The sequence below is a fragment of the Myxocyprinus asiaticus genome, chromosome 49, assembly GCF_019703515.2.
Source record: "Myxocyprinus asiaticus isolate MX2 ecotype Aquarium Trade chromosome 49, UBuf_Myxa_2, whole genome shotgun sequence".
Lineage (NCBI taxonomy): Eukaryota > Metazoa > Chordata > Actinopteri > Cypriniformes > Catostomidae > Myxocyprinus > Myxocyprinus asiaticus.
Window position 1 is genome coordinate 23,563,521 of NC_059392.1, and position 288,358 is coordinate 23,851,878.

Sequence of the window (288,358 nt, forward strand, 5' to 3'; positions counted from 1 at the left end):
TCAAGCTGGATGGGTCGTCAAAACAAACAGAGGAATGTTTGGATCCACTTTATACTAAGTGTCTTTAACTGATATGTACTAAAATTAAAATATAAACAATACAATGGATTTATTGTGTAACTACATATTGGTCTGCAAAATTCTCACATTATTCACATTTGCTGCTACTGAGGTTGAGGTATGGGTATGTTTAGGAGTTCCTGGTATAGGGTAAGGTTTGGGTTAGTGTTAGGTTTAGGGGTAAGGTTAACAGTGTAACTTCAGATGTAATTTAATGCAGGTGCTTTAAATGTAAGTACAATGCAATAACACATATGTACACAATAAGTACATTGTAGCAAATGCTTAAGTACATAGTAGTTAAAAACACCTAATATAAAGTGGGTCTGCATGTTTTGATACCACATTAGAGCCGTAGTGTTTACACTTTTACACCTAATTTATTCAATGGAATGTTTTTCTCCTGAAAGAACTAAAGCACCGTAGATGAACGAAGCCTGTGTTTACACAACGCACGGCCTTAAAAAAAACGTAAAATTAGTTTGTTGAAGGTGACGTCATGGAAGGTTGCCATTTCTTAAGTGGACAACACATTAGTAGGTAAGCAGTTTCTGTTTTGACATAGTTTTTTTTACAAAAGACTTATATTAAACTAAACAGGCACCACATGTGGCTTTCAGATATACAGTTATGCTCAAAAGTTTGCATACCCTGGCATAAATTGTGAAATTTTGGCATTGATTTTTAAAATATGACTGATCATGCAAAAATACTGTCTTTTATTTAAGGATAGTGATCATATGAAGCCATTTATCATCACATAGTTGTTTGGCTCCTTTTTAAATCATAATGGTAACAGAAATCACCCAAATGGCCCTGATCAAATGTTTACATGCCCTTAAATGTTTGGCCTTGTTACAGACACACAAGGTGACACACACAGGTTTAAATGGCAATTAAAGGTTAATTTCCCACACCTGTGGCTTTTTAAATTGCAATTAGTGTCTGTGTATAAATAGTCAATGAGTTTGTTAGCTCTCACGTGGATGCACTGAGCAGGCTAGATACTGAGCCATGGGGAGCAGAAAAGAACTGTCAAAAAACCTGCATAACAAGGTAATGGAACTTTATAAAGATGGAAAAGGATATAAAAATATATCCAAAGCCTTGAAAATGCCAGTCAGTACTGTTCAATCACTTAATAAGAAGTGGAAAATTCAGGGATCTTTTGATACCAAACCAAGGTCAGGTAGACCAAGAAAGATTTCAGCCACAACTGCCAGAAAAAATTGTTCGGGATTCAAAGAAAAACCCACAGGTAACCTCAAGTGAAATACAGGCCACACTGGAAAAAGACGGTGTGGTTGTTTCAAGGAGCACAATACGACGATACTTGAACAAAAATGAGCTGCATGGTCGAGTTGCCAGAAAGAAGCCTTTACTGCGCCAATGCTACAAAAAAGCCCAGTTACAATATGCCAAACAACACCTTGACACGCCTCACAGCTTCTGGCACACTGTAATTTGGAGTGACAAGTCCAAAATAGAGCTTTATGGTCACAACCATAAGCACTATGTTTGGCGAGGGGTCAACAAGGCCTATAGTAAAAAGAATACCATCCCCAATGTGAAGCATGCTGGTGGCTCACTGATGTTTTGGGGGTGTGTGAGCTCTAAAGGCACGGGGAATCTTGTGAAAATTGATGGCAAGATGAATGCAGCATGTTATCAGAAAATACTGGCAGACAATTTGCATTCTTCTGCACGAAAGCTGCGCATGGGACGCTCTTGGACTTTCCAGCACAACAATGACCCTAAGCACAAGGCCACGTTGACCCTCCAGTGGTTACAGCAGAAAAAGGTGAAGGTTCTGGAGTGGCCATCACAGTCTTCTGACCTTAATATCATTGAGCCACTCTGGGTAGATCTCAAATGTGTGGTTCATGCAAGACGGCCAAAGACTTTGCATGACCTGGAGGCATTTTGCCAAGACGAATGGGCAGCTATACCACATGCAAGAATTTGGGGCCTCATAGACAACTATTACAAAAGACTGCACGCTGTCATTGATGCTAAAGGGGGCAATACACAGTATTAAGAACTAAGGGTATGCAGACTTTTGAACAGGGGTCATTTTTTTTTTCTTTGTTGCCATGTTTTGTTTTATGATTGTGCCATTCTGTTATAACCTACAGCTGAATATGAATCCCATAAGAAATATAAGAAATGTGTTTTGCCTGCTCACTCATGTTTTCTTTAAAAATGGCACATATATTACCAATTTTCCAAGGGTATGCAAACTTTTGAGCACAACTGTAAAAGTAAAAGTGGAGATTTAGGGTAAAAATAAAGGACTGTTTCTCACCCAAACCTATCATACCGCTTTTGAAGATTCATGAGATTTCATGAGAAAAACTTTAGCTTAAACCTCACATGTCCGTCCATCCAACCAACTTCCATCGGTTGGCCAAACAGATGGAGTCAGTTGAGCCGGGAAAATAATAAAAATAAAAACCTATTTGCAAATGGGGAAAGAAAAATAAACTTGTTTTCCCTTTCCTTTTGAATTAAGTTTATTTTACTTACCCCAATGATTTGCAAATTGTCCTGGTTTTAAGCATAAACCTTACAAAATTCTGTTACATTTCTCTTTAAACCAGGTTTAATATATAGCAAAATAATGTCAATTTACTTCTCAAGTAAATGTCTCTTGTTTAATGTATACTTTATATATATATATATATATATATATATATATATATATATATATATATATATATATATATTTATTTATTTTTTCAGTGTCTCTGTACACCAAACTAGGATACAAGAAATTATTTTAATATTGAAAAAATTGCATGCTTCACCTTTTAATATATTTGTCAAAACTACCATTCATTGTTTGGGTGTAAAAAAAATTAAGTAGAAAGCAATGTATATCATTACAAATGGATGGTATTAGAGGTCATATGACCATTCACGGGAGGAAAACAAAGTGATATACAGTATAGCATGTATATGCATTTTGCAACGTTGTTCATGAGGGAATAGGTGAAATCTGTCAAAGTGGCTCACGTCTGCTCACTTACCAACCGTCAAATGTCTGTTTCTATTTCACTCACTTCAGGCAAGAAGATGGAGCAATATATTTGCGATATATCTCAAGCAAACCTGACCATCTATGACACCACAAAATGGGAGCAGAATTGTCTCCTCACTTGAGGGGAATGGAATTGTGTGTTTATGTGTGTGTGTGGCGCTTCTGCAATCAAATCCCTCAACGTATCCGACACAAACAGCTTCCAGGGGAAACAACGGAGATAACTTGGATGTGCTGAGGGATGAAAATTCTATTGGCCGAGACAGGCAATGATTACTTCAGTGCTTTCCAAACATCTCGTAAAACATTTTGTAGTCTATAAACAAACAACGCAATTAATAATTAACCTTTCCCGACCAAATTCACCCTCTAACTGCTCCTAAAGTGAAGTGAGCTCTGGAGCAGAGGCAAAGCCATTTTCCACGCTTGTTAAAAATCAGCATTAAATCACTTCAGAAATCAATGGGCATTCCAATTGCTCGCCCACAATGCACGTAAACGCCGCCGATATATTAAGCTGAAAAACCCATCACTGAGAGTAATGAACATAAATACCGGCTTCGCAAATAATGAAGTGTGGCCGTATAAATCTCGCCTCACGTGAAAGACTGCCAAGAGACTAGACAAATACTGTCCATGTTTGAAGAGTGCGGGTGGAACGGATGTATTCAGGTGGTGAGTGATTGGTTGTTTGTGGGAACCAGACTGTTGGTGATTTACCAAGACTCTGAAGACTTATTGGTCTCTCAACTCACTAGCAATTTAATTAAGCTGAAACTGTCTGGGAAAGACTACATCACTCAAACCTTTAAATGCAAAAGCAATGAGGTGATTACCACTTTCTGATGGCCGACGTGAAACATACAACTCCAGTGACTTCTTGACAATCAATTGGACAGAACCACCGAGAAACGTTACTGAAAACAGTGTAACTGGCTCAAGAGCCAGGATTATGGACTCTTAAACACTCATCTACATGTAATTTTTTCAGTGTTGAATGTAGTCACATGACAACTCATAATATTTTGTACGAAATGGGAAAATTGTAAGATATCATATGACTTGGCTTGAACGAAAACTTTTAGAGACCAACCAATCAACAAACAGAATTGCAAATTGATTCCATACAAGCATCAAATTTAAGCTAGCCTCCTATTCAACACTTTATTTTAAGAACGAAAACATCTGTGAACAAATATCACATATTATATATGTAATACAATGCGATATTATAATAATTTATGTTATACAGTACTAATGACTGATATATGTTATTAACCTGTTTCAGCTTCCCTCGTCTCTTTCCCAAGCCCAATGCTTTCTTTCTTCCATGGCACACAAAAATAAGAAAATGTTCCTACTAAAATCATGATTATGTTTAGGGTTTGGGTAAGGGGTTAGACTTAATGGTTAGGATTAGGTTTCGGTTAGGGGTTAAATATAGGAAAAATTGTAGTAACATGTTTCTTTGGTTCGTTAATTTCTCTCTATGCAAGTAAAAGTCAACTTGTACAATTTCTTATAATTTCCCCAATTTTCGCTAATTATGACAACTTGTCATGAGACCAGGTTGGCAGAAACAACTTTAAGTAAGCAATTCATAGGTTCAAAAAGTGTAAGGGGTGAATTCACTAAGAAAGTTTGCATGAGGTGTTCCAGCACATAAACCTGCATCTTATTTACTAACCAACTGCAATCAAGTTTAAAAGGATAGTTTACTCAAAAATGAAAGCTTCTGCTGAACACAAACGAAGATTTTTAGAAGAATATCTCAGCTCTGTAGGTCCATACAATGCAAGTGAATTGTTGCTAGAACTGTGAAGGTCCAAAAAGCGTATAAAGGCAGCATAAAAGTAATCCACACGACACCAGTGTTTAAATCCATATCTTTAGATGCAATATGATAGGTGTTGGTGAGAAACAGATGAATATTTAAGTCCTTTTTTTACTATAAATTTTCCTCCCTGCATAGTAGGTGGTGATATGCAAAGACAGTATGAATCGCCAAAAACAAAAGATTATGAAAGGGAAAGTGGAGATTTAAAGTATCAGTTTTCAGTGCCATTTAAGTGTGGATGAGAGCCGTAAACGTATTTAAATTAATGCGTTTTCAAAATAAAATGTAGGCCTATCGGTGTGTATGTGGGCCTTTCTAAATCTCTAAACCAAGACCAACATTTCTAACACTTAATCCTCATAGAGCTTTCAAGCTACATCCACCAAACTTGGTGCAGACCTTCAGGCTGTTCTGACTTAATGTGCTTTCTAACTGATCTTTTGATTTAAAAAATTGGAAAAATCCCATAGACTTACATTGATAGACTGTTCAAACAGGCCAACTGAATGCTATTTTTTTGTAAACTCTGTCATTTAAAAAAAAAAAAAAAAAAAGTAAACAAACCCACAAAAGGCCTTTAACCTTTTCGCGCGTGAGTTTCTCCTGTACTGACGGACTCCACAGCGTGTTCTTTAATGCGTGCTGTAATTAAATAAAAAAGTCTTCCCTTACACTTCACAGCAGATGCACTGAGGGACAGATTATATATTATCAAACATATAATGTGTTTTTTAGATGTTTATAATGATTGATTATGATAGATAAGATGCGATCGCAAATGTGCTTGCCTGCTATGCCATTTTGTTTACATGCAATGCATCATGGGATTCAGAGTTCGTGATAGAAGGATAGACGATTCTAAAAGCCCAGCCCTTCCACTTTCCCAGCACCGGAAGTGGTTAGAATGAGTGATGGACGGAATGGGAGAAGGCTCGAGTGGATTGACTAGTTTGTATATTCTTTGTTTGACTTCAGAAAACATGGCCGCATCGCTGCATCAAAATGTTCTGACGGTAATATATTAATATTAATGAAGATAAGATTAATGAAATAATTGTTGTAAGATATCTCACCTGTCTCTGTGACAGCTCAAGACTCTGTAAACAGCAATCAAAAATGTGTCCGCGAGCCACGGACAATGACGCTTTCGACCTGTCAATCATTTGCGCATTCTTATAGTGTTGTAGTTGCAGTGAATTATTGAGGCTTACTGCCATTTTTAAGCCATGTTGTTCATAACAGTTGTCAGTTGAGGGCGCTCTTTGCTGCTGTTGTTTTAAACAACCGTTTCTGCACGATGGGCATGGCTAATTCAATGGCTCAGTCTCGTTAAAGTAGATTGGCAGGAATCGCTTAGCACCTTTAAGTTTCATACATGGCTTTGTCAAGCCAACATCGAAGTTTCTCTTTACAAACTTTACCTATCTACTTAAAACTGAGGTACCAGTTTATTTTCTTCTCTCTCTGTTTTAATATAACAATTTCATTGAAATTTCCCTGATAAATTGTGGCACTTGGCAAAGGCCTGCTGATATCAGAAAAGGATTTTAGGTTACCCTCCTTCTTATAACCCTGCATTTCCTCCCTAAGTCTAATATTAAAATACTGTATGCTTTGAACTCCTGGCCATGCAGAAAAATATAGTGTTGAAGATTAAGCCACTGCCAGTACAGGAAACTCTAATATATCTCCTCCAATTATCACTCTTCCTTCTGGTATTTTGATTAAAACCCACCACAAAAAACACCATAAGACATAAAAAGCTACTGTATTATATCACTGTGCCCTAATCACTTAAGCTCATTTCATAGCTGGTTTCATCCTTTGTGTACTAATTGGAAGTGGCTGTCATGTGCAAAGGAGCAATTTGTTTAGATTTACAGGGGGTGAAGACAACAGCCACCGCGTCAGTGATGCCCAATAATTAGCTGAAAAGTGGCAGTTCTATCCACGATAAGCTGTCTGCTCTGTCAGCGAAAGCATTGACGTTCACAATAATGGCATTCTGTGTTACTCGCTAGACTTGAATGTCGAAATGTTTTCATTTCATGAAAAAGGTTCCTGACAGAAAAACATGGGATCAGGCAGTTCTGATAAGAGATAACAATAAACAATTTGAATAATTACGTTTTTTTTATTTTGTATTATTATTTAAACTGATATTTACATATAGCTGATTGTAATTTTACATAAAAACACATTCTGTTGTTATATTTACAAAAACAAAATGTGTTAATCACACAATACAAGTGAATGTTTATTTACTCCACAATTCAATCTGCAATATGTGCCCTAACAAGTGAATTGCTACAAACTAATGAGACGTGATTAGGCACATAATAGCACTTAAAAAAACAAAAAAACAGATTAAACTTTTTTCACCCTCTCTGTTATAATTAAATCAATATTTACATAATGGTAGTTTATGGTTTGACATAAGCACATGCATTATGTTGTGCATTATTTTGACACAAAGAGTACATGAAACATAATATTAATAACTCTGTATATTGTATAGTGTATGTACATATTTTTTCCCATAATCAACCACTAAATGGCCTAACAAGTGAACCATTACAAACTTATAAGAGATGTAATTAAGCTAATTCATAAGAGCACACTTTAGAAAAAAAACAAACAAACAAAAAAAAAACATATATATATATATATATATATATATATGTTTTTTTTTTATTAATATTTATATATTTTTTCAGCTCTGTTCTAATGAGAAAAAAAAGTAATTTATGTAAATCAATAGTTGCATACTGGTTGTTTGACGTAAGACATGCTTTATGTTTTTTTTTAACTGCATATGTTCGGTAAAGTAAACATAATATTAGCATTCCATACATGTGTATAGCTTGCATAATTTTACCTAATGCAATCTGCAGTTTGTGGCCTAACAAGTGAACCATAACAAACTAATAAGAGACGTGATTAAGAGCTAACACCATAATAGCACTCTTTAGAAAAATAAATAAAAAAATAAATGTCTTTTCCCCCCAATCTGTTCTAAATGGGGCGAAGAGAATTGCCCTCTACAGAGTATACCTGATCACCTGAAGGTCCATTTCACCACGGTCTGTGTCATGTTTAATTGAGCAGCAATTTTAATGTTATGCTTGGAGGCCAAGCTAGGCCAATCAAAATTTCACAGGAGTTGCACAGTACTGCATAATGATTGTATACTAAGACTATTTATAAAATGAACAGTTCTGGTCCAGGATGCTAATTGATCAATACAGAGATGCTAAACCACACATTATACAACTGTTAGTTCTGGTCTTCTAATCTGATGGGCCAAGCAGTGTTCCAAAATTCAGTCCAGCAGCAGTGGGACACTTTTTTGCATCACTCCCCTTATCTGTGTTTGCAGCTTTCCAGACCAGTTACGACTGAAGGTGATGTACAGGCAACACCCTTTATGTTAGATAAGCCAAGTTTGAAGCCACATTGAAACAATAACTGAAATGTAAAATGTGATGACAGGTTGCTATAATTCGCTAAAGAAATACATACTACACATGAGATATTCTTGGAAGATAACCTTGCTGGAAGATAAAACAGCTTAAACCAGCCTGAAGTGTTCTGCTGCTCTTAGCTGATTTAAGATGGTCAAGCTGATCTGCCATCCTGGCAAATCGTCCTGGTTACTTTCGTAACCTCCGTTCCCTGATGGAGGGAATGAGACATTGTGTCGATGTAGTGACACTAGGGGTCACTCTTGGGAGCCCCGAACACCTCTGATCTTTGAAAAAAGGCCAATGGGAATTGGCGAGTGGAATTTGCATGCCACTCCCCCGGACATACAGGTATAAAAGGAGCTGACTCGCAACCACTCATTCAGGTTTTGTGCTGAGGATCTGAGACAAGGTCCCAGCCATTTCATTGGGTAGTTCAGTGTTGTGGCAAGAGGGACACAACGTCTCGTTCCCTCCATCAGGGAACGGAGGTTACGAAAGTAACCAGGACATTCCCTATCTCACTCACTCCACGTTGTGTCAATGTAGTGACACTAGGGGTCCCTACACAAAACGGCACAACTAGCTGAACTGTGTTATGTGGACTGGCGGTGCGAGACAGGCAGACCACTGTGTGCCTCGTAGCCAGTGCACCAGGTCATCACATAACCTCCCCCAACGTTCTTATGAGCGTCGAACGGTCCCTTTGGGGACAAGTCGACTGCCCAAAAAATAGGGACAGGCTAGCCCAGCCGTGGCCTCTTTTCCTTTTTTTTCTCTCCAAAAAGAGTGGAATTTTGTTTACCGACTGGGGGCCATAAGTGTCTACGTCGGGGGGGGGGTGTCACTCACAAGGGGAAGACACCACGGAGACCACACCCCGCCCGGCGGTGGGGGGGGGGGTATTTTGAGTGGAAATACATCACATGGTCTTACCGAGTCTTGTCGGAAGTATGTCATGTGGAGAAGTCCCATGGTAGGTCCTACCCGAGGGTGGAGGAGCTCTACAAACACAGTGACCTGGGGCAGAGGAACTTCTGCCCAAGGAAGATGCAGTTTACCGACAGGGAAACGATTTAGCGGAAGATATATCACATGGGGTCACCTATGGGGAACTAGCACATGTGGAGCACCTACCCCAGTACAGGGCTTAGTTAGCACATGTACTGGGCCGGCAGCGAGTTTCTACACAAACTCGTCTGCCACAGGGCTGTGGAAAGTCATCCAGGGATCACAACTTTGTGAACACAACTGGGAGTCAAAGCGTACATCTTCACCTCAGGGGAGGGGAAAGGTGCTATGCGCAAGCGGTACACCTGGCTAGCTATCCCGGAACTTACCTGCTCGTACCTGACAATACACGGGACGAGACCGGCTCAACCCGGAAATTGTAGAACCTTACAAAGATGTTGGGCACGCTGCTCTGCAGATGTCTGCTAAAGAGGCACCATTGTTCAGGGTCCAGGAGGCCGCCACACTCCTAGTAGAGTGGGCTCATAGCCCCATGGGGGGGCGGCACGATCCTGAGCGTGATATGCCATCATGATGGCATCAATGACCCAGTGTGCAATCCTCTGTTTGGAGACAGCGCTCCCTTTCCGCTGACCGCCAAAGCAGACAAAGAACTGCTCAGAGCTTCTGAAGCTCTGCATGTGATCCAAATAGATGCGCAAAGCACACACTGGACACAGCAACGCCACGGCTGGGTCTGCCTCCTCCTGGGGCAGCGCTTGCAGGTTCACCACCTGATCCCTAAACGGGGTCATGGGAACCTTAGGCACATAGCCCAGTCGGGGTCTCAGGATCACGTGAGAGTAGCCCGGACTGAACTCCAGGCATGTTTTGCTGACAGAGAACGCCTGCTGGTCCCCTACTCTCTTGATGGAAGTGAGCGCAGTCAGGAGGGCAGTCTTCAAAGAGAGTGCCTTTAGCTCAACTGATTCCAGGGGCTCGAAGGGAGCTCCCCGTAGACCCCGAAGGACTACCGAGAGGTCCCACGAGGGGATGAGGCGCAGTCTGGGGGGATTCAACCTCCTAGCGCCTCTCAGGAACCTGATGATCAAGTCGTGCTTCCACAAATACTTACCATCAACTGCATCGTGAAGTGCCGAAATGGCGGCTACATACTCCTTCAAGGTGGAGGGGGACAGCCGCCCTTCCAGCCTCTTCTGCAGGAAGGAAAGCACCAATCCAACTGCGCATCTCTGGGAGTCTTCGCGTCGGGAAGAACACCACTTAGCGAACAGATGCCACTTCAAGGCATACAGATGCCTCGTAGAGGGAGCCCTAGCCTGAGTGATCATGTCTACCACTGCGAGTGGTAGGCCACTTAGGTCTTCTGCGTCCCGTCCAAGGGCCAGACGTGGAGATTCCAGAGGTCTGGTCACAGGTGCCAGATGTGCCCCATCCCTGGGAAAGAGGGTCCTTCCTCAGGGGAATTCGCCGGGGGGGGCCTGTCATGAGGGGGCTGTCACGAGGAGCGTGAGATCTGAGATATTATGCCATATGCCCCAGGAGCCTCTGAAAAAGTTTCAGTGGGAACGCTTTTTTCCATCTGAACGCCTTCAGACAGTTCAGCACCGACTGGGCACACTCATTTGTGAGGCAAGCCGTCATCGAGAAAAGAGATGCTCTGAACCGGGGAGAGTTTGGTCTTTTCCCAGTTGACCCGAAGCCCCAGCCGGCTGAGGTGCATGAGCACCAGGTCCCTGTGCACACACAACACATCCCGAGAGTGAGCTAGGGTTAGCCAGTCGTCGAGATAGTTGAGGATACGGATGCCCACTTCCCTTAGCTGGGCAAGGGCTGCCTCTGTGACCTTCGTGAAGACGCTAGGGGACAAGGACAGGCTTAAGGGAGGACCTTGTACTGGTATGCCCGGCCCTCGAAAGCAAACCGCAGAAAGGGTCTGTGTTGAGGTAAAACCGAGACGTGGACGTACGCGTCCTTCAGGTCTACTGCCGCAAACCAATCTTGATGCCGGATGCTTGCTAGAATGCGTTTTTGCGTCAGCATCTTGAATGGGAGTCTGTGCAAAGCCCGGTTCAGTACTCACAGGTCCAAGATTGGCCGCAACCCACCAGCTTTCTACGGTATGATGAAGTAGGGGCTGTAAAACCATTTCTTCATCTCAGCCGGAGAGACAGGCTCAGGGTAGCGGCGTTCTTGCCCTTCATCGAGGTGAAGCGGACGCCGCTGAACCTGGCGGGCGCCTAGCGAACTGAATCGCGTAGCCGAGTCGGACGGTCCGGGTCAGCCATCGCGACGGGGACCAAAGGGACAGTCTCACCGGATGTACCGGCGGGTGGGGCCTCGCGGCGGGGCAGAGCCTGAGGAGCCATGTCGAGGGGGCTGGAGCCCCGACTTCGTGGCCGTGCTGAGTCTGGGAACATCGAAGCACTTACCTGGCTCCAGATACCCACCATAGGGCTGGTCAGGGAGGAGGGAGGAGGAAAGTCATCCCTGCAGTCCGTCAGAACCAGCCTGGCGTGGGCATGTGGGGCCGGCCCTGGAGTGCCATACCTGCCATAAAGGAACGGTGGCCGGTGGTCGTGATAACGATGGCCGTGAGCGCCAGATATGTGACCCAGGGAATGAGGAAACCGCTCCTTTTTCTGAATGTGTAGGTACGAATCAAAATAAAGGCAAAGGATTCTCCTCCCGGCCCTCCACCAGGGGATGGAGTGATCTGCCTACCATCACTAGGCCTACAGCAGGTCTCCACTTGCCTGGGTCGCCCGTCTCAAGGGCACTTCGAAGCCTTCCTCGGGATCTTGTGAGAGTGAGGTCGGTCACCGAGCGCAGCTCCTGCATCAATCCCGGGTCAGAACTACCCTTGAGCAGTTCTCTTAGCGCTTTGGCTTGGTGCACTTGCAGGAGAGCCATGGCGTGCAGGGTGGAGGCGGCCTGTCCAGCGGCACCACAGGCCTTAGTTGCCAGAGATGACGTAACCCTACAGGTGCTGGACGGGGGTCTCAGGCGGCCCTGCCAGGTGCCGTTGTTTTGCGGGCACAGGTGCACCGCAACCGCTTTATCCACCTGGGGAATCGCCGAGTATCCCCTGGCAGCCCCACCATCGAGGGTAGTGAGAGCGGAGGAGCTCAAATACCAGGTCCGGGCAGTGAAAGGTGCCTGCCATGACCTCGTGAGCTCCTCTTACACCTCCGGGAAGAAAGGGACCGGGGCAGGGCGCGGCCGTGAGCGGCGATCCAGGCCCAGGAATCAGTCATCAGGCTGCGAGGGTTCAGGAGGGTTCCACTCCAGCCCGACACACGCAGCCGCCCGGGAAAGCATGGCTGCCAGCTGCTCGTCAGGCTGAGACTGGGCGACTGCACCCGAAGGTGGGAGCCCAGTCGAGTCCTCAGCGTAAGACTGGACAGCCCACTCTCAGATGCTGCAATCGAGAGCTCATCCACTTCACGAATGCCGAAACGAGATTGCGAACTCACCCTGAGACGAGCCGGCAGTCTCATCCCAGTGGGGTAAACGAGCGTACTGGGGAATGGGAGGTCCGTGGGGAGTTACCCGGCGGAGTGACTCCCATTGGGGTCCCCAAATCGCCCCCAGTGCTAACTGACACGGCCTCAAATCTATAGATGGAAGGACCGAGGCGGGGAGCCGCTGGGGTGGTCTTTCCCTCTAACGAAGGAAAAAACACAACCACAAAGTTGCCATGGTCACGCAGTGAGAACATGACCCATCCACGAATGCTGTCTCTGCATGGGCAGTGCCCAAGCACGTAAGACCGCGATCGTGGCCATCGGAAGCGGAGAGGTAATGACTGCAACCAGGAAATACACACAAACAGAGAGGCATCTTTAAAAAGATGCTCTCCGTTAATGCCACTCTTTTAGAAGGGAAAATATACTCTTTCAGTAGGAAAAATATACTCTTTTAGCTGCTGAAGCACCCAGGGGCGTTCTCTGCACTTCACCAGTGCAAGAGGGGAAGAAGCTGCTGTAATGCGCCGTAAATCCAACAGCTTTTCGAGGTGAATGGATCGGCAGAGTAATTCAGCACGCTGAACACTACCGCTCGGTTCCGAAGAGAAAATCTGAATGAGTGGTTGCGAGCCAGCTCCTTTTATACCCGTATGTCCGGGGGAGTGGCATGCAAATTCCACTCGCTAATTCCCAATGGCCTTTTTTCAAAGATTAGAGGTGTTTGGGGCTCCCAAGGGTGACCCCTAGTGTCACTACATCGACACATTTAAATTTACATTTATTCATTTGGCAGATGCTTTTATCCAAAGCGACTTACAAGAGAGGAAAACATAAGCGAATCATCTTAGGAGACAGTGGTATAAAAAGTGCTGTATTACAAAGTATCACTAGCATCATAATAGTATTCAAAATAGAATAAAGTGCAACAGAATTTTTTTTTTTTTTTTTTTTTTAATGACTGGTTAAGTGCTCATGGAAAAGATGTGTTTTTAGTCGTTTTTTGAAGACAGAGAGTGAGTCAGCTTCACGGATGCAGTTGGGAAGGTCGTTCTACCAACGTGGTTTGATGAAGCTGAAAGTCCAGGAAAGTGTTTTGGTGCCTCTTTGTGTTGGTACAACAAGGCGACGTTCCTTAGCCGACCGCAGACTTCTAGTGGGCGTGTAGCTCTGCATAAATGATTTTAGGTATGCTGGAGCAGACCCAGTAACAGTTCTGTATGCCAGCATCAACCGGTAGCCAGTGGAGAGAGACAAGGAGTGGTGTAACATGTGCTCTCTTTGGTTCATTAAAGACCAGACATGCTGCTGCATTCTGGATCATTTGGAGGGGTCTAGTTGCACATGCAGGGAGGCCTGCAATGAGAGTGTTACAGTAGTCCAGTCTAGTTATGACAAGTGACTGGACAAGCAGTTGTGTGGCATGTTCAGAGAGGAAGGGTCTTATCTTCCTGATATTGTAGAGTGTAAATCTACATGATCTTGCGGTCTTTGAGATGTGGTCTGTGAAATTTAGTCTGTTGTCGATGGTTACCCCTAGATTTCTGACCGATTTGGAAGGCGTTACTGTAGTTGCACCCAGCTGCGCGGTGATGTTGTGTTCAACATTAGGGTTGGCTGGAAAGACAAGGAGTTCAGTCTTGGCTGGGTTGAGTTGCAGGTGGTGCTCCTTCATCCAGGCCGAGATGTCCGCCAGGCAGGCAGAAATTCGAGCAGTCACTGTGGTGTCGTTGGGCTGGAAAGACAAGTAGAGTTGCGTGTCAGCGTAACAGTGGTAAGAGAAACCATGTGCTTGAATGATCGGTCCCAGTGATGTTGTGTATATAGAGAAGAGAAGTGGCCCAAGCACTGATCCCTGAGGTACCCCAGTAAGTAGCTGATGTGGCTTGGATACCTCACCTCTCCAGGCTACCTTGAAGGACCTACCTGAGAGATAGGAATTAAACCAGTCAAGCACAGTTCCTGTGATGCCCAGCGAGGAAAGGGTAGAGAGTAATATCTGATGGCTGACTGTGTCAAAGGCTGCAGAAAGGTCCAGCAGAATCAGGACTGATGATCTGGATTCAGCTTTCGATCGTCTCAGCGACTCAGTGACAGACAGCAGGGCGGTCTCGGTGGAGTGTCCACTTTTAAAGCCTGACTGATTGTCATCCAGCAGCTTGTTCTGTGAGAGATAGGCAGAGATTTGATTGAAAACTGCCCTTTCAAGTGTTTTTGCCATGAATGGTATGAGAGAGACTGGTCTGTAGTGTTCTATTTGTGTGGGATTAAGTGCAGGTTTCTTCAGCAGCGGGGTTACTCAAGCCTGCTTAAATGTAGTGGGAAAAGTGCCTGTAAGTAGAGATGTGTTAATTATGTGTGTGAGTGCAGGCAGGATGGACGGAGAATTGGCCTGGAGAAGGTGGGAAGGAATGGGGTCAAGGGAACAGGTGGTGGGGTGGTTGGATAGGAGGAGTTTAGAGACCTCAGTGTCAGTCAGAGGAGAGAACATGGAGAAAGAAGAGTTGCATACAGGAGACAGGTGTTTGACAAGGTGTGGTGCTGAGAATGTATTGCTGATGGCTGCAACCTTATTAGTAAAAAATGTGGCGACGACATCTGCTGTCAGTGATGTGTCAGGCGGTGGAGGGGGAGGGCAGAGAAGTGTGTTGAATGTTCTAAACAAGCTGCGAGTGTCTGTGGTGCTGTTGATCTTGTTCTGGTAATAGGAGGTTTTTGCAGATTTGACATGATCTGAAAAAGTTGCAAGCAGGGACTGATATTTACCTAGATCTGCTGGATCTTTAGATTTCCGCCATCTAGACACAAAGTCGAGGGAGTGACAGATAGGGAACTGGTGTTTAGTTGGTCTCCCAGTCTAGTCAAGCTGGTGATTGGCTGGTTTTGCTGGTCTATCAGCATGGTCAAACTGGTGTTTAGCTGGTCTCGCAGTCTGGTCAAGCTGGTGTTTAGCTGGTCTCCCAGCCTGGTCAAGCTAGTGATTAGCTGGTTTAGCTGGTCTATCAGTGTGGTCAAGCTGGGTTTTAGCTGGTCTTTTAGTTGGTTTAACTGGTCTCCAGACCATGTCAATCTGGTGTTTAGCTGGTTTAGCTGGTCTCCTAGCTTGGTAAAACTAGTGATTAGCTTTAGCTTGTCTCCAAGCCTAGTCAAGTTGGAGTTTAGCTTGTTAAATTGGTCTCCAAGCCTGGTCAAGCTGGAACTTAGCTGGTCTCCGATCCTGGTCAAACTGGTGTTTAGCTGGTTTAGTTGGTCTCTCAGCCTGGACGAATTGGTATTTAGGTGGTTTAGCTGGTCACTCAGTCTGGTCAAGATGGTGTTTAGCTGGTCTCCCAGTCTGGTCATGTTGGTCTCTCAACTTGGTTGAGCTGTTTTTTCAGCTGGTCTCACAGTCTGGTCAAGCTGGTCTTTAGCTTGTCTCCCAGTCTGGTCAAGCCAGTCTCTCAGCTTGGTTAAGCTGTTTTTTTAGCTGGTCTCCCAGTCTGGTCAAGCTGGTCTTTAGCTGGTCTCTCAGCCTGGTCAAATTGATATTTACTGTAGCTGGTTTAGCTGGTCTCTCAGCCTGGTTAAGCTGGGTCTTAGCTGGTCTCTCAGCCTGGTCAAATTGGTATTTACTGTAGCTAGTTTAGCTGGTCTCCCAGTCTGTTCAAGATGGTGTTTAGCTGGTCTTTCAGCCTGGTTATGCTGTTGTTTATCTGGTCCCAGTCTGGACAAGCTGTTGTTTAGCTTGTTTAACTGGACTCTAACCCTGTTCAAGCTGGTGTTTAGCTGGTTTGGCTGGTCTTCCTGCCTGGTCAAATTGGTGTTTAGCTGGTTTTTAGCTTGTCTCTCAGCCTGGTCAAGCTTGTGTTTAGTTGGTCTCCCAGCAATGTAAAACTGGTGTTTGAGCAGGCTGGTTTAGCTGGTCACTCAGTCTGGTCAAGATGGTGTTTAGCTGGTCTCTCATCCAGGTTAGGCTGTTGTTTAGCTGGTCTCCCAGTCTGGTCAAGCCGGTCTCTCAACTTGGTTAAGCTGTTTTTTAGCTGTTCTCCCAGTCTGGTCAAGCTGGTCTTTAGCTGGTCAGGCTGGTCTTTAGCTGGTCTCCAAGCCTGGTCAAATCAGTGTTTAGCTGGTTTAAGTGGTCTCCAGGCCTGGTCAAACTGGTGTTTAGCTGGTTTAGCTGGCCTCCCAGCCTGGTCAAGCTGAGGCTTAGATGGTCTCTCAGCCTGGTCAAATTAGTATTTAGCTGGTTTAACTGGTCTCCCAGCCTGGTCAAACTGTTTTTAGCTGGTTTAACTGGTCTCCAAGCCTGGTCAAGCTGGGTCTTAGCTGGTCTCTCAGCCTGGTCAAATTGGTATTTACTGTAGCTGGTTTAGCTGGTCTCCCAGTCTGTTCAAGATGGTGTTTAGCTGGTCTTTCAGCCTGGTTAAGCTGTTGTTTATCTGGTTCCAGTCTGGACAAGCTGTTGTTTAGCTGGTTTAACTGGACTCTAAGCCTGTTCAAGCTGGTGTTTAGCTGGTTTGGCTGGTCTTCCTGCCTGGTCAAATTGGTGTTTAGCTGGTTTTTAGCTTGTCTCTCAGCCTGGTCAAGCTGGTGTTTAGTTGGTCTCCCAGCAATGTAAAACTGGTGTTTGAGCAGGCTGGTTTAGCTGGTCACTCAGTCTGGTCAAGATGGTGTTTAGCTGGTCTCTCATCCAGGTTAGGCTGTTGTTTAGCTGGTCTCCCAGTCTGGTCAAGCCGGTCTCTCAACTTGGTTAAGCTGTTTTAGCTGTTATCCCAGTCTGGTCAGGCTGGTCTTTAGCTGGTCTCCAAGCCTAGTCAAATCAGTGTTTAGCTGGTTTAAGTGGTCTCCAGGCCTGATCAAACTGGTGTTTAGCTGGTCTCCCAGCCTGGTCAAGCTGAGGCTTAGCTGGTCTTTCAGCCTGGTCAAATTAGTATTTTGCTGGTTTAACTGGTCTCCCAGCCTGGTCAAACTGTTTTTTAGCTGGTTTAACTGGTCTCCAAGTCTGGTCAAGCTGATGCTTAGCTGGTCTCCCAGCCTGGTCAAACTGGTGTTCAGCTGGTTTACTTGGTCTCTCAGCCTGGTCAAACTGGTATTTAGCTGGTTTAGCTGGTCACTCAGTCTGGTCAATATGGGTGTTTAGCTAGTCTCTCAACCTGGTTAGGGTGTTTTTTAGCTTGTCTCTCAGTTTGGGAAAGCTGGTCTTTAGCTAGTCTCCAAGCCTGGTCTAATTGGTGTTTAGCTGGTTTAAAAGGATCTCCAGGCCTGTTCAAACTGGTGTTTAGCTGGTTTAGTTAGTTTTACAGCCTGTTCAAACTGGTATTTAGCTGGTTTAGCAGGTCACTCAATCTAGTCAAGATGCCATTTAGCTGGTCGCTCAGCCTGGTCAAATTGATATTTACTGTAGCTGGTTTAGCTGGTCTCTCAGCCTGATCAAGCTGGGTCTTAGCTGGTCTCCAAGCCTGGACAAATCAGTGTTTAACTGGTTTAAGTGGTCTCCAGGCCTGGTCAAGCTGGTGTTTAGCTGGTTTGGCTGGTATCCCAGCCTGGTCAAGCTGGGACTTAGCTGGTCTCTCAGCCTGGTCAAATTGGTATTTAGCTGGTCTCCCAGTCTGGTCAAGATGGTGTTTAGCTGGTCTTTCAGCCTGGTTAAGATGTTGTTTAGCTGGTCCCAGTCTGGTCAAGCAGTTATTTAGCTGGTTTAAATGGACTTTAAGCCTGTTCAAGCTGCTGTTTGGCTGGTTTGGCTGTTCTTCCTGCCTGGTCAAATTGGTGTTTAGCTGTTTTTTAGCTTGTCTCTCAGCCTGGTCAATTTGTTGTTTAGATAGTCTCCCAGCCCAGTCAAACTGGTATTAAGCTGGTTTAGTTGGTCTCCCAGCCATGTAAAAGTGGTGTTTGGCTTGTTTAGCTGGTCTGTCAGCCTGGTCAAGCTGTTGTTTAGCTGGTTTTGCGGGTCTCCCAACCTGGTCAAATTGTGGTTTAACTGGTCTCTCAGCCTGGTAAAACTGGTGTTTAGCTGGTTAAGCTGCTCTCACAGTCTGGTCAAGCTATTGTTTAGCTGGTTTTGCGGGTCTCCCAGCCTGGTCAAATTGTGGTTTAACTGGTCTCTCAGCCTGGTAAAACTGGTGTTTAGCTGGTTAAGCTGCTCTCACAGTCTGGTCAAGATGGTGTTTAGCTGGTCTCCCAGCCTGGTAAAGCTGGTTTTTAGCTGGTGTCTCAGCCTAGTTAAGCTGGTATTTAGCTGGTCTCCCAGCCTGGTCAAGCTGGTGTTTTGCTGGTTTAACTGGTCTCCAAGCCTGGTCAAGCTGGAGTTTAACTGGTTTAGCTGGTCTCCCTGCATAGTCAAACTGTTTTAGTTGGTCTCTTAGCTGGGTTGAGTTGGCGTTTAACTGGTTTATCAATGTGGTTAAGCTTGGGTTCAGCCGGTCTCTCAGTGTGGTCAAGATGGTATTTAGCTGGTCTCTCAGCCTGGTTAAGCTGTTGTTTAGCTGGTCTCTCAGCCTGGTCAAGCTAGTTTTTAGTTGGTCTCCCTGCCTGGTCAAACTGCTGTTTAGCTGTTCTCTCAGCCTGGTTAAGTTGATGTTTTAATGGTCTTCAGAATGTTTAAGCTGGTGTTCTGCCGGTCTCTGAGTGTGGTCAAGATGGTGTTTAGTTTGTTTCTCAGCCTGCTTAAGCTGGTGTGTAGCTGGTCTCCCTGCCTGGTAAAACTGGTGTATAGCTGGTTTAGTTGGTCTCTCATTCTGATAAACTGGTGTTTAGCTGGTCATTCAGCCTGGTTGAGTTCAGCCTGGTTGAGCAGATGTTTAGCTGGTCTCTCAGCCTGGTAAAGCAGATGTTTAGCTGGTCTCTCATTTAGCTGGTTTAACTGGTCTCCCAGACTGGTCAAACTGGTGTGTAGCTTGTTTAGCTGGTTTGTTAAACTGGTCAAGCTGATATTTAGCTGGTCTCCCAGCCTGGTCAAGCTGATTTTTAGCTGGTCTCTCAGCCTAGTTAGGCTTGTATTTAGCTGGTCTCCCAGCCTGGTGAAGCTGGTATTTTGCTGGTTTAACTTGTCTCCAAGCCTGGTCAAGCTGGTGTTTAACTGGTTTAGCTGGTCTCCCTGCATGGTCAAACTGGTGTGTGGCTGGTTTTAGCTGGTCTCTCAGCCTGGTGAAACTGGTTTTTAGCTGATCTCTCAGCCTGGTTAAGGTGGTGTTTAGCTGGTCTCTTAGCTGGGTCGAGCTGGTGTTTGGCTGGTTTAGCTGGTGTATCAATGTAGTTAAGCTTGGGTTCATCCAGTCTCTCAGTGGTCAAGATGGTGTTTAGCTGGTTTCTCAGCCTGCTTAATATGGTGTTTGGCTGATCTCTCAGCCTGGTTAAGGTGTTGTTTAGCTGGTCTCTCAGCCTGGTCAAGCTAGTTTTTAGTCCCTCTTTTTGCTTGGTCAAACTGCTGTTTAGCTGGTCCCTCAGCCTGGTTAAGCTGAGATTTTACTGGTCTATCAAAATGTTTAAGCTGGTGTTCTGCCGGTTTCTGAGTGTGGTCAAGATGGTTGTGGCAGCGGGGGTGTGGTCAAGCGTCCATCCGGAGAGAGAGAAAGCGGTAAGGGCGCTGACACCTGAGCTTAATTATGTCTAAAACATGTCTCTAATTCCAGTGAGCATGGGGAGAACGGCATAGTCTGGCACAAGGAAGCCCATGGTGCTCGAGAAGCTGTTGTGTTTAACCTATTGTGTTTGTGAAGCTAATGTGTTTAAGTGACTACATGCCTGTGAAGATGATGAGTTTGTGAAGTTGTAAAGTATTGAAGTGGCCGATTAAAAGTCTTGGAACCCGCTTCCCTGTGTCCTCCTTCCCTTCTGCTGTGAAGTCGTGTTACAATGGTGTTTAGTTTGTTTCTCAGCTTGCTTAAGCTGGTGTTTAGCTGGTATCCCTGCCTGGTAAAACTGGTGTTTAGCTGGTTTAGTTGGTCTCTCAGTCTGATAAAAAGGTGTTTAGCTGGTCATTCAGCCTGGTTGAGCAGAGTTTAGCTGGTCATTCAGCCTGGTTGAGCAGAGTTTAGCTGGTCTCTCAGCCTGGTAAAGCTGGTGTTTAGCTGGTCTCCTATCCTGGTCAAACTGGTATTTAGCTAGTTTAACTGGTCTCCCAGACTGGTCAAACTGGTGTTTAGCTAGTTTATCTGTTTTGTTAGTCTGGTCAAGCTGGTGTTTAGCTGGTCTCCTAGCCTGGTCAAACTGGTATTTAGCGTAGTTTAACTTGTCTCCCAGACTGGTCAAACTTGTGTTTAGCTAGTTTAGCTGGTTTGTCAGTCTGGTAAAGCTGGTGTTAATCTAGTTTATCTGGTCTGTCAACATGGTTAAGATTATGGTTAGCTGGTCTCTTAGCATGGTGAAGATGGTGTTTAGCTGGTTTCTTATCTTGGTTAAGCTGTTTTTTAGCTGGTCTTCCAGCCTGGTCAAGCAGGTTTTAGCTGGTCTTATTGCCTGGTCAAACTGGTGTTTATATGGTTTACCTTGTCGTCCAGCATTGTCAAGCTGGTGTTTGGTCTCCCAGCCTGGTCAAAATGGTATAAAGCTGGTTTAGTTGGTCTCCCAGCCACGTAAAACTGGTGTTTGGCTTGTTTAGCTAGTCTGTCAGCCTGGTCAAGCTGGTGTTTAGCTGGTTTAGCTGGTGTCCCAGCCTGGTCAAACTGGTGTTTAACTGGTCTCTCAGCCTGGTAAAACTGGTGTTTAGCTGGTTAAGCTGCTCTCACAGTCTGGTCAAGATGGTGTTTGGCTGGTTTAGCTGGTTTCCCAGCCTGGTCAATCTGGTTTTTAGCTGGTCTCTCAGCCTAGTTAAGCTGGTATTTAGCTGGTCTCCAAGCCTGGTCAAGCTAGTGTTTTCTGGTTTAACTGGTCTCCAAGCCTGGTCAGTCTGGTGTTTAACTGGTTTAGCTGGTCTCCCTGCATGGTCAAACATTTTTTAAATTTTTTTTTTTATTAGCTGGTCTCTCAACCTGGTTAAGGTGGTGTTTAGCTGGTCTCTTAGCTGGGTCGAGATGGCGTTTAGCTGGTCTATCAATGTGATTACGCTTGGGTTCAGCCAGTCTCTCAGTGTGGTCAAGATGGTGTTTAGCTGGTTTCTCAGCCTGCTTAAGATGGTGTTTAGCTAGTCTCTCAGCTTGGTTAAGCTACTTTTTAGTTGGTCTCCCTGCCTGGTCAAAGTGCTGTTTAGCTGTTCTCTCAGCCTGGTTAAGCTGATGTTTTACTGGTTTATCAAAATGTTTAAGATGGTATTCTGCCGGTCTCCAAGTGTGGTCAAGATTGTGTTTAGTTTGTTTCTTAGCCTGCTTAAGCTGGTATGTAGCTGGTCTCGCTGCCTGGTAAAACTGGTGTTTAGCTGGTTTAGTTGGTCTCTCAGTCTAATAAATTGGTGTTTAGCTGGTCATTCAGCCTGGTTGAGCAGATGTTTAGCTTGTCTCCCAGCCTGGTCAAACTGGTATTTAGCTGGTTTAACTGGTCTCCCAGACTGGTTAAACTTGTGTTTAGCTAGTTTAACTGGTTTGTCAGCCTGGTAAAGCTGGTGTTAAACTAGCTTATCTAGTCTATCAATGTGTTTAAGGTCATGGTTAGCTGGTTTCTTAGCATGGTGAAGATGGTGTTTAGCTGGTTTCTCAGCATGGTTAAACTATTTTTAGCTGGTCTCCCAGCCTGGTCAAGCTGGTTTTAGCTGGTCTTATTGCCTAGTCAAACTGGTGTTTATCTGGTTTACCTTGTTGTCCGGCATTGTCAAGCTGGTGTTTACCTGGTCTCTTAGCCTGGATAAGCTGGTATTTTGCAGGTCCCCCAGCTTCGTTGGCCAGCCATCTGGTTTAACTGTGTTAGCTCCTAGCCTGGCTAAACTGGTGTTTGGCTGCTTTAGCTGGCCAACATGTCTAGTTCCCAAAAGCTTAAAAACTGTCAGCTAGGAAGCTCAGTTGACCACCCAGATGATTTTTCTTTTTTTATTTTTTTTATTTTTTTTTTTTTCAGGGTACACATAAACATAATACAACATTTAGAACCCTTTTTAAACAGCAGGTTTGTGATTATATGCTTTTCACTATTTCAGAAAAGTACATCCTCATTATTTCTTCTACATGTGGATCTGGAGAAATAATATCTCTCTTTAGGTTTTGTTGTTGTTGTTCTCCTTTTTTTAACCTACCCTGTCAAGAATTGGTCTGAAATAACTGGAACTGACAAGTAATTATACGCAGAAGTCAACTCATTCATCTTTAATTATCCCTCAACACCTAAAGCAATTATTCCAAATTGTGCTGCTTTGTCTCAGATTTTCCTGTCTTATTTTCGTGAGGGAAACCATTCATTAGTGTTAAGCCGGCATGTGTTTATCCACTGGTCAATAGTTTAAATCAAATTTCAAAAGTTTGCTTAATGTGAAGCTTCAGAATCCCTTCAGGTTATTTTTTTTACTGAATATAGTCTCTTTTGTACTTCGATTATAACAAAAAAAAAAAAAAAAAAAAACTGTGCTTTGATTGTTAACAAATACAGTTTCAAGTTGAGCTGTAATTAAACTTCTTAAAGTCAATTTGAAATCAAAACACAACTTGTTACACCTCTGAAACAACTTTCCTTTTTGGCTGATTTCACCAATCCCTCTTAGGTTGTAACAGCTCCTCTCCAACTACCTGCCATATAAAGACCACTTTTCTTGATCCAAGCAAACCCTGCTGAATAAAAGTCCCACCATGCATTTTTTCCTCTATTGAATGTCCATTAAAATATTCTGTTCTCATTAAATATATGACAGAAATACATCACATTTAGAAGTAACATCTGTTGCAAATTATACCTTGCTTTATACCCTGGGTGCTGTTCTTGAACATGGACAATTTGGTTTGCTGAATAAGTTTCAGGGCAACATGGCGTAAACTTGGTATATCTTCTGAAATAATTTTCTAGCCATTAAACAGCTTTGAGTTACTGGATATGTTGCTCTGAAAGAGCTGGCTAAACTTTAAATTTGCTTCAAAGAATGGACAATTCCAGTCTTATAACAAATTACTCTGAAACCTATCCGGCTAATGAAATAAAGCATGTTTAAATAATAGAAAACATTTTCATGTGCAACTTCACTGTAGTGTTTTAATATACAGATATTAACAAGGCCTTTTTGTATAATACCAAATACCAAAGAAGTGAGAGAAAAAAACAGAAGGGGAAAAAAAAAACAGCACTGAACAGGATTATTGGATGGGATTAATTTTCTAAACAATGTCACTTCATGTACTTATTTAAAACTGACATACTACCAGTTATTTTACCATGAAAGTTGTCATAAACATCTCAATCCATAATGAAGGTGCACCAGACAGCACAATGAGAAATGTAGCCTTAGTCTTGATAGTTGATGAAGGTCAAAATAAGTTTAACATTATATGAAGGAGAAGGACAGTTATATACAGTATATATATACTTCAATCATAAACGTTCTTATCTGAATAGAATTAGGTTTATCTGAGGACGCATGAGTTAGCAGAAAAAAAACAGTAGGTAATTTGCCCTGTAATTTTTTATGAGCAGACATGTTTGACTCCGAAGGGATTTAAATCACAAAGTTCATCTGGGAAAACACAAATTTACCTGAACTAGTCCAGTTCAAATAGGGCTAATATTACTTCCTGTCAGATTTTTTTTCCAAGATCCAAAAAAACCTATCCGTGCATTCAAGCCATTATATTGTAACCCATCAACCAAGACGTGTCGGTCGCAGCTGCGCTTCTACACCGATCCATGACCAGTTTTGTGATTTGTTGTACAAAGGTTAGGATTTGTAGTTGTGAAGGGTATATTGGTCCAAGATTAGTGTAAAATAATATCTACCAGGAGCCCGATACGACAACAACTTAATTTCCCATGTGTGCATGTACGTATGTGTCTCTCCATTTCTCTTTCCTTTCTGTCACTCTCTCTTTCTCTTTCATTCCTTACTGGATTATTGGATAAAAGAGTGTGGCACAGCAAAACACAAGCTTCTTTTTATGAAGTCCCCAATCTAAATGTCACAGTGGCCCACTGTATTGCTAGGCTTGGTGGGAATGCAAACACCACTGGGCGGCTATTTTGCGGTGACTGCCGGATCTCCTCAGGATCTCGTTTGAATGAGAGGGATATGACAGCAAAAACGATGCCAGGGACCTTAGAGAGGTCAGCTCCAACGGCTGCTGAGCATTGTCCAACAGACTGTCCTTGACAAGACACACATATAAAGTATACATTCACACACTCATGCCAGACAAGCAGCTTTTTGTGTAGCCTTGTCATACGTTATCGTAAGCTTTCTGACTGAAGCGTATAAAACGAAGACCCCTGTTGACTTCTGCAAAATGCCAAGGCCAAACAAATAATGCAAAAGACAAGGAACCAAGGTACACTGTATGGCAAAAGTATGTGAATGAGTATGTCGATGAAAGTTATTCAGAGTAGCACAATATTTAATTTTTGACAGAAAGGAAAACAAGGCTGTGAGAGATGGACTTTATAATAACAATGATATGCATGCAAGCTGAGCTGGGCCGATCCAAATTTTTCATAATGACAGTGCTAGCCGCCGGCAGGTCCGTGAGAAAAAAATAATCTAAATGTTAATAACTGCAGTCTTGACCAACACAAAAAAGGTATCATTTTAAAGCTTAAAAGCTGTACTTTATAATGCATGAAAGCATTATGACCAAAACTGAACAAGTGCTTTGAAATTTGAAGACAAATCAGAAGTGTTCCGTTTTGATAATTTATTAATAATTTTGCACTGTACATACTATTGTAATCATTGTAATGTAAAAACATCAAACTCATCAAATATCCATGTGCCACATGTTGTTGGGAAGCTCTCAAGGAATAGAATACAACCAGACTATTTGCCTAACTCGCAGTCAAAAATATAGCAAGTAATAGCTAAGTCTATGTCTTTGACATATATGTTTCATGTGAACAATTGTTGCTCATATTCTGCATTTTTGCTTATAACTTCACAACAATATAAACAGAACATAAAATATAACATACCATTACTTAGAGGGGGAGATTATATTTAAAACAAGCCCACACACAAAGTATTTGAATGCATAGATCATTAGATAATCCACACGAAGCACAATGTGCACACATTATCTGGCTATCTAGCATCATGCTATCTGGCTACAAGCACGTTAGCTTACCTGGATCAGATGACATCATCGGAAATGTTGTGTTATAATGGAATGCTAAACCAATCGGATTGGGTTCAGATAGCTCCAACCAGTGGTATTTTTGGGCAGAGAGTCATGTGATCAATCATTCTAATTACATATGGCCACCATATCAGACTCAGTGATAACGCAAATGGCACAGAATGAAACTCATTCTGTGAAATCTCATTACTAAAATCATGTCTGAATACTATGCATACCTTTAGCCATTGTTGTGTTTGCATGTGTAATTAGTTCTTATGTACAATTAGTATGTTTTATTTGTTTGGAGATGTTTTTGGACACAAGGATAAGTTATTTTTGTAATGCTATAACTTTTGATTGTTGAATTTGATCATTTTTCAGAGCTACCTTATTTACACCCTGAGATATATAATGGCAAATCATAAATCATATATATATATATATATATATATATATATATATATATATATATATATATATATATATATTTTTTATTATTTATTTTTTTTTTTTTTGCGTTTTCTTAGGCTGAGAGTGTCAGAATCTATTTCATAAATTAAAAAAAAAAAAAGCATTTCATTAAAATGGTACCAAACACTTGACCCTCCTTGTTTTTTTTTTTTTTTATTATTTTATTTTATTTTATTTATTTATTTATTTTTTGTATAAGCCTTTAATTTTGGGTATGCCACTGAAACAGAAAATCTTTAAAAAACACCCTCAGAGCTTAAAGGGTTAAACATTATTTAAAATATACAGCTCTGGTCATGGATGCTGATTGGTCAGTCATCATACATGAACAAATGTAAGAGGCATGAGGGTAAGTAAATGGCTTGTAAATAAGAGGCACGAGGATAAGTAAATGATGAAAGAATTTTCACTTTTAGGTGAACTATTCCTTTAATATGTGTTTTGTATCCGGATGTAACGTCTGAGGTTGTTACCCATCCTACCAACCACCAGAGGGAGCCCTCTTCTGAATACTTCACCTATTTCTTCACTGCTCATTTCCTGTTTACCACATGTATATATAGCCATGCATTTCCATTGTTCATTGCGAAGTATTGACAGTTTATCCTGCCTTACCGAGTGTTTTCCATTGCCATTGTTTCTTGATTGATGTTATGACCATTGCCTGTTTTTCTGGATTAACTGCTTTTTGGATTACCCTTTGTTTTGTTTGCTTGGTTGGACTGTCTATTTGGTTTATTGGATTTACCTGCCTGCTTTACGACTACGTCACTCTGCCTGATGTTTTGGATTGTTTGCTTGTGTCTCTTTTAATACACTTCCTGCACATGGATCCTAACACTGTCTCCATGGCCTATGAGCTACTCAACTTCCTCCTCACCGTCCATGGGACTGCGCCATTGAACTTCTGTCTAATACAGCTCCACTGAGAAGCAAGGCTTATCCATTGTCACGCCCCTAGACCCTAGCTATGGAAACTTACATTGAGGAAGCCCTTGCCTCCGGTTACATCCGTCCCTCCACCTCTCCAGCAGCTGCAGGTTTTTTCTTCGTGGAGAAAAAGGATGGAGGTCTACGTCCATGTATCGACTATCGAGACCTGAACTCTGTCACCTTGAAATACCGTTACCCATTGCCACTTATCCCCTCAGCCCTTGAACAACTCTGTGAGGCTAAGATTTATACTAAGTTCAATCTAAGAAGTGCTTATAACCTCATCAGAATCAGAGAAGGAGATGAGTGCAAAACTGCATTCATCACCACCAGGGGGCACTATGAATATCTGGTCATGCCGTATGGATTTGCTAACGCCCCCTCTGTTTTCCAGTCTTTTGTCAATGAGATTTTCAGAGACCTATTGAATCAGTGTGTGTGGTGGCCTACATTGACGACATCCTCATCTCTCAAAACAAGGAACAACATATCCAGCATGTCAGGACAGTCATATCACGTCTTTAGGAACACCAGCTATTTGTCAAGGCAGAAAAATGTGAATTTCAAATCTCCCATACCATGTTCCTAGGTTACAATATCAGCCACAAAGGTGTTGAAATGGATGTCTCTAAAATCACAGCAGTTACCGAATGGCCTCGACCTTCCACAATCAAAGAACTACAGCGGTTTCTGGGCTTTGCCAATTTCTACTCCCGCTTCATCAGAAACTACAGTATCTTTGCAGCACCACTCACGTCATTGCTCAAAGGAAAACCCAACAAGTTGCCATGGAACGACGCCGCATACAAAGCCTTCATCTCCCTCAAGTCATGCTTCACGAACGCTCTATACTGAAACACCCCGACCCCAATCTTCCTTTCATCGTTGAAGTAGATGCCTCTGACTGTGGGATTGGTGCGGTCCTGTCACAACGTCACAGAACCCCAGGCAAGCTTTACCCTTGTGCATTTTTCTCCAGAAAGTTAAATTCTGCTGAACGAAACTATGATGTGGGGAACAAGGAATTATTTTCCATGAAGGCAGCACTCGAAGAGTGGCATCATTGGTTAGAGGGGGCAGTCCACCCATTCCAAGTTATCACTGATCACAAGAACCTTGAATACATCAATGCAGCCAAGAGACTGAATCCACGTCAAGCCCGATGGTCATTGTACTTCACCAGGTTCAATTTTACCGTCACTTACCACCCTGGCAGCAAGAATAGCAAAGCAGATGCACTTTCACGCAGGCATGATCCACCCCACATCCAACCTCATCCTGGATCAATCCTACCACCATCTGTCATAATTGCACCGATTAGTTGGGATATCATGGAAGAAATATAATGAGCACAACAGCACGAACCATCCCCACCTGACTGCCCTCCAGGCAAGCACTTTGTACCACAAGCTCTATGTATGAGAACTATCCAATGGGTCCACACTTCATTTAGCACAGAACACCCTGGCATCCAAAGAACAATCACTCTGGTACGTAATTCCTTCTGGTGGCCATCTGTAACTTGTGATGTTACTAAATATGTGAAGTCTTGTCTTGTCAAGTGTGTGCACAATCTAAGACCCCCAGGGAACTGCCCAGGGGATTACTCCAACCACTGCCAATACCCCAAAGACCATGGTCCCACCTGTCCATCGATTTTGTCACCGACATGCCAAACTCCAACGGATACACCACCATACTGGTAATTATCGACCGATTTTCAAAATCATGTAGACTCATCCCTCTCAAGGGTTTACCCATGGCTATGGAAACTGCTAATGCTCTATTCCACCAAGTATTCAGAGTCTATGGATTACCAGAAGACATCGTGTCCGATCGAGGTTCATGTCCTGAGTTTAACAGGTGTTCTGTAAGCAACTGGACATCAATGTGAGTCTCACCTCAGGCTATCACCCCCAAGCCAATGGACAGGTGGAACGTTTAAACCAGGAGATTGGCAGATATATTCAGAGCTACTGTAGCCATGAACAGGAGAAGTGGAGGAATTTCTTGCCCTGGGCTGAATACGCACAGAATTCCCTCACTCATACCTCTATGGGGCTAACCCCCTTCCAATGCATGCTGGGCTACCAACCCCCGATGTTCTCCTGACCAAGGGAACAATCTACAGTGCTAGCGGTGGACGATTGGATTAGGTGGAGCGAGAGGGTGTGGGACAGCACACATGTCCAGCTACAACTAGCGGTCCGAGCGCAATGCTTTCAGGCTGACCGGCGGAGGCGCCCTCACCCCAACTATCAGACTGGACTGAGGGTCTGGTTATCCACAAGAGATCTCAAGCTGCGGCTACCCTGCAGGAAGCTCAGTCCAAGGTATGTGGGTCCATTCAGAATTATCCATCAAATAAACCCAGTTACTTAACGATTAGAGCTTCCTGCTAACTACCGCATCTCTCCTTCATTCCATGTGTCCTTGCTGAAACCGGTCCACCCGGCGTCTGGCACTGGAATCACGAATCCCGAGCCTCCGCCTCAATTGGAGGTTGGAGCACCAGCATATATGGTCAGAGATCATGGACTCAAGGCGACGAGGATCCAGATGCAATACTTGGTGGACTGGGAAGGCTACGGAATGAAGAAGAGATCGTGGGTAGCCGCCAAGGACATACTGGACCCGTCCCTGATCCAAGAGTTCCAAGCCAATCCGAATCGTCCAGCACCATGACCAAGGGGACGTCCCAGCAGAAGAACACCAGGAGTTGTCTGTCTATAGTCTGTCTATTTGGTTTATTGGATTTATCTGCCTGCTTTACGACTACATCTCTCTGCCTGCTGTTTTTGATTGTGTCTTTTTTTTAATAAACTTCCTGCACATGGATCCTAAAACCGTCTCCATGGCCAGTTCGTTACACCGGATATTATCTGGATATTATTAACTAGATTGCATTTACACCCCACATTCTACCTTACCTACAAAATATTCCAAGAGTAAAGGATGCAAGTAGATTTTAGAAACAAATAATAGGGGAGAAAATACATTTTTGCGGTACCAATGCGGAAATGGTCCAGGAGAAAGAAGCAAGTAAAATTTTGGAGAAAAAAGCAGAAGTTGTAAATTTAGTCCAGTGAAATTATTTTGTTCATTAAATTGAGTGACCAGATTGTAAGATTGCAGTGTCTGTTGTATTTGTATACATTGTGAGAGAATAATAGAATAGCGCTTTACCAATGGATAAAACAAGACAAATGGTGGACAATTTACAATCCTTTCCATCAAAGTGATGGATAATGATTATTTGTAGTGCAACCTCATTACATAATTATTTAAAGTGGTATGCTGTTAATGAGAACACATTAGAACTTGCGCTCCATTGAATTCAGTCAGAATCTGTCCCTAACCCCCTATAAATATGTTTTTAATGATCCAATCACAATACGTCTTGAGGACATTTAAACCTGGCTTTTAATGTGGTCAAGTGCTATTCGATTGTAGTTAGATCAAAAAAGGTGTATAGGAGGCCTTTGGTTAACAAAAAAACATCCTGTGGTTTTAAAATTAAATGTTCAACAAGCACATACACTATGGTCATTTCATCAGAAGGGGTCAGCCACCAAAACAAGTCTGGGTGATGTTGAGAAAAAAATGCCCCTGCAACAGTGGTAGCAATGTAGCCTTCGATTTATCTTGAGTGCCTACTTAACCATGCAGGCACCACAACACAAGCACAGCAGCGATGCATTCAGCTGGAGGCCAAAGAAGCATTGAATGTATCAATCGTACACTGGTTGCCACTTAAATTTAATTGCTGTCCATATTTTTGCCGGTTAAGGAACATTAGAGAAGTGAAACAAAACCCTTGTTTGCAGAGCTCTTTCAGAACAGCGTGGACTCGCATCTCCTGGGAGGCCGGCCAGGTCTTGCACCTTTAAGTCATAAAAGAGCACATGACTTATGTACATCTGGTGTTAAAGAAAGATGGTGAAAGAGAAAGGGAGATCGATATTTAAGTTGATGCAGTTGGCAGCCTTCAAATGTGGCAGCTCGCGCCAGGGCCTTGGCCACTGGGGGGGCTAGTGTCAAATGTACAATGCTGAGAGCTTCCAAAATCCCCATAAACCATGGCTGCCCATTGTATTACATCCTCCCTCTGAATTCCTCTTTAAAAATAGAGGTGATGGAGAATGAAGCTTAGAGCACAATAGCTAACGGGAGAAATAGTCAGAGCTTTAAATATATCACTCTGCAGGGACAAAAGTGTTGCGTCAAGGGCCTCCGAAAACAGCGACACGGAAAGTCCTTCAGGAGCATCTCTGAGAGGACTTGTCACAGAGAATTAATAAAACTGTCTTAAGCCGTTCAATTTTAATTAAGAGCTGGAGGGGTCTGGGAAGTGAATTTTAAAGTGAAATGATTCCAACCCTTCCTGGCCCACCCCAGACTCTGGACGGCCTTCACTGAAAATGCATTCTGACGTGCACATAAAACCGCCAGTCAAAGCACAGTTGGATGTTCCCAATACAATCAGTTGTGAGTGTTTAAAAGAGGCTTCGAGGGGTCTGGAAAGTAAAAAATAAAATAAAAAAATAAATAAATACAAATCTGTCATTATTTGCTCACCCTAATATTGTTCAGAAACCTGTATACTGTTATTTTGTCCATGGAACATAAATGTAGTCTTTTTTTAAGAAACTTCACTCAGCTTATTCTATACAGCAACAGTCTATAGTAGTTTTAACTAGCTTTAAAAGTTTACCAGCAAGATAGTCAGACAGACTATCATATAGTCAGAGAAATCATCAGATAGATAGATAGATAGATGATAGACTGTAAAAAAAAAATGTCCGTACTTTTAACAGTAAGACTGTAAAAATGCTACAGTAAAATGTTTTAATTATATTTAAAAAGACAATACATGTATTGTACGGTAAAATATAAAATTTTTAGAAGTTAAAGAAATGATTTTACTGTATAATTAACTGTAAAAATTTATATTTTGTTTAATGAGAGAGTACATGTACTTTTTACGGTAAATTATTGCTAAAATTACGGTAAAAACAATAATCGGTCGTTTCCAGAATTCCCTGTGTGACCCATTACATTTCATTATATTTTTTGGGAATAGTTGTGTTTCTTCTTATTTTTAATATCAGTTATGCACTTTGGGGTAATCTGTGTTATATTTAATGTAGTTTAGTTAATGTTGCATTATAATTATTGCATTAGTTTAATTTCTTATGTGTTACCCTGATGGTGTGAGTGACACTGAGCACTGTCTCTACATGTTTATTGGTCATTGCTCCTGGAAGGGCCACTATTAATGAGCTTCATGTCATCATGTGCCCTTCTGTAATTACTACAGTGATTAATAATACATTATAAAGTGAAAAGCAGATTTGTACAGTTTCAGAAGTTTAAAATATCAAGTTTATCATTTAATAATATAAACGACGGTACTGCACCGTAAAATATACAGGCATCATAATTACATCCCGTAAAGCCTGAAACGTGGTTACTGTATTTTTTATGGTGAATTTCTGGCAACCACAGCTGCCAGTTTTTTTTTTATCATAAATTTAACAGGATTTGTTTATGGGCATGCGCATTAGCTATACATGCCGGGATCATTTCGTTTTTTAGTGTAATCTGATGTAAAGAAGCAATTTATGATAACAATGTTGTCAGATTTGACTGCTGATTTGAAATATGTTCTTTGATCATAATCTTGACCAACCGTTTTGGAGATTTCTGTCTTTCCACGTTCAAGTAGATAGGAGCTTCACTTGTATGCCACTTGTTTACATAGAAAAATAGCTGCCTAAGAGCATTCAAACACAAATGGAACACTTAAAGTTTTTTTACTACACGTAAGCATTTGCAGTGTAACAGCTGATGGAAGGGACGTTTTAAACACACGTGATGTGTTGCCGCTAGCTTTAGCGCGTTAGCCATCCTCAGTTCAACAATTCTATCTTAAACAACATACATATTCACACAGCTTGGGGTGATAGTAAAGCCTTCAAAAATGCTGTATCCACTGAAGTTTCACTAGCTGCTATATTCTTCATTATTGACAACTGTTTTGTCAGACCAGCGTCGCAGCGAGGTAACTCAGCCCCTTACGCTACTTATGGCAAGCCACGTGGGCTGAGTGCACGAAGTGTCCAAGATTCCACATTTGACTAGGGTGACCATATTCTGGTTTTCCAAAAACAGGACACCTTTGTTTTGTTTTTTGCCGGGGGCTGGAATAATAGGTTTCAAAACAGTGTTACTATGAATGCAAACTTTAATACAGTGAAAAAGACACTCTATTAACATAACATAAATATATATAAATAAATAAAGAATTCCAACATTCTATTGAATGTCCATGGGAATTTTATGTGCAAATCTTCTGTAAATTTGCACTTTCGTTTGGGCATTGTTTCCACTCAGCCGTCATTTGCTGCTATGTCAAGCAACTGTTTGATGCCGAATACAACAGCACTTTGCGCGTTCGCGGAGAGATTGACAGGCAGGAATTTGGCCAATAGTTGCTGCAAGCCTCTTATAATCGACCAATTGGTGTGCGAGAAGGCGGAACTTACAAAGAGGGGTTAAAGCAATGCAAATATGTGCGCACACACAGTGAAGTATTAGACCAGATGCACATCATAATGCAACTAAAGCCGAATCCCAGACATTTTCGCAAATTTTGAAATCCCGGCCGTATGCTTTTTTAAGGTCCGAAAAAGAGGACGTATGGTCACCCTACATTTGAGGGTTGAAAAAGTGCATCATCCGGGTACTTAAAGTACACTTCTTTTTGCTACATTTTCAGTGTTAACATACTACTTGCATTAACACTATAAAATGGCGTAGAATAGTGCAGAAGTGTGCGGTTTGGTACTCACCTTTTGGAGTGAGAGAGAGATGGCAACTTAAAGTAGATTTTTTTGACAGTTGGAGTTTTAATTAACAAGCATTCCGTTAGCCTGTTTGAACATTCTGTCAAAGTAAGTCTATGGGATTTTTCGTTATGTAACCATGCACTGTGCAAAAACTGTATGTCCGATCTGTTAGAAAGTCATATCACACTAAGTCTGAACAGTTTGAAGGTCTGTACCAGGTTTGGTGGATGTAACTTAAAAGCTCTAGGAGGAGGTAGTGTTATAAATGTTGGTCTTGGTTAAAAAAAAACAAAAAACTAAACCATTTTTGTAATAAGTGTGTTGGCTTTGTCAAGCCAACATAACAATGATAAAAATGTTGGTCTGTTCCTCAAACAAAGCTATTATATGGCTTCAGAAGACTTGGAATAGAGCGCTGAAGTTGTATGGACTACTTTGTTGATGTTATTTAGTCTTTTTTTGGAACTTGACAAACATTGTCACTATGAACTGCTGCATAGAAAGATGAAAGATTCTTCAAAAAATTCTACTTCTGTGTTACATTGAAGAAATAACAGCATAATGGGCTTGGAATGGCATGAGGGTGAGTCAATAATGACAGAGTTGAAATTTATGGTTAAACTGTTAATTTTAGTGAAATCAATCCAGCCCTTCCTGGCCCACCCAGCTCTAACCCTAACCCCAAGGGCAGCCTTCACCGAAAATGCGTTCTGACAAGCAAATAACACTGCCAGTCAAATTGCAGTTTGACATTGCTTAAACAATCTGTTCTGAGTGTTTAAAAGTGTCTTGGTCCTTTTCTTGAGAAAATTTTCCACCGTCAAACTCACTTAGATGGGGTAAGCAATGTCCTTTTAGCACGCCATATAGCAATGGCAGTATTTTTAGTACAGCCCAGTGTATTTCCTCTATTATTTTAAGCGATATGACAACCATCACGGATACAAATCCCACTGCTTTTCAAATGCCACAGCAATTTTCTTCTATACAGTCCATAGACTTTCCTCACTCTGTTGGCAAAATGCATTTTGCCATAATTCTCTCATATTGTTCCATAACCTTTCGACTTTCTTTTCTTGCATGGAACACAAAAGAAGAAATACTGGTTGCTTTTTCCCCATGCAACTAAAATGAATGGGCACTGGAGCTTTCAAGCTTAAGGGTGAGTAAATGATTAAAGAATTTTCATTTTTGGGTGAACTATTCCTTTAAGAACCAGCCATTCCAAAATGATAGACTGGGGCAATTTAATTATAGAACTTGGTGACTGCAAGAGTGAGAGGACAGGAGGAGTAAAGAGATAGAGAGAGGGATGTTTTTCCTCCCCTCAACAGTAATGTCATCTCTTAGCGGACCAGGTTCTGAGGCAGTTGCAGACTGCCTGCAGTCTCCCAGCTGAGGCAAGCCAGACAGACAGACGTAGGTCGATAATAATGGCACTAGCAACTCTCTTCCGCAACGTCGGGCTACATCTTTGAGAAGTGCTGGAGGAAAGATAAAAATGAGGGAAATGTTTAAGATGTGAGAAGACAGTAGTGAAACAGCCTTAGGAGAGAGAACGCATCTGTGTGGTGCTGTGACAGACCCAGACAACTCTATCCATCCCAGAAGCCTTGCTTGAATCTGATTGGCCATTTCTAGAGTGTTATAAATGCACTTTGTTTACCAAAAGAGGACTGTAGGCAGAACTGCACTGTGTGTCTGAATATATACGTGGTTATAGCACTCCATCATTTGATCATTTCTGCTGCCATAATCACTAGAAAATGTACACATATCTCTCCTGTAGTTCAATTGATAGAGGATGGCACTAGCAACGGCATGATCATGGCTTCGATTCCCAGGGAACACACAAACTGATAAAATGTATACCTTAAATGCACTGTAAGTCGCTTTGGATATAATTGTCTGCCAAATGCATAAATGCACATGTAAATGTCTAAAAGTACAATTCATTTACTGCCAGCTTTCTGCAGGTGATAATAACGCAATGTAAATTGCGACAAGCAAATATAGCGCTATGGCAAGCCATATTGACATATAGTCATGTGTAGTATATTCATTTTAGATATCTATAAATTCATTTTCACTAATTAAATGTTAATTATTGTTATCAGTAATGGAATCACTACTAGTGAAAATGCAATTATTGATTTCAGTAATTACATTTGCTGTAGTAAAAATTATAATTCTTTATATTAAAAATGATGTCATTACTTGCAGAAATACCCATTCTTGATATCAAAAATTTAATTTTAACAAGTAAACTATTATTGATTATTAATTATTGATATCTATAACTTCACTTGTACAATTTCACATATATCTGTCATTCATCCCTGTTTAAAACAAAATTACAGAGACCTATAATTAATTTCTTACTAGTTACATATCACCAATGTACTTCTTAAAGTAAACATGATAATTTTTTATATCAATAATTGAATTACAACTAGTAATGCTTATTTTTGATATATGTATTTTGCAGTGTTAATGTTAATTTCAAATATCTAGAATGTGTTTGTAACTGGTAAAAAAAAAAAAAAAAAAAGCCCCTTTTCTGCGAGTAATGACATCATTTGTTAAATGAATAATTAACATTTTTGCTAGTGCAAAATGTAATTACTATTGCTGTCAGTCGATAACATGTTTAGAACGCAATTAATCACGACATTTTTTGTAGTTAATTGCGATTAATCACAGATTTTTAAAGTGCTGAAATTTGACTCTAAACATATTTATTTTCCTGTCAAAATGCATTTATTTCCTTCTCAGGAAAGAAAACAAAACACTATGTAACAATATACTGCTTTATTAACATTTTCCAAACAAAGGCTTCCACAGTATAAAGATAAAAATGCTCTAAAATAGCACCAATTTAAGTAACATTAAACGTTTCCCAAAGTCTAAATGCATTAATCACGATTAAGAGAAATTAACGCGTTAAACTTTTTAAATTAATCACATTAATTTTGAAAGCTCTAGTAATTACTGATATAATGAATTAGCATTTTCACTAGTAGAAATTCCATTGCTGATATCAAGAATAAGCATTTTAACTTGTGAAAATATAATTGTAGATATACCTCAAATTCATATCATACAGTGCATCTGATTAAATGTCAAAAGAGTTTGTGATAAGCCACAGTCTACAATAAATCTACTTTACATAGAAAGAAATATACAGTAAATGTAAATCTGAAAATAACAACAATGATTGAAATGAAATACACAGGCCCAGCAATATACTAACACAGAAAGCCTAAGGTAAGACTGGATTGTGAGCGTGATAACATGCACGATATCAAGTCGACAGCATTTAAGGTTGTCGGCTTAATATTTATAAAGGAAAACCCTAAACGATCTCATAGATTTGTGCCCGTTACCTCGATTTCACTTTGCACCTGTCAAAAGCAGAGAGTAATCTGATGACTTCAAAACTGAAAATGAAAACACTGTTTTCTTGCGTTGTCAGATTAGCGTATTAGTGTGCATGTAAAAGAATATAATATATATATATATATATATATATATATATATATATATATATATATATATATATATGCAAAGTAGCACAACCATTTAGTAAAATGTCCCTCTATCTTTACGTCAAAAGTGTCTGGAGTACCACAGTACACAAGGTACTTCACTTTCTCCTCTCCTGTGGATCTCTCTATGTTTCTGATTACAGAAATGAACCTGTTCCCTGCAGACACCTGCACCAAACTGCTGGCAAGCACACTAAACAGTCACATACCCAAAGCTGGCTAAAAGACTGATTTTAAAAAATGAGGGTGACTTTGGATCTTTTGTGAGCAATGCTCAGTCCCTGCTTGGAAAGATTTGGCTTGACATTTTTACATAGCAATTAGAATGGTTTTTTCTCTCGCATTCTTTCTTTCCAGTGCTGCCATGTGATATTGATGGCTCAGGCTCCAAGCATGGTTTAAATCAGAGGTGTATCAGGCCAATCTGGAGAAAACACATGTGATGGTTTTGATTAAACTCTAATAGAAACTTAATACATTCATGAATGACAAACAAGACACCACCTGATCTCTGGCAATGGGAAAAAGAAGCCACATCCAATGCAACATATCAAGACTGAAAGATGCTATTGAAAACAGTGTCCATGAAATCCAGGGAGGCTAATATCTTGTGGGAGATGTCCTTTAATTCTAAAGCCGTAATGCAAGGATTGTTTAGCCAATTGTTTTGAATATTTATGTTAACCAGTGATATATACAGTACATAAGGTATACATACAGGTATATAAAACACACAAAAAAAATTTTTCAGTGTAAATTATTTTTAGAACAAATGTTACGTAAACTTCACATGAGAAGTCGACATGTTAATGCCGAATGTTTCAGTACCGTGACATCAACCCCATTCTGCCGAGTAGCACTATCTCCCATCAGACATTTTTGCAGCAATTTTAGTGTGATGCAACTGATTGTGCATTGCGTGAGCAGCCTCAAGACCCAAGTTCTTGTCCTATGTTGAAACCAGGAAGTAATTTTGTCATTGATTATGCGAGCACAATTCGTAGGTTCCATTTTCCCTCTAAGATTAAATTTTAACTCCACTGATGGTTAGGTTTAGTGTTGGGGTTAGGGGGGTAGAGTTAATAAAATATGAATTTCTCTTTACTGTATTACATAATTTACAATTAACAACAACTCGCTTTCCAAATCACTTTTAGTGCCCCTTTGTGGACATTTCAACCTGAAACTACAGCTCACATATGCCCTTACATTCAGAAACACTTCCCGCTTCAGCCACTGGGGCAGTGGTTTGACTTTCGGCAAGCAAATACTGTACAATTTCCTCAATTTTGGTGTATGTTATTATTGTAGTAGGCTTGCTGTGCACTTAAACAAATCTTAAAGGAATATTCTGCATTCAATTCAAGTTAAGCTTAATCTACAGCATCTGTGTCATAATGTTGGTTACACCAAAAATAATGTGTACTCATCCCTCCTTTTCTTAAAAAAAAGTTTAAGGTTTGAGGTGTTAGTGAGGCACTTACAATTGAAGTGAATGGGGCCAATGTTTGGAGAGTTTATAGGCAGAAATGTGGAGCTTATAATTTTATAAAAGCCCTTACATTAATTCTTCTGTTTAAACGTGTGTAATATTTTAGCTGTAAAGTTGTTTAAACCATCGTTTTTACAGTCATTTTATAGTTTTAACTTTTAGAGTGTGGTGTCAACATGGCAACGAAGTTGTAAAATTAGGAGGGAGTGCTACATAGCCTTAGGCTAAGAAGCCAGTTTTGGGGTTTATCACAAGCTGCATTGTCACTTGTACTGTGTTTTTGCCACAGCTTGTTTGTCGGACTCGGTGGACATTTAGTTGGAAGCTGGTTTGCGTTTAATGAGCCACTTTGCCATTGTGTCAGGCATAATTGATTGCTTTTATGAGATATAGCCATTGACTCTTTTTTATCGCTTTGGTTGGAAGAGAATGATACTTTGTCATGGCAAATTCAATGAAATTTCACCTTCCATAATTCATTTTTATTTAACATTTTAGCTGAATGTTTTATGCCGCATATGTTGTGGGCACCAAATGCCAATGGTCTACTGCCATTAAACAACAGTTTTAATTGGCTGCCTCCAACTTTCCCTCCACCAGGCCTGCTAAGGAACCAGTCAACTGTGCAATTTAGTACAGACATTTGAATATTTATAATGTATTCATTTAAAAGTTTGAGTCCAACACTAAAGATGAAAATCCCTGCTAAAACTTCTCAAGAATTAAAACGAATACTGAAAAGGCCTTCTTTGTAAACGTTGATATCTTGGTTGTGGGACCTCACAAAACATTTCATCCATCCTTGTTGGATAATATTCCTTTGCTTTCATTCCAAATTATTCATAAATATTTGTATGCAGCATTCTCATGTCTGTACAGTGAATAGAGTAGGAATTAAAAATGACTCATTCCAAATTTCGAAGAGTTTATTGCCTTTTAAATGTAGCTATCAAACCCTTAGGATTTACGCCAAGATGAGAACCACAATACAATCCCTGACATGCTAACAAAACCCTATTTTTCCAAAGATGTTTTTAGTTTAATTATCTTAACTTGTCAAGCTTCTTGCGAGAATTACCCGTGATTAAAATCCACTGCAATTTCATACTTTGTTCTACCACGATTGTCACATTAAAACACTGTTTGGGCAATTACTGCCTCTTTCACTGGGGAATTACTTTTGCATTTCATTAAAAGAAGAGCTGCAGGAATAATTGTGCTGATCTCTCCCTCTTTTTCAAGCTTTTTTTCTTATTTGAGAGACATTGGAGCAAAGGCGAAAACATACCGATGATAAATGAAACTTGTCTGAAAATGCAAATAAGGGCGAGGTGCATCAAATGTCATCTAGGGGATTCTGCATCAACTACAAGTTTTCAATGTAAGAAAAATAAAGTGCAGGTTGACTGAGCTGTGAGGAAGTGCATGCTATATGGTATATATGTAGTATAGCATGTCCATGCTTTGCATTCCCTCGCATTATTTTTTTGTTCTATCACAAAAAGTTTCACGTTCACATGCCACAGTTTACATTTTTCACAATAGTTTTGCATTCCTTTCAATAATTTTTTTTCCATTGCAATAGTTTTGCTTTCTCTCATAAAAAGTTTTGCATTCCCTAGCACTATTTTTCGGTTCTATCACAAAACGTTTCATGTTCACATGCGATAGTTTGCATTACCTCGCAATAGTTTTGCATTCTCTCACAAAATGTTTTGAGTTCCCTTGCAACAGTTTTGCATTCTCTTGCAATAATTTTGCTGCATCGCAAAAAGTTTTGCGCTCCATAGCAATAGTTTTGCATTCCCTCGCATTATTTTCTGTTCTATCACAAAACATTTCATGTTCACATGTTCCCTTGCAATAGTTTGCATTCCCTTGCAATAATTTTGTTCCATCGCAAAAAGTTTTGCATTCCGTCGCAATAGTTTTGCTTTCTCTCGCAATAGTTTTGCTTTCTCTCACAAAAAGTTTGCGTTCCCTCGCATTGTTTTCTGTTCTATCACAAAATATTTCATGTTCACATGCGATAGTGTGCATTCCCTCGCAATTCCTTTGCGTTGCCTCACAAAAATGTTTTCGTTCCCTCGCAATAAGTTTTGCGTTCCATCACAAGACATTTTGTGTTACCATACTGTTACTACAGAAGGATTTTATCATAAATTATTACTATTTTATTTATATTTTTACCATATTTATTTATTTATTTATTTGGTTTTCCTGTATTATTACTAGTTTAATCACCAATATCATGTTTAATATATGGTTACTGTAGTAAAAGCATGGTTAATTTTTTTGTAAAGGGTGGTTAAAGCTATTGCGACAGAATGCAAAACTTATTGTGAGAGAATGCAAAACTATTTTAGAAAATAAATCACTTAAAGGGATCAGTACCATTGTCAATTTGCTTCTCAAGTAAATGGATCTTTTTTGAAGCATGTTTAAATATTTTGATTGGATGACATGGCAAAAAAACCTAAAGAGTAAGCTTTTTTTCTTTTTTCTTTTTTTGCAGTGTACCGTTATATTTAAAATAACCGTGATATATGATTTTGCTCATTTGACTGTATTACTGTATTACCTCACCACACTACTTCCTCTATATCTGTTTCTCCCTCTTTCTATATCTGTCTGTCTCTCTCTGTCTCTATACACTGCAAGAGACTGTCTCGGCAGCCTTGACATTGGAGCAAGACATGCCATCACAGAGACAGTTTTATTTAGCCCTTCCGTGTGCTTTTAACATGCTGTGCTTTTGCAGACATTAACTGCCGTGAGTGGAGTTTCTATTTATTCATGTTCTGTCAGGAATCAAAATGACATATGCCTCCCAGAGTCAACATGAAGACACCAAACACTTGCCGCTTTGAACCACTGGAAACAACTCAACCGGCTTTAGCTAATCAAATTGCAAAGTTGCCACCAACTGTTAAGGACAATAATGATCTTATATCAAAACAACGTTTGGTTCTCATTTCTCATCTCAAATTACCCACGATAAGGGACTGAACTTGTAAAAATAATAATTATTACAAAAAAACACTTTATGTATTCGTTTTTTTGTGTATATAGCATATATTATATATATAAAGATCCTTAAAACATGATCAATATTCTTAAGAAGCAGTATTGTGTTAGATATTAAAGAACACATAATGAATTAAAGAGATAGTTCACCTAAAAATTAAAATCCTGTCAACATTTACTCATGCTCATGTTGTTCCAAACCCATATTGCTTTCTTCCTTCCATTGAACATAAAAGGTGGAATGTTAGGGACTAAGAGCCTCAGTAACCATTCACTTTCATTGCATACCCCCCAGCACCCAAACAATGACACATGAGGATGATTCAATTGTGACAGAATTGTTTTTTGTTTTTTTTTTGTTTTTTTACATTGAGCTTATTTTTCTTATCCCACTTGCATTTTATTTTAAACATAAATCTAACCACATTTTGTGAGGTTTATATATATATATATATATATATATATATATATATATATATATATATATATATATATAAAAGCAGTGTAAGAAAAATAAAATTATTTCAAGGTTTATAAATATTTATTATGTCTTTATAATACAATACAATATAATATAATATAGTCAATTCATTTTTATATCTATAGCACTTTTTACAACACACAGCTTTACAGAAAATTATGCTGTAAAGTCCTCATTTAGCAGTTTAAATTAAAATGGGATTCATATTATTTTAGGAACATTTAGAAGGAACACAAGCACATAATTGTTTATGATTTGAGCAGAGTGAGCATAAAATGCCTTAATTCATGATGTATGAAAAACAGACTATTATAGTGATTTATGTACAGGTTTTCAATGTTGGCAACTCCTAAATAAATGCTTTATATCTTTCAACTTTGCATTAAGGTACATTTTCATAGGTTACTAATGTTGATTAAAAGTTAATAAGCATTTACAACATGTGAGGTAAAATGGATCACTATTTGGCAGGTAGTGCATTAAACTTGCTCTTTTTTGCATGTTGTTATAATCGCATATTAATGATTTATAAATTACTTATTAGTCATTAATTAACCCCTTTATAATTCTTTAACAAAGGGAGCATACATGTAAAGTGTTGCCCAATTTTACTTGAAGTAAAAGTATCCTTTTTAAAGCAGATTTAAATATACTTATTGGAAAACAAGGCAACATTGCTGATTAAAAATCCTTTTAAATGAAAATGACATGCAGATAAAAAGAAAAAAGAGGACAGTGGGAGCTGATAGCCAGCTCAGAATGAGTCATAGTGGTGATCTGGATAGCTATGCACGATTATATAGTAATACATCTGCCTGTTGAGGGGGAAAGCCAATCATGGGAGCCCCCACCGCTGGCTGCCAGACTGCAGAAACAACAATCTTAGCAGAAGCCAAACGATGAGTGCCATATTTAAAGAGAAGGTCTTGAAGGACACAACTCCTTGTTCACTGTTAATAATTTCAGGGACATTTTGTTTATTTGCTCTCTTTTTCAATAAAAAGACACATTTTGATATAACAAAAGACAAGTAAACCAAGGAAGTGATGTATCTTCAGAATAAAAAGGATGAATTTTGTTTATTCAATTTTCACACAGGTGATGTGAAGCAGTCGTAACCCATTTCAACAATGACATAGCTCCCCCTAGAGGAGCAAAGATGAAGTATATAAACATCCATCTCAGCCAATTCATTCTAACCCCCCTCCTTCAGTTTTCATGCCATTGAAAGGCTTTAAGCAGTCTTGTCAGTGCATAATCACAATCTCGCTAAGCAGCCTACCTCACGGTTTTATTACAAAATGGGAGACATACATTTATTTCAGTACAAAGGCTAAATTAGAAAAAGCCAGAGCTGAGACTCTCGCTGATTACTGGCATGTCAAGCTGACAGATAGACTTGGGATCCATTCACTCCATTGAGTGCTGACTTATATAAACCTAACAGGCCATTTATGATCAAAACATGAGGATTTGAAACAATCCTCTGGTCTCATTTGGTGATCAATATGCAGGCTGCCCCCACTTCATTCCTCCCGAATCCCTCATTCCCTTTCTAAAATTATGTGAGCCAGAATGTGGGAATGGCTAGGAATGCTAACAAAAATAAAAGGGTTTGGGCTGCATAGTTATATGTTTAAGAAGCATTCAGCCTCTGCAGTCAATTGCGCTTGAGTGTAGAGTTGTTCAGGTTGTAGTCCTAAAGCCCGGAAAACAATTCGTATTTTCAAGCCATGGCAGAAAGATGATCAACGCTGGAGTTATCTTAACTTACTGTATAAGAGGTCTGACCATCAGTGGTGACACTAAGCACTCCAATAAAGCACAACCTTGAATCACTGATGCCCAAGCAACTTTAAACTCGCCTCAGGTTGAGTTAGGCTCGTAAACATCAGTGGCAAGTTTTATACTGTAGCAATGCTCTCATGATGTCAATGGCAACTTTTTATTGTTGTATTAAGTTTAATGTTTGCATTGTAAAGCTGGAAATCTCTAATAAAATCAGGGTGCAGACAAGAATAATGCCCCTCTCAGCCTTGTATGTTGCATAGAAACTAGTGGCCTATTACACTGCTTTGAATTGACTAGAATTATTTTCTATGAAAAGGAATCTGATAATTGGCAGGCAATACATATTCATGATTTATAAATATATATTCAGATTCACAACTATATATTCAGAATTATAACAATATATTCAGGATTTACAACTATATATTCTGATTTACAACTATACATTCAGATTAATATATTCAAGATTTATAACTACACTGTATATAGCGATTTAGATTTATACAGAATTTTTGATTTATAACTATATATTCTGATTTAAAATTATATATTCAGATTTATAATGAGCTTTATTGCCATATATGCTTACACATACAAGGAACTTGTCTTGGTGACAGAAGCTTCCAGTGCACAGACAATACAACAACAAGACAGAATAAAAATACAAATAAAAAGCAAATAGAAAATATAAGTATATATAAATATACTATATATATATATATATATATATATATATATATATATATATATATATATTAGGGCTGTTGATTTAATGCGTTAATTCAGTGCGATTAATTGTATAAAAAAATAATGCAAAAAAAAATAAATAAATAACCCATGTAATCATGTCCCCGAACCATGATAAGCAATATACCTTCCATCTGAGCAATTCAAGCTTGAAGTACCACCTGTTTTCTCCAGGGGGCAGTAAGCGAAACTTCAGCTGTTTGGACAACGCGCTTCTACAGAGAGCAAACCACACACCAACAGCAGACAAAAAAAGATGAGAACATGTTCTTGCCTTCAATCACATCTTGATGGAGCGCAAATGCGTACGCAAGGATCTCAAGATGTGTTTTTCCAAATGTCAAACTATGTTTAACTTGACACAGCGACCTAAAAACTGTATGTTTATGACGCAACAACGCAAACAAGACACTCCAAAAGCATCTGACGCAGGTGTGCATTGACGCGTTCTTAGACAAGCCCTCATAATAAATCTATCTCAGACTGATTCAATTGCAAAACAGATTGCTGTGAACTGTAGGCCAATGATAGGCAGATGACATAAGTTCAGTAATATGGAAATAAACAAAATATTGCATACTAAAGCCACTTTTTGAATTGTCTTTTTGGTAACACTTTACAATAAGGTTCTATTTGTTAACATAAGTTAATGCAATAGGTATCATGTACAAACAATTAACAATATATTGTTTACAACATTTATTAATCTTTGTAAATATTAATTAATTAAAATAGAGTTGTTGATTGTAAGTTCATGTTAGTTCATATGTCATATCCTTTCGATCTGTTCCCACAAGATCCCCTTCCCCCGAGGACTAACCTCAACCCGGACTACACTTCCCAGAATCCCCCTCTTCCCGCCATTGACTCTAACACCTGATCTTCATTCACAAATCAACTCCTTGTGTATATAAACTCTGCTCTCACCACACTTCTCTGCAAAGTCTTGCCAATTCACCCTGCTGTCTTGCATTTCTGAACGTTATCATTATTTACTGCCTGTCTGTTATTGATTTCTGCCTGTCCCTTGGATTACCCCTTTGTTTACCGTCTTGGTTTTGTTACTTTGCCTGGATTGCTTACCTGGTTTTGACCTCTGCCTGTTTGACTACGATTGTTATTAAATTCTGCATATGGATCTTCATTCTGTGTCTGACTCGTTACATCATAATGCATTTACTAATGTTAACAAACACAATGTTTGATTTGAGAAATGTTTTAGTATATGTTGAAATTAACATTAACTAAGATTAACAAAAGCTGTAAAAGTATTGTGCATGTTAACTAATGTTAACAAACAGAACCTTATTATAAAGTGTTACCATCTTTTTTTAATGCTTTACTCGTGTGCCACAATGATGTAATGCATTTTAATTATCTATATTATTTTTGATATATATTTTATTTATGATTTAAATATAACTATAAGTATTTAATCATTATTTGTTGAATTATTGTTATTTGAGGGGCTTTCTAAGCAAATATTTATATATTAATTTTATTAATTAATCGGCATACCATGAAATTAATTTGATTAAAAATTGTAATTGATTGACAGTCCTAATATATATATATATATATATATACATATACACTACCGGTCAAAAGTTTTTAAACACTTACTCATTCTTTATTATATATATTTTTTTTTTTTTCACATTTTAGAATAATAGTAAAGTCATCAAAACTATGGAATAACATAAATGGAACTATGGGAATTATGTTGTGACTAAACAAAATCCAAAATAAATCAAAACTGTGTTATATTTTAGCATCTTCAAAGTAGTCACCCTTTGCCTAGAATTTGCAGACATGTACTCTTGACATTTTCTCAACCAACTTCTTGAGGAATCACCCTGGGATGCTTTTTAAACAGTATTGAAGGAGTTCCCATCTGTGTTGGGCACTTATTGGCTGCTTTTCTTTATTATTTGGTCCAAGTCAGCCTTAAGATCAAAAGATTTTTAAGATCATGAGAAACATTTCAGTCAAGTGTTTCAAAACTTTTGACCGGTAGTGTGTGTGTGTATATATATATATATATATATATATATATATATATATATAATACACGAGTTTCACAATTTGAGTTGAATTACTGAAATAAATGAACTTTTCCACAACATTCTAATTTATTGAGATGCACCTGTGTATATTTACACACACTGTACGTACAAATACAAATCTGTTATATACAGATAGTGCAAGGGAATGTAATGGCAGAAGAGGTAGGATGTGTTGGATAAATAGACTAAGCTGTGTACTGCACATAATTATTGCTCAATGGGGAAGTTTTAACTGTTCATGAGATGGATAGCCTGAGGGGAAAAAACTGTTCTTGTGCCTGACGGTTCTGGTGCTCAGAACTCTGAAGCGTCGGCCAGAAGGCAACAGTTCAAAAAGGTAGTGGGCAGGGTGAGTGGGGTCCACAGTGACTTTTTTTTTTCCAGCCTTTTTCCTCACTCTGGAAGTATACAGTTCTTGAAGGGAGGGCAGGGGGCAACCAATAATCCTCTCAGCAGTCCGAACTGTCCTTTGTAGTCTTATGATATCCAATTTAGTAGCTGAACCAAAACAGACAGTTACTGAAGTGCAGAGGACAGACTCATTGACTGCTACTGTAAGTAGAACTCTATCAGCAGCACCTGTGGCAGGTTTATCTTCCTCAACTGGTGAATGAAGTATAACCTCTGCTGGGCCTTGTGGGTCCCACTTGCAATCTGGGTCTCCCACTTCAGGTACTGTGAGATGGTAGAGTCCAGGAACCTGAACCTGCTGTCACAGTGCTGTTTAGAATGGTGAGGGGGGACAGTGTTGGGGTGTTCCTCTTAAAGTCCACTATCATCTCCACTGTTTTGAGAGTGTTCAGCTCAAGGTTGTTTTGACTGCACCAGACAGCCAGCTGTTCAACCTCCCTTCTGTATGCAGACTCATCGTCATCCTGGATGAGGCAGATGACAGTAGTGTCATCTGCAAACTTCAGGAGCTTAACAGAGGGGTCCTTGGTGATGCAGTCATTTGTGTACAGAGAGAAGAGTAGTGGGGAGAGCAAACATCCCTGGGGGGCACCAGTGCTGATCGTACAGGTGCTGGAAGTGAATTTCCCCAGTCTCACTAACTGCTGCCTATCTGTCAGAATGCTGGTGATCCACTGACAGATAGATGTGGGAACAGAGAGTTGGTTTAATTTAGCCCAGAGAAAGCTGGAATGATGGTGTTGAAAGCCGAACTGAAATCCACAAAAAAGGATCCTTGCATATGTTCCTGGTCTGTCCAGATGTTGCAGGATATGATGCAATCCCATGTTGACTGCATCGTCCACAGACCTGTTTGCTCGATAAGCAAATTGAAGGGGATCCAGAAGGGTCCAGGGATGTCCTTCAGGTGGGCCAACACCAGTCTCTCAAATGACTTCATGACCACAGATGTCAGAGCGACGGGTCTGTAGTTTCTGGAACAGCTGAAAGGCCGGCATATGTAACGCGCTGTCTGGAATGGATTCACTCAGCTAGGTTTCTGTGAAGCACAAGGTAGCAGAGTTTGAAAAGTCCTTGTTTGTATGGATGAGGAGACGTAGTTTGTCCGGTTTGTTAGGAAGAGAGTGGAGATTCACTAGATGAATACTTGGCAGCGATGTTCAAAAGCCGCACTGTCGGAGCTTAACCAGCACGCCGGCTCGCATCCCTTGCTTGCGTCTCATAACGTACTTGAACAGCACAGCTGCGCCTCCAACTAAAATGTCCAGCAAAATGACCGAATAGTCAGAAAAACGGGAAAAGATTATCTGGTATGTGCTTCCGAATGTTCAGCAGTTCGTCCCTGATCAAAACTGATTGGCAAAAAATTACTACACACAGGACAAACAAAAACTACAAAAGAATTGGAGAGCTACATACCGAGGCTGCCATCCGCAGAGCCATCTTGAAGTACTTTTTTACAAGTATATGTTCAAGGTTTATAACTATATATTCAGATTTACAACTATATATTTAGGGTTTATAACTATATATTCAGATTTATAACTATATATTCAGAAATATAACTATATATTCAGATTTTTCAACTATATATTCAGACTTAAAACAATATATTCATGATTTATAACTGTATATTCAGATTTACAATTACATATCAGATTTACAATAATATATGCAAGATTTATAATTATATATTCAGATTTATAATACTATATTAATATGTATAACTGTATATTTGGATTTACAAGTATATATTCAAATGTACAACAATATATTCAGGGTTTATAACTATATATTCAGACTTAAAACTATTTATTCATGATTTATAACTATACATTCAGATTTACAACAAAATATTCAAGATTTCTAACAATATTTTCAGATTTCAATTTATACAGCAATTCAGATTGATAACTATATACTCTGATTAGGGTTTAGAGAGAAAAAAAAATGCAACCAGACGGAGAATCTCACCTGCGCATGCGCATCTCCTTTCCTCCTCGACTGTCTGTCAGACTCGTCAACTTGCGCCACACACACACACATGCAGCGGAGAAAATGTCAAAGAGAAGCAAGGCGAGGGGTCTGACATAAGTGAGTGTGTGTGTGTGAGTTAAAGCAGTGTTTCTTAACAAGTGGGCCGCAGGTCTATTCGGACTGGCTCGCGGACAGCAGGGAAAGAACAATACCATGATTCTCCCATTGAAGATATTTCGGCGGCCGTCCAAGTGATAGCCTATTTAGGACTGCCGAGGCAGATTTAATGATAACCTCGCAATCAGCTAAAGGCTTCTCATCTGCACTTTCACAGGAGTGTAACGGAACCAGCTCACGATCATGATCTGGTCTTCTCTCCGATGTACGTGTGCAACAACCGGGCTTCCCTCGATATTGCGTAGCGCAGACCTCAAAACTGATGTGACCAATTTCAATTCTAGCGAGACTTTTCTAGTTTAAAGCGTTACGGAGGAAGTCAAGTTGAACCTTTCAAACTGTAGGCAGCCCTGACATGTTGTTGACATCAACAACAAAAATAATGTCACTTGATGTATGTCCTTGTACTTGAAAACCATGAACAAAACTATGCAAAATAAAAGGAGATGCGACCCAGGATACATTAAATACAGGTTACGTTTTTACTATGGTGTGTTATCACTTTACACTTCCAATGTAAAATCTGTCCTGAAGCAAAACCAGTTGAGAACCACTGAGTTAAAGGTACAGACAGGAGCAGTCTGGCTGTGCTGTCGTGCACCTACAGTATATGTTAATTATTAATAATCATAGGACATTACTTTAAAAGCTCACACAGCTGATGTCATGCTATGCTAACATGTATACTAACATGCTTTAGTTATATAACGTTATAGTTACATGCTATTTTTTTTTTTATCATGTTTATAATTCGGTTTATTATTATAATTCTGTTAGCTTTCTTATTTATTCTATTTATTTTATTTATTTTCAAAAGGGAGAGTTTTTTTTACACATACTTCCATTTAAAAAAATGGTTTCAAGTTTCAATTATAATAAAGCGTTTGTTCAACCAAAAAAAAAAAAAAAAGGGTCATTGTAACTGATATTAATAATAATTGTGTAATACCGTATACCGTGATACCGTGAAACCGTGATATTTTCTGAGACGGTTATCATACCGTGAAAATCTCATACCGCTGCAACACTTATTCTGTTTTACAATTATATATTCAGATTTATAACTATATATTCAGGGTTTATAATTATATAATTAGATTTTTCAATGATATAATCAGACAAAATATTTATGATTTATAACTATATATTCAGATTTACAACGATATATTTAAAGCTTATAACTATGTATTATGATTAACAACTATATATTCAGGGTTTATAACTATACATGGTATGCCTGTTGGACAATGCATTGAGTAGCATAATTTTTTACAACCTTTTCATTGCATTTCAGGGAGAATTTTCATAGCTCTGCTTTGAGATGTTTTAGCAATGCACATCCTATCATATCTCTCTCTCTCTTTGTCTCTCTGGCTTTAGAATCAGCTTCTAAAGATCCACTGTCTTTGACTTGGATATAACAGAGGTCATTGGGCAGTCAGCAACATGGTTAGTTCTGCAGCAGTCTTTCGTTTCAAATGTTGGGGGTGGAAAATGTCACCACTGTGAATGGATGACTCTCAGAGCTGCCAAGCAGGCTCTGGGAGCAGTGGACCAAGAGGTGCCTCAGAGACCCCAGCCCTCCTCCTAATTAACTATTTAACACTTTAGATTAAGAAAACAGTGAATTATTGAAAGCGGGGAGCTCTGTGGAAAAGGGAAGGGTGCAACAGAAAGCCACACTGTACAGTCAGGGAGTAGAATGTGTCGCAGCATGTTAAACGTCTAGAGAAATTAAGCAGAACTGAGACAGAAATGTAATATATAATCTGTAATAAATTAAAGACAACCAGCTATCAAGAACATAAGAGAAATAGCTTAAAAAGAATTAAGAGTGATTTTTAATATAAAACCTCAAGGCGTGGACCGTTAGTTTTCCTTCATGACACAGAATTTACATTGGACATTAAGTGGCGACCCAAAAAAGAACAAAAATTGTTTTCTGCTATGATTCTCAACTGGTGGGTTGACACCAGAAAATGGGTCACAAAATATGACAGAATTTGTTTGGATGCACAGCTTTTGACTTCAACAACAAAACATATGAGAAGTGTTTTCTCACCCCTTTTAATAGTTGATGAGGCGATTTATTTTGCTATGTATGGTTAGTTGCATTTTATTATTGGCATTTAAGCATCGTTTTCTCAATGCTGTCCTTGACCCACTCAGAACAGACTTGCAACCCAACCACTGTGAGAACCACTGATGTAGAGGATGGCAATAAAATCATATGTTTTTTTTTTTTTTTTAGGCTTTAAGACCAGACTAAAAAGAGAATGTGCAGAACTTGTTGATTCGATATAAAATATTATGTGTGTACAGCGAAGCTGATTTTGCACATGACTGCTTTTGCATTATGGGCCAGACAGAATTCTCTATCATGCCTTGGCTGTCTCTATTTGCAACAGAATAGCCACAAACGTGTCTGTCTATTTACAAGATAGTAACAGTGAGAATTCCATCATTGCACTTACGAGACACATTTCTGTATATTTCTTTTTTTTTTTTTTTTTTTTTTGCAGTATTGGTTAGCTTATGTTCTATATAGACCTTTTCAGTCAGCAACATGATCACAGGAAATCTACATGTTGCTTCTGAATGTTCATGTATCCTGAAATCAACCCCATTCTGTAGAGTTACTTAAAATGCCATCTCCCATCAGAAATTTTTGCATCAATTCAATTGTGTTTGCCTTTCCCTGTGGCGCTACTGACAGTGTGTCAAGCAATCTCTGAGATATGGGTTCTGGTCCCATGGAAACCAGGAAGTAATCACATTTACATAAAAAAATGGTGCGTATGCTTTGGAGGTTGCATTTTCCCTCTAAGATTAAATTTTTATTCCACTGATGGTTAGAGTTAGGGTATAGAGTTAATAAAATATGCATTCCTATTGACTGGATTACATAATTTACTAAAAAACTAAAAATATAAGTCGCTTTTAGCGACACCCTGTGGATATTTAATCTGTAAAATGAAGCTTACACGTGTCCATATGTTCAACAACACTTCCTACTTTGGCCACTGGAGGCAGTGATTTGAATTTCAGTATGCATAGGCCGATTCAGCAGTATAAATTTCGAATTACTGTTGACGATTTTACAGTGCGATCAGTCTGAAACCAGCGGTATACGGACCCCTAGTGGACCATGTCCTAACTGCATGGGGCTCGTAGAATCATTTTTTTTTTCCGATTAACACTTTTTAATGATTCACACAGTTGACACAGAAAAGCAAAAGAGTTATTCACAGAATCAATATTTAACCCCCATTATTCCCTTTCCCCATCCCAAACCCCAGCCCCACCCTGACCCTCAACAAATATCCCTGTGGTCATACTTGAGTTTACACACAGGAAAAAAATAAAATAAAAAAATAAATAAATAATAATAAAAAATATATATATATATATATATATATATATATATATATATATATATATATATATATATATATATATAAATAAAAAAATAATAATCACACTCATTTAAAACTACACTTCTCTCTCCACTGCCGTTCCCCGAGAACCCTCCAAAAAGCCAAATAGCTGCCCCATTTTTTATTAAATGAATCTAAGTTGCCTAGCTTTCTACGTGACATTTCCTTGAATGCCACTACCCTGCCCTTCTCTGTGCACTACTCTTGAAATGAGGGTGCTCCAGCCGAATTCTATCCCCTAAGAATGATCTGTCTGCTGATCATAACACAATTTTTTATGCATTTATCCCCTATATTAATGACTGCCCCATCGCCTAAAATACAGAGTCTGGGGTAAAATGAAATTTGTGTGCCCAATACGTCACACATACAACTCTGAACCCTCAACCAAAATTCTTGGATGTTAACACACCACCAAAAAACATGGGTTGTGTCCCCATCTTCTGATTGGCATCGCCAGCAGGTGGGTGTGTCTTTAAGACCAAGCCTATACAATCTAGAGGGGGTCCAATAGAATCTATGTAAAATCTTAATTGCATAAGGCGCACCATTGCATCTCTAGATGTAGACTTGACATTTTTTAGAGTCCTAGCCCACACTCCGTCCTTCAGTACCAAGTTTAAATCTTTCTCCCATAATCTCTTTAGAGAAGTTGAAGCTTCATTCTCCAGACCCTGAATTAGCTGGGAGTAATACACTGATGTCTCATTACCTTTTCCAAAAGCAGTAATCACCACTGCCAGAGTATCTGCTGCTCTAGGGGGGTGTATGCTACTCCCAAAAATAGTACAGAGCAGGTGGCGCGGCTATAAATAACTGAAAAATTGAGACCTGGGAATCCCAAAATGTTGAACCATATTTTCAAAGGATCTCAACACTCTCATATAGGTCACCGAGCATATTAAACTCCCTCACAATCCACTCTGACCAGCAGAAAGGGGACTTATTAATACATAACTTTGAGTTCAGCCATATGCTCGATGCAACATTTAAATAAATGTCCAAATTAAACACTCTGGACACTTTTGTCCATACCACGTGCAAATGTTAGATAACAGGGTGTAACTTAACTTCTCTGGTTAGTTTGATAGAAAGGCTTTGTAATGGCAAAATAGGGGCAAGAACTTCCTGTTCAATACAAAACCAGGGAGGGGCTCTCTCAGGTGGAAGCGACCAACGAACCAAATGTCTGAGACCGAATGCATAATAATAAAACAATCTTGGTTAGGCCTAGCCCACCTTTGTCAATTGGCCTATGCAACTTACGGAAATGTAATATCTGATGTTTACCGTTCCAAATGAAGGACTTTGCTATGCTATCAAATTGCTTGAAATAAGATAGGGGACATCTATAGAGATTATAGCAGGTAGTTGAATTTTGGAATACAATTCATTTTAATAACATTAACCTTCCCAATCATAGATAAATATAATGAAGCCCACCTGCCCACATCGCTCGAAAACCTTTTTATTAAAGGGTCAAAATTAACTCTAACTAAATCAGACAAATTTGCTGGGAATAAAATACCCAAATACTTAATGCCCTGTTTGGGCCGCTGGAAGGCACCTGGCTGAAAAGCTGTTACCGGGCAGTATGCTGTCAGAGCCTAAGCTTCGGATTTAGACCAATTAACTCTGTATCCTGAGAACTTAGAAAAGGAATTAATAATTCTGTGGAGGCAAGGCATAGATCTAGTGGGGTCAGAGACGAATAACAAAATATCATCTGTGTAAAGCAAAAGCTTATGCGCCACACCTCCCGCTATCACCCCTGGAAAATCATCCTCCTTTCTTATCACGGCTATTAATGGTTCCAGGGCAAGACAATACAATAATGGGGAAAGAGGGCAACCCTACTGGGGGCCCCTATCCAGAGTAAAATAATCTTAAATTAATCCATTTGTTTGTACCGCCGCTACTGAGTGTCTAGACGTCCAATAAATGTATTCCCAAACCTGTACATTTCCAAAATCTCGGGGGTCAAGTGAGATGGCAGTGACCGGAGTCTGATCATTCGCTACTGACCACATGATATTGATGAAACGCCTAATGTTATCAGAAGAGCTACGGCCCCGAATAAACCCCACCTGATCTATATGTATAAGAGATGTCATAACTTTACTTAATTGGTTAGCCAAAAATTTTGACAATATATTAGCATCTAGCTGGATCAGGGAAATTGGACGGTAACACTTAGACTCACTTGAATCTTTGTCCTTTTTAAGAATCAGACTGATCTGGGCTTGTGTCATGGTTGGCAGAAGCTTTCCATTCTTGAATGATTCCGTATAAACTTCTAGCAAAAGTGGAGCCAGTTCTGTAGCATAAGATCTAAATAATTCAGCAGCAAAGCCATCTGGCCCCGGAGCCTTGACTGTAGGCAAGGCCTTAAGTACTTCACCAAGCTACTCCAAGGTTATCTCAGAATCAAGATAATTTTTTTGCTCAGTCGTCAGTTTAGGAAATTCTAATGGCTCCACAAAGTTTCTAATATCCTCATCAGTAGATGAAGACGTGGAACTATAGAGATCAAGATAGAATTCTTTAAAAGCATTATTAATATCAATGGCCGAGGTAAATATTTCACCACCAGCAGATTTCACTGAGGGAATGGTAGAAAAAGACTCTCTCTGTTTTATATATGTGGCCATATATATCTGGCCAGAAGTTTCCCTGCCTTATCCCCTGACTCAAAGTATGACTGTCTTGCTCTGAATAGCCAAAACTCCACCTTCTGTGACAAAATAGTATTATATCTGTATTTCAATCGGTCAATTTCCTGAGGCTATTAGATGACATTTGGCGCTTCAGCTCTGCCTCGGCACTTTTAATATTCCCTTCCAATTTTATGAGTTCTTGTGCTTTGGATTTTTTGATGAACGAGGCATACTGTATGATCCGGCCCCTAAGAACCACCTTAAGTGCCTCCCAAGCCATGCCCACAGAGGATACTGAGGACCAGTTGGTCTCCATATAGACACTGATTTCAGCCTTTAGAATTTGTTGGAATTTAGGATTTTTCAAAAGGGGTACATTAAAGCGCCAACTATATGATTTCTTTTTCTCCGTATGTGACAACACCTCTAAACACACCAGGGCGTGATCTGAGACTAAAATCTTTCCAATTGAGCAATCAACAACAGATGAAATGAGGGACTTAGATATAAAAAAATAAAATAATAATACATTCTAGAGTAAATCTTATGGACTGATGAAAAAAAAAATGTAAGTTCAGAAGTCTCCAAATATTTGTAAGACCAAGATTTTTACACATCTTGTGAAGCATCAATGTTGCTCTAGGGGGCTTGCACACTTTTGTTCCACTATGATCAAGGACTGTGTCCATCAAGATTAAAGTCTCCTCCCAATATTATATAATGAGGGGTGCCAGCGGCTTGCAACATCCCTTCAAGATCTATAAAAAAGCCCTGATCTTCAACGGTAGGTGCATAAATATTAGCCAAAATAAGACTTTGTCCCTGAATTTCAGCTAAAACAATAATGACTCTTCCTCATTTATCTTAACTCTGTTTGAGACATTTGAATTGTAGATGTTTAGTTATCAGCCTCCCCTGCTCTTACTCAAGCCAGAACTATAAAAAAAAATGCCCACCCCATATCTTCCCAAATTTTTCAGCTTCCTGTGGAGAAAGGTGCGTTTCTTGAAGAAACACTATTCATATTTCTTACGCTTAAGAAGAGAAATAACCTTCATTCTTTTTATGGGGTGCCCTAACCCATTCACGACAATCCACTCATATTAACATTTGACATTTTAACATATAAGAAAAAATTTATTGTGAGTCAAAAACAAGATTATAAAGACCACATTCTAACATTAGTGCAACCATCAATACTCGAACATCCCCTAGAACCAAACAAACAGAAAAAAGAAAAATGTGCGCATTAACCCCATGCACGACAGTGCCAACTTGTGTCCATCCCTCTAAACTCAAACAGTCCATGCACGCCTACGAGAACCCCCGCGACAACCTTGCTGTCGGATTGCTCAAGTCCGGTGTTTCTATACAAATTTTGTGAGACAGAATTATACAGCAAAAGATAATCTATAAAACAAACTCCAGCTGATAGGAGGAATAAACACAAATAGAGTGTAGGTTCATCCATAAAACTGTCCTGAAGGTGTGTTACTTTACAAAATAAACTCCAGCCGATAGGCGGAACCAGCACAAAAAGAGCGCGCAGATTCTCAAACAGTCAAGCGAATGCCAGTGAACCGGTCCACTCGGCTACAACATGAGTGCAAGCAAATGACTGCGCGCACTCCAATGACTTTGCAAGAAATACTCATCAAAATAAACTCCAGCCGATAGGCGGAATAAACACAAAGAGTGTTTAGATTCATCCATAAAACTGTCCTGAAGGTGTGTTACTCTACAAAATAATCTCCAGCCGATAGGCGGACTAAGCATAAAGAGCAGGCAGATTCATCCACAAAACTGTCCTGAAGGTGTGTTACTCTACAAAATAAACTCCAGCTGCTAGGCGGAACCAGCACAAAAAAAGAGCACAGATTCCCCAAACAGTCAAGCGGATGTTCAGCAAGCCGGTCCACTCGGCTACAACGTGAGTACAACAAGATGACCCACTCACTCCATTGACTTTATGAAGGACATCGCTTGCTGTGGGCATGTGAATGTTTTACGACCATCCTTAGCATCTATTCTCAATTTGGCCAGGAATATCAGTGCAAAAGTGACCTTCGGTTGATTTAAAATTTTCTTGCATTCCTTGAATTGATCACATTTCTCTCTTGTTGAGTTCGCAAAGTCTGGGAACAAGAAAATGCTGTGGTTCTTCCAAGAAAGCCTTCCTTTACTCCTCGCCTAACGTAACACAAGATCTTTATCGGATGATCTCAGAAATTTGGCCAGAATTTATCGGGGCCTGTCTCTCTTTGTGGATTGCCGAGCAGGAACCCTGTGAGCTTGCTCGATTTCCAGCTTATGGCCAGCTATGTTGAGCAGATTCGCAAAGAGTCCATCCAGGAATTTAAACAAATCCTGTCCCTCTACTCCCTCCGGCACTCTGACAATGTGGATGTTATTCCACCAGCTATGGTTTTCCATGTCCTCCAACTTCTCCCAGACACGCTCCAAATCCACCTTGGTTTCTAGCGGATTAGCAGATAATTTCCTCTCCGATGACTCCAGGTAATTGATCCATTTCTCGACATCACCCCCACTCAAAAAGTATTAAAATTAGCAAAGTTCGCATAGCTCGCTGTTCACACATCCGATCCTCACATGGCGTCACGTGACTCCCTCTCGTAGAATCATTTAAAAAAAAAAAAAAAAAAAAAAAAATCTGATTGGTATACAGCACCACAAAGCCAAAACGCAGTAACTATGCCACTATTAAAAATTCAAAATTGTTTTTTAATTGTTCAGGCAAATTTGGATTCTCAAATTTTCACACTCTTATTTTCTTAGAATCTGAGCATAGTTGAGCCAAGCCTGTCTTTCACAGTTCAGATCATAGTCTAGGAGACCCGATTTTGGTTATTACTCAATTTTAACAAAATGTGTAATTACTGTGTTCTCTTTGAAGGGCAGTATATTACACCACAATTGTTTTGTCTATTTTCTTTTTTTTTTTTTTTTTTTTTTGTGTGTATATTTTGATATATGACTTTGTCCTAAAAAAAGAAAATGGCACAAAATATGGACAATTTGTTGTTAATCAAATGGTGGGACAGTTAACATGGGCCACATGTGTTGCTATACAATTGGGCATGTCAACTGACAAAAGGAATCAAACTGGTTGCCATTGTTTTCTACAAAGACATTAATGATAGATAAACATATTCTGTTCTGCAAGCCACTGTCATTTAAAATCACAAGTGAGCACTTGAATTGGCAATGCGGCTTGCATGCATGCACGGATGGTGCAGCTCCAATGATGAGCCGGATCATTGCATTCAGCAGCTACTCACTAGCATTCAAACAATGCACTGCATAATTTTCACATAATTGAAGATGGTTTGAAATATGATAGGGGTTCTGTTGAGAAACACTGTGCTGGAGTATTGTGGGTAGTTTCCAAGGCATTGCTATGGAATTACTAAGGTATTTTGAGTGTATTTTAGCCATGTTGCTATGTGGTTGCTCAAGTGTTTTAGGTGGTTGCTTACTGGCCCAAGTCAGAAGACTCTTTTGATAATCTGGGCACTACATATGGCTTGCGCGTACCTTCTTCAGTGTAAGTTCATGGGGTATTTTTGCCAGTTTTGTCATCTGACAAAATGCTAGAAGATGAAGTATACTTTGACAGGCTCACATTCGACTGTACACAGACACTAAGCGTTCATGTCAAAACCGAAGTATACACTGGACTTTAGGGTTAGTATGAACAATTGTGCTTGCTTTAGCGCCACTAAAAATTAATTGTTGTGCCACTTTGTTAAAGCAAGTGTCGCCAAAAGGAATTGCAAAAATAATCATTGTTTTCGAACAAGTTTTACAAACAATCCCTCCATCTGACACTAGTCAGGCAAAGATAGTCACAGGCCAAACTCACAGCATTTGTTGAGCCAATGTCACTGTCAGGCAAGCCAGGATGCTCAAACAGAGCTATTTTTTGATAGTGCCACTGTGTTTACACTTTTCACTTACAGATGACTCTGCATATTAAGCTGGGATAGGGGAAAGTATTTTAACATGGGAAAAAAAATACACACATCATCTTTAAGACGTTTGTTTATAGGCTCATAATTGCTCCGAATATATGCAGTGTTTATCTGTAAAAGGCGCTGTAGGAGAAAGTTGTTAAGCCACCTGCACACCAAAGAATACATTACCAGAGAACATATGTGCATTGAAAACAGAAATAAAATAATGAGAGAGATTATCTTTTCATTCCAACTACTACTTCACTAAAGAGAGTTCATAATTGCACTGTCAGGGCCACGTGTTCTATTTATAAGTTATAAATGCTAATAAATATATCCTGAGCTTTGTATAGTTGGCCTCTTTGGATTTAAATATGAGAAATATGGCAGCACAGGGATACTTGTAATTGCTAATGTGAAAGGGTTTATCACATTTTCAGTCTAGTCGTTCTTCATAAGCACACACATATATTAGCATCAAACACACATATAAACAGATCAAACCTGGCAACTCATGAGCATCATTAATACTGCTAATTAGATTATGTGAGAATGTGCTTTCAAAAGATTGAGAGTATTTCAGGTCTTAGGGTTTAATTATGATTTTGCAGCATATGTGTGTGTGTGCAGAAGTTGAACTATTTGTCTCAAATGAAGTGGAATGTTCTCCCGAAGTGCTATGCAACTACCTATCTGCCTTTGTAGGTCTTCACAGCAGGGTGTTCTTCCATTACGCTAATGAGTGAGGAAATGAATAGCTTCTAAACATACCTCACTGCCCCAGATGAAAACGGGCTTCCTGTGTGAGTAAGAAGATCACCGGAGCCTGTGGCGCTGCATCACATGTTTTATAAAAAGGACCATTCACTCTGCAATGATTTTGCATTTAAGAACTTCACCCAAGTCAGTAAAACACGCAATGAAATATCAATCCAAAAAAATCAACGTTCTGTCCAACAACTGGTGAATTTTACCTAAGGTAAACTTGTTTGCTCATTCAAAACACCAGCAAACACTGTTTCTTTTATTAGAGGTGCTTGCTAAGGGAAACATCACTATAACGTTTGCCCATACTGAGATTTGGGGATTTGAATAAACTCCTAACCTTAATTATTAGGGTGAGTTTATGCTGTGAATCCATTGCTTTTAAAGAGAATGGTGTGTTGCGAATACGTACTATAGAAAAAAATACAATACAGTTTCAGAAAGTAACACTCCATCACGCAACCAAAAGTTGAGAACATTTCAACTTTTGTTGCAACACATCCTGAAGTAGGCATCCATTGTATTTTGAAGGGGATGATGTGTTGGGAATATGTAGAAGACAAACACAATGGAATGTGTGATTGGTCTGTCATGCAACCAAAAGATGAGAACATTTAAACATTTGCTGCAATGCGTTCTGATGTAGGCATTTATTAAAATTAATATGGGGTGGTGTGTCGTGTCGTGAGTATGCAGAAGAAAAACGCAACACAATTTGTGAAAGTGACACTCCGTCATACAACTAAAAGTTGAGATGATTTAAACTTTTGCTTCAATGCATCCTGAAGTAGGCATCCCTTTGTTGCAAGTACGAACAAGACAAACACAACGGAATTTGTGATGAAGGTCTGTCATGCAACTGACATTTCAACATTTGCTGCAACGCATTCTGATGTAGGTGTTCATTCAAATTCAAAGGGGATAGTGTGTTGTGAGTATGCAGAAGAAAAACACAACACAGTTTGAGAAAATAATGATTTGTCATGCAACCTAAAGTTGCGAACATTTCTACTTTTGCTGCAACGCATTCTGACGTAGGCATAGGTTGAGTTTCAGAGGAGATGGTGTGTCGCGAGTACGTAGAAGGAAAATACAACAGAATTTGTGAAAGTGATGCTCCGTTATACAACCGAAAGTTGAGAACATTTCAACTTTTGCTACAACACTGTCAGGGTTAGTGTAGGGATGAGGCAAGAGAGAGGATCTGAATGTAGTTCTTTTAATGATCAACAAACAGAAGAAGGACGTAACTCATGAACAAGGTAAACTTAAACTCAACAGCACTATGCTGGTTTACAATGCTCTACATACAAATAAGAATCGACCAAGAAACAAGGAACAAGAGGGCATATATACACACAAGAGCTAACAAAATGACGAGGAATACCGGTGATACAGTTAGGGCAATGGACAGTAAGACAGACATAACAAGGGAAAAACTTCAAAATATGAGTCCTTGGGGGGGGACATAGGGCGGCTCCTGAAGCCCGAAAGGTATAACAGACTAAATGAAAAAAACAGGGAGGAGACACAGTAGACTGTGAAGCATACCTGGAAACCGACGTAGATCAGCGGACCTGGGCGGAGCCAGTGGAGGGCCCGGAGACAGGCGTAAACCAGGGGACCAGGGTGGAGCTGACGGCCAGGGAAGTGGCTCCAGGATGGGAGCGGGGTCCAGTAGGGGAGGGAGCCGACGGACAGTTTGGAGGCTTAAGAGGAGGTCTCAGGAAAGATACAAGATCTGGTGGCCAGGGATGTGGATCCAGGTAAGGGTGGCTGCTGGACAGGAATCTGACTGGACATGGGCAGCTGCTGAGTAGAAGTCAGACTGGACTTGGGCGGCTGCTGGACAGGGGTCAGTCCGGACTACAGCCTCCGTGGTCAGGCAAAGACAGGGGAACGGCCTCCGTGGCCACGAGCATGGGCAGAGACTGGGGAATGGCCTCCGTGGCTATGAGCACTGGCAGAGACTGGGGAGAGAGGATTTGAATGCAGCTCTTTTAATGATCAATAAACAGAAGAAGGAGATAACGCAACGAAGAAGGTAAACATAAACTCAGCAGCAGTATGCTGGCTTACAACACTCTATATACAACAAAAACTGAACAAGGAGCAAGAAGGCATATATACACACAAGGGCTAACAAGACGACGAGGAATAACTGTGATACAATTAGGGCAATGGACAGGAAGACAGAGGAAAAACTTCAAAATAAGAGTCATTGTGGGGGAAACATAAGAATGACGTGACTAACACATTCTGACATAGGCATCCATTGAATTTCAAAGGGGCTGGTGTGTCGCAAGTACGTAGAAGAATAATGCAATGCAATTTGTGAAAATTATGCTGCATCATGTAATCAAAAGTTGAGAAGATTTTTCAACTTTTGCTGCAATGCATGCTGAAGTAGGCATCCTTTAAATTATAAACGGGACGGTGTGTCACGAGTATGTAAAAGACAAATACAATGGAATTTGTGACAGTCCTTCATGCACCCAAAAGTTGAGAACATTTAAACTTTTGCTTTAACACATTCTGTCATAGGCATCCTTTAAATTTCAAAGGGGATTGTGTTATGTGAGTACATTAGTTATTTTATTTATTCAGTCATTTATATAAAATACAACAAAACTTATAATGTGTATCTTTAACTACACATTGTCATATCAACAACCATCCTGAAATTACTCTGTATTCTTAATTCAGATATGAATGACTTAAGGTTCAGAAAGTTTTGATACACTAAAAAGAACAGGCTGAGCAAAGTCATTCATTCAGTAGGAAGTGCTGTATGTTTTGTGGAGTACATTCAAAAGAACTGGCTAATATGAGTCATTTGTTCGGGAATTGGGCTATGTATGGTATGTTTCACGCTACTGATTCAATAGTGATGTTGCAGTGCCACTGAATGGTAGCGCAGGAAACACTGTTAGTAGAGTATTTTAGCACAGTGTTACAACCACATTGGCGGGAGAATGCAAGTTTGAGAACTGTAAGCAGAACTGAAATTCATGAAAATTCTTTTGGTTTCGTTATTTATGGAACCAGTTCTGAATAAGAATTCTCTGAAAAAGCTTGTCTTTGTGTAGGCTTTCTTAAACTTTGGTGCAGAACTAGTCTTCTAACATTTCTGCTATGGATATGAATGATACCTCAAATCGTGTTGAAGAGTGGTGTGCAATAACTTATGATTAGTCTAATTAGTCTAACGATTTTAAAATGGGTGAAAACATCCCATAGTTGTACATTGAAAGATGGACCAGAATATTATAGAGACTTAGGGATTGGCTTTTTCAACTTGGGTCAGTAAGCAACCACCTAGCAACCAACCAGAACCTATCAATCAGAAGACCCTAGCAACCATCTAGCAATGTCTTAACAACCACTCTAAACACTCTAGCAGCCACATTGAATTGCACTAACAAACGTTCAGAACACTTTTAGCAACCATATAGCATTGCCCTCTCAACCAAACAGAACACCCTAGCAACCACCTAGCAACACCTTAGATACAACCCATAACACCCTGACAACCACATATCAACACCCTGGAAAAAACCTAGAGCACCTAGCAACAACGTATACACCCTAGCAACCATTCACAACAACCTGGCATTACAGAGTTTGGCATGGGTATGCACTACACACATTTCTTTTTACATTTTAAACATCCTCTTTCTGCAATGGGTAAAGCTATGCAAGAATATCAGTGGGTGGGCTGCCTTTACTCTCCAGAAATTGGCCTATACTGTTCAGGAAATACAACTATAAATTATGGTTATTGTCTACTGATGAGATGGTAAATGCAGCACTTTAAACTGAAGTATTTGGACTGTGTACTGTCCAAGGACATAATTTATTGATCTTATGCAGTTTGGACTCATTGTGTCTGGCAGTGTTTAGAATAACACAAGCGAGACAGTACATCTCTTAAGAGAGGATGCTTGACCTCTTGAGGTAATGTTTTACAAAAGCACTACGCATTTGGAAAGAGCATTTAACTCACTTTTACAATAAACAATAAAAAGAACAATGCCAGTGACAACATAAAAAGATAAATCATTACATCAAAAGGTTTAAAGTTATAACTGACCAATTCATGATGAATTTTAAAACATTAGCCATAAGAAGAGATTACAGTGATTAATACATTTTTAGATCACAGATTACATCCAACACTGCTGCCCATTCTCAAAAAGTATTGCCATCTACACGTAAGTATTGCCCTCTACAATGCTTTACTTTACTGATTTTATGTTATATTTACTGATCCTCATAAAAGATGTTGTGTACATTCTTATATCTTCTTTTTAACAATATATAAATACCTTTTTTTTTTTTTCTTTTTTTTTTATCAAATATTGTAACGTGGTTGGTTTGGTTCAAAGCCTAGAACACTTGATTAAAGAATTTGTTAAAATACCAAAGGAGAAAAATAGTGGGAAAAATACAGAGCAAAGGCAGCTTAAAAAGTGTTGTGCTGTTGTCAGTACCATGCATGTGGGTGCCACATTACAGATCCATAGCAAATACAATGGTTGCTCTGACGAAAGGGAGCCCTCCATGGTGCTTTGGTTTTGTGTAGTGGGAACACACTGTGCCATGATGCATAATTATAGAACAGAGCAGATCTTGGAGGTTACAAGAATGATCATGTATCTGGTAAATAATCACCCTCTTCTAGTCCTTTTACAGCCTCTAAGGAGACAGAAAGCACAGGAACAATAGTTGAAGGAATGACAGAGTGTCACGGTGAACAACATGCTGGTTTTCGGTAAGTTTAATGCATGTACTGCATCTTATTGTTACAACATTCAGCACATGTGAGTCACAAAAGCTTCCTACACCCCTGCAGGGACAAAAAGGGAGTAGGTGGACATTTACCGAGAAAAAAGAAAAAGAAACGGAAAAAAAAAGAAGCTATTAATACCCACAGTCCATAATTAGAATATATGATAAAGTAACAGTACTTTTACAGCAGCCCAAACAAAATACTACAGCATAGTGTCGCACACTGGAGGTTAAGTCATTCACTAAATAGGGAGCAAGGGAGCATCCTATAGCTCTCTATGCAGCGCATGAAGTGCATTCACTCCTAAAATACAACCAAAATTCAGTTTCAGGCTGCAGATGATGTTTGAATCATTCAACATGTTTGACAGACATGGGACAATGATAATCAGTACATAGATTCAGAATTTATAATGTATCATTTTATTTTAACATGGTTGGCATTGATTCGATGATGCTGGCCATTACTTTGAATCAGAATTATGCTAATTTCTAATGTAATGTCTGTAACTTCCCAAAAACATGAATAACCAAAACTCCTGGATACATAATAAACAGTTTGATTAAAGCTAGGTATTATTTAAAATTAGAAAAATTAATTACAACTTAGTCCCGCTGTCCACATATGTTGCCATCAGTTTTTAGGAAAACTATCTGCTCTCTCTCTCTCTCTCTCTCTCTCTCTCTCTCTCTCTCTCTCTCATATATATATATATATATATATTCTAGAGCAAATCGTTTTTATTATATACTTTTATTATTTAGTTTGCATGTTTATTAGGTGCTACTAGTTACAAATCAAAAAGGAAAATGGAAAATGCACACCGCACTAGGACTAGGACCTAGGTGTAGGTTTTGTTGATTTCATACTCAATAGAGAATTAACTTTAAAAATCTCTTCTGTTTTTCAACTCACTTTTACATTTTATGACACTTTCGTTTAGGTTTAGGTTTAAGGTTTAGGGTGGGGAGGTAGGTTTTGTTAATGTATTACTCGACGGACCATTTACAAATTTAACAGTCTTCCATTTAATCTCAATGCTGTCTTGGAGAAACACATCAGATATTAAAGAGATCTCATGTGTGATTTTCTCTAACTATTGGTACATCTATAGTGGCTTGTTTCTGAGTTTCTCTGAGCTCAAGGCCCTGGCAGTTGAAAGCCCCAGGCTCTAGGCCCCATTTGTCCATAATCCTTCCTTGGCTGATGGCCAATCAACAGCCCCTTCCAGGACCTCAATCAAACCAGGAGATGAAACATTGCCTTAACTCTCTGATGCTGATTCAAGCTCCCTGCCTTAAAAATAAATAAATAAATAAATAAATAAATAAATAAATAAATAAATAAATAAATAAATATTGATGGCCTCCTTGGATGTGTTCACTTTTATTTATTAATTATTTTCACTTCTTATCAACAAAAACAATTTCCAAAAAATTCCCCCAGCACCCGCCCTGGCAGCAGATGTTATTATTTTTCTTTCTTTTTTTTTTTTTTATGACAGTCTTCCAGCGTATACATTAACGCATGTACAAATCAAACAGATCCTGCAGATGTCAAAAACCATACCCATCCACAGCTGATGGGCTCCATTTTTTCGAGTAAGTTCAGGATACCACCCTTAGTCTTGGTATTACTGCGTGGTAAAAGTCTTTTGCGGATGTGGAGAAACAGTCATTTTCATCAGGAAGCTGATTATGTAAACAATGGCTATGTGTCCAAACCTGAAGCTGTCTCATTGCCCAGTCAGTCAATGACTTAACAGACAGCTTTTAGTGTATGAAAGTTTTGTTGAGAAATGAAGTTATATTCATCATTAGAAAAAAAAAAAACAATTATATATACACACTATATTGCCAAAAGTATTCGCTCACCCATCCAAATAATTGAATTCAGGTGTTCCAATCACTTCCATGGCCACAGGTGTATAAAATGAAGCACCTAAAGAATGGGCCGCTCTCAGGAGCTCAGTGAATTCCAGCGTGGTACTGTGATAGGATGCCACCTGTGCATCAAGTCCAATCGTGAAATTTCCGCGCTACTAAATATTCCACAGTCAACTGTCAGTGGTATTATAACAAAGTGGAAGCGATTGGGAATGACAGCAACTCAGCCACGAAGTGGTAGGCCACGTAAAATGACAGAGCGGGGTCAGCGGACGCTGAGGCGCATAGTGCGCAGAGGTCGCCAACTTTCTGCAGAGTCAATCGCTACAGACCTCCAAAGTTCATGTGGCCTTCAGATTAGCTCAAGAACAGTGCATAGAGAGCTTCATGGAATGGGTTTCCATGGCCGAGCAGCTGCATCCAAGCCATACATCACAAAGTGCAATGCAAAGCGTTAGATGCAGTGGTGTAAAGCACGCCGCCACTGGACTCTAGAGCAGTGGAGACGCGTTCTCTGGAGTGACGAATCACGCTTCTCCATCTGGCAATCTGATGGACGAGTCTGGGTTTGGCGGTTGCCAGGAGAACGGTACTTGTCTGACTGCATTGTGCCAACTGTGAAGTTTGGTGGAGGAGGGATTATGGTGTGGGGTTGTTTTTCAGGAACTGGGCTTGGCCCCTTAGTTCCAGTGAAAGGAACTCTGAATGCTTCAGCATACCAAGAGATTTTGGACAATTCCATGCTCCCAACTTTGTGGGAACAGTTTGGGGATGGCCCCTTCCTGTTCCAACATGACTGCGCACCAGTGCACAAAGCAAGGTCCATAAAGACATGGATGAGTGAGTTTGGTGTGGAAGAACTTGACTGGCCTGCACAGAGTCCTGACCTCAACCCGATAGAGCACCTTTGGGATGAATTAGAGCGAAGACTGCGAGCCAGGCCTTCTCGTCCAACATCAGTGTCTGACCTCACAAATGTGCTTCTGGAAGAATGGTCAAAAATTCCCATAAACACACTCCTAAACCTCGTGGAAACCCTTCCCAGAAGAGTTGAAGCTGTTATAGCTGCAAAGGGTGGGCCGACGTCATATTAAACCCTATGGATTAAGAATGGGATGTCACTTAAGTTCATATGCGTCTAAAGGCAGATGAGCGAATACTTTTGGCAATATAGTGTATATATATATATATAGTAGTATAGTGTAGTAGTAGTAGTAGTAGTTGTAGTAGTATAGTATAAATAAATAAATATATATATATATATATATAGTATATTAGCAATATTGAAGGATTAATCTACCAAAATATGACATGAAAATTATGTTACCTTGTGTTCACCCTCATGTTGTACTAAAATTGTATTTTTTTCTTCTACCATGAAACACAAAAGGAGATGGAGCCCAGCTAACAAATATATGTACTTTAAACATTTTCCAAACATTACATTGTGGTTGTGGGAACAGGAAAATGTCCAGAAAAAGCATCCTGAATAATTACTTTGCCTTTATTTAAATAAAAACTAGGGCTGTCAATCAATTACAATTTTTAATCAGATTAATTTCATGGCATGCTAATTAACTAATCAAATGAATTGCAATGAATTGCATATATCAATATTTGCTCTAAATATACCCCCAAATAAAGATATTTCAATATAAATTATTCATAATGATTCTAATTATTATATCTATAATATATAGGGCCTATATTCATATGGAAATATATTGCATTATTTAAGCAATGCTATATTGTAAATATAGACCAATCCTATTGTTTACAAAAATTCCAGTGCATGTGCAATAAGTGGTGGCAGAAAGCCAATAGACTGTTGCGTTAGATTTGACAGATTAGACGATTAAACAAGAGTTTGACAAAAACACCATCATAAATACACAAATATTCTTAGCAGTACAAATATTAGAATTATATGAGTAAATAACATACCTGTAATAATGTTCGCTTTATTTGTTTGCTGCAAAGCAGTGAGTTGAAATGATTTCCTCAGTCCTGTCAGCTCTGTTGAAGGCTTGAAGCCACAGCTGTCCACAAGAACCGAAAAAATTTTTTAACATCAAAATCTGACAAAATTGTACTGTTTGTGGATGGTTTCTGCCACCACTTTCATGTGTGAAGTAAGCAGTGACTTTGCCAAAGGATTGGTCTATAGTCATCCTTACAAAAAGTCAAAACTATCCGCAAACTTGCTTTGCCGCTCGTTATTTTCACGTGCAAATTAGCGTTTGATTCACCACAAATGTTTGCAGCTCTTCGCCGGTAGTGGTGAACCTGCATCAAACCTTTGGCAACAATGCCCAATTTGCCGAAAGTTTCCGGCAAATTTGCTCTAAACTCTCGATTTTCATAAGGGTATGGCTTAAGGGCCATTTAGGCACCACGCAGTAAATAGTAATAGTAGTAACCACGTAGTAAATATATTAAGGACACAAATGTTCATTAAAATTTTATAATTTGTAAGTAAAATCATTAAATGCCATCCTTCCGCCAGAAAATATATTCACTTGCAGTAAACTGTAAACAGAACGTTGCTAGGCAACAAGAATAACTGTCAGCTATGGGTGCTGTGGAGTGATACAAATAGAAGTTCCGTGAAGAGGTCAGAGCTGTGCTTTATCATGAATAAAGCACGACTGTTGACCAATCAGCATCCAGGACTGGAACTATCCATTTTATAAATATGCAATACAGTGCAAAAGTGGTTTTAGAAGTTGATATTTTGTTTGTTTAATTCCCATATTCCTAAACAAGCCTACAGTATATATGCGTCAGACAGAAGCTTTTTGAGCATCTCACTTGTTTTCAATGTAATGAACGATGCATTCTTAGTATGCTGTGTCAAGTTAAATGTAGTTAAAAATGTTGAAAATTGTGTCTCAAGATCTCTGCATTCTGTTGTGCTTCGTACAGCTGTCAAAAACGTGTCCTGTGTGACCGGCTCTCATTCTGTGGCTATGCTGCTTGTGAGTTTTATTGAGACGCGCTGACTGCCCACTACTGACACGTCATTTTAAACACACAAATGTATATGTCCTTCAGGCTTATAACCATTACTTTTAAAGCTGACTTTTTTTTATAGTAATAATTTCACTAAATTAACATTAAATCAGCATTCCAACTAAGAACTTGTCAGTTTTCACTCTAAGAAAAAAAAACGTAAAGAAATGTAATTAAAGGATATATGTGTCATGATTCACTGTTGTTTGCCTCGTGTTTCTCCCCGTCATATGTTCCTCCCGGACTACATTTCCCATAATTCCCTGCCCTCATCACTGCCAGCTGTTCTTGATTGTCCTCACCTGTGTTTCATTAACTCGTCTTTGTGTATATAATGCCCTGATTTCTGTTGAGTCCTGGTCAGTTGTTATGTGTTTTGACCACCTGTTTATTACCTTTGCCCATCGTAGATGTGTCCTTTGTTCCTGTGTTAACCCCGTTATTCTGTACTTTGTTTATTTTTATTAAATACTGTTTCGCCACACCTAGATCCAGCTATCGTGATTTCCTTTCTAATGTTCCATCGAACGTTACAATATGAACAATGTTGCACTAAGAATGTTTTTCCCTAACAATGTGAGAACGTTTATCAGACACTAATAATGTCATAAGGATGTTTCATTAATATTCTTTTAATAATTCTTGATGAGGGATGATAAATTGGTGACCTTGCAAGTACCCTTGCAAACATTTACCCTTGCAATTGTTTTTCCCAGAAGTTTGCAGCTTTTGGTGCAATTCTGGTGGTGATGAACCTGCAGTAAACCTTTAGAAACAATGGACTATTTCACCACTGACAAACACTTATATGGCAAACCTGTGGCAACAATGAAGAGTTTGGCACAAAGTTCATTTGCATGTGAAAATAAGAGTGCAAACTCTTACAACAAATCTAAACTAGCCACAAACTTACCGCAAATTTGTCACTCATTTTCACATGCAAATGAGCTTTTGATTCATCGAAAATGTTTGCCAGAAGTTTGCAGCTCATCGACGGTAGTGGTGAACCTCTGGCAAACCTTTGGCAATGATAGCCACAAAGCTCATTTGCATGTGAAAATTATTAGTGACGAATTTGCGGCAAATTTGCCATGAACTCTCATTTCTCATAAGGGAAATTTGTAGCATGTTTGCCATGGGGGTTTGCCAGAACTCTAGACCAAGCCTGCACTAATCAGCATAAACCAGCCTAGACCAGGATGGGAATTGTGTTTGAAGCCTTTTTTCCATTTTCAAAAACAGATGGACACATCTTTTATTGGTTATCTGTGTTTGTGAATACTGAGTGCACAGAGGAACCATAAAACTAGAACTGTCAGGGCTACATTTCTCACCGCTTGAGTAAACGTGTGGGTTGACAGTGTAGGTGTACCATAAAACTGGCGAAAAAACAGTTTCAATCTCACGTGGGTATATTGCAATTTCAAGAAATTCACAACGAGAAAAGGATGAACAGTTACTTGTGAGTGCTTGTGGGAGAAGCAGGGCTCATTACCGTCTCACGGTAGTAATTATAGTAACTGTTTATGGCGTGTCCAGATGGCTGCTTCTGCAATGTTTCTGAAGTTTAACTTTTCAAAGATCTACAGCGACTGCTTGAGAAGGTGCCAAATTTGGAAGCTTATTATTTTTTTGACTAGGATTAAACATTTTTCTGTTCAGCAGGTCTGAATTACAATTCTACTGTATTTTAAAGGTGCAGACAACATCATTTTTACATTTTCACGCAGGTGTGAAGTGCTCTCCCTTGTTACATGTCCCTTTTAGAATGTGCAGGTGCTACACATTGGCCTGACCACATGTAATAATTGTATTTCTTCTGCTTGAAACGACTCCTCTTATTCATGAAAATGGGTTTAATCCAGTGAAAAGCCAGACAGTTTGTGAGTTGTTTTACTAAATGGGTGCTACAAATGGAGGAATAAGAGTTCAGTAGTTTGCAAGTAAATGTAATCCTGCATTGAGGATAGTGTAAACGTGTGGCTCGCTGTCCTGGGCGAAAGACTCGACCCGAGCTCAAATACTCCCCTGGACTTAGATTAGTTATTGACAGATAGATAGGAGGAGAAGGGGAGGTGGAGGGATCCCAGAAGTCTCTATGCCACATAGAGGTAAGCAGCTGTTTATATACTCTTACTCTGGCAGTGTGATTGGCTGGATTAAATGACTTGCTCCTCCCGAACCTTGTTAAATGAAACTCCATGTGTACAAATATCTTTGGCTCTTTGAAATACAGTCAAGTGAGAAGAGAATATTGTTTTTGAGACAAAATGCTTAAACTTTCCTTAATGGATGCTTAACACATTCCATCTATGGCCTCGTTTACACCTGTCAGTGATCCGATTTCAACTGAACCTCGCTAAATACAGGTGTTAATGGTGTACAAAATCACCACGTTCAAAGTTCCTCCATAACATTTTAAACTGTAATTCTTATGTAATGTGCATTCATGACTCTATAATCTGTCGTGTTGCAAGCTATAGTGTATATCTTAAGGAAGCAGTGTATAGTGTATTCCCAAAGGAAACTAGGTACTGCTGTCCTCTGCTTTTTGATATTTGAATGAGCTTCAGTACTGCACTGACCCACATCACAGAGCTTGCTGATCTTATCCAGCCTGCTTCCATCTTGTCCAGCCCAGACAATGTCCATGTGCACAAAGTGAGGTCTATATAAAAAAGCTTTACTGCATCTAGTGTGGAAGAACTTCACTGGCCTCCACAAAGCCCAGAGCTGAATGCCACTGAACACCTTTGGGATTAATTGGAATGCCGACTGCAAGTCAGACACCATCCTCCAACATCAGTGCCTGACCTCAATGATGCTCTTGTGTCTGAATGGGAGTAAATCCATGCAGCCATGTTCCAACATTTAGTGAAAAGCTGAACCAAAGGACTGGAAGCCATTATAGCACTCAAGGGTAGACCAACTTCAACAAGCACATACTGGTGTGGTATTCAGGTGTACACATATTTTTTTGCCATGAAGTAGAACATAGCATGCTAAGTAACATATATAATGCAAAACTCACACCACTTCACTTTAATATAAAAAGAAAGTGTGTTGCTCTAGATGAATGCTATGGCAGGTACACATATAGTAAATAGCTCTTTATGTTAGGGTGAAATGGCCCCAGGAAGAGCAGAATTCCCAAAATTCCTGATCTAGATAACCTGAAAACTACCTTTAATGACATGATTAAAACTAGCTCAGATAGCAGCAACTGTAGAGAGAACATAGACTGTCCCATCCATCCTACATACCTGCAGCGCACTAATGGCTTTGACAGCTGGCTCATCACAGAGATGCAGCAATGTGCTTCTTGTTCACAATATTTATGGCACAGTAGCACATTTTCTGTACTATTAAGAATGTAGTCATGGGAATGTAGTCAATAAGTCAGTTTTCCCATATACCCTTCTGTCGATATTAGCATAATATGTTAAAGACAGGGTATAAAATGAAATATAATCCAAATATAAAAATGCAAAAAAGGTTTCTGTGAGGGTTAGGTTTAGAAGGTAGATGTCATTAGTTCAGTCTAAAACAATAGAAGTAAATGAAAGTCCACACAAAGTGTGTGTGAGTGTAGTTTCATACAATGTGACCAACATTTGGTTTAACATTTGAGTAAAATTTAACAATATATGCATGGAGTCACATTCATAGCTTAGTATTGCTGGGATTAAACCATCAAGGGCCTTTAAAATGAAGACATAAAGGAAAGTTTATTGTGAACCAGATTCTTAAAGGATATTATACCTACTTTAATACTAATTAGAAACAACTGAGCGAATGACCAGACTGTGCAGAGCTGTAATCTAGGCAAAGGGTGGCTACTTTAAAGAAGCTTAGATGTATGATAGTTTTGATTTGTTTAATATTTTTGGTCACTACATAATTCCCATTGTTCTAATGAGCATTTCATTGTCCTGATGACTTGACTATTATTCTAATTTGTTTGAGTATGTGTGTCCAAACCTTTAAATAGTAGTGTATATTTACAGAAATAACAAGTATTGGTACTGTCTTTAAAGCCAAATTAGCTGTGCTTAAGGCGCCATCTATTGGACATGGAGTTACTTTCTTCTCATTCCAGCATTTCTTGGTGTCCAAATTCATAGTACACAATATGCAATGCAATTTGAACAATAAATCTAATCTTTTAGCATTTAAAATTTAACAAACTTGTTTTTGAGAAATATTAAAAGCCACTTGGTTTCATATTTAGTTTTCTAATGCAATGACATTCATACAGATTTAGGTGTGACACAAGTATCAAAATAGTATTTGGAGCCACTGTATTTAAAGGGTTAGTTCACCCAAAGAATTTTATTCTCTCATCGTTTACTCACCCTCATACCATCCTAGATGTGTATGACTTTTTTTCTTCTGCTGAACACAAACAAATTTTTTCAAAAGAGTAACTCAGCTCCAGTGTTGGGCAAGCTATTCAAAAAATGTAGCTAGCTAAGCTACCAACTACTCAACAAAAACAAATTAGTTAAGCTAAGCTAAAAGCTACACCTCACAGAAAGTAGCAAGCTACACTACAAGCTACACGCCAAAAGTAGCTTGCTACATTTCAGCTACTTTATTTCAACCAGATGCACAGAGCATACTGTCACAGACAAAGCATCACATGATGTTTATCTAAGCCATGGTACAGGATAGTGCAATACAGTATGCAATATGAAATGTATGTAATAACATGTAGGGGGGCCTGGGTAGCTCAGCAAGTAAAGACGCTGACTACAACCCCTGGAGTCGTGAGTTCGAATCTAGGGCGTGCTGAGTGACTCCAGCAGGTCTCCTAAGCAACCAAATTAGCCCAGTTGCTAGGGAGGGTAGAGGCACATGGGGTAACCTCCTCGTGGTCGCTATAATGTGGTTCTCGCTCTCGGTGGGGCACCTGGTGAGTTGTGCGTAGAAGCCGGAGAATAGCGTGAAGCCTCCACATGCGCTATGTCTCTGAGGTAATGCGCTCAACAAGCCACGTGATAAGATGCGCGGACTGACGGTCTCAGACGCGGAGGCAACTGAGATTCGTCCTCCGCCACCCAGATTGAGGTGACTCACTATGCCACCACAAGGACTTAGAGCACATTGGGAATTGGGCATTCCAAATTGGGGAGAAAAAGGGTACAAATTGTAAATTGATATTTATACTACTACCTCTACAAACCCATGTACATTTGCAGGTTTCGTTTCCATTGATTGTAGATTCACTGCAACCAGAGTTATCTTTATTTTCCCTATTTTAAAATATTTTTGGCAAGTGAGAGCATGCACCAAATGATTTAGTAATTTAGATTGTATCGTGAACCGATTCAGACCACTTTGCTACCACATGTGACAAATTAATTTTAAAGAACCGACTCAGATGAGTGATTCATTTGTGAGATATATCTTTAGTTCTGATTCAAAACTACAGATAATAAACACTGGTGTGATGTATGATGCAGCGGCGTAGCTTTGACAAATCAAAAATATAGCTTCGATACTGAAAAGCTACTTGATTTTAAAACTAGTGAAGCTACCACCTCACTACTCTACTAGAAATGTAGTTAAGCTAATAACTTCGCTATTTGTAGCAAAAGTACTGCTCATTACTGCTCAGCTCTGTAGGTCCATTCAGTGCAATTGAATGGTGGCCAGAACTGTGAAGGTCCAAAAAGCACATAAAGGCAGCATAAAAGTAAAACATACGACTCCAGTCATTAAATCCATGTCTTCAGAAGCGATATGCTAGGTGTGAGTGGGAAACAGATCAATATTTCAGTCTTTTTTTTTTACTATAAATTCTCCTCCCTGCCCAGTAGGTGGCAATATGTATATAGGAATGTGAATCGGCAAAAACAAAAGAAGAAGAATGTGGAAGTGAAAGTGGAGATTTATAGTAAAAAGGACTTACATATTGAACAGTTTCTCACCCACACCTATCATATCAATTCTTAAGATATGGGTTTAACCTCTGGAGTCTTACATTTATGTGTTCTGCAGAAGAAAAAAAGTCATACACATCTGGGATGGCATGAGGGTGAGTCATTTTTGCGTGAACTATCCCTTTAAAGTGGGGCTACTGTTATCCACACTGCCTAAACTTTTTCCTGAAGTGTGTGAACCTTTTATATAATTCAATTAATGTAATTTGGAGCAACTTCAGAGAATGTCAAATTACTTTTATCCAGAGTTGCAGCTCAATGTTTACAGCAGTGTGAATGAGTTGATACAAGATTAGTTTTGTGAAGCTCATCTATAATTGACTAAACAGCTCTTGGATGGTTGTCAAATGCAATATCTTTTCACAAAAATTACCACAAACACAATTAATGCAACTGTCACATCTGCCACAAGATTTTTGGGATTAAGATCCTCTTTGTGCAAACATAATGAGCATGTCAGTCAAACTTCAGAGGGGAAACAAGCAGAACCAATCAATATACTCATTTTCAACCTCTGCCTACAATTATAACAGGTGAAGGACTGTTTGAACAATAGACTATTGATTTTGTGTCAGCCAAATACCTCCTTCGGCTTATGAAAGTTAGTATAAGCATTTGGAAAAAAAAAAAATTCTGAATTCCACAGGACTAACAAACCCTTAGGCAGATAGCAGAAAGCTATTATGGCCTCCTTACTTGCTTTTTAGACCGCCTCCCAGTTCTCCTCCAGAGTAAACCTCTATTAATTAATTTATTTGTTTTTTGTTTGTTGTACTGTCTCTGGACAGTCACACAACTGTTTTGACTTTTAGCCCCAGGAGAAAAATATATATACAGGTGCTGGTCATATAATTAGAATATCATCAAAAAGTTGATTTATTTCACTAATTCCATTCAAAAAGTGAAACTTGTATATTATATTCATTCATTACACACAGACTGATATATTTCAAATGTTTATTTCTTTTAATTTTGATGATTATAACTGACAACTAAGGAAAATCCCAAATTCAGTATCTCAGAAAATTAGAATATTACTTAAGACCAATACAAAGAAAGGATTTTTAGAAATCTTGGCCAACTGAAAAGTATGAACATGAAAAGTATGAGCATGTACAGCACTCAATACTTAGTTGGGGCTCCTTTTGCCTGAATTACTGCAGCAATGCGGCGTGGCATGGAGTCGATCAGTCTGTGGCACTGCTCAGGTGTTATGAGAGCCCAGGTTGCTCTGATAGTGGCCTTCAGCTCTTCTGCATTGTTGGGTCTGGCATATCGCATCTTCCTCTTCACAATACCCCATAGATTTTCTATGGGGTTAAGGTCAGGCGAGTTTGCTGGCCAATTAAGAACAGGGATACCATGGTCCTTAAACCAGATACTGGTTGCTTTGGCACTGTGTGCAGGTGCCAAGTCCTGTTGGAAAATGAAATCTGCATCTCCATAAAGTTGGTCAGCAGCAGGAAGCATGAAGTGCTCTAAAACTTCCTGGTATACGGCTGTGTTGACCTTGGACCTCAGAAAACACAGTGGACCAACACCAGCAGATGACATGGCACCCCAAACCATCACTGACTGTGGAAACTTTACACTGGACCTCAAGCAACGTGGATTGTGTGCCTTTCCTCTCTTCCTCCAGACTCTGGGACCCTGATTTCCAAAGGAAATGCTAAATTTACTTTCATCAGAGAACATAACTTTGGACCACTCAGCAGCAGTCCAGTCCTTTTTGTCTTTAGCCCAGGCGAGACGCTTCAGACGCTGTATGTTGTTCAAGAGTGGCTTGACACAAGGAATGCGACAGCTGAAACCCATGTCTTGCATACGTCTGTGCGTAGTGGTTCTTGAAGCACTGACTCCAGCTGCAGTCCACTCTTTGTGAATCTTCCCCACATTTTTGAATGGGTTTTGTTTCACAATCCTCTCCAGGGTGCAGTTATCCCTATTGCTTGTACACTTTTTTCTACCACATCTTTTCCTTCCCTTCGCCTCTCTATTAATGTGCTTGGACACAGAGCTCTGTGAACAGCCAGCCTCTTTTGCAATGACCTTTTGTGTCTTGCCCTCCTTGTGCAACGTGTCAATGGTCGTCTTTTGGACAACTGTCAAGTCAGCAGTCTTCCCCATGATTGTGTAGCGTACAGAACTAGACTGAGAGACCATTTAAAGGCCTTTGCAGGTGCTTTGAGTTAATTAGCTGATTAGAGTGTGGCACCAGGTGTCTTCAATATTGAACCTTTTCACAATATTCTAATTTTCTGAGATACTGAATTTGGGATTTTCCTTAGTTGTCAGTTATAATCATCAAAATTAAAAGAAATAAACATTTGAAATATATCAGTCTGTGTGTAATGAATGAATATAATATACAAGTTTCACTTTTTGAATGGAATTAGTGAAATAAATCAACTTTTTGATGATATTCTAATTATATGACCAGCACCTGTATATATATATCTCACTTAACTCAGAAATTAAAAACATGTTCATCATAGTGTATTCAAGGTGTATTTAATTATTGCATTTTGAATGTATTTTGAAATAACTTAATTGAAAAAAAAAAAAAGTTAATGTCATAGAATCCATTAATTCAGCCCTTTTATATGCACACCAATATGCTGATAACTAGGCAAGGCAAGTTTATTTATATAGAACATTTCACACACAATGGCAATTCAAGGTGCTTTCCATAAAAATTATTGAAAAGAAACACATAAGATACATAAAAAATATTTTAAAACCAATTAAGAACAAGAAATAAGAGTTAAATGTAATAAGATAAATTTAAAAAGTAAAAATTATTAAAATGAAAATAAATAAATAGAATACAGAAATAATGATGCAGTGCAATCAGTAGGTGCAGTGCAGTGCTCAGTGAATAAATGCACAGATAAACAGATCTGTTTTCAGTCTGGATTTTAATGTGGCTACTGTTGGAGCACACCTGACCTCTTCTGGAAGATGGTTCCAGCTGCGAGTGGCATAATGGCTAAACGCAGTCTCACCTTGTTTTGAATGTATTTTTAACTGACTTCATCCTAATTATCTGAGATGTCTGTCAGTTTATATTCAACAAGCATATCTGCAATGTATTTAGGTCCTAGGCCATTGTGTTCACCTTGGGAATTGTGCCTTTGTTGCCAAATACAATGAACTCTGTCTTGTCGTTGTATAACTAAAGGAAGTTTCGGCACATCCAACTTTTAATTTCATCAATGCACAGGCACAGAGAGTCTATGGGGCTGTAGTCATTTGGCGATAGGGCTAGGTATATCTGGGTGTCGCCTGCATAGCAATGGTACGCACTTTGGTACTTTTTCATAATTTGGCCAAGTGGGAGCATATTCAGGTTGAACAGGAGCAGTGCAAGAATTGAGCCTTGTGGGACTCCACACGTCATGGATGTCCACTCAGATTCATAGTTCCTTATGTTCACATAACTACTAAAAATCAGCTTATTAGGAAAACCCTTAAACTCATTGTGGCGGGGTGAGCAAGAGACAGACACAGTGGGTGTGGTGTCAGGCCTCGGAGAGGTGTTTATTTTAAATAATAAAGAACATACATTGAAATGGGGGACTAAAGGCTCTAAGGGGAATAAGTGTCCAAAATAAAGGGGAGTCTAGCAACGTCGCGGTGTGCTGGGGCTATGTGACGTTAGGGTAGTAATAAGAGGGTAAGGTACCAAATGGGCGGGTCCAACGGCAGCATGTGCTCCCTTCCTGGGTCTGGGCGCAAGGGGTGGAGGCTTCTTTAAGCGTCTCAGCTTCTCTGAGACCACGGCACTTGAGTGGAAGTGTGGCCCAGCATCCTGTACTCCAATCCCCGAGGTCACATCTATTTGGGCTGGGGTTTCGGCAAAGACAGGTCCAAGTGGCACATCTAACTCGCCGCTGGGATTCCGTATCAGCTCCCGTCCTGGACCTGCAAGGATGTCAGCGTCCATGCACAGGGGAGTCCATCCACAGGGGACTAGAGGCCGGACTCATGAGGAGAGGCGCAATCTATGTTTGAAAGGCAACAGTGATGAGGCTCTATTCACATAATCTATTGCGCCTCATCATCTGCTGTGAAACGAGGCTTATTAAATAGCACCTCTCCTCTCTCCTGCCCACTCCCGTTGTGAGCCTGGCTGAAGGACGGCCCTCAGAGGTGAGGCGATGATTATAAGAGGGAAAAGCAGGTCATTCCTGGAAGGGATGGGGTCAGGGTTAGGGCATCTGCTGCCTGCCAGGAACAAACCCAGGCACCTTTGTACAATGAGCGTTTACATGCAAACCAATAAATCGGCAATGCAAGAAAGCCGCGTTTACAGTACATGACACTTTAAATCATCAGGTTATTCTTAGCTTTTGACATCAAAACTTAAACAGTCGTGCGCACAACACCTGCGCACATTGGATAAGCCCGTTACAATGCCGGTAAATATGTTAAAATTGGGGTGATGGGCAAAAGTCTAGCCGTGTCGATCGTTTTATTCTTAAGCGGTTTATGACCTTACCACGATAAGGAAAGCTGTTTAATGCATTGACATGACCACACACGTTGTCAGCTTATTACGAATAATCGGTGTAAGAATGTGCAAATGCACTCAGTGTGCTCTGACACATTTCAGAATGAAGTGATGCACAGCAGCACCTGCGTTCAGATATTTGAGTGAAGTAGATTCTGAGGCTTAGCCTCATAACATCTTTTGACTTTTCTAATGTCTTCAGCACTTTTTGTCATCAAAAGATGAACCACATATCAAGGACAAGGACCGTCAAACTAGAGTAACTAGGAGTTATGTGTCTAGCTCAAATCATGATTATGTTGTATTATGATCTCAGTAACTTTTCAAATTCTGGGTCAGAGCTGTTTGATGTCAGTTAGCATTAGTCCCAGTTTCATTCATGTTCAGTGTACTTTATTCCTTGTATGTTCTCCATTTGTTAATGTGAAAGTCAACATGAAACGGTATTCACAGCCCATTTTATTTAAGTAATGTGGCATATTTTTGAGTGAAATTCCATAAGAAAACTATGGTGAGCGTAATTCAGAGGTTGTATTTTTGCTCTATAATTACATTTTTACTTGGGGTTTGGGTTAGGGGTTTGATTGTTATGAATTATTACATTGATATTCAAAAAAAAAAAATAATCACCAACTTTCGGATTAAATAAGAAATCGCCTTCTAAAGCAGCAGAATAAGTTTTAACACCTGCCCTGTGCTGCTGAGCTGACAGTGACTCCTGATCTTTAATTATTTCTAGCAAATGGAGTGAATCTGCCCACTTTTCGGCAGATGTAATTTTAGCAGCAAGTCACACCTGCCCTGATCTCAATATTATCCTTTCCTCCGTCTCATCAGTTCAGACACTGTGGGGACTGCCTCGGTACAGAACGCTGAGTCATGTTTTTCGGCCAGTCTTTTTAGCTGTTACAGCAGAGGAAGTGGGAGGATACATGGCAACTTATAATACTGTATGTGTATCAGATCTCTGGAAGAGAGTAAGATCATTAGTTTGATGTTACTTTCACAGTATCTGCAAAATCAAATGAAAGTAATAGAAATTACATTTTTGCTTAAAGAAAAAGAAGTCTGTTATCTGCATTGTGATTTTATTGCCATGACAATTTAAGCACATTTCTACCACAAATTCTCATCACCTTATTTATTTCATTCTGTAATTATCATTATTCTTAATGCTGATTCTGTAATTTTTGATAACAGTAATAATTTTACATCAGCATAAAGGCAGAACATCAAATATTACCATCTGTAAATATTATGCAAATTAAATTTAAATACAATCGCATTACAGTATACTGTAAATGAGTTCTATTTATTTAATTTGCATCATGAAAATTTTAATTTGAGGGGAAAACCTATTTTTAATTATTGTAATACAATACACTAATACAATATTTATATTTAAATCAGCTTAAAAGCAGAACATCAAATACTACCATCTGTAAATATTATGCAAATTAAATACATAATAATATATATTTATTTACATATTTATTGGTTTCTTTTGCCTTTTCATTTAGTTTTTATTTATTTATTTATTTTTAAATCAGCCTAAATGCAGAACATAAAATACTAACATCTGTAAATATTATGCGAATTAAAAAAAAAAAAAAAACATTACAGTATACTTTAAATGAGTTATAAAAAATGTTTTAATTGTAAATTGTTAAACTGTTTGTCAGGAGGGTTCAGGAAAAATACATTATTTTAACATTGAAACCTACACTACCGTTCAAAAGTTTGAAACACTTGACTGAAATGTTTCTCATGATCTTAAAAATCTTTTGATCTGAAGGCGTATGCTTAAATGTAGTTTTGTAGACAAAAATATAATTGTGCCACCATATTAATTTATTTCATTACAAAACTAAAATTTTAGAAAAATAAAATAAAATAATAATAATGCGTTTTTGAAATAGATGACTTGGACCAAATAATAAAGAAAAGCAGCCAATAAGTGCCCAACATAGATGGGAACTCCTTCAATACTGTTTAAAAAGCATCCCAGGGTGATACCTCAAGAAGTTGGTTGAGAAAATGTCAAGAGTACATGTCTGCAAATTCTAGGCAAAGGGTTACTTTATTTATTACGTTATATATTTATTTATTTTGGATTTTGTTTAGTCACAACACAATTCCTGTAGTTCCATTTCTGTCCTTCCATAGTTTTGATGACTTTACTATTATTCTAAAATGTGAAAATTAATAATAATAAAGAATGAGTAAGTGACCCTAAACTTTTGACCGGTAGTGTATAATTAATAGCGACTTTCCATATTGCAATTACACTGAATAACAATCTATCTAAAGCAAAGGTCACCCACATTATCAGTTTCGGCTGGTACCACAGGATATTACTGCAGAGCCCTCTGTGAAATAAAAAGCCTCTCAAATCCAATTAAATAACAACAAAGTGGACATGGTTCAGACTGTGGGAATATCGAAAATACAATTGCTCAGTGACAAACAAACTGCCACAAAAACACAATAAGCCACACACCCACATGACAACTTTATTCTTTGGACATACAGTAGGTATCCAACCAAAATGACCCTTACTATCACGGGGATTAACACGGTGGTAAAACTATTAGTTTTTCATTAACTTCCTGAAAATCAAAATGAAATACATTCATAATTTTATTAGTTAGCCCTAATGAAAACAACAACAACAACAACAACAATGCATTTATTTAATGGCAGTAAGCTGTGTTATAACTGAACCATTGAACTAGTCAGTAGTGATAGACTAAAATAGAGTGGTTCAGTTGAAACCCTGCTAAAAAGCGTAATGAAATGTTTATGTGCTTATTTTGTTGTTATTATATGTGATATGCCTTTAAAGTTACAGAGGATGGTGTGGAGTACAGAAAAGCTCAAGTTCTTTGAATAAACACATGTGGCCCATAGCCCCCAGTGTTCTACCCTCTTTCATGCTGCAGGGCACAGGATCAAAACTCCCTTTTCTTCTAGTTTGTTATAAATACTCATTTGACCATATATAATAACATTTGATATTGCTGAAGGGAATTTCAACAGTCAAAACAAATGCTAAAATGATTTCCGCATTGAATGGTTTTTATTTGCATTATTATTTTTCAATAATGTGAGGATTGCTGTTGATTACATATACATTAATTTGAACTTTATATTCATGCCTAAAACAAGAATGCCTATGGGATTAGTTAAATAAACCTAATTTAAGGTATTATTATTAATTTTTTTGGAAAAACAAGACAAAAATACTGATTTAGAAAGTAATTTGTGCAGTGTCAGAGACACTGTCGATAGAATGACATTATTTTTACATTCTTGTACACCTTCAGTATGTTTACTCAGCAGAAGGCAGCGCGCTACACGACAGATGAGAACATATGCTGGCTCTACAGTCCTGTAATGTCACTGTGCTGGCAGATGCCTCTTCACTGTAAGGACTGTTAATGCTCCTTCAGTGGATAATCAACTCCTGCTTGCGTGATAATGAAGCCGCTCTCTGGTGTTATATAACAGGCCTCAATAAGATCGGAACGATGAACATGGGAATTGGATTTAATTTGCAGTTTGACCTTCGCTGTTTTGAGTGTTGATGTGATTTGGTTTGAGAAGTGTTGGCTTCACTTTGTCAAATCGATGTTTTTGAGGCATCAACAGAGTTGACATTCATGCACATGTGAGAGTTAAACTTGAATATGCTTTGAAGACAAGAAATGGACAAAAACATTTGAACATGAAATTTCTAAATACACTACATCCCTTTCAAAAATTGAGAGTTCATTGCAAATTTGCCGCAATCTTGTTGACTAAACAAAAAAAAACAAAAAAATGAAACTAAAATTAGAAACAATTATTTATTTTCTACAAATGTTCGAACACACCGCCAACGCTCAGCGTCAACATTCTGAAGTGCCACAGAGCGCAACTCCATGGTTTTCCGTTAAATTCAACCCAAATCATTATCAAAGGACAAAGATTATTTACTCTAGCCATCATGAGGATGATCATGGATGATCTACTGTGAACATGTATCATGTATCTACAATACACAATGTATTTTCAGTTACAAGTATGTCGTTTTGTGGTTTAACTGTTTGAATGAAAGACCTACTGAAGGCTACATACAGAAAAATTGCATAATAAACACCGCCATTTCTAATCATTCAGTTTTCGCAGATACATCAGTTTCACTAACCTGCAAACTCATCAACGTCACTTTGTTCATTCTTGAAGAAGTATCAAACTTTCGTAATTTTGGACTACCATCTCCTGTGCCGCTTCAGCTCGTCCTCTGTGTGTGTGCGCGTGTGTGCTTCAGTAAATGGTATAATCTCATCTTGTTGTCTCCCAACGCTATTACGCCAGACTGTTAAACAGAGGCCAACTGAGTGTACTGGAAAGCACGCAAATTGGGCTTCTAATTTAAAAGTCGGCTCATTTTAATATATCGATGCCTCAAAAATATATTGATAAAATAACGTGCTGATCAATAATCAATATATTGATATTTTATTACATCCCTAGTTCCTAATAAATTTACCAGCCTAATAGTGAGTAGCTAAACTGATCACACTATGGGTGCGTTCCATTCAGAAGTGATCATCCCTATGTCCTATTCCCTTCAAAGGCTTTACCATCCACAGGGAGAGCTTTGTAGGGCTGAAAGGTGTGGCACTCAAAAATAAGGTTTATTCAGGACTCACTTTTCTTGGAAATTCAGTTTGAAGCGATCTTACAGCATGGCTATCTTGATTGTTCTCCCTTCGAAGGGCCCTTCGGAGGCTGATTTATCCTTTTTGGAACACAGGGTATGAATTCAGCGACAGTAGGTCAAAAGTTTTGCTGCTCAAATTGGTCAGTGCTTACCAAAATTTGAATCACTGCCCCCAGTGGCTGAAGCTGGAAGTGCTGTTGAACATGTGGGCATGTTTCCGGCTGCAATGTCCACAGAGTGGCACCAAAAGTGAGTATTTTTAGTTGTAAATGATATAATCTAGTAAACAGGAAAGCATATTTTTTGATTCCAGCCCCTAACCCAAACCCCAACCATAAACCTAACCGTCAGTCAATTTATAATGTGAACGTGATTACTTCCTGGTTCCCAAGGGACTAGAACACATGTCTTTGAGTTATCATCATCATCGTTATGGGAAATGTGTTCACACTTAAATTGATGCAAAAACATCTTACAGGGGATAGCACTTGTCAGTAATTCAGTTGAATGGGGCTGTTCCCTGTCTGTCACTCACTCGACGTTGTGTCGATGTAGTGACACTAGGGGGTTCACTCTTGAGAGCCCCAATCACCTTTTGCTTTATTCAGAAAAGGCCAATGAAAATTGGCTGGTGGAATTTGCATGCCACTCTCTGCCCCGGACATACAGGTATAAAAGGAGATGGCGTGCACCACTCATTCAGACTTGTTCTTCGGAGCCGAGTGCATGTGTGTTCGTCCCATCACCTTACCTTCTGCTGCTGGAATTTACGGCGCACATCAGCGGTCACCCTCGCACAATCGAGTGTTATGCTTCCCCTGGGCACTTCGGCGGCTGAGTCCACAGGTGTCAAAAAAGTATATTTCAAAAGAGTATATTTTCTCTAAAAGAGCTCGCCCAAACGATTGCTGTCTTTTTAAAGATATCCTTTCGTTTTTGTGCTAATGGGTGTGGCCGTTATCTCTACCCACTGGATGGCTATGAAATCTGTCTCGAGTGCTTGGGTTGCCAGCATGCCGAGGCAGCTTTCGTGGAGGGGTCATGTTCTCACTGTGAGAACATGCCCATGAGAACATTGCGGCTGCGGCTCTCTTCCTTCTTCATGAAGCAGAGAGCCACCGCGGTTGCTTCCCGACACGGTCGCCCTGGGTTGAGACTCAGGCGGCTGTGTCGGCAAGCACCACGGTGATCTGGATGTGGATATGGGAGTGTTTTCGCCGGCTCAGTCCCCATGGACTTCCCATCCCCCAAATTGCACACAAAATGTCAAAAAAAGAGCAGTTTCCTCAGTTTCTTCATCCAGAGCATCCATTCTCCAATGCTCTGCCCCTCCGGCCTTCATGCTCACGATGGCCAGGCGTTGAAAATCTTTCTGGTCAACGAGCGGGACATGAGTTTCTCGCGTTCCCTTGTTTTCTGTCAAAAGAAACCTGGCAAACAGGTAAGTACTGTGGTTCTTGGGGCCGCTTGCCCGCCCCAGCCACCGGCCACCATTGCGGGCTCATGGGGCAGCACACCTGCCCTGGACGATCTTCCCAGTGGGGGCATCTGCTCTGCCTTGCCATGAACCACCCACCCCGGGCGTGATAAATCCAATCGTCCCCCTGGTGCTGTTAGCGCAGAGGCTGGAAGCCTGGTTAGCACTTTCCAGCCCGTCGCGATGGCTTATCAGGATGATCCGGCTTGGCTACACGATCCAGTTCGCCAGATGGCCACCGGTTCAGTGGCGTCCTCTCCACCGTGGTGCGAGGTGAGGATGCCTCGGTCCTTCGGGCGGAGGTCGCCACCCTTCTGGCGAAGCGAGCGATAGAGCCCGTTTGCACAAGTGCTTTTATAGCCCTTATTTTATCGTGCCTGAGGGGGAGGTTGCGCCCAATTCTGTATCTGCGTGCCTTGAACAAAGCCTTACACAGGCTTCCGTTCAAGATGTTGATGCAGAAGTGCGTCCTGATGTCTGTACGACATCAAGATTGGTTCGCGGCCGTCGACCTGAAGGACGCGTACTTTCACGTATCGATCCTTCCTCGACACAGATCCTTTCTTCGGTTTGCCTTCGAGGGACGAGCATACCAGTACAAGGTCCTCCCTTTCGATCTGTCCCTGTCTCCTCGCGTCTTCACCAAAGTTGCAGAGGCTGCCTTGGCCCCGCTAAGGAAAAAGGGCATTCGTATCCTCAATTATCTCGACGAATGGCTGATCCTAGCTCATTCGCGAGATCTATTGTTTGCGCACAGGGACCTTCTGCTCACGACGGATGCCTTGAATTCGGCTGGGGTGCCGTGTGCAAAGGGCAGGCAGTATCGGGTGCCTGAGGGAGAACTAAAACTCTGCTATATCTTTGAATTATTAGAAAAGGGTGTAAACACAGCAAACATATATACTAAATAACATTAACTAAGTATAGAAACTTACATTTCCTCATGGATGCACACAAATAGGGGAAACTTCAAAGATGGCTATTAGGTGTACAGGAAGAGGTCTTCACTCTCTTAACTCTACTGATTAAAATGGCAGTCTGGAACTTTATAGCCCATCACCCAGAGTCCTTTACCCACATGACCAACTAGAAAGTCACTGATTGGTCAATCTTCTCAACAGTCGGATTGTATAGTCATGGCACTAACCCCAACCCTAACTCTAACGAAGTGTGCTGGAATGGAAGACGCATGTGCCCAAATAAATGATAAAACTAAATAATTGTCGTCGTCTTGGAGTCTTATTACCCTGTAACATTATCGATAAATGAACAGAACAGAAAAAAGAGAAATGGGATGGGGGTAAAAAAAATAATACCTTTGCAGCGAAAAAACAAATTAAATAGCAGAACAACTGTATAACACAAAGGTCTTATGACCCAATTCTAATGGGGTGAATACTAAACATTATTGGAAGGAACTACACTGGAATGTGTGCACAGACCAAAACTGCATAATATTTAACTGCCACCAGAGGGAGGTATGCTAACACACTCATTCAAAAGCTTGTGTGGAAAACCCTTTCCAAGGGTGCTTTCACGCTTGAGCCTAAAAGTCAAGTGAACGGAGTAAAAAAGAATTCTCTTTGGCCTTAAATATGTATTCAGGTGTCATTTTTGTCCACTTTAACTTTTGCATATTAAAATGAACATCATATTGTAGTGGTAAGGATTAAAAAAAAATTTAAAAAAATTTAAAAAAATAAAACACAATGTGAATGAAACTGAGACAACTTGTTTATTGGAACCTTAACCACTACAATATGATGATTATTAATAATAATAATAATTAATGGAATATTACATTCACATATAATTATGAGCAATGTCAGTCTTATAATTGTAGATATCACCAAACCAGAATCTTCCAAACCCTTACACCGACCTCCAGTGAGACGTTTTCCCATTGTTACCACAGTAAGAGTGTTCAATTACCCCTGTTAGCACCATCACTTTATCTGGGGCACTGGAATACCTCTAGACCACTATGGTGCCTGTCGTGTTGCACTTGTGCATGGCATGGAATCCTCTCTCACACCTCGACACGCTCCCTCGCGACGTTACACTCATGATTCGCTCATCAGGTCAGTGAAGTGTGGATGTATGCAGAGAATTGTGCTCACTTGCGTACTAATCTCGTCTCTCCCCTTGGACTGGCTATTCCTCATAGCTGTCTGCACGCTGGACACCTGTTGGCCTGTCCATCAAAGCGGACACCACTTGATTCTCTCAAGAGTCGCTCGGGTCCTAATAACCCCCAACAGATTTGAATTATCCTGAGAGAATGCTGGTGTTTACATGCCAATTCAAATCAGGGTAATGGGCAAAAATCTGCTTGTTCTGATTGATTTTTGCATAAACAGTTTTTGGACTTTCCACAACAAAGCACACTGTTTAAGGCATTTAAATGACCTTACAGGTAGTCAGGTTATTAAGCATAACTAGTGTAGGATTGACATACAAACACACTCACTGTCAGTGTCTGGTTGTGGTAGATGGTTGAGATTTCAGCATTGGCGACTGAAAAACAAGTGCAGGTGTGCGCTATAAGTGACCAAAGCCAAGTACAATAAATCACTCGTGAAAAGTCATCAAAACCATTTATAGTTGTTTACCACCGACAAATGCTCGTGTCAATTAAAGTTCATGTCAAAAAGAAGATGCCAGCCATACTGGCGTATAAAAAGAAACATGATCCACTAACCCCCCCAGCCCATTCTTCCCTTCACACTACACAAAAGTTGTTGCACCCAGACACAACGGGTGTGGAGCGATCATCACTGACTAATAATCCAACAAAGATCATCAAGAGAATGTGCCACATGCTGTACCCGACAGCAGGCAAAACATAACTGCATCCTAAGAGAATCAAACTTCAACTAGAATAAAACAGAATAGGATGAAACAATACATAATTAAAGGATTGGTTCTGCATAACTGCATCCTTAATGAATGAAGAGTCAATTAGAATAGAACAGAATAGAATAGAATAGTATAGAATAGAAAAACACATAATTAAATGAATGGTTCACCCACAATTGCATCCTTAGTGAATAAAGTGTCAATTAAAATAGAAAAGAATAAAATAGAATAGTTCACCCATAACTGCTTTCCCAAACAATCAAACTTCATATAGAATAGAATAGAACATAATGGAATAGATCAGAACTGAATAGTTCAAGACAGAATAAAATGAATAGTTCAAGCATAAATGTATCTATAAAGATTCAAGCTTAATTTAGAATATAATATAATAGAACAGAATAGAGTAGAATAGAACATAACATAACAACACAGTAATGGTTCAAAATTAACTGAATCCTTCGACGATGAGATGTAAATTAGAACAGAATAGAATAGTTCAAAACAACACAGAATTAAAGGGATTGTTCACCAATAACTGCATCCTTAGTGAAAGAAATGTCAATTACAATAGAATAGAACAGAATAGAATAGAAAAACACATAATTATATGAATGGTTCACACATAACTGCATCATTAGCTAATAAAGTGTCAATTAAAATAGAATAGAATAGAATAGTTCACCTATAACTGCATCTCTATATAATCCAATTGTATCTGGAATAGAATAGAATAGAATAGAATAGAATAGAATAGAACAGAACAGAACAACACAGAATTAAAGGAAAGGTTTACCCATCCTTAGTGAATAAAGTATCAATTAAAAATAGAATAGGATAGAATAGAATAGAATAGAATAGAATAGAATAGAACAACACAGAATTAAAGGAAAGGTTCACCCATCCTTAGCTAATAAAATATCAATTAGAATAGAATAGAATAGCCATAACTACATTCCCAAACAATCAAACTTCATATAAAATAGAACATAATAGAATAGATCAGAACCGAACAGTCCAAGACAGAATAAAATGAACAGTTCAACCATAACTATATCCATAGATAATCAGACTTCATTTAGAATATAATAGAATAGAACAGAATAGAATTGGTTTACCCATAACTGCATATCTAGAGAATCAATCTTCATCTAGAATAAAACAGAATTGCTTAGAACACATAATTAAAAGATTGTTTCACCCATAAAGGCATTTTTAGTGAATGAAGTTTCAAGTAAAATAGAATAGAATAGAATGCAATAGAATCTAATAGAACATAGTAGAATAGAAAACACATAATTATATAAATGGTTCACACATAGCTGCATCATTAGCTAATAAAGTGTCAATTAAAATAGAAAAGAATAGAATAGAATAGTTCACCTATAACTGCATATCTATATAATCCAATTGTATCTGGCATAGAATAGAATAGAACAGAACAACACAGAATTAAAGGAAAGGTTCACCCATCCTTAGCGAATAAAGTATCAATTAAAATAGAATAGAATAGAATAGAATAGAATAGAACAGAACAACACAGAATTAAAGGAAAGGTTCACCCATCCTTAGCGAATTAAGTATCAATTAAAATAGAATAGAATAGAGTAGAATAGAATAGTTCAGCCATAACTGCATTCCCAAACAATCAAACTTCATATAAAATAGAACATAACAGAATAGATCAGAACCAAACAGTCCAAGACTGAATAACATGAACAGTTCAACCATAACTATATCCATAGATAATCAGACTTCATTTAGAATATAATAGAATAGAACAGAATAGAGTAGAATAGAACATAACAACACAGAATTAGAGTAATGGTTTACCCATTACTGAATCATTAGACTATGAGATGTCAATTACAATAGAACTGAATAGAATAGTTCACCCATAACTGCAACCCTAGAAAATTCAACTTTATCTAGAATAAAATAGAATAGCTTAGAACACATATTTAAAGGACTGGTTCACCTATAAAGTCATTTGTAGGGTATCACATGTCAATTAAAACAGAACAGAATTGTTTGCCAATAACTGCATCCCTAGAGAAGTTAACTTCATATAGAATAGAACAACACGTAATTAAAGGAATGGTTCACCCATTAGTGCATACTTAGTGAATAAAGTGTCTATTAAAATAGAATAGAATAGAATAGTTTACCCATAACTGCATCCCTAGAGAATCCACCTTCCTATAGAGTAAAAAATAACTGAACAGAATAACACAGAATTAGTCCAAAACAGTATCAAATGAATAGTTCAACCAAAACTCTGTACATAGAGAGTCAAACTTCATAAAGAATAGATCAAGACAATATTTCATGAATGGTTCACTCAAAAATGACAAGTCTGTAATCATTTACTCACCTTCTTGTCATTTTCAACCTGTGACTTTCATTGTGAAAAGTGATCTCAGTATGACAGGAGGTTGGAGGGGAAAGGTTTGGCATCAATTCTGGTCTTTTCATCACACAAAGCTATCATGTAGCTTCAGTAGAAAACAGCTCATAAGTCGTATGGAATTTTATTTTATGATGCTTTTTTGTCCTTTTCTGGACCTTGAAAATCCATGGTCACTATATGCAAAAGAAAACTATGCATTTCTTTTTGTGTTCCACGGAATCTTTTGAAGAAGTGTTTGGAACAACATGACGTTGAGTAAACAATGACAGAAACTGTTCCTTTAAAGGTCTACCTGTAACATGTACAAAATGTTTATTCATGTGGCTACGCTGGAATGTTTAAACATTGCTTTTGCATCGGTGATTTATAGATTACTGAGAGCAATGGACTTCTAAGAAGTCACACTCGCTGTTACGTCTAACAATTGACTAAACAGCTCTACAACAATGGAAATAGATGACACACGATACCAGATCACCTGTGGCCATTTTTCACTGTCATCATTTACCATTGCCTTCATTCCACTTGAACTCAAACACTTGTGTATCAATTTCAACCTGGTTAAATATACCCAGATAATTACACTATTGTAATTAATTCAAAGTAGTATGGAAACCATAGGTTGAAGTATAGATTGTTTTGTTTTTTTTTTTTTAACAAGTAACACAAATTACCTACACATTTTCGCAAACATAGTAGATCATTTGGAGAAAACAAAAATCAAAATAAAACTGGACACTGCATTTATACAGCATACTTGAAAATATATTACAATCGTACATCTTTCCGAACATATTCTGACTTTACACATGAAGCATTTCACATTGTTCTATGGATGTTTGCAGCACAGACACTCCAGCAGACGTCTGGGAAAGTCTAGCCACCATCAGCAGAGCAGAGCGCATCATTAGTAATCAACCGGAGGCCATGACTAGTGTTCAATCACCCCTCTCTTGCTCATATGAAAGATTTCTGTGACCTGGAGTGGCCTTGCTCGGCTTGTTAAAAGACATTGGAATATTGAGAGAGGCAGCTTCGGGCACCTGCTGACTCTTAATTTTTACAGCAGGAAAATTAATTCAAACATCCAGAGGTGGAAAATGACTGGCAATAGCTCCCTTAGATAACAAGAGACTGTCTGCCTACATGAACAGGTGGGGAGAAAGTGGAGTTACGTGACATGGCCAAAGCAAGTTCACTATATACTGTATATGTACTGTACTATACACAGTGTATGTATATATATATTAGAAAAGAATCTGGTTTCTGTTTTTTTGGACCCCATTGTATCTACTACTAGACAAGTAAATGTATTGTCACTAGATGGCAGTATATCTTAGGTCATTGAAAGTAGCTCCTTGATTTTCATGTATTTATTCATTCATCATTCATTCATTTATTGTTGATCAATATAATGCATAATGCACAGTCACATGAAAGATCATCAGTCTGGATTTTAAGCAGCTGAAGGCTCTTTGACAGGTCTGTCCACAGACGCCAATTGGATTTCATTGTTCAAATGGATTTTATAGCGTCTATAATATTAGAACTATACAGCAAGCAAATGAGCTATAAACTCTGGCACAAGGTGAGATGAAACTCATCACCATAGCTTTACTATAAGGTTAAAGTAAACCTTGTCTTGTGTCATTCGTCAACACATATTATAGATTGCACTTTACATTCACTTTCATCAATAACAATATGAGTAATTACAAAAAGCATAATTAGATATTTTAAAAAGATCACAAGTTAATATACATTCGAATAGTTAGAAATGTCATGATACTTTCATGATATTTTTTCACATATAATATGATTTTTCTTTCACATATATGTGTATTTTAAGTTTAATATACATGAACCACTGATCTGTTAAGCATTATATATATATATATATATATATATATATATATATATATATATATATATATATATATACCGATCAGCCACAACATTAAAACACCTGCCTAATATTGTGTAGATCCCCCTCATGCTGCCAAAACAGCGTGAACCCCCATCTCAGAATAGCATTCATGCAACGCTCCAAATCACTGAGATCACATTTTTCCCCATTCTGTTGGTTGATGTGAACATTAACTGAAGCTCCTGACCCATATCTGAATGATTTTATGCACTGCACTGCTGCCAAACGACTGGCTGATTAGATAATCGCATGGATGGTTGTTGGTGCCAGATGGGCTGGTTTGTGTATTTCTGTAACTGCTGATCTCCTGGGATTTTCACACACAACAGTCTCTAGAATTTACTCAGAATGGTGCCAAAAACAAAAAACATCCAGTGAGAGGCAGTTCTGTGGATGGAAACATCTTGTTGATGAGACAGGTCAACAGAGAATGGCCAGACTGGTTTGAACTGACAAAGGCTATGATAACTCAGATAACCACTCTGTACAATTGTGGTGAGAAGAATAGCATCTCAGAATGCTATTTTTCATTCATGCTCTACTCTAATCAAATTTCAAAATCGTATATTCTTATGTAATCAATTTTTTTTCTTTACTGTCAAATCCTATATTCAAATCATGTCTTCATACGGATTTTTATTTTTCAATCACTGAAGAATCGAATTGAATCTTCACGTAATCTTTTTTTTTTCATCAGTCAGAATCGAAACAAATCTTCGTACACAGTCGAATAATTTTTCTTCATGTAATCCCATGTCCAATTGGATACATAAAAAAATAATAAATAAAATAAAAATACAAAAATAAAAATTCTTTTTTAAATTTTTTCAGTCAAATTCGAATCGAAGCTTCGCACGGAATCAAATCTTTTTTTTTTTTTCATACAATCACTGTCGAGTCGAATTGAATCAAATAGAATCTTCATATGGATTTATTTTTATTTTTATTTTTTATTTTTATTTATTTATTTATTTATTTATTTGCGTCTTGCGCAGGAGCGCTGCGTTTTTTAGACGCCATGTCAGTTTAAAAGAATCATAAATAATAATAATAATAATAATAAATAAATAAATAAATAAATAAATAAAAACGCAACGCGAACATCTGCTTTCCTTGCTTTTAGCCTTTTTTTTTATTTTATTTTTATTATTATTATTTTATTTTATTTTTTGCTGTCAGTCTTGAACAGCCCTTTACTCCATCATAACTAGCCTACACCACTTCCACAGATAATATTCAGTTATTATAGCATGCGATTAACACGGGGGTTTCTCCGCATTTTTTAGACGCCATGTCAGTTTAAAAAGAATGTCAACTAAAAAAATTAAAAAAAATAAAATCAAAACAAATAAAATAAAAAATACGCGACTGCTTTCGTTGCTTTTAGCCAATTATTATTATTATTATTATTATTATTATTATTTTGCACCAGAAGGCTTATTTCGGTCTTGTACGGCCCTTTACTCCCTCTAACAACACCACTTGCGCAGATGATATTCAAATATTATAACATGTGATATTAAGACTAGTCCAAGATTCGTATGAAAGAATGTAGAAAAAGACTGTTTCAAAATTAAACAAATGCATCCCTCTGCGGTTTTTTTTTTTCGACATTTGTTGGTTGAGCATTGTTGTTCTTCTTACCCCCCGTTGGTCTCTTGTACTTGTTTAGGATAGAATAGAATGACCCCCACCCCCCCGCTCTCTCTCTCTCTCTCTGTCAACGGGGTTTTCTCTTACAGTAAGCGCCTGGCACTGACAATGTGGACATCAGCGAGGAATATATAGTACATCATCTAAATTCGCATCGTATTATCAACGCATTCAACTGCATTATTAACAGGTAAGAGTTAATTATTATGTCAAAAATCTTATTCTTTCCGCGTATCGTGTCTGTAGCTTTTGGTAAACGCATCCGATATTAATATGATCCGGTCACAAGTGAAGATGGCAAAGACTTGCGCTGATATCCCGTAGGAAACCGCTGCTGTTGTTATGGCAATAAAGCGATAGGCGCTGCGTACAGCTGTCTTTCAGCACTACTAATACAAGTTCAGCAAATAATCTAGATCCGAACGCTCAGGTTTACAGCTTTAATTTGGACGATTTATCTTGCAGCTTTCTGAATATGTCGTTTAAGTGACATGTAACCCCATGCAATACAATATCTACAATCTTTATGGTTTGTAGGGTATGTGGAAGATCATACAAGACTTGTTTCATGTGAATTTGGATGGCTGGTTCATCTGGTTAGGCAAATGCAAAGTTAGAGCCGTACCAACCTACTGCAGTGATTTAGATCTCGTCTAGTACACTCACATTAAAAGCTATTCACTGGTTCTTTGCAGCGCTTTAGCCACCATTCTTGTGTTGCTATATGGTTCTTTGGAGATAAAAAATAAAATAAAAGTTCTAATAGGTTGTACAAGACACCAGTGCATGGTTGGTTGCAGAAGTTAATAATTGTGGAATTTAAAAAAGGTTCTCCTGTGAAACCCTTTTTGTTTCTAATTGGAACCTCTGTTTTAACAGTATTGGTTTGGATGACATATGGCCGTAGTCTGGACAGAAATTTATAGATTATTATATGCAGCCAGATTGAATCTTAGTGATGTGAAGACATAGATTAAAGCCAACATGCACATCTCCAAGGATGCTGCAGCAGTACTAGGGTGATCTGGGTGATCACTCTTTGCTCTAGGACATCTGATTTGATTTCAGATGCTCTAATTGATTAGGTTGACCAAGACTCGAACCCCCACAATTAGAGCAAATACTCATTTGCTTGGGTCAGTGGCTGAATGACTGAGCATCTTTGTAATTGAACTTAATAGGGAGAGTGTTTTGGCTACATGTTTGTGGTACAAAAATGCAGCAGTTCTCCTTAGACCTGGCATGTTTTTTATTATCTATCTGTCTGTCTGTCTGTCGCGACTGTTATGGTACTTGTAGAATAATGTAGTTGATAACTTTGTTAAATAGTTCTCGATTAAGTAAAACCTCTACTGCAGCAGCTTAACTTGTTATTTAGAATGAAGAACCTTATTGTGCTCATGGCATTTTCTGTACTGAACTGTTTGGCATGTGAGTTGCTAATTCTTGTTTTCTGAATCTCTGAATAGAGATCTTTGTTGCTGCTGTTTTGACTCTGTTCAAACTATCTTTGAAGTTAACTTTGGTCTATGAAGATATTAATAGGCTTTACTTAGATATGCTGTTAGCTCTGTCCTTATTGCCTGTTGAAGAACATTACCCCGAAATGTCCTTCAAAATGAGTATTTTTGATTCTAACCTCAAAGTGTCATCAAGTTTAGCATTCATTTGGTTTCCAGGAAAAATTGTTGCCATTAAAATTTTGACAAATCTGCACCAAAGCACATTCGTTTTGGTTCTTTGATTAAGTCCCTTGTCAACTCTAGACTCCTCAAACTGATATTCCCTCAAAACATGTTTATAGAAAAACAAATTGCCTCTCTGGTTGAGGAAATGAGAGGAGAAGGAAAAACTGATGAATGACACAAGAAAGAGAGTAAAAGATGTGTAAATATTCTCAAACCAAGAGTAGCTTTACTGGGCAGACTTCCGAGACCTCTCCATTGAGGTTGAACGCACAATGGCATTACAGTCGGGCTTCAAACATTACAGACAGGCAGTTAACAGCAGTTTAATCTGTGTGAGGGCCTATTCTCCTCAACATTCTGATCTACGGCACTATTTTTAGCCTCACAAAACAACCCAGCTCCCCCCACAAATACTGCGATGCTGCAGGCATCTGCGAGGAATCCAGCATTTTAGATAAGAGCCGGGCTCACTTGTCAGTGCACGAGGATGCAAAGTTTATCTGCGTGACATGCATGTGATTCATGCTAATTTTTGCCTTGTTTCTACAGTTTGTTTGTTTTTTTGACTGAGTTTGCGGTTCAGCGCCGCATCTGATGCATCACTGGGGCCTCGGGCATGTAGCAACACAGTTGATCATACATGGATTTTGAGATTTAAAATAGATTGAAGTGGATATTGACCGTTTGGTAGTACAGAAGTGTTGGCATATGTTGTCCCTGCCTTGCAATGCGACTTTCAGCTATCAAAATTATTAGGACTAGATGGGTTTCTGAAGCCATTCAATAGCTTTGTGTGAGGAACAGATGCTAATTTAGGTAGTTATTTGCTAGAAAATGTCAATCTTTGGCTAAGAGGAAGATCATCAGTGAATAAAGACTTCAGACTTTCATTCTATTCCTTATATAAAGCTATTGAATGAATTCAGAAGACTTATAATATAGTGCACAAGCCATATGGACTACTTTAATGATATAGAAATTGTGTTTTTGTTCTTTTTGATTACAATCATGGTCACTAACTATGAACTGTATGGAAAATAGCTGTGTGGAGATACTTCAAAAATTATCCTTTGGTGTTCCACGGACAAAATAAGAGTGGATACATTTGGAACCACGTGAGGGAGAGTAAATAATGACTCATTTTCAGTTTTTTTGGGTGAACTATTCTTTTAAAGTAGAGAGAAAACAGCTTATTGACAGATTGATAGCATATTATAATGGCCTAACATCTGCCGTTTAAAGTGAACAAATTTAGATAATTTACTCCTGACAGAAAGAGAGAAAATTTGCTGTCTTTTCAGAGTGTGTTTGGTACTGAGATGACTTTTCCACCAGACTATTCTCCTATAGTACTTCCTCTAGCTAAATCTAAGGCAGACTTGCATGAGTTTTTCTCATCTTGAACATTTATAGATAGTGTTCTGTATGTTATTTTTGATGAATGGCACTTCCCAGATTTAAAGACGTCTTTTATGTTATAGGCCCATTGGTACCTGTGAAAAAAAAAAAAATGAAACTTTTTAGATTATATATATATACAAAAAAATGCCAACAAATATATACAGTTGTGCTCAAAAGTTTGCATACCCTTGAATGTTTGGCCTTGTTACAGACACACAAGGTGACACACACAGGTTTAAATGGCAATTAAAGGTTAATTTCCCACACCTGTGGCTTTTTAAATTGCAATTAGTGTCTGTGTATAAATAGTCAATGAGTTTGTTAGCTCTCACGTGGATGCACTGAGCAGGCTAGATACTGAGCCATGGGGAGCAGAAAAGTACTGTCAAAAGACCTGCGTAACAAGGTAATGGAACATTATAAAGATGGAAAAGGATATAAAAAGATATCCAAAGCCTTAAAAATGCCAGTCAGTACTGTTCAATCACTTATTAATAAGTGTAAAATTCGGGGATCTCTTGATACCAAGCCAAGGTCAGGTAGACCAAGAAAGATTTCAGCCACAACTGCCAGAAGAATTGTTCGGGATACAAAGAAAAACCCACAGGTAACCTCAGGAGAAATACAGGCTGCTCTGGAAAAAGACGGTGTGGTTGTTTCAAGGAGCAAAAAACGACGATACTTGAACAAAAATGAGCTGCATGGTACCAGAAAGAAGCCAATGCCACAAAAAAGCCCGGTTACAGTATGCCCGACAACACCTTGACACGCCTCACAGCTTCTGGCACACTGTAATTTGGAGTGACGAGACCAAAATAGAGCTTTATGGTCACAACCATAAGCGCTATGTTTGGAGAGGGGTCAGAAAGTATTGTGCTCCTTGAAACAACCACACCGTCTTTTTCCAGAGCAGCCTGTATTTCTCCTGAGGTTACCTGTGAGTTTTTCTTTGTATCCCGAACAATTCTTCTGGCAGTTGTGGCTGAAATCTTTCTTGGTCTACCTGACCTTGGCTTGGTATCAAGAGATCCCTGAGTTTTCCACTTCTTAATAAGTGACTGAACAGTACTGTCTGGCATTTTCAAGGCTTTGGATATCTTTTTATATCCTTTTTCATCTTTATAAAGTTTCATTACCTTGTTACGCAGGTCTTTTGACAGTACTTTTCTGCTCCCCATGGCTCAGTATCTAGCCTGCTCAGTGCATCCACATGAGAGCTAACAAACTCATTGATTATTTATACACGGACACTAATTGCAATTTAAAAAGCCACAGGTGTGGGAAATTAACCTTTGATTGCCATTTAAACCTGTGTGTGTCACCTTGTGTGTCTGTAACAAGGCCAAACATTCAAGGGTATGTAAACTTTTGATCAGGGACATTTGGGTGATTTCTGTTACCATTATGATTTAAAAATGAGCCAAACAACTTTGTGATAATAAATGGCTTCATATGATCACTGTCATATTTTCAAAATCAGTGCCAAAATTTCACAATTTCTGCCAGGGTATGCAAACTTTTGAGCACAACTGTATATAATATATATATATATATATATATATATATATATATATATATATATATATATATATATATGGCTTTCCTTTTTTTCTTTTTATTTATTTATTTGCCATATGTGTGTCCCAGATCTTGACTGTTTGGTGGTGTAGTAAATGGTAAATGTAAAAAGTAAACTATTTTCTATTCTTGCTGAAATTCATTTTTTAATATATATTTTTGGCAGTATTTACAGTATATATTTTGATTAGTTAATACAAATAATGGCCGAAAATCAAAAAAAAAAAAAAAAGAAAGAAATCATATATATATATGTATATATAAAACATATTATTTAAATGTTATGCCTGGTTTTCTTTTACTCAGGAAACAAAAGGTTATTTGTCAGTTTTAGAAACAAAAGAGAGAAAATAATGAATATTATTATTATTATTATTATAAAAAACATTTTTTATCATATACTGTATCACTCATTATCACCTTCTAACATAAGCTTCAAATGTACCTTCTAGGTTGTTGCTTTTGTCTAGAGACTGTATCTAAACTTCGAAGCAATTCTCTGTTGCGCAAGTTGTTTGACATTCATCTCTGCTTCAGTCAAAATTCTTCTCCTATCAATGTCACAGCACCCCCCTTCCTCACCCACTGTCAATGTTATGCTTTGGCTTCCAACTTTTTCACAGCATCTTTGATATGTTCCTTTGGAAGAGAGGTGTTGCAATTTAGAGCTCAGAGAATTTTTCGATCAATAAGTAGCATTTCTCAGTTTCTCCAATTCCCGACAGTTTCAAAGCCAGTTGGCACAGCTGCAATCAAAAAGCTGAAAAATAATTTTTGAGAATGTTAACGACGCATATGACATGCTTGTGAAAAGTGAAAGAATTGAAACACATTGTCATTTTGATAAAAGAATGCCAAGATATTTGCAGTTTACTACTATTGATATCGACTGTTAGAGTTAGTGAGGACTGTGTAATTGTTCAGTCATTTTTTACAGTCTAGCTTTGTATAATTTCCAACAGTAGAGTTCTTTCATAGAGAGAGAATACGTATATTGTTTCATGCGTTTTAATGCGTAAAACACAGTCCACTGTTTGGAACAAGCGTCCTCTTATTTTTTTGCTGAGAGACTGAGGTCATTGTTAATTGAAACACAGACACATGTTAATTAGTGTGAGATATTTCCCCCTGAATCCCTTCGACTAACGATGTCCTTCAATTAATTACTAGTTCCTGTCTCCACTACAAGCTAGTGCTCATCAAGAGAGTGAGAAATTAAAGGAATAATTCACCCACAGTGAAAATTAAATTTTTTTTTTACTCTCATGTCATTCCTTACCTTCTTCTGCGGAACACAAGAGTAGAATATTTATGCAGCTCTTTTCCATACGACGAAAGCAACCAGCAAGTTTTTCAGGGATTTTTTAGGATTCCATTTGTGGTACTTTTTTGTTCTTTTTGGATCTTGGAAATGCTATGATTTAATTGTGTGGAAAAGAACAGAGTTAACTTTCCTGTTACATCTCCAATCGTGTTCCATGAAAGATAGAAATTCATTAAATGTTTGGAATTACGTAAGTGAGAGTAAATGATGGCAGAATTGACCTTTTTGGATGAACTAACATTTTCAGTGGTCATTATACCTAAAAATAAAATGAAGAAATATGAGTAGCATGATCTTAATAGCGGCGTAGTTTTGCTTTAACTTTTGGGGGTTGCAGCGTGCAGCGTGCAGCGTGCGGGGGTGGGGGTGGTACGCTGCAACCCCCAAAAGTTAAAGCAAAACTATGGCGCTACTTTTTTTGCGCTACTTGCTTGTTTTGTCTATAGGGGGTGTTACCCCCCGCCCATGTGTGGGGGAGAAGCGGAAATGTAGCTAAATCAATGCATTTTCAAACAAAAACATATTAGTTCAGATGTGGCCTTAATATGTAATGAACATCCATCCATTTCAAAGTTGATCAAAGAGAAGTTCAATTCAGTGCACCTTTACACTTGTAAAAATCTTAATGGGCTACACTATTAAAGCTTCAAGTAATTAACTAGTTTCAGATGGAGAGGATTTCCTGATGATGACCAAACATTACTTCCATGATTTTTGGAATTAATCAATCTGACATGTGTATCAAACACCTGTTTTCCTCAAACAATGCCTGCCATCCTCCATTTAAATCAGCTACTGGAAAACTGTCATGGTGTGCTTGACACACCACCTCTTATCCGGTCCAAAAAAAACCAAGCATGGATCTATCTCAGCTCTGCAAAGATATCTGCCCCAAGCAATATTTATGAGATGCAATATCCACCTCCCACAGACACAAAGGATGTCCTTTCCATAAAGACACACATGTTCCTGAGTGTTGCAGGTGTTTTTGGCATATTGCCTTTGCATTAATAGAAAAGATTTCTTGTAGTAAAGTGCCACTTCCTGGAGTAGTACTTCAAAAGGAGGAAAGGGACTTCTGGACTCTCCACCATTCCTTGGAATTCTTGATAGGGGAAAGGAGAAGACATGGGAGAGCTCATTTTGAAAGCACTCTGTATTCTCTGAGGGATGGCTAAGCACATAGGGGGAGAGTAGAAATCCTCTATCAGACTGAAAGGTTACAGGGTAATAACAGACTCGGAAATAGGATAGGAGAATTAATGCTTTTTTTTTTCAGTTTGAGCTAAGTAAATTGTGGGTCTTACAAACATGAACATATAGCAAAGCGTAATAGGTTCTGACTGTAATACCAGGATGTTAACATCAACATAAAATCAATAGTGACCCTGTTTACACGTTCCTGGTTTTATTGTGAACGACTAAGACTGAAGACTATTTCTATTCACAATCGTTTATCAAAATGTAATAACTTACTCTGCCTCTGAAACAACTTTGCTTTTTGGCTGACATTACCAAGCTCTCTTACTTTTCAAGCCCTTCCCTCCAACCTTCTGGCTCCATTCTAGTGTGTAACGCCCACTTTTCATGATCCAATCAAGTCCCGCCCTGCATTAATGAATTTATTTTCATTGAACATCCTGTTCTTCTTAGAAATACGTCCAGAATGATCTAATAAAAAAACTTGACTGTGGCTAAATTTATGTAGCTTCTTGCATGTAATGCAGCAGTTCTGAGATGAAATGTCCATTGAGTGGCGCTAAAATCTCCCTACTCTAAACCTTAAACCTAAACCTAACCGATAGTGTCCTAATAGTTATTGTAAGATGAAAAACGCAATTGCTGAAGCCACTACGTCATTTTGGTGTTCTTCTATGACACTTTCAACTCTATCTGTTGAGCTTCCGGTATATTTAATCGCATTTGAACAAGCTTGTAAATGTAGTTGGATGGCAGTGATCTCTGTTTACGGGTACAGTATCATACAGTATCTGTATGAGATTATGAGTTAAAGCATGAGTAAAGCATTACATTACAGTTCTACATGAATCAGCTATCTGGTGACTAACACAGTAAAACTGAGTATAAATAGACTATTCATTTCTCTACAGTTATAATTCATCCATAGATGCACATGTTTCCTTATTTCTCAGATCATTTTTGCTGATCTGTTACCGTACAGCAGGTAGTTAAACCATAATACTGTATATTAACTTCTTTGCTTTAATGACCACTAGTAATTAGATGTACGTATATTGAGATCAGACTGATCACGCAGTGAATTTTGCGACAGTAGGTAGAAGTTTCTGCTGCTGAAATTGGTCTGTCGAATTACTGCCCCCAGTGGCCAAAGCTGGAAATGTTGTTGAATGCATGGACACTAGTGAGCTCTAGTTTCTGGGTATAATGTCCACAAAGTGGCACCAAAAACAAGTTGTATTTTTAGTTGTAAATTATGTAATACAACAACAAGAATGCATATTTTATTAACTCTACAACCTAACCCAAACCCAAACCCTAAACCTAACCGGCAGTGGAGTACAAATGTAATTTTAGAGTGAAAATGAAACCTCAGAATCATGCTCGCTGTTGTTTATGTGAATGCGATAACTTCCTAGTTTCCTTGGGACCAGAACCCATGTCTTGGAGGTTACTCGTGCAATGTGTTATCAGTAGCGCCAGAGAGAAAGATGGTTACGGTTGAACTGATGCACAAATGTCTGATGCTGCTTGTCAGTAATTCGGCATATTGCGGTTGATTTCAGGGTAACTTTCAGAACCCTGCAAAAATCGAGAGTTTATGTTAAATTTGCAGCAAATTCGCCACTGATTATTTTCACATGCAAATGAGCTTTGCGGCAAACTTGCGGAAAATTGTCCATTGTTGCTAAATATTTGCTGCTAATTTGGCACAATACTCTAATAGCATGTTGCTATGCTACCCTTCGCCACTCAATATTTTCACATGCAAATGAGCTTTGCGGCAAACTCTTCATTGTTGCCAAAGGTTTGCCTCTGGTTCACCACTATCAGTGAAAAGCTGCAAACTTTTGCAGCGAATTACAAGCTCATTTGCATGTGAATATTAATGAGTGGCAAATTTGTGGCAAGTTTGCAGCTAATTTGCCAGAACTCTTTTTTTTTTTTCTTTTTTTTCTGGGAAGCTACATGTCATACTGACCGTTTACTGGTACTAAAGATACAAACCTCTTGTACAATTCTCCATTGCGAATGCCAGGGTGAATTACATGGAGCGGCCAGTCAAGAAAATCGATTAAACAAGCGAGCCAATCGAGCAACCAAGTGGTAGAAGAGCTTCCACGTAATCAAGGCTAACAAGAGCATGCTCTACTAACTTGCATCTCATGTACAAGTTTTACGAAAGATCTAGGTCAAAAATACTGTCTCACCAAGAGAAAGAAAAGTTGCACTAGCCCAGCCCTCCCTTTATTTTCAATGGGCAAGCCCCCATCAACCCCCAACAATAATGCATCTGATCAGGCTTCCCCTTCTTATGCATGGCCACACAATTATGTCAAGCAATGCCTTTGCAAAAATGGCTGAATGGTTCACTTGTTCGTAGAGGACATAGCAGAGGAACTAGAGTTGTTTATTATTCTAAAACCCATCGTATGCTCATTGGCCGAAACTGGTGCTCTACTGCATCTCCTGAGCTTAGATAAGGTGGATTTGTTCATCCGTTTGGATTTGTTTGTGCCCTATGGATGCAACCAATCCTGCGCTATCATCACAAATCTCATGTTTTAAACAGGGAACCCCAGCTGGCTTGGTTAAATGTCAAGTTTTTTGACCCGCGAGCTAGGTAGGTTGGCATCAGTGTGAATGAGGTCGCTCTGATATGCCACACAGAGGAAGAGAGAGAAGCCACTCATTGATTCCACTTTAATTATGTTGGAGGTTGGGTGAAATATACAATGAAGTGACTGCAAGATTTGTGAGCAAAGCACAGAATGCAAAATGTTGCTAAAGGTATTAGTGTGAAATCCACATTCCCTTAAAAAAGGGTATTTATATGATACTTCAAAGAATACCAGGTTCACCATGGTAGATGTTCAAAAACATGGTTTACAATGGTGCCATTTCTAAAACAAAATCACAGTATTTCCATGTTCTTCCTAGAAGATTACAATATTTATGGTTTTAACTGTACATGGTACTCAAAGTACTTCAAAGAATACCATGGTATTACTGTAGTATTTTGATATATACAATGGTTAATTACCTATTAATGTGCAAGAGTACTTACATGGTTCTCCAAGGTACTTCAAAGAATACCATGGTATTGCCCTGGCACCTACAAAACAGCACACTAACAAACCTTCAGAACCCCCATAGCATCTTGGCGACATCCACTTTCCATTTCTTTAGAAAATGTACATCAAGATCTCATTAATTTTATATGACGTCCAATGGGACTGCTCATCTCTTTCACCTTTATCTTTGTGTGCTTTGCCCAGCAACAACCCTTTTAAATAACTCTGAGGAAAATATGCCTATGTTTTAGAGACAATTTCACCAAATTAAAATAAATAACAATGGTGAAGGAACTGTCATAATGGAAGCTCACATGTCATAAGGAATGCTCCTAAGGCAGCACGAGAAGGTGGTGTTATGCTGTGTGGGTGCATGCATGCACGTCTTTATCCTCGAACACATCAGAATGATTCATACTATGACAAAGCAGCCACTGTGCCGGCCCCACCATCGCTTCCTGCTCACAAGCGGCTGCTTTGTGCCTCTGTCAGACTCAGCACAAGGGTCGTACAGCGACAGCAGGACATGACTAGCTGGACCCATTCAGCGAGAGATGCCCACTATTCTTGCAGTGTTCCAAAACCTTTGCAGCATTTTAAAGGGATAGTTCACCCAAAAATAAAACAGACTGGTCATCATTTGCTCACACTATTCCTTTAAGGCACAAAGTCTGGTTTCTGGTTTTAGATGGATTTTGGACATGTTTCCGTTGGCCAGGCCGGGAGACCAGTTAGACCAACTTAAACCCAGAAAGCATAAATACATCTTCTAGATTTCTGTTTAAGAGCATTTCATCTGGAAAGCAGTGCATTCGAATTACCATCTGCTAAACATCTTGAAAAGATCAGATTTATAAACATTCTAAATCATAAATGTCTCAAAGACATCTTTTGAATTTTTTTTTACTTCTGCAAGGAAAATCTTACAGACATTTTGCAGATGAGCAAACAACGTAGAAAAACATCTTCCAGATGTAAACACATATCCAATAGACATCTGGCTGATGTACATGTGTGCTATGGGAACTAGTTAAAATACTAGCAAACCAGCTTAAGCTGGTTTCAGATGTTTTCAATTTAATTAAAACAAAGCTCGTTTTACCCTAAATTTGTGTGTGCTGTGTATTTTTATGAGTTATATTAGAGTATTGATTGCCATTTAGCAACATGCTATTAGAGTATCATTAGCTCAACAACATGTTTTTAGAGTATTGTTCCGTTAGCTTAGCAACATGCACTTAGACTATTGTGCTCTTAGCTTTGCAACATGCTATTAGAGTACTGTCCAGATAGCTAAGCAACATGCTTTTAGAGTATTGTGCCGTTAGCTTAGCAACATGCAATTAGACTATTGTGCTGTTAGCTTAGCGACATGCTATTAGAGTACTGTCCGGATAGCTTAGCAACATGCTTTTAGAGTATTGTGCTGTTAGATTTCCTGATAGCAGACGTACATCACCCAGACATCTATTTTATGTGTCTGTGTTTGTGTCTGTTTACATCTGGAAGACATATTTTTTTTAATGTTTTTTGCTCATCTGCAATATGTCTATAAGCCGGATGTCAATAATTATAGTATGTCTCGGATGTCAATAAGGCATTCAGCAGATGTCTTTAAAACATTTATGATTTAGAATAATTGTAAATCTGATCTTTTTAAGGTGTTTAGCAGATGTTACTTTCCAGATGAAAAAATCTAAAACGAAGATGTACGTGTGCTATCTGGGTTAGCCACATGCTATTAGAGTATTGTGCCGTAAACTTAGAAACTTGCAATTAGAGTATTGTGCTTTTAGCTTAGCAACATGCTATTAGAGTATTGTTCCATTAGCTTAGCGACATGGTATTATTGTGCCGTTACATTTATATTTAGTCATTTTATCCAAAGCGACTTACAAATGAGGAATATAACAATACATTTTTCATAGAATAGTCAACAATATTTGCAGGATCACATTGCCAAGTTCCAATGGTAGCAAGAGAAGTACAGTAGCTAGAGTAAAAGAAAGAGACAAAGAAAGTGGAGTTTTGTTTTATTATTACAGTAATTAGTAAGTGCAACAGCTTAGCAACATGCTATTAATGTAATGTTCCTTCAGCTTACCAACATGCTATTAGAATATTGTGCCATTAGTTTAGCAATATGCTATTAGATTATTGTGTTGTTAGCTTAGCAACATGCTAATATCAAACTCAATTGATATCAATTGTGAGTTAAGTGTTACATTTTCTTCACATGGGGAGTGTGATTTGTGTGGTGTGTAGAGTTGCTGCCTATATAAAGCATTCAAATTAGTCCCTTATGAGGTTCCATGATGGTTAGCATGCTGCCTTAGATGGCGGCTGCCTATGTAGGCAGTAGGCAGCAAGGCAGTTCACCTTGATTTGTAACAGAGCTTCTCTGTCTTTCTGGATTTGATCAGTCCAAGACAATATCCGCAGTATCGCATTTTCAAGTTCCAATGGTAGTTAGAGTAGTACAGTAGCTAAAGCAGAAAAAGAGACAAAGAGAGGAGAGTTTTTTTTTTTTTTTTTTTAATTATTATTAAATAGTGAGTGCAACAGCTTAGCAACATGCTATTAGAGTAATATGCCTTTAGCTTAGCAACATGCTATTAGATTATTGTGGAGTTAGCTTAACAACATGTTAACATCAAACTCAATTGATATCAACTATTAGTCAAGTGTTCCATTTTCCTCACATGAGGATTGTGATTTGTGTGGCATGTGGAGTTGCTGTCTGTGTAGAGCATTCAAATTAGTCCCTTATGAGGTTCCATCATGGTTAGCATGCTGCCTTAGAAGGTGGCTGCCTATGTAGGCAGTAGGCAGCAAGGCAGTTCACTAGATTTTGGAACAGAGCTTCTCTATCTCTCTGGATTTGACCGGTCCAAGACCAAGGAAGGCAGAGCAAGGGTCACAGCAAGAAGGCGGCAACGGGGAGTCTTGCCAAGTCGGCAGGCAACATCCATTCTCGTCTTGAATTTAATATCCTAATGTGCTCTTGGAATCACAGATCTAATAAGAAAAGAGATAGAAAGTGGGAGGGAGGGGAAAAGGAGGGTGGCCCTTTTCAGTAATGAAAACTGGGCAGAAATATCTTAAGCAATGAAGAGAGAGAGAGAGAGAGAGAGAGAGGGGGGGTTGTGGGAAGGGAGGGGTGAAGGCCTACCATAAATTACCAATCCGAGAGTGACACACACATCTCCAAAAGCTCTTGGAAATTTCCAATATCTGGACTTATTTGTAGTCCAAATGATGCGGGAGTTGCAGTCGGGAGCAGATAAAGAGCTTTGCAGGGTGGAAAATGCAAGACTGAAGCATTGCTGACTGTGAACCTCAATCTGATGAGTTCAAAAGAAATACCCACCTGCGCATCTGTTTTTCTCACTCTCCTTCTCTCTCCATCACCCTTTTCTTTATCTCATTCTTTTGTATAGTTCAATAGATTGTGACACCATCACTCACATTTGTACTTTTAAGACACCACAGTGTTGTTCCTTTGCGAAGGAAAGAAACATCACAAATGAGATTTCTTTAAATTGATGTAAAATGGGTTGTGGACACAGTTTCGTGTTGACTTTAAGTCGTATGGTTCTCAGATTTTTCTCCTGGGATGTTTCCTCCAGAGCTTCAGAAGAGATTTCAACATGTCTCAAACTGCTCAGATGTATTTAACTTAAAGCATTTAGTTTTTTATAGACCTTTATTTAATGTCAACCGCTGTCTCATTTTTTATCTATATTTATTTATTTTAAAGACATTAACATTGACATTAACGTGCACCAATATATTGTTCCATGAATGTGTTTCAAGGATGTGAATAGGTTCATTTTTAATTTAATATTGACTTTAAATGAAACATAACTGAGACCTAAATTTGTCCTCTGGCTTACTGCACTCCCTATTCTCTCTCTCGATCAGCTCCTTGTTTTCTTGTGAATATATATGTCTGGGCTGGTAATTACTGCACAGATCACTCTGTTATCTAGCACAGAGGATGTGGTGTCAGAATGAATTAGGTATGAGACAGCCCTGCAGCTGATAGCTGTACTTGTTTTGAAGATATAATCATCCACCCTTGTAGCTCCACCAGCATGCACGCCATTCCCCACCTACACTTTACGCTAAAATGCAAGCTAATTGCTATTATTAGCCCGCTAGGTTTTCTCTTAAATAAATCATTTGGGCTGACCTAGTTTTTTATTTGTGGTTTAGAAACAGCAAAAGGTTTAGTAGAGGTTTAGCATCACAGTAGCATGCTGGCGTGATGATGGAATGGTCCTTCCGAGTGGTGCTCCGCTTAGCATTTTAGCAGCAGGCCTCTGGTTGTTCCAGGATCAAGGCTGTACCCTGTGCAGCCCTCAGAAATAGTCTAAATCTCTTTCCTGGAATAGGGACATAAATCTTACTACACGATCACTACATAGGGTGTCCCATGTGTGCACTTAAATGGATGAAACAGGAGATATTTGAGGTTTAAAACATACTCAATGCTAACAAATGACATACAGTTAGCAATACGTACAGCCCAGCAAGCACAACAATTTTTTTCTAAGAACAATGTTGCAAATGGTTGCATTTTGGTTGGAGCTACAAGCTTATGTAGGGTTGTTTACATACAAAGCTTACAAACTGTTGACTTATTCAGTGGCAAAACTGTGCTTACAATGGCAACATACAAAGCTAACAAACTGCTGACTTGTTCAATGGCAGAACTGTGCTTACATTGGCTAATTTACCACGACTATCAAACCTTTTACAAGCAAATTTGTGAATGGACGAGACTTATTTAATGGGTACTTGAGAAAGTAGGCTAGATTCTCATTTGTACAAAAACAGACCAGCAGAGCATAGACATGGAGATCTTTATGTTACTTATAAACCTTTAACTTTCACATCTTAACGTAAAAGTAATGTTTCTGCAACTTTACGTAAATACATGTTTATAGTTTAAAAAAATGTCGTATGGACACATCCCTTTGAAAAATCAAGGGTTCATAGCAAATTTGCCACAAACCTTTGGCTAGTTTGCCAGAACTCTAGATTTTTTGTAAGGGATGGATTATTAGGGGAACTTTATGAAAATACATATTTATAATGTAAAATAGGTGAAGTTGGTACTAGAGAATTGCGAAAAATTCCATCAGAAATGTATGATTTCCATGAATGAAATGTCAGTGGGTAAATCCATCTTTTCATGTAACATTAATTACTTTGTGAGAGAATGGTGGCACCAGTGAGCTTTGTGGACTATAAGAGCTGGCACACTTGCATTTGAGCATGCACTTTAATTTTTACACCCTATTCCCTTCATTGTTAGCATTTGCGTTCCTCTGCGGCATGTGAAATTTCTTTAACAGAGCACTGAGCTGCTTATCATTCTAGAGGCTGGTTACCTCTCTAGCTTTGATCAAACCCTGGTACTAGACACCCTCTCTGCTCCACCTTTACTCAGCTTGCCATGAAGAAGCCTGACGCCTGTTACCTCCGCATCCACCCTCTCTGCTCTTTGCTCATGGCCTGGGGGGTGGAATGTCATATGTTGGTATGAGTGGGTGAGAAGTGCCGAGTGTGAAGTGTTTCCCCCACCCCACCCCTCGCCTAACCGCCAACCCCTTCCTCCCCCAGAACTAAGCCGTTTGTTGCTGGCATGACAGTAGCATCCACTAACCATTGCTAAAAGTGGCCTGCTTTTCCTTGCACTGGCTAATCTCACTTTGTTTCGCCAAGCTCCTAGTTACACAAAGCTAGCACCTAAATAAATTTGCTGGCTTTCGGGCCACGGCAGAGGGAATTATGGGCCGGTCTCTCAAAAGTGAGAGTGCCACGTGGTCGCTGCGGATAAATCAATGGCATTCGCGACATGATCTGGCCTGTTAAATGTATTCATGCTTTTCTAATGCCAGAAGGGGGCTTAATCATTTAGCGTTTCAGTGTTTTTTGGGTTTTTTTTGTGGCTGGGGATTTTTATTTTATTTTTTCTGTCTGCCAAGTGCCTAAAAGTTTTAACAAGGCTTATGCTATTTTTTTGGGGAAGCTCATTTTGTCCAAGTGTGTGTTCCTTTTCTACTTCTTCTTTCTAGTTATGATACAATGGCTCCTGAATTACAGTTGGAGGAGCTTTATGACTTTTCCAAGTACATACAGAAAGCAAAACTGGGCAGTATCCTGATATATATCATGAGATGATAGAAATTTGTTTAACCGAGATTCTACTTTACCGTTTATACTGGGGTATAACCAAGGCACCATTTAAAAAATCTGACACAAAGCAGAAAACTATAGTCTACTCTGCAAATTTCTGTCTCAGATGGGGCGCTTCCATCTTCCAGGCTATTTTGTAACGTTTTCAAATGTGGCTCATCCATTCATATTTATAAAGTATAAAATGTTTTATTTCTTTTGTTTTTAACTGTAGTGTTACACAATATAAACAGCTTTTGAACAGATGCCAGGCTTGAATGTTGAGACTAATCTTGTCTTTTGGTTTGCATCCATCAATCTAAAAATAAAAATACAAAAATAATGAGAAAAATGAGATGAAGTAGCTTTCCTTTTGTCACGTTCCATCTCCCCCATGTTTCCCTAAGACTCTTATATTGAAGTTTTCTCCCGGACTACATCTCCCATAGTGCACTGCGCTCATCACTTCCAGCTGTTCCTCATCATCCTCACCTGTCTTCCATCCCCTCGTTAGTTCCTTTGTGTATAAATACCATCCAGTTTTGTTCATTGATTGTCAGTTCTTGTCCATGTAATACTTGTGTTGGTTTGTTGATTTGGTTTATGGTACTCCACGTTGGTCTCTTCTTCATTAAAGCCTGCAAATAGATCGTCACCTCTTCTTCTTCATCACTACCACAAGTTGTGACACCTTTCATTTATAATGTATTTAATTTGGAGTATAAAAAAATTGCCATTTCAAGAGTCGACCGACGCTGATATCTAAAGAGCATAATGACTGATGGCCAATTTAAAAGCAGACATACACAATACAGTTTAACCATAGCAAATCAGATATACAAAAAATTTTTTAAAGTGAAAAATACTTACTGCATTTTATACAATATTGTGATGAGGAGGAGGGTGGGGCCGGGCCATGACTAACCCCCAATTGGGCTAATCGGCCGAGGAGAGGAATAAATGCGGCGGAACGTGGGAGAGAGAGAGCCACATGCAGCTGCCATGTTTGTGTTTATGTTGTGTGTCTTTAAGTTCTTATTAAATATTATTTTGTCTGATCAGCCGGTTCCTGCCTCCTCCTTTCCCAACCTAAACCGTGTTACAAATATTTATTCAAATTTGCTTAAACTTTGTAAAAATCCTTGAAAACAGAAATTGTTTACTATCCATTGACAAATCTATTAGTAAATTTTGGAACTGACACAAGGGGAAGTTAAATGTTCCGTTTTCTTGGCCAAGCGAACAGGGTTATCGGCTGTTGCAGAAAATGGTGAAATGGACAAATATCGACTGATTAATTGGCCTGGACAATAAATCGGTCTATCACTAGCCATTACTATATAGTTATGTAAAAAATAAAGCACGTTAGGTTTGAATTTCATTAAAAAATCTTGATATTTGGTACCATTACCATGATACTGCCCAAACTTAGCATTGGCGACCCTGAATTTCAATGAAATTGATGCGTTTAGACTACATCACTGGAACTTGGCAGGTGCCACCATTCACCTAAGGATATGAAGCCCATCAGTGTGCATGTTAATCACTTTTAATGCATCCTAGATCTCTGTCTATTTTTCACCTTTTTTAATATTTTTCTCCCTCCTCTTCCTGCTGTGCATGTGTCTATCACAATGACAGACAGATGGGATGTGCGTTGAAAAAAGAAAAAAGAAAAGCATGGAAATCTACTGTTGTCATCGCCAGAAAAACTAAAGTCCTGTATTTGGAGACAAATCTTGACGAGAAAGAGCTAATTTAAGAGCAGATTCTGCTGTAAAGATCTTAGCCTCTACACTCTAACCAATCGGAACTGATCCTAGGACAGTTTGTCTGTTCTGGAATGATTTCCCACTGGGCAAAAGGTTGGATCTGTGTTGCTTCGCTGTCAGTTGTCTGCATAGTGTTGATGTGAATTCATTATATATTGAAAAATTGTCACAAGTCTTGACATGTCAAAAGATGGATGACTGTTGATTGGAAGGTTGGAAGCTTCGGTTCTCAATATCAGTAGTGAATGTTAAAAGATTGTTTGTACCCAATATATCTAAAATATGAAGCCTTCAGATACAATTTTCTGACATCTACATCATTGCGGATATACTACAAAACCATGAATTTTCATGTTGGTTCAAGCTATGCCGGACCTGGTCCACTGGGGGAAGAGTCAGCCTGGCCCACTCAATCATGACCTTGGTCCACCCTTGCACCCTGAGAGTCCTTTGGGCCTGATTTGCTGCTGGTTCAGTTGGAAGACTAACATAGTTAAAATGTTCACCTGCAAAACCTAATGGGTGAATGTGATTAACCAACATGATCTTTCTGATGAAGTTTGTTGGCCAAGTAAGAATGGTTTAATTAGTTAAGCAGTTAAGCTTGTGTCTAGATGGTAAACCTTGTTCTGTGAAACTCGCAAGATTTGCATTTGCTGCTACCAAGGTTAGGTTTAGGGTGTACAGTTGCTGCAGGACTCCAAAAGTGTTTTTCTACCATCAGGCTGAATGGTTCAGAGCATGATGAGGATCAGTTCCATCAGCATTTTCCACTTGTGCATGGGTATGATTACAAACCCTTCCCAGCCTGGATTTCTCTACACGGTAAGCTAATTTAGGACAGGGAACCATGCTGGTGGAATGGCTTTAGTGATGTGGCTACTCACAATTGGTCCTGAATTCGTAGCACCAAAGTGGAAAATGAAACTGTAACCGTGTCAACGAGCCTGGATCGGTATGGAACGGCATGGTAAGAACCGTTCAGGCCAATTGTGGAAAAGCGCCACAAATAAACAGTGTATGAATGTCACAGAATATAAGGGTTATCATCTATTCACAACCCGGTTGGGGACACCAACACACCAGCAGGGATCACTCCTGTTTTGAACTGCTCTGTGATTATATCCATGCCTGTCCTATCTCGTTCCTCTCATTGCATGCCTTAAAACAAATTTCAGCCAATTGTAGCACCCAGTTTAATCAGGTTTATTGCGACACTCCCAGTTACTACAAACTAATACCCCCAGTTGTATATTACCTCAAGTGTGACCACAAAACACACTGTCTAGGATTAGATTCAAAGGTTGTACGTCGATTTAAGCATGCTGTTTATTGTGAGATGGGAGAGACCAGTTTGAGAAATAGCTTTCAATACCTGCCATGACATGTCCCCCTTTACTGAAGAGCATCTTGTAGGATTTAGTCGTGTCCCAAGTATACAGGTGGCTTCCAATTAGGTTTTTCCACACATGGCTACCCAGAGCTCAACACAAAGACCTTGTTGTAGCAGTGGGGTGGTTTCTTATTAGAGACAAGCTGATTTTATTGAGTTCTTTGACTAGTAGTAGCAGCAAGATGTTGCACATTTTAGATTTGTTTTTTGGATTATTGCTATGATAGATTATACATTCAGTGGTCTAGACATTTTACATTACATGCTGCTTTGTGTCCTAGTTTATTTTGCCTTGTAAAACAAGTCAGACAACAAGACTGCCAATCACATTTGTGCTAGTAAACCATTGGTTACTGGTATGCAAAGTGCAGTACTTTGGCACCAGGAGTCTTAGTATTTAAATTAGAATTCTGTCATTTCTAAAGCACACAGATAAGGTAGAGTAAAAATTGTCTAGTAAAAATATCTAAATATCCCAAAAGAAAGATAAATGAAAATGAGAAGCAAAACTGTGCATGTTAATAAACACTTGTTTTGTGAGCATACAGTATATATTGGATATTATATCTTGAAGCTACTTTTATCTTACCCCATTGGACATTTTTTCTTGTTTTATGCAAAAACCTCACTAAATTTTGTTAGATTTAAGAACCTCTGCTAATGAGTTAAGAAAATTCAACTTAATTTGAAATATATTCTCTGGAAACAAGTCTTATCATCTTGTACATCTTGTTGTTTCTCAAGTAAATGTATCTTGTTTATAAAGAATTCATAAATTTACTTGATGAATGCAGTTTTCTTATTGAAAACAGAAGGTTAAAGTGGGACTTATCAAAGGGCTCATCCCCCTTTTTTTAAATAGCCAATAGGCTTTAGTTACGTTACAGCCATGAACCATGGTTTGCTACTTGCTAGTCAGTTGCCAGTGGGGTTATGAAGGCCTCAATGCTCATAGATATCAATTAAAATCCAAAAACTTTGATTTGAACTTTAAGGATGTTTAGACATTTTTACTGGAGAACAAAAATACTGAATAAGAAAATCATTTTTGCAGTGAAGGGAAAAGGACAAGAGTTTAGATTTGATAAACACATGCTACTCATGGGTTAGATGTGAGTTACAGTAAATCACTGGAACAGGAACTCAAGGTCACAGACCAGAATGGCAGGTCACGATGGAATCATGCATATCAATTATTTTTATTTCTTGTTTTTGGCCGACACTCTGAGTTATCAATTTGGTTGCCCGTTTTAGAGTGCTGGCATTCACTGAAACATTCCGGGCAAGGTAAGCGCCCGCTTTTAAGCACCAGTTCAGTTCAGATCAGTTCGTTTTATCAGTGTGGCTTCTTGCCAACATAAATGAGTAGGTGTTACAGTGTCCAGCTCTGCCTTTGCTCAGGGGGTGAATGCATCATTATGTGTAAATTTGTGTTTAAAAGGCAGTTCTGAAAGAGGAGTACCCATAACATGCACTATAAAAAGTGCTAACCTGCAATTGACCTATTTTTACCTGATCTAACCCTTAAAATTGCTTTTGTTGGTGTAACCTACTGTATTTAGGTTGATTCAGACATGCTAAGTAATATTTTTGACTTGATTCAAGAATTTATGTTACCACATGAAGCTGTAGAGGGACAATTGATATGAGACAATAAAAGTAAAATAGGTTTCCTTTTCTTAAACACATTTGATTTTAGGCTATACAATGCCCTGGCTATGTTCCAGACAGGCTTTGTGAGATTCCCCAAAATAGCAATGGTTCTTTGACTGTAGTCAGACTGTAGTCAGTCAAACTCTTGTCTGTGACATACCATTCAAATAAAACAAAAAGAAAACTATAAAATAAAGATGCAGTCCTCTGTCTGCAAGCTCCGAAGAGAGAGATCATGACGTCCATCGTGACGTGCATCTGCATTTTTAATTTCCACCCAGACCACTCCACAGTGCTCTAGTCCCTTCACGAGAGATCCATCAAAAGCCAGATGAAGATGTTTTCTCGCACAAGTCATATATTACTCTTTCATTCCGCTATCTCTGTCTGTCATAAACCAAAGTACTTCACTGAAAAAGCCAGCACTCTGCCATTACTGGGTTTCAGGAAAGCCTGCTGATTTTCAATGTAATAAAAAAAGAAATAAAAAGATTTGTTTGCTGTCTCAGTCTTTAGTGATCATGCAGTGGCTTAAGTGGTAGAACGGCGGAGCCAAACAACAGAGACTTGCAGATGTAATCAAATAGCTTGACTCGAATTACAATCAATTTAAGCACAAGGATGAAATGAACGTATCCATAATGCGTCCTTATAATATTTTGTGTTTTGTGAAGCCATTCGGAGATCAGTTGATGGACAAATCAAGGGAGTGCAGGAAGAGAGGGACTGGCAATGTCAAGGCAAGCATCAGTTTTGGGTTATTCTCACAAAACCTGTCAAGTTAATGTCTTAGTCATATTTACCCCCCATTAAGATAAAAATCAGCATTTAAATAAATAGCTTTTCGCCCAAGTCTAAAAATGTCCTGTTAGAAAAGCTCTCAACATGTCTGCTGTGAAAAACCTTATCCTTTTCCTTTGTTTCCAAGTGTCAAAGGAAAGAAATCTGTCATTTTTTTCAATGAAAAAAAAAACAAAACACTTTCTTATTCATTATTTCTGTCATGTTTTCCAGTTAAAAATATCTAAACATCCTTAAAACAAGTTAATTGATGATAATATTTTTTTTAGTGGAAAAGGACTAAAATACTGTTGTCCTTTGCATGCTTTGAATAAAAATAAATAAATAACAAATAAAAAAATCAATATGAATCTGCAGTATACATTGCAGTGGTTTATCAGAAGAAGAGTTCCCGTAAGCGGCGAGTAATGCAAGTATTCATAACCTCAACCACCTGCCTGACTGAAACTATCGATCATCACGCTCAACACTCCTGTCCCAGCATCTCTAGTGGCTTCTCGGGTTGCTTGTATCATCATCATCCCATGGAACCAGAGTAAAGCAACAGACTGATAGAATGACCTTCAACCCAGACAGAGGTTAAAGGTCCAAAGAGAAGCGTTTCTGCTCAGTGACAGGCCATACAAAGACACAATGCCTTAATCATGGTCAGATCTGAAACAAGGACTAATGTAGGATGAAAATAAAAGGGTTACCCAGCTGAATTGGTCGATAGATTAAAACAAGGTAAGGAATTAATTCTGCCAAACTACATCTAGGTAAGTTTAGAGTTAGGTGATAAAGGGTTGAGTTTTTATGCAAAAATAGACACTAGTTTTTCTTAGTATTGCATTTTGAAAGTTTCTCTATTTTTGTTCTACTTAAAAATAATAATAATAATAATAATAATAATAATAATAATAATATATAAATCAGAATGAGCTTTATTGCCAAGTATGCTTACACATACAAGGAATTTGTCTTGGTGACAGGAGCTTCCAGTGTACAACAATACAAAAACAATACAAAAACAGCAGCAAGACATAGATAATAATACAAAATTACTAATTATACACATACGTACAGACACACACATACATACATACACACATACACATGGGTAGTGCAAATCTAATACAATCTGTTATGTACAGTGCAAATACAAATCTGTTGCAGTGCAAATGTTTTTTTGTTTTTTTTTTCAGAGGAATGAAATGGAAGAAGAGGTTGGATGTGTTGGATAAATATAAGAAAGACTAAACTGTGTATTGCACATAGTTATTGCTCAATGGGGCAATTTAACTGTTCATGAGATGGATATCCTGAGGGAAAAAACTGTTCCTGTGCCTGACGGTTCTGGTGCTCAGAGCTCTGAAGCGTCGGCCAGAAGGCAACAGTTCAAAAAGGTAGTGGGCAGGGTGAATGGGGTCCAGAGTGATTTTTTCAACCTTTTTTCCTCACTCTGGAAGTGTATAGTTCTTGAAGGGGGGCAGGGGGCAACCAATAATCCTCTCAGCAGTCAGAACTGTCCTTTGTAGTCTTCTGATGTCTGATTTCGTAGCTGAACCAAACCAGACAGTTATTGAAGTGCAGAGGACAGACTCAGTGACTGCTGAGTAAAACTGTATCAGCAGCGCCTGTGGCAGGTTGAAATTCCTCAGCTGGTGAAGGAAGTACAACCTCTGCTGGGCCTTTTTCACAGTGGAGTCAATGTGGGTCTCCCACTTCAGGTCCTGTGAGATGGTAGTGCCCAGGAACCTGAATGACTCCACAGCTGCCACAGTGCTGTTTAGAATGGTGAGGGGGGTCAGTGTTGGGGTGTTTCTCCTAAAGTCCACAATGATCTCCACCGTTTTGAGCGTGTTCAGCTCAGGGTTGTTTTGACTGCACCAGACAGCCAGCTGTTAAAACTCCCTTCCATATGCAGACTCATCGTCATCTCGGATGAGGCCGATGACAGTAGTGTCATCTGCAAACTTCAGGAGCTTGACAGAGGGGTCCTTGCCGATGCAGTCATTGGTGTAGAGGGAGAAGAGTAGTGGGGAGAGCACACATCCCTGGGGGGCACCAGTGCTGATTGTACAGGTGCTAGAAGTGTGTTTGCCCTGTCTCACAAGCTGCTGCCTGTCCGTCAGAAAGCTGGTAATCCACTGACAGATAGACACGGGAAAAGAGAGTTGGTGTAATTTATTCTGGAGTATAGCTGGGATGATGGTGTTGAAAGCTGAACTGAAGTTCACAAAAAGGATCCTTGCATATGTCCCTGGTCTGTCCAGATGTTGCAGGATATGATGCAATCCTATGTTGACTGCATCATCCACAGACCTGTTTGCTCGATAAGCAAATTGAAGGGGATCTAGAAAGGGACCAGTGATGTTCTTCAGGTGGGCCAACCCCAGTCTCTCAAATGATTTCATGACCACAGATGTCAGGGCGACAGGTCTGTAGTCATTAAGTCCTGTGATTTTTGGTTTCTTTGGGACAGGAATAATGATTGGGCATTTGAAGCAGCATGGGACTTCACACTGCTCCAGTGATCTATTGAAGATCTGTGTGAAGATAGGGGCCAGCTGGTTAGCACAGGATTGAAGACACACTGGTGAGATGCCATCTGGGCCTGAAGCCTTCCTCGTCTTTTGTTTCCAAAAGACGCGGCTCACATCATCTTCACAGATCTTAAGTGCAGGTTGAGTAGCAGGAGGGGGGAGGAAGGGGGTTGCAGGAGGTGTTGGTGTTTGTGTGAAGTGAAGGTCAGAGTGGGTGTGGGGTGTGAGATTGGGCCTTTCAAATCTGCAATAGAACACATTTAGGTCGTCAGCCAGTTGTTGGTTCCCTACTGGGTTGAGGGTAGGAGTCCTGTAATTTGTGAGTTGTTCCATTCCACTCCACACTGATGCAGGGTCGTTAGCTGAAAACCTGTTTTTCAGCTTCTCAGAGTATCTTCTTTTAGCCACTCTGATTTCCCTGTTCAGTGTGTTCCTGGCCTGATTGTACAAGACTTTATCCCCACCCCTGTAAGCATCCTCTTTGGCCTGACGAAGCTGCCTGAGCTCTGCTGTAAACCACGGTTTGTCATTGTTGAACTTTAAATAAGTCCTAGTAGGTATGCGCATATCCTCACAGAAACTGATATATGATGTAACAGTATCTGTGAGCTCGTCCAGGTCTGTGGCTGCAGCCTCAAAAACACTCCAATCCGTGCAATCGAAGCAGGCTTGTAGTTCCCGCTCTGCTTCATTGGTCCATCTCTTTACAGTCCTTACTACTGGCTTGGATGATTTTAATTTCTGCCTGTAGGTTGGAAGAAGATGAACCAGACAGTGATCAGAGAGTCCCAAAACTGTTCTAGGGACAGAGCGATATGCATCCTTTATTGTTGTGTAACAATGATCCAGTATCTTCCTGTCTCTGGTGGGGCATGTAATGTAATGTTTGTATTTGGGCAGTTCATGTGTGAGATTTGCTGTGTTAAAATCCCCAAGAATAATAATAACTGAGTCCGGGTATTGTTGTTCCATGTCTGTGATTTGATCAACCAGCTGTTGCAGCGCTGTGTTCAAACACGCGTTTGGTGCGATATACACACTCACCAGAATAAACGAGGAAAACTCCCGCGGTGAGTAGAAAGGCTAACAGTTAATAAAGAGCGCTTCCAAATTAGGACAGCACATCCTCTTTAACGTTGTTACATCTGTACACCAACTTTCATTGATATAAAAGCATGTTCCACCAGCTCTCGTTTTCCCCATTAACTCCGCGATGCGATCCGCTCTGAACAGCTGGGAGCCCAGCAGATGTAACGCGCTGTCCGGAATGGCTTCACTCAGCCAGGTTTCTGTGAAGCACAAGGCAGCAGAGGTTGAAAAGTCCTTGTTTGTGCGGATGAGGAGATGTAGTTCGTCCATTTTGTTAGGGAGAGAGCAGAGATTTGCTAAGTGAATACTCGGCAGCGCTGTTCGAAATCCGTGCCGACGGAGTTTGACCAGCGCACTGGCTCGTCTCCCTCGCCTGCGTCTCTTGAACAGCAGAGCTGCGTCTCCAACTAAAATGTCTAGCAAAATGTCTGAATATTCGAAAACCGGGAAAAGTTTGTCTGGTACATGCTGTCGAATGTTCAGCAATTCGTCTCTGTTAAAACTGACTGGAAAAAGATTACTAAACACAGGACAAAAAAAAAAAAAAATTATTCAAAAGTGGGAAAGAATATCAAAGAAATAGCTAGGAATAACGTGGAATATTTTACAGAATTATAAAGAAACAAACACACACACACACAAAATAATCCCCAAAAGGACTGTATCAAACAAATTTTAAGATGTGCTATCTTACTATGCCATGCCTTTAATCATCGTAACAGAATGTGTCCAGAAATTGGTTGTAATCTGAGAGAATCAGCAGCATATGCAGAGGTTCCACCTGGGGGCTAATGTGTCCCATGAGTTTAAAGTGGTCCCCGGTGCAGTGCACCCATTTACTCCAGCATGAAGAGGATTTGAGCTGATGATTGGCTGATCTGAAGAGGGGTATGTGCCATTAGCAAGCTGTGGCTCTGTGTCCTCTGAGAAGACACTCTGGAGGCTTGTTTTAAAATTATGATGTTTACCACCATTTAGGTTGAATTTCAGTGATGAAGAAACACAATACAGCCTATTATCACTCTAAGGACAGTATGCAAATGTGAATGTTTGGCCAATGCATTCTAAGAGCATGGTCCCATTTTACATACATTAAGACCTCAGAAAATCGCTTTACAAGTGCCATTTTCTGTCCTGTTTTGATGTATTTCCTGTTGAAACAGGAAGTTTGGGTGGGACCTTGTAGGGTTTTTAAGTCCCAGCCATCAACTTACTTGGTAGTCATCTGCAAGTGGTATTAGGGGAAGTCTGTGTAGTGAAAAATTAGTCATTACATTGAGGCTGAGTTTACGTTTGTGCCTGCTATGGCGCACCATTTGGAAATGCAAATTTAACATGCACTTGCATTGCATTATGAATTCCAGTGACACATTTCCGACCACGTTGACATGTGAAATAGACAACCTAGTCTCATAGAATGAGCGTTATTCTAGCAAAAATTTTGCAAACTGAGTTTAACATGCCTCACTGCAGTTACCTGGTGAAATTTTGGTTTGCAAAAATTTTGCCAAGGTCTAGTACATTTGATGAAATAGAACTTGCGTAGCTATAACGTTTCTAGCACAGTTCATGCTAATATCCACCATAGCACTTCTTCCGGTAATGCTAAGAATAATGCTTGTGTTGTGTTATGAATTGCACTCTTACACATTTCGGAACACTACGTCATGTAAAATCCAGATTGCGTTGCTAGAGTCATCTGCATTCATGTACTGTACTTGTTGGCCCGGTTTACGCCAATGTCCACTATTTGCGGTAATTCTGAGATTATAACAAAAATCGAGCTTGCATGCTAGAAGTATTTGCGTTTACATATTTACATGAAGTCTATGTCTGGACTAGTTTACGCTAATGCCTAATATAGTGCCCCTAGCGGCAATGCTGAGAATGCTGCATATGTTGTGTTGTTTAGAAATTGCGCTCTGACATATTTCAGAACCCAATGATGCTTGAAACTTAGCTTGCATAACTAGAAGTGTCTTTGTTTTATGTACTTGTGTAGATCATGTTTTCAGCCTCTATGATATTTGAAGAAATGTTTACAAGAGCAGTATTTCAGAGCTGCTGTCTTTAAAAATTGAGGGAGGAAATTGAGGGAGGCAAGAAAAGAACAATGCATCTTTGAAAGTTTTTAATAAACAGACCCTGTAAATGACCCACAAATGGGCTTGGGAGGAAATTCATTTGAGACATGAAAGGAAATGATGACTCGTATCTTAACGGGATTCTGTATTGCTGTAGTGTGTTCTGCAATTAGTCTTGTGAGCTCATCGATTAAATCCCACTATCTAGCAGTAGACGAGACACACAGATCCTTTGTGGGTGTTTTTACCCAGAGGGGCCATCCTGATTGCTGTCCAGATGTCCATTACTCTAATTGAGAGTAAAGAACAGCAGACTGCCAACTTGTAGAGGGAGAAAAAAGATAGAAAAGATAGGAAGAGGTAAAGTGCTGGGATGAGAAGCTATTCCTGGTTCTAACATTCCACTTTGCCTGTGTACCTAAGTGCTGGAAAGATCCAAGCCTTCCCGATGGTGCATTAATGTCTCATCTCTCGATAAAATTGTAATGAGATCCCACCTGCTAGAAGTAGGCCTACCAGTAGTTTAGATTAAAGCTCAAATGTGTCATATTTATAGATATTAAAATACAGTTTGAAGCCTGTTTGAAAACACACATAAGCTTTAAAATATTTTATATAAGGTTTTAGTGGTTGTAGACCACTAAAATTGTTTAAACAGTATCACCTGTTAGGCCCGAAATAACCACCGTAAATCATTCACTTGGCCCTCAAACAAAAATGGCTTTGTGTAATCTTGTTATTTGAGCTAAAACACTGGTGTAATATTCAACAGAGGTATGTTACTGCAGTTGGTCACATTCTGAAAGTCAACATGAAACATTTTCTTACCGTAATGTGCCATTTTCTGAAGTGAAACATGATATTTAGCTATAAGAAATGTAGGTTTGGACTGTGTTTATACAGTATGTATACACTGGGAATCGAACTGGACAATGTATCCCACTGGGAACACTTATGTTTCAAATATATTGTTATTTGCTGTTAATGCCTTAAAGGGATAGTTCACCTAAAAATGAAAATTCAATCATTGTTTACTCACCCCTGTGTTGTTATAACCCTATATGACTTTCTTTCTATTTCTTAACACAAAGGGAGAAATTGTGAAAAAAAACGCTATTATATTTACCCCGCAAAAAGTCTGGAAAAATTACTGACATGAAAGATTAGCTGTTACATTACCCCACGTCCACATATAAAATAACCATGTCCAAATAGGGCAGAGAGAACAAGCAGCCTACATTAAGGCATTGTTTGTGCAGTTGTTATTTGCACTATGAAAAATTAGTTTGTATGCCAATATGACACTCTGCTCCAACATCGCTCTCGCTCATGAGCGTTCATGAGCGAGGAGTGATGACTTTTGAACTTGAGCGTTAGAGTTGAGCGATCGCACATGAGCAAATATTTAAGCAAATCACTCCACTTCGCTCACATGCTCTGATTCAGAAGTCTAATAAATTATTCCATGAGACTCATGATTGTTATGAAAGTACAACGTATACGATAAGTTTTGGTGAGAAACAAACCGAAATCTAATGTATTATTTAGTGAAAATGTTCACTGACCATTGATCTCCTGTGCGTGTTCATGACAGGGCACGAGAGCAACAGTTCACACAGCGCCCTCGCGACATTTGGGCGTTCAAGCAAAAACTCGTTTTGTTTATATATATAACAGCTCCTTCACAGCAATAGTGACCACAACACAGCATTCTTTTGAAGCTTGAAGAGGTGGTCACCATAAACTGCCATTGTATGACATCACAGAGCACAATTTTCTCACTTTGTTTTAAGAAAAAGAAAGAAAGTCATATAGGGTTATAACAACACAGGGGTGAGTAAACAATGACTGAATTTTCATTTTTGGATGAACTAATCCTTTAACTTTAATTACATTAATGTTATCAACATTAAATTATTGCAGTAACAATTGGCAAGATTGAAGAAGACTGCATTACCTTTAACAGTAGCCTAAAACAATCTGGCTGTTGGTTAACATGAAATGAAATGATGAATTGTGCACAATAAGACCAGGAACATGTATTCAGAAAGGAATTAGGGCCAACAGTTATTTCATGTTGCCTTTTTTGAAAATTTTTATATCACTTTTGGTCAAGTACAACTGCGACCAAAACTGTGGTTACCATCCATAAAGGCATGCTTCATTCCAGTGTCATTTGGTCTGACAAAAAGCATTTTTTTATGACGTAGTGTGTCCCTCATGGGCACTATCGTCTGGGTGGTGGAGACACTAAGCTTAGCGGCAGAGCCTCGTATTTGTTTTGAAGGATTCCCTTGCCCCAACTGTCTCATAGCTGGGAATGTTTTAGATTTTTCAGGGTAATAAAAATGTTTTTGTGTGTGTTTTATATTACCCCGGTCACTTGTTTTATAAGATATGAGAGACTTTGTCATAACTGCATTTGAACCTTGGTTTGTTCCATTTAGGTTCTGTGGTTTACATTGTTTGTGTGATTTAAACCTTGTGGTCATAAGGAAAATCATAAATAAGTGGATTTTAATAGGTGAATCCATTAAAATATATGCAATGTCATTAATAATGTAGGCAGAGGAGATGTTTTGCATGAGCGTTTTTTTTTTTTTTTTTCAAATAAATCGCACCCCCTTAATTAACTCGTGAATTAATCCGCTCAAGACTTTCATATTTTGAGCAATTATAAGAGCCTTTTTTCTGATTAATAGTCAAAGTAAGCGTGGGAGTTCTGGTTCTGATAATTATAATGCCAGATTAAATGGATGATTTTAATCAAGGAAAATAAAATGAGACACAAACCTTGTGTCTTTCGTGACCAACTGCAGAAACATACTATTATTGAATATTACACCAGCAATTTAACTCAAGTAACAAAATTATGCAGGGCAATTTTTGTTTGAGGGCCTGGCTGATTTACAGTGGTTATTTTAGGCCTTACTAAAAAAACAGTGATATTAACAATGATCTTTATCCATCTACATCCACTAAAACCTTGCAAGTTTGCATTTAATTTAGCCAGAACTTAATGTTAATGTTATAACATCTGCTTTATACGAACAAACGCTGTGAAAGATTGAACACTTAGACAAAACTGTGTACATCTCAGTCACACAAGGTCAACAACAAATTTGAGAAAATGATATGGTTTGAAAAGGGCAGCTTGTTTAGGATATTAGCTTGAAGTTATTAACCAATATTAAGAAAAATCTTGGAATGATCATGACTTTCAGCCATTTCAACAGGGTTGAAAGTTTGAACTTTTCAAATGCAGCCAACACAAGTATATTTGTTAACAAAAAAGAGAGCAAATGGAATGAGTAGAAACTGGAACGTTGAAAAACAGAGGAAAAGAAGAGTCCCTGATTGCTGCTTTTGATGTCTCTGCACATGAACCAACAGATGGCTAAATTATCTTGACTCATTGTCTTAGTGAATTGCATCAGACACAGGAAACCCAGCATTATATTAGCCCTTGTAACTTGGAATAAGCACAATGGCTGTTGAAAGATTGAAGTTCCTTAAAATGATGGGGGAGAACAAATCAATAAGTGCTGTGGGGGCTGATGAGGCAGATGTAGGGTGTATAGGAGAGTTTGAATGCTATCTGGACAGCTTGGCCTAAGATAAGCAGGCCTGGGACCCTGACTGTGTCCCCCACACACAACGGGCCACCTTGGGACCAAGACAGAGTGTTCACAGAGTAGACAAATCATGGACTGAAAGTCTATGGCCCTGTACCGACACGTGCTGCTGAGTCCAGTGAATAAGTGGTCAATTTGCGGCAAGTTTACGGCAAATTTGACATGAACTCTCGATTTTCAGAGGGGATGCTACGAATGCTATTTATAGTCACATTGTGTTGCACATACAGCTTTAAAGCCGGGTAATAATCAAATCCCGTCACAAATACAGTACAAACTCTGTCTCATATATAGCATTGTGAAGTCAACAACATTTTAGCAGTTCGTTTGGACGGTTTAAAAAAAAAAAAAAAAAATTATATATATATATATATATAAATAATAATAATAATAATTGATTGAGTCTTATGAGTAGCGTGTACCTTAAAGGAGACCTATTATGCCCCTTTTTACAAGATGTAATATAAGTCTCAGGTGTCCCCAGAATGTGTCTGTGAAATTTCAGCTCAAAATACCCCACGGATCATTTATTATACCATGTTGTAAATGCCTCTTTTTGGGTGGAATTAAAAACACGCTGTTTTCGTGTGTGTCCCTTTAAATGCAAATGAGCTGCTGCTCCCCGCCCCCTTTCCGGAAGTGGGCTATGCCTTTACAGCTTGTGCTTCGGATACTATAGCAACAACAAATCAGAACCAATATGGCTGACACCGTAAATACCGGAGTTCAGCCATATATGCATGAGCAACCGTAAACGACGCAAAACATTGGCATTTTGAGTTTGTGATAGTGCTTCTTATGTAGAAAATCACTTCCTGCCCTCCATCTGCATTTCACGCCACAGCAACGCAGTGACGTGACGTCATGTGCAAACAAGCTATAACGACATAGCTCTGGTCTCCGTGAATATAATCAGAGACAATGGTAACTTTAGCTGTATGAGCCGTGGAATCAGCTAACAAGCACATTCGGAAAGGCGATTTGCAAACATTCACAAAATATAAAGTGCGATACTTACATCTTCAGGATATAAAGCTGGAATGCAAACAGTTGGTACTGATCCATGCTTGAGAGTCACATTTTTGGAAAATCCTGCTTTATATTGACCCTCATTCACAATGCAGTCCGGTGTAAAATGATTTGCACAAACATACACAAATTTTGGTATGTTTTGGGGCACATTTTCTTCAAAAACAAAACTTGTCCACTGCATCTTTAGTGGCTCTGATGCCGGGAGTACATGAAGACACTTATGTTCACTTTTACAGCCAACAATAGAACACTTATGATGCTTACGAAGTTGAGACATTATTCTTCTCACTTTAGCTGCTCCAGCGCGGAAAAAAATGGCGGACTGTGTGTCGATCACTCAGGGGAGGATCTATGATAATAAGGTGGAGTCTGTCACCAGTCGTGGGCGTGGCCTGCTCTAAAGTAACGTCACTTTAGAGTGGATACGAAAACCAGTCATTTTGATACACTGTTTTTGATTAATAGAAATATAAGAAAGAGGAGTGGGTGGACTTTTAACATTGTAGGGTGGTTGTGTACACAAACTGCCGACACACATTTATGTTCAAACACCATGTAAAACTGAATTTTGCATAATAGGTCCCCTTTAAGCTTCAGCTTCAACTTTATCTTTGCCTACACTGCATGCTAGTCACTGCTAGTCATAGCTTTTATGTAGTTAGCTACATTTTCTTAGTTGTAGCTAACCACTTTTTCAAAAGGATAGCTTGACTGTGGTTGAACTACTTATAATTGTACTTTGATACTTTTAAAAGTTTAAATTATGAGTAGCATGTAGCTTAATAAGCAAACACTGCAAGCTAGTCACTGCTAGTCAGTTTTCCTTAGTTGTAGTGCACTGTAGATAACCACTTTCTCAAAATGGTAGATTGACTGTAGTTGAAATACTTAAATTTGTACTTTAGATACCTTTAATATTTTAAATCATGATTGTAGCTTGATAAGCTGCAGTTTCAACTTCATCTCCCACAACATTACATGCTAGTCACTGGGCTTGCTGAATTAGTCTCATCTACACTGTCAGGTGCAATTGGAGCTGTGTTATTGTAAACAACTTTGGAATGTAATGCCACAAATTGGAATTTTTTACTGAGTAACATGTAAATTAACAAGGGCTAACGCTCCCCTTAGTTAGTTAGTGCACTGCTGTTTGGATAACACTCCCACATGGACCTCTTAACAAGCCACCCATGCGCTCAAGCATGTGGTGTAGTCAAGTCCAACTCCACTCCATGCTCCTGTCAGGCCCAACTGAGCTCAAATTTACCTGCTTCATCTGCACTGATAATTGCTGACAAAACCAATGGTGGATCCAGTCAGCGACCCTGCCCGGACCCTTGGATGGTTAGTCAAATGACACCGCCGTATATAGCGGTCAGCGCTTTCCATTCTTCGGTACAGACAAGGAAGACATTTACTAATGAGACCAGGCCATTCAGCCTGTCAGACTATTTCATCAAACTCACATACACACATTGACTGAACAGAGCTGTAAATCATAATTAGAGTGACATGGCTTAACAAGCATTCCTGTCCCTGCTTCTTTGTCAGCCATTAAATAAATCCCCTGAATTATGATGATATAATTAGATAATTTGTCCCTTTACCTAATTGGCACTGGTGGTTTGTTATGTTGCACCTCATTTAGGACTAATATTTTTGTTGTTATCCTAAAAAGATATAAATCCGTAAATGCCAGCGGTACATTTATTAAATCACACCAGGATCCAGGATATTAGGTGTGGATATTGCAACTTGGGTTTGTCGTTTGTACCCTTCATCCAAACTGATAATGAGACTCCTAAGTAATAATACAGTACATTAATTGGCAACATTATAAAAAGAGAATTTTTTATTAAGCATTTATAAAGCATTTCTATTTATAATTTAGGTTTATTTATATCTCTGGCAAAAGGAGTTCTGCTACAGAAATTAATTTAATGATGCACAAGTTTTAAAGGCCTTTTGTAATTTTGTTTATCTGAAGAAGGTTTTTTTGGAGAGTCATATTGCCTGGTTTTGATGGATTGCAGCCGTTTTTGTGCTGCTTTGTAATGCAAATAAATCTGAAGGCCGTCTTCATTTCATTAGACCGCACACACTCGTTTTTTGTTTGTACAAAATCAAGTAAAGCATGCTGATAAACAATTGATATATCACATTTGTGCAGTATTTCAATGAATGATCTTTGAATTTGTTTAGTTTAAGGCTAGTTTAAATTAAAATAGGACTTCTGGAAATTGGCTTTTAGCATATATACACATTTAAAATGTACCGTATTTTTCTTCTGGGAAAACGAACAGAACATGTTTATGACTTATCTTGCTGAGCCCTTCATTAGACCTGCCCCAACTTCCTGTTTCAAAAAGAAATATGTCAACACATAAAAGAGAATGGCGTTGAGTTGAGCTGCATTTATGGCAAAAGACAGCAACTAAAAAGGCAATGCTTGAATAGAGATTATGGTTTTTGGCATCTGTTCAGGTTTCAAATGTGTAAAAATATCAGTCATCTGGTTCTTATGCCATAAAACTTTGGTAATTAAAGGAGATTAGGTCAGATTAGTCATCAAAATGGCTATGACATAGAGTATAAATATCTCTGTATTAAGGAGGGATTAAATGGCGAGATTCTAGTTATTAAGAGCAGGACCAAATGTAACCTTTAACATCTGTGACATTTTATCAGTCCTGGTAATTATCACCTCCATGTGACCGAACATTAATCATTCCTGTCTTATCTCTGAACAAAATTAAGTAAATAGTGCAGCGGGTACACAGAATGGGTCATTAGCAGCACGTTTTGCAACTCATTTTTCATTTGCGCATGTTTGGTTTTAATCGTTTTTGGGTCTCCAATGACATAGTTTGACAGTAAGATAGGGTGAGAGGTCAGGACTCTTACAGAGTGTTGGCTGCTGTACTCCCAACGGACATCATTAAAATCTTGAGGAGAAGTAGTGTGAGCCTGACCACCGCATTCAACTGAGTAGCACTGCTTGGTTGAAGTTAAAGTGGCAAGACCTTCAAAGAAACACAGAACTTCAAATATTAGAGGGGCAAATGATGAACTTCTGGTGTTCTTTGGCTTTGCGGAGTCCTAAGCTACCTAACAAGGCAGACAAAGGTTTCGAGTGTTTTTGAAGTATCTGATACAAAGACAAATGTGATCTGCACAAGTTCCTGGAGCAACATGATATCAACCAATGGATTTTAGGGTTGGGCTTTGGACTAGGGTAAGGACAACATTCTTATCAACCTATACTTGCTCTCTGATTTTAGTGGTGGGGTTAAGGGTAGGATTAGGTCCAGGGGTGAAGGAATGATCTGAAGTGGGGGGTGGAGGCCAGGCTGAACTGGGACAAAAAAAATAGGCCCTGGAACTATTAGGCACTTTCCCACTGGCAACACTAAAGCCCATTTTAGGTACTTTCCCCCGGGACTAGTACTTTTCATCGCTTTCGCACTTAAGGAACTATAGTTCCTCTGAACAGTTTTTGGGAGATTTTTAGCTCCTACTCTGGAGTAGGTACTTTGGGGGTGTATAGGGAATGTTGGAGACTGTGGGAGGTGCTGCAGCCTGTGATTGGTCAAAAACCAATGACGCACAAAGCATTGAGAAAAGAGAGGAGTCCACAGCCACCATTGTATACAACTAGCTACTAGCATGCTACTCAGAGGATTGCGCTAATTTTCCGGTTCCCGTAATAGAAATAAAATAAAACCAACAAAGTACAAAGAGGATCGCCAATTTCACATATGTGTGTGTAACTTCATCGGGAGACACGCTTTGAGTATTCATTGCATCTATACATAAAGTGATTTCTGGATTACTACATCAAAATTTTCCTGGGATGATGGAGGTAAATAATCAGATGTTTATAGAGAACATGGGGATGGGGTAATAATAATATTACAATATTATAGATAGTGATATTATTGAATTGCAAATGTAACTATCAATATTAATACTGCATATTTTCTGCCACATAGAAATGTACATTTGACTGTGAAGCATTCAGTTGTGAGGCTGATGTAAATTTACTGATCTTAAGAACCATAAAATCGGTAAACAGTAATCTATTAGAGTAGGACTTCTTAACTGATATTTCTCTTTCATCAGGATCTTAACTATTTAATAAACTATTCCCATTAAAGTTCATTAGAACTGAACATATTTAAAGAGGAGGAAAAACTCATAGCTTCATCCTTAATTTACAGGGGTCCATGCTTTAAAGCTCTTGTTAAATTCTTCTTTGTACTTGCCCTTATGAAAATTGACCACAGTTCTTGCATAGCATCCAGAGTTTAACTGTGGTATTAGTAAGAACATGGTGATCACAGGTAAAACCATGCTCCTTATTGTCAGATGTAATTATGGTTTCTAAAATTCCCAGTGTGCCAGATGACCATTCCAACACTGGTGGGTGTTATAATACCAGCTTGCCTCATGAATATAAATTACGTGATGTGACGTTCGCCCAGTAGTATCTGATTTGCTGAAAGGCAAACATTGGTAAGTACTGTAGGCAGTCGCCATAGTGGGATGCTGCTTACTGCTTTGAAGACGCAACCATTTGGAAGAGGCTTCTGCATGGTCTTTTAGGTAAAGTATGTCATTTCTGCATTGGAATTGGAAAAATAGTGAGATTTCTGGAACAATTCCCCCTGTCTTCCATTGGTCAAACCATTGGTCAACTTATTTCCATCCAAGTTACAAATTTAATTTATGCCAAAAATCAGAATATTGCTAAAACAATTTGCAGAAAAATCAGCGTATCCATCCCATGCGTTTAACAGAAAAAAATCATTGTTGGATTTTGAAGCCACTGAGGCTATTTTATTCAATGTAATAAATACCTATTTGCAGTTAAGAGCACACAGTCACATGACTTTTTTGATGTGCATCTACAGTATAGTCCTATATCATTTCAATAGGAATACATTTAGTAAATGTGTTTCCATCATACTTTATGAGCATGTCTTCTTATCAAATTAAAAATTGATCCACCTCAAGGAAGCATACTGTATATTTTTTTGTGTGCATTTTGGAGATTTTATTCACATCTTGGTGTTTCCATCCATCATTTTTAATGCAATATCCCAAAACTCTCATAAAAAACATGTGAATGGAAACCCAGCTACTTTTCAGAAAAATCAACCTACAAAATGACTTACTTATAATTGTTTCTGCACATTAAGCTGGGATAAAAGAAAGTACAGTAAAATTAGGAAGTTGTACTACAGCGACTCAAAACAAAACTCATGAAACAACGATTATCTACCAATAAAGGGAGGAAGAACTACTAAAATAATTGTTTTAAAGTTTTTTAATGGTTGGATTTAGGCCTATGATATTTTAACAGGAATGTTGACGATGATCCAGGAGTATGTCCTACTTGGCGAAATCACATGGTGCCTAATTATGCACTTTGAATAATTAAAAATGTGGTTAACAGTGGAATTTGTACCATTGTGTATAGCAATAGCAAGACAAAAGGGAAATGTTTGGAGTCCTGTCGCCTGTACTCTAATTCTAGCTGGCCGTCTGGTTCCCTTAGGGGTCCAGCTGTCCAACATGGAACAGCTGAGGAGCTTCCCAAAGATCAGAGGCACACTCCCGAAGCGCTCTGCTTGTGCAGCTGACAAGTGCCCTGCCCCAGCCCTCCCTCCAGCCTTACTCAGTTTGCTTTTTGCAACAGTCCTGGCCTCCACCTCTGTGTGGAGGCTGGGTGGCATGCTTGTGTTTTTTTAGCACCATGCTCTACTGGGCTCAGGCGTCAAGTCCTTAAACCTACCATGTCCGAGACACATATCTGTCATTGGAAGGGCTGCCTGACACAAGCCCTTAACGGCTCAAATATCACAACCCAGCCCTTGAATAAAGAGAAGCAACAATAATGATGGCAGCCCAAGGCGTCAGTCACAAGTTAATTTAAATGGAAGATGCATTGCAGCACTATGTTTTTGGTTCAGTTTATGTCAGGCAAGCTGGGGTTGACTCATCAAGTGAAAGGTTTTCCTCATAATCTCTGCGTAATGCAAGAAACAAGATATGGTATCTTTCAAGTCTGATTTAAAAAAACAGTCAGGAAGAAAGTGCTGGGTTCGTTTGACCATTTGTCTTCTCTGAAATCTTCCACAGTAATAATGTTGAGGAGTAAATAACTAAAAGTAGCAGAGCTACTAACTTAAAACTAGTGCTGTCAGTCGATTTTGTTTTAATTATTATTATTATTATTATTATTATTATTATTATTATTATTATTTATTTTTTTTAATCAGGATTTAAGATTAATATATACTGCTTTTTCTTGTCAAAATTATTTTTTCCCCCTTTTTAGGAAAGAAAACAAACCAGTGTTACAAAAATGCTTCATTAACTTTTTCCAAACAAAACCTTCCACAGTATAAAGATAGAAATGCTCTAAAATAGCACCAATTCAAGTAACATTAAATGTTAAAAGTCTAAGTGGGAGGCTGACTAATTGAAAGAACAAGTCCCCATAGGTTTAGTACTCTGAACTTTTAACTCTGCTTTTAGTGCTGGCACTGCCCATGTAATGATACTTCATTTGAATTGTCTCGTTTTCATAAGCTGATGCTTCAAAAGATCAGCGGCAACAGGTTAAAAGTTAAAAGTATTTTAATTTTGAGTGGAACGTTGACAGACCCTCCGCGGGAGAATTCTAACAAGCTAGCCAGCTGCAGCGGTCCCTCATCAATGCCATGTATCGTGTGTTTTGGGGATAGTTAAGACATGACATGCTTCTGTGGTAAATAAATAAAAAAGTACATGATTTCTGTCAAGTCCCAACTGGGTTTGTTTTGTACAACAAATAGCATCAAGAGGTCCTTTTGCCATCACTTGATCACTTACACTTAATCTTGTTATTTTGACTTTATTCTCAAAATATTACTACCTTAGTCTTGTAATGTACAAAAAGGTAATTTGACTGTAGTTGAACTACTTAATATTGTGGTTAGATTGCAGCTTGACAAGCTACAGTTTTAAGGTAGCTTCCTCAACATTGCACTGTTGCAATTACAAGCTCAAGCAGTATGGCTTTAGTCAAGAGGAAGCACTTATGAATGTCCAACTAAATGGCAGATTAAACACACTGATTTTGAGCTCTGAAACTCTGAAAATCCAATAATTCAGCCCCCAGCTCCAATGCATTTTTCCTGTGGTCTTTTTTTCCCCCTCTCCAATCTCCGTTGTATTTACACTGCCATTCTTGGGTATGCAAGTAATCATTTGCCACTTCAGAACTTGGGTCAGCGATTGGAATGAGAAAACAAGCCCAGGTAATTTTCGTCTGCCAATATTCTCGGTCAGTGACCTTCACCCGGGCAAAAGAAGAGAAAGCCTGCCTGGTGGTGGACTGAGGAGATGAGAGCAGAGAAAAGAGAAGTGGAAATAGAGTTTCCTGCCAGGTAGGCAAGATTCTGAGCCCCGAGAAGGATAAATAACTCAAGTGTCTTGGTGGAGCATCTAATTAAATCAAAAAGAGCCAGTTTCAGGTTATTGCCTCTACTCATTATGTACCTACCCAGTCCTTGTACTTCGAGCTTTGCTCAGAGTCTGAGATCACTGAACAAATTTAATTCAGCACTGATGCTCATCTGGAATCTTTCACACAAAATTAGAAAAAAAAAATATGAATAGAACAGCGTTAGGTTTAAGCATTAAAGAAATTGCTGAAATATACATATGCTAGTCGCAGCAGTTGGATTAGTGGTGTGTAGTAGTGTGCTTAATATTGTTCACTACTTCTATTATGTACAAAACGTTCTAATTTATGCCTGCGTAATATATACATGCATGCTAATCATCCATCTATATATTACATTTGAGGGCCAAACAGTGGGGATTCTGACTGACCCCTGCTGAAAAATCCTCCTTAACCCAGCCTAAGGTGGTTTGCTGGTCTTAGCTGGTTTAGCTGTCTCCCAGCCAGGCCAAACTAGTGTTTAGCTGTTTCGTTAGCTTGTTTCCTAGCCTGACCAGCTGACAAGTCCCCCAAAACCCTCTAAAACTAGCAAAACAGACCTGTCTAAGCAGTTTTGCCAAGCTAGGAGATGTACTAGCTAACCAATTTAGTTTCAGTTTAAATTTCAGTTTAAGGTGTATTTTTAGCGGGGATGAAGTCATGATTTGAGTATGAATCATGCTAACCCTGTAATTCCACCGTCAGTTTATTAAACTGTAATTTAGGTGGCGGCACTAGTTTTTTTTTTTTTATTTATTTATTTTTTTAGTTTTTTTTTATGGCCAAACAATGGGGATTCTGACCAATTAAATCACAACTTGACTGTGATCTGAGCTAACCCTGTAATTCTGATGCCTGGAACGGTAATTTAGGTGATGGCACTAGCCACAAAGAAGTCTTTCTGGTTTCTCTTTTGTAGGATACATTTTCATTCATAGGCTAGTTGTTAGTGGTCTTGTGTTTAATTTTGTTAACGACTTCCATTTTGTAAAATTTTTTAATTTTATTACTCATGTTCCACTTTCTATGGCCGAGTATGCTGCAGTAACCTTAACATCTTTGCAATTCCTTTCTGCTTTAAAAATAAAATAAAATAAATAAATTGTAAAAAAGCTGTTCTGATCTGAAAATGGCTAATTATAGGCCGCTCTTAAATGTGCATGCTAATCAGCCATCTGAGTCATTCTTTCTTTTTAGGGCCAAACAATGGGGATTAGATTAGAGGTCAGGATGGGCACACTTCACCCTCACCACATGGGCTATTCTTACTCACATCATAATCTGTCTGCTGACTGGTTGAATCATGATTTGAGCGTGATCTGCGTTAACCCTGTAATTCCACCACCAGGTTACTGGGGAAGTAATTTAAGTGGCGGCACAAGCCACAAAGAAGTCGTTCTGATGCTTCTCTTTAGATTGTGGTATGTGTGGTAAAAATCTGTTTCTTTTTATAGTTTTATTCAGGTTTGTTTTAGCTTAATGCAGTGCATGATTAGGTTGTGTTCGTTGAGCAAAATGTCTCAAATGCTAAAAAGAACTTTAGGTGGAGGGTTTACCCTTACAAAAAATCTAAACTAGCTGCAAACTTGCAGCAAATGTGCCGCTGGTTGTTTTCACATGCAAATGAGCATTTGATTTGCTGCAAATGTTTGCCAGAAGTTTGCAGCTCTTCGCCGGTTGTGGTGAACCTCCGGCAAACCTTTGGCGACAATGGCCAATTTGCCGCAAGTTTGCTGCAAAGCTTATTTGCATATGAAAATGATCACTGGTGAATTTGCGGCAAGTTTGCGCAAATTTGCCACGAACCCTCGATTTTCATAAGGGTAGCCAAAAAGAAGTCTTTCTGATTTGTACACAAAATCCTGCCACCTATCAGAGGCCAAATATAATTGCAAGAAGTGCAAACAGGATGAAATTTAGACAAACACAAATATTGAATAAGCAAAAACAACAAACCTGTGGTTAGCATTAGCAAGTAAGCTAAGTAACAAATGTTTTAGATTTTACTAGTTAAAGATCAGTTTTGTGTGCAGTTTTGTTCTGCTTTTAAGTCTAACCAGTGCATGGTAAGGGTGTGTTTGTCAAGGAAAATGTCCACTCAGTGCACTCAGTAATTTTTTCCTCTTTAAAAACTTTTAACTCCTAATGACATGAATTGTAATTTTGTAATATATGTAAGAAATCATGACCACTCACATTATAATGAAGACTCCAGTCATATCAGTAACCTTATAAAAGCTGTTTTATTCTACATGGAGAGGGTCTCCTCATGGAGGCTGCCATGTTAGAATCACATGACCAGCCGAATACTACTCACTTAATCTCAGTAACCGTCCTGTTATTTGGCACTTTCCCTCATTGATTAAAGTAATCATGGCTGACTGTGAATACTACATTTCTACAATGGCATCTGAAATTGAAAACCATTGATTTTTAATGATGCTGCATCCAAGATGCTAGGTGTCAGTGTAAGTCCAAGATGACACAAAGACAAAAGTTACTAAGTGCACCTTCAAATGCAACAAATGTAGTTTAGCTAGCAGCACTGCAATGAAGAACCCTTACACAAATCGAGAGTTCATAGCACATTTGCCGCAACTTTGCCACAGATAATTTTCACATGCAAATGAGCTTTGCAGCAAATTTGTGACAAATTGTCCATTGTTGCCAAAGGTTTTCTACTGGTGAAGTGCTGCAAACTTCTAGCAAACATTTGCAGTGAATCACAAGCTCATTTGCATGTGAAAATAAAGAGTGGGAAATATGCAGCAAGTTTGTGGCAAGTTTGTGGCTAGTTTGCCAGAACTCTAGATTTATGTAAGGGAAGTGCTTCTGATTAGCTGTTCTTTTGTAAACAAGATCCTGCCACCCATCAGAGGCCAAATCTAATCCCTAAACTTGCCAATTGGAATGATACTCAGACAAACACAAATCTGAAATAATCTAAAACATTAAACATGTTGCTAGCATTAGCATTTAAGCTAAGTAGCTGACTAAAGCTTTAGACTGTATTTGTTAAAGATCTGTTTTGTGTGTAGTTTTGTTCTACATTTTAGCCTAATTCAGTGCATGATTAGATAAAGTTTGTCATGGAAAATGTCTTCAAATGCAATAAAAGAATGTAAATGAGTTAGTGCAACTGCATGAAGTGATATAGCTGTTGCTCTTTTGAAGGACAATTCAATCAAGAAGCCAACAAACCCAAATAGGATGATACTCCGATAAACACAATTAATATGAATAAGCAAAGGCAATAAACCTGTTGTTAGCACTGGCATTTAAGCAGCTAATGCTTTAGGTTTTATGTGGTAAACATCCCTTTCTTTTTATAGTTTTATTCAGGTTATTTTTAGCTTTATGCAGTGCATGATAAGACCACATTCATTAAGGAAATGTCCTTAGATGTAATAAGAGGCTGTAAAGGCCATTTCGAGTGCAGACAATCAATAGTATCTGATCCACAGAAAAAATAAAGAAAAGAAACAAAAAACTTGTGAAACTATACTGTGGGTTTTATTTAGAACGGTATTATATTTACCCTGTAATCTTGTCAATTTATTTATGCCCTATAGTTGCAGTAGATTTTGACAATGCCATTAAAGAACTTAAATTCGAATATTTGGTGTCCTGCATTTTAATATTACCCAGAATTCTTCTCTCACTGTCCTTGTGCAAACATCAACTCAGATTCAATGCTTTTGAAAGCAGCTATTGGTCACATATCTGAGATCAGGAGTATGTTTGCTCCTCCTCTTCTTTTAGGTGTGGTTTGTGTTTTCTTTTAAAGAGACTGATTCCAGGTCAGCACTCAAAGGTAAAACGCAGTTTGGCTGTGATCTCATGAGTCGTGTGGCCTTTCACGTTTATCCCCTTACAGTATAGCTGTAGTTTAGTGAATGTTTGATAAAGCAGTAAATTTGTACATAATCTGCAATGGATGAACTTGCATTGTAATCCAAATAACAGGAAAATGTTAATACCCTTCAAAAAATCTAAACTAGCCGCAAATTTGCCACTCGTTATTTTCACATGTAAATGAGCTTTTGATTCGCCGCAGATGTTTGTCAGAAGTTTGCAGCTCTTCTCCGGTAGTGGTGAACCTCCGGCAAACCTTTGGCAATTTTGCTGCAAAGCTCATTCGCATGTAAAAATTATCAGTGGCGAATTTGCGTTAAGTTTGCAGCAAATTTGTCATGAACTCTCGATTTTCGTAAGGGTGGAGAGGTGCATTTACTTTGCATTGACATACAGTATGTCAAATGTAAAATATAAGTCAAATTATATGATTTAATATGACTGAATGAACCTGACTTAATTAGATTACACAAACAAAAGTATTTTAAAGTATTAGAACATGTAGAAATAGCTCCTGTACAAGGTACAAATTAACCCTCATATTGGTCATTTTAAATGTGTGAATCTCTGTCTGTTTGTGTCATGCGGCTTTTAACAGTTCCATCCTCTTCTTGGCTCTTCCTGTGTGCATCACTGCACATTTGCCATTTGTGGTGTTGAAGTGTCATCAGCAGCATGTTGAATTCCCTCTCCAGCCGACCAGTCCATTTTCTTTTGCCGAGTTGTTTTCAGACCTGTCACATAAATCTCTGACGACCCGTGCCCCTCGGCGGCCAAGGTCACCAATGCTGTTTAGCTGTCAGTCATCCAGCAGCACTGCTTTCACAAAGCAAACGTCTCCCTACACTGCACACTCAGCTCTCTGTGGAGACCAAGAGAGAAGGACATAAAGAAATGAAGCGAGAGAGTAAATACTATCACTGCAACAAAAGTACTGTCACTTCAGTGTGTGCTTAAAGTCAACCCGCATAAACTCTCGGTCAAAGGGATAGTTCACCCAAAAATAAACACCGTCATGTCCTTCCGAACCCATATGTTATTTTCATCCCCCTTACAAAAAATCTAGAGTTCTGGCAAACTAGCCGCAAACTTGCCAGAAATTTGCCGCAAATTTACCACTCATTATTTTCACATACAAATTAGCTTGTGATTCACCACAAATATTTGCCAGAAGTTTGCAGCTCTTCACCAGTGGTGACCCTGCAGCAGACCTTTAGCAACAATGGACAATTTGCCACAAGTTGCAAAGCTCATTTGCTTGTGAAATAAAAGGTGGCGTATTTGCCACTTGATTTTTGTAATTTTCTGTTGTTGTCTGCAAAAGAGCTTCGTTAAGATTCCTTAAACAGTGGGGTTCACTAGTTCACTAGTTCAAATCCCAGGGCATGCTGAGTCATTCCAGCCAGGTCTCCTAAGCAACCAAATTGGCCCGGTTGCTAGGGAGGGTAGAGTCACATGGGGTAACCTCCTCGTGGTCGCTATAACGTGGTTCGTTCTTGGTGGGGCGCATGGTGAGTTGAGCGTGAAGCCTCCACACGCACTATGTCTCCATGGCAACACACTCAACAAGCCACATGATAAGATGCACGGGTTGACAGTCTCAGACGCAGAGGCAACTGGGATTCGTCCTCCACCACCTGGACTGAGGTGAATCACTACGTGACTACGAGGACTTAGAGCACATTGGGATTTGGGCATTCCAAATTAAAAAAAAAAAAAAAAAAAAAAAAGATTCCTTAAGCAGTTCTCCTTCTGTGTCACATAAAAAATAACAGCACCATGGTGAATAAATAATGTCAGAATTTAATTTTTTCTAAAAACTCCCAAAGCAACAATGTAATTATGCTAACACACCTGAAGTCTTTGAAAGTATAATCACTCTCTACTCCCTGATAACATTGCATTATCTTTTCCTCAGGGGCTTGCGATTGCATTTATTGACCTTTAAGTTGTTGCAGCTGTCAGCGAGGAAACTGACTCTGAAAAGATAGCAATCAGAAAATCCGCCTATCACGTGAAATTCATCCCTAACACACCCGCTCTTGCAGTTTACCGGAGCCTCTTACGGCATCAGTTGCGGAGATGCCAAGACACCAGCAATTATCGTAACGAAACGTAATAATGTATGATTGTGATGCAACAGTCACAAAAGGAATCAGTCTAAATCGAGTCTGAATGCTTTGTACTCAAGCAAGCATACTTCAGAGTGGAGAACTCGGGTTCTTTGGAGAGCTCTTGAACGCCCCTGCTACCCCACTCAGCATAATTATAGTGATCACGAGCGCAGAATGAGTGATGGAAGGAGAGGGAGGGATAGACGTGCGGATGGATGGAGTGGGTGGAGGGAGGGAGGGAGGAAAGACAAAACTGCATGATCTTGTTTTGTCTGTGCAATGGCAAGGCCCTGTCAAAGCTGAGGCATGTTGCACCTCTACACTCTACCGTTTTAAATAGAGAATGTGTGTGGCGATGTGACTACCCCTGCAAGCTATACTTAAAGAAAAGTAGAAAATGAGACAAAAATATTCAGTAAGAATATTATTTTTTTGCAGTGTAAGTCTTAAAGTTCAGTTGCAAAAATGCACTACAGTGCCCCTTGCAACACTGAGAATGTAACGCGTACTTGCATTTTGTTATGAACTGAGGTCTGACACGTTTTTGAGCGTAAAAACACAAAAATTTAGCTTGTGTATTTAGCATCTGCGTTCACGTACTTGTGTAGACTATGTTTAGGCCTAAATTACGATGATAAATTGTAGGATATGTCTTCTTTAAATAACTAAGGCATGTAAAAAAGTGCCACACAATGCAGTATGTAATAAAATGCCCAAGTGTTCATCAAGGCTCGAGTGATCATTAGGGTCTGTCTGGGGCACTGGTGGTTTCCTGTAACAGTGCTTGTATTCATGGAATGCACCATTATGAATGTTGACGGGTGAAGGGGGGATGCAGCGAACTGACACATTAGTGTGTACGGCCTTGACTGGCAGGGTGTGTATTTGAGCTGCACATCAGACACGGAGAAAGAGAGCGAGAGATAGAGCAACAGACCAATGCAAATAGCAGCGCTCTGCTGTGACCCAACACGCCTGGCTGCATACAGATGCTTTGAATAAATCCTGAGTTTGTGTTCATATTCAAAGCCTCCCAGCATGTGGGCAGGTGCCTCTTTATGTCAATGCAAGAGAAAGTATCGATCTCAAGCTGTGCTCTGAAATGCACTCAGATCTCGGCCGTTTGGGAGAACTAGCTCATGGCATGCGGTCAATATCAAGTGACGTGCGGAAAAGCTAAGGACACACAAGGTAGTCTGATATTTCTCAGTGTTAATAAATGATCAAATGGGCTATATTTATCTATTTTAATCATTTTAGTCATAGCTGCAAGCAGCAGTTATGGGGCCAAGCACACCAACAGCATGTACGGAAGTGTCACTGGACTTCAGTGATTTTGACTTTGAGAAAAGCAGCATACAAAACATAGACAGAATTGCTAAAATTAAAATACAATTAATTATAACTTTTAACCAATAGGTGGCTTTATAGGTACCATTAAGGCATATTGCTGATGATGCATACAGAGTTTCGTAACGACATGCCAATGCGTTTGTGAAATACAGCATTTTACACCAAAATAAAAAAATGGCCGACACGCAAAATGGCCGACATAGGAAAATTGGCTATCATTCAACTTGTTATGCCCCAAGGAATCTAAAGAGACCAGCTTCATAATTTTAGGCCGAACTATTCAGAAGTTATAAGCAAAAATAGCAATTTTTCCTGACCACTAGGTAACACTGTGCCGAAACGATGCAGGTACCCTCAAGACATGACGGCTATGATACTGTATGTACCAAGTTTTGTGTCAATATGCCAAAGAGTTGCAAAGATACATCCTCACGTCCGTTTTGGCATGCTCACCGTCGAATTTGTTGGAGCTCTATTCAAAAACGTTTTGTTCCCAGTGTCTCTAGATGATACACAACAAATTTCATGCAAATTGGACATACAGTCTATTCAGAAAATTCCAAATGCCGGAAAATCTAGTCGGGCAGAAATTTTAACCATGGTATGCATTCAACTCGGCATGAGCCAAAGAATCAGAGGAAGAATTTTGACTCTAGGCCTTACGCTTCAAAAGTTGTAATCATAAACATAAGTGAAACATTGGTGGTGCTAGATGGTTTGAGTTAGAGACCCCAAATTTGGGTCAGTTATAGTTAAGAGTGTCCTCAATCAGAGTGCCAAATTACATAACTATCCTATGCGGTTCTATGGACTGCCATAGACTTGGCGGAAGAACAAGAAGCATAATAATAATAATAAGAAGAAGAACACTAATGAATACAATAGGTGTCTACGCACCTTCAGTGCTTGGCCCCTAACTAAGGCTGTCAAATTAATTGCATGATATGCGATTAATCAACATGATCACACGTGAAGTTGGCATGTTGTTCCGAAAGTTCTGCTACCCTAGGATTGCAACATTACGGCGACAAGCGCCATCTCCCATCAGACATGTTTGCATCTGCTCAGCCACATTTAACTACCTCAGTCAATATTTCATCGTATGTATCGGTATATTCATTTATTTTAGTCAATTTTACACTGACTAAAATGTCAAATAATTTTAGTCGATAAAATATGTATTTTAACATATTTTAAGCTGACAATAATGTGACAAATTACAAAGATATTTCAAACTGTGACAGACCAAACTTTAACCAAATGTTATTTATTTATTTATTTATTTAAACATGTATCAAACATTAAAAATTTAGCATAAACAACAGTATAAGTGACTGTGTTGTGAATTCTTTATATTTTAGAGACATTTCGGACATTTTAGGCTATTGCGTAATGTGTAGTGTGTAACAGTATTTTGGTTAACAGTATAACTTTATTTAAAATCAAATTATCGTCATGATGCATCGTTTTTGTCTCAAAAAACAAGTGAAATCAAAAAACCCTTCGTCAATGAACATTGTTGTCTGTAATTTCATTAATGAGATTAACACTGCTTTAATGTACTTACAGGACATGTTCTTGTGTCCATCTGCATTATTTTTAATTGTTTGTCTATGTTCACATGCGTCAGATGGATGATTTTGGAGCATCTCACTTTGGTAGCGTTGTGTTTAACTGGTTTTTAGCGATTCGTGCCATAAGTCCTGGGTTTTTGCTCCAAGTAAAGAAGACTACTTATTACTTTTCTATGGAATATTAGTATTTCTGATCACAACTTCTACACACTAATCTATTGTAAATTTCTTTGCTGTTTGAAATAGATTTTTCCATTGCGGTCTATTATTGTGGTAACATCTATGTTTAATTTACCTATGGTATATTTGCGTTACATGGTGATCTGAAGGTCTCTTCCTGTCTAAGTGTGTGGTTCTTGGCCAGAATAAGCAGTAATATGCACCAGATTTCATACCACAAGTCAAAAGACTGGCTATGTGAGACTATGTTTAGGCTTAAAACTGGGGTAACGTTCTTATCAAACCTATAATTCCCTTTGATTTTTTTCCTTTAGGGTCAGGGATTAAGGTTAGGACTGGTTAGGATGTTTGTGTGACAGAAATTTTGTTCCAGGACCAACATGGACCAAGATGTTGAACATATCCTACTTCATGGCGAAATCACGGTGACCACAGGTGTAAACCACTAGGCACCATCTCTCTCTCTCCTTCCTCTCTCTGTCTCTTCTTCTAATTGGTTGGTGGCTCACCTTGAGGGAAGTAAAAAAATGAGACAGGCACAAGTAAAGATCACTTTGCACTGATGACATGCACACACACACCAGCAGCACCATTACCCGTGGACATGACTATCCAAATGACACATTGTTAAACGCCTACACACCCAGTGGTCGGCCTTACCGATTCCTCTTATGTGACTCTGCTTAGCTGTTTGGATTTATGACCTACTTTTTTGGTGCCCCAACTGATTTTGAAGACATGTTGAAATCTTGGATGGCTTATGATGTTATCTAAACAAACACATCCACACTTGTAATTGAGTGGATGCAACAACGGTGGGTTTAGAGGCTGGATTTTTGGGTGGCAAGCAGATGTTGGAATGTTTGCTATTAGAAGTCATTATCATGCTGCCATAGCAGTTCCTCTATTATTCCACATGAATGTCACATTAGAGCCAACAACTTATTTAATTCACCTTGAAGAATTTAAAACACTTTCCAATCAGTTTTGAAATTCTAGCAAATTTCTGGACATTTAGAAGTTGATGGAAATCTAGTGCTAAGCAGGCTTGATTGTAATTCTGGTCTGATCCTTCCTTATTTCTTTCATTCTTTTCTCCCTCCTTCCTTCCTTTATTCCTTCTTTCCTTCCAAATTTCCTTCATTCCTTTCTTCCTCCCTCCCTCATTCCTTCCTTTCTTTCTTCTTTCCTTCCTTCCTTCCTCCCTCCCTCCAGTCTTTCCTTTCCTCCTTCCATTTTTTCTTTCTAACCTTCCTTCCTTCCCTCCTTTTTCCTTTCTTCCTTCTTTCCTTCATTCATTCATTCATTCCTTCCTTCCTCCTTCCTTCTTTCCTTTCTTCCTTCTGTCTTCCCTCCCATCCTTCTTTCCTTCTTTCCTGGCTCAATTAAGATAAAAAACTACTTCAGATATTTGCTGTTTTGTATGTTTCCAATGCTATTTTCACTACAACTCTTAACAGGGCATGTTGTGTTTCTTTCAGAGGTATGGCGTGCACAAAACCAGCAATTTCCTCTAACCAAAAATAATATAAAAAAATAATTCATTGAAACCAGCACCTTCTCTTTCTCAACTTCACCACATCTGCGCCGCCACCAAAAAACACGAAAAACTCAGCAGGAACCATTTCAGTGAGAACTTTTCTTCTGGTTGTACCCTCTTCTTTGTGCTAGTGGCTAAATCGGTGATACTGGCTGTGGTTTGCGATCTGTATGCTGCTGTAACAAAACACCACATTGTCATCATTCAGCTGCTGAGGCATTGTTGAATCTGTGTCACATCATAGATGTGCGTGTCACAGATCTGCGTGTCCTTGCTTAACAACTGAATACTTCGCATGTAAAAACAGATGACATGGCTCATCACAGATCTACTAATTTAACGCTGGGAGACACGCAGACTCCTGTCAAGGCAAACAAAGGCCGGTACGCCTCCACAGTGTTTGGTTATGTCATCTCTCCACTCCTCTTGTGTTTGGTCATTGGAGCAGTGGCACCGAGTGTAGTGGGCTGCTCTTGTGACATTCCCAGATCCTGTTCCCTCTCTACTACGCATCATTTCCCGAAATAAAAGGCCCAAAAGTGGCACAGAATAAAACTGAAAAGTTAAGTACTAGGCTACAGTAGGTTGTTGACATTGTATATTTGTTGTCTTGTCGTTTCAGAAAGGTAAGTGGAAGGAGAGAGTCCTGACTCCCCCCCATCCTCCCCGCCCATTCCATCATCCGTAGAGCATCTTTCATGCGTCTCCCTGGGCTTGACTCCCACGTCAGGATGAACTGTGAGCAGGATTTTGGAGATGGAGGCATGAACGTCACTCTAACGCTCCGACTGCTCATGCATGGCAAGGTAAACACACTAACAAGCAAACATTCAACTTTTAAATTGCTAATACAGTGAGAGATGTCACTGAATATTTATGGGCAAAGGAATCTTACTTGCACAATTTAAAAGGATAAACTGTACTGAAACTTCTTAAGAACACTTCTTAAGATTTATTCAGACTAGGGCTGAGTGCAGACTGGTCTCATAGAATCACGTTACTATACCTACATTTTTTCAAAATATTTTTTACCTGGCTCATTGTACGTATCACAGTAGGTTGCTGGTGAAATGAACACTAGAGGTGCTACAGCTACAATAACTTTTATTCCTGTTCATACAAATTAAGAGTAAAACTGCAGATTATCAGTTGATTAACACTTGTTGCCCTGTTCCTTACATAGTGCTATCTTATGACATCTAAACACTTACTACAGGGCATGACTTGTAAAGCAATACATTTTAACGCTTGCATTACATAATCAACTACATTTGCGAGCTTGTTCAGACTTGATCGAATTACACAGTAGCTCAAGTAATAAAGCATTTCAATTGTGATGCAAAAGACCAGGTGTCCTGAAGAGCATGTGAGTTGACAAGTGTCAAAGAAGCACCACAAAACGACGTTGTTGCTTCAACAATTACGTTTTTCATGTCAGGATTGCTTCTTCTGACACCACCAGTTAGGTTTAGGCTTAGGGTTGGGTGGTTGGTTTTGTTGATTTAAAACTCAGTAGAGCATTAACCTTCAAAACCTCATCTGTTTTGGAGAAAATGTAACTTTGTAGGTAACACCTAATGAAAAAAAAAAGTACGATAACACCTAATATAAAGTGGGTCCCTACGTATGTATTGTAAAATTGGTGCATGTTGTATTTTTTTTATTTTTTATAATTTTTGCATTTGCACTTGCATTCATTTAATGAAAAAAACTAAAACTAAAATCTGATAAAAAAAATAAAATAAATGTTGAAAACATGCCTTGATCATTTTTTAACTAGATTTGTACTGTTTAGTTGTTACTGGTTCTTCTGATTATAAAGTAATTTTAATAAATTCCAGAACAAATACATAGATATCAAGATATATACTGTAGATTGAAAAACATTAAAAGGCTGAAATATATATACCCAGTCCTAATTCAGATATTATTGCTAAAGTTGATAGTAAACAAATGGTTGTGGATAGCACTGCTATGCCATTAGCTTGTCAGCATGTGCTTTTAATTGTGAGCTGAACTGCCAATGACAGATTTCGTCCCACGTGCCAATAACTCCTTAATCTTTCACATGTGCATGCCAGTAAAAATGAAGAAGTCGTTAAAAACAGTAATGAAAAACCCACAGAGACATAATGAACTGTTAATATACTGCCACATTGATATGATTTATGTGCCAATTTATGTTAATTCTCCATCACCATCAACAGATTGCAATTTTATGTTTTCAAAGACACTTTCACTGGTGATAAACACAGACATCATTCACATTAGAGTGATGTCTGTCATTCTTTGCAGCTCTTGGGATCTTTATCTCTTTACATAAAGCTCAAAAGACATATCCTTACTGAAAACTTTTCTGGAAACTGATGTCTTTATTAAAGAGCACCTACTATGGTTTTTCAAATATTACCTTTCATGTAGTGTGTTATATAGCTGTTTGTGAATGTAAAAAAGTCTGCAAAGTTTCAAAAATCAAAGTGCGCAACAAATGGAGTTATTGACTCCCAAAAGAAAGTACCGATTCTGAACACCTGAAACGAGTTGTTAGTAATTCCAGACTTACTTCCTGTACTAACATACGTAATTTGTTAACAAAAAACACACCTCTGGTCTGTATACGTGTACAGCCAGTGCATGCTGTTAGCGTGTTAGCTGTTAGCCTCTGTTAACCGGCTAACTCACGTTATTGTCAAACTACATATAAACTTACCACTGAGAAACGTCCTGTTCTTGTCGTGCTTGCGATGGTGGTTCGGGTTGATCTTCCAATGTATCACTATCGGACTCGGGCTCAAGTTAGTAAGGTAAAACAGACATTTTTTCAGACGGAGCTGAAACTCGGATATGGTAGTGGGCATTTAGTTTCCGCTGTAAGCGGCAGACCAATCATAACAGACTGGGACATCTGACCAATCAGAGCAGAGTAGGCTCTCTGAAAGGAAGAGTTTAGAATTAATCCTTTAGAACGGATCACTGAACGAGTCATTTTTGACACTGGGAAAAAAAGGTAATGCTGCAAAGCAAATTAAAGTGTTTTTTGACCTTGGATGCATGTAAATCTATTGTATGAGACCTTTAAAACAACATTAGGCACATTTAAAAACCATAATAGGTGCTCTTTAATATATAACAACATGCTTCACCTCTCAACTTTCAACCCCACCCCTCCAAAGATAATTTTTTATAAAAATCCCCACCACTATTTGGAAAGCCACGCACATGGAAAGGCAGAGTGATACAAACAGTGAAGCATCCCAGTGCTGATAGACTGTATATCAGCACTGTTGGAAATCCACACATCGAATCAGATTTGACGACCGAAAGTAACGGCTGTATAAAATGGGTTACGAACTGTGTTTTTTTCTTACTTTAAAGGTGCTGTCAGCAATTTCGGCCATTTTGCAAACTTCTGCCATTTTGCTAACACACCTTCTTTCCAGAACCCACTCTCCCGAAGACATGTCAGCAATCCCAAATGCACAAAAGGATTGGATAGGTTTACGATTGGCTAAAAATTTCCCCTGACTCCTCTTTGCTGATTACAGAATCTAGGGCTGTTACAGAGAAATATGTGAATTCACAAGACACCTATTTCAATTAAATCTAACAGTTAATAGAGACATTTTATGCATGCGATTCAAAAACAAAAATGCACAAACTGTTGTAGTTAATAGAGAGGGAATGCTTCCGGGGCCTGCACAGTCCTGGTTTTATATGGATCCAAACTGTCTCATCAGAATCCACAGACAGATGACTGGGGATTGTGCTTGCTAACCAATAAGCTGACATTTGCTTTGTCTTTTCTGTTTTCACAGGAGGTTGGCAGCATCATAGGCAAGGTGAGTGAATCTTTGTTCCTGTTGTCCCTTCTGCTGAGATCTGTTGGATGTGTCTGGAGTTTGTGTCCTGATGTATTGTTGTTATTAGGTTTCATTTTTTCTCTGAATTAGATTGTTCAAAGTGCCGTCTCACAAATGTTTAGGTTAAAGGAATAGCTTGTCCAAAAATGTAAATTCTGTAATTGTTTACTCACCCTGTCATGTCGCTCCAAACCCATATTATTTTCTTTCTTACAAATAGAAAATCTTGGCTGCTCTTTTCCATGTAATGAAAGTAAATAGGGACTGCATGATTATCAGTGAAATAAGGACTACATTTCAGGTCTGTTATGATACTTTTATGGTTCTTTTTATGATATTTTATTCTGTCTTTTATGATACTTTTACCGTACTTTTGTTTTTCTTTTTTTTTCACAAGAAAAAAGCTATTTACATACAATGTAAGTGAATGGGGCCAATTTTTAGAGAGTTTCAAGACAAAAATATGAAGCTTATAATTTTATAAAAGCGCTTGCGTTAATAATTTTGTTAAAACTCATGTATTATTTAAACTGTAAAGTTGTTTAAATTGTTGTTTTTATGGACATTTTAGGATTTTAGGGTTTACAATGTTGCATCGCCATGGCAACAAGGTTGTAAAATTGGATATACTTTACACTAGGGGTGTGCAGCGAAGCCATTATCTGTATTTGTGTCTGTATCTGTTCATATGACAAAATGTTCTCTATCTATCTCTGTATTTGGATAGAACCGGGTGTGGGCGGGGCTTAAATTAGAAGTTCGTCAAAACTGAATGAAATGCCCATTTCTATTAATAAAATAAGCCTTTTCATAATAATAGCCTAATAATAATAATTATTAATATTATTAGGGCCAAAGCACTGAAAGTGCAGAGGCCCTATTGTTCCTCCAAGGATTATTAGGGCCCAAGCACTGAAAGTGAGAAGGCCCTATTGTTCTTCTAAGGATTATTACTAGGGCCCAAGCACTGAAAGTGCAAAGGCTCTATGGTTCTTCTAAGGATTATTATTAGGGCTCAAGCACTGAAGTGTTCTTCTAAGGATTCTTCTTCTTTTCAAGGTTTTCGGTACTTTTGGTGTACTTAACATGCATGAAAAGTTTGCACACACATCAGAGTCATCGGCCATTAGTGCTGGGCAAAAGTTAGCACATGGGCATGTCTGGGGAGCTCTGTAATGCCACCTTTTGACTAAAGTGGTGGGGTCAGTTTCTTCTACGGTCACCAAACTTGGTACATACACTATATGGCCAAAAGTTTGTGGACACCCCCTTCTAATTTACGAATTTGGTTACTCCATTAAATCCAGTAAAGAAAAATCTTAATGTTTCTTTATATAATGGCTTGGGCTTTGTGTGCTTCCAAATTTGTGGCAGCTGTTTGGGGATAGCCCTCTTCTGTTCCAGCATGACAATGCCCCTGTGAACAAAGCGAGGTCCATAAAGAAATGGTTTACTGTGTCTGGCATGGAAGAAATTGACTGGCCTGCACAAAGCACAGACCTGAACCCCACTGATCACTTTTGGGGTGAACTGGAACAGCAACTGTAAGTCAGGCCCCATCGACCAACATCAGTTCCTGATCTCACTGATAGCCTTGTGTCTGAATGAGAGCAAATCCCTGCAGCCATGTTACTACATATAGTATAGTGGAAAGCCTTCCCAAAGGAGTGGAAGTTGTTATTACAGCAAAGGGGGAAATTTATGCCTAAGGTTTTGAAATAAAATGTTCATCAAGCACATATGGTGTCCACAAACTTTTGGCCATATAGTGTATATTGTTCTCATCAAGCCATAAAACTTTCAAAATTACAGTCATTAGCTCCGCCAAACAGGAAGTCAAACATTTTGGACTGAACGTGCATTTTTTGAAAATTGCAGGTCCTAAACTTTTAAATACTCCTCATAGGGGATTCATGTGACTGGCACCAAATTTGCGCAACATCATGCCAAGACATTGTAGATGCTAAATTATGAACGGATTTTTTATATTTTAAACGGTGTTACCATGGCGAAGCAATACATTTATGGCAAAAAATGGAAAAAAGTAAGTGCCTTATATCTTCTGTGTCCATTGGGTGATTTTGATGAAAATTCAACTGTAAGTTTGGTAATGGGGCTGATAACACTGATGCAGCTCTTATGGATCACAGTCATCGCATCACAAACTGGCAGCAGGAACTATGGCACTTTTAACAGACTTTTAAATAGCCCTCTTTTGTTTACATGAATTGCTTCAAAATTCTGTTGAATAATGTCAAGACACTGCTGATGTAAATTTATAAAGTAATATTTGATATCTTAAATACTGTTGCCATGGCAACACATTAATTGTTATTATTCTTTTCTTCCTATATTTGGGTGTTTTAAGGCACTTGGCATGCTTCAAATTTCATGAAATTTTGCACACACATCAGAGTCGTTGCCATTAGGGCTGGGCAAATAATGCAGGGAGGGCTCTGTGGCACCCCTTTTAAAATGGGCATGTAAGACAGCCTCTGTAGCACCCCCATTTTCACCTATAGTCACCAAACTTGGTAAATATATAGTTCTCACCAAGCTGGACAACTGTCATAATAATAGTCATTAGCTCCACCTAAAAGTTAGTCGGCCATTTTGGATTTTCTGAAAATCGCAAGCTCTGAACTTTTAAATACTCCTCCTTGGGGATTCATGTAACTGGCACCACATTTGTGCAACATCATGCCAAGACATTGTAGATGCTAAATTGTGAATGGATTTTTTTATATTTTGAACATTGTCGCCATGGCACAGCAATACATTTATGGCTAAAAATGTGAAACAGGAAGTTCCATATATCTTCTGTGTGTATTGTATGATTTTGATGAAAATTCAGCTGTATCTTTGGTAATGGGGCTGATCACATTTATGTGAATATTATGGATCATGGTCATAGCACCACCAACTGGCAGCAGGAAGTATGGAACTATTAACAGACTTTGAAACAGTGTATTTGAATAATGTCAAATGCCAAATGCATGTGTCCACCTTGCATTGTTTTCTGAAAGCCACAGGGAGGAAATGGACCCATGGTGCTTGGGCCGGTCATCGCTGCTTGCAGTTATATTTATTATTATTATTATTATACAACTATTATTTAAAAAAAATTATATATATATATTTTTTTCTTACCAGATGAAGCTGAATTTGTAGGCTACATTAACTGGGGAATATGTTGTTAACTGTGGTTTCCCCTGGTATTTCTGATATTAATATCTGCATGAAACAGGCAGGAGGTGTCAAGCAAAATGTGAAATGTCAAGCACACATTTTGCAGTGAATAAAAAATTCAAACATTAAAATAAATGAAAATAAAATCAATATAGCCCACAAATAGGTGAAAGTCCCATAAATCTATCAGGATTTTCTACAATAAGACACCATTATATAGTTAAACAATAATAATAATAATAATAATATTAATAATACTAATGTTAAATTTATATAGTGCCTTACCAGAGGTAGCACAGGTTAAAGAAGAAAAAAAAAGATGAGGCATGTTTCAGTTTCTTCATTTTATATAAGGAAGAATATTCTTAATAGATAAATACGCTATGGAGCATTTAAACCTTTATGGAGGATTTGTTTCGGAATAAAGTATTAACCAGACAATTCCCTTAATTGCTGATGTGTATATAAATGTGGTCAACTTTAAAAGACGGATAGACGGGCTCCGATGTGAAAATATTACTTCAGGTCAGGAATTTATCATCGCGCTCAGATTTAGGCTTTAAATGAATACATGGGAATCATGTGTGAATCATGTGATACATTAACATAGACATTTCAAGAAGTGGAAAGTGTATATGATGTCGTATTTTAATGTTACACTTGATGAGCTCCAGACATGCACAATTAACAGAGGCCCATCCGATCTGAAATCATAACATGCACATTTTCATTCATAAGGTTTATACTTTAGAAATATTTGCTGCACAGATTCATAAATTAGCTGTAATTTTGTATATTTCATTTAAAATGTAACTTTATACTTGTACCTCTTGGATAATTAGTCATACGATTATTTTTTATATTATTCGGATGAATCCGTTATTCGTTTTGAAGTCATAATTTGTGCCTTTCCGTATATGGTATTCGGCTTCGGGCACATCCCTACTTTACACAGAAAATGTTAGTAAGTGATTTTATCACACTTAAATCATGTTAACACACATATTGTTTATGTCTTGTGGCTATACTTTTGAAATAGTGAGTATTTTAATGTTTATGGATTGGCCTCTTTCACTTCCATTGTAAGTGTGTCACTGGAACCAAGATTTTAGCTTTTTTTTTTTAAAGAAAAAGAGAAACGAGTCAAAATAAATTTTTGTGGTGATCAACATTGTCACAAATGCTGTCAATTGAGCTAAACTTGTATTGAACCTGGAATATTCCTTTAATTCCAAGAAGAATTTATTTATTTATTTCCTTTTGTTTTTTTTGAAGTGTGTTTCTGTCAAGCTCAAAAAATTACCTTAAAAGTACTGTGAGAGTAGTACATATAACTTATGTGCTGTATTCCAAGTCTTCTGAAGCCATATGATAAGGTTATTTACAAATTTCACAGACTGTGACACGTTTCCGCCTCATATAGCAGCGTAAATCTAGCAAACGTTTTTTTTTTTTTTTAAATGTATTATTTAGTGTAAATAGATAACATTTTACTTTGTATTATACAGTATAACCCTGGAATTAGTTTTAAAAAACAAGTTACCACAGATGCAATGAGGTTTCTAAAACAGATGCTGAGAGGGTGACTGTAAATTTTCCATCGTCTCTCTTCTGACGGCCGTAATCCACCACGCTCTATTTATATATGTATATATATATATATATATATATATATATATATATATATATATATATATATATATATATATATATATATATTTAATTTTTTTTTTTTTTTTTTTTTTCATTTGGAAAGTTGTGGAAATTAAATAGTGGCGTTTTTTCTTTTGATGTTGGAGCAAATGGGTAAGCAAAAATTATATTTGCCATGGTCTCCCATTCACTGCTTTTGAAGTTTACCCTGCAATCGTTTACTTCGGTGTTTCAAAACCGGCAGTGTGAAAAGGGTCCATAATCTTACCACATTTTTTGTCAATGTGGCTTTTTTTTAGTCCATATCAGTGGAGGGACAGATTATCAGTGAATTAAGAACTACATTTCAGGTCTGTTTTATTATACTTTTATGGTACTTTTTATGATGTTTTATTCTGTCTTTTATGATACATTTATTGTACTTTTGTTTTCATTTTGGAGCTTGACAGTCCCCTTTGACTTTCATTAAATTGAAAGAACTTACTCTTGAAAAAGTCACCTTTTGTGTTTCACGACAGAAAGAAATTTGTATGGGATTGGAGTAACTTGAGGGTGAGTAAATAATAACAGAATTTTCCTTTAAAAAATAGAAGCCCAGATTTTAAAATCAACAGTAATTTTAGCTACAAGAGTTGATGTTCCAGTTGGATTGTTAAATGCGACGAGTCATACATCAAATGTATTAATGATCTGGATGTATTAGGTTGTTAAATCCTACAGCTAGCACTGTTTATCCCTAGAGCGAGTGCAATTGTCCAAACATGGCACAATCTCTCAGAGAGTCCCAATGTAGATGTCACAATGATTTGTAAACAGTATGTCAGATAGTGATGAGATGATTTTATGTGATTTTTTCCAGCGTTGGCCAACTCAAGGCCCTGGAGCTACACAACACACACATACACACACACACACACACACACACACACACACACACACACACAGATGTTGGCATTTTCTTGGCTCCAAATAAATCTCTTGTGACGTAAAGGTGCTCTCTTCAGAACTGGCCTGCTAATAGGTCTCTGGGCCTTTTCCAGATTTGAGGCCTCAGTATGCTCAGAACAACAGCCAGACAGAAGAATGCAAACTGTGCTGTAGCTCCACAGGGTCTCCAAAGCTGCAAATATGCCTTTATGAACACATCCTAAAGCAATAGCCACACTTACAAAGGTTTTCAACATGAACAAAAAGAAATGAACATTAAATAAAGTGTGTTCAATTTCCTTAAGTGGTTTCTCAAATTTGCACATCTAAACAATAACGCAAGAGTATGTTTAGTGTACTTCAGAGTAACATTCCTTTTTTGGGTGGGGGGAATTTGTTTTTTTTGGATTTTTTCCCCTTTTTGGAATGCCCAATTCCCAGTGCGCTTTTAAGTCCTCGTGGTCGCATAGTGATTCGCCTCAATCCAGGTGGTGGAGGATGAATCCCAGTTGCCTCTGCGTCTGAGACCATCAACCTGCGCATCTTATCACATGGCTTGTTGAGTGCATTGCCACGGAGACATAGCGCGTGTGGAGGCTTCACGCCATCCACCGCGGCATCTGCTCTCAACTCACCACATGCCCCACCGAGAACGAACCACATTATGGCGACCACGAGGAGGTTACCCCATGTGACTCTACCCTCCCTAGCAACCGGGCCAATTTGGTTGCTTAGGAGACCTGGCTGGAGTCACTCAGCATAACCTGGAGCTAGCGAACTCCAGGGGTGGTAGCCAGCGTCTTTTACCACTGAGCTACCCAGGCCCCCCAGAGTAACATGCCTTAATCAAAAAGAAAGATAGAAAGCCCTCTCATCTGTTTGATACATTGATTTATGCCACAGTTTCGGCAGACTAATTTGAATATTTTGCTCTCTCATCATAATCATATGCAGCTCTCCCAAGGCTTTAGAAAGACGTTTATGGAATAATGATCCAATAATGCTTGATCACGTTCTGATTAGCTCATTTTAGCTAAATGACACTCTGCTGTGGCTTTGACATCCCCTGTTGTCTTGTTTTTTTCTCAGAAGCACAGTACAATTAACAAAGGGATATGGTGTATATCTCCACACAATTAAATCAATACACCGATGCTTAGTTTTCTTGACTAGATTAAACCCAGACTAAGACTAAATTTGTGCTGTTACTGGTGGCTCTCCATCACAAAATTTCCATTAGAGATATTTTTGGTAGATGGGCGCAACCTTGAATTTATTATTAGTAATGCATCTTCAGGAGAAAGCAATGATGTTGAATAGTAAATTATAAGCAATAACAGACCTCAGCCAGAGTGAGCAACATACTTAATTTGACGTGATCGGAAATGAGACATCGAAGAACGGAGATACAATCAATTCAATGGGCTTCATTTATGAAATTTCAGCAGAACTAATTTCTCTGCAAATTGTTTGTAGAACCATTCTTAATTTGTGCTAGTTTCTTCATTTGTAACACCATTCTTGCATAAAAGCATTCTTACGCAAATTGCTGCAAATGTGATTCATGAAATTATTTTAGTTGTGTCGTAAAATCATTCTTATGTAAATCGTTGCATATGCGTTTAAAGATTTAGTTCTGCTCGTCTTTCATGATTCGATAGTCAAACCAGTCCTATGTAAAATGCTGCATATATGATTCATTAATACACTATATTGCCAAAAGTATTCGCTCACCTGCCTTTAGACGCATATGAACTTAAGTGACATCCCATTCTTCATTCATAGGTTTTAATATGACGTCGGCCCACCCTTTGCAGCTATAACAGCTTCAACTCTTCTGGGAAGGCTTTCCACAAGGTTTAGGAGTGTGTTTATGGGAATTTTTGACCATTCTTCCAGAAGCGCATTTGTGAGGTCAGACACTGATGTTGGGGACGAGAAGGCCTGGCTCACAGTCTTCGCTCAAATTCATCCCAAAGGTGCTCTGTCGGGTTGAGGTCAGGACTCTGTGAAGGCCAGTCAAGTTCTTCCACACCAAACTCGCTCATCCATGTCTTTATGGACCTTGCTTTGTGCACTGGTGCGCAGTCATGTTGGAAGAGGAAGGGGCCATCCCCAAACTGTTCCCACAAAGTTGGGAGCATGGAATTGTCCAAAATCTCTTGGTATGCTGAAGCATTCAGAGTTCCTTTCACTGGAACTAAGGGGCCAAGCCCAGCTCCTGAAAAACAACCCCACACCATAATCCCTCCTCCACCAAACTTCACAGTTGGCACAATGCAGTCAGACAAGTACCGTTCTCCTGGCAACCGCCAAACCCAGACTCGTCCATCAGATTGCCAGATGGAGAAGCGTGATTCGTCACTCCAGAGAACACGTCTCCACTGCTCTAGAATCCAGTGGCGGCGTGCTTTACACCACTGCATCCGACACTTTGCATTGCACTTGGTGATGTATGGCTTGGATGCAGCTGCTCGGCCATGGAAACCGATTCCATGAAGCTCTCTACGCACTGTTCTTGAGCTAATCTGAAGGCCACATGAACTTTGGAGGTCTGTAGCGATTGACTCTGCAGAAAGTTGGCGACCTCTGCGCACTATGTGCCTCAGCATCCGCTGACCCCGCTCTGTCATTTTACATGGTCTACCACTTCGTGGCTGAGTTGCTATCATTCCCAATCGCTTCCACTTTGTTATAATACCACTGACAGTTGACTGTGGAATATTTAGTAGCGAGGAAATTTCACGACTGGACTTGTTGCACAGGTGGCATCCTATCACAGTACCACGCTGGAATTCACTGAGCTCCTGAGAGCGGCCCATTCTTTCACAAATGTTTGTAGAAGCAGTCTGCATGCCTAGGTGCTTCATTTTATACACCTGTGGCCATGGAAGTGATTGGAACACCTGAATTCAATTATTTGGATGGGTGAGCGAATGCTTTTGGCAATATAGTGTATGTTCTGCTCATGTTTCATGCTTTGATCCTTAATATATACTTATGTAAATTGTTGCATATGCGATTCATGAATTCGTTCTGCTCGTCTTTCATGATTTGATCTTAAAATTACTCTTTCATAAATTGCTGCATACACGATTCATGAATTAGTACTGCTCATGTTTCATAATTTGATCATAAAACCATTCTTCTGTTAATTGTTGCATATGACATACATGAATTTGTTCTGCTCGTCTTTCATGATTTGATCGTCAAATCATTCCTATGTAAAGTGTTGGATATACAATTCACCTTAAATTCATACACCTTAAATTAATTAGTTCTGCTTGTGTTTCATAATATTATTCTTACGTAAATTGTTGCATATGTGATTCATGATTTTTTCGCTTGTTTCATGATTGATCAGAACATTATTCTTCTGTAAATTGTTGCATACATGTAAATATTCATTTCTGCTTGCATTTCATGATTCGATCGTAAAATCATTCTTATGTAAATTGACACCTATGCGATTCATGAATTCCTTCTGACTGTGTTTCATGAAATGTTTATTAAACCATTCTTACGTAAATCACTGCTTATGCCATACACAAGTTTGAACTTGTGTTTCAGGAATTGTTTGTAAAACCATTCTTGTATAAATTGTCGTAATCTTGTATTTCATGAATATATCCCACTTAACGGACGGTACTTCCATCACTCATGACCTCGTTTTCATTCAAATCAAATTGAATATATAATCTACTCTTACTAAAGTCTATACTCCACACAGAAGATTGACAGAATTATACAACACAACCTGCTCAGGACCGCAGAAAATGGAAATGTTCACACATCATCATATTATAATTCCTACTACATTACCCAATTATTTAATCAGCATCTGCAAACAGTGTTAAGTTTTAAAGATCTTAGTAGCATGAAAATGCCTATTGCTGTTAGATTTATGAGATGGGTGGTATCAAAAATGTCTCATCTGGAATAACAATTTCCTTAATAAATTAAAACTCAGGCCCACTTCACCTCTTATGACACATCCAGTCCATCTAAACACAATGAAATGCCAGTCAACCCTGAAAAAGCAGGCATTTGAATCTGTACTCATGTCTATGCAGCCTGCGTTAGCTCCTGTGTCTGAGATAGCGAGACACTATCTTAGACCAGGCGCGGACTGGCCATTGGGAGAACCGGGGACTTGGGGGCGAAATGGGGGCGCATGGGCCACCGTGTTATGCAGTACATGCCACAAAATGGCGCCGCGATATGCGGAAGGGGGCCACGATATACACCCCCCCCCCCACAACTTTTGGGCCAGTTTCTATGTAAAAACCCGAGCCGAATTTTCTTCCCAGTCCGCCCCTGTCTTAGACTATCTACAGTAAGTGATTCATGGACTATTGATTCCCTAGTCAGTCCAATTGCAGAGTCTTTGATTGGGAAACTGGTTCCCCTGGGGCCTGTCCAAGAAGATGCCATATTGCTGTATAGCGAAGCAGAATTGATATTTATTTGAGTTATCTGTTTAACTAGTTAAACTCACTTTATCCTCGACTATAAGGACATGGCGAAAGACGGTCTTTGTGGAAAAACATATCAAGTGAACCAATAAGACAAAGGAAGCTAAGTTGGTTATGATCTTCTTCTTTTTTTCCCTCAACAGAAAGGAGAGACTGTGAAAAGGATACGAGAGGAGGTAAGCTACATGCTAAATACTTAACTGTTGTCTTACTCAGCGTCCCAGCATGCATCATACATGCAGAGCAGACAGTGATCCTTTAAAGCTAGCACAATGCCACGCCACATGAATTTAAGTGATTCATGTGGTTTCAAGCAGGCGGAAAGACACCAAGCCATCCTTATTTCCCACATTTATAGCAAAAATATTTTTTGTATACAGTATTTTGTCTTATTTTCCAGTAAAAATATCTAAATATCCTTAAAAAAGAGAAGTAAATAAAGATTTATTTATTTTATTTTATATTTTTTTTGCAGTGTAACTTCTGTGCCACTAGTGTCACCAAATAGAATTGCAAAAATAAAACTATTTTTAATATTGTTCATGTTGTTCTGCAATTGGTTGAATCAAACAAATAGGTTTAGGTTGGTTGAGCCAGTGTTGCTGTGTAGGGCTGGTTATCTTGTTGTCTCGACAAAGGAGACAAACAGATAATAAGACTTGTTTTCAGAGAATATATCTTTCAGAGAACATACATTCCCTGTCTGTCACTCACTCGACATTGTGTCGATGTAGTGACACTAGGGGTCGAACTTGGGAGCCCCAAACACCTCTGATATTTGAGAAAAGGCCAATGACAATTGGCAAGTGGAATTTACATGCCACTCCCCCGGACATGTGGGTATAAAAGGAGACGGCTTGCAACCACTCATTCAATGGCATACGGTTAACCTCGGTAGTAGACAAGGATGCTACTGTTCTGCATGCGGAGATCGCTGTCCTTCTAGAGAAGGATGCAATAGAGCCTGTCCCTCCAGCCTAGATGAAGAAGGGGTTCTACAGTCCCTACGTGTTAGTCTGGATGGACAACATGGTGACAGTTGCGTATATAAATCGCCAAGGAGGTTTACACTCACGTCGCATGTCGCAACTCGCCCGCCATCTCCTCCTTTGGAGTCGGTAGCGACTGAAGTCGTTGCGGGCCACTCATATCCCAGGTAAACTCAACTCAACGCGAGGAGTAACGCTCAGAGGAGAGTGGAGACTCCACCCCCAGGTGGTCCAGCTGATTTGGAGTCGATTCGGCAAAGCGCAGGTAGACCTGTTTGCTTCCCAGGAATCCTCCCACTGCCCACTATGGTACTCCCTGACCCTCTCTGCCTGCACAAGTATGCGTTTCCCCCAGTGAGCCTGCTTGCACAGACCTTGTGCAAAGTCAGGGAAGATGAAGAACAAGTCGTGTTGGAGGCACCGTACTGGCCCACCCAGACTTGGTTCTCGGAGCTCACGCTCGTCATGATAGCCCCTCCCTGGCGGATTCCCCTGAGGAAGTACCTCCTTTCTCAGGGACGGGGCACGATTTGGCACCCACGCCCAGACCTCTGGAATCTCCATGTCTGGTCCCTGGACGAGAAGCGGAAGACCTAAGTGGGCTACCACCGGTGGTGGTAGACACTATCACTCAGGCCAGAGCTCCCTCTACAAGCCAGGTGAAGTATGCCCTGTCAGGTCAGCCCCTGTACTTGGGATAGGTGCTCCATGTGTGGTGGTTCCCTGTCGGTAATCCCATATGAGGTATTTTCCACGGTACGGTTTCCCTGACGGTAAACCTGTGTCATCCCTTGGGCAGAGTTCTGCTCTGCCACCAGTCGCTGCATTGTAGAGCTCCTCCCTTCCAGGTAGGACCTACCGTGGGGACTCCTTTCCATGTGTGGTACTTCCCGGTTGGTAAGTACATGTGATGTATTCTCCACATATTAACCTCCCCTTCGGGCAGGATGTGGTCTCCGTGGTGTCTTTTCTCTGTAGGGGAAAAGAACACCTTCCCCGGCGCATATGTATCTTGGTCCCAGCTAAGTGAATTTTTATTTTTTTCAAAAAGAACAGCTCAGAACAGCTGGTGCGGCCTATTCCCATTAGAAGTACGTCATATCCCCTCCCTTGGGTATGAGGGACTATGCGACTTATGTGGGGCATTGGAAAGGTTACGATGGGGCCGTGTGCACTTGTTATTAGGCACACGAAAGCCTGCCTGCACCTGCACCGTTGATCCACGTAACATAGTTCAGGCGTTTTGTATAGGGACCCCTAGTGTCACTACATTGACACAACATCGAGTTACTGTTGTAACCTCCATTCCCTGATGGAGGTAACAAGACATTGTGTCCCTCCTGCTACAACACTGAACTACCTGGGACTCTGTCTTGGCTCCTCAGCACAAACCTGAATGAGTGGTTGCAAGCCATCTCCTTTTATACCCGTATGTCCAGGAGAGTGGCATGTAAATTCCACTTGCCAATTCTCAAATATCAGAGGTGTTTGGGGCTCCCAAGTTCAACCCCTAGTGTCACTACATTGACACAATGTCTCGTTCCCTCCATCAGGGAACGGAGGTTACAATAGTAACCAAGACATTTTTCATTCCTCACTGGCAAATTGTGTTATTCTTGCTTTGAGCATAAACCTCACTAAATGTTGTTAGTTGTATGCTTAAAACAAGAAAAAAAAAAAAAATATGCCAACATATATTCTCCAAAAACATTATCTTTGCTATATTCCTTTTTAAATAAATTTACATTATATGGCCAAAGGTTTGTAGACACCATATGTGCTTAATGAACATTTGATTTCAAAACCTTAGGCATCAATTTCCCCCTTTGCTGTAATAACAGCTCCTACTGTGGAAGGCTTTCCACTATACTGTATGTAACATGGCTGCAGGGATTTGCTCTCATTCAGACACAAGGCTATCAGTGAGGTCAGGAACTGATGTTGGTCGATGGGGCCTGACTTACAGTTGCTGTTCCAGTTCACCCCAAAAGTGATCAGTGGGGTTCAGGTCTGGGCTTTGTGCAGGCCAGTCAATTTCTTCCACGCCAGACACATAAACCATTTCTTTATGGACCTCACTTTGTTCACAGGGGCATTGTCATGCTGGAACTGAAAAGGGCTATCCCCAAACAGTTGCCACAAATTTGGAAGCACACAAAGCCCAAGCCATTATATAAAGAAACATTAAGATTTTTCTTTACTGGATTTAATGGAGTAACCAAATTCATTAATTAGAAGGGGGTGTCCACAAACTTTTGGCCATATAGTGTATCTTGAATAAAATAAAAAAATATTGAAAACAAGACAAATATTTTTGTAGCATACATCCTACAAACAGTCACTGCAAGGCACACTAAAGATGAAAGAGTGTTGAGGACATAAATTAAGCTTTTCATCTCATTAGTTCATTTATTAGTGTGCCAGGCAGTGACTGTTTCATTAGTCACAACCAACACATTCATTATCTTGATATTAATGTGTTGATATTTCCAAGGTAGCTGCTATTAACAGTGGCTGTTGGATATAGATTGAAGTGGGTTACCAAGGACAGAGACCAATGCCTGTGTGAGCATATCCCTCCAAGCATAAAAAATAGGGCTTCCTTTACACTGATGATCAGTAGAAATCCTTCACAAGCTAAACAAACCACACATTGTCTCTCTTTCACTTTCTCTGCCTCACCCTTGGCTGATGTTTTTTTTTTTTTTTTTTTTTTTTTCGTCTTACTAACAATTTAAAATGTCAAAAAAGCTGTGTTATTTCACCCTAATTAACGGTTTGTGGAGTGGCAAATGTGAACACAAGCCAGCACATGTGGCCTTTTCTAGTGCATTAGTAGGGATACCGCAAGGTTCACTTCTGGGCCCGATGTCAGAAAAATAACAAATTGCCATCTGCTATTAATATTTGATGGAGCTTAAGGGTTAGTCCAACCAAACAGGAAAATTCTGTCATCATTTACTTACCCTCATGTTGTTCTGAACCTGTATGACTTTCTTTTTTCCATGGAACACAAAAGGAAATGTTTTGAAGAATGTTCACGCTGCTGTATTTCAAAAGCATGGTGACCAGGAGCTGTCAAGCTCCCAAATCAACAATAAAGCACCATAAAAGTAAACTATATGACTTGTGTGGTAAATTCCAAATCTTTAGAAGCCATACAATGTGTGTATTTTAACTTGTTGCATTAAGACGAGTTACATCAGATTTGATGATGGCCATCGTTACCAATCATGACACACCAATTTTCAATACACACTTAATGAATGACACTTAAATTTCAGTGTGCTCCTCACACAAAGCTATTGTGCCACTTCAGAAGACTTGGAATATAGAGCACAAGTTTATACTTTATGGTGCTTTTTCATTATTTTTGGAGATTGAATGGGAAGTTATGTGGAAAAGAGCACTGTAAACATTCTTCAAAATATCTCCTTTGGTGAGCCATGAAAAAAAAAAAAGAAGAAGAAAGACATAGGGGTTTGGAACAACATGAGAGTGAGTAAAACATAAATGATAATATTTAGATAACCTATTCCTTTAAAATGCTCCACAGCCTTGAATGAAATACATTAACAATATTTTATTTGTTTGCTCACTAGCAACAGACCGTGCAACAAAATGTTTAACCCTCTGGCATGTTTATTAGTGCCTAAATTTAGTAATGACATCGCAAATTAGAGCTTCATTACATGACTTATGACGTCAACTCTCAGTTAAGGTGTTTGTATTGCCGTGTGTGCGTGCAGTTGTGCGTAATTGATAGAGAGATTAGTTTAAGTGAAGCAGACAGACCAGTCAACATCTCTGCTGGAGACATGAATACACATGGAGAAAACACACATACATACCTAATAAACTCACAGAGATGCATGCACACACTTTCATTAACTACGATAAGATTAATACATGTACAGTATATACACATGAACCCAGATGTTACATGTAAAATTAGATAAGCATGTTGTCTCTCATTTATGCTGGTTCTCTACACACTCACATACACACGTTTACCTTGCTATCTAAATGGGGATATGCCATTGACCTATATTGCTTTTAAAGCTAATTATAATAATTAAAGATATAACTTTAACCCACAGTCTAATCCTAAAAGAAACCTTTTTTTTTTTTTTTTTTTTTTTCAAATGAGAATTTCTCTAGATCATCCCAAAGGGAAGTTTTGTCATATTCCCATATTATTTGTCAAAAAATATCTATATATTTTTAAACAAGTCTTATTGTCTTACACAATTTTAATTCTCAAGTAAATGCATCTGTTTGAGGGATCTTTTAGATAATTTTCTGGAAAACATTACCTATGCGAGTAAGCATCATTACACTGCAAAAATTAAATAAATACATAAATAATAATAATAATAATCACTTTATTCAGTATTTTGTAATATTAAACCAAATACATTACATAAGATATTTACTCGTGTAACAGTTCAAGGATGGGCAAGGAGGAGGCGGGAACTGGCTGGACAGTCAACATAAAGGTTTAATGATATTATGACGAGGAGGAGGGCATGGCTGGGCCATGATGGAGCACGGTTGGCACTGAATCAGCTGATCAGTGGTAGAGCGAGATAAGGGGCAGCTGGAGGTGCTGGTTCGAGAGAGAGAGAGATGCACGCGGCTGCGCTGCACGTTTGTTTGTGTTGGTTTTTAGTTTACCATTAAACTTTATGTTTAATTTTCAGCTGGTTCCCACCTCGTCCTTGCCCGTCCTTTATGTGTTGCAGTCAAATGCGTGTTCCAGGGACTCGTCACGTGACTGCTCTAGAGGGAAATCCCCCTCAGGGAATGCCTTGAGGGCGGGGACCTCCCCACTTGCGTCATCTTGATGCAGACCAGATGTAGATGGCCCTGGCACCACCTCTCCAGCCATAGCATTGCACATCACACACTGACACATTATTTAACAGGACCCATCCACACAAATTTCCCTTAACAAATTTTTTAAATCAGGCCAATTCATTCCCAAAATCAGCGGATGGGTGAGGTGGGAATTAACCATGGCTTCCACTCTATGTTTTCTCCCCCTGAATAGTATCTTAATGGTAACCATCAGATACGTGTGAATATCCCCATGCACACACTGCACCTTCACCCGATTATTTGTGCCCAATGCCCCATCTTGTACCAACCGTTGGTGGATGGAGGTTTGAGAACAGCCAGAATCCACCAAAGCTGGATATGTATCCCCCTGGGTACTCACCGGTAACCGATATGCCCAGGTCGATCGGGGGCAGCCTGTGGACCATCGGGAATCCGGACCAGAGTGCCCACCTCCATTATGGGGCAACAGTCCTGGAAATGATCAGGATCCCCACAGCTTCAACAGACTGGCCCAGTCCCCCCTCCTACACCCATGGGGACGGACTTGCCAACCTGGGAGAGATGGTGGAGAGAGGCAGAGTTAGCAGAGGAGATGAAACCTGGGCATCGGACCACCCTGCCTCCTGGGGGCAGGAACGGGATGAAAAGAGGAGAGGCGGTAGTGGGGTTTGGGGGCAGGAGAGAGAGAGAGATGACAGAGAGAGAGAGAGAGAGAGAGACTCCTGGTCACTGCTTCCTGGAAACCCTACCATGTAGTCCTCGGCCAGCTGGATTGCTTCCTCCAGCGACGACAGACAGTGGCTCTGGACCTACTTGGCCATCCCACAGGGCAGCTGGGTGACGAACTGTTCCAGTACCACTTTGTCTACGATGTTCTGGGCGCTGCGGCGTTTCCGGCAGGTGTGCCGGAGCTGCTGTGTGAAGGCGAACGGGTGGCCGTGTTTGCCCAGCTTCATGGTGCGGAAGTGCTGTCGGCTCTGTTTGGGGGTCCAGCCAACCTGTTGCAGAATGGTTCTCTTCAAGTTGGCATAAACGAGGAGATTGGCTGCAGGGAGCTGTGTTTCCCCGGAGAATAGAGGTAACATTCGGGCTGCCCACTGGTCAGGTGGCCATTTCCACACCACAGCTGTCTTCTCGAAGAGATCGAGGTATGCATCGGGATAGTCAGCTGGCCCAATTTTGATGAGGGTGGACAGCCGGGGTGAGCTCCAGGGCTGTAGCAGCAACCCCCTTGTGTCTGACCAAGCTCCGGAATGCCTGTCGGTCCTCCGCTTGGGCCCGGAGCAGGAGTTGGAAATGCTGCTCCTGCTCCAGCCGCAGCTCGACGAGGGCCTGGTGTTGGGTCTGCTGGATGCTGGCGAGGGTCTTGATCAACTCGCCCAGTGGTGAGGACTCCATGACGACGTGTCTCCTCACATCCTGGGTTTCAGTACCACTGCAGCACATAAAGGATGGGCAAGGAGGAGGCAGGAACTGGCTGAACAGTAAACATAGTTTAATGGTAAACTTAAAACCAACATAAACAAATGTGCAGCGCTACCGCATGCATCTCTCTCTCTCGAACTGGTGCCTCCGGCCGCCCCTTATTTCGCTCTCCCACTGATCAGCTGATTCAGCGCCGACCATGCTCTATCACGGCCTGGCCACGCCCTCCTCCTCATCACAGATATAAATGAACTTAAAACAACATAAAACATAAACAAACAAACACACATGCAGCGTCTCTCTCTCTCTCGAACTGACACCTCCAGCTCATCCACATCCCCCTCCTGGTTGATTAGCCCGATTCAGGGCCAGCCATGTGTGCTCACAGCCCAGCCCCGCCCTCCTCCTCATTACACTCCTCCATCACCTGACTCAGGCCAGGGAAAACCCTGACATGACACAATCCCCTCCCCTCTCTTCCTGGAGGGGGGTATTGCCCTTCCGGCCATGCCTGCCGGCAGGTCTTCCCCTACCTTTCTGGAGCCCTGGGAGAGATGAGGGGAGTGAAAGAGCGAGGCGGAGTGACAGAAAGAGAGAGAGAGGAGAGAGAGAGAAACTTGCTCGCTGGCTCCCGGACACACTGTTGCCCGGTCCTCAACCGCTCCTCCGCCTTCTGGCGGATGCCAGCTCGCTCCTCCCCTGGCGGATGGCAGCGTGTCCTCCGGCCCCTGGCAGATGGAACCACTCCTCCCCTTTTTCGGTGGATGGCAGCGGTTCCTCCAGCTCTCAGCAGCCGGCAGCAACCCCTCCATCCCCAGGCAGATGGCTGTGGCTGCTCCCCTGGCTGATGGCATTGGTGAGGACTCCCTGACAGCACATCCCTCCTCCCTCCCAGGTTTCAGCACCACTATAACAGTTAAAGGATGGGCAAGGAGGAGACGGGAACTGGCTGAATAGTCAACATGGATTTTAATGTAAAACTCAACTTAAAACAACATAAGGACACACAGACACACACCTCTCTCTCGAACTGGTGCCTCCAGCTTGTCTTTATCCCCCTCCCGGCTGATTAGCCCGATTCAGGGGTCCTCATGGCCCAGAACCACCCTCCTCCTCGTCACATCATGTTTTTAAAGAAATCTAACAAATATTAGTGCTGGTTTATTCTTAAAACAAGAAAAAAAATGCCAATGGGGTAAGAAAAATAATCTTGTTTCCCTTTGAATCAAGTTTCTTTGTCATACCCCATTGGCTAAAAAGTATTTTTTCTTGTTTGCAGCATAAACCTCCTTCAATTCTGTTAGAGTTATGTTTAAAAAAAAAAAAAAAATCAAATTTTAGTTCATTGAAAAAATACAAGAAGCTCAATTAAACAAGATACATTTACTTGAGAAGCAAAAGAACAACATAACATATTAACTCTTGTTTTCAGAGAAATCTAAAAAAAAAATTGTAAAAAAACAAATGCCAATGGGGTAAGAAAAATAAACTTGTTTTCCTTTTTAATTACGTTTATTTTCTGACAAAGCCACATTTAGGTTGCCGTTTATTGTCTATTTCTGATTATCTATTGCTACTTTAGCATAGATTGAGTTTCTTTTGTCCTATCTTCCCATCCATACAGAGCAGTGCACGCATCAATATCTCAGAAGGCTCGTGCCCAGAGAGAATCATCACCATCACGGGCGCCACAGAGTGTGTGTTTAGAGCCTTCACTATGATCACAATCAAACTGGAGGAGGTAAGGACAGGAAAACTGCTCTCGCACATATACAAATAAGCACACAGAGCAATGACCTTACAGTATCATGTAGTACACATGCTTATGTTAATATGCAAACATTAAAATGTAGGATACATCAATATACAAATTTTATCTGATATTGATATGATGTGATATGATAGCTAATCTCCATTTAATATTAAGTGAAATCAGGCATTAAAACATAATACACAGTAGAAAAGATGCAAACCCTTAATGTGTATTTGAATCTCAGCAATTCTAAAACACCTGGGTGAAGGAGTTGTGGGTAGTTTTCATAAATATTCTGTTGGTCCCATAGCACTGGGGTGCCGATCTGTGGTGGGATAATCTCAGAAAAAATTATTTGGTCCTCCACAAGCGTTCCATTCCCTTGGCGATTTCAGTAAACGATTGCTAAAAAGAGGACATACAGCTTTCTGATGAAACAGGTGCTAGACTTCAATCTCCCAGAATGCTGTGACTAAAAAAATAAAAAAATTAAAAAACCTGCTGTTTGTCATTTTATCTGTTAAAGGAATAGTTCAGCGCAAAATACATATTCTGCAATTATTTACCCACACTTATATTGCTGCCAAGCTTTAAAAAAAAAACAAAAAAAAACATAAAGCCACAGTAACTAATCGAAATGACTTAGTATACTCCAAGTCTTCTGAAACGATCACTTCGTTCATTACGATTACTTTGTGTGATGAACTGAATGAAATTGTAATCATTATTCAATATCAAATCATACATTTTTCAAATATGTCAATAACATGAAACCTCATTTGTTCTCATCACATTTTGTGACCAAACTTCATGACTAAGACTGCCAATCGATTACAACTGTTATTCAAATTAATTACATGGTATGCCGATTAATTCGCATGTATAAATATTTGCAGAGAAAGCCCCTCAAATAACAAACATTTAATATATAATGATGAAATAATTATAAATATATATATATATATATATATATATATATATATATATATATATATATATATATATATATATATATTAGGGATGTAACGATTCAAATTCCTCACAATTCGGTTTGTTTCATGGTTTAGGTCACAGTTTCGGTACGGTTCGGTCTTTGCCATGTTCAAAAAATTCAGAAAATAAATATTACTGCCAAATACAAAGTAAGAATACTCTGTTTGGTAACAAACACTTTAACAGGTTTGCCCTTAATAAAAATCATTGTTTTACAGTAACCATAATTTAACTATGGTATTTGCAGTAAAAACATAGTAACCACAATATCAACATGGTTACTGTCATGGTTACAATATATAGTAAAATCATGGTTACTATATGGAAACTACAGTATTACTATTATAAAACCATGGTTAAATGTATCAAAACCATGATTTCTGCAGAGAAAACCATGTTGACAGCAGTCATGGTTACTACAATATTACTATAGTATAGTGGTTAATTTTTGCTGGGTCTTTAACTAAAAAATCCTTTTCTCTAATTAATATTTCAATATTTTAACTTAATACCTGCACTATTGCGCTACATGCATCAATATAAAATCCATTTCAAACTCTAATGCACATATATTTAGTATTCGGAAGTTGTACATCACTAAAGAAGGAACTTTGCTATTAAAATGGATGCGAGGGATGTTGTGACGCAGCTTGAGTGTTTTAATCATACGCAGAAATCACACATCTTCATCAGCGAAGTAGGGAATCATATCGTCGGTGTAAATGATCATATGTTGATGTATTACCAGTATACTGCACTCGTCTCAAGCGATGTCTGCAAACAGTGCCTGTTTTGTAAACGTTTGTTTGACCATCGCTGTTGTAATTGACTGCAAAAAGAAAATGTTTCCAGACAGAAAACCTGAAAAACACAGGGGGCTTCTCTATCAGCGGCTCGTTTTCTCCACTTGCCATTTTCAACTACACACAACGCTTGCTGAACAGTGATGTCATCAAGTTGACCCACGTGAAACACAGGCGGAGCGTATCCATCTACAGATCCATTCAGGTTCATTAGCTTGATTTTCAGTCACAGCTTTCATGCGTCTTGGCATGCTCTCTACCAGTCTCTCATATTGCTGTTGGGTGACTTTATGCCACTCCTGGTGCAAAAATTCAAGCAGCTCGCTTTGTTTGATGGCTTGTAGCCTCTTGATCACATTCCAGAGGTTTTCAATGGGGTTCAGGTCTGGAGATTGGGCTGGCCATGACAGGGTCTTGATCCAGTCGTCCTCCATCTACACCTTGATTGACCTGTCTGTGTGGCATGGAGCATTGTCCTGCTGGAAAAACAATCCTCAGAGTTGGGAAACATTGTCAGAGCAGAAGGAAGCAAGTTTTCTTTCAGGATAACCTTGTATGTGGCTTGAGTCATGCGTCCTTCACTTCCAGCCTTGCTGAAGCACCCCCAGATCATCACCGATCCTCCACCAAATTTCACAGTGGGTGCGAGTCACTGTGGCTTGAAGGCCTCTCCAGGTCTCTGTCTAATCATTAGACGACCAAGTGGAGGATTGGTGATGATCTGGCGGTGCTTCAGCAAGGCTGTGGTCTTTGTGAAGGACGCATGAACACAGCCAGATCAATCAAGGTGTGGATGTTGTCAGTACTTTATAGAATAAAACAAAAATGTTAATTTTACTCAAACACATACCTATAAATAGTAAATCCAGAGAAACGTATAATTTTGCAGTGGTCTCTTAATTTTTTTTCTAGAGCTGTATATATATATATACATACGGTATATAATAAAAATAATATAATGATAATAATTCAGATAATTAAAATTCATTACATTAGTAAAGCATTGATAAGACACCACAAAAAGCGGCTTTAGAATCCAATGTATTGTTTATTTCCATATTATTGAACATAAGCCAATTATTGGCCTACATTTCATGGCAATCGCTGTCACTTTGGTTGTCGCGTCATAAACATACAATTTTTAGGTCGCTGTGTCAAGTTAAACGTTGTTTGAAACTTAGAAGAACATGTCTTGAGATCCCAGCATTTGGATTTGCGCTCCATCAAGTGTTTGAATAAAAGAACGCATTCTCATCTTCTGCTCTCTGCTGTCAGTGAGTGTGCTTTGTTCTCTGTTTAAGCTATGCATTGCCTGTACAGCTGGAGTTTCGCAAACTGTCCCCTGGAGAAAACAGGTGGAATATGTATAATATAATATTTCTTATTATGGTTCAGGTTGTTAATTGTGTTAATTTATTTAACAGGTTATTTTTGATATAATTAATCCCACTGAACTAACATGTTAAATCGACAGCCATGACGTTATTTAGCAAGAACCGATGAGGTTTCGCATTATCGACGTCGCCACCGTACTTGATTTTGCTTTGTGCTTTATTAATGACTTAATTTGAGAGTGAATGACAACACAGTCTCAAGACAACTCGTAATTCGAACGAGCTGTTGAAATCTTATGATATAGTATGACTTGGTTCTTATGGAAAGGTATGACTTTTAGACCAACCTATCATATATGCTTTCCTCGTCTCGTTCCACAAGGCGGTATTTTCTTTCTTCCATGGTACACAAAAGTTATTTTACTATTAAAATAATGGTTAGGTTTAGGGGTTAGGTTAAGGGGTTAGACTTTATGGTTAGGTTTAGTTTTGGGTTAACCTTAGGAAACATCATAATAACATCATTTGTTGGTTAATGCATTTTGTTCTCTATGGGAGTCGTACGTTTTTACGAACCAACTCATACAATTTCGCCATTTTGTACCTCTATTACACTGCTCATGAGATCGGGTTTGGTGAATAACAACTTAAATTTAGATGGGGGAGTATTTGGGAAATCTGTTGGAAAACAGTTATTATTATCGCAATTCCATTTTGCGATGCTAGTGGCACTGAAATTGCACATATTATGTTTAATGGGTAATTATCTGTTAGTAAACAGGGAGGAAAAGGTGAAAAATTGAAAATTAAATGTATAAACAGAGAAGTAAAGACATTTAGAAATGTATACATACACCCACGTTTCACATTCGTATTTTTATTAATGGCATCAGTAGAGTCATATAACTTCCTGTCAATGTTGGGGAGTAATGGAATACTTGTAACAGGATTACGTATTTAAAATACAAAATATAATTAACTGTATTCCACTACAGTTACAATTTAAATCATTGGTAATTAGAATACAGTTACATTCAAAAATATTTAGATTACTGAACAGATTACTTTGCATTTTATTGTCATTTGTTTCATTTAATATTTAGTCCTTTCAGATGGAAAACATTTATACATATAAATGATGCGATCCAAAGTGCATTTGAACAGCGGTGAAACACGGCGTTACACATCATAAGCTTTATGCTAAGCTAAAATGCTATTTCTAGCCATTTTACATGCACATGTTACCAGACACAATCATATTTTGTTATCAAGAAAATTCACGTTGGTTCATAATTTCTTTTTTTCTAGTAAGACCTTTGATATTAGGGCAAAAATCATATTCTTGATCATAATTCTTGTATTGTTTTCTTGTAAAAATATCTAAAAATCCTTAAAACAAGATCAGTTTGATTAATCTTGTTTTAGAAACAACACTGCATAAGATATTTCGGTTTTTCAGAGAATGTATTTTTAATGTGTATTTTGTCTTACTGTACTGGCAGAGTTTTTATAGTCAAAACAAGTGAAAAAATCTACCAGTGCTGAAGAAGTAATCCAAAGTATTTAGAATACATTACTGACCTTGAGTAATCTAACGGAATACATTACAAATTACATTTTACAGCATGTATTCTGTAATCTGTAGTGGAATACATGTCAAAAGTAATCCTCCCAACCCTGCTTCCAGTCAATGAGGTGTATCTGTCTGCCTGCAGCATGTCTACTCTACCCCCACTAAGTAATAATGAATCCACTCACTCCTGCTAAATCCATTATGTATTTGATATCCTTTCATAGCAGGCAGGGTGCCATTCATTAAACATCTATTAGGAATCTTCCTCTCTTTCCTTGTCCTCCATACAAGCCCATTGCCTTCTACCCATAAAGGAAGAGTCACCATAGAAACCATAGAAAGTTGGTGATGGGGTTTGTTTATGCTGAGCATATGATGAGTGTTACTGGTTGAATTTTACAAGGCGCTCTATTGAGGTCTGGCCCAGCTTTGATTTATAATTTTTTCGTCTGCTGTTGTTGAAGATATAGTGAGCTAAGAACATGCAGGAAGTCTGAAGCGCTAAAGCGATGTTTTTTTGAAGATATGTGGCACAGTTAAGAGAGAACTGAAGATTCGGGGCCTTAAAATCAAGTGGACGTTGGAGGTCAGAGAAAATTGAGGTTTCTTTTTATATACGCTGAAGACATCTGCAAAAAATATTGCCTTTGTAGGCAGTATACGAAGGTAGTATGGCATCAAGGCATGTCGAAATGTAATGTTCACATAACTTCCTGTCTACTAAGGCCACATCAACAATACATTTTAGGTTGAAAATGCAATGTTTATGCCTCTCATCCACACTGAAACGCCATTTTACTCCACCGAAAACTGAGACTTTCGAAAACACCCTCTCGTACCGCCTTCTTTGGAAAAACTGCCTGTTAATGTACTGCCTGTTTGGACACAGTCATTGAGCAAGATCAAGTCTGGCTTGCGTCATTTACTAATCCTGTTACTCTTTTCAATTGTTTCCTCTTTACATCAGTAAAGCAGCTAAAATGCCTCCCAAAATAACAAACAAACAAATTGTATTTAGAGGAAAATGTAGCAATGGGAAACTTGCAGGTCATTTGTGCTACTTCAACAGGAGAAACCTTTGAAGTACAACAAACAAAATAACGGTATACTGTATCTCTCTCTCTGCATCAGGAAACAGTCCTTCACTCCGTGCTTATGCTTTCAACCTTGAGATAAAATCAACTCTGACAGCTTCAGATTGCAGCTTTAAAAATCGTCCGTTGCATCTGGCCTAGGGACCTTGTAAATTGTCATCAATTCTGGGCCAGGACCTCCTTAATCGATACCAAATATGCAAATATTACAGACTCAGTCTGTTGAGAGTAAATTGATGTTTTATTATCCAGGAGGGTGGTTAAGTGAGATGAGGGGGAAGAGAGGTACAGGGTTTGTTTGACGTCCTACATTAATATTAAGAATGAATCTGGGGAGTGAACATCCTTAACTTACTATTATAAATACATGTTCTAAGTCCTCGTCCACACTAATCAGTTTAAGTTTGAAACCTTTTCATTTTCATAAAGTCATAGTTTTTTTAATGTATGTGGTTTGGAGAGCATTTTCAAAAGTCCAGTGTGGATAAAAGTATACACATTGCAAAATCATTGTGTATTCAAATGAAAACGTATTAGTGTGGATGTGGCCTAAAGAGGGTCGCACACCAGACACATCTGGCAGACAACACACAGCGTCTTAAAATTCACTGTCCGTCGGCAGCTACGACTTCAGAAGCTGCTCAAAATACTGCTGTGCCACTCATATAGTTTTCCATTAGACTACATTAAATTCAACCCAAATTGTCAAGTGACATTCATTACTGACTTTAGCTTATGCTAAAAGATACTGTTTATCCACGACACTGTGTTTCACTTCTCGTTTGGTGTGCGACCCACATTTGACCCACAAATGGCAGTATTTCAAATATTCTTACACCCTGTCTACACCGGACATGAGTGGCGCGTTGCGTTGCGTCAAAACTAATCGAACCCATTATAATCAGTGATGCTGTCTACACTGGAAGTGTCCATTGCGGTGTGAACAGGTGTCCCGTTCCATTTTGCGCTGCACGTGCTGGCACTTCTACTGCCAAAAACACAAATAAGTGGTTTAGAATGTTTGTGTCGATGTGTCCAGTGTAGACAGCCTCAAGCTATTGCTTTGTTTCGCGTCACATTAACAGACGCCCCCGGTGTAGACTGGGTATAAGGCCACGTCCGCACTAATATGTTTTAGTTTGAAAACCTATTCATTTTGCTACGTTTACACCTCTCATCCACACTAGAACAGTCTTTTTCCTCCATCAAAAATGCCCTCCTTTACCACATACTTTGGAAGACAGTAATGTTAGAAAACTGAAAAGTTTTTAAACGAAAATGGATTAGTGTGGATGGTGGCCTGACTTGGCTGTTGGATTTAAAATGTTGGAAGTCATTGAGCATGTTTACATGCACGTTCTTACTCCGACAACGTATGTGGTCATGTAAACACAATAAACGGCATTCCTTTATAAGAATGAACCGGTCGACACTTTTTTGATTTTTGCCCATTACACTGATTTCATGTGGCATGTTAACACCTTTACTGGTGTTCTCACCAGCTTATCTAATGTGCGCACGTGCTGTGCGCATGTCTCTTCACGGTTTGACGTCAAAAGCAGAGAATAACGCAATTATTTAAAATCTCATGTAAACACATTTATTTTTAAATAAGCTGATTTTTGGGAGTAATCAACATGTAAACATGCTCATTGTCACACTGCCCCAACACACACCAACACTAACACACTGATCAAACAAAACCTAACAGCCACTGGAATTTGGTGTTTGTTGCCGTTTATTGGGGCATTTTTTTTTTTTTACATTTCTATTTAATATTCAACTTGTCCTTTTAATATAGTTACGTTTTGTTATCTTTTACTCTTTGAGCATCACTAATATCTTTTCGTTTGAAAACTTAAATTCCATTTCTTAACGTCATTGTTTTCCAAAGTATGTAGTGCTTGAAAATGTTTTCAAAAGTTTCCATTTTCTGTGGAGGGAAACGCTGTTCCAGAGTGGATTTGAGGTGTAAACATAGAAAAATCTACATGTATGTGTTTTCCAGAACCCCTCTACCAAGGGGAGCCTTCAAGGTTAGCAAAACATTGTAATGTGGCGGTACACTGGTGAGGAAACTAGAGGTTATTCTTTTTGAATGGATGTTAATGGAGGAGATGCTTCAGTATACCCAATAAAATGCTTTTGTGAGGAAACCTTTAATGAATTGAGCAACTGTCCACTAATATTTAACATGTTTTACACTAAACAATCCTTTTGGAGTGAACAATGTGTGCAGTTTACTACAATAAAATTGCTGCTTTATAAACTTGCCGCTTGTTATTTTCACATGCAAATGAGCTTTTGAATCGCTGCATATGTTTGCCAGAAGTTTGCAGCTCTTTGCTGGTAGTGGTGAACCTGCAGCAAACCTTTGGCAACAATGGACACTTTGCAGCAAGATTGCCACAAAGCTCATTTGCAAGTGAAAATTATCAGTGGCAAATTTGTGACATGTTTGCGGCAAATTTGCCGTGAACTCTCGATTTTCGTTAAGGAGCATAAAAGAATCTCTGGTGTTATCAAGTGAAAATGTATGTGTGTGGATGTGGCCTTAGTTTCAGTTTATTTTTGAAGTATACACCATTTCAAATAATATTTGTTGGTTTGGGAAGTGACTTCTTTGTTACTAGAACATTTCTATTTGGATGTGAAACACATTCAAAACTATAGTGGGAGGCACTTCATTCATATTGTCTCGTAGTGGTAACATGATGGTCATAAAATGTCAACATTAAAATTTGGACCATTTTGTTTGAAGGCTGAATACTACCTGGATGCCTCGAATTGCCGAAAATTAAAGTGTTAAGATTTTAGAAAAAAATAAAGAAGACAAATGGATGCCTGGACTGCAGCAGTGAAACGAGATGCCTCAGTACGTACAAACTGTGTGATAGGTAGCGTCTAGCTGGCAAGCTAAAATTAATAAGTTAGTTTTGGGAGTCATAAAAATGTGTTTTAGTTTCAGGTTTTCAGTTAACAAAAATAACGCTGGTTTGAAAAAGCCTTAGTATTACTATTATTCCATTGAGAAAACCCTACAGTCCAAGAAAATGCTGGGAAGAGTGTGAAATAGAAAATATAGTTTCAATCAGACATTTGAATATTTCTTCCCTTTTTTTTCTGAAACGTTATATCATCGGCTAAAACTTATACGCGGCTTTCTCTTTTCCACCTTGCCTTCGTTCTCTTGAGATTTCAGGGTGAAATGTTGAAAGAAGACAACAACAGCATCTTCCAAACCTCCAGTGCTGATAGAACACTAAACAGAGGAAAAAGACAAGTGCTGCTTTGAGAAATACCACTCGAGGTGCATTCATTCAGCTCACGTAGCTGAGGGCTGGGTTGATGGGCAGGCAGACAGCACACACTATTTACATTTCAAACCCCACAAGATTCCTGCTACCTCCTAATTGATTGCTGCAATGGTGGGCCACGATTCAGTCTGATATTTATTACCTGGTTTAATTAAAGAAAAAGCCTGTGAAATTGCACAGCGTGAATAATGGACATTGAAGCTGCTTTCTCTTAGCAGGACTGTGAGGATGGAACACAAGTTGTCCTTTTCTGCTGACATGATGCTTTTTTCAAGATTCACCAAAAGTACACTAGACTGCTGAAAAATGTCTTTATTAGAAGTCATTGTTAGAATTTTTTAACATGATACACATTGTAAGTACACATCATACCTTGATAGAGACAACTGAGTGTGACAGGTAGGTAAATATTGTTTAATTCGGTCATAAAAATCAATTGGCATCTTTAACTGCGATGCGACTGCGTTCAATCAACTGTAACATTTTGTTAGTGGGGCACATCGATCAGCAAACTCTGAATTGGGAAATTGATTAGTGTGGCTTTGGAATAAAACATTTCATCAGATTGCAATCAAAAGCCAAAAGGGTCAGTGGTGCACAAGTGGCATTTTTAAACCTCGGCACAAAGAACGTGTTTGACAATCCTTGGAAATATGAGGACATCATTTAAATGAGAATCATTAAAGTTACTCAGGAACGTACTTCAGAGTCTTGTTAAACCATGTTGTCCCCTGTTTACAGTCTGACATATTGTCCTGTTGGGCTTTGTGTTTAACACTATTCTGACAACAATGAGACATATCTGTGTGTAGTGGTTTGGCCTAGGTTTCTTAGCTGTCAAGTCAGAACAAAGAAGCACCTCTTGCATTACTGTGGTACAGAGCAGAACAGTTTACTGCATTGTTTTATGTTGGAAAAGGCCAACGCTAATAGAAAATGTGTTTTGATCACCTTATCAGTCAGTAAGTCAGTAAGCTGTCACTTAGCAGAAGCAATACAGTAAAAGGATAGTAGTCTAGCATAGCCATGTGTGGTCGGGTGATTCTCACGAATGATTCAATTTATATATTTAAGCAGTATCACACGAGCAAGAGTGCTGTATGGCCCTACATCAGCTGATTTTACATCGTGCTGATTTAGGGCCATACCTCACGATTGCGAGTGTGATATTGCTTATATACAACAGTTCAACGAACACGTAAATAAAACAATGAGGAAAAACTAAGCATTTGTGCATGGAACTACTAACTACTTACGCCATGAATTAGGATTTGCCATTGTTCAAAAGATGCGCCCAATCCACCATTACTAATTCAAAAACGTCATTTTAGAACTATTAACGGCAGCTTGGGCTGTTTCTAACAAGTTATTGGAGAAACAAGAATGTGTGTGTATGTGTTTGAGAGAGAGAGATAGAGAAACTGAGTGATTATTGAGCCTGTCCCCCCTTCATAAGCAGAGAGTAACAGTAAAGCTATAGCTGTTTAACTCTATTCCTCATCTTTAGTGTTAGTCAGCTTGCAGAAGATAATTTTCTCTGTGTATTTCGTGGTAGCCGGTTCGTTTCTCTCCTCCGCCACGTTGAATGTTGTTTACATCTGAGTACTGCTCCCAATGCGGAAACTCCGGTAGGTAAGCACCTTGAGCATGTGTGATTACTTCGTCTGTTGTGTCTCTCAACTTTGATAAGCCTTAATGCTGAAGCTTCCCAGTTGTAGTCTAGTGGTATCCGAGCGATCATGGAGTGAGAGGCAGATGTCAGTGACTTCAAAGAAACTTCTCACTGACTGGCAGCGCTGACTCAAATGAACGTCAGTTCAACTCGCTCATAACACACTCGCTTTTGTCACCACCTGCTGGCTAAAATCTTTAATGTCACAGGGAAAAATGAAAAGACATACATCTAGCTCTTTTACACATCTGTGCTGCTCTTACACTTTAGTTTAGAATGCCACGAACAAAAGCGGAGTGATACAAAGAGTGAAGCGTCTGACTACTGCTGTTCTGTTTACTCAAGGAACGTCTCTCGTCCAATCAGATTCGAGGACTGGAACTAACTGTTGTGTGTGTGTGTGTGTATATATGTAAATATATATATATATATATATATATATATATATATATATATATATATATAGAGAGAGAGAGAGAGAGAGAGAGAGAGAGAGCTCAGAAAAAAAATTAAGAGACCACTGCAAAATTATCAGTTTTTCTGGATTTAGGAATGGTTTGATTAAAATGAAAATATTTGTTTTATTCTATAAAGTACTGACAAAATTTCTCCCAAATTTCAAATAAAAATATTGTCATTTATTTGCAGAAAATGACAATTGGTCAAAATAACAAAAAAGATGCAGTGTTTTCAGACCTCAAATAATGTAAAGAAAACAAGTTCATATTCATTTATAAACAACACAATACTAATGTTTTAATGCTAGATGGAAAAGATCAGAGATCAATATTTGTCTGGAATAACCCTGATTTTCAAATCACAGCTTTCATGCGTCTTGGCATGCTCTCTACCAGTCTTTCATATTGCTGTTGGGTGACTTTATGCCACTCCTGCTGCAAAAATTCAAGCAGCTCGGCTTTGTTTGATGGCTTGTGGCCATCCATCTTCCTCTTGATCACATTCCAGAGTTTTTCAATGGGGTTCAGGTCTGGAGATTGGGCTGGCCATGACAAGGTCTTGATCCGGTGGTCCTCCATCCACACCTTGATTGACCTGTCTGTGTGGCATGGAGCATTGTCCTGCTGGAAAAACCAATCCTCAGAATTGGGGAACATTGTCAGAGCAGAAGGAAGCAAGTTTTCCTCCAGGATAACCTTGTACGTGGCTTGAGTCATACGTCTGTCACAAAGACGAATCTGCCCGATTCCAGCCTTGCTGAAGCACCCCAGAACATCACCAATCCTCCATCTGGTCATCTAATGGTCAGACGGAGACCTGGAGAGGCCTTCAAGCCACAATGTCTCGCACCCACTGTGAAATTTGGTGGAGGATTGGTGATGATCTGATTTGCACTGATTTGCAGTGGTCTCTTATTTTTTTCCTGGAGCTGTATATACTTATACACTGATCAGCCACAACATTAAAAGCACCTGCCTAATATTGTGTAGCTCCCCCTCGTGCCACCAAAACAGTGCCAACCCTCATCTCAGAATAGCATTCTGAGATGCTATTCTTCTAACCACAATTGTACAAAGCGGTTTTCTGAGTTACCGCAGACTTTGTCAGTTCAGACCAGTCTGGCCATTCTCTGTTGACCTCTCTCATCAACAAGGCATTTCCGTCCACAGAACTGCCACTCACTGAATGTTTTTTGTTTTTGGCACCATTCTAAGTAAACTCTAGAGACTGTTGTGCATGAAAGTCCCAGGAGATCAGCAGTTACAGAAGTACACAAACCAGCCCATCAGCCCATATATATATATATATATGTGTGTATATATGTATGTATGTATATTAGTGCTGTCAGTCGGTACAAATATTTAATTGCGATTAATTGCATACGTTTTCATAATTAATCACGATTAATCGCATAATTTTTCATAGTTAATTGTGAATAACCACAGATTTTGACTGTACTCAAAATTGACTACTTTTCCTGTTAAAATGCTTTTATTTTCTTGTTTGGAAAGAACAAATTATTGTTACATATTGTATTATTATTTTTATTTATTTATTTTCTTGATTTTCACCCCTTTTCTCCCCAATTTGGAATGCCAAATTCCTAATTCGCTCTAAGTCCTCATTGTGGTGTAGTGACTCGCCTCAATCCAGGTGGCGGAGGAGGAATCTCAGTTCCCTCCACATCTGAGACGTCAATCCGCGCATCTTATCAAGTGGCTTGTTGAGCGCATTACCGTGGAGACCTAGCGCACGTGGAGGCTTAACCCAACGTGACCCACCCTAGCAACCGTGCCAACTGGTTGCTTAGGAAGCCTGACTGGAATCACTCAGCACGCCCTAGATTCGAACTTGCGACTCCAGGTGTGGTAGTCAGCATCTTTACTTGCTGAGCTACCCAGGCCCCCCTACATATTGTATTATTAACATTTTCCAAACAAAGCCTTTTATAATATAAATACTGTATAGAAATGCACTAAAATTCAAGTAAAGGAAAATGTAAGTTTTAAACATTGTAAATTAATCACATGCGTTTGCGTGTTAATTTTGACTGCATAAAGAAAATTAGGACTACCAGTATATTGACTATATATAGCAGATTTTACCCCCCAATTCTCATTACCACAATGTGTCCGGACGTTTTACTTTTACTATTCTCATTGTTTTCAATGATGATTCTCTACTGTAACACCAAGGTTATAAAACTTTAACATTTAAATCAACCACAGTTAAATCAAATAAAAGCATGGCAATCTCTATGAATGTTATACAGAAAACTAGCTAAGTGCTGATTATTGTTTTCAGGTTGTGTGGTGTTGTCTTATTCAAGGGAACAATGTTGATAGCACATAGATCCCACAGAGTTCTGGTTACCAGAACTTTAACCACTATATTATTCCACTCTAAGTGAAAATCTGAACTCTTTGAAGAATGCCATAATTGCTGCTTCAGAAGTGTCAACTTAACACGTCCATGTTCTGTGTTTGGCCTTCAAGGATTTGGCTGCTCTTGTGGCGAACGGCACAGTCACTAGTAAGCCTCCAGTCACGCTGCGATTGGTTATACCGGCTAGCCAGTGTGGTTCTCTCATCGGCAAGGGCGGCTCCAAAATCAAAGAGATCAGAGAGGTGAGTGCCAATATAACGGACATCCATTTCCCTATCTTTCCCTCCTCCCCCCAGAGGACATCTATGTTAGGACTGCTTGCTCTGTTGCATATTTCATGGGTTTGGATGCCAGTAAAAGCCCATTTATTTTACATTTATGGTCTCTGGGCTGTCAGGATGGTATGAGGTAATGTTGTATGGTCCGCATTGCTAAATTTGGAGTGTTTGCTAATGCACTGGGATGGTGGGGATGGTTAGAGTTGGAGGAATAGCAAGTACGTTAAGCTAATCAAAGCACGAAAGTTAGTTTTGAAAGGGAGTGAGTTTGTTGGGTTGTCGAAAGATTTCATGTTAGCAGTGGCGAGTAAACACAGCAGAGCTCACAGTGTTTTTAGCCCTCTCTTTTTGCTTAATGGGAGTTATTGTAGCAAATTTGAGATATTTGGGATTTTCACAGATACTCTGTGCTTTTTGAGTATAAATGTATGTATATTATTATAGTATTATTATTTATTATAAAAATGCAAATTTTGGATTGGATATGGGTTAGGCCTTAGTATTTTAATGACCTTTATTTAAAAAAACAAACAAACAATAGAAGCCTCTGATAGGTTCCCAATTTGATTCTAGGTAAACATGTGTACTTATGGTCTGTTCTTTGCTGTGGCAGAAAACAGGGGCTCAGGTACAGGTGGCAGGAGATCTGCTCCCTAACTCCACAGAGAGAGGAGTGACGATATCTGGCAGCCAGGATGCCATCATACAGTGTGTCAAACTCATCTGCACTGTAATACTGGAGGTAATTACACTCTACAGCTACTGAACAATAACAGGTCCATTTGGCTTCAATAACAGCATTTGTATGCATCCACTGGCTTTGAAAAACTGAAGTGGAAGACTTTAGTGTGAGATTCTATATCATCAAGACTTCAAAGGCTTCCATATATCAAATACAGCATATTAGCTTTAAGGTTCAGTCTGAATGCATGTAATCATTTTCAGTAGCCTTAACAACAATTTCAGACAAATACTTGGATCTAAAGAAACATACATTAAAAATAATTTATGTTATGATGAATTATGAATGATCTCGGACAGTGTTAAATGGATTGGCTCTCAAAGGGTTTTCTTTGCGCACAAATGGTTTAAGAAAACGACTTTACTTTTTAAGCGGTGGAATTGTACTGCATGCGTCCTGTTTATTCTTGTTTCATTGTTAAAGGGCTGGAAGAGTGGGCCGATTGTTGACAGCTACATGCCCCATTTTAGAGTCCTCAGCTGTCTGCCTGCTCCAGGATGCAAATTATGCAAAGTCATCTGATAAATATTCAAACAGATTCTTTATGTTTGGTTGAGCAATCGTGGGGGATGCGCTTCACTGTTTTTTTTTCTCAACACATCAGCCCTGAACAGGCCTCTTGAGATTTTCTGTTTTATTGTTAGATTGCATTCAATTGCAATTCATTTACTGCTCTTACAAAAAATCTAGATTTCTGACAAACTTGCCACAATCTTCAGTTCTGAAGAAGACTCGTTACACGAGCTGAAATGTTAACCACATGGTTGTGGATTAAAATGATTGTTGGAGCAGTGAGTAAGTGTGCGAGTTTTTTGATTTTGATAGTATCGTTTTTTTGACTCGGCACCTTACGAAGTTTTTGGTGTGCGTGTGTTCTTACAAATAATGAGTGTGAAATAACAAGTTTTCCATATCATGAGCAAGCATTAATGCTCTCAATAGCATTCTGAAATAATGCAGCCTAATGACTTCCTGTGAGAGGATAATGGTATGCTTTTAAGAGATCCGATGAAGAGCTGATAGATAAACATGTTGCATTTGTGTCAGCGTTTCAACACATTAAGGTAATATGACCAAATAACTCTTTGTCTGTAATGCAGTACAAATATCTTTTGAACATTTAGTGCTATTGCTAAATGTGTCGAATATTATGTCACAGTGAGGTTAAATATTTAAGGTCCTAAGTTAAAATTAATATTTGCTTCACTTTATGTTTACAGTCCCCTCCAAAGGGTGCTACAATTCCATACCGCCCAAGTCCTGCTCCAGGAACAGTTCTTCTAGCTGGAAATCAGGTAAAAACATGGCAAATCATCTTTCACCGATTGTACTAAGTGCACTTTTTCTCCTCACAACACCCATTATTAAGACCTAAATCATATTTTATGCAAGTATGTTTACACAAACGCTTCTAGCCAAACCAAACTTAATTTCAAACATTGCTGTTTTAAAATACCTTAATATAAGCATACATTGCATTCTTAGCATTGCCAAAAGGGGCACTAAAGTGGGCATTAGTGTAATGTTTGTTACTAGCACATTACCTCAATAATAGTGCAATTGTTTTAACGGCACAGCCATTTGAAGGTAACTCTATCGCCCCCTTGAGTCTTGAGGTTTGTTAATGGTATGGCAACACAAGAACGTACACAAAGTATGCACAATGGGACTCAGTGCTAACATTGCACTGGCCAAGCATTCAAATCTGCATTTGCGTACTTCTGTAGATTATATTTGCGGCCTTGATCAGTTCCGGTTTATTTTTCAAATCCGATTTTGTAGGACAGCTTGTTTGCAAGTGATGAAATCAGATCCATTTGTTCAGACATTGTAGTCAATGTGCAGTATATCTACATCAAATGCTATAACAAATTCATGGTTTTAAAGCTCCCTTTCAAGGCAAGTCAGTAAACATGGCGGCCATTTTGGGAACATTTTCCAGGCAGCTATTTTCTTTTAATACAAGCAGCATAAAAGACTGAAATCTCCAAAACAATTGGTCAAGATTACTATCAAAGAACATATTTCAAATCAGCAGAATGTGTCTCAGTCTGAACAGTCAGATCGGATTTCGGGTAGTTGTTTCGTTATTTGGGACACAACACGTCTGTACGGTGCTCAAAGTGTCTGAACTGAATATATTCGTTTTCGCTCACTCTTTTCCCTCAGAGCAAACTATGTGATATTTACTGTCAATTAAATAGTGAAAAAATGAAAAAGTGGTTTTGGACACAGTACACAGATCAGCCACAACATTAAAACCACCTGCCTAATATTGTGTAGGTCCCCTCGTGCCACCAAAACAGCACCAACCCGCATCTCAGAATTGCATTCTGAGATGATATTCTTCCCACCACAGTTGTACAGAGTGGTTATCTGAGTTACCGTAGACTTTGTCAGTTCAAACCAGTCTGGCCATTCTCTGTTGACCTCTCTCATCAACAAGACATTTCAGTCCACAGAACTGCCGCTCACTGGATGTTTTTTGTTTTTGGCACCATTCTAAGTAAACTCTAGAGACTGTTGTGTGTGAAAATCCCAGAAGATCAGCAGTTACAGAAATACTTAAACCAGCCCATCTGGCATCAACAATCATGCCACAGTCCAAATCACTGAGATCACATTTTTTCCCCATTCTGATGGTTGAACATTAACTGAAGCTCCTGACTCAGATCTGCATGATTGTATGCACTGCTGCCACACGATTGGCTGATTAGATAATCGCATGGATGAGTATTGGTGCCAGATGGGCTGCTTTGAGTACTTCTGTAACTGCTGATCTCCTGGGATTTTCACACACAACAGTCTCTAGAATTTACTCCGAATGGTGCCAAAAAAAAAAAAAAAAAAACATCCAGTGAGTGGCAGCTCTGTGGACGGAAATTTCTTGTTGATGAGAGAGGTCAACAGAGAATGGCCAGACTGGTTTGAACTGACAAAGTCTGCGGTAACTCAGAAAACCGCTCTGTACAATTGTGGTGAGAAGAATAGCATCTCAGAGTGCTATTCTGAGATGCGGGTTGGCGCTGTTTTGGCAGCACGAGGGGGAGCTACACAATATTAGGCAGGTGCTTTTAATGTTGTGGCTGATCGATGATGTATATGCTTAAATGCTGTCACTTATGTTGTCTCATGTATCTTGTGAGTTGTGAGAAATTGTGATAGACATGAGCAGAGGCAAAATTTCCAGTTTTCTGTCATCTATTTTCACAATGGCTACTACACTTTTGTGTCTCTTGCTGTTTTTCTGACATTTAAATAATTACTATGGGAAAATATGTAGATATACCAAATATTGACTACACTGTCTGAACAAACATGTTTCATTACTTGTTAAATGACAGAGAGGACAGTCAGTCCTAAATAAAAAAAAGAAAAATAAAAAAAAAAGATTTAAAAACCAAATCAGATTTGTGTGTAGTATAATTAAAGCCCAAGTGTCTCAAATGTAATCAAAATTCATCCCTAATTATCATTGCTGGGACAGAGCAGATCTATTAAGATCTACAAAAGCAGAAACCCCACCTGTAAACATGCTGTGTGTGCTGAAATCATTGATATTCAGCTGACTCCTAATATTGTACAGCTTCACAGCTTCATAAATATGACAACACGCTGCCTCTATTTCCTTTAATAAAGCGAGTCTGTCCATCAAAAAATAAGTGCTGGTAGGGGGGCGGTCTGTGTTTTACTAAATATTCTTGAAGCTTGTTTGTTGTGTCTGTTCTCATTGATGTCATAGACTAAAAACAAAGGACTGCAAACCTCAGTCTTACAAAGTGATTTTGTAGCTTGCAATGGATAAACGTGACACTTATGGACCAACTGATTACAATTTAGCCCCATTTATTCGTTTACACTTTTATAATACTTATTGTAGATGGCATATTTAATTTCACACAGAACAAAAAAACAAAGGTGGTGAGGAATAGAAGTATAGCCAATTCATGTAAATCATTTATAAAAACGGTCTTACATAAACTGCCATATTGAATCCGACAACATAAACATACTTTATGAAGATTTATGGAAAATTTGTTGTGCTTGTTTCAAGAAATCATTAATAACACTATTCATACGCAATTTATGCGTTCAGTTTAATGCGGCAATTTATGTTATAATGGTTTTCCAAACAGTTTACACCGAAATTCTTAGAAATCGAAAAAAATTAGCTAAAATCGTAAATCTATTCTTATGTTGTTGAGGTGAACCGAACACAACAATTTACATAAGAACTGCTTTACGAGCAATTTACATAAATTTGTTCTGCTCGTGTTTCATTAAATTGTTTATTAGACCATTCTTACCTAATTCCCACAGTCAGTTCAATGCAATGAATGGTTTTCCGAATGATTCACTCAGAAATTCATTCTGCTTATGTTACATGAAATCGATTGCCACACTATTCTTACACTAATTGTTGCATTCAGTTCAATGTGACAGTTTATGTAAGAATGGTTTTACGAATCATTTACGTTGGTTTTGTTCTAGTTTAGTTTAGAAATTCATTTTGCTCCAGGCTGAATATGTTGCACTGTTTTACCCAAATGTTTCTTCATTACATCTAATATTGGAGAAGACATATTTTCCATTGTTTCAACATTTGAAGGATTGACACCCAGGTACATAACAGTATGACATAATGGGTGTCACTCAGTAAGCACATGCAGAATAAATTAATGTGTAAATAGTCACATTGAATTAAATACCCACTGGACATTGTAGGTCTATCCCTCTCAGCCTTGTTTTTGTTAGTGTCAGATTAATTATGGCATCTATCCTAACTAAGGTCTATTGTTTCACACATTTATCCATCCGTTTGTCCCATTATTCACTTCACGTAATTCTCTAACACATCTCCAGAAGAGAGTAAAGTGAACATAATGTTTATTCATGTTGACATGGCTATTCATTATCAGCACACCTATGCATGAACAACAACAGCATTAAGATCACTCAGACTCATGAATATTCCTCACTATTAAAAGTGCCTTTGAGTCATTCGCCAATGGTGTAATTTATCGAAGTGGCAGAAACGTTGACGTGCGCAGTAATGACACACTGTCTGTTTGATATATTTAGTAGTCGCTCATGAAAAGAGCAAGATTAATGTCTTTAAATTAATGTTCATTGCTCCATTTTAGAGAACATATTTATTCCAATTAACAAATTAAAATCACACTTAATGGCAACAGAGCGCAACAATAGGATTCCGGAAATAATATCCCATTGATTTTCTCCATAGTGAAAAAAACGATTTTTTAACGATTACACATATAACTTTCAAGACAGAGCTTTCATTGGATCTGAGATGGTTCTGTAGAAGCCAGAAGTCGGTTTGATTCAACTTATATATATGTGTGTGTATATACTGTAATATATATGTTTAATTGTTAAATTCTTGATGAAAACTACATTACCCATAATCCTGAAGAGATCTCGACCAATCAGAGAAGTTGAGAAGGGTCAAATGAAATGGGAATCGAGTCTGATTTTCAAATATAGTTTTTTTTTAATCAAAGATTGTAATTAATCTCAGAGCTGGATGGTTTGTTCAAGACTTAACTCTTTTTTGAAAGAATGGAGAATATACTTCCAGAACCATGGCAGCTGAAAAAAATGGCAGTCACTGTTGCTCTCTATGACAGCAATAACTACAAAACTTGCGCTAATACAAATGCAAAAATGAATATTTACAATACTGATGACATGCAAATGAAGCCTTGGTTTGTGTCTCTGTCCCCTATTTGCCTTTTTAAGGTTTTCGAAACATCCGAGTTTGCGTCTCACCCACTTTTCTCAGTGGCTCAGGGAGGGCTGGATCTGCAACAAGTGAGTATAAATTTATCCATGATGGCTAATACAGGAAGACATGCTTCCCACTCTTTCTTTATTTGCCTCTTCCACCCCTGCATGGAGGTGGGAACTCCGTTCTTCTCTTGCCGCATGTTGCAGCCAGTGTCCTCCCCACTTGAGCAAGGGAGCTAGACAATATAGCAATTAATGTTGACTTGAGATTTTTTGCTTTTTTAGTTGACGTTCCATTTGCGCATGGCTTTACCTCCAACCCCTTGAAATTGTATTGATTTTTTGTTAAGAATTGTGACTTGTTTTGTAATAGTTTGTGATCTGTAAAGGAATTAGATAAACGGTGTCTCCCAAGGTTGCGTCTTCGGTCCTTTGACATTTATCAAATGAATGGTTTAGTATTAAAAATGTCATGAAATTGCTTGACGAGAAGTTTTTTTTGTTTTTTTTTTTCTGTGAAACATGGGCAGGGATTGCTTTTTTTTTTTTTTTTTTTTAAATAGCCTTTAGTTTACGCCAACAAAACCATAAATTACCCAATAGCACACGTAAATCACCCTGATGTCTATTTGATGTGTGTGTTTAGATCTGGAAGACATACAGTACTGTGCAAAAGTCTTAGGCACATAAGATGTTTCACAAAAACATTTGTCTTAATATATATATATATATATATATATATATATATATATATATCTCTTCAGCTTTAGTGTATCAATAGGAAAAATACATTTTAAACTCCCAAACATTCCTTTAGCAAATAGAAAATATTAGAATAGAAGAACAGGGAGCCCTGCAACAGATAGCATGGCCCCCACAAAACCCCCCACTGAACATAGAGTCAGTCTGGGATAATATGAAGAGACAGGAGCAATTGAGACAGCTGAAATAGAAGAACTGTGGTGAATTCTCCAAGAAGCTTGGAACATCCTGTCTGCCAACAACCAAGAAAAACTGTGTCCAGGTGTATCTAGGAGAATTGGGGCTGTTTTAAAGGCAAAGGTGGTCACACCAAATATTGATTTAGCTTTTTTTTTATGTTTACTGGACTTTGTATGACATTAAGTGATAAATGAAAACTATTTATGGCATTATTTTTGAAGACATCCTCACTATGCAACATTTTTCACAAGTGCCTAAAACTTTTGCACAGTACTGTATTTTTTTCAAAGCTAATAGACAAACTAAAAGCCACAGAACTCATGGGGTCTTACAAATCAGCCCTATCCTGATATTTAATCTCACTCTATGAGTTTGAAGAACTTCCTTTGAAGTATTACTTATAGGGCGGAAAAATATCACTCTTTTCTCACACTGTACTAGGTGCTTATCACTAAACTTTCTGTGAGGAGTAAATATTTTTTCTGGATGGTTCACAGTTTCAGAATTATCTGCTGATGTGGGAAATGCATTTGAGGATACTGTGATAGTGTAAATTACTGATAATCTCTTAACTTGCCTTTGAGGTGTTTTGGGCTTACAATTATCAACGTATGTAAATATGTTATGCTCTGAAGCTTAACAGTAATAGTTCAACTGGGCTGATAACATCACCCATTCCTCAGTGAGCAGTTTAACATGCTGGTGAGAGAATGTTTATCGTGGCCTGTAGACACAAAATATGAAGACCAAGACACTGATAGTGTGTTTATTTGTGTGCGAATTTGAATGTGAACGTTCTTCAAAACATCTCCTTTTGTGTTCCATGGAGAAAGAAAATCATACTGGTTTGGAATGACAGAATTCATTTTTGGGTGAACTGTGCCTTCAAGTCTCGGTATTCTCTGACTGATGTTCTAATCTGAGGGCTAAAAAGGGCCACCATGTGACAATACATGCTCATGCACACACGTTGCTTGACCGCAAGAGTTTTAGGAATGAGGGGGCAGGCCGGAGCTCTGGCATTCTCTTAAACAAGCAGACATAAATGCTGTCTGCCAGGGCACTGACAGCATCACGGCAGCTCTTGCTAATGAAGGCCCCACATGTACACTACCGGTCAAAAGTTTTGAAACACTTACTCATACTTTATTATAATTTTTTTTTTTTTTTACATTTTAGAATAATAGTAAAGTCATTAAAACTATGGAATAACATAAATGGAACTATGGGAATTATGTTGTGACTAAACAAAATCCAAAATAATTCAAAACTGTGTTATATTTGAGCATCTTCAAAGTAGTCACCCTTTGTCTAGAATTTGCAGACATGTACTCTTGACATTTTCTCAACCAACTTCTTGAGGTATCACCCTGGGATGCTTTTTAAACAGTATTGAAGGAGTTCCCATCTATGTTGGGCACTTATTGGCTGCTTACCTTTATTATTTGGTCCAAGTCATCAATTTCAAAAAATGTTTTATGTCATTCTATTTTTATAATGAAATAAATTAATATGGTGGCACAATTATATTTTTGCCTACAAAACTAATTTCAAACATTTAATCATACGCCTTCAGATCAAAAGATTTTTAAGATCATGAGAAACATTTCAGTCAAGTGTTTCAAAACTTTTGACCGGTAGTTTATGTGTGTGTGTTTGAGGATCTAAGTGCCTTAGATAGATGATTAATGCTTTCCTACATTATTTACGAGCGTGCTGAGCTCAACGAAAGGGGGAGGAAAGAAATAATGAAGAAATCTTTCAAATAATGGAAGCTCTGCCCTCTTCTTTTTTTGCTACCTTTTAGTTCACCCCCACTCCCCCCCCCCACAAATAATTCAATTACTTATTATTTTTGTTTTTGTTTTACAGTAAAAACAATATCTAAACTTCCTTAAAACAAGATGCATTTACTTGAGAAGTATAATCATAAGATTTTAAGCCTTGTTTTCAAAGGCATTTCAACAAAATTTTGTGAGGTTTGTACTTAAATAAATAAATAAATAAATATTTGCCAATAAGATCAATTATATGTATAATTTATTATATTTATATATTAAATATAATTATATGTATATACATAAATGGAATATATTATATGTAGAAACATTACTAGTTCTTGATTTAACAGACATTGAACACATGCATTTAATCTAAAAAAGAGCAACACGTATATGTCAGTGGTGGTACTATTTATTTATTTATATTTTATTTTTTACAGTAGACATACAGTAAACTACGACAGCATTTTAGTGCCACATAAAAAAAAAATAAATAAATAAAAAAAACGAGAATAAAGTCATAATATTTTGAGAATAAAGTCAACATTTAGAGAATTAAATTGTAGCATTACGAGATTAAAGTTGTAATATTTTGATAATAAAGTCAACATTACGAGAATAAGCAGTGGCGCCTCCAAGAGGGGTGTGTTGGGGGGTGGGGTGGAGGGTTTGGGGACTGGAAAAAAACACTGGCCATCCCACTGACCCCCTTATCCACCATGATCATTATGATACTTTATATTTAACTCAGAACAATATTCTATATATATATATACAGTATATTCAGAATAATGTCTATAATATTATCAGACATTGAATATTTAACATTAAAAAAAGAATTCAATAGCAAGCAGCAGCATTTGTTTATTTTGAATTGCCCTCTTAAACTCCACCCCCAATTTTCTTGAGTATGCACGTTATAGCGCACCACTTGAATCATCATCAGTGCTTGTAAGAGGAGCCAACAAAGCAAGCTCTTGGACAAATCAACCAAGCATTTATAAAACAGTTTTCACCAAATGCTTTCCCTTGTAAAAGAGATATATTTTCCCCAGGTAAAACAAAAGTCACTGTAAATATGAAGTCCATCTTCCATAAACAAACAGGCCTAGTTTCATTTTGAAAAGAATTAAGAATTAGCTTTCCTACTTTTTGTTTCCCATTCGTCCAAGTCAAATCTGTATCAAGTCAGTAACATTTAGCCTATAGTTAACCTCACATTTGAAGTATTTTTTTATTGAGAAAAGTGATAGAAAGAATATCAGTCTCGAATGACCATTCATTTTAAATTGCGGAAGAATGCGAATTTCTGTGGCTGAATGAAAGGCGCGCAGATAAAATGCATGTTCATATACAGTATAGCTATCAGACAGTGACTAAGTTAATTAGATAGTAAGATAATATATTATATAAGTAGTGTAGGTAGTGTATTTTGAATTTGTTTCTCACCTGTTCATTATAATGCGTTCAAATGCCATTTACTGTTACCTATTTTCTGCACTTAATTCAATGTTAGCCTACTTCACTAATTTAATTCATTGTTGTCTTTCAGCTTCAAATAATCAAATCTGATGATGAAAAATTATGAAAAATGTGAACAAAAAATAAAACCTAAAAATAACCATTAGACAACTTTCTGTATGTTATTTTAAGGTTGTCCCACAAAAACCTCCCTGCAATGTTCTTGGAAGGTTAGTTTATGATTACACAAATAAAACCTAAAAATAACCATAAGAGAACGTTCTGCATAAGCTCTTTTAAGGTTGCCACAGAAAAACCTGCCTGCAATGCTCTGGGAATGTTAGTTAATGGTTTTAAAAATATAACCTAAAGAGAACTGGTTCCCAAAAATTAACCAAACGGGAACCATATGCTAACGTTAGGGGAATGTTCTGTGTTTGCTGGGTCCTTGTCACAGACTGTTCACCTTTGGCTTGCTCACTGGGGTTTTTGTAAGACTATTTTATTCTCTGTAAAGCTGCTCTTTGTTTGTGAAAAGTAGGCCTATTACACAAATAAATCATTTAAAAAAAAAACAATTGTTGAATTAGAAACATATTAACTGCTAAGTTAAGTTGACTATAAGTCATGACTTCAGACTTTACTGGGAAGAAAATATAGAAATTGGAGTTGTTTAATTAGGCCTAATTAATCACACTCACACACACGTTTTGGTGTGCCACCCTAACATTTTTACTCCTCCCTTCTGGCCACCCATTAAAAAAATTCCTGGAGGCGCCACTGGAATAAAGTCATAGTATAATTAAATTGAAGTCATAATATTTTGAGAATAAAGTCATAAAAGACATATTTGCCAAAGTTTCAGCACCTTTGGACTGGACAGCTCCCATAACACTTATAGTAAATACACTTTAACGAGCAATCTGCATGCTGGTTTGGGAAACAGCCATTACTCCATCTTAAAATAATTTTTTGTTCCGAATATCTCAGCTCTGTTAGCCCATTATATGCAAGTGAATTGTGGCCGGAACTGTGAAGCTCTAAAAAGTACATAAAGACAGTATGAATGTAATCCATATGACTCCAGTGGTTAAATATATGTCTTCAAAAGTGATATGATAGATGTGGGTGAGAAACAGATAAATATTATATTATAATACGTCCTTTCTTGCTCTAAATCTCCACTTTCACATCTGAAAGAAAAACTAAACAGGTGCCACGTGTGACTTTTAGATGTGAAAGTGAAGATTTATAGTAAAAATAAATAAATAAATAAATCTGGGATGGCATGAGAGTGAGTAAATTATGAGAATTTAAATTTTTGGGTTAACTAGCCCTTTAAATGTTACTTATAATTCTAGTGTCTATTACTAGAACACTAATTATGTAAGGTATGAATACAATCCATAAAAGTAATTAAATTAAAATAAGAATAAATGGTCAGTTTTGCTAAGTGTAGGATTTTGGGGAACAAGGCCTTGACATCTCGGCCTGCTGGAGGTACTCCACCATATTTGTTCCAACCTAAAAAAAAAAAAAAACGACAATAAGAAAGAAAAGCAAAAAGGTTAAAGAAAGATATCAACCCATAATGTTAGCAATCTAACAGTCTTTAGAATACTGGAAGCACGGTTAATAAATGTAAATGTTTCTGTGCACCAGTTTGTGATTTTTCACACAAGTGTTTGCGTCACTAGTGATGGATTTAAATACAAAGAAAAACTCAGACTTTGATTCTAATATTAGATGGCTCATAATTTATTTATTCATTAACAGTTACATTATTTTTTCTTGGACTTTTTCTACTTTAAACTCAAATAAGTTTTCAGTGTTTACCATGCACACCAACGCTTATCATGTGTTGAAGCCCTGAAGCCCGTGATGCGAGAGTTGTGAGTCGGCCTTCGTATCAGCGATGCACCTCTTGCGTCCGGTGTAGACAGGGTGATAAAGAGTATGCACTAAATTAATCATGTACTGTAGGTGATATATTTTGGATTCAAAACATTTGCATTTGCAGGAGACATTTGCATTACTAAAAAAATCAGAAAATGTAAATAAACCTATTCAGTATCCAGTGGGCAATACAGGCTAGCAAACCCAAAGCTCATGTAGCTAGCGTGACATCTAATAACAGTTGATGTCATTTGAGCTGTCCAGTTCTGATTATGGAACAGTAGTCTGGTGTACAGTTGTCATATTATAGATAAAAACACTGACACAAACCTTACTTCACTGAATGAATCCTCCAATTTGTCCGCACTGAGAACCGCTTATTCCTGAAGATGATCCAAAAAGCCAGCGTCAGGTAACTCATCAGCTGGACTGTTCTGACGCCACCACTGGGTTGTCGCATCAGGGTGGGGGGAGGGGTGTATAGTTTCAACTGTCAGTGTGAATGACCCAGCCACTAACCCAGCGGCTGGGCTACACAAAAACTACCCAACAGAGAGAAAATAGCCCAATCAAATTATCCAACAGGGCCAACCCATCATTTTTTAGAGTGTGTCTGGACTGTACATGTCCACTATGATCCAGACACCTGAATCATCTCTTAAACATGCCGAAAAAGTGTGCTTGGCTACACAGCGCTTCTGGATATATGCCAGGCTATAACACTGTTCTTCATCATTTGATCAGTGTTTGATGAATTACTGCTGATATGATGAGTTGAAAATGTTCTCAAACATTTCTTTTAAATAAAATAAATTTTACCGTCTACTTTTATTTGCGCTAATTGCACAATCTAAATTGTGCCAGACATTTTTTGTGAATGAATCGTAATATACAATGAGCCTAATTTACACAGAAATGAGCGTGTTTGCACCGAAAGGAATGATAATAACTTCATTTTAATACTCAAGATGCAGCGCAATTTCAGTGCTGATTGCGCCTGCTAAAATAGATTGCGGGTGGTTAATGAATAAGATGTAGGTTTTTGCGCTGAAATACCACATGCAAAAGTTGCGCAAGTGTTTAGTGAATCTGTAAATGAAATGGACCTATATAATTCACAGCAGTTCCAGTTATTTTTCACTTCACTTGACAGCAAGCCTGTATCTCACACCTTACTTGACAGGTGCCCAAAGGTGTACTAACTCCTGTACTAATGCACACCTCATTCTCGAACAAAGAGCTCTCATAATGCTATGACTTTATCCTCGTAATTTTGGCTTTATTCTCGAAATATTACAACATTATTCTCATATTTTTTACTTTTTTTCAAAATATTACGACTTTATACTCGTAATTTTGACTTTATTCTCTAAATGTTATTTATTTATTTATTTTATTTATTTATTTATTTTTTTACGTGGCACTAAAACGCCATCATAGTAAACCCTTCATTTTCAGTGAAAAATGTTAATAATTTATTACTTACAAATTGCTCTGTTTTAAACAAATACAGCATTATTGTTTAAATTGTAAGATATTTCAGAAAAAGTATGTCCACCCGGCAAACGAAAAATTAGTGAAAAAATCCCATAGATTTCCATTGGCATCCAACAGGTAATGCTCTAAATATGGCATCTTCCAGATAGAAACCAGGGACATTTTTAAAAATGTCTTAAGTTCATTTCAGATCATTCCTATGCCCTTGATAAAAATGCCCACTTTGAATATACATCTTGGCAATATACACTCACTGAGCACTTTATTAGGAATACTATTGTCCTTTTAAAATGTCAGTGTGGTCTTCTGCTGTTGTAGCCCATCTGCCTCAAGGTTGGACATGCTATGCATTCTGAGATGCTAGAGATATCCAGAGTGGTTATCTGAGTTACCGTAGCCTTTCTGTCAGCTCGAACCAGTCTGGCCATTCTCCATAGGCCTCTCTCATCAACAAGGTGTTTCCAGGGCCTGGGTAGCTCAGCGAGTGAAGACGAAGACTACCACCCTTGGAGTTGCGAGTTTGAATCCAGGGCATGCTGAGTGACTCCAGCCAGGTCTCTTAAGCAACCAAATTGGCCCAGTTGCTAGGGAGGGTACAGGGTAGAGTCACATGGGGTAACCTCCTCATGGTCGCTATAATGTGATTCGCTCTCGGTGGGGTGCGTGGTGAGTTGTGCGTGGATGCCACGGAGAATAGTGTGAAGCCTCCACAAGCGCTATGTCTCCATGGTAACATGCTCAACAAGCCACGTGATAAGATGCACGGATTGACAGTCTCAGATGCAGAGGCAACTGAGATTCGTCCTCCGTCACTACGCCACCACGAGGACTTAGAGCACATTGGGCATACAAAATTGGGGAGAAAAGGGGAAAAAATTTAAAATAAAATTAAAAAGCAGTTTCCATCCACAGTTCTGCCTCTCACTGGATGTTTTTTGTTTTTGGCACCATTCTAGTAAACTCTAGAGACTCACTAGAAGACTGTTGTGTGTGAAAATCCCAGGAGATCAGCAATTACAGAAATACTCAAACCAGCCCATCTGGCACCAACAATCATGCCATGGTCGAAATCACTGACATCAAATTTTTCCCCATTCTGATGGTTGATGTGAACAAAAACTGAAGCTGCTGACCCATATCTGCTTGATCTTATGCACTGCACTGCTGCCACACGATTGGCTGATTAGATAATCACAAGAATAAGTGGGTGTACAGGTCTTCCTAACAAAGTGTTCAGTGAGTGTACAGTTGCTTACAGACTCAAGTGACTGATGAATGTTTGGGAGAAAAGAAAGGCAGGAACAAAAACTGTATCTAAAAAGGTTTCATCAAAAACTAAAGGGAAAAGAGGGACATAAAGGACAGAGATAGCAAAATAAATATATTATCAAAAACACTGAAGGTGGCAATCACGTACCAGTTTCTCTCAGCTGTCCTAGGGGCTCTAAACTCACCTCGAGAGACAAGCTAAACCAGTCCGGACAAAAGGTCATGTTTTTTCCCCAAACAACATTTGTTTTGAGAGCTGTGACCAATCATTTTCATTAACTCAACTGCCAGAGACACAAACTAAGGTTTGTCTTCAACACGATCTGCCATTTCTGCATCACTGATCTTTTTATATGATACTCCCATTTTTTCCTTCCTCTCTGTTTTTTTTTTCTCTCTTTCTCTCCTTCTCTCTTCTCCACGTGTTTAAACTTTGAAAACAGGCTTATGCAAGAGAACCTCTGGGAACAATGCATAATGTTCTGTGTAGCTTTAGAGTCTGGCTATTTGGCTTCCCATTCTCTTTGATGGTGAGGCCTTGATTCAGAGTTCTCCTCGTTTCAGGTCTTCCCTCTTTACAACAGCGGCATCTGTGACGATATATAGGGACATAGTATCATGGAAAACAAGATTTTACTTGCTCTTTTTGAAAATAAAGAGTTTGATGTACTGTAAAGACATACTTTAATGTTCACCACACAAAGTTTCCTCCCCCAGTCCACCGAGAACATTTACTGAAACTAGGTTGTGAAAACAAGTTGTTCAAAAATCATCATGATATTGACGCCACAAACATGAGCTCATAACAATGGCCATTTACATATTGAAGACTTAAAACTTCAATGAAATGCCATTTACAACCTATTTTACTTCCGTAATGTGAATTCCAAGGGAGATAGGATATTCAATTTAATAAATGTAGGGCAAGACTTCATTTTATCCATCAGAAATTGATTGGATTGACAAAAAGTGGGCATTACCCTTACAAAAATTGAGAATCTGTGTTTCACAAAAAAATAATGAATTAACCAGATTTCCCAGCACGTGTCCATTTCAACACCTGTCTCTGTTTCTTTTCCAGGCATATACTGTACAAAACCAATATGGCATTCCACACTCAGAGGTAAGAGGAGAGAAAATATTGTACTAAATAACCTGAGCATAAGAAAAGAGTGTCCTTCTGTTAAGTTGAGGAGCCTGTTTAACTCATTTGAATGGAGATCTGTATGACTCAAACCTCAGCTGTGGTTTCTGATAAAAGTAATTAAACCCTTTCATGCAAACCAAAGTGATCTTTCTTTCCCTTCTCTGTCTCCCTTTATCTCAGTTGGCCAAGTTGCATCAATTGTCCATGCAGCAGGGTCTTGCTCCCATGGCGCAGCCCACGGCCACCCCAGTCCTGCCTGGTATGTTTTCCCAATCAGAATCCTCTTTGAAGATGAAGGATCTTCATATCGAGGGGGGTTGGGAGGAAGATAAGTGTAGGGATGGAGGCAGATCACACAAATTGTTGTTTACACAGGGATTGCACTGCAATCAACTCTTTGCCACCTCAGTCACACAAGCAGGACTGACCTTTAAGAAGGCTTGAGAGTGTTGCGATGCTAAAGTGAAAAAAGTACAACAGGATTGCTATTGTATGATAATATTCTATTGTTTTTATAAATAATAATAAATTATATGAATACAGTAATAACATATTTAATAATAAATAATAATTTTGTAAAAGTCCATGTTCCATAAGAACAACAATGTGAATGGAAAGTGTACTGAGACCTGGTCATAACTAAAATGAACCACAATGAAATTTGACTACTATTTTTTTAAACCAGGAACAGTGTGAATGCAAAGACAACTGGGTTTAATTTCACTTCTTGGTCTACTTCATGAGGTTTCTTTTAGGGTGCTTTCACACTAGCACTTTTGGTGCGCAACCGGGTTCATTTGATGACAAAGTTCGGTTCGTTTGGATGATGTGAAAGTTTTTTTTCCCAAACTCGAGTGCACAACCGTGGACCGCACCAGAGTCCGCTTGAAAAGGTGGTCTAGGGAATGGTTCATGTGAACTCTGGTACAGTTCACTGCTGATATGAATGCAATCATCCTAAATTGCGGAAGTGAACCGCTGTTGATGGTGTATTGTGCCTTTGCATGCTCGACTTCAATTAGTATGGTATAATGCATTTATAATTTCTGTAATGCATTTCGCATTTGGCGAAGAAGGCATCAACGGAAGTTGAGCGCATGTGACCAGCAAAAAATAAATTGCCAAGCAGCCTTTTTTAATGCTGAACTTAATACTCTGTGAGAGAGAAGTTAAAAAGAACTAACTGCTAAAATGATATCCTTGTCTGTGAATATTCAGTGTAGCTGTGTACGAAACACCGCCCACACAGAGGTCACTGCCAAACCAAGCAAATACCTATTGGTCAATGCAGCGAATTTGCCTGTCAAACTCCATGCGAAATCGCAATGGGAAATTCTTCGCCACCGCAAGTCCATCGTGCGGATTCCCATCGAGATCACTATATTTTGCCAGTGGAATTTCGCAGTGCAAAGGTAAATGTGACCGCGCCTTCATACCTGCTTGTCCATCAAATAAATCATCTTCAAAGAACAGCTCAAATTCTTCACATCTTTTCACATTCACTGCATCCACAGCAGACAAACGCAAGTGACGTTCTGTGCATGTACATTTATGGTGATAAATCCAAAGAGACAAACTTCAATACTTCACACAGTGAAGGTGATGTCTTCTCGAATTGTTAATTAGTTACAGTTGTAAAAAGCTGCTACTTGTACTCTCATTGACGACACAATCGGACCGCGGTTTGGACCCAAATAGTAAGATGTGTACAGACAGGGGTGTAGATTCCGGGGTGAGGTAACCCCCTAATAATCAACCCCCCAACCTAACCCTAACCCTAACCCAGTGTTCAAGCAAAAATCTATACCCTTGTGTACAGACACAGGTGAGGGCAGGGGGACGCGAGGAAATGAACCCAGGTTCAGACTAAGCAATCGAACCATGTGTGAAAGCACCCTTAAAGAGAGAAAAAAAAAATAAACACACCTTATATTTACCTTGGAGCATATGTCCTCTTTAGGGAGCACTCAATCTCAGCTTACACTTGAGTTGAAGAAGTGTCAAAATTGAATTGGGAATCTAAAGTTTTAGTACCTAGATTCAGGACTCCAAAAGAACCAGACGCCACATGGTTTGAGGTTAATACGTATACCTGAGCTCCATGGAGTGTATGCCACATGTAGATTATAACTGAAAAAAAATGGGGCCAAGCCTTACAAGGCTTCACAGTCAGCTCTTGGGGATTCTCAGAGCCATTATAAATTTCAAGTTGAAGGAAAAGGAGGAATCTCTCTCTCTCCTTTTCTTTCTCTGTTTTCCACACAACCAGACATTCAATTATGCAGCCACCCCAAGTTTTTCAGCGATGAGCTGGTCTAGAGATTCACAAAAAATTTTAGCAGGATAGGGCAAAATTCTGAATTTAAGATTTGGGTTCCTTTCTGTTCAAGGTTTTAAATTTGAATGCAATCGGTCATGCCCCACAGGTTGTCGAATTTTCATTTGAATTAAAATAACAGGAAGAGTAATATACCGAATTGCATTTCAAATAAATTCAACACAGTCACACAACAGAGAAATGTCATAAATCCAACACAACAACAAAATAGACAAGAACAGACAACTTTTTAGGTGTAAGCTTGTAAATGCCCCGATATACAGTACTGTGCAAAAGTTTTAGGCACTAGTGATAAATGTTGCATAGTGAGGATGTCTTCAAAAATAATGCCATAAATAGTTTTCATTTATCACTTAATGTCATACAAAGTCCAGTAAACATAAAAAAGCTAAATCAATACTCGATGTGACCACCTTTGCCTTTAAAACAGCACCAATTCTCCTAGGTACACCTGGACACAGTTTTTCTTGGTTGTAGGCAGATAGGATGTTCAAAGCTTCTTGGAGAATTCACCACATTTCTTCTATCTATTTAGCAATTTAGTCTCAATTGCTTCTGCCTCTATATGTAATCTCAGACTGACACGATGTTCAGTGGGGTGTTTTGTGGGGGCCATTACATCTGTTGCAGGGCTCCCTGTTCTTCTATTCGCAAATGTAATGTTTGGGAGTCTATCATTTATATTTCCTATTGACACACTAAAGCTGAAGATATAAATAACCATCTTAAGACAAATGCTTTTGTGAAACATCTTATATGCCTAAAACTTTTTTCTTCCTTCTTCATTCAGGGGTAAAAATAAGTTCTAAACATGACTTTATGCCTCATTTTATGAGTAAAATTCACATGAGGTCAAAGAAGCTGTTTTAACCACTCATCAATTATTAAAAGTAATATATATACTGTATATGCAGTAGAAAATGTTTACATTCTGAATTCATGACGCTAATGTGCTAACATGCTATACGTGGCCATAATATGCACCGATTACACTGTTATTGTAATTTCTGATGACACTGATCCTACTGCAAAGATAGGTGTATAAAAGAGAATACAGATTATAGACAGAAGAATGGTGATAGAGGCATATCTTACTTTGGGCAGATGCGTGAATGGCTTTCGCTGCAGATGGCACATGAGTGAATGGGCACTTGAGAGTTTTTTAGTTGATTTGAAAAAAAAAAAATGCATTGCATGGTCTTGGCAAATGTCTCTAAGGGAACGATCGTACAAATATAGGTAAATTTGCACCTGCATCTTGCTAATAACTCTACACCCCGGTGTGTTCCTGTTGACTGAACAACATAAAAAAAAATTATCTGTCAGCCTCAAGGTAGGTCGAGCTTCAGGTCACACCTACCGATGAGGTAGACCAGTGGCAGTAAAAAGGTGTTTAGCAACAGGTAAGAATTTTTCCTAAAAGTTCGCCCAGGCAAGCTGTTAAAAACCACCGATACAAATGCAAAAACACCTTCTTTTTGGCCAGATTTTGTTCTAAATGATGACACCCATTCGTTCTTCGTTTTCGTATAAAGTACATCGGGGCCTTTAAATTGCTTCATGCTGTTTGGCTCCAAACAATGGGGTCAATTAGAACATTCTGGTAAATAAAGTATTTTTTCCTCCTTTGTCCATAAAATGAAAGGTAATTTATTAAATTTAATAAATCAATTGTATAAATGATATACAAACTTCTATAGGTGGCGTTGCAAACAATGATTCTTAATATTACCTAACATTTCTCGAAAAAATAAATGTATTACATTTTCAGCAATTGATTGATTAATTTCTTTGAATTTCATTCCATTTTAATTCTATTCCCATATAAATTTAAATTCTACATCCTGTTTGCTAACTCAATTCAAATTCAGTAATTGTATTAGCATTTAAAAGGCATTCTCCATTCAATTCTGAATGCTGCACAACATTGTCAAGCATATTCTTTCAACTCGTCAGCAGATTCCAAACATTTGTTGAGCAAAAGGTTTGTTGTGCGCGCACTAATAGCCAGCAGACTGTTGAACATTATGGTAAATAAGCACTTTCGCTGCAAATGTATTGTTCAAAAAGCTCCTCCAAGCAATTGAGAAGTTGAAACAAATATAGTAGTTGCCCCTCCTGCCGCTAAAACTAAGAGAGCACATCCTCTCATGATATGGCTTGGGAATTCGATTATGTCGGAGGTAAAAAGCTCATCAGTCAGGGCAATGTTTCAGTCTATTAAATATGCTCCTGTTGGGCTGGGAGGCAGCGCTGAGGCCGGGCCTCCTGCTGAGACAGAAAGTACTGAAGAGAGGCAGGCTAGCTCTGAGTGCATCATTAGTGGTTAGGTGATAGCATTTAGGTTCAGCTAACAGATAGAAAAATACTTAATATAGAAGATGGATACGAATTAACATGCTGGATAGATAAAAATGTCAAATTATGACAAAACGGTTACATTGCCAACAGACCTATTGAAATCAAAAGACCCATGAATCTGTCTTTTGAAGTGAGAACAAGGTTCTGTACTGTAGCATCTAAGACCAATGGGGGAATTCACTAAGAATGAATTACGTACACTATATACATAGTTTATGCACCCGATTCATTAAAGGAATTATGCAAATCAGGTAACAATGCAAACAGCCAAAAATGGTTGCAGCAAAGTTGCAAGATTTGAATTACTTTATTGGGATTATATAGCACCAGCCATTGAAATCCAGGCACCTGAATGGCCTCTTTAAAAAAATTAAAGCATGCTCAACTGCACAGCTGGTCTCTGTATACAGTATGACCAATTATAACACTCTTCTTTTATTATTTGATTAATTACTACTGCCATGACTGCTGTAAAATATACACAAACATCTCTTTTAAACTAAATTTAGTTTACTGTTTTGAGTTTACTGTTCCTATAAGTTGTCGACAAATTTCATCAAATTTCATGTGTTAGCCAAACACAACTTTTCTGGTAATGTTACAACTCCACATTCAGGGAAACTGCCAGAGCAGATTTACCGGTATTTCCAAACATAACGTCTAAATGGAAAAATGCCGTTCATTTTCCAGAAAATGCTGTATGTGTGAAAGCACCTTATGACTTCATTTAAATATGCATGTCGCAGCGCTATACCAGCAAATACAGCAGCTGGTTAAACTGAATTGTGGCTGGTTAGTAAATTAGACGCAGGTTTTTATGCTGAAATACTTTTCATGGAAATGGTGCAAGTGGTGCTACTGAATTCGCCCCTAAATTTAAGAAAAAGGAGAAAGGAAAAAGACATAGGTATACTACCCAAATACAAAATTCTGTTTGTAAGCATTCATTAGCTGGTCCATGTTGGTTTAGATGGCTGAACAGCTGGACTAGCTGCTGGTCAGGCCAAGGTCACAGTGTTGAAATTACAGACTTCACCTTATTTCACTCTTACTAAATCACATCTGTGTAGAATCAGTCTAAAGTTTAGGAGTTCTTCAGGAGCTTCTTTCAATCAAATTTCTTAGAACGCAAAGAAATAAAAAAGAATATATGAACAAGAAAGAACAAACTAACAACCCAACAATCAAACTGAATTCTCAACTTACCTGTTCCTCTTCCATCAGGCATGGAGTCCAGTTCCCAGACAGCATCGCAAGAACTTCTCATTCCAAATGATGTAAGAGCAAACTTTCTTTTGACTTTTTTTGCACGCATCACATCAAATGTTTACCAAAGTAGTTTGGAATAATCATAATTTCTTGATAAAATTGATTCTTATCGAATTGTGCCTGGCTAGGACAGGTGTTAAAGTTTAGCAGGGTTCTCATAATCATAGAAAACCTGGAAATATCAGGGAATTTTAAAATTGTAATGAAAGTGAATATAGTGTACATCCATCCATCCATCTTCTAAAGCCGCCTGTCCTATGAAGGGTCGCTATCCCAGCTGTCTCGGGCCGAAGGCAGGGAAACACCCTGGACAGGTGGCCAGTCCATCACAGGGATATAGTGTACAGTATATATACAGTATACATGTGAATATATACTGTGTGTGTATATATATATATATATATATATATATATATATATATATATATATATATATATATATATATATATATATATATATATATCACACACACACACACACACACACACACACACACACACACACTGTATATTCAAATTATGCTCAGAATTTAAATACGTAATAGGCTAGAAATTGTTCTTCATGACCAATGTTTTTTTTAAAAACATTATCCAGTAATCACTACTAGAAAAGTAATGAAAAAAAAACTGGTTAACCATTAGAACTCCCTAAATTGACGACTGAGCAAAAAAATTCTCTTGATTCTGAGATAACCTTGGAGGAGCTTGACGAGGTAATTAAGTCTTGCCTACAGGCAAGACTCCAGGGCCAGACGGTTTTGCCGCTGAATTTTTTAGATCTTATGCTACAGAATTGGCTCCACTTTTGTTAGAAGTTTATACGGAATCATTAAAGAATGGAAAACTTCCGCCAACCATGACACAAGCCCGGATCAGTCTGATTCTTAAAAAGGACAAAGATCCAAGTGAGTGTAAAAGTTACCGTCCAATTTCCCTGATCCAGCTAGATGTAAAAATTTTATCAAAAATTTTGGCTAACCAATTAAGTAAAGTTATGACATCTCTTATACATATAGATCAGGTGGGGTTTATTCGGGGCCGCAGCTCTTCTGATAACATCAGGCATCTCATCAATATCATGTGGTCAGTGGCGAATGATCAGACTCTGGACGCTGCCATCTCTCTTGACGCCGAAAAGGCATTTGATATGGTAGAATGGGATTATCTTTTTAAGGTTTTGGAAATATACGGGTTCAGGAGTACGTTTATTGGATGGATTAAGTTACTTTATAGACACCCAGTAGCGGCGGTACAAACAAATGGATTAATTTCAGATTATTTTACTCTGAATAGGGGCACCCGGCAGGGTTGCCCTCATTCCCCATTATTGTTCTGTCTTGCCCTGGAACCATTAGCAGCCGCGATAAGAAAGGAGGATGATTTTCCAGGGGTGGTGGATGATTTTCCAGGGGTGGTGGATGATTTTCCAGGGGTGGTGGCGGGAAGTATGACGCATAAGCTTCTGCTTTACGCAGATGATATTTTATTATTTGTCTCTGACCACAGTAGATCTATGCCTTGCCTCCACAGAATTATTAATTCCTTTTCTAAGTTTTCAGGATATAGAGTCAATTGGTCTAAATCCGAAGCTTTGGCTCTGACAGCAAACTGCCCAGAAACGGCTTTTCAGCCGGGCACTTTCCAGTGGCCCAAACAGGGCATTAAGTATTTGGGTATTTTATTTCCAGCAAATCTGTGTGATTTAGTCAATTTCGAGTGATGTGGGCAGGTGGGCTTCATTACACTTATCTATGATTGGGAAGGTTAATGTTATTAAAATGAATTGTATTCCAAAATTCAATTACTTGCTGCAGTCTCTCCCTGTAGATGTCCCCCTCTCTTATTTCAAGCAATTTGATAGCATAACAAAGTCCTTCATTTGGAATGGTAAGCGTCCCAAATTACATTTCAAGTTACATAGGCCGATTGACAAAGGTGGGCTAGGCCTACCCAAGATTTTATTTTATTATTATGCATTCAGTCTCAGACATTTGGCTCATTGGTTGCTTCCACCTGAGAGAGCCCCTCCCTGGTTCTGTATAGAACAGGAAGTTCTTGCCCCTATTTCGCCACTGCAGAGCCTTTCTATCAAATTAATCGGAGAAGCTAAGTTACATCCCGTTATCTCACGCTTGAACTCGGTATGGACAAAAGTGTCCAGACTGTTTAATTCAGACATTTTTTTAAATGTTGCCTCAAGCATATGGCTGAACCCCAAATTATGCATAAACAAGTCCACTTTTTGCTGGTCAGAGTGGATTGGGAGGGGGGTTACTATACTCGGTGACCTATATGGGAATGGAGTGTTGAGATCCTTTCAAAATTTGGTTAAACTTTTTGGGATTCCTAGATCTCAGTTCTATAAGTATTTACCACTGCGCCACCTGCTCTGTACTGTTTTTGGGAGTGGTTTACACTCCCCTAAAGCGGCAGATACTCTGGGAGTGGTGATTACTGCTTTTGGAAAAGGTCATGAGGCATCGGTGTATTACTCCCTACTAATCCAAAGAGACTGGGGGACGGAACTTCAACTTCTCTTAAGAGATTATGGGAGAAAGATCTAAATTTGGTATTGGAGGAGGGAGAGTGGGCTAGGATTCTAAAAAACTTCAAATCTGCATCTAGAGATGCAAGGCTTCGCCCCATGCAATTTAAGATTTTATATAGAGTCTATTTGACCCCCTCTAGATTGCATAGGCTTGGTCTTAATGACACACCCACCTGCTGGCGATGTCAGTCAGAAGATGGAGACACAACACATGTCTTTTGGGGATATGTTAAGGTGCAAGAATTTTGGATGAGGATTCAGTTTTATGTGCGAGGTTTTGGCCTCTCAAATTTTATTTTGCCCCAGACTCTGTATCTTAGGAGATGGGGCAATCATTAATTTGGAGAATATGCACATGAAAAACTGGGTCCTAACTAGTACTGTGATCGCCAGACAGATCACTTTGAGGAGTTGGAAATCGGCTGGAGCGCCCCAGTTTCAGGAGTGGTGTTCAGAGATGGCCAGAGTGGCAGCTCTTGAGGGGGTACCTAGAAGACTAGGGAGTTTAGACATGTTTGTGAAGAAGTGGGGCAGATATCTGTCTTTTTTGGAGGGCTCTCGGGGAGGGACAGTGGAGAGAGAGGTGTAGGGGTTTTATGTGTGTGATTAGTTTTATTTATTTTATTTTTTTAATTGTATTTATTTATTTTATTATTTTTGTTGTGTGACCACTGGGGTGTTGGATATTGATTCTGTATATGTGTTCTGCTATTTATATTTAATGGTTGAATCAATAAAAAAAAAATTTTAATTGCAAAAAATAAAATAAAAAAACATTGGTCAAATGGTGCGGGAGCCCTGGATGCTCTAGAAGGCTAGACATTTTTAATAGCACTGTCCTCATGTGTCACATGGTACACACTGACCATGCAGAATTCCTCAAACTTTTCATATTTCATCAAACACTTTGACTCATGTATCTTTTTTTGTATCTGTTTCCCCCACCTACTGCTCTGTTAGAAGAGCTTCACACCAGTTTAATTCTGTCATGGTGTCTGGCATGTTCATTGCTCCTCTGCTGTCAAAACAGAGACGGTAAAAAAAGCCACAGCCTTTTGTTAGGGCTGTAGGTTGTAGCGCAGACCCCGCACTCAAGGGGCCTGCTGCGCGAGGCTCCATCTTGCCCACACATATCCCTGAGATCACAGGATTAATGGACTGGCTGAGGGCACAGCCCTGACTCTGACCACACTCAATCCATAACTCCAACTCCCCTTATGTTGTTATTTTAAGGCCCCATGCTTGACCAGCAACAATCTACTGGTGTCTAATACTGGGTTTAGTAATAGTTGTGTTTTTTAGTAAAAAAAAAGAAGAAAAAAAAAGAAATATAAAAAAAAAAGAAATGCTGGTTTAATTGGAAATCTGTGGTGAGGTGGCATGAACTTTTAACTATTAATAAACAGTATATTAATAGAAATCATATAAGTAATCATACTTAAAACCCCTTTACGATTACCACACGCCTCCTTTAAAGGAATGTTCTGTGTTTAAAACAATCCAAGTTCAATAGACAGCATTTGTGGCATTATGTTGATTAATGCAAAATAATATTTTTGAATTATACCTTGTGGATTATAAAAAATAAGGCAAAAAAATTGGTTACTGTAAGGCGCTTAAAATGGCAGTTAATGGGCCCATTCCATAAATGTTAAAATTAGGGCTGTCAATCTATTACATTTATTTATTTAGCAGACACTTTTATCCAAAGCAACTTACAAATGAGAAACATAGCAAGCGATCTGTCATACAAAAGTCAACAATATCTGCAGTATTGCACTACCAAGTTGTCAGAGTGGCTGGAGTAGTACAAAAGGTAGCACAGAAGAAAGAGTCAGACCATACGTTTTTTTTTTTTTTTTTTTAAATTAAATCGTAAGTGCTTTAAATTACATGATATGCCAAAGTAATCAAATTCATCGCTATTAATAGCATTGATAAATATTATCTAAGAAATGCCCTCAAATAACAGTAATTCAACATATAATGATTAAATAATGATAGATGGTTATATTTAAATAATTATAAATATGATATATATATTATAAATATAGTCATTCAAATCATTAAAATATATTACTTTATTGTGGCAAATGAGTAAAGAATTGATTAGACAACACAAAAAGTGGCTTTAGAATTCAAACATTATTTATTTCCATATTACTGAACACCATATCATTGGCTTACAATCCACAGCAATCCATTTTGCAATTGAATTCGTAAATCTGTCTAAGATAGATTTATTAAAAGGGCTTTTCTAGGGATGCATAAATGTACACGTGTCAGACGGATGCTTTTGGAGCATCTTTGGTTTTGTCGCGTCATAAACACAGCATTTGAAACTAAGAAAAACACATCTCGAGATCCCTTCTTTTGGAATTGCGCTCTGTCCAGCTGTGTTTGAAAGCAGGAACGCATCCTCATCTTGTGATATCGCTAGTGTTAAGCAAGCCTGAGTATGGTTTGTTGTCTGTAAAACTGCATTTTGCCTATACAGCTAGAGTTTCGCTTACTGCCCCCTGCTAAAAACAGGTGGTTCTTCAAGCTTGAATTGCTCCGACAGTAGGAATGTTGCTTATTGCGGTCCGGGAATGAATTGTGATTAACTGCATTCTTCTATTTAATGTGTTATTTTTAAATAATTATATTGCACTGAATTAACGGGTTAAATTGACAGCTCTAGTTAAAATACACACAGTTTCAAAAGTATAGCCACAAGACAAACTAGAAAAGCTTTTTTGCCATGTTCTGGACATTTTTGAGAGCTCCTTCTTCACCCATCACATGGCACACATTGACAATGCAGAGCTCCTCAAGATTTTCAAATTTCAACAAACACTTCAGCACTCTTTCTTCCAATCAAGGGCCGACTTAGCATGTGTATACATTTGTATTCCTGCGTAAACCCTCTGAACAGGGAAATGGAGAGCATGTATTATTGAGATACCCTCACATCAATGTGATTCTAAAGCAAAGCGACATCAAACAGACATCAAACTTCTGGCAGACTAAGTTGTTTATCATTTGCAATCAGATTTCTCTCTGCAGAGGAGCTGTTGCTTACCATGGCGAACCACCCCACTAAATTATCAGGAGCATGTAGGTATTAGATTGGGATCAGATCAGAGCTTGAGAGCACAGAAATGGAAGGAAATGCAGCTGGATCCATAAGCCAGACCTCTACTTGCTCAGAGATTACTCTGTTATGGACGAGACATTCGGAGACACCACTTTTAGCTGGCAGGTAAAATGTCCTCACTCACATCCCCAGATTTTTATAAATTAAAGTCTAGGTTGGAAATTCTCCTGCTGGTCTTAGCTCATTTAAGCTGGTCTAACTGGTCTCCTTGCCTGGTCAAACTGGTCTTCACTGGTCTAGATGGTCTGCTAGCTTGGCCAAACTGCTCTTCAGCTGGTCTCCTTGCCTGGCCAAACTGGTCTTCAACTGGTCTAGATGGTCTGATAGCTTGGCCAAACTGGTCTTCAGCTGATCTAGATGGTCTGCTAGCTTGGCTAAACTGCCCTTCAGCTGGTCTCCTAGCCTGGCCAAACTGCTCTTCAGCTGGTCTCCTAGCCTGACCAAACTGTTTTTCAACTTGTCTAGATGGTCTGCTAACTTGGCCAAACTGCTCTTCAGCTGGTCTTCTAGCCTGGCCAAACTGGTCTTTAGCTGGTCTCCTAACCTGGCCAAACTGCTCTTCAGCTGGTCTTCTAGCCTGGCCAAACTGGTCTTCAGCTGGTCTCCTAACTTGACCAAACAGGTCTTCAGCTGGTCTCCTAGCCTGGCCAAACTGGTCTTCAGCTGGTCTCCTAGCCTGGCCAAACTGGTCTTCAGCTGGTTAAGTTGATCGGTCAGCTAGTCTCAAATACTGACAAGTGCCCAAAACCAGAAAACCAGACCAGCCCAACCAGTTTAGGAGACCAGTGAAAACCAGCAAACCATCTTAGTCTAGTTTAAGTGTTTTTGTTGGTTTTTCTCAGCAGGGACACCAGCATGAATTTCCATGCTGGTCCCAGCTGGCCTATGCTGGTTAGTGTTAGTTTGGTGCTGGTCTAGAACCACCCTTCTAAATCGTCAGGAGCACACTGCAATTAGATCGGGATGAGATTAGAGCTTGAGAGCACAGCATACCTCTACCTGCTCAGAGACTGCTCTGTGAGAGGCGGACAAGACTATTGACAACACCACTTTTAGCTGGCAGGAGACACTCAGGTCCCCAGACTTCCACAAATTAAAGCAAATGGTGGAAATACATTTAAAATAGACATGTCTCCAACTTTGCAATGGTATAGTGTCTTCTGCTCAGAACAGATTTGACCTTTGCCTTTAACAGTTCTGCTCATACTTTTACAAACACCTTGCAGAACCTGCAAGATGTTAATAATTTTTATAAAAAATTAGAGGGATCATAAAAATTGCTTTTTGTTTTTCATGTATTCCTGCTAGGATAATGCAGCTTCCTCATGGCAGTATTTAATAAAACTACATTTGTATGATATTATTTTTCTGAGCATCTTGCAGATTCTGCACACTGCAAAATAAAAAATAAAAAAAAATAAAAAATCTTAATCAATATTTTTGCTTTTTCCAGTCATCCTTAAAACAAGAGTAAACTGATGTTAAGAAATCTCACAAAAATCTCTTAGTGAGGTTTATGCACAAAAAAAAAAAAAAAAATAAAAATAAAAAGTTGCAAATGGCGTAAGAAAAACAGCAATTGTTTCCCCTTTTAATTAAGGATATTTTATTTTTATCCTGTTGATTTAAGCATAAACCTCGGGTAAATGTATCTTGTTTCAAGGATGTTTGAAGATTTTTACTCATTGTTATGATTTGGTAAACACAAAGGTTGGTTGTGTGTGTGTCAATAATTCTTTCGTTGTCCTATGGCTTGGGGATGAATTAATAATTAATAGTTTTCTAAAAATGAAGGATGTCAGTGGGCAAATATGTTTTGCAGTGCAGAGGCCATTCTGGAATCCTCTACGTCAGGGTGGCAGCGAGACATGACAATCTACTATAAGTCCTTAACAACAATCAGCTGAGCCAATAATAGCCCCCTGGCACCAGGGAGAGCAGTGTGACGAATCGGAAGCTTTGACGTCCTTTTGACTCCTGAGGAAAGGAATGTTTTGTGTAGAAACACATACTCAAATTGAGGGTTTGGGGGTTGGGACACAGCTTGAACACAAGACAAGCTGTCAGTCTTTTGAATGATAAACTGATCACTCATCTGAGTCACTCCAGTTTATCATTGTCCAGACTTGACCTTAGGACCTAAGAGTCAACCAAACCCCCTTCCATCAAGCTGTGGACACCTCCACAGAAGCTTAAAGCTCAGCATCTGAAAGTAACCACTAAGGTCATTTGGAGTAATGCAGTGTGTTCTGTTGAAAAGACCAGCATTGATTGTCACCAGCATACGTTGTGTTTTAGATGCTGGTCCCCAGAATGGGATGCTGACTTACTGGTTTACATTTATGCATTTGGTGGATGCCAAGGTATTTATGTATACCAAGGTATATTCAAGGTATATATTTTACAATTATGTGCATTCCCTGGAAATCAGACCCATGATTGGTGTTGCTCGTGACCAGACTGATCTCACTGTGAAAGTTCTGCTGCTGAAATCTGTCTGTGCTTACTGAAATTCAAAATACTGCCCCCAATGGCTGAAGCTCCAGTTTCTGGGTGAAATGTCCACAGAGGGGAGTTATAAATGATGTATTTTTGTCTCTCAACTAAATGACTGTATTTTTAGTTGTAAATGATGTAATGCAATCAACACGAATGCATATTTTATTAACCATACGTCCTAACCCAAACCCCAACCCTCAACCTAACAGTCAGTGGAGTGAAAATGTAATCTTAAAAGGAAAATGCAACCTCTGAATCACTCTAATCGTTGATTATGTTAATGCGATTACTTTCTGGTTTCCGTGGTTCACCAGGAACTCTGCTGAATGGGGTCGATGTCAGGGCACCAGAACATTCGGTAGCAACCTGTCGAGTTCCCACGTGATAATGTTATTGCGAGATGCTCAATCTGTTGAGCTACAAGAACACAGTAGTTTACTAGTTGCTTAATTAGCTTAAAGGAATAGTTCACCCAAATATTTTATTTCTCTCATGATTGACTCACCTTTAAGCCATCCCAGATGTGTATGACTTTCTTCAGCAAAACCAAAGTAAATATTTTTATGAGCACATTTCGCTCTGTATGTCCATACAATGCAAGTGAATGGGTGCCATCAGTCTGCTGGCAGTTTGACGGTCCAAAAGGCATATTTAGGCAGCATAAAAGTAATCCACACAACTCCAGTCAATCAATGAATGTCATCTGAAGCAAACCGATAGGTTTGTATAAAAAATAAATTGATAAGTAAAACTTTATTTACTTTAAAATAACGCTTCCTGCTTTTAATTATAGATTTGTTTCTTACACCAACCTATCGGTTTGCTTCAGAAGACTGGAGTCATGTGAATTACTTTTATGCTGCCTAAATATGCCTTTTGGACCGTCAAACAGCTGGCACCCATTCACTTGCATTGTATGCACATACAGAGCTGAAATGTGCCTCTAAAAATCTTCATTTCGGTTCTGCTGGGTTAGGGTTAGGTTAGGGTTAGGGTTAGGATTTTAATTTTAATTTTTGGGTGAACTAATCCTTTAATCAGTTAAACTATCTTAGTCAACCAGCTTCACCACAAAGACCATGTCATTTGAAGAAATAGCACCAAACCAGCATAAGCCAGCTAGGACCAGCATGGGACCAGCATGCTCGTGTCCCTGCTGCAAAAAACAAAACAAAACGAAAAACATCTTATACCAGCTTAAAATGGTTTGCTGGTCTTAGCTGTTTTAAGCTGCTCTAGCTGTTCTCCCAACCTGGCCAAGCTGGTTTTCAGCAGGTCTCTAAGCCTGGTTAAGCTGGTTGGTAGCTGGTCTCCCAGCCTGTCCATCAGACAAGTTCCCAAACCCCTCGGAACCAATTTGCTAGTCTTAGCTAGTTTAATATAGTCAAGCTGGTATTTTAGCATGGTCATGCCAATCTTTAGCTGGTCTAACTGGTCTTCCAGCCTGGCCAAGCTTGTGTTTAGCTGGTCTCTAAGCCTGGTTAAGCTGGTCAGCAGCTAGTCTCCCAGCCTGGCCAGCAGACAAATGCCCAAAATCCATCTTAACCACTTTGCTGATATTGGCTGGTTCAAGCTGCTCTAGCTGCTCTCCCAGCCTGACCAAGCTGGTCAGCCAACTTGTCTCCCAGCCTGACTAACTGACAAGTGCCTAAAACTCCTCTAAAATCAGCAAAGACTAGCCTGACCAGGCTGGGAGAGTAGCTAAGACTAGTGAACCAGCTTAGACTTGTTTAAGCTGTTTTATTCATCAGGAGTAAGCTGATCAATTCAGCGGGGTGATTTAGACGTACTGCATGCTACCAACATTTTAAAAACCTTGATGTGACCACAGTAGTATAAAGTAGAGTGCTCCACCTGTTGTTGGTCAAAACTGACCAGCTGGATTTGCAGAACAAGCAGAACTATTAGCAGAGTGTGTCATGGGGGGCGTGGTCATGTGTCGGTCTGCGGGAGAGGGAAAGCGGTAAGGCTCGTCACCTGGGTTGTGAGTACTCTAACACCTGTCTCTAATTATAGTGATGGTGGAGGGAGACCTGAAAAGGCACGCCAGAGCGTCAGAGTGGGAGAGAGAGTGGCAGAGGAAACTGGTGTCTGTGTGTTTGGCCATGACAGATAAAAAGACTACAATTGTTCAAGTTCTATTGGGATACTGAGAGCCTGGTTTATTGATCCGTGTGTGTGTATGTGTGAGAAAATAAATACTCACCTCAACTGTTCGCTGTCTCCTGACTCCTCCATTGCCCACGAACTAAGTTCTATCACAGTGGTGCCGAAACCTTGCTTTGGAGGAGAACGCTGTTATGGAGTCCTCACTGCTGGGCAAAGTTTTCAAGACCCTCGCCAGCATCCAACAAAGCCAACATCAAGCCCTCATGGAGGTAAACCTGGAGCAGGAACAGCATTTCCAAGTCCTGCTCCAGGCACAAGCAAAGGACCGGCAGATGCTCCGGTGCCTGATCGCCAGAGAGGGGGCTGGCGTTGCAACCTCCCCGGAGCCCATCCCACCCATGGCCCTTATAAAGATGGGGCCAAATGATGACCCAGAGGTCTTCCTCGATTTATTTGAGAAGACTGCAGATGTATGGAAGTGGCCTCCCGACCAGTGGGCGCCCACTTATTGCCCTTACTCTCCAGGGAGGCGCAGCTAGTGGCACAACAACTTCCCGCCGCCAGCCTCCTTAACTATCACCATCTGAAAAAGGCCATCCAGCAACGAGTTGGTTGTAGCCCCGAGCAGAGTCGTCAGCTCTTTAGATCCCTAAGCTTCAGGAAGCACGGCATCCCATTTGCTTTTACACAACAGCTCCGGGATGCCTGCCAGAAATGGTTGCTGGCGGAAGGAATCCACGGCACCGTGGACATCGTCAATCTGGTGGTACTGGAGCAGTTCGTCTCCCAGCTTCCTCGAGGAATGTCCAAGTGTGTCCAGTGCCACCGCCCGGTGTCACTGGAAGAGGCCGTCCAGCTGGCTGAGGGCTGCATGGCGGCATTTCCAGGAGGCAGCGATGCAGTGTTTTTTCTTCTCTCTCTTCTCTCTCTCCACCCCCCATCTCTCCCAGTTCCGCCCTGTTCCGGCTCCCCGGAAGAGGGGAGGAGCCCCGCCCAAACCCCCACCCCCATGAGTTGGTAGGAAAGCCTGGGCCAGTGTGGGGAAGCTGGGATCAATGTCTGGTGATGGAGGTGGGGACACAGGGTTGGTCCACCGGGTTGGTCCACAGGCCGCCCCCAATCGGGCGGGGGTGTATCAGATACCGGTAAAGGTAAAATGAGATACACATCAAGCTTTGGTGGATTCGGGTTGTTCTCAAACCTCTATCCACCAATGCTTGGTGCAAGGTGGGGCATTGGATAAGAATAAACGGGTGAGGGTGACATTCACAAGTATCCAGTGGTTACGATTGAGATACAATTCAGGGGAAAAAGGCATAGAGTCGAGGCCATGGTTAATTCCCACCTCACCCATCCACCAATTCTGGGAACCGATTGGCCTGGTTTAAAATAAAATGTTTAGGGTAATGTGTGTGGATGGGTCCTGCAAAGTGGTGTTGTGGTGTGTGACGTGCGACGCTATGGCTGGAGAGGCGGTGCCAGGCCGTCGACGTCTGCTCCGCGTCATGATGATGCAGATGAGGGAATTCCTGTACTCAGGGGCTTCCCTGAGGGGGATTTCCCTCTGGAGCAGTCTGTGATGAGTCCCTCAAGCACGCTTTTGACCAAGTGAAAGTAATTGATAGTCAACAAATCTAGCCTAATGTTGTGCTGACATACCCATACTTTTCTATAATTAAAGAGTGGTTGTGTTGAGTGACGCAGGACACTCAGACAACAGAGAATACAACTCAGCTATTTGTACCAAAGAGCCGTTGGGAAACACTCTTCCAGGTGGCTCACTATAACCCAATGGCTGGTCACTTGGGTCTCGAAAAGACTTTGAACCGTATAATGGCCTGTTTCTTTTGGCCAGGCATTAACGGCGATGTACGCAAATGGTGTGCAGCGTGATGTGAATGTCAGTTGGTGAATCCACCGGCCACTCCAAAAGCGCCATTGCGCCCTCTCCCATTGATCGAAGTCCCCTTCGAGAGAATTGGCATGGACCTCGTCGAGCCATTAGAAAGGACCGTATGCGGACATCGCTTTGTATTCGTTCTGGTGGACTATGCAATGCAATATCCAGAAGCAGTGCCTCTATGTAACATCTCAGCATGAAGTGTTGCTGAGGCACTCTTCAAAATTATCTCCAGGAGTGGGGATTCCAAAGGAAATCCTCACTGATCAAGGTACAACATTCATGTCACATACACTACGCAAACTGTACGTATTATTAGGCATTAAATTGATTCCCACCAGCATTTATCACCCGCAAACCGACGGGTTGGTCGAATGATTTAATAAGACCTTGAAAAACATGATTCGTAAGTTCGTACATGAAGATGCTAAAAATTGGGATAAGTGGCTCGAACCCCTGCTGTTTACAGTACGAGAGGTCCCACAAGCCTCCACAGGGTTTTTCCCCATCTGAGCTACTGTATGTGCGTCGGCTGTGCGGCGTGCTCGACATCATATGGGAAGCTTGGGAGGAAGGACCTTCGAATAGCAAAAACTAAATTCAATACATTCTTGACCTTAGAGAAAATCTCCACACTTTGGGGCAGGTAACACAGGAGAATTTGCTCCAAGTTCAAGAACGTCAACGCCGACTGTATGACGGAGCACTCGACTACACGAATTTGCACAGGGAGATAAAGTGCTTGTATTGCTGCACACTTCGAGCTCCAAATTACTCGCCAAGTGGCAAGGGCCTTTGAGGTCACACAACGACTTGGAGATTTAGATTATGAGGATAGGCGAACGGATAGGGGAGGGACACGTCAAATCTATCACCTCAACCTCCTCAAACCATGGAGGGAGGCAGTGCCTGTAGCCTTGGTGATGGTAGTTCTGGAGAGGGTGGAGCTCGGGCCGGAGGTGACTCCCAAACCAAATTAATTCACCCCGGTCCCTTGTGGAGACCACCTTTCACTGTTGCAGCTTACAGACATTTCCCGGTTGCAAGCAGATTTTGGGGATGTGTTTTCACCCCTTCCCGGTCGCACAAACCTTATAGAGCACCATATTGAGACCATCCCAGGGGTGGTGGTCCGAAGCCACCCCTATCGTCTTCCTGAACACAAGAAAAAGATCGTTCAGGAAGAATTAGAGGCAATGCTTGAAATAGGCATAATACAAAAGTTGCACAGCGATTGGGCCAGCCTGGTAGTTCTGGTACAGAAGAGTGATGGCTTGGTCCGGTTCTGTGTTGACTACCGGAAAGTGAATCCAGTATCGGTCTGTGGGAGAGGGAGAGCAGTAAGGCTCGTCACCTGGGTTGTGAGTACTCAACACCTGTCTCTAATTATAATGATGGTGGATGTAGACCTGAAAAGGCACGCCAGAGCGTCAGAGTGGGAGAGAGAATACAGAGGAAACTGGTGTCTGTGTGTCTGGCCACGACAGATAAAAAGACTACATTTGTTTAAGTTCTGTTGGGATACTGAGAGCTTGGTTTATTGATCCGTGTGTGTATGTGTGAGAAAATAAATACTCACCTCAACTGTTCGCTGTCTCCTGACTCCTCCATTGCCCACGAACTAAGTTCTATCACACAGACACTCGTCAAAGAAACAATGCCATGCACTGACACAGCCTTGTCATTTTAAACCCAAGTGAATGCATAGATAAACTGTCCCCTTCTCGACTCCATGACCTGAGCAGAGCTTAGGAGAATTTACAGTAACACAGAGCCAAACACAGATATGACATGCACAAAGAGAAAGATTGGAGTGTTTGTCGAGGAATGCATTAGACACAGGCATAAGAGAGCACTCTCCCTAAAAATCAATAGTCACTTAGCCACACGTGGTAGGATTGTATGTCGTATTTTATGAATTTTGTTGGGATTGCAGTTGGCAAAACACTGTGAAATTATAGGGTCATCCCGAAGTGGGATCAGTTTTAGTTTTCTTCAAATTAGTCATCCAATTAAAGTGTTTATCATGCTGCCTGACACAGTGCAAGTTTGTTATATTACAGTGCATTAGAGGGCAATGGCTTCATAGCTTGGACAAATTCTACTAACGTTTGACAAGCAGAAAGTTTCTAAATACGTTTTGGCATCAAAGTACACTCACTGAGCACTTTATTAGGAACACCTGCAACCCTATTTATTCATGCGATTATCTTATCAGCAATTCGTGTGGCAGCAGTGCAGTGCATAAGATCATGCAAATACGGGTCAGGAGCTTCAGATAATGTTCACATCAAACATCAGAATGCAAGAGTTTCACACACCATTGCACTTGTGTATATGGCTGTGTGACAATAAAAGTGATTTGATTTGATTTGAAAATGGGGAAAGAAATGTGATCTCAGTGATTTCGACCGTGGCATGATTGTTGGTGCCAGATGGGCTGGTTTGTGTATTTCTGTAACTGCTGATCTTCTGGGATTTTCATGCACTGCAGTCTTTAGAGTTTACTCCGAATGGTGCCAAAAAACAAAACAAACAAAAAACGTCCAGTGAGCAGCAGTTCTGCGGATGGAAACACCTTGTTTATGAGAGAGGTCAACGGAGAATGGCCAGACTGGTTCGATAACCAGTCTGTACAACTGTAGTGAGCAGAAAGGCATCTTAGAATGCACAACACATTGAACCTTGAGGTGGATGGGCTACAACAGCAGAAGACCAAGTTGGGCACTTTGTTTTACCATAGCATTCCTAATAAAGTGCTCAGTGAGTGTATGTTGATATGCAATGTTGGCTTGAGATATGTCCATCAGTCTAACTTGTCTACTTTTTTACTTTACAGCTGATTGGTTCAATAATCGGCAGGCAGGGTACAAAAATCAATGAGATCCGTCAAGTATCAGGAGCTCAGATAAAGATCGGAAGTCAACTGGACAGCACCAGTGACCGACACGTCACCATCACAGGCTCCCCAATCAGCATCAACCTGGCCCAGTATCTAATCACATCCTGGTAAGCAAATCTGGACATCAACCATTCATAAAAGATCCAGGGTGCTTTTACTTGACCGCTCCATATGTTCATATGGTGTTGATGCCATAACGCTCCAGATAAAGACAACTTTTTAGGGATAGTTCACCCAAAAATCTAAATTCTGTTTACTCACTATCCCTTTAAAAGCCCTGAATCATCAAAACCTCTGGGAATATTCTATCAGGATTTTTCCAGTCCAGAGTTTGCAGACCAAAAAGAAGCACTTGTGAGCAAAGGCAATGCACAGCAACAAAGCAAGAAGAAGTGGCGGAAAGAAGCGAGGCTGAGGGAGTAATTGGCCAAGTTTCAAGCTAGAAGCTTGTTAGAGCTAAAGGCACAGCATTTTGGCAGACTCATAGACAGACTATAATTTTCTCCCACAAGATCTATGCGGTTACAATTTGATCAAATGTTGTGTCAGGCAAGAAAGCAGTGAATCCCAGACAGCTTTGTTCCTCCAAAGACTTCACTGTCGATGCTGGGACAAAATGTAATTTGCTAATGTAACAAATTTGATAGTTCTGTTTTTTACCCAGGCATTTGAAAACGATTGTTCCGTACTTACAACGGCAGTTCGTACAATGTTCGAATTAGAGCTGGGCAATATAGCTCAATATTTTCTCATATACTCAAACACATGCACTAATGAATAATAAAGGAAACTGATTAGACTCCACTTAAAATGAGTGTCTTTAGTATTATTATTATTATTTTTATTATTATTATTATTATTATTAAGCAGTTATGGTTGTTTTTCCTTAGTTTCTGTATTAGATAACAAAGAAATTAAGGTTCCTAAATAGATGCAGTGTCTTGTGCACAGCTATATACAGTATTAATTCTCCCACCAAATAATGACTCAACAAGCTGTAAGACAGTAATAACTGGGTCTTAAATTAAATATGTATGCCTGTCTCAGGTGTGTTCAACAAGCAGACCGGTGCAGAATGTCAAACTCATTCTGAAAAGCCCTTCATTATCTGGTTTGGAATATGTTAATCACAATCATCCTGCATGAAAAAAACAAAAAGTTGGTTTGAAGATATTCTGGAAGCTTTTATTGATTTCCTTTTATTTGATCTTAATCAGTATTTTTGACATGTTTTCCAGTAAAAATATCTAAATAGCCTTAAAACAAGATAAAACTGAACTGCGTACAATAATAATAATTGTCAGAGAATATTTCTTGAATTAAGTTTATTTTCTTACCTCACTGGGCAAAAATATATACAGTATATATATATGTTTTTTTTTTTGTTTTTTTTTTTTTTACATAACCATACATTTTGTTAGATTTATGCTTAAAACAAGAAAATACAATTTGCCAATGGGGTAAGAAAAATAAACCCAAGTTAAGAAATATTCTCTGAAAACAAGTCTTAATATCATAGGCGGTTTTGCTTAAGTAAATGTATATTGTTTAAAGGATGTTTAGATATTTTACTGGAAAACAAGGAGCAAATTATCTTCTGCAGTGCAGAGCAGTCTAAGGCACTCTTGCATCGCAAAATATTTTTAATGAGTCAGCTCAATCAAGCCCTTAATATCAAACATAATTATTCATGTCCTGTAAGTCCTATCTGCAGAGGTCACCATCAATCAGTGTCTTACTAAGAATACTTTATTTAACATCTCGTTTCAGTGCATTGCATCAGAGCATTCTGCATATTGAACACACCCCCCATTTGATAGTGTCCTGTGACATCAGTTGAAGTTCAACATATAGTGACCCCAAAAATCATTTGGACTCTTACGAGGCATTTTAAAATATATGATTGTCTAAAATAACAAAATATCGAACCAAGTGGCATTTATTTTTAAAGGGATAGTTCACCCAAAAATGGAAAATTCTCTTATCATTTTCTCACCCTCATGCCATCCCAGATTTGTACGACTTTCTTTCTTCCGCTGAACATGACGATTTTTAGAAGAATATTTCAGCACTGTAGGTCCATACAATGCAAGTAAATGTTGGCCAGAACTTTGAATGTCCAAAAAGCACATAAAGGAAAAACAAAAGAAGAAGAAAAGTGTTTTTTGGGGCCACCGTATGCCATTAGTGACAACAATCAAACGCACATTTTTGCATTTGCAATGAGTAACATGTTGACAAATGCATCTTTTTGACGACTTGCTATAGATTAAGGAAATGCTACTGAAATTGAAATCATTTTGTTTCTTTTCCCAAAGCCCTTACCCAAGCCATCACCCCAAATTAAACAGCTCCTTTCCCATGAGTGCCAAGGTCCCCCCTCAAATAATCTGTTGCAACCACCAGCAAAACACACCTCTCTTATGATTTTTTGGTTTCTGATTTTTGTTTTACTTTTATTTCTCTCAATTTTTTTGTTTAACATGTCTTTTATTTAACCTTCTAACCCTTCTCCATCCGCCTATCCTCCCCCTGTCCCTCCACCCTCCTCCCCTCCACCTCCTCTTCCTCCTTCCCTCCCTCCCTTGTACAGTTTAGAGACCGCCAAATCCACTGCCCAGTCCTCCTCCATGTCGACCCCTGTAGACCTCAACATGAGCTTCACCCAGACTGCTTCCCCCGCATCGTCCTCTGCCGCAGCCCTGGCAGCGATGGGCGGCCTGCCCCATGCTCCTATCTTGGGCACCCCCTATACCCTCCCCCTCTCCAGCCTCCTGGGAATCAAATCCATCCCCTTCCTGGCACTCTCAGCCCCTGCCGCTGCACCTGCCCAGGGCACCTTGGCTTCCTACACCGCCAAGATCTCCAACGCCAACGGCATCAAGAAACCCGAGCGACAGAAGTTTGCGCCCTACTGATGCTTGTCAGGAGGAACCACCAAGAACCTCCTTTGTTCCTGAGACAAGAACCAGAGAGGAACAGTTTCAGGGTTCATCTCTTCTAGCCTGATGTAGCCGTCTAGACTGACTGTACCAATTTGTTTTCTTCACTGCAAAAAAAAAAAAAAAAAAATATTTTCTTCAACAGTATTTTTGTCTTGTTTTCCAGTAATAATGTCTGAACTTACTTAATACAAGATAAATTGACTTCTTTAATGTCCAAAATTGTGTAATATAATCATACGTTTGAATTGCTTTTGTCACCTTTTTTCTTGTTTTAAGCATAAACCTCACAAAATTTTGCTAGATTTATGCTTAAACCAAGAAACAAATTTGCCAATGGGGAAATCATGTTTGTCAAAAACTTAATTCGAAGTATATTCTTGGTAAAGAAGTCTTATTATCTTACACAGTTTTGCTTATCAAGTAAACTGTTTTAAGGATGTTTCGACATTTTTACTGTAAAACAATACAAAAATACTGATTAAGAAAGTAATTTTTGCAGTGTTTTTGGTTTCGTAGCTTGTCCTGAAAAATCATAGGAAAACAATGGCATAATTCGTTTTATTTATGTTGTTTTTTTGGCTGAGGTAGCCGCTAAAGCCATAGACTATTCCTAATCTCCTATTTTCCTGAAATCTTTACACACGTTTAATGTCTGCTGTTATTTATTGATAACGACTAAATATTCCCGCAGAAGAGTTTCTAACGTAGAACACTGTTGACTGATGCTAATCTCTTATGTATCAGCTTTTCTACAATGATGTCTGTGAATGCTTCTGTATACAACTTCCTGATTTTTTTTTTAGGAATCTTTAAACGATGTATTAAATCAAAAATATCAAAAAAATAAATAAATAAATAAAAAAAATGAAAATGTTTTTAAAATGACAACAGATCTAAACCTTGCTTTTGTGTTACTTTCTTTTCTTTTCTTTTTTTTTTCATTTTGTTCACATTAGTTTTAAAATGTTATTTATTTTATTTATTGTGCGGAGTGTTTCTTTAATGGTCAATGTTTGTTTTCTGTAACGAAAAAAAGAAAAATCTTTGAATTTCTTCCATTTGATCATGGTTACACACGTCCTTACAAAGACACACATCTGAGGAACCAAGAACAAATTTTACTATAGTTTAAATATAATTATATCTACAAGTTATTTCTGTGTTTCTTTACTGTTGTATGGAACATAACAAAAAATACAGTTTAAACCTGTAAATCTGTATTTTTGTCATGTTTTCCACTAAAAACAAGCTAAATTAACTTGAGAATCAAAATGTTGTTAAATAACAAGAATTATGTTCAGAGAATATATTCTCAACTTTATTTTTTATTACCGCATTAGCAATTTTTTGTTTGTTTGTTTATTTGTTTTAAACATACCTGTGTTAAAATAAAATAAAATAAAAATTACCAATGAGGTAAGAAAAATACTTAATTCAAGATATATTCTCAAAACAAGTTCTAATACCTTGCATCTTTAACTTGTTTTAAGGATGTTTTACTGGAAATTTGACTGGAAAACAATACAAAAATACTAAGAAATGTTTTTTGCAGTGAAAGTGTATTGTGCCACGGTGAAGTCTGGTATAATTTAAGTGTCCAAATACTGAATGTGCTACAGCTAGCTACTTCATTTCAAAACTTGGCTGGCAATGGCCAAGCTTGGAAAGTAACATTCATGTCAGGGGTTTTCCTTCACCATTTCTGATGGCATAAAATGACTACTATGCATGGTGACTGCCCTAGTCGGAAACTAATGCTGCATGTTGACTTGTCCCCTTACTCGCACACACTACAGTAGCAGACAAATAACAGAGTAGGTCTGTTTGGTGATGGCTTTTGAAATACACAGTGTTGCAGAAGAGCAATATTGGTTTGAGAATGCTAAAACATTCATACATTGCAGACCTACACATAAACATGCTTCAAGTGTAGTTATAGTAACCATAATTATCCTCGATCACAAGAGTATATGATGTGGACTTCCTATGCTTTGTTTTCTTTTTGAAATAAATATAGAAATATCACACTTATTTTTCTAAACCTAGAGTCCTAAACTTTAATGTGACCACTCACACCAACTCATTCATTTGGTAGATGTTGTGTAACCTTGATTCATGTTTGTCATTTTTATCTTTATCGTTACTGTATTTATATATTTTTTTTGTTTAGATATTTTTTTCTCAAACGTCTCTCCCATACTCATTTGCATGAATTTAAATTGCCGTCTATGCAAAACATCTTGGGGGTTGTTTCTGTGATTATCCTGTGTCGTGCATTACAGGTGGCCCTATTTAAACCATCTTTGAGAAACGGCTATTGGCAAAGAAGGAACCCAAGGCAAGGACAACAATGCTCTCAAATTTATGAACCACACCATGTATAATATATATATATACATACCTATATGTGATGTATTATATCCATATTTCCCATTCCATAGCCTAACACATAACCACCCTTTCACACCCTATATGAAATTACACAGTGTGGCAATGAAATGCATTGTGGCACTTCACAGTGATAATTCCATGATAGTCTTCGACTAGAAAGGTTTTGAAAACTGTTCAGATTCTTGAATTATCTGAGGTCTGTTGTTTGGATTTGTTGTTTGGAGTTTTTTTCGTTTGTCAGCCTTGGCATAAATGCAACTGTTTTAGTTCCATTCATCTATGCCATACAAATGAATTAAAACAATACTATATTAATGTAATCCTGCCTCTTTTTTTTCCACTATGTGAAATAAATGTTGACTTTTGACTAATTGTATGGGAATTTGTTTGCCAGAACAGTCAATTACTAACTATTTAGAATCTTTTGTTTTTTAAAAAGCTGAAACTAATAAGCATTAGATTTTAAATAGACAAAATACCTTAATATGTAAGCCCTAATGCACAATGTGTATAATTAAAGCAATAAGCCACTCATGGCCATGTGCTACAGTGATTTTGCTGCAGGTAGGGGTGTTATTCGGCCATGGTAAAATCAAGGTAAAAATTAATGGCCTTTATTGCTTTTATAAGGGTGGTTGACATTACATATTCCTGGGAAGTTGAAATGAGATGTGACATACTATATACCTCATCTAAAACCATTTTAAACAACATTTTGCTAGTTCTTTTAAAATTATTATTAGGGCTGTCGATTTAATGCATTAATTCAGTGCAATTAATTATATAAAAAATAATGCATAAACAAATGTGTGCAATTTATCATGTCCCCGGACTGTAATAAGGAATATTCCTGAGCAATTCAAGCTTGAATTGCTGTTTTCTCCAGGGGGCAGTAAGTGAAACTTCAGCTGTATCCTCGTGCGACCCCACGTCCACATCCGTGGACGTTGTATTTTGACTTCGCTATACACAACGCATAATTTAAATGAATAAAAACCAACTGAATACTGTTCACAAGACTCTAGACTGTAATTTAAAGGGTTAACATCTGCCGCGCTTCTGAACTGTTCCAAAAGCAGTAATCACCACTCCCAGAGTATCTGCCGCTTTAGGGGAGTGTATGCTACTCTCAAAAATAGTACAGAGCAGGTGGCGCAGCTGTAAATACCTAAAAAACTGAGATCTGAGGATCCCAAAATGTTGAATCAAATTTCTCAACACTCCACTCTCATATAGGTCACCAAGTGTAGTATCCCCCCTCACAATCCACTCTGATCAGCAGAAAAGGGACTTATCAATACATAATTTTGGGTTCAGCCATATGCTCGAGGCAACATTTAAATAAATGTCCGAATTAAACACTCTGGACACTTTTGTCCATACCAAGTGCAAATGCGAGATAATGGGGTGTAACTTAACTACTCCGGTTAATTTGATAGAAAGGCTTTGCAATGGCGGTATAAGGGCAAATACTTCCTGATCAATACAAAACCAGGGAGGGGCTATCTCAGGTGGAAGCGACCAATGCGCCAAATATCTGAGACCAAACGCATAATAATAAAACAAAATCTTGGGTAGGCCTAGTCCACCTTTGTCCACCTTTGTCGGCCTATGCATCTTACTGAATTGTAATCTGGGATGTTTACCATTCCAAATGAAGGACTTCACTATGCTATCCAATTGCTTGAAATAAGAGAGGGGACATCTACAGGGACAGACTGTAGCAGGCAGTTGAATTTTGGAATACAATTCAGTTTAATAACATTAATCTTTCCATAGATAAATGTACTGAAGCCCACCTGCCCACATCGCTCAAAAAACTTTTTATTAAAGTGTCAAAATTAACTCTTAACTAAATCACACAAATTTGCTGGTAATAAAATACCCAAATACTTAATGCCCTGTCTGGGCCACTGAAAGGCACCCGGCTGAAAAGCCGTTACCGGGCAGTATGCTGACCATGGCAGTGACTGGAGTCTGATCATTTTCCACTGACCACATGATATTGATGAAACGCCTAATGTTATCAGAAGAGCTGCGGCCCAAATAAACCCCACCTGATCTATATGTATAAGAGATGTCATAACTTTACTTAATCGGTTAGCCAACATTTTTGACAATATTTTAATGTCTAGCTGAATCAGGGAAATTGGATGGTAATTCTTACACTCACTTGGATCTTTGTCCTTTTTAAGAATCAGACTGATCCGGGCTTGTGTCATGGTTGGAGGAAGCTTTCCATTCTTTAATGATTCCGTATAAACTTCTAGCAAAAGTGGAGCCAGTTCTGTAGCATGAGATCTAAAAAATTCAGCGGCAAAGCCGTCTGGCCCCGGAGACTTGCCTGTAGTCAAGGCCTTAATTACCTCGCCAAGCTTCTCCAATGTTATCTCAGAATCAAAAGAATTTTTTTTGCTCCGTCGTCAGTTTAGGGAGTTCTAATGGTTCCACAAAGTTTCTAATATCTTCATCAGTAGATGAAGATGTGGAACTATAGAGATCAAGATAGATTTCCTTAAAAGCATTATTAATATCAATGGTCGAGGTAAAATTTTCAACACCAGCAGATTTAATTATATCATGAGGGGTGCCAGCGGCTTGCAACATCCCTTCAAGATCTATAGATTAAAAGTTCTGTAGCATGAGATCTAAAAAATTCAGCGGCAAAGCCGTCTGGCCCCGGAGACTTGCCTGTAGTCAAGGCCTTAATTACCTCGCCAAGCTTCTCCAATGTTATCTCAGAATCAAAAGAATTTTTTTTGCTCCGTCGTCAGTTTAGGGAGTTCTAATGGTTCCACAAAGTTTCTAATATCTTCATCAGTAGATGAAGATGTGGAACTATAGAGATCAAGATAGATTTCCTTAAAAGCATTATTAATATCAATGGTCGAGGTAAAATTTTCAACACCAGCAGATTTCACTGAAGGAATGGTAGAAAATTACTCTCTCTGCTTTATATATCTAGCCAGAAGTTTTCTTGCTTTGTCCCCTGACTCAAAGTATGACTCTCTCGCCCTGAATAGCCAAAACTCCACCTTCCACGACAAAATAGTGTTATATCTGTATTTAATTCGGGTCAATTCTCTGAGGCCATCAGACGACATTTGGCACTTCAGCTCTGCACTTCAGCTCTAAACTTTTAATATTTCCTTCCAACTCCACGAGTTCTCGTGCTTTGGATTTTTAGATAAATGAGGCATACTGTATGATCCGGCTCCAAAGAACTGCCTTAAGTGCCTCCCAAGCCACGCCTACAGAGGATACTGAGGACCAGTTGGTCTCCATATAAACACTGATTTCAGCCTTTAACATTTGTTGCAATTCAGGATTTTGCAAAAGGGATACATTAAAGCGGCAACTATATGATTTCCTTTTCTCTGTATGTGGCAACACCTCTAAACTCACCAAGGTGTGATCTAAGACCAAGATGTTTCCAACTGAGCAATCCACAACAGATGAAATAAGGGACTTAGATATAAAAAATAAAAATAAAAAAAAATTCTAGAATAAATCTTATGGACTGATGAAAAAAAAATGAATAGTCCCTACCAGATGGGTTCAAAAGTCTCCAAATATCTGTAAGACCAAGATTTTTACACATTCTGTGAAGCGTCACTGTTGCTCTAGGGGGCTTACACACTTTTGCTTCACTATGATCAAGGATTGAGTCCATCAAAAAATGTAAGTCTCCTCGCAATATTATATCATGAGGGGTGCCAGCGGCTTGCAACATCCCTTCAAGATCTATAAAAAAGCCCTGATTATCAGAGTTAGGTGCGTAAATATTAGCCAAAACAAGACTTTGCCCCTGAATTTCTGCCAAAACAATAATGACTCTTCCTAATTTATCTTTGCTCTGTTTGAGAGATTTGAATTGTAGATGCTTATTTATCATTGTAATGACCCCCCTGCTCTTACTTGAGCCAGCACCAAAGAAAATATGTCCACCCCATACATTCCCAAATTTGTCAGCTTCCGGCGGGGAAAGATGCGTTTCTTGAAGAAACACTATATCATATTTCTTATGTTTAAGAAAAGAAATAACCTTTCTTCTTTTTATTGGGTGCCCCAACCCAGAGAGACAATCCACTCATATTAACATTTGACATTTTGACATATGAGGAAAAAATAGATTGTGTGTCAAAAATAAAATTATAAAGACCACATTCCAACATTGGTGCAACAATCAACCCCCGAACATTATCTCTGTGCAATATGATTCTATTCATTAACATTATTAAATGCATTCCTATATACTGTATTTACTGTGCATTGATACATTGAGAATAAATGGGTTCATCCAAAAACTGAAAAATGTTGCTTTCAGAGGCTTTATTTGGAGTTAGGATGAAAATAAGGTGAGCAAGGGTGCATCCTATAGCTTTCTATGCAGTCACGTGCATTAAATCCTAAATTCTAACCAAAAGTTCAGTTTCAGTCTGCAGATGATGTTTGGACCACTCAGCATGTTTGGCAGACATGGGACAATGATAATCAGTACATAGATTCAGAATTTATAATGCAACATTATTTTAACATGGCTGGGCAGTGATTGGATGATGCTGGACATTACATTGATTCTGAATTAATTATTTAACTTTACAGAAAATCAGCTGTAACATCTCAAAAACATGAATAACCAACACTCCTGGAAGCATAATAAACAATTTGATGAAAAAAATCGGACTTTCTATAGCTCAGTGTTATTTAAAATTTCACAATGTAGTCTTGCTGCCCACATATGTGGACATTAATTTTTAGCAAAACTATTTGCTCTAGAAAAAATGCTTGTTTATTAGGTGCTACTCATTACAAATCAAAAAGGGAAATGGAAAATCCACACAGCAGTCACGCTCAGCTCTTAGGAGGGTATAGGCAACGCGCAGCTTATACAGAGAACAAACCAACCCTTTAGCAGACAGCATAATACAAGGATGCGTTCTTGCATTCAAAACACAGCTTGATGGAATGCAAATTCAAACGTAGGGATCTCAAAACGTGTTTTTCTAAGTAAGTTTAACTTGAGACAGTGAGCTAAAAATAGTATGTTTATGATAAAATGCAACCAAAGTGAGAATCTCAAAGCATCAGTCTGACGCAGGTGTACATTGAAAAGGTCCTTAGAAAGGCCCTCATAATAAATCTCGGACTGATTGACAAATTCAATTGCAAAATGGATTGCTGTGAACTGTAGGCCAGTGATTGGCTTATGTTCAGTCATATGCAAATAAACAATAGATTGGATTCTAAAGCCACTTTTTGAATCGTCTTATCAATGCTTAACTCCTCTGCTACAATCATGTCATTTTAATTATATGAATATTATTTTTTATAATATATATATATATATATATATATATATATATATATATATGTACTACCGGTCAAACGTTTTGAAACACTTACTCATTCTTTATTCTAATTTTTTTTCACATTTTTGAATAATAGTAAAGTCATTAAAACTATGGAATAACATAAATGGAACTATGGGAATTATGTTGTGACTAAACAAAATCCAAAATAAATCAAAACTGTGTTATATTTGAGCATCTTCAAAGTAGTCACCCTTTGCCTAGAATTTGCAGACATGTACTCTTGACATTTTCTCAACCAACTTCTTGAGGTATCACCTTGGGATGCTTTTTAAACAGTATTGAAGGAGTTCCCATCTGTGTTGGGCACTTATTTGCTGCTTTTCTTTATTATTTGGTCCTAGTCATCAATTTCAAACACTTTTTTTTATTTTTTTTTATTACATTTTAGTTTTATAATGAAATAAATGAATATGGTGGCACAATTATATTTTTGTCTACAAAACTAATTTTAAACATTTAAACATACACCTTCAGATCAAAAGATTTTTAAGATCATGAGAAACATTTCAGTCAAATGTTTCAAAACTTTCGACCGGTATTGTGTGTGTATATATATATATATATATATATATATATATATATATATATATATATATATACACACACACTGTATTATTTTTAATTATTTTAATAACTATTTATAATTATTTTATTATAATTATTGTTATTTGAGGGACTTCGAAAATATTTCTATAAGTGATTAACTGAGATAAATTTTATTAATTAATCGGCATACCATGTAAGTAATTAGATTAAAAATTGTAATCAATTAACAGCCCTAATTATTATGCATGTAGTTTTAGTGACCATATTAAAAATACTTGTACTTTTAAAACATAATGTCACACCACAACAAGTGAAAACAAAAACGTAAAAAAACAAAACAAATAAATACAGTGCACTTTCTCTTTTACATTCATATAAATTTTGACAAATCTTGATGAAAAAAAAAGAAAGGATTTTTGTAGGTTGTTCAGTTTACTTAAAATGAACTAAAGCAGCACAAATATAGAACATTTTTGTCTTTTACAATCTATCCAATTAAATTAGTAAAACTGAAGTTTACTTAATCCAGTAAAGAGTTTGGACTAATTTAATACTTTTTATAGCATTGATGAAACTGAGCAGGGGATTTCCATTTCCCAGCTTTCTTGGCATGGGACTGGATGGGGTGAACAAATATTGACATTAAGTGTTATTGTATAGATGTTTAATTTTCTGTTATATTGGTATTTAAGAACAGTGTCAGTTATGCTGGAGATTTGGGGGTTACCATTGTGGTGAAGAATGGCACTTGTGCTTAGTTTGAGGAGAGACTATCACTTTCAAGTGATGTTTGATTCAAGTGCTATTTAACTTTATAAGCAGTTGCGATCAAATTGACAATGCAACAGTTTCACCAATGATTAATAAAAAAAATAAAGTCATTTTATTAAATTAAACATTATTAAATTGAGTTTGACTAACCTAATAAAGTTGAGTTAAAACTACTATAGTACATTAATTTGACCTAATTTAACTAAATTATGTTAGCTCAATATGCTTGTAAAAACTCTCAAATTTGATTAAGTAAGGTTAATGACATTACAGGTGTGCGTCTACCTGCTATTTTACAACAGCATTTTAGAATCAACATTTTCTATTTTAGAATTAGCCATTTATCACACATTCTTCTTCCACATTATATAAATCAGCTTTTCTTATCATTCATTTAGCAGTTCCAACACATTGTCATTAGAAGGTGTTTCTATTCTATCAAAGCATAGAGGTTTAACTTCAAAGATAATTAAAAAACAAATGCGCAGTGGGCCGTTAAAATAAGCCATCTAAAATAAAACATGCCCACTTTGTTTGAACAAGTCTCTGTTGTGTCATTCATTGCAGATGGTGGATTTTCATTTCTGAGGAAAGGGCCCTTGAGAATAGTCGGCTCATCTCTCCAGCGATCGCCAAAATTCATCTGTACGCTAAACAATGTCAGCTATAATAACATGCTGACACAGCAGCCATTCCTGTATCTTTCTATCTCAGCTCAACCTGGCCTGAGAGCGCCGCCCATCTGGCGGCTTTCCATAACGCCACTTAATGCAAAGTTGCTTGAGATGAAAGCAGTCTATGAATAAAGCTTACACCTCACAGCAGCTGTTCAAACACAAACAAATTCTAACAGGTGGGGTTATGCCGCCTGTGTGTGTGTTAGTGTGCATTTTTCAGTCGAGGAAAGGTGGCGGGGGGTGTGATGACACCCTAAACAGTCTCTCACAATCTCTCACAAAGAAACTTGGTGTTGCCCACACACAACAACCCATGACATTTTGCAAAAACGACCAGGTTCGTGGTCATCCATTGATGTCAACTGTCCAGGGACTGAGGCGGATACTTTAAGAGTAATTATGCAAGCGATCACCTCCTACAGTCAGTGAGTGGAATAATAAATCACAATTTACCAACAATTATAGAGACAAAGTGGTGTGAAACGGAAGCCAGTAATTATACAGTGATAGCCACTTGGCTGTGGTGGGAGCTGACACCAGTGGGCTTGGCATGTGAATAAAAGGCACGCACTTGGAAAAAAACATCAAACTGGGATTAAATTCAGAGGAAACTGAAATTCAGCTCAGCCCATTACACAAAAAGCAGAGTGTATTTTTAGCCCAAAGCTATCCAGAAAGGAATTATTTTGGGGTCACTGTGACCTTCCCGAGAAAGAATGCAAAAGCTTGTAAAATATTTAAGACTGTAACAAGAAAATGAAATGATGTTTTAAAAAATGGAGACTGCAGCAACTCTCAGGGCACATTAACAAGCCAAACACAGACCAGCATCCAATCATAACATGAAACGATTTCTGAAAAGTTCTTAGAGAGGCATAGATTGTATCGATCTGTGTGCAATTTCTGCGCCATTTGGCGTCACCAAATGTAATTGGAAAAATGAAGTTTCCCCGAATACTCCTTCCACACTCCTACTACCTCTCCTCCTGTGCCATTGGTCGGACAAACAGATGGTTATGCAATACTTAATGGCATTGGTTGAGCCAATGAATGCATTTGCATGCACAACAATATGCTGATAACTACCAAAAATGAGCATTTTCGCGGGACAAGTAAAACTACTGTACCGACCCGACCGAGCCAGCCAAAAAAATCCTTATTGTTGAGCCCTGGTTCGGAGTGATGGTGGAAAATGTTTCTGGCCTAATTTTTTTACTTTCGTGACAACGTTGCAAGTTTCTCAAAAGTTTTGTTTTTACACTTTCAAATTGTTTCTCACGAGTGTCATGATCCACTGTTGTGTTGCCTTGTGTTTATCCTCTGTCTTCTGTTTTCCCCGGACTACACTTCCCAACATGCACTGCCCTCATCTCTGTCAGCTGTTCCTGATTGTTCTCACCTGTGTTCCATTCCCTCATTAGCCCTTGTGTATTTAATGCCCTGATTTCTGCTCAGTCTTGGTCAGTTGTTGTTTTCTCCTGTTCATGTACCGGTTTGCTATCCTGGATATAACATTTGTTTTATTTCCCAGTTCCTAGTCTTGCCTTGTCCCAGTGTTTCCCTGTTTTTGTACTTTGATTTATTTTCGATTAAATATCAAGGTGCATATAGATCCTGCTCTCATGACTTCCTTCAGACATTACAGATCAACTGATCAAATGGATCTAGCGGCATTGTTCATCCAATTGATCCAGGCGGATTTACCCAGCAGGGAATACTCCTTTCGTTTCAGCGCCATTGCCAGAGTCACAGGATTTGCTGACTCCCATCTTAAGTCAATTTACCGGATCGGACGAACAGCTCACCAGTGGAGGGAATTGCCGGAGAGAGGAGACTACACGTGGGAGGAATATGTGAAGTTAAAGTTAGAAGCTCTAGCTTCAGAGGATCCTCCTCTCCCTACCCTGATCCCGGCTTCCAAGCCTTGCACGCCTGAGTCTGCTCCACGCCATGTCACAGCCAAATCTGAGTCTGCTTCACACCATGTCACAGCCAAGTCTGAGTCTGCTCTACGCCATGTCTGAGTCTGCTCCGTGCCTTGTCACAGGAATGCCTCAGTCTGTTCCGTGCCTTGTCACAGCCACGCCTGAGTCTGCTCCATGCCAGGTCACAGCCACGCCTGAGTCTGCTCCATACCAGGTCACAGCCACGCCTGAGTCTGCTCCATGCCAGGTCCCAGCCACGCCTGAGTCTGCTCCATGCCAGGTCCCAGCCACGCCTGAGTCTGCTCCATGCCAGGTCACAGCCACGCCTGAGTCTGCTCCATGCCATGTCACAGCCACGCCTGAGTCTGCTCCATGCCATGTCACAGCCACGCCTGAGTCTGCTCCATGCCATGTCACAGCCACGCCTGAGTCTGCTCCATGCCATGTCACAGCCATGCCTGAGTCTGCTCCATGCCATGTCTCAGCCACACCTCAGTCTGCTCCACGTCATGTCATATCCAAACCTTCCGCGGCTCCTAGCTCCAAGCCTCCCATGGCCAACGAGCCAACGCCCATGCCTGCCACGGTCAACGAGCCAATGGCCACACCTGCCACGTCTAATGAGCTTGAAGCTTCGTCCGTCCCAGAGCCAGCATTGCCATCCTCGTCCGTCCCAGAGCCAGCGTTGCCAGCCTCGTCCATCCCAGAGCCAGCGTTGCCAGCCTCATCCGTCCCAGAGCCAGCGTTGCCAGCCTCATCCATCCTGGAGTCAGTGTTCATGGCTGCCCCGAAGCAGAGGAGGAAAAGAAGGGCTTCTGCTATCCAGTCTGTGCCTGTACTCATGACCACAGAGGTCGTTCCCCAGTCTTTGCCTGTACTCACGACCACAGAGGTCATTCCCCAGTCTCTGCCAGTGTTCACGACCATGGAGGTTGTTCCCAAGTCTCTGCCCATGTTCACGACCACTGAGGTCATTCCTGAGTCTCTGCCCATGTTCACAACCACGGAGGTCTTTTCAAAGTCTCTGCCAGTGTTCACGACCACAAGGTCGTTCCCCAGTCTCAGCCTGAACTCACAACCACGGAGGTCATTCCCCAGTCTCTGCCTGTACTCACAACCACGGAGATCGTTCCCCAGTCTCTGCCCATGTTCACGACCACTGAGGTCATTTCCAGGTCTCTGCCCATGTTCACGACCATGGAGGTCTTTCCAGAGTCTCTGCCAGTGTTCATGACCACGGAGGTCGTTCCCCAGTCTCTGCCTGTACTCACGACCATGGAGGTCATTCCCCAGTCTCTGCCAGTGTTCACGAACACAGAAGTCGTTCTCGAGTCTCTGCCCATGTTCACCATGCACATCACATCCATGCACAACTCACCACGTGCCCCACCGAGAGCGAGAACCACATTATAGAGACCACGAAGAGGTTACCCCATGTGACTCTACCCTCCCAAGTAACCGGGCCAATTTGGTTGCTTAGGAGACCTGGCTGGAGTCACTCAGCATGCCCTGGATTCGAACTTGCGACACCAGGAGTGGTAGTCAGCATCAATACCCAGACCCCATTTTTTTCTATCTTTTATCCTTTTATCTTTCACTGTGGCTCTCTTTAAAATTTTGGCCTGTCCTGTGATCTAATGTTCAATGCAAATTATTTATTGTTAGAATAGTGAAAATGCTTTTGTACCTCTTTGTAAATTTTTTAAGCATTCCTAAGCAAAACAGTGATCTGATGACAAAATAAGGTAAGTTGCATTATCGGTTTATAGTGTTTGTTAAAATCGGTATAGGTATTGGACAAAAGTTTTATATTGGTGCATCCCTAGTCAGAAAGATTCTGTAACTATACTGTGCTTGATGTAGTTTACAGTACAGCACACAGTCATTCATTTGACCAAGGACACAGCAAGAGACATCATGGGACACAACATTAATTACAAGACTTTATACATGCGGAATTGTCTGTTTTGCAATTCAGTGCAAAATTAAAGGTTTAGCCTAGATTTCTCCAAGATCAAAAACAGAGGATCAAAGGCATTAGGGCAGAATTTTAATGTATTTTTTCAGAAGAACTTTTAATGGGTTTAATTAATTTTTGCAGTGTGTTGACGTGATTTTTAAATGTATGTATAACACAGTTCAACTCTTCAATTGAAGGAGAGAAGTTGGATTGATATTGCATACCCATCGGGTGTAATATTTTAGAAGAGGATCTTAAGATTTTAAGTGTCAGTGTTTGCAATAATTAGTTTAAAAATAATTAATTAATAATTTATTTATATGTTTGAGGGGTAAACATTTCATAAAATTCCCCAAACCACATGCTCATTCATGATAGATTGATTTTTTTGACCTGTTATATAATGATTTGGTAGTTTGTCATCACAATTCACAAAACAATGAAAGTATACTTCATAAATGCTTAATACTGAAATTAGATAATAGCAAGATAGAAGTTAATAGCATATTATTTATAGTAAGTATAGACTAAAAGTGGAATGTTTTTGCATTAGCAGGAAACAGGTTGAAATTTAAAATACATAGAGGACATTGTGCAATACATTTCGTGGAATTACTGGACATTTTATTTTCAGGATCTTAAAGGAATGTTCCAGATTCAAAACAAGTTAGTATCTATCAACAGTATCTGTGGGTTGCTGTTTGATTTGATACTTTGCTTTCAATAAACCTCCACGGGGCCCTTGGTGAAGGCACCCCTTCCAGGTTGGCTCATTAATATTAATTAGGTCATGTGATCTATTGCTTTAAACAGGCTAAGCAACAGCATTTCAAACTCATTAATATTTATGACCTTATCTCCCTTAAATTTGCTCCCAGTGCCCCACGCCCACCATTTTCAGCAGACCAAACCGATAAAAGTGCAAAAGACTCACCAATGACAAACATGCTAAAGTGTGTCCAATCAGGAAGGTATAGTAAATGAGCCCTCAGATTTAAAAGCACTTGGGCTGGTTAATATATTTAAAGGAATATTCCAGGTTCAATACAAGTTAATCTCAATCCAAATTATTTGTGGAATAATGCTGATTACCACAAAAGTTAATTTTGACTTGTCCCTCCTTTTCTTTAAAAAAAGCACAAACCTGGGTTGTAAGGAGGCTCTTGCAATGGAAGTGAATAGCGCAATGCACAATGTAATTACAACTTTAGGCTTGCATTGTGCTTTAACACTAAGTCCATTAACATGCACTTTAAAAGTTCAATTTCAGTCTGAATAAAACAATAATTTGTCTTTGAAATGTCATGTAAACGCTTAGTCTGGAATCGGACTAACAGATCTAGGTAATGCAATTGCAGCTTGGCTTTGTTCAGCATTTTTACACATTAATCAGACCACGATTGGCTTCGGCGTTGTGCACATACATGCCCGACATGTATTTAACCCACCGCATTTGACGTTCATCCTTCAAAATATTCGACTGTCACTGTACTTGGACAGAAGAATGAAAACTGTAGCTTGACTATGAAAAAAAAAAACTGACAGTGTTTCTGTTGCGTAATAGAGCTGCGGCTCTATATAGGAAACGAAGTGATTTCTGGGATACTAAATTGAGTATATCCTTTAACAATTTATAAAATGGTTTTCAGGAGTGAGCGATTGAGAACAATTGCAAACTTGATCATCTTGAAATCTAGTTTACATGTGGACTGGAGATCACATCACATCATAGGGCTGGGTTGTATGGCGATATATATCGTGGCGACGGTATAAAGTGTCAGTGGTCCTACTTTATATAAGGTGTCTTTAACTACTATGTACTAGCATGGAAATAAATGCAATACAATGTACTTATTGTGTAACTACATGTTGTTCTGCACAAGATTCACATTTGTAGCAACTGAGGTAGAGGTGCGGGTAGGTTTAGGAGTTGGGATAGGGTTAAGGTTAGAGTTTAGGGTAAGGTTTGGGTTAGGGTTAGGGGATAGGGTTAGGTTTAGGGGTAAGCTTAACAGTGTAACTATAGATTTAATTAAATTCAGGTACTTTAAATGTAAGTACGATGCAACAAGCATTTGCTACAATGTACTTATTATGTAAATATGTGTTAAGTACATAGTAGTTAAAGACACCTAATGTAGAGTGGGTCCGTGTCAACCGGTAGAGATTTTGCTATACCATGTATACTAGATATTTATTGATAATTTGGTTTTATTGCAATGGTTATGACATGTCTACCATTATTTTGGACATCGTTTTAAATCAAAAAGGAACTTTCATTATTTATATATTTTTTCAGAAATATTTTAATCACTATATATGATATATATCGTTATCGACCAAAAATGTAAAATATATCGCAAAATAATATGTTTTTGCTTAATTCGCCCAACAGAGACTCGCCACTTCTATTAAAATGAATGGGGGAAATTGGAACACCCAACGGTCAATGGATGTATAAAGGAAGTCACGCCTTACAGGTAAAAGAGCCAATCACCTTTTAGATTCAAACCTGTCAATTAACTCGAGAACGCGCATGAGCTATACAAGCCAGGAATTTTTTATTGTAATCTGAGGTAAAGAAGCACAACTGATGATTCCAGTGTTGTCAGATTTTACAGCTGATTTGAAATATGTTATTTGATTGTAATCTTAAACCAACCATTTAGGAGATTTCGGTCTTTCTCCATTCAAGCAGATAGGAGCTGCTCTTAAATGCCGCTTGTTTACATAGAAGAATAGCTGCCCGAGAACATTCCAAAGATGGCTGGTGAGTGGACTGACTTGATAAAAAGACTTACAAATATAGCTATAAACTGCTTAATCATCTGAATTCATTCTGATTTACTTATTGTCTGCTGAGTTCAACACACTAAGTGCCGGAAATCTGCTTGCCCTTACGTTTCTGCTTTGTAGTGGCGTGCTGCTTACGTACGCAGTGTGAATGCTGTAACCTGCTAATACAGGATGCAAAATAAATATACGCAGCTTGCGCCTGCAGTTTGAAACATGCCTAATTCCAGAGGTCTGTACGTGTTAAGTGATTATCCATTCGTCTCATGACAGAGGCCTGTCCCAAACGTTCATTTACAACAGTCTGTTGAGCACACAGGCTATTTATCAAGCTATTCATACATACATCATGTACCAACCGCCTCTCATTCACTACATGCAAAACAAACTGTGAAAGGCACTACTGAATGACCTGGTTATCAACACAAGCCTTATAAAGGACTAAAGGCTCCTTTCGAAGCCGGGCTGAATGACATTTCTTTGTGCCGACACCAAACCCCTCCCCTCCCTCTCTCTCAGTAATAGTGATCCTCAATCCAATACCGTAAAAGTCTTCACCTCATATCAAAGGCCTGTGAAATTTCCTTTACAGTGTCCTAGAGGGACATGCCTGCCCTGATCCAGGAGGACAATCAGAAACTGGGATCAATCAGGGTACTGAAACAGGAGGAGGTGGAGCACCTGGAGCCCCCGTCACCATCTGCTCATCTGGAGCCGCTTTTCTGCATAAAGAAGCAGCAGACCACACCTTTTAATGTACAGCTGTGCTGGTGTCTGTATACACTTAATTATGGGTGTCAAATACTAAGTTGTCTTTAGAAATCTTAGATTTTTCTGTATGCAAATAAATAATAAACTACATCAACTGAGTCAATCAGTAACATTGTCGGGCACATTTCTGTAATAAGATTGCTTTTTCTGTAATGAAGCTGGCCTAATGTAGGTGACTACTTGTTATTTTGTTAACACTGATATTAAGGTTGTATTTGTTAACATAAGTAAATGCATCAGGTATTGGGAATGAACAATGAACATTATATTTTACAGCATTTATTTTGGCAAATGCAAATGTAGCAAAATACTATTGTTCATTGTTAGTTAATAATGCATTAATGTCAACATTAACCTGGATTTCCTGAAAACGTATTGTCCAATGTTAGTTCATGTTAATGTAGCTAATTAAAGTTAATTAATACAACCTTATTGTAAAGTGTTACCATTATTTTTAAGTAATGTTACAGTTACTGTTCTGTCGATACTTCCAATACAATGTTACACTTTTAAACTATTGCCTTCTGGCCGACGCTACAGAGCACTGAGCACCAGAACCGTCAGGCACAAGAAACTGCCCCACTGAGCAATAATTTTAATAAATGAATACATCTATATTTATCCAACATATCCTACCTCCTCTGCCATTACATTCCCTTATATAACAGATTTGTATTTGTACATTATATATATATATATATTATACACAAGGTTGGGAGGGTTACTTTTGAAATGTATTCCACTACAGATTACAGAATACATGCTGTAAAATGTAATTTGTAATGTGTTCCATTAGGTTACTCAAGGTTAGTAATGTATTCTAAATACTTTGGATTACTTCTTCAGCACTGGTAGATTTTTTCACTTGTTTTGACTATAAAAACTCTGCCAGTACAGTAAGACAAAATACACGTTAAAAATACATTCTCTGAAAAACCGAAATATCTTATGCAGTGTTGTTTCTAAAACAAGATTAATCAAACTGATCTTGTTTTAAAGATTTTTAGATATTTTTACAGGAAAACAATACAAAAATTATCATCAAGAGTACAATTTAACTCTGACGAATTTTTTTTAGGGGGCCTGGGTAGGATGTCTTATTGTGTATTTATTTATATTTTCTATTCACTTTTTATTTTTATTCTGTCTTTTATTATCTCTGTCTTGTTGTTGTATTGTCTGGGCACTGGAAGCTTCTGTCACCAAGACAAATTCCTTGTATTTGTAAAGCATATTTGGCAATAAAGCTCATTCTGACTCTGATTCTCTGAAATTTATACTGTATGTACTGATATATATATATATATTACAATTATATATTTGGAATTACAACTATATATTCAGATATTAATTATTTTCTGTTTGGCCCCCCATAATATATACACACACACACAGTTTTGGGGAGTAACGGAATACATGTAACAGGATTACATATTTAAAATACAAAATATAAGTAACTGTATTCCACTACAGTTACAATTTAAATCATTGGTAATTAAAATACAGTTACATTCAAAAAGTATTTTGATTACTGAACAGATTACTTTGCATTTTATTTTCATTTGTTTCATTTAATATTTAGTCCTATCAGATGGAAAACATTTATACATATAAATGATGCGATCCAAAGTGCATTTGAACAGCGGTGAAACACTTTCTTATGATGTGTTCCATTCATACGAGCAGACAGAGAAGTAAGTTTGAAGCAGGCCAAACAGTTCAATCTTCATTTCATCAGACCAGAGAATCTTGTTTCTCACAGTCTGAGAGTCTTTTAGGTGATTTTTTTTATGTCTTGCACTGAGGAGAGGCTTCTGCCTGGCCACTCTGCCATAAAGCCCAGATCGGTGGAGTCAAGTCATTTTTATTTGTATAGCGCCTTTCACAACACACATCTTTTCAAAGCAGCTTTACAGAAAATCATGCATTAACAGAAAATGCTACCATAATATCGATAAAGTCTTAGAGTCATCATTGTGTAGTTTGATTAAATACATTTATGAAGTATGTACAAAAATAATTAAATAATAATTGTATTTAGAAACCCAGTGAGCAAGCCGAAGACGACTGTGGCAAGGAACATAAAACTCCATTAGCTGTTGGTTAATGGAGAAAAATAACCTTGGGAGAAACCAGACTCACTGTGGGGGCCAGTTCCCCTCTGACTAACAGCATGAATATAATGCCAATATTAGTTCACAGTTTCAACCGGCCGGTAGTTTCAGTGAGGTCTATCCTAAGTCCAAGGTTCAGGCAGTGGCATATGAAGTATCCCATGTCTTATTGTTGAAGTGTTGCAGTGATGGTTGTCCTACTGCAAGTTTCTCCCATCTCCACACATGATCTCTGGAGCTCAACCAGAGTTACCATCGGGTTCATGGTCACCTCTCTTACCAAGGCCCTTTTCCCCTGATTGCTCAGTTTGGCTGGGCAGCCAGCTCTAGGAAGAGTCCTGGTTGTTCCAAACTTCTTCCATTTAAGTATTATGGAGGCCACTGTGCTATTGGGATCATTCAATGCAGCCAAAAAAAAAATGTTTTTGCCTTCCCTAGATCTGTGCCTCGACACAATCCTGTCTCGGAGCTCAGCAGGCAGTTCCTTTGACCTCATGCCTTGGTTTTTGCACTGATATGCATTTTCAGCTCTGAGACCTTATATAGACAGGTATGTGCCTTTCCAAATCATGTCCAGTCAATTGAACTTGCCACAGGTGGACTCCAATCAAAGTGTAGAAACAATCTCAAAGATGATCCAGAGAAATGGGATGCACCTGAGATAAATTTCAAGTGTCATATCAAGTGTCTGAATACTTCTGTCAATGTGATATTTCAGTTTTTCCTTTTTAATACATTTGCAAAGTTATCAAAAATCAGATTTTGCTTTGTTATTATGGGGAATGGAGTGTTGATTAATGTGATTTTTTTGTATTTATTTTTTTTAAGCATTTTAGCTTAAGGCTGCAACATAACAAAATATGATAAATTAAGGGGTCTGAATACTTTATGAATGCACTGTATATACATATTTATAACTGTCCAACAAACAATGAAAATTCTCATATTATTTTGAATTTGTAACACTTAGGGATAAGAATAGAGTCCACTTCCCACAATCTGTGAATCAAAATATAATTCAAATCTAGAAATACATTTAGATTTTTCAAAATCCTAAAACAAAGTAGAATTACAATTAAAAAGATGAAAATGAAAAAAAAGGTGAATACGAAATATTTACGATTCTGCACTCTTTCTAGATTTTTAACTAAATAAGCAAATCTGTGCCATTGACCATGTTAACTTTGTGCAAAAGGTCAGATTTCCTTGCTTCCATTGAACTACACAAGATGTGATTTAGAACATTTCCAAATCAATCTCAATGAAATCAACTTTTGAACCTAACTTTATGTAAGAATATAAGTTATGCCCTGGTGAAAAAAAAAAAAAAAATGTAAAAAAATAAATAACTAGGGATGTGCACAAGTAATCGATTAATCGAGTATAAACTAGTAAAAACACTACTCGAATATTGCAATTTGATTTTCCTTTGTGCCTTTGCCTTCCGTGGGCAACACTGAAACTGCATCTCTCAGCTAAATCTTGCCATTAGTTCTCCCAGAAAGAAAACTCTGCCATTATTTAAAGTGATTGTATAGCTTCAGAAGACTTGGAAAGTATGTTTCTATATGCAAGAGTAAATGTTTTTTTGTTTGTTTGTTTTTTATCTAGATCTTGTTTAAGCATAGTGCTAATTTTTTCATAATAAAAACAGGTTCAAAAGTTGAAGGTTGAACATAAATTCTAAATTTCAAGTAATCGATTAATCTATTTTTTTATGTGTTAGAATACTCGACTACACAATTATTCAAAATGCCCATTCCTACTTTCGATCGCATTAAATAAAACAAGCAATCTGTCAAAGCTCTCGTCAAGGTAATATGAAACTAATAGCGAGAGATCGAGGTACGACAATATAAAGTGACTAATGTTTAACCTTTTTGCACGTGAGTTTCTCCTGTACTGATGGACCCCCCAGCATGAGTTCTTTAATGTGCTGTAATTTAAAAAATAAATAAAATAAAAATCTTACTTTACACTTCACAGCAGATGCACTGAAGAACAGATGATATATTATCAAACATACAACATGGTGTTTATATGTTTATAATGACTGCTTATGATAGATAAGACGTGATAGCGAATGCGCTTGCCAGCTATGCACGCCACCATATTGTTTACATGCAGTGCAACATGGGATTCGGAGTTCGTATTGACCTGTTTCATGTGACATCACTGTATGACCGCGCCGCCATGTTTATGACCAAAATTCCATTTACCTTCAACGTGCTACACAGTGGGATGCGGCAAAAATCAACGAAATTTTTGTTTCTATTTATAAATCTTGAAAAGGTGATACTGCTGTTTTATTACCAGAGCCTAATTTTTTTTTCAATAAAGTTTATCTTTTAAGTGACGTGGCTTCGTTTCGCCAAAGGCAAGCAGTAATGAAGGGGAGAGCAGGGATAAAAAAATACTTGTGGGTCTTCTGCTTTGGGGAAAAAGTGACGTCAATGAAACAGGACAATTAGAAGCATAGAAGGTTCTAAAAACCAAGCCCAGCACTGGAAGTGGTTGGAATGAGTGATGGATGGAATTGGAGAAGGCTCGAGTGGATTGACTAGTTTGTATATTCTTTGTTTGATGTCAGAAAACATGGCCACATCACTGCATCCGACAGTAACGGCTTTAAACTTTTATTTAATGACTGTTTAAATGTTTGTAACTTCTAAAAATAAAGATATTGTGATGTTGAAAAGACTTTTTGAGCAGCTGGTTCATTATGACAACTGCTTCAGTCCCTCTTTTGCTGGTAAACAGCTGCAGGAATGCAGATCACACCGGTTTGATTGCACGTGTCTGAGCCCAGCCTAGTGTAATCACACTGGTTTGATCGTACGTGCGAAAGGGTTAAAGTGATTACTGATGACTTACAACTATAATTGTAGTTTTGTTGCGATTCTATGTTTGGGTTATGGGACGAACTAGGGCTTCATCAAAACAACTATATTAATTAAAACATTGACTTAGCATGAGTTCATTGACTCGTAATTACATAAGCTTAATTGCAGCTAATAACTGCTTTATAGACTGTCTATGCTTTTTAAACCCTCAACACTGTATAAGTTCAAACAGCTCCCCTCTGACAGTCTCCCTGTTGTAAAGCATGATCTTTATTTACATTTATTTCTAATTAGAGATGGGGTCCATGCACTTCCTCTAAGACCACCTAAAAAGTGTTATTTAACTTGACATATAACTTCAAACTGCTTCTTGGGTTTTCTTAAATGTGAAAATATTATAGTTAATCACTGAATATGTCTTTCTTTCATTTGCAATCAAGATCATTTGACAGAAGAAGCATCTAAGTGAATGTCATGAAATATGCTAAGAACATGACAAGGTCATATGAGACCTGAACAAGTTTCGTGATATTCACCCATCTGCAGTAAGACAGAAGTCTGTTTAGACGCTGTATCTCTAACGAGCCACACAGCCTGTTCTATTGTGCCTGGTGCTTCATGGTTTAAAAATACACCAGCAATCTCATCGGGACAAAACAGCCGGCAATTGTTTCGGGGAGATTCCTCCTCTTGTCTCTGCCTTAACTGAGTTGGATTTGTGAGACAGTGCCATAAGCTCTGGGCAACGGTGAGCAGCTTTCTTTGTAGTTGTATAACAATGCTTAAAGTGATAGTGTAGGTATGTCTCAAATACATGCGATGGCCAAAAGCCACCCGGCCGCCAGCCTGCTTGACAGAATGCAAAGCCCAGGCTCAGCTGACATCATCTGGCAGGCGTTTGAGTTGCTGTGGCTGCTGGTGATGTAGTGGTTGCACCATATCCAGGGAGCTTTTCCAGGAAGCCGCGCTGAAACACCTGCCCCAAAAAGACTCCAGGATGCTTTGCATGGATCATAGGGCTTACAGCAGCTGATTCAGGGTCAGTTTTGATGTTGGATGTTATGTATTCTGGCTGATCTGTAGATAGACAAATAAGAAACAACAGTCTGAGTCAACATCAAGCCCAAACATTCAATCTCTTTAATGGGTAACAGGCCCCAAGTGTCACTAAAGGATAAGTATTGGTTTGTTTGTGTGTGTTCTTACCAAGGGTCTGTAAAGATGAAGAATACAACATCACCAGATTCGGTCATCTCTCTTTGGCCCAACCGAGAGGCTGTGTGGCCATGTTTCATTGATTTTTCCTGCTTTAATGGCTTTCATTGGACCTCTCATGATTCCGCATTAATATTTCATTACTTTTGTCTTCCATTTCCTGGGCTGTAAGAGCACCGGGCTGGCTTACAGTGAAGTGCTCTGGGTCGATGGACTGTTACCGGGAACTGGCCAACCCCCCGAAACACCCGATCCCTGTCCACACCCGGGAGAACAAACTTGTGACACTCGCATTGATCGGAGATGACAAAAAGGTCAAAATAATTAGGTAATGAGATGGAATTAGAAGTATGGCACAGTTTACACTAGTAATGTGTCACTATCTACTCACCTTCATGTTTCAAACCAATTTTTTATGACTGTATTCTGAATTTCAATAGCTTTTTGTGAGGCAAAGATCAACATCTAAGTTGGTATTTACCAGTGCTCTTCTGGACATGGATATGGGCTAGGCATAAAAAAAACAACCTAAATTTCACTCTGTTCCTCACAGAAAGCTTTTGGATGGCTTCAGGAGACTATTATAAGTGAGGACTGTTACATGGACTACTTTTATGGAAACTAGATAGCCATGGTCACTATGTACTGTCGTTGTGTAAAGATTCTTTCAAAAGATCTACTTTGTGTTTTACAGAAATAGCAACATACTGGTTAAGAATGACATACAGAATTTTCATTTCTGGGTGAACATTTCGATTAATATTAGGTCAAGAGAAGTCATTTGCCAATTTGTACCAATAAATGTACCATAAACCCAGCTGCAATGGGATTCATGTGCATTTATGCTTGTAAATAAATAAACAACTAGTATGTCTCAAGATCTTGGCTACATACATTTTTCATGCCCCCCAATATTTGAAAATCTGTTCCACTGTTACCTGAGCAAGGTTCATTTTGTCGGTATGAATTGTTGTTCTGTCAAATGATCTGTATGTGTACCTGAGGACTAAATGCAACATTTTTAATTTGAGAAATCAACACCAAGCCTCACCATTTCGATTAATATTATATTACTGAGTTGAAATGAGTTGTGGACATTAAAGTATTCCAGTTCAACAGCGCATACTAAAACAATCAGACATATACAGGTCAGAATGGCTGCTGTCTTCGCACACCATGGAAAGATGCTTTTAAAAAAAAGGACCTGCTTCAAAGGATCCATCAATGTCAAAAAAAAAAAGAAATAAATAAAATAAAAAGGCATCTGTGACGAATAGTTGTTTTGAGAATTCAGTCTAACCCTCTACTGTGCTTTGAAAATACAAGTTTGGAAAGGAGATTTAAAAATATCTTTGCTGTCCGTGTAACTTTGAAGATGTGATTCAGAAATTCAGAAGAAATTTGCATATAAAGTTACACTACACTTTTACAAATTTAGTGGTATAAAATTAAGTAAAATCTACTTAACTTAATAACATAATATTGATTAAAGTGAGTGGGTAAATTGAACTTAAACATTTCAGTTAAAACAGTAGCTTTTACTTACAAATCTGATGTACATGGTACATACATAAACTCTATAAAATTTACATATATGCATTTGGCAGATGCTTTTATCCAAAGCGACTTACAGTGCCCTTATTACAGGGACAATCCCCCTGGAGCAACCTAGAGTTAAGTGTCTTGCTCAAGGACACAATGGTGGTGGCTGTGGGGATTGAACCAACAACCTTCCACTTACCAGTTCAGTGCTTTAGTCCACTACACCATAAATTTAAATGCACATTTTATCTGAACATTCCACATTTAGAGCTTTCCTTACAAACACACATTTAATCAGGTACCACATGGCATAACGAAGCCTTCCACAGGGAAACTTAATGTATTTTATGCAGTCTAATAGACAACATCACCTTGCATTACGAGCGACAGAATCAAACTACAGAGCTGCGCACGAAGACCTCAATACTTGGTGCAAAAAAAAACAAAAAAAAACACAATGATGGTAACATTCAACAGATTTTTTTTTTTTTTTCACATGAACGGATCATTTAGAGAATAAAATGACCATCAGACTTCACAAAATAAGAAGTTACCAAATGTTCCAACAAAATTAACAATAAAAACGTTCTAAATAAACTTGTGAACAGTGAAACCATGCAAGCTTATTATTTATTCAAGCCTGGTGCATGCTTAGAACACCAGAATCGAAAAGTAAAATGTACTTATTTTATTTACCTGTGAAATTTACTCAAATTAGCAAGTTTTTTTTTTTTTTTTTACTTTGATACATGATGATGCATTGTAAAGATTATAACAATCATTAATATTTACTTATAATCTAGAACATTGATTGTCACATTTAAACTGAGCACAAATGTAGAATTTACTTAATATTTTCAAGTTCACGCTTTAACCAACTTATTCAATGTAAAAAGTACTTAATCTTTTTTGCTACTATTTATTTCACCACAACATAATTTTTTACTGTAGTCGTCACACTGGAAAGTTGTTGTAAGGGCTATATCTCAGCAATGATAACATTTGGAGCCAAAAGTCCAGTTGTGCAAATGTGCATTTTCTCTAGCATAGGCTTTCTATGCTGGTTTCAAACACCTAGTTCAAAACCCTCTTAAATGACAATATTATTATGAATTCAACACTCCAAAGTAAATTTTACAAGATAATCAAACTACACTGACATACATTAAGGTAAGAGTCAATTATAGTATGAACGCAGATTTTACTATTTTCATATTGGTATTTTTTTTTTTATCAAAGCACAATGCTTTAATGTTTTAATCAATAAATGTTTTATTTTTATTTTTTTATTTGCCGTGCCTTAATAAAAGCCTATTTTAGTGTATTAGCCTATTTTCTACTACAGGTGTAGATTTAAAAAGAGGTGTAGATTTTGTGTTGTAATGTTAGATGTTATATTTTGTTGGTTGTGATAGGAGGTGTGCTTGTTCCCCCCGTCATCTCCTAACGTCAGTGTTGTATAAAGTATACATTTGTCATACTTGCGTAAAAGTAAAGATACCTTCATGGAAACTGACTCAAGTAAAAGTTAAAGTAGCTCAAGAGAAAACGACTTAAGTAAAAGTATTAAAGTAACTGATATTAAATTTACTTAAGTAACAAAAGTACAAGTAAATTGCATAAATTATCTAACAGTTCATTAAACCCATGGCAACTTATTTGATTGGTGGTGCTCATCATTTACTCACCCTCATGCCATCCCAAACGTGTTTGACTTTCTTTCATCTGCAGAACACAACCAAAGATTTTAGAAGAATATTTCAGTTCTATAGGTCAATTCAATGCAAGTGAATTGTGGCCAGACATTTCAAGCTACAAAAAGCACTTTAAGGGAGCATAACTACTACAGTAGTTAAATCCATATCCTCTGAAGTGATTCAGTTGGTTTTGGGTGAGAACAAACCAAATTGTAATTAATTTTCACTGTATATCTTGCCATTACGATCTCTAGGCATGATCATGATTTCAAGCTTGATTTCACTTTCTAGTGCTTGGCGCATGCGCAGAGCCCTAGATGGCGCTATAGGAAGTGTAATCGAGCTTGAAATCCTGATTGCCAAGGAGACTGCTAATGTCAAGATTTATAGTCGAAAAAGGAGTTATATTTTGGTCTATTGTCTCCCAAAACCAACTGGAGTCTTATGGATACTCTTATGCTGAATTTATGTCCTTTTTGGAGCTTCAAAGATCTGGCCACTTACATTGAATTGACCTGCGTAACAGCGATATTCTTCTGAACATCTTTTTTTGTTTGTGTTCTGCAGAAAAAGAAAAAAAGAAAAGTCATAAACATCTAGGATGGAATGAGGGTGAGAAAATGATGAGAGAATTTTCATTTTTAAATGAACTATCCCTTTAATGGTGCATTCAAGTCACATCAGAAAGTCACATAAGAATCATATTTATGGGATGAGTGTAAATGAACACCACAGTTCGTATAAATTGGAACACTGAAGAAGAGAGTTAAGTCATATTAGTGACCAGAACAGAGACTTGTGGGGGTGGGCTCTTTTTATTTGGGCCAATAAGCACCCACCCAGAACACCCTGGCAACTGCAGAGCAATGTGCAAAAAACACAGAAAACAACTTAGCAACAGCATAGCAACAACCTGGCAACCACATACTGAAGCTATGTGCCAAAACACATAGCAGAATCACCTTGACAACAGCATAGCATGCCCTAGCAATCATCCAGAAAACCCTAGTTACACAAACTGTAGCATAAATGTGCTTCAAAGCAAATTTAACAATTTAGCAACCATCCAGAAAACTAGATTTGCTTAGGCAAAGACCATTCATCCATCTTCATAAAATCTAAAAAATAAATATTGTTGGACATTTTCATGAGCGCTGGTACAGTAATTATTCATACATATCATACCTTGTTTAAATGTAAAATGTGAATGCATGTGATTGACTTTTATATGAACAGGTCTCCAGGAAATGCGGGAGACTGATCGCACATAACGCAACAGCTTTCATAATGTTTCAACCTAACCTTATCAAATTAATTAGTCAAAAAAATAAACTCCCACGAGCAGTTTCTTGTCTTCCGCAGTGGAGACAGACGACAGAACAAGTAATCTGGCGCGTGCTTCGCTTGTGATTTTGACTCAGATTCATGATTCACAAAACGAATCATTTAGACCGCTTTTTGAATCTTTTTGTTCAGTTCAAATGAATCAAATTTAAAAGATTCGACTCAAATGATTCTTTCAACTTATCATTGCATGCATTTTTGCACGTGCAGCTGTTTTTTATTTTTATTTTTTTTCTCTTTGCGGTGTTCAGTCGCAAATGTAATGAAAGGGTCTGGAGAGATTTATCGGAGTAAAAGTATCAATTTTCTCTTCAAAATGTAGTGAAGTGAAAGTAAAAGTCCAAAGAAATATTTATACTCAAGTACAAAAAAAAAAAAAAAAATATATATATATATATATATATATATATATATATATATATATATATATATATATATATATATATATATAAACTGTACTTAAGTACAGTAACAAAGTATTTGTACTTGGTTCATATGGAACGTACACCACTGGTTTAATAACAGGTTCCATTGTGAAAACTTACCCCATATAGTGTGACAATATACCCCATTATAGGGGCATTTGGTACAAAAGGTCAATGAGTGCTCAACAAATTGTCTTTTTTCTTGGGCAAGAACAGTGAAAATGCTTAATATTTTATTGTTTTTCCTAACCAAGGCATCAAAGATATGTGGCTATGCAAACTTGAAATTAACTTTCAAAAATAAGCCTTCACTGAGAAATATTCACTGGAGTAAAAAAAAAAAAAAAAAAAAGGGTGACAGCTTGCCCCGGTCTTCCCTATAATTCAGCCAGTCATTTTAGAAAAATAAACCCCACCAGTGTGATCAGAAACTTGCAACACCCACTGCAATAATGGCTGACTGACTGTACTTTATCCCACTTATTACATGGCAACTTACCAAATAAATAAATACAGTCATGAAATATTGCTTTGAAGATTATTTGAAATGAAATAAGCTTCCTGGCTCATTGTACAGTTTAGCAGCCATCATTATACAAAAATATTTGACAGCAGAATGACGTAATTGACCAAATAAGCATTATAGTGAATATATATATACATTTTATTTTAATGCTATACATTTATATGTAAATTACCTAAAGATCTGTTAAGCATTTAATAATGCTCATTATGTACTGTCTGTTATTGGATGCTATTATGCATGCCCAAAAATGCATTCCAAATGCAATGGTTAGAACTAAATGACCCTTTTTTTGCCCCATTTAGACCTTTCACTAAAAAAGCTAATAATACACTTATAATACAAGTATACATGGGTAATTAATCACAATAACATTAGCCATGATTCAGTTCATTATCTATAAAAACTCAAGGCCCATGAATTACAGTTCCCCAGCACAGACCAGCAGATATTAGTGGACTGTTTCAGTTACAGGCAAGTAAACGTGCAAACACAAAATCCACTATAATTGACTGATTTCCAGGAATTACCTGTCACCTTGAGAGCAGGAGGTCTAGTCAATTAAACGACTCGAAGGCTTTTTGAGTTAGTTGGTCAGCAGTAAAGCTTGGAGTAAAGATTCAGCTAGGCCGACGACTGTAGACTAAACAGTTTAGATTCACTCATTCTGACATCGCTAAATTAGCTAATTAAGGGTTAGCTAGTACAATTTCTATTATTAACAAGCATCTGAAAACAAGGGGAAGCCCAGTCTAATTTTATGCCATCATGTATATATTAGAGAGCATACATTTCAAATGCAAACAGCTTTATTTGCATGCTGGCATTGGGCGTGACTAAATGAAGACTGCTTTCAAGTTGGTGTTAAATGTGGCAACGTTTCAGCAAGCGTTTAATATGCACAGCACAGACTGTTTTCCCTTGAGCTACTTCCAACTTGCACAGCAGGGTCTATGAAGTTTTGTTTTTCTATGACAACACTGCTACCTAGTGGTTATTAAAAGCACAAGCACAACTAGGCCTCTTTTTTATTTTTTATTTTTAATTGATGGATGCGGTTGCTTGGTTACCACTTTAACCTTCACAACTTGTTTTGTAGGCAAGAGGTGAGATGCAGAGGTAGCTATGGAGACAGGACGTAAGCTTCGGGATGCGAAGTCACGTTTGTTGGCCGCACATCTTCATTATGAAAGCAGGTCTGACACCTTTGATATTAAACGTTAAAATGAATGAACAGATTTGCAAATAAAGACCAGAGATAGGATTTAAAAACAGGAACATGAATGTTTACTTACATGTTTAAATGCCATACATATTTTGCATACAGACAGAAAAAATGACTTTTCCTGGGGAAAATAAAATATTACAAAAAAGGAGCGATACAAGAGAGGCAGTAAAATAGCAGAACACAATTAAAAAGAAATAACAGAAAATAACCGTTCACTATAAAGGGATGTAGTGTTGGCAGGTGGATTTTTTGAATCCCTTTATTAACGGTGAATACCTAGAAATACATCATTATGAAACTCAATCGCTGGACATTTTAAAAGTCCCAAAACAGCACTTGTTTAAAAGGGACACTGGCTCAATTTACCACTGGTGAAAAAGACATGGCAAATAGTCATTCAATGGAGGGCGGTCAAAAACAAAGGCTTACAGAGTTAGTTCACCCCCCCTCTTTATGAACCCTTATGATACCTATTTATTTTGGGTGAACTGCTCCTTTAAAAGACATTCCAGCATACAAACAAACAGCTACACAAGCTTAATCCGTAGTGTTCATTACATTTACACACATTAGTGTTTGGATACATACAGTACTCGATCGGTAAGATACACGTGTGGTCACATGAACTTCTGTTAATGCTGCAGGTGCACATTACGAACAAAACAATAAAATTGCAGTCGACCCTAAGACAGTTTGTCATCATCATTTTGTCGAACATACCTGATGTGTTACATGATTAAAGAGGTAGATGCCATCATTTATGACACAAATGCCTCACCTGACTTGAAAAATCTGTATTCTCAAGTACTGTGTATTTCTGAAGGCAGGAAGAACTGTTACGCGAGTACTGAGGAGTTAAAAGCCACAAGATATTAGAACACTTGATTTTGAAGTCAAAAGGCCATATTCATTAAACACAAGCAGAACAAATTAGTGTAAATCATTTGTAAAATAAACATCTTACATATATGGTTGCATTTCATTGAACGAGGCAGTTTACTTTAGAACTTCATGATTTACACAAATGTGTTCATCTAAGCTCATATCTAGTAAGTGAAAACAGGACAAATGGATGTAACTTGGGAGGGAAGAACGGTTAGATGTCATGTGAAAGTGTTACGAAGTTACATTGCCGTTAAAAAAATAACACTTTAATCCCAGTGAATGTTCCTCAAGCATGAAGCACAAGCAAAACTAATTTGTGTAAATCTTCTGTGTCAAACACATTCTTGTATTGGTCTTATATTGTTGCTTCAATTGAATTTGACCAATGGATTTGCAAACAATTTATACCGAAATTTGTTTTGCACGTAGTTCATGAATGAAGCCCAAAATGTTTTATGCTCATCATACTGTATAGCGAACCCCTGTGCGGGAACTTCAGTCAGATTGTCTACTGTGTGCAACTTTATAAAAAATTATCAAATAGGATAACTAATATTTGGAACACTGTTGAGAAACAAATTTAAAACTCGCTCGTAAAACACCTTGTTTGGGAATGATATTCATTTATATATATATATATATATATATATATATATATATAAAGAAGGGAACACTGATTAAGTGGAGAGTGAAAAAGAATAGCTCACCCGAAAATGAAAATTCTGTCATTTACTCACCTTCTTGTTTCAAACCATTAAGACTTACCATTTTTTTCCCCAGGGAACACGCAAGTAAATGACAGAATTTTCATTTTCAGGTGAACTATCCTTTTAAATAAAAAATAAAAAAAGTACATACACCTTAAAAGGAATAGAAATTTTAAGGTGAGTCTTTAACAACCACAATGACCAAGTGCTCTTCCTCAAGTTTTCCAAGAGTTTTCAGAGCAGTCTGGAGATACTGTTGCGAGAAGTCACAAGGAGGGAAGGCGTACAACATGCCCCCCATCTCCCTCTCTTTGGGGCCACCAAGAGGTAGGCCAATGACCCCTGCTGCCTGCTTGTTCCTGAGGTACGTTACCAAGTTGCGGAGAAGTCGCTGCTGAAGGCCTGGTTCTGGAGGAGGGGCGTTCCGGTCCATGGGCCCCTGGACGGCGAGAAGGACAGCGTAACCGTCCGGGCTGCCCAGCTTGATGCGTCGAGTCACCTCATCCAGTTTGGGCTGATCCAATCTCAGCCGCTGAGCTATTTTAAGTTGTGTGATCTTAGAACCGCCTGCTTGGTTGTCTCTCATGAGGGAGAGTAGAAAGCTTGCGCCTCCCTCCAGCATGTGCATGTTTGTGGGGAAGCAGCTGTTTTTAAGGACAAGAGAACCATGCCATACACGACTCAGCGTCTGGGCATATTCAGAGAGTGTACTGGGCTTTTTGGAGTCCGTTTTGGACTTGTCAGTCTGTGAATCAGGGTCACTATCGCTTTTGCGATGATTACGATCACGTTCACTGTCCTTCCTCAGATACAAAGATTCATCCTGTGGGGGACGTTCGTCACTGGAGTGTCTGCTGATGTCAGGAGTGTGATCCAGAGGTTCAGAGGTGGAGTCTGGAAGGCGACCGCGTCCCCGGTCCGGGCTGTCCTCAGGGGTAGAGGGTACCCCAACCCGGAGTTTTGACCTTCCGCGCTCCTCACTGGGTCGCTCGATGGGACTGAGGCTCCTTCGTTTGCAGCGTTCCTCCCAGTTTTTCCCCACCCCGCGTTCCAGGTCTCGCTCCTTTAGCCAGCACTCCCTGCTACGGCTTCGACTGCGGCTACGCTGTCTCACCCGCCCAAACGCCTCCGGATTCGCCCGCCGCTCCAACCCCTTCGGCGGACTCCATTCTCGGTCTGAAAGGCGCTCTCTTTCCCTGTCTGTAAACAGAGGGTGTGAAGGTGAGCGAGCCCTCACTCTCAGCTCTCTTTCAAGGCTACGGTGACGTCCATAACCATCAGGAAGAATATCATAAGGTGGAGGGGAGAGCAAAGGAGGCTGGTACTGTTGAGGGTATGGCCTTGTTTCCTCTGCCTTTGCAAAATCCACACGCAATCTACGATTCGGACCACCCAGAGGGAAGCCACGCATTTGCGCACAAGCGGCCTGAGCTGCGTCCAAGCTTTCATAATGAATGTACGCAAAGTTATCTCCTTTCACGTAGTCTATGGTCCGAATACTCCCAAAGCGATCAAACTCACGGGCTAAAGCAGCCAGCGAGGTATTCGGGCTAAGTCCGCCAACCCATAGTCGAGTCGTCGGATTGGCCTTCCCGTAACCAATCTTAATCGGGTTCCCATTAATCATGCGTCCCTGCATAGCCACTTTGGCCCGGTGTGCCATATCTAAATTTTGAAATTTAAGAAAAGCATAAGCGCCCCCTTGTCCACGGGCAGGGCGTTTGATCACAACTTCTTCAATAATTCCATATTTTTCGAAGACTTGTCGTAGTTCCACCTCCAAAATATTATGATCCAAGTTGCCGATGAATAAATTCCGAGTGGCTCTCTGATCGTCCTCTGGTTTTAAGTCGTCCTCAGGAAGCTGGTATGCATATGCACGACGACTCTCCTCCAAAGCACTATAATAGTCCAAAACACGGTCCCTGCTGAGTCCCACACCATCCACATAATGTCTAGGTCTTACATCTCTGATGGCACTTCCCCCAGCACCTGGTGAAAGGGACCGCTGTCTGTATGTGTAGGCGGCACCATGCATGGACACATAACTAACATCTGGAGGTGTGCAACTGCGACGCCTCATGTACATTGGTTCAACTTTGAGTGGACGGTCATATAGCACCAACCTGGTTTTGGCGTGGCGCGCTTCCCGCGCAATTTCCGTGTGTCGGAAGTTGACATAAGCGATACGACCAAGCTCAGGCGTATGAGACAGCTTGACGCTCACATCCCCGAATTTTTTGAACTCATGAAACAGTCCGTCCTCTATATGTTCATCAGAAAGTGTTGATCCAAGGTTGCTTATAAGTAGTGTCTTGTATTCAAGTCGAGTACCCAACATGTCTGCAGATGAGGTCTTACCTTTAGGCAGGACTGTTGTTGTTCGGAGCGGGGCTCGACCCAACAGACCCAGTTCATGATGCGGGCGGTGATGCAGACTCTCTCTTTCTTCTCGAACCCGAGGTTTTTCCCGCTCTCTGCTGCGGCTTCGTTTATGATAATTTCGGCTTTCGGCGAGCAGCAGCGCGAGCGGCGGGTTTAGCTCGCGCTCTCGGTCTCGCTCGCGTACGCGTTTGGCGAGCGTTCTGGACGGACTCGCGTCGCGTTCGGCCTGCCGCTTCATTATACAGTGATGCTCCGCTTCAGCAAAAAAAATATAAAATCAGTTCCGAGGTGAAATCTCACGGCTCCAAGAGATGTTGCACATTCGTGATGAGGGTTTTAACTAGGGTTTGCACGGAAACGTGTCGGCTGGATGCTAAATTACTCGGATAAAAATAAAGCGACATACATTAGCGTCGCCTCGGCTACATCTATTCCGCCATCTTGGACAAAAGGAATGTGCGCGCTCCACGGGTGGGATGAGCCTCAAGTGACGTCTGTGTGCGTCGCGTGACGTTGTGATTATGGAAAACCTCCATATTAATAAAATCAAATGGTCTGGCTCCCAACTTTTTTTTTTTTTTTTTTTTTCATGTAATAAATTATTTTTAACAACACTTTAGTGTCTTGAATAAGTACAAAAGCAAATATGTTATTAGAACAGGCAATATTATTAAGTATGATATTTTATTATATTCTGGCACTTTTATTGTTATTATTATTTTGTTTGCATACAAACCATACAAAGCAACGAACATTTCTCTCGAATGTTGTGGAAAAATTTTCAATAATGAAAAAATATGAAAATTTCACTCAAAATCTGAGAAAAACACAGTATCTAAGGTTTGAAAAGGACACGAGACTACTGCATACTCCAAAGTATATATTATATTCTTCCTATGTATTTTTAATCATTAAAGTATCATTATGCAATATGCAATGATACAATAGTATTCTCTGTTGAGACATTTTGACATGCATTAGCTCATCTGGGTATTACATAAATTCAGACAATTAGCATAATATGCACATACATACTGAACACTGTAGAATTAGTGTTTTGTTAGTTGTATGCTATTCCCAACATAGCCAGTGTGACATTCTGTTCAAGAACTTATTTAAATGTACCAAAAGTTGCAATGTGATTTGTACAAATACATTTGTCTCATTTTATATTTAGGTCAACAAATAATATTAAATTTTACATACGAAAGTTCATGGCCACGACAAAGGCGTAAACAGATCCAATGTTTGATGTACAAACAATAGGACAAGACACATTTGTTTTCTTCTTTTAATGAAAAAGACAGTATAACTGTAATAAACACATTTTACAGCAAAGTTCATCAAAATGACCCAATATTTCAAAGGTGAGACTCTCCCCCAGCTATTTCATATAATTCGAGTCAACAAAGAAAGCCTATACCCTCAAAAAGAAAAATACATAATCAAACTATGCAAAGTGTGTCAAAAATATTACCCGGAGCATCAGGAGGCAAGCACAGGTTGCGGTGGATGTTAGTCAAAACTAGCTTGCATGTCATAAATTAAAGGTCATGTATTTGCATGGAAGTGTTTACCCCGGAGTACATGGTAAAGTGACAACACAATGCGAACCCCACTGCTAGGTGGTCGGTCAGCAGCACGGTGCAAATCTTCCACCCCAAATGCCTCTGGCCACTACCTGGGTCCCATAATTCCACCTGAGTTTACAGATCTGTCCGTGCCTTGGCTGCGTTGGGTGCATACTTGGGCATTAGCTCATTGATTTTGCGAATGAAGTCAGATTTCTCCACACATCCTTTACAGGATTCTCCCCATTCCTCCAAAATCTTCTTTAGATCCTTTACTTTCAGCTTCTTCAGGTCGACGGAGCTCAAGTCAACTTGTTTATCTAGAAGAAAAAAAAACATATTTATGAGTGGTAGTTCTTCATTTTATCAGTTCCAAACATCTATCAACAGCCATGTCAACGGATATGCATTATCTGGATTGAGTAAATATTGTGTTAGTAAGTGTCTGTTTGATTTAAGCAATTTTGTGCAATTCTCATTTGTCATAATTAAATTATGTAAATGGTTAGTTGACAAAAATAACAGGGGTCAAATCAATGCTAGGATATACTAGGGTATGCCGTAAAGCTGTCAAATTAAAATTCGTCATTCAAATATTTGTCAAATTTAAGATAAAAATGCACATTTCAATTGTGGATATGTACCAAGCAATGATGATGACTCACAAAAACATAAAACATAAAAACAGAACACGGGTTTCTCAAAACACGTTTTAAAGGTTTTTTCCTTTTAAATTGAAAAAGAGTCTAAAAAACTGCATCGTTACTGCAGAAGATGCTGAAAAAACAGAGAGAAACGGCGCAACAGTCAAAGACGTCCGTCTAGTGCATGCTTACATAGACAAAGACATACGTGCTCGGAGTGAAGGGCCCCCAGAGGTGAAGGCCTTTGGCGGTTAGGTCTTGACAAAGCCTTCCTCTCTTTTACAATGCATAAGTGTTAGGTATGTACATACAACTGTATTTAATAAAAAAACACTGTGGTACTGCTGGTATTATGAAGCTGGAGTCTGTGGTAGTACTATGGCAGCGGTATAGGCTAATGTGCAACATTACAGGCCTGAGTATACTTCGGTCGTCTGCATTGCTGATCGCTCCATGCACAGTATGCGTGACATATTTTGTCATCAGCACAGTCCGTGTGTGGCCCAGATTTAAAGACGCGGACAGTCCTATTATGTGCATGCGCCTGCCATTGACTGTTCTGAAAGTGTACCACAAAACGTCGTAATGCGCATACGTCGAACGCGTTTGTATTCGCTCGTTCAAAACAGCATACTTTTGAAAGGAAGCATGGTCAATCGGGCGCCATACAATTCAGAACACAAGGTATACCCGGGCCTTAAGTTAACATAGAACCATCTACTGAAGCATTTATTTTCTCTTTTTAAGATTTGAGAATATGAATTGGCTAAATCTGCTGACTTAATCATTTTATGCATATATATATATATATATATATTTTTTTTTTTTTTTTTTTTTACAGCCAGATAAATGCTTTGCAATAAACAATAGCTATGACATGGTGCTTTCTGGTTTATATTGATTTGTTTCGCTCTCTTGTAGACAAAGTTGATTTAAAAATCAGAAGTCTTATTTTTCCCCCTACTTAAAATATTGTCTTTACGATGTAAATATAATTTGAATTTTGGTAATATTTCAATGAAAAATGCGAATTTAGTTTTTTTATTCTGCCCTAGTGTGCCGTTACATGTCTCGCATGGTCGAGCACACGAAATTTACGTTACGCGAAAAACCGAAGTGTACTTTGCCCTTAAAGGATTAGTTCACCCAAAAATAAAAATCCTCTCATGGTTTACTCACCTTTAAGCCATCCCAGTTGTGTATGACTTTCCTTCTTCAGCAGAACCAAAGTGAAGATTTTAATAAGCACATTTCAGCTCTTCCAGAGGAGCACTGAAGGGAGGGATGTGTTTGTACTGGCAGTTGAGTTTGAATATCAACAGTGTTTCTCAGGAAATCGCCGAATGCACCTTTAAAGTCTTCTGAAGCAAATCAAAAGGTTTGTGTAAAAAAAAATAAAAAAAAATCATTTAAACTTTATCAACAGCAGTCGACGCATCAATGGCGTAAGCGCAATGGTGTGTTCATGCAAGCAGTTGGAAGCATGCGCTTCGTATACAATGAACAATGTTCATTCAGAGGAATGTACGTCAAGCGAGAGTTGGGTCATTTCAAACTGAAATACAGTGGTGGGCGGAAGCAATGATTTAAAGTTAAAAACGTTTTAATTATCGATTTGTTAATTATTGAAAAACCTATCGATTTGATTCAGAAGACATTCATTGATCAACTGGAGTCGTGTGGATTACTTTTATGCTGCCTAAATATGATTTTTGGACCGTCAAATAACCAGCAGCCTCACGGCACCCATTCGCTTTCATTGTATGGACAAACAGAGCTGAAATGTGCTTATTAAAATCTTCATTTCAGTTCTGCTGAAGAAGGAAAGACATACACATCAGAGATGGCTTAAAGGTGAGTAAACCATGAGAGAATTATCATTTTTTGGTGAACTATCTCTTTAAGATATAGCGCATAATTTTAGATTTTGGTCACCAGTTGTTATGAACTTTTCCATTTCAATTTTGATTTCACTATGAATTTATAGAAGTGCAAATATTCCATGAAGTCTTTCAATTAATGAGATAATGAAAACTGCACCCACAACAGTTAATACAATTTGAAAAATGCAGTTTGACGTCATTTTAGGAGACTGTTGTCATACTTCTGAAAATTATAAGGACTTTAACACATACAGGTTGTTTTTTGTTTTTGTTTTTTCATAAATGTAACCATACTTTTCCATTTAGAAGTGTGAACATTATCCGTTTTTGAAATACTGGCAAATGAGTCCAGGCAATTTATACGCCTATAAGATGTTTCCTCTCAGATGTCAATAAGACATTCATCAGATGTCTTTGAGATGTTTATGATTAAGATAGTTTGTAAATCTGATCTTTTTAAGATGTTTAGCAGATGTTAATTAGATTGTGATGCTTTCCAGATGAAAAGATCTAAAACAGAGATCTCGAAGATGTGTGCGTGCTCCTTTAGAAATTTATTTTTTGAGTTTTCTAGTCACGTCTCAATAAAAGATGACAAACTGAATTATTGACTTTTCTCTTTACATACTTAAGATAGCCTAACATGTGAATTCATGGTATCTGATATCGACACATCAGTCAACCTCTAGACAGCTGCAATACATTAATCAAAAAAGGAAACTATTTTCATATGCAAATTAACTTTTCAACCTACCATATTTCAGTTCACAGATTTGACTGTCCTTCTTTTTCAGCTTTTCACAGATCTTGTCTGCTGGCATATGGTAACTCATCGGTTTGGAAACTTCATTGATTATTTTTGTAGCTGCATCACTTGTTGCACCTATATAATAACACTTCACACACAAGAACAGAATAAAGTATAAATGAACTGAACTAATGCAGGATATACATATACACAAAACACAAACTTACAAAGCGGTTTTCTTTCCCTTTGGCTTCTTTGCAAGCTTTTAGAAGAGCATTTTCAATGGCTTCACTGTTGAATTTGACATCGTTGACAGGAAGTGACTGGTAGAAGCGTTCCAGGAATCCCACACAAACTGTAATGCCAAATAAAAAATGATCAAAATTAGGTGCCATTAACAAGGGAAATGATCCGGTAACTTAAATGTATTTTTGAGAACAGCAAAACTAGAGCAAAAGCATACATTTGCTTAAGAAATGACCACGACTTTTAAGATTTTACTCATTTCTAGGTCTGGAAATCACAATATATATATATATATATATATATATATATATATATATATATATATATATTAACAGTTTCTAAATAGAAGCGTGATATATAATGACTAATAGGTTGTTATTTTAACAGGTGCATCATAGTACTAGTATCATGATGTGTTTATTGACATGGGCTTCTGTTGATACTGTAACATTATGCAACCCCATTCTTTTAATATTAGTATTATAACATATTTAAAATATATACCATATTATAATAAAATATATATATATATATATATATATATATATATATATATATATATATATATTTTCACCCTTACACCCAAAATGAACCTAAAACACAAAGCAAAACTTTAAATCTTTTAAAAAAAAAATTTATTCATGCATAAAGTAGTTAAATGAAAATAAACCAAATATACTAAATCAAAATAAATATATCAAATAAACTAAAAAAAAAAAATTTGAAATGTCAAACACATCTGTTTATAACGTGAACATAGATTAATATATTAAACGTACCTTCACAATCTCCCGCTTTCAAAGCATCACTGCTGCTCGGCATCAACGTCAGGGCCAGTGCCACCGAAAGACCACTTAAATATAACATCCTTAAAGCAAAACAACGCGTCTAACTACTTAAATACAAGTACTGGACTCAGTATTGAACAATCATTAAAGATGCCGGTTCGAGAACACGACTGCGCTTCCTATTCTAAAGACCCGCCTACACTGCCACCCGATTGGTTTAAGTTCCACTCATCGTAATCCTATTGGCTGAATCATGACGTTGCAACACGCACTCTCATCTGACTGGATGTGTACTGTTCTTCCAGGGAGTCGGTCCAGTTGGCGGCCTCTGATTGGTTCTCGGTGTGTATCCGGGGCTAATGGCGTGTCGTTTTCCCCACCGCCATGTTTGTAGTTCTTTGTGATTGTTTCGTTTCATAACTGTTTTGCTGTTGACATTCCTTGTGCGACCTTAGGGACATTTTTGTCTTTTTCATTTTAGTTTTTTCGATCACGTTGGCTGTGTTAATGCCAACAGCATACATTTTGCCAAAGGTGTGTATTTTTGGGAGGATTTTGATATTTCAACCTCAGTTCCTATAATACTTATATAATACACAATACACAATATACAGAATATATGTGCACAACATAGTTACACTCAGGAACTTAAGGACAAAATTTCCCAATTGAAACCCATTAAAACGGCAATATTTGATCCCAGTGCCATTAAAGCAATATCATGAATTCTATTATATTATGCTTTCATTCCGGAGCCCTGGGTTCAAAATGAAATTTTGTAAATGTTTTCCACCAGATGGCGCCATTATTTCTCATGTTTAGCCTATGGAGCAAATACATGCTTTTTTCCTATTTTCTGTTTGCTGTATTATAGCGCACTGCAGGTCAATTAAATAAATGATGCATCTAAAATTGTGTGGGTGTGTTGGTATGGATGTCAGAGTGTGTTTTGTATGTGTGTATTGAGAAATGTGTGTGTGTGTGTGTGTGTGTGTGTGTGTAAAAAACAACAGTGGCATTATTTACATTTACATTTACATTTATTCATTTGGCAGACGCTTTTATCCAAAGCGACTTACAAAAGAGGAAAACATAAGCAAATCATCGTAGGAGACAGTGGTAAAAGTGCTGTATTACAAAGTATCACTAGCATCATAATAGTATTCAAAACAGAATAAAGTGCAACAGAATTTATTTATTTATTTATTTATTTTTTTAATGACTGGTTAAGTGTTCATGGAAAAGATGTGTTTTTAGTCGTTTTTTGAAGACAGAGAGTGAGTCAGCTTCACGGATGGAGTTGGGAAGGTCATTCCACCAACGTGGAACGATGAAGCTGAAAGTCCGGGAAAGTGTTTTGGTGCCTCTTTGTGTTGCTACAACAAGGCGACGTTCCTTAGCGGACTGCGGGCTTCTAGTGGGCGCGTAGCTCTGCAGAAATGATTTTAGGTATGCTGGAGCAGACCCAGTGACTGTTCTGTATGCCAGCATCAGAGCCTTGAATTTGATACGTGCATCAACCGGCAGCGAGTGGAGAGAGACAAGGAGTGGTGTAACGTGCTCTCTTTGGTTCATTAAAGATCAGACGTGCTGCTGCATTCTGGATCATTTGGAGGAGTCTAGTTGCACATGCAGGGAGGCCTGCAATGAGAGTGTTACAGTAGTCCAGTCTAGTTATGACAAGTGACTGGACAAGCATTTGTGTGGCAAGGGTCTTATCTTCCTGATATTGTAGAGTGTAAATCTACATGATCTTGGGGTCTTTGAGATGTGGTCTGTGAAATTTAGTCTGTTGTCGATGGATTATGTAAACAAACTGGCATTTAAAGGGTTAAAATCCTGAAAAGGAATGAATATTTGGTAGTTATGATAAGGACTGATGTTGGTTAAAAAATGTGTAATGTAAATGTTAATTAGTGGAAAATAATAATATAATATTTTTATGCCAGTTTTTTGACGCAGACATTTTTGTCCTCTAAGGTACTGAGTGAGCTTTTTTTTTTTTTTAAATCTAACACTGCACAAAAAAATAATAATACATAAAAATCAGTGTTGTTGCTAATCACTGACATATCCCAGACTGTGAAAAAAAATAAAAAAATAAAAAAAATTCCACTTAGCATTTAGTATATGGAAAATAGGTCTTTTTTTTTTTATTATTATTATTATATATATATATATATATATATATATATATATATATATATATATATATATATATATATATATATATAAAACAACAACAGTGGCATTATGTAAACAAACTGGCATTTAAAGGGTTAAAATCCTGAAAATGAATGAATATTTGGTAGTTATGATCAGGACTGATGTTGGTTAAAAAAATTAACTCGAAAGTGGAAATTAATATTAATATATAATATTATAATGGCCGTTTTTTGACGCTGATATTTTTGTCCTCTAAGGACATCTGAGTAACTTTTTTAAATTGATGCACAAGGGATATGCTGAAAACCCATTTAATAGCCATTTATACGTTTTAAATGTTACTTTAGATAATATTTCACATTTCAAACAAAATTTATTCTTCTCAAATTAGTCAAACCGCAGGTTCCCATACATGGCCTGCTATGTGTCAAAAGAACCGTATCTCTTTTCCCAAGGAATAGTGACTGTTCAGTAGATTTTAGTCAAGACAAGGTATATATTTATAAAAAAAAAAAAAAAAAAAAAAGGACTTTCATAAATAAACCCACCTGGAGAAATATGTCTGGAGTAAAAAGTGTGACAACCTTATTCCATATGACCATATGTACCGTTGTATTTACATGGTTTCCCAACATCTTTTAAAGAATAGATTAATTTTACTGTGTCCAATAATAATGATGTCCATACCATACCATATACCATACCATTACCATGTTTGGTACACCTTGAATGCACGACTTAAGGTGTACATTGTATCAGTTTGTGTATTCCCTGGGAATCGAAGCCATGATTGTGGCGTTACAAGCTTAGTGCCATTGCTTATACATACAGTGGACACAAGATTCATTGCCATTAAAACTGCTGGAAAAACTTTTTCCTACATAAATAGTAACTTTTTTGACCAATACATTTAACTGACTTTCCAGTAAAATGTAATTGAACATAGGCTACATATATAATTTTCTGATATTCCCAGGTTTTCCATGACAGTATTGGACTTTGTGTCTATCCAAAATACTAATGGGTCGATCACACAATGAAAAGAAAGGGAAGATGAAAATCAGTCAGTAAAACATTATCTTTAATTATAGGCATTATGAATGAATTACACATCACAGCGGTTAAGTGAGTAGGAAAAACAACTGTGTATTTACATCTAAAATCCACACCACATTTATTCATGCTAGCACAATATATACAGAAAAAAATACTTTGAGAATACTTGTACAAAGGTTTTCGTATTTCTGCATGGTAAAACATAATGTTCTTTTGATTTCGATGCAAAATACACAAAATAACTGTAGTGGTTAGGCCATTAAAGATTTTTTTTTTTTTTTTTACCTGTTTGCATTTTTAGTTTTAAAAACACATTTACATCATAAAGTACAAGGCAGACAATTAATCTTGGTCTATACATGATTTGTCCCTCCTGACCATATAAATACAAAGCTTTCAAAGGATTATATACACAAAATAAAGCCAGACATGGTGTGGTACAAACTGTAATGCAGGCCAGAGTGTTTAGTACCCAACTTTCCTCAGTATTTCTATATGTACAACTAGCAAAGAATGCATTTCAGTCATTTTTTCTCCTGTATTCCCTTTGCTTTCCAATTTCACCTTCCAGAAACTGACAATATTCAAGTCACCAATTCTTTTAGCAAAATACAGGAAAAGAAACACAATATTTTATTAGCAATGCACACATAATGCTGTATATATGAACAAAGTATTGAGCTAGTTTGACTTACAGATGTTTATCAGGGCAACTTCATCATGTAAAAAATAAAATGTCACCCTCAATCCAAAACTTTGAATCCAAAACTTTCAGCGTGCCTCCATTGAGATATCAAACATGTGAAATATGTACACTTGTTTTTACATGGTCGTTTGTGCCAAATGAGTACCTTCATTAAAAGCAAGTTTTAATGAATTGTGATTATATAGCCTACTTTTTTTTCTTCCATATCTTATTGTTGCTTGGATACGCAAGCAAAATTATGAATGTGTATGAATACAAGACACACAGTATCCATCAGTCAATATTTGCATGCAAAATATCAAGAAAGTCATAAAAAGAAATGTTCAAACCAATAAATATGAATGCTTTTTAGTATATCAGTGCTAATATTCACAGAATGGGCCATTCCGGATATACTCGAGCAGTTCATACAGTCTTTTATCACTCGATCTTTGCATAGATTCCTTCCCTGATCACTCCATATTTAATGTATATAGAAAATATTTCTATTGTCTGAATTAACCTTAAGATTAATAACAATAACTTTTCAAAACTCATCAGTCTTTGGAGACAAAATGCACATCTATATATTTTTGTCATTATATGTCTTTATCATTGAGTAAATAATAATAAAAAAAATAATAAAAAATAATAATAATCTACAAATATATATACCATCACCAGCTAAGCCTTACTTAAGGAGGAAGTGTCGTAAAAACAAATAGACAGAATGGAGATATGATGGTGGTTTATGTCTATTCTGACAAAAGGGAAACAGATTTGAATATTCTTAAATTAATGAATTAACTTTCACATTAACGGTAGGCCCTCTATGAATACATTTGCATGTATTTTCTTTATCTGGCAATAAAAAGGCTGTTAGCGATGAACTATCAGCCATTAAGTTAACATACATTTCTTTCTGTACATACCTCATCATTAAAGAGTACAGTCTTCATATTACAGAAGCACAAATAAAAAAGCCTTGCCAAAGATTACCTAAATACTTGCCTTTTACCATATTCTTCAAGTATGGAGCTGAAGTACATTTCATACTATGTGTTGCCTTGAGTATATTTTGTGATTGCATGCCAGACCTTTAAATGAATAAATGATAATGAATAATGATAATGAAGTGACAAACCAAATTAACCATAAATCACAAAATTTGTGTGTGCAACAGAAATTGCCTACCTAAAAGTGACGGAAAAAGGAGGTTTAACTCCACAAATTAAGGTAGCATCAAATTAAATTGTTAAAGTATATATTTTAAAAAACAATATAAATTATGTGATAATGCCCACAATAAAAGACCAAACATTTACAGTGGATAAGAAATGTCTCATCAAGTATTTTGTTGAAACTATATGCTATACTGTTAGCGGAAATGCTGTGCAATGCCACACAATCAAGCCAATCAGAATATATTTGATGTTTGATATAAGTACAGCTATGTGGAATGGGATTTTGGACCAATAAGAATCCATTGTGGGTGGGGCTACACAGCACAATGTGACAGAAATACAGAAACGTTATGACCGACAAACTCGGATCAACATGAGATTTTGCACTTGTCACTTTATAGCGTCACACCTCGTTAGGATGTCTCAATATAAGGACAATGCCCATTCTTGCTTTTCTCTCGAAAATAAAATTAAAATTGGCCTGTAGATTGACGGTCTCAGACTCAGTGAGCAGTGTGTCACCCAAAGCAGAAATAATTAACAATGTCATGTGACTTTAAATGTGAGTTAATTGTGAAGATGAGTAGATATACAAGTAAAATCTCTACCAGACCCTCCCTTCAAGTGATGTAGGACAATATTATCGCCACCATTGAAGAGAACATGCACAATTGTACATAAAAACAAGCTTTTTAAATAATGTGCACTTTCAAGTCATCAAAAATTATTACGGAACAACATAAGATATTAAGTGCACATCTATCAGCAGCTGAAGGACTTTTCAAAGTCCCTAAACTTGAATAAAACAAAACACAAACATTTGTGAATCTTACCTCCTTTCCACCCCTGCAACGTGTGATATAATCTGTCATAATTTTTATGATATAATCTGAGCAATACTTATTCTATCTCTTTTTTACTGTACAATCATATTAAAATCTTAGAATTTTATAACAGCTCTATCTAAAAATATATACTTCTTTATGAAAACCATCAACTCAGAGGAACGGAAATCAAATCCCCAAGAAACCAGCAGAGACTAAAAGCCGCTTTACCATGAGGACACATCTGTGAAATGGCTTTGATAGAACAGCTCTTTGACTGTTGTGTTATTAGCGTAACGGGATAGTAGTGTTCAGAGTGGCTAATTTGCTTTTGCAGCGCAACAATATTGTGGGTGTAATGAGGCTTTACGAAGATTGTAAAAGCCTCTTACTGTCAAATTAAAGCAGCTTCTCTCGGGAGAAGCTTCCCGCAACTGTGCAGGAGGTAGCAGTTGTTCCGTTAAGTGTTTTCAGTTATCTAAAGAAGTGTTAGCATGTTATATCACCCACTGTGTTAATGAAAAGGCGTTTGAGGCTCTCGCATTAGATCGAGAATTAAATATCCTGTCAGAGGAAATGAGCATGCTTAGACGGCGAAGAGATCTTCAAACATCTTCAAAGATCTTCTGAAATCCACGCTTATGTGAGTCAGTGAGATGTGAGTTAACTTAATTTAAAATTTAGCCACTGAAACACTCTTGACCCCTGCTAGCATTATCATTTCTGAAAAAAAGCAAAACTATTAATGGTTTTTGGTGCTCCAATGTTAAGTGCTAAAGTGCAACCCAACCAGAATTGAACAATTTCCTGCCAAGGTTTGTCAACACTGAATTGTTTGTGGATTAATAGCTGCTTTTCCACTATTAGGCGGAGCAGTTCACGTTGTGGGACTGTAAATGATATCTTCTTCCACTGTTGTTCTGCAAAATAATTATTAGAATGGACTGACTGAGCAAGTGACTAATTGTGAGCTGCCACATACTAAAGCCATTCCATCAGCATGGTTCTTAGCTAACCATGCTGGGAAATCTAGGCCAGGAACGGTTTAGAATTGTACTGTACTGTACCGAATCGTGCTCAAATGGAAATGCTACTGGAACCGTTACCATGCTCAGAACCATTTGGCCTAATGGTGGAAAAGTGCTTAATGAAGTCAGTCGGAACCATTGGAATAATAATTAAGAAGTGTTAACAACTTGGAGAACTTGAGAAGAGGTGTATACACATCTTAGGGCATGAAATTCTTGGATCTAGAACATTGAAAAGTGCAGATTTTTCTAACCTGCCTCCTTGAAAACCATTTTGGGCTCCCTTAAGGTGTCTTTCCGTACCATCACAACCTTTGGGATTCTTATCATGTCTGTGTCATCCAAACAATACACAGATATTTTTGAGGGGTTTCACTTTGAACTCGATGTTCCTGAGCAACACCCATCCAACACCCAATCAGGACAAAAAGTAAAAATCTCACTAGCATGTAGAAGCTCAGCAAAATGGCAAGCACTTCTGAAAAAGTTTAAAAGACCTACACTGGATATACTGGAACTAGAGTAGAAAGTTCTAAACCAGTCACTGCTTTGGGGTATCAACATTATTAAAACCAGACAACCCATCACGCCAAAGCCAATGGTCCAAGCCGAACCTTGTACTTCTTCTATTCTTCACTGATGCCATGTTCCCAGGCCACCTTGGCTTGTTCCTCCTTGTTAGTAAGCAGAGGCTGGGAGATCTTGCGGGGCATGGGCCTTGGAACTGGCCTCAGGTCCTCTTCAGGGATGCACCCCTCCCTCAGGTAGGGTTTGGGGGGCAGAGCAGGTGCAGGCTCGTGATGATGATAGTGGGGGTGGGTGATGTGAATTGCATGCGGGAGGTGATGGTGAAGGTGGAGATTATGTTGGTGGTGCCCATCAGGGAGTATCCCTGGGGTTACACCCAACGGGGCTGAATGACTACGGCATGGAGCCGGCTTGAGAGGTTCCAGAACATTGGGCTCGGAGACACTGTAGCGAACTGGGAGGTAGGGGCTATCGGCTTCCTCCGTGTCCGTAGTCCAGGCCTGGCTGCTCGGCATAGAGTCCAAGGTGTCGGCTCTAGCCGGAGGCTCGGAGGACTGGGCGAAGTTGCTCTCGCTCAAGGAGGAGACACCACTGCTCGCGCTGCCGGACAAGGTGGAGTTACTGCCATCCAGGCCCGATTGTGGACTGGTGGGCGAGGCAGGTATAGGGTGCAGGGGTGACTGGTGAGGAACAAAAAAGAGAATATTTTCATAATAATTATATAGCACGAACACCTTTTCTATAACAATATTTTCAAGAGTACAATGCCTGTACGATGAACAAGGAGGCATCTACTGACATACTGTCAGCCGGTATGACAAATCAAAGGGTACGTTACCCACTCTGCAAAGTCACATTGGGAAAACAAAAGAGCAAGAGTGTTAACCCTGCAATTTTCAATGGATGCGTTCCACTTTGCATACTATCCATCCTAAATAGTAATACAAGATTAGAATTACTGTAACCCAAATCAAAGCACGCTGAAAACAATATGCCAAAGGTACCTGTTCTTTTTAGACTTTTTCAATTTCAGAAACCTTTTTCAGAAACCAAAGCTGCCAAAGCAGCTTTTAAATGTTTGAACCTTAAAGTTTATAATTAATTTAGTAATACGGTAATCCCTGCTGAAAAACAAAAAACAAAAACAGCATAGCTGGTCCCCAGTAGACTTTGTGTTTTGCATGCTGGTCCACAACACAGGATGCTGGTGTGCTGGTGTTCCAACAAGTCTTTTTGACTAGCTTAATCAGCAAGACTTCCTTTTCAGGGAAAAACATACTGGTCAGCAAATTTAGTCACCAGCTAAATTTTACTGGTGAACAACATGGCTATGCTGGTCTACCAGCTAGACTGGTGGGCGAAGCAGGTATAGGGTGCAGGGGTGACTGGTGAGAATCAAGTCCTCCTGGGAAGCTCGTACTTACGAGGTTGGAAATTGTAATTACGGCTTGATGTGCGTTCAAGTGATTTAAGGCAGAAAACTTTTTTTGCACCAATACAACAAAATGAAGAACAAAGTCACGCATTAGGTGTGTAATTAATACTTTATCTATCTGTTTTATTATTCTTGAGTGACCACATATAATGATGGGAAACGTAGTTTTGTTGCAAATGCTTTTCGCTGCATTAAGCAGCTAAATGAGTCTGGCCAGTTTTATTGTTATTCGTCATTAACAGTACAAAAAATGCAATCAAACTAAACTGCACAGTCAAAATCCTCAAGTAAAACAGAATTATTACCAATAACAATTTGCTTCCACCATGATTCTTAAATTGGCACACCCCCAACTCAGAAATCTGGAAAATGAATGTACGTTCAACTCATAAATACAATCATTCCAACATGACTTGAACACACCATATGTCCCAATAGTGGCATACCTTCTACATACGATATTTAAAAGTACTACATTTATATGCACTTTCCCATCACCTGGAGTTTAGCAAAAGTAAGCAAATTGGGATGAAGGCAAATTAACCCTAAGACTTTGATTAGCTGCTTCAGGTTAGTTTGTTCACAGTAGTACCTGAAGACTGCAGGGAGGTTTAGCACCCATGTCTCAAAGCTACGCTGAGAATTTAAGTGTAATGTTCCAAGACTATATACTTTTCACAGTAAATATAAATAATAATAATCTTTATTGGTATCTAGATGTCTTCACAATAATACATCCTGTGTCTTTCCATTTTGACTTTCTGTTAATGTGCATTCTGGATGACCAAAGTCAAACGTGCTTTATTTTAATACCCACTTACTTCAAACATCACAGCTATGTCCTACCTGCCTAGAATGCTATTTTTTTCATCCTACTGAGCTCCCTTTCATAAAAGAGAGTCTTTTATTCAGACAGAAACATAGGCATACATACACAAACCCAGATACAACAATAAATTAAAGTAATAATTAAATGAATCCAAAACACTTTTAGCATCATAGTAACACTAAAACAGAGCAAGATCAGTGTAAAAATCAGCTCAGTATGTTTTGACTGGACAACGGTGGGGACATCAGGGGTCAAGAGAATGCAAGACTGCTAGCGGGGACATGCACGATGAGGACTAAACCGCACAGGACACATCTAGGCGGAGGGTACCTTTCTTAAGGAGCGAGCAGGGAGAGCTGGAGGGAGTTCGCTGATCTGGTGGTGGAAAGCATCAAAGTGCATCAAGAAGTGTCCTAAAGGGGGAGACACAGTCGGATAGAACATGGGTTGGAAAGAGCACTCAACCACACATACAGTAGATACACCCATGCACAAACACTCAGCGAGCACTATGAAGGACTCTCTCTGAATTTACAGTAGTTGATGTTCAGAGGAGAATAATGGCTTGGAAAGAGGGAATGAGGAAAACTTTGGTCTGGATTATGTGGATTTAGAAGCAAGGGATCTATGATCAAATATGGACAAATCTGTTGAATTTAGGTGGAGATGGGGAGTGAGGGTTGAATACTATCTTGCATATTTGGGTAGTTGACATGGTGAGTCACATTACTGAAATCAAAGAAAATGGGCAAACTTTTGTCATTTGGCTGGACAACAAAAACACTTATTTGCCTAAAAACTTAATGAGCTATTCAAAACTTAAAGACCCCATCAACTCAAGTTTAGAGTTTTGTGGTTTTCAGTTCATGTCTAATGCAATGTTTCTCACCCTTTTTTCTTATCTCATGTACCCCAACAGCCCCATTAGAATGGCTTATGAAACCCCTCATCAACATCAAACCAGAAATGCTTTAACACATATTATAATGAATTTAATTTATCATTATGAACATTACACATATTATTAAACAGAAACAGGATCTTTTTCATGTACAACTGAAAATGAGAATTCAGTATATTTACTTGCCATTTTAATCTATTAGTATTTTTATAAGTAGTTTTGATCTATAGACAGTCATAATATTTAATAATATAAGTCATTATTTCTGTTATATAGGTTTAAGTACCCACTGCACCACAGTGTACACATGCTTTAGTTCATATGCCATGAACTAAACATTTCCAAAATTTGAGCAGATATCCATTTTCATTTAAATGTAGTTATTTTTATTTATTTAAAAATATGTACTAAAAATATTGAAGATCTTATCTTGTTCGCAGGGGCATTTCAAAATATTTGTCCAATAAACTGCTCTCTAGAATGAGAACATCCCCTAATGTCACTAATTAGCAATAGCAAGTAGCTTATGGTCTATGAGTCGTGAATATTACATAACTATACAGTAGTAATCTATTTTTTTTCCATAAAAATTGAGCTTTTATTTTGGCAGAGTTTTTATTTTGAAGTGTTTCTGTGTTGCTATGACAGTAACTTCTCAGTCCGGAAAAGCTGGTCGCTACGTGACAGAGTGATTATTAAACTGCAAAAGGCTGCTATTTAATTAATAAATATGTAGACTGTATGTGCCTCGCACTACAAAGTGAATTAGCGCTCTGCTCGCTGTCATCTGCTACAAACAGAGAACGCAATGCTCATGATGATGTTTTCCATTTACGAGTCAAGGAGCTCTGAAAGGTATGAGCACTTTGTGTCTATATGTCAACACAACACTGGCTCCACACATTCACAAACACTCACATTTGAAGTGTGCAGCACATGCAAACTATATATTTATCTCATTAAATCACAGCCTTTGCGGTTTAATAATCAAACTAGGACATAACGTGATTTAAATTTGTCAGCTGAATGTTTACTGAATTACATTTGTATGTCAGATGGTATCATTTGGTCAGATGGTACGAGCACGAGTATAAGTACATGAGCACGCTAACTAAAACTATGTTCCAGGTCTCATGTGCACAAACATATCCAGCATATCAACTTGCAGAGCTAAAACAGATGCACAGTAATACCTAATGATGCATTGAAGATATCTCAACCAGGGTAAACAATGACAAATGTTATTGTTTCATTATATTCTAAAGGTAAAGGCACCATGAGCAGTGTACACGTACAGAAAAACCTTAATTTCTTACCGGGAGGAAGACTGCGGGGAGGAACAGTTGGGGCCATCACACTCCCCACATGAGCAGAGTGGAACGGGAGCGTGTCCCTGGTGCCACTGTCCAAACTCCAGCTGCTGGGAGCAGTCAACACTGCAAGAGAAAGCAGAGACTACCATCACTATAATCACCTGAATGTGAGGTTACTGACAAATCCCTGCTTATAATACAAGCTTATGTTGTGTTTTGGAAGCTGGTCACCAGCATGGGGTGATTGGAGTTTGGGAGTGTTGGTCCCCATTGACTTGCATGTATGGATTTGTTCACATCAAATCTCCAAAATATCTCTGTTTTTGTTCCACAAAGAAAGAAAGTCATACGAGTTTGAGACAGCATAAGAATGAGTAAATTATGGGAGAATTGTCATTTTTGGGAAAACTATTTCATTAAGCAGTGTTAAGCAGCAAATAAATACAATACATTTTCACATGCTAAGATTTTCTGACTTATGTACACACCATAGAAGTTCATTCCTGTTATTTGGGTTTGATTTAATGTATTTTTTGGTAGGGTCAATTTGACCACAAAAAAGAAGCAAGGTTACCATATTTGATAACAGTCGCATTCCTGAAAAAAGAGTGCATACTATGCAATTGTCAGGGGTTCCCCGGCGACCACCAAGGGCCGCCATGTATGCTCAGTGTTCTCTTTCTATGTTTGGTTGCATTTTGGGTTTTGTAGTTCTTTTCCTTGTCTTTTTTCATTGGTTCTTGTGTTTATAACTCCCAATACACTCGAGGCTTATTTTATTATGTTGTTCGTTTTTATGTCATTATTCCTGCATTTCCGAACAAGGTATTCGGCTTCGGGCACATCACTATTGTGTGTATATATATATATATATGCCCTCCTGTTCTCCCTGTCTTTGCCAGTTCTTATCCTTTGACAGCTGTAATGGTTTGTTTAGTTCTCTTGTGTTACTAGTTCTTATGGTTATTTTGGAGTTTTCATTAAAGAAGCTGGCATATAGATCCAGTCCTTCTCATTTCTCGTCTCTGCAAGCATTATAGTAATACATCAAAGTATTAAAGCATCAATAGTATCTGTCAAATGAGGTTTGATTAGGTAAGGGATATATATGAAAAGAATAATTTTGAAGTTACAATTATTCAATTTACAAAGAAATCATTGAGTACTCCTGGAACCCAAACATTAAGACTGTAAAGTCAATCTCAACAGAACATAAAGGATAAATATAGCCTTGAGGGATCCTCAAAGAGTTAACTGAAACTGTATTGTGATCTCTGACTGGGCAGATGGGATTGTGGAAAAATAGATGAGTACAGTTTGTTTAGAGAATCATACACACCCAGTCATACCTTTATCAGCCACAGAGAGATTGGGGTCACTGCAGGGTTTGCAAGGACCAATGACCTGATGGTACAGAGCCTTCTGATGGTTAGCAGGCTGGTGGTTAAAAAAATAAAAATAAAAAATGAACATGGGCATCCTTACAGATGACATTACTGATGTCATTTTCTAGATTTATAAGCCACTAATTAGCTGTTTCTTATGGTGGACACACCTGTCCGTTCTCAGTCATGTTGGGGTACAAGGCACTGCTGGGACGGTCCCTGTGTGGTGGGAGAAGCATCAACATCTCTCGGTTGTGTCTATATCTGTCCGGTAATGACGGGGAGCCAACTGAAGAGGAATTAAAGCTTAACTTAATGTTCAAATTATGATTTATTATTACTTTCAGAACATTGGCTTGAAAAACACCCTGGGTTATTGTGAAAGGTTTATTGGCGTTCACCTCTGATGCTGCTGTGCCCTGAGTTGGTTATCTGAGATGGAGCCGAATGCGTCGAGCTCAAACTGGATGATGATGGACTGGGCTGAAATAATGCACATGGTAAAACAGTGCTTTAAAACATTGGTAACACGCTTTTGGTCAATTCAATATCAATTTAGCCAATTAAGATGTGTGATTTATATGTCAAATGAAGTGGCAAATGTTCCACCTTGTAAGCTTGATCTGCTCTTAATTGATAATGCTAAAATGTAAAAAAAAAGAAAAAAAAGAAAAAGAAAGCTACTTTGACAGAATTTTTGGCATGAACAAAGCTAAGAAACATTTCTTAATTTCAAATGAGAACAGTGAATCTGTGAGATATCACATTCAAGAGAATCACAAAAATAAAAAGAAAAAAAATATGCAAGTTTTGTGTAAAAAGTGCAAAATGTACACTGTTATTCACTGGAATAACCCTAGCTTTCCTTGGTATGTTCATGAGATAAGTGGCTCATTTGTGAACTAATTAGTGTTAAATAAATACAGGAAAGATTATAATTGTTTGTGTGTTGTTAGCTTAAGCACATTGTGCTTTGTCTATACTTTATTGAAGATGAGATCACGTTTTATAACCAATTAATGAAGAAGCCAGCTAATTCTAAAGGGTTCACATACTTTTTCTTGTCACTGTATATGTATACATGATTTATATGGACTACTTTTATGATACTTTTATGGCACTTTCACCTTCTTTTTAAGCTTGAAAGCTCCATTCCTCATTCTTTGTAATTGCATGAAAAAAAATGATAAAGTAGTAATCCAAAGTATTTAGATCTTTATTTTAGATTACATACCTTGAGTAATCTAACAGAATAAATTACAAATAAAATTTTACAGCATGTATTTTGTAATCTGTAGTGGAATACATTTTAAAAGTAACCCTCAAAACCCTGCCCACCTGCATGCGGTAGAGGTCCTCCGGGTGCTCCATCACGCTGTCGGTCAGGATGAGCAGATTCCCTGTCTCGCTGGAGGTGTGAGAGGAGAGAGAAGAGGAGGAGTGGCGGACAGAGCCCAACAAATTCAGAGGACTACAGAGAGAGAGACAGACAGACGGGGGAGGAGAAGGATGAAGCAATGCAGGGAAAATAGGGGAAGATAATGGGAAAAGAGGCAAAGAATCGCAGAGTTGGAGGTGTTTAAACAGGAAGAGCAGTGTGGTGGAGCATGCAAGGTTGCACAAAAATGGAAAAAAGGAGAGAGAGTGGTAGTGTGGTAGACAGTCATGCAAGTATGAACAAAAGAACATTGGGAAGAGAGAGAGAGAGAGTGAGAGTATGAGCAAGAAAGAGGTGTATAAAAGCATGCACACATAAAAAATGTGAACCATTTATGAGGGAAGGGACAGCAGGGAGAGAGAGAGAGAGAGAGAGAGAGAGAGAGAGAGAGAGAGAGAGAGCATGAGAGAAACATGGTGGAGCCGAAGCTTGTGTGTTCAGGATGGATTCATGAGTGTTTATGTGTGTTTTGGGGGAATAAACGGTCAAGGAGTGTTTGTGAGGAGAAAGAACGGGCATCATCTACAGAGAGCAGGACATCTCTCTCTTTAACCCACATACATGTGTGCACAACACACACAGACTATACAAATGTATTGCAATGTGATATGTGTGGTGCCAAACAGGATATGAATACTGAAACTGAATACATATGGAATGAAAACCTGACAGAATATCAAATGAAAATCTGAGAATATTAAAATGAAAAACTGAATAAACAAAATGAAATTCAGAATTTGTAGAATGAAAATCGGAATATATTGAATTAAAATCTTAATATATAGCTTGAAACCCGAATTCATGAATTAAATCACAATATATAGATTGAAAACCTAAATATGTGGAATGAAAATCTGAATATATATAGATGGAAACCTGAAAATATATTTTAAAAAATCTAAATACACTACCAGTCAAAAGTTTTGAAACACTTGACTGAAATGTTTCTCATGATCTTAAAAATCTTTTGATCTGAAGGCGTATGCTTAAATGTTTGAAATTAGTTTTGTAGGCAAAAATATAATTGTGCCACCATATTAATTTATTTCATTATAAAACTAAAATTTAATTTTGACTTGGACCAAATAATAAAGAAAAGCAGCCAATAAGTGCCCAACACAGATGGGAACTCCTTCAATACTGTTTAAAAAGCATCCCAGGGTGATACCTCAAGAAGTTGGTTGAGAAAATGTCAAGAGTACATGTCTGCAAATTCTAGACAAAGGGTGACTACTTTGAAGATGCTCAAATATAACACAGTTATGATTTATTTTGGATTTTGTTTAGTCACAACATAATTCCCATAGTTCCATTTATGTTATTCCATAGTTTTAATGACTTTACTATTATTCTAAAATGTGAAGAAAAAAATTATAATAAAGAATGAGTAAGTGTTTCAAAACTTTTGACCGGTAGTTTATATAGATTGAAAACTGGAATTCTGAATATGTAGAATGAAAATAGAATATATAGATTGAAACCTGAATATATAGAATGCAAATCTGAAAATATAGATTGAAACCTGAAAATCCAGAATGAAATTCTGATTCCTGTTTGGCAACCCATGTTGGAGTTAAATCTTGAGAAGTGTCATAAACAATTATATGCAATGTTAACATATTTCACTTTTTCAACATAATTACATGAAAGGATGTAGACTCAGTTTACATTGGCACTACATGAATTTGATCTGGTTCTTTGTACATTAATTCACATATATGTGACATAAATGTGTGAATATGTTTGTTCTTTTTCTCATATGCTTGTTCACAAGTTCACAGCGGTGTTTTTATATATCCTACACAATATATAAAACTGTGCGCATGCATAGACGTGTCTATAAAGGTGTACTGACCTGTGACGATGCATGAGTTTAATACTCTCAGGACTCATGGGATTGTGAGTAGCGAGGATGCCGCGTGGTGTACTGGCCCCTGAGCAGGCTGGACTCAGTTTCTCTAAACCGGGCAAGCCCTGTAGGGCCACATAAAAACACTACTCTGAATATACACACTGTCTGCATCACTACCAAAAATACTTTATAAGATCAACTTATAAAGTACATGTTACAAAAATGAATGCAGAATATGTGCAAGAAATGAGGCAGAATATATTACACCATTTATCATGAAAAAAAGCCATGATAGCAGAAAGCTTTTTGAGCAGAAAGTTCAAAAATTCGTAAGAAACAGATGTGAGCTCTCACATGACATAGACTACTCCTCATCATCTGGAACTGATCGATGAGTTTCTTGTGCAGCGGACGCATTTCCGGGTGCACCAGTTTCTCATGGACGGCCAGGCCCATGCCCAGGATGTGAACCTAAGGGAATATTTAATAATTAAGGAAAACGCCTCAAATTTAAAAATCTGAAACAAATCGCTGGCTGTTAAAATGAAGATGTTTTAGCTGTGTTAACCTGGTCTTGCATCAGGTCCTTGAGTTGGGTGATCTTCTCTGTATCTTCTGGGTGGCTGCTAATGTACTCTTTATCAAAGAATGCCTGCACAACATCAAGCATAGAAACACAGTCAATGACTAACAATGAAACTATTCTTTTGAATGTAACTGAACGTTTGATGTTCAATCAGTTGGGTACCAAAAAGGCCTGCCAACTTTTAAGAGATGCCTTCAAAACAAACATGCTAATAGCAGTGCTCTTAGTGTGAGATTTCTAAAGAATAATAAACTTGTCTGTCAGGTGAAACAATGTTCTTTTCAACCCCCCAAAATTAAATTTAGAAGTTTTTAAAGTGACTGTGTAATTCATGGTTAATTGATCTTTAAAGTCAACATGAAATGGCATTTGTAGCCCTTATATTTCCAAGTGAAACATGATATACAATGAGAAACTGTAGGGTGGGACTTGATTTTATCCATTGGGAATTGATTGGATCATAACAACTGGGCATTCCATACAAGAATAGAGCCAGATCTGATGCAGCTGATTGTGGTGGAAAATGCCTAAGTAGCTATTTAGCTATTGGTTAGCATTAACAAACAGCCTGCACTGCCTAGGTGACATCAGCCGTCAAGGAACAAGTACCTACATTTCGATGAACGATTAAGGTGACAATGCATCATTCACATTAAGACATGTGTTAAAGTAAGTAGGGTCCATTTTGATTTCATGTTCACCAACTAGGACATAAATTATGTCACTCACTTCCTGATATCTGGCAATGCCCCCATTGACTGCTGCATCAATCACTCCATTGAGGCACATGCTGAGCAAGTTAATATTTCCATGAAGCTGCTTGTGCTGGTACTGGCTGATCAGGGTGCGAAGCTCCTGGTTCTTATTCTCCACCACATAAATGGCATTCTCCAGTGGACTTACTTCAATCTAAATAATACATGACATACATATAGTAATGTAAACACTAGGGATGTGCAAAAAAGATTTATCTTGGTCTAACCTAATGAAGTCAGGTTTATTCATTTGTATTAAATAATATTTTTGACTTGAATACAACTATCTAATTTAGATGTTACCACATGAAGCACATTTTGTTTTTACCTTGATTAAAGTAAATGAAGTGTTTTTCTAGTTAGGTAGTTGTACAACAAGGAGGCCTGCCAAATATTTAGAAATGTTTTGGATAGCTTTAAGCTACAGCGATAGAACATTCCATGTTAATCATCTACAAAACGGCTCCCTCTTCACAGTTGTGACATGTTAAGGATTATTTGGATGATTGTGAAGCTACAGAGATGAATCACCCACCAGCTCTCGCTTTTCAACTTCAAACCAGCGGGAGATTCCAGGCAGAGGGTGGGTGAGGATAAGTGTGGTCCGCTCAACCCAGAGACTCTGAAAAAAATGCCAACATGACACAACTTCAGCTTACATCAGATGCAAAATTAATACACCAAATAGTGTTCCTTTCAAACATATACGTACATGTAATTTCTTTCCAGTATTTTTAAATATGTTCACCTTAAATTCATTTTCCCTGTCTTTTGGTCCTTTGTGAAAGGGTCGGTCATAACGGAATCGTTTGACATTATTGACTCTGTAGAAGCTTTTGATGCGGTCAGGTACACGATCCATCTGCAGCACATCTACATTTTCAGACACTGGAGTAACTGCATAGATCTGTAAGTCTATAGAGCCTTACATTAAAGAAAACAACACTATAATATATTGAACAAAAGTACTTTAAAAGGAATAGCATGTACCACTTTTATGTTTTTTTTTTTTTTTTTGGGACTTGACAGCCATAGTCCACCAAAATTTTTGCTGTAAAACAAAATATCAATTGTGTTCTAAGGACAAAAAAAAAAAAAAAAAAAAAAAAAATGTACATGTTATGAGAGTAAGTGATTTTAACTTTTGGGTGAACGCTCTTTTAAAAAGGATACAAAGGCATAAAATGCCATTTTTAGAGCAAATTTTTAAGTATTCAAACTTAACCCACAAACTTATTCTGTACTGTCCAAAGTGGCTTCAGCATTTGTAAAACAATCTACTTCGGAAAAAAAAAACCTTCAAACTTTTTTATATTACTTACTGTGCATGTATCCTGCTGGATGATAATATGAACATTTATTGGTGTTGAAGTATTGCAAATTCTGTGACCTGAAAATTCACTCAGCCTCATTTGAAACTCAAAAAAGCCATTTCACTATCCCCTTTCCCTCCAAAGCCCCAACAATCAAGTAAATTGCTTGTTATGGTGAAGGATACACTGGGCTTCACCCTGCAAAATTCCCTCATCTGGTTGATTAGGGTGCTGCATGGCAATAGCTTGTGGAAATTCACCCAGCATTCTTTGCTGAAAAGCTTCAAGCCTTTCGTAGTCATGTCCCCGGCAAACAAACTCCTTATTCTGTGTGGAGAGAAAGATAGAGGGGTGAGTACAATGTAAAAAGTGAAAACATCCAGTTATTACCTTAAGGATCTATTTCTTTTGTTGGTGTAACCCAATATAATCAGGTTTATTTAGTCATATAAAATGATATTTTTGTATTGAATACAACCAGTTAATTTAGATGTTACCATATGAATAAAATGTTCTAGGTTACCTGACAAAACATTTACAAATGTAAATGATAAAAAAATAAATAAAAACAAATTACAATTATTTATAAAAATATAGTCAGCATTAGGCAGAGTAAATGGCCTGCAGTTTTTTTGTAGTATGTTGCTTTATTTTCCTTATAGAAAATTTATTTATATATATATTGTATGTCCCTAAATTTAATATTACAGTTTCTGACAAAGAAACAGAGCAGATAACCTAATATTACCAGTGTGTAAAGGTTTTGAAATGTGTTTACCCTGAGGAAGAAGGGGAATTTCCGCCCATAAAAGCCCACCCTGAAAAACTCTGGCTCTAGTCGTTGCTGTTCCATAATGTTGTCATAATACGCTGCCTCCATTTTCTGCATTGAAAGAAATAGACAAGATTGGCCGCCTCCTCAGCATAATAATACACAACAGCAATGTGGTCCACTGAAAGTGTTGTTATGCAATCTCTATTCATAAATTCACATGAAAAAGAATATCATATAAAATGCACTGACCCGTATCCAGCTGAGGCTCTGATAATCATAAAGGGACTCATACTGGAAAGCTAGTTCTCGGCACAGTGGGATGCCATACTCCCAACACTGAGAAAACATAAAAGCAGGTTTGACATGCATTTAGAACTAAATTTGCATTTCCAGAAGGAAACACTAATGCTTTCAAAAGAGCAAAAGAATTTAAGCTTATTTCTTACAGAAATTTTGCATCTCAGCCGCCATTGTCATGACACTCAGCTTGAGATTTGTTTACTGTAAGGTGTGTACTAGAATCCACATATATTGTTAAAAAAATCTTACAGTCAACATTTAGCAAAGTAAATGGCCTCCATTTTTTATTTATTTTTTTTATTTACTTTTTTTTTATAAAATTTTGTTTTTTATTTCAAGACGTGGATCCTTTCAATCATGAATTCTCACTTTACATTTGTATTTTTTATAAAAAATTAAAGATGGGTACAAATAGTTAAATAGATGAAAGAAACAGAGACCAATCACAATTCAGAACACAAATAAATGCAAGAAATTGACCAATCGCAGATCGATATGAAAGTATTACCATGACATCATCACCGCTGGTTTCATTTTGAATACTGAACTTTCTATCAATGGAAATCAATGTTAGATTTTCACATTTTAATCCAAAACGTATTAATCGTGTCTATAAATTACAATTATGTGGAAATCATATAAATTTTATGCAATTATCAGTGATAAAATTACATCACAATCAAGCCTTAAATTTGTGGAAACACTGGAAAACATGTTGTGCAATAAAAATCTAATTCAGCATTAAGCAGAGTAAGTGGGTCTTGTTTGACAATGCTTAAATGCAAAAAACAAAAACAAAAAATCTGCTACCTAGCCCCATCAACATTTCTTAAAAGTCCCCCATACATGATGTATGTAGTTGTATGTGCTGTAACGCGTATGAAGCCTACCTTTCCCTTGTTGAAGTAATGGATGACCTTACGACAGAGACCCTCTTTGCGATGCCATTCACTTTGTGCAGGATAGTGCAGGAATTCTCGCAGTGGTCTTTCCTCCCAGTGTAAGAGCTCCCAGTACAGCAGTAGAGTAAACGCCGCCTCTGTAAAACCAAACTGTTAGTATAGCTTAATTACTCTTGTATAATATTCTTCCTCTTAACTCAACTGATAAAGTATGGCTCTAGCAACACCAAGATCATGGGTTTAATCCACGAGCAGGGTTGGGGAGTAATGAAATACATGTAATGGGATTACATATTTAAAATACAAAATATAAGTAACTGTATTCCAATACAGTTATAATTTAAATCATTGGTAATTAGAATACAGTTACATTCAAAAAGTATTTTGATTACTGAAGAGATTACTTTGCATTTTATTGTCATTTGTTTCATTTAATAGTTTGTCCTTTTAGATGGAAAAATGTATATGATGCGATCCAAAGTGCATTTGAACAGCGGTGAAACACTTTCTTATGATGTGTTACATTCATACGAGCAGACAGAGAAGTAAGTTTGAAGTAAGTTTGGAGCAGAAGAAATAGAAATAAACCTTGTGTAAATTGGCAGTTTTATGCTAAGCTAAAATGCTATTTCTAGCCATTTTACATGCACGTTACCAGACACGATCATATATTTTTATCAAGAAAATTCACGCTGGTTCATAATTTCTTTTTTTCTAGTAAGACCTTTGATATTAGGGCAAAAATCATATTCTTGATAATAATTTTTGTATTGTTTTCCTGTAAAAATATCTAAAAATCTTTAAAACAAGATCAGTTTGATTAATCTTGTTTTAGAAACAACACTGCATAAGATATTTCGGTTTTTCAGAGAATGTATTTTTAACATGTGTATTTTGTCTTACTGTACTGGCAGAGTTTTTATAGTCAAAACAAGTGAAAAAATCTACCAGTGCTGAAGAAGTAATCCAAAGTATTTAGAATATGTTACTGACCTTGAGTAATCTAATGGAATACATTACAAATTACATTTTACAGCATGTATTCTGTAATCTGTAGTGGAATACATTTCAAAAGTAACCCTCCCAACACTGTCTACGAGGTATACATATACTGATCAGTATACCTTGGATACAAGTCACTTTGAATAGCATCTGCTAAACGATTAAATGCCAATGTAAATTAATTGTCTTTAAGAGTATTAGGTGGTGATCTACTATGTACAAAAAATTATAGGTTTGGTGTGCAAGCAGCTTCAATAATCTATGATTTATGTCATGTCTCACCTGTGTAGTTTTCAGCCTGCAGGTGCATGTCACACAGCTTGTGAATGTATCGGATATACATCTCTTCCTTATTTATCTCAGATTTGTAGAAATTCTAACATAATAAAAGATCACCAGGTTAGTATAGCCAAACATTACATATGACACTTAAGCATATTTGTTAAGTTCACAGGGGATCAAATTAATCTTAAGGCTCACCAGCAGGTTGACAGTACAACCTATTTTCTTATTTTCTGTCTCATCACCTTTCATACAGTCCCTGCCAACACAAAAGACAAGAAATTTGGTGCTAAAGTATTGTGGATGGTTACCAGGGTGGTGCTATGCGAACAAGGCAAAAAGTCTGGATAAGTGAGACTTGAAGTTCCCTAAAGGCACATAGTGTAAACTTATCCATAGATTACCTGTAGTCCAGCAGTCGTTCCATGAGGCGTGTGACAGATGTGACGAAGGAGATGCCCGTCTCCCTCCAGGTCTCCTGCTCAATCTTCTCCAACAGACTAAACACAAAAAATACACAGTTATATAAAGAAATGGCATGGGCTGAAAGTAAAAGTGCCTTCTAATGGAACATAGACTGTCGGCTGTTTTTAGTGGCATCTGATTGGTTGAACAGGGTTAGTTTTCTCTTACCTGGGGTACGGCCCAAAGAGCTGAGTTCTAATTATCCCGCAGCACAAGGCAAAGCAGAGATACTCAGGTTATGAGTGCTTTGAGACAAGAGCACTCAAACAGGAAGGGGACCAGAGAGAGCATGTGTGTGGACTTACAGCAAACTGAAGAGTTCTCTGTAATTCTCATCTCCTTTGCCTTCTGACACCAGACTGTCCAGTTTGTCAATCAGTTCTGCCTCCACCTACAACATTAACATGAATTTAATTCAGCACAGTTACAGGAATAGATGACACTGAATGGAACTGATTTAGTACATTCAGACCCAGTGTCCATTCCAATGGACATCACTTTTTTCTGATATTTTTATAAAGGATTTTGTCATTTGTTGCCACCCAAATGACAGCAGATTGGATTATTATTAGATTGGATGCTGCTAAATCAATCTATGAGTGTAATATCACACATTTTTGCTTAAAAAAGGGGTAGCTCAGCGAGCATTGACACTGACTACCACTCTGGAGTCGCGAGTTCGAATCCAGGGTGTGCTGAGTGACTTAGGAGCCAGGTCTCCTAAGCAACCAAATTGGCCCGGTTGCTAGGGAGGGTAGAGTCACATGAGGTAACCTCCTCATGGTCGCGTTTAGTAGTTCTCGCTCTCAGTGTGGCGCATGGTAAGTTATGTGTGGATCGCGGAGAGTAGCATGAGCTTCCACATGCTGTGAGTCTCCGTGGTGTCATGCACGACGAGCCACGTGATAAGATGTGTGGATCGACGGTCTCAGAAGTGGAGGCAACTGAGACTTGTCCTCCACCACTCGGATTGAGGTGAGTAACCACGCCACCACGCCACCATGAGGACCTACTAAGTAGTGGGAATTGGGCATTCCAAATTGGGGAGAAAAGGGAAAAATAAAAAAATAAAAAAATATCTTATTTTGAAATAAAGCATTGTGGCTTTATCAATGTACATTTTAACAGACATCAGACAAATAACTATTAAATAATATATAATAAATGTTTTTATTTACTATCATTTATGGTTGCATTTAGAGTAGAAATAAAGCATGGTCAAGAAATAAAGCATTGGTGTTCGAACAAGTTAAAGAGACATAAAAAGGCCAAGAAATGGCAGACAAACAGATGAAGATACATAAGACCATGTTTGGACCTGTTTA

General features: G+C 38.6%; 4 protein-coding genes across 15 annotated transcripts in view; 1 reads left to right on the forward strand and 3 right to left on the reverse strand.

Annotated features, from left to right (window-relative positions):
• The first annotated feature begins 96,057 nt into the window (after positions 1–96,057).
• LOC127438197 (poly(rC)-binding protein 4-like) lies at positions 96,058–226,790 on the forward strand. 4 transcript variants are annotated; one of them, XM_051693585.1, is made up of 14 exons: positions 96,058–96,165; positions 147,141–147,324; positions 150,334–150,357; positions 160,766–160,798; positions 169,503–169,619; positions 183,372–183,503; positions 184,153–184,281; positions 185,502–185,576; positions 190,042–190,113; positions 199,957–199,998; positions 200,203–200,281; positions 205,946–205,998; positions 221,025–221,194; positions 223,681–226,790. In XM_051693585.1, the coding sequence occupies exons 2-14, from the start codon at positions 147,217–147,219 to the stop codon at positions 224,003–224,005; spliced, it is 1,359 nt and encodes a 452-aa protein (XP_051549545.1). In that variant the 5' UTR covers positions 96,058–96,165; positions 147,141–147,216; the 3' UTR covers positions 224,006–226,790. The 4 variants fall into 4 exon arrangements, with proteins under 4 accessions (XP_051549545.1, XP_051549544.1, XP_051549547.1 ...); XM_051693584.1 differs by lacking the exon at positions 96,058–96,165 and adding an exon at positions 96,368–96,513; XM_051693587.1 differs by lacking the exon at positions 96,058–96,165 and adding an exon at positions 96,368–96,513 and having other exon boundaries at positions 223,406–223,823.
• A 27,418-nt stretch (positions 226,791–254,208) lies between these two features.
• Positions 254,209–258,588, reverse strand: LOC127438191 (putative RNA-binding protein 15B). The gene has a single exon (XM_051693567.1). It carries the CDS (start codon positions 258,385–258,387, stop codon positions 255,937–255,939), a length of 2,451 nt encoding a protein of 816 aa, XP_051549527.1. The 5' UTR covers positions 258,388–258,588; the 3' UTR covers positions 254,209–255,936.
• An 840-nt stretch (positions 258,589–259,428) lies between these two features.
• On the reverse strand, positions 259,429–264,209 carry LOC127438206 (mesencephalic astrocyte-derived neurotrophic factor-like). The gene is made up of 4 exons (XM_051693616.1): positions 264,021–264,209; positions 263,223–263,350; positions 263,002–263,143; positions 259,429–260,040 (listed from the first exon to the last, which is right to left on the reverse strand). Exons 1-4 carry the CDS (start codon positions 264,106–264,108, stop codon positions 259,856–259,858), a joined length of 543 nt encoding a protein of 180 aa, XP_051549576.1. The 5' UTR covers positions 264,109–264,209; the 3' UTR covers positions 259,429–259,855.
• Positions 264,210–267,259: 3,050 nt separating this feature from the next.
• The window catches only part of LOC127438187 (dedicator of cytokinesis protein 3-like), a 278,795-nt gene continuing 257,696 nt past the window's right edge, over positions 267,260–288,358 (reverse strand). For 3 of the 9 annotated variants that reach the window (XM_051693558.1, XM_051693555.1, XM_051693561.1), the window contains 23 exons: positions 288,352–288,358; positions 287,339–287,424; positions 287,202–287,228; positions 286,973–287,068; positions 286,767–286,827; positions 286,569–286,662; positions 285,273–285,421; positions 284,332–284,418; positions 284,086–284,190; positions 283,493–283,634; positions 282,743–282,909; positions 282,530–282,616; positions 281,969–282,148; positions 281,222–281,305; positions 281,008–281,124; positions 280,657–280,796; positions 278,702–278,834; positions 277,765–277,846; positions 277,534–277,652; positions 277,328–277,415; positions 275,982–276,101; positions 274,095–274,177; positions 267,260–272,180 (listed from right to left, as the gene is read on the reverse strand). The exon at positions 288,352–288,358 is cut by the window's right edge and continues 142 nt beyond it. In XM_051693558.1, coding sequence (XP_051549518.1) covers positions 271,599–272,180; positions 274,095–274,177; positions 275,982–276,101; positions 277,328–277,415; positions 277,534–277,652; positions 277,765–277,846; positions 278,702–278,834; positions 280,657–280,796; positions 281,008–281,124; positions 281,222–281,305; positions 281,969–282,148; positions 282,530–282,616; positions 282,743–282,909; positions 283,493–283,634; positions 284,086–284,190; positions 284,332–284,418; positions 285,273–285,421; positions 286,569–286,662; positions 286,767–286,827; positions 286,973–287,068; positions 287,202–287,228; positions 287,339–287,424; positions 288,352–288,358 — 2,836 coding nt within the window. In that variant the 3' untranslated portion in view covers positions 267,260–271,598. Of the gene's footprint in view, positions 272,181–272,719; positions 272,886–274,094; positions 274,178–275,981; positions 276,102–277,317; positions 277,416–277,533; positions 277,653–277,764; positions 277,847–278,701; positions 278,835–280,656; positions 280,797–281,007; positions 281,125–281,221; positions 281,306–281,968; positions 282,149–282,529; positions 282,617–282,742; positions 282,910–283,492; positions 283,635–284,085; positions 284,191–284,331; positions 284,419–285,272; positions 285,422–286,568; positions 286,663–286,766; positions 286,828–286,972; positions 287,069–287,201; positions 287,229–287,338; positions 287,425–288,351 lie in introns of those variants that run through there. The other 6 variants (XM_051693556.1, XM_051693560.1, XR_007896670.1 and 3 more) reach the window with 6 other exon arrangements.

Bases quoted from the DNA above. Each gene is read 5' to 3' on its own strand.
- LOC127438197 (XM_051693585.1), top strand. From the start codon at position 147,217: ATGCGTCTCCCTGGGCTTGACTCCCACGTCAGGATGAACTGTGAGCAG. The intron at 184,282-185,501 runs GTAATTACACTC...TTATGTTTACAG, and splicing joins TCTGCACTGTAATACTGGAG to TCCCCTCCAAAGGGTGCTAC. The intron at 200,282-205,945 runs GTATGTTTTCCC...CTCTTCCATCAG, and splicing joins GGCCACCCCAGTCCTGCCTG to GCATGGAGTCCAGTTCCCAG.
- LOC127438191 (XM_051693567.1), bottom strand. From the start codon at position 258,387: ATGAAGCGGCAGGCCGAACGCGACGCGAGTCCGTCCAGAACGCTCGCC.
- LOC127438206 (XM_051693616.1), bottom strand. From the start codon at position 264,108: ATGTTATATTTAAGTGGTCTTTCGGTGGCACTGGCCCTGACGTTGATG. The intron at 263,144-263,222 runs GTAAGTTTGTGT...TTGTGTGTGAAG, and splicing joins AAGGGAAAGAAAACCGCTTT to TGTTATTATATAGGTGCAAC. The intron at 260,041-263,001 runs GTAGGTTGAAAA...TTTTTCTTCTAG, and splicing joins AATCTGTGAACTGAAATATG to ATAAACAAGTTGACTTGAGC.